At 35.9% G+C, this 207075-nt stretch overlaps 1 protein-coding gene across 6 annotated transcripts; it reads left to right on the top strand.

The window, feature by feature from the left end:
* Positions 1–6778: 6778 nt before the first annotated feature.
* Positions 6779–195425, top strand: FMN1 (formin 1). Of its 6 annotated transcripts, none has more exons than XM_032110983.1 (20): positions 6779–6928; positions 19295–21305; positions 47610–47785; positions 59604–59721; positions 69561–69593; positions 79566–79627; positions 97622–98403; positions 102076–102226; positions 113219–113306; positions 122413–122474; positions 124642–124730; positions 129279–129408; positions 130802–130948; positions 134226–134285; positions 136168–136288; positions 149533–149625; positions 172373–172424; positions 175530–175679; positions 184744–184828; positions 185886–195425. In XM_032110983.1, exons 2-20 carry the CDS (start codon positions 19397–19399, stop codon positions 185928–185930), a joined length of 4353 nt encoding a protein of 1450 aa, XP_031966874.1. In that variant the 5' UTR covers positions 6779–6928; positions 19295–19396; the 3' UTR covers positions 185931–195425. The 6 variants fall into 6 exon arrangements, with proteins under 6 accessions (XP_031966874.1, XP_031966875.1, XP_031966873.1 ...); XM_032110984.1 differs by having other exon boundaries at positions 19292–21305; positions 47613–47785; XM_032110982.1 differs by having other exon boundaries at positions 19292–21305.
* The last annotated feature ends 11650 nt before the right edge of the window (positions 195426–207075 follow it).

Genomic DNA, 207075 nt, shown 5'->3' with positions numbered 1-207075 from the left:
TCTTAATAAGGAGCAGCTATCAGGAATGTTTCTGAATGAGAGATCATTTGCCCATGAAAATTAATTTCAAGCACTTGCAGTTTATTCTTTCATTTTACCTGCTCACAGACTAAATATACCCTTACCAGCCATATACAGATTTAGCTTACTTGAAAGCTCAATAATTAAATCCTGTTGCAGAGGCTGAATTCTACACAGTCTTTCCCCAATCATCAAACCAAGGCTTCTTAGTTTGCTTTTTTTGTTTCACAATGCAAATACTATGGAAAAAAAACCTTTCAGCTTTTTAGTATTTTTTTAATCTGTTGGTCACTGAGCCTATTTCAAGATATGTCAATATTTTATTTTATACTGCACATTGAAATACAGAGGTGAAAGATTGCTTATAAGCCTGTATTTTAAATACAAAGAATGTAGAAGCTTTATATTTAAATAAGAATGCTAGTTAAATCACAGGAACTATACATTTCATGCCCTCTACATCCAAAGATTAATATTACTTCAAAAAGATACAAAATTCATCCAAGTGTATAGCTGGGGGAATGGGGAATTCCATGGCATTCAAGGCCATAGAAATAGTATGCTAAAGCTAAACTAAAATTTTTAACAAAGTCAGACTCATGACTGTCAGCTGATTATCCTATTTAACATTGAAATCACTTTGTTCAAATCTGTTAGGATTGCAAAGCTTTCAACTGCTTAGAATTTGAAGGTAAATTAATTAGCATTTGAAAGACTAGTACTACTGCTACGTGTGAGTCCTCTTTCTGGAATAATTGGGAGTATAAATTGTGGCGCTCTCTGTTGCCCTAGACTTGGCCTGCTCTGCTTTTTTGTAGACAGTGCGCTTGCCAAGTCTGGTCAGCATCAGACAGTTACAAAAAGTTCAAATTAGAGACAGAATTTCACAAAATACAGTCATTAAATGTCGGAAGCATTTGAACGTTGGGATTTATTTTGGTGAGATTACATAAATGATGGCTGCAAATAAAATATTTCTTAGTAACTTTCAGCAAATAAAACTACTTGTGTTCTAAGTTAAATACTCTTATGAGAAATGTCAAACTCACACGATCAATTTATGAAGTGGCTCCTGTGATTAAACCATGCAAGATTATCTGTGTTTTTCTCCTTTCAAATATGTATAGTGCTTGCAGAGCAGCTGAATGTGTAATTTCTTCTTTTTTCTGAATAAATTGCGAAAAAACTCCACAGACATAAAGAGAAAATTGTTTGAAATAAAGGTTTTTTCATAAAGACTATATCTAAGCTTAGTAGCTAATTTTGATCTGACAGTATTACATCATGGTCTAGTCCTGTAACTGCTTGGAATAACAGGTTTTTTCTGCACTATATAGGAAGAAGTAGTAGTCCATCTTTGCAAAATACACAGACAATTGGGTTTTTTCATCTCAGTCCCTTATTTGTGGTGACCTTAAACATGCAACTTTCCCTTAGAATGTTCTTTGACTCATCAAAGCCTGACACTGAGATTCTCACAAGGTAATAGTTTAATTAAATTTCACAAAGTACCTTCACATTACCAAAAACAGCTGAAATAAGTTCGGTTATCTTCAGAAAGGTTGCAAGAGCCGTTGTATGGTTCTGAACTTCTTTTGCAACTATTTTCCTACAATGCTGCTGAACATACACATTTTAGAAAAGGTATGACTGTTTTTCATACGTAGATTACTTTTCTTCTTCTCCTCCACCTTTTCCTTCAGACTACTAGGTCTGAGGAATTATGATTCTGCATCTAATTAATTCTACTGTTGCTTGACTGCATCTGGTTGAAATGTGTCTAAAACCACTGATATAGATAGAAAATCATTGATTGTGTTCCTACGTTTCTATTTATTGTGCAGAACTGATGGATGTTTTGTATTAAAAACATTGGATCATTGAGTGTTGGTGAGTTTTTCTCTTAAGTAAGCATTTTTAAGATATGCTGTATCTTTTAACTAAGCTTTTGTTATTATTTTGGTCTCTTTATTCTGTCCCTTGGCTTTTTAAATATTAAATTGTAGCATATACATCAAGTACAAAGATGTTAAAGTGAATACTGGAGACAGAAGTCTGAATTGCTTTTATCAGGACATAGATCCGTGTGCTGAGATTGACATGGAAACCAAGAGACTCTCCACTCGTGCTCTGCACAGTTTTCCATGAAGCCTGTATTTTGAATGTAACCTTTCAGCATACTGAAATTGAACTTTTAGTTACAGATTTTAACATCTCTACGCAAACTGAACCCATTCTGCTTGAGGAAATGTTCCTGTATTGTTATGTTTTATTCTAGATTCACTAGTGACTGTAAAACAGTACATGTATCAGAGAGAGAGAGAGAGAGAAAGAGAGAGAGAGGAGTGATAATGATTTTCTGCTGTCCCAAGATTCTTTTATCCTTAAGATTCTTTTATCCTTAAGACCATTTCTGAGGGCAGTTTGCCTCAATCTTTCAACCACTATAACCAATACATATATCTGGTCATTATATTTCTTTTTCTTTGACAATTTTTTTTTTTTTTGGACACAGAATTCCACTACTAGCCTAAATAAATGGCTATATCTACAGTTGCTGTTAATCTTTCCCAGGGAGTATTTAATACCATAGACACATACGCACACACTTTTTTCATAATCTCAGTGTTTAGTTTCCATGAAGAGAAGTCATGCCAATTTTAATGATTTTATAAGGATTTGATGGTGTAATAGATTCATGTAAATTTGTTGGTAAGTAGTATATGCCAAACAGTAAACTCCTCCTTTTTCAAGTAACAGACAAGTAGTCTGTATTTATAATCACTAGAGAATATTTGATATTTCCATGCATTTGTTTACAGAATACAGGATGCAAATAAAGAGATTTTTTTTCTTGGTATAATTTTATTTTGAATTTTTAGTTGTCACCAGTTCCCTTAATTTTCTTCTTGTACTTAAGCCTGTCAGAGAATACCTCAATATCAATTTACTGATGAAATTGATCCTACTACTTCACCTTTAGCAGTTTTAGCCACTTAAATACATACTCATCTCCAGAGAGATCTTCCACATTGTATTCTGTAACATTGTCTGCTTTCCGTGACAATCCTGATTATGTTCTTTTCCCATAAAAATAAGTAATTTTTCACTCTGCTCTCAGAATTTTGCATACACATACTTGCATTTGATGTAAGATTGGCTTCCCCTTGTCCAAAAGCAGATCATTTAATAACAAAGGTTGGCAGCACTTCAAAGTCATACATACAGGATTTTGAAAATTACAAAGATTCTCCTCTGCTGTCTTTTGAAGTTTCATTTTATTAATCAAAGAAAAAGCCATTTTGGCCAAAGTTACTTTATCATTTGGGTGATTTGGTATAATTTGAAACAGGCAAATCTGTATTTCTCATTAGGATAAAATCTTTGATATTGATGTATGTAATGGATTGCTAATGTAAACTATTTCTGTATTAGATACTTTCAGATCAAGAATTTATGAATAAACCAAATTAACACAATGCAGTATATATTGCAGAGACAAAAAAAAAAAAAAGCACTGCTCAAAACCTCTCCATCCAACCCATTTTAAACATGCTTTTCAATATATTTGCATTTATGTTGTTCATATAAATAGCGCTATTGCTTTTTTTTCTGTATGAATGAAGACACAAATTAATCAAGGTCCTACAATTCTAATTCAACTTATTTTAATAATTTTTAAGAAAACAGATGGTGTTTTACACCTAACTAGATGGTAGATTTTGTGTTTGTTTTTTTCTTTGTCTATCCATTATGTCAGATGACTATGCCAGAATTGTCATTGGTCCTGTTAAGTATTCGATAAAATTTCCCAATTTGTTCTCATTATTATTGAGCAGAGTCTCTACTGAGTTTTAGATATGAGAATGAAGCTGGCAGCCGGGACAGAAGGGATCAGAATCTGAAGCAGTAGTTAGTGCATAGCATTCCTGGAGTGACAGCTTATGCTGCTGTTTCAAGGCATGGGATGTTATGGATTGAAGAATATGGGATGATGACACTAGGGAGATTTGAGAGGGTGCAGGAGGAGGACCTGAAGAATAAAGAGTTGTGAACATATTTACTATGCCACAAATATACTCAATTCATGTTTCTAAACAAGTCGGGAATAGATTTAAGTCTTTTTGGTGCAAAAGTGGCCATGCAAATATAAGTAGACAATGAATTGTTGCATTATGGACCTGACTTTATTGGGAATTCAAAGGATTTATTTTAAGATGGAAATATTAAATCTTATATCCCTGTTACATGGAAGTGTCAGCTCTGATGTGCAATTTTAAGACAAGAAAATAAACATATTAAAAGATTGAAATACCTGTTCAGGGATGAGAATTTGCTGCAGGTATGGGGGGGAAAAAAAGGAAGAATAAAGTTGGCTTATGCATGATAGCTCTTGGCTTTTTAGTTCTTCAAGTGCAAATGTACTGGTAACAATTGCTTTGGCAGCAAGCTGTGATATATTTCCTACTCCCCTTTTCACATCATCCAGTTCATGTTTTCCTCATGTACCTGCAGATTACCCATACATCTTCATGAACATGTTTCTGACAGTAATACAGAAAAATATTCATCCTTTGAGAGAAGAGCACAAAGAATCATAAATATGTAGTTGGCCAGCATGTATCCTCATTGTTAATCCTTAGAACTTAGTTTAGAGTTAGGTTGTCAGACATCAAAGCCAACCAGACATCACTTCTGAGAACATTTTTGGTAAAGTGTTTCGTTGATGGTTAGCTATGATTTCTGGTGATTTTCCAAATAAAGGAGCAGCCTGAACAGGAGGCTGTTACTCATTCCTTTGTTCCATGAAGGTCTTCACTTGTATGAGCCTTCCACACTCAGATGAACTGAGACTAAAAGGAGTGATAATAACACTAGTTCCACTCAACAGTTTGGGTTATTCACTGGAATTTAGCAGTTTATAAAAGCTCCTGAAAGGTTTAAGCAACAGCTATTGTGTATTACCATACACAAAGTCACAGATTAAGAAATGAAACAGTAGCTGAAAGTAAAGGCAGGGTCAGTTTGCATACTGGATGTAGTGAATAGCTTTCAGTTCTAATTAGTGTATTAACTTAGCAAATACATGACTTCCAACCTTTAATTTCCCTTAAAAATTGAATGGTTTCAAGTTCCTTTCCGAATACATTTCTACACAAGCTCTTACTCTTGCTTCATACAAATCTATACTAGGGTTCTATATAGGGTAAATGAAGCAGAAGGCAGGTTGCATTTATCCTATGACAAGATGAAAAGCTGATTACGCAGATGAGTGCAGATGAAGTGGAAACCTCTCAGAGATTAGGTTTTGCTCTCAGTGTGCCCTACATTGCAGCCCAGACTGACATAATCATTTCATGTTGGTTGCTTTCTGTGAACTTTGTTTCCACATAAATCACGTGTTTGCAAAATGAAGTTACTAAGAAAGTAATTGTTAATCTTTGTTTGAAAGTATTAAACATCAGAAGAGCAAGACTTACTTTCAGCCAGGGTTTTTTTCCATTCCCTAGTCTGCAGACGTCTCAATATGCAGAGTATGAGTTAGTACTTGTATTGGTGACCAGCTGTTGGTCAAAAAATTTCAGGTAAAAAGTAGAACAACTCATTTTGTTAAGTTTTCAAAAGGAAAGGAAGACGTGAGTGGTCTAACGTGATAAGAATCTGATAATCCCTAGTATTTCAAATAGAGGTGGATGTTTTCTGTTTAAGTTCAGTAAGATCGTAATTTTATGAAAGATCTGCACAGTGAGATAATAAAGAATTTAATTAACTAATTCATGAAGCAGGACGAAATGTGACATTTTCAGGAGACTAGAAGTTACAGTGATAGAAGCTATTTTGGTGCAATATTTGAATACAGACAAGGGTCTTAAATGCCCATGGAAATGACAAGATCATTTCTTTCTCCCAGCTGCATCTGTTACTAGGAATATTTTAACCCCAACTCTGTTACTTCTGAATTGTCTCTATTATTTTTACCTGAATCAGTTATTCCAAAAGCCTTTTTCTTCCTATACAGTGCCTCACAGAATGGACAACTTTCAGGGAAGACTAGCAGGAAGATTACTTGTAAAAAAGTAATGTTCAGACCAACAAACTAAGTCCTTGCTCCACCTAAAATTCTGTCCCTTGAAATAGCAAGGTATTTTATGAGGTGGTTTAGGACTGCAGCTTGTATTCTGATTTACCGCTTCTAGCAATGTTAGGAGTAAAGCAGAGGATTTCTTGTCCTCTAATGTTTCAGTTCAGAGTCATGTCTGGCTTGCTTGAGGGCTGTATTGCAATTACTGTGGTGAGCGGCAGCGACATGATTGGCAGCGATGCTCTTCCAGGAGGAGAACAGATTTGACGGATTATGCAACAGCAGTTAACGACAAAAATAAGCAGGCTGACGCCGTGATGCGTTAGCTTCCCTCAGCCCCACGCTTTGCGGGAGAGTCTGTTTCTGACACCTCAAGCAGCAGGAACCCTCGCCCCGGGAGCGGCGGCCCCGCTGCGCTCCCGCACAGGAACGGGCCCGGCGCGGCGCCGCCCCGCGCGCGCGGGACACACCTGGGGCTGCCGCCGGACCTCGCGCGGAGCCGGCGCGCGCCAGCCGCGCAGCCCGCCGATTGGCCAGTGTCCAGCCGCGCAGCCCGCCGATTGGCCAGTGTCCAGCCGCGCAGCCCGCCGATTGGCCAGCCGGCCCGTCAGTCCCGCCCCGCGGGAGGGAGCGGTGGGGCGCGCGCCCCGCGACGGGAGCGATCCGGGAGGCGGCAACGGCGTCGGCGCCGCTGGGGGAGGCGGCGGGGGCGGCCGGGAATAGCACGGGGCAGCTGCAGCCCTGCGGCCGCAGGCATCCCGTGTCCTCCCCTGCACCTGAAACAGCAGCAGGAGCATCGCGACCCGGCGCGCTGCTTCTCGCAAGGTAATATTCTTTCGTTCGCTTGCCCGCCGCTCTGCCCATCTGCTTGGTTCCCCGCAGTGTCTCTGTCGCAATCCAGTGGATTACAAAATAAAACCACTAACTCGAGACTGCAGGGAAGGGATCTGTTTGGTCCTCATTAGCATCTCGTCTGCTCTCTGGCTGCTTATTTATAAATAGCTTCTGTGGGATCACGAGAGCTGGGATCTCTTAGTTTCTCTTGCAGTCCTAAGAAAGTCCGTAGCTTTCCTCCCTCCCCCTTTCTTGACAGCGCTATTAAAGTAAATTTAACTGGATTAGTTCCCCCCGCCCCAAAATGACTCTTAAAGCTATCCTCGTTTTCTTCTAGTCTGGTGTGCGGGATAGGTGCAGTGAAGCGGAGAATGCAGATTGTTATAATTCTGTAGCATTTGATGTGTGCAAATACCGTCGGGCACTCAGGAGGGCAGATGAGTGGGAAACGCGTGATTAATATTTACAGCGTTCAGACAATCTGTTACTCTGTGTTACGAAGCTTATAGGGGTTACCATTGCAGATGAGGCTGATGAACTGTTACCCTGAGATAGAATGCATTTGCATGGTGACATTTACTAATGTCTTTTACATGTAGGAAAAAGACAAATACTGACGTTCTGGAGGAACCTTCTCTTGCTGCTTTGCACAGTCTCCTTTCTTCAGCTGCAATATTAAATCACATCATGATAGAACAGACAGAGAGTTGGTCTGGAAACTGTATATATTTAGTCCTTCCGGCTGTCCCACAGTTCTGTCTTGTGATACTTGTTTTCTCAAGTGTGTAGCAGGAATCATAATGAGTTCTTTTCTTGCAGCTTCACAGGAAATCAACCAATTTTTTAAAATTGCTGAGAAATTACAGAGGAAGGAATTTTGAATATGTTCCTAATTGTAGTTATTTATTTACACCCATCCTTTGAATTGTTCATGATGGCTTAATGACCATTTTACTTGTAGAAATGTCTTGTGCAGGTGTTATCATTAAACTGTTATGTACACATTTAAAGTTATTTCTACAAGTATATCAGTACTATTCCTGTGAAGTTTAGATAAATCACTTACACATAATGTTCTGAAACTTTCACCTTTCAGGTAGCTTGGACTATGCTTGCAGGTGAATTGACTTGTTTTGGTAAGTTTCAGCAGAAACAGTTCAGTTATTTTGAGTTATATGGAGAGTTAAAGAAAGAAGGACTGCTTTTTTATGTTACTGTAAAAAAAGAAACTGTCAACCCATAACATCATTAACTGAATTTGAAGGACTGTAGACAAAGTTGCAGTTTGGTATGAAATCGACCGTTGTAAGCAATGGAAAGAAGTTTTCGCTTGAGTTGAACCTATCTCACTAAAAGTCAAGTGCCATGAGCATGCGTGTTCCTGTGAGGTTTTTTTAATAGATGTATGTGTAAGGTGTACAGCTACATGGGCACAGATGACTTAATAATGTAGTAAGTAGTAAACAACAGGACAATGTTTCTCTAATATTTTGCATCTTGTGAAGATAAGATTGGAGTAGAGGCACAGGTAAAAGATTATTGTCTCTGTAGAGACTTTCTTACATAGACAGGTATTTCCACAAAATTGGAATTTTCCCTTTCAATTTCTGTTTTCAGGTTTTCATATCTGTAAAGTGAAAGCTGTAGGCAAATACCAAGTAGAAAATTGGGAAATGGCTGGGTTTCAAAATAAATGCCAAGGTAATGAATGTCAACTTTATACTGACATTTGTCAGGATATAAAAATGTGGTGAAGAGACAGTTCTGCCTGGGATGTGAAGAACTACTCTGCAGGGGATGGGGGTTGGGGGTTTTGTGGTTTTGGTGTTTCGTTGGGGTTTTTTGTTGGTTCTTTTTTGTTGTTGTTGTGTTTGGTTGGTTCGTTGTTTTTTGTTTACCTAGGAAAAGACCTAGGGCCTTCACAATATCATTTAACAAGGTCATCCTTTCTGAAGCTTTGATCCTGCTTTAACTTGCACACATAAAATGTTTGAAAATGGAACCAAAAGTCAAAAGCAGGCTTTGCAGTTAAATCCAAATAATGCTTTCCAGACAGTGGTCAAGAGTAGGAAAAAAAAAGCAAGAACAATCATAGAGATCTTCATTAAGGCTTGAGGGTTGGATGGCTTTCTGCTCCTATTCTATAGTAGTTAAGAACTGTATGAATTCCATTCTTTGAAAAACCCCAACTTTTCTGTGTGCCTTTGTGTCGCTGTTTCCAAAAATTAGTTTTCATCCCTTTCTCCACTCAGTCTTCCTGGACTCTGCCAGCTTTGGATTTTTCTTTAGCTATTTTGGCATGAAATAAATTCCTCTTCTAACTTGGATCTCATATGGCTTAAAAAGATATATAATCTGAATGTATATTCCATTAGGTGTTAGGTATCAGGAGGAGTACCAAAATGCAGGAAACTGGCCATCATGGAGTGGTCAAATAGATGTAACTCAATGGAATCTGAAGCTTAACCAATTATAAATTGTTTCTACCATTTCAGCATGTTTTGTATATTTATACATTATTCCTTGATGACAACCACTCTCTTTTTAGTTAATAATCATGTCACTGCTATAGTTTCTAGTTGCGACCATTCATGTTTATTTCCCCATACTTAGACACAGTAGGAACAAAGACTACAATAATCTTTTAATGACAAAGCTCAAGTTGTTTTGTTTTTTTTTTTTAATCTGGTTGTATGTCTAGTGGCCATAGTATTTCAAACCTCCTCTGTGACAGTGGAGCCTATAGATCTTAGATCTGTCTGTAACGGGAAACCCAAGGGAAGAGTTCTTTTTGCCATTATCATTTAGTCTTATGCAATTTCATTACATCTTTTTGGATTAAAGTTTGTGACTTTTCTTGCCTGTGAGTGCTGCCAGACTAGAGATACAGTATTTGTAGCTAAATATGCAGTATGTGTATCTCAGCACTTCTGGCTGAGAAGTTGGAAAGAAAGCACACAAAATGTGATGCATGGGTTCTTATCCAAGTCACTGTCTCCTAGCCAGGCAGGTACTACCATTTCTCCTTTTTCCATGGAAGATTGAACCTCCAATCAGTACTTTGGACATTCAGATTGACTTTTAAGTCCAGTTCTGCAATAATGGAGGGTTGATTATCTCCACAAGACTATATACGTTTTGTTGAGTTGGGCCCTTAGAAAATTACAAAGGACCTTTAAATTCTTAATATTGAATTGCTTCAGTCCTCCATTTAAAGAGCCATTAAGTCTTATAGATTTATTTAAATGGCATTACTGAAATCTTGAAGTAAAATGAGCATTTCTTATGAGATTTAAGTCAACATTTTTCTCAGTCATTCTCTTGATCCTGTGGTATTTTAAGCTTATTACATTGAAATACTGTGTCTTCATGTTTTAATCTTGCTGCTTCTTTTCCTGAGGAGGCTTGTATTGTTGCTTAAGTTAGAACTCCTGTGGGGGATCTGTGAGACCTGTTTAATCTTAAAGTAATTTGAGTTTTATCATTATTTTAAAATAATGTTATTGGTAAAAATGCATTTGCTGTTGAAAGACTTGCTGAATTTAATAAAAATTCTGTGTTCAGTCTTACATGACAGGGCACAGACCAAGAAAATGACAATGACATATAAGCAATTAACCATTTTCAAGACTTGAAAAATGTTAATTGATATGCACTTGAGACTGATAAAACAGACTAAATTTATGTCTAAAGCCTAATGCTTACTTGTTTAACAGGCCTTTTGAAAACCTATAATCTCTCCTAGCAATTGGGTTTATAATTTTTTGTTAGTTGTAGTCATATGTTGAAACCATTTAGCTACGTGTGAAATGCTACTAGCAAAAAGTCAGAATGAAGAAAACAAATGCAACCATAGTTCTCTGATCTAATACTTTGTTCTTTGAAATGTTAATATGATCATCCCAAGTCATTACATCCCATTTTATCTTGTATAGCCAAGGTTTTCAAAACTTGAATAATACATTGTTAGAATTTTTGAAACAACCCAACACTCCTGAAGGCTAAAGTAATTTCAAGACCACTACAATTTTTGAAGGAAGAAAATTTAAAAATATTTCTGAGTTTATTCTCAACCATTGCATTTTTTTTTAAATATGCATAATTAAAAATAGATTTGATAACTTGTCAAGTACATTATTTTAGAAATTTTTTCTTCATTCCTAAGAGCTTAACGTGGGACAGAGTTTTTGACCTTTAATTACAGAAAGATATTTTCAAAACCTCCTGTACTTTGTGAAGGAGTCCTTCTCTAGCTATAAAATGTTGTTATGGGAGGGGTTTTAATTGCTGTTACTATTCTTTAAATTCCATTTCTCTTGTTTTCACCACGGAAGCTTCCTTAGGATTTGCACCTCCTTTTGTGATTAGTCCAAACTTTTTGCAGCTGTATTTTCTTCCCTTGCTCATGAAATAGTTCAAATATTTGCTGCAGCATAGCCTTTTAGTTTCTTTCTTTGCTCTCCTTAAATACCGTGTTGGGTTCGAAGTTCAGAGTACATGGCCAGATACATCCCTGAAAGTGATGTTTGGTGAAAGACCTCTGATCTGAAAGGCTGTAGACTAAATGCCTCATTGAAATATCATCATGACACTAAAAAGCATGGGCATTCAATAATTAAATAAATAGGTACTTTCTTGATTTGGGGAAACTAAAGATGTTAGTTATACAATACAGAACAAGATGCAGCTGTTGCTGAAGAGTTGGCTACTTGGACAAGCAAAACTAAAGCTTTTGGACAAATATTAACAGGAAGACAATCCTTTCGTTTAGAAAATACTTATTTAATTCATGTTGTTTTCCTGTAGAAATATCCTTTCTGCCAGAAGTGGAAACAAGTTACTGTGTATCCTGTAAAACTTACCCATTGATAAAGTATTGAGTGAACATATGATTTATTTCAAGGGGTATTATCTATCTGGGTTAAAACTGGAAAAAGTCATGTGTGCAGTTTATGACCCAAGTCTGACCCGTACAAATATGATATTGCAAGTTTGCATCTTTTTGTTCACTGTAAATGTAATTTTTTTATCTTACTTTTCATGATAATACAGTATTTTTGTGTTGAAATATGTAAAGATTGTGGTTTAGATAATGTGAATAGTTTGTCTGTACAAGCTGTTCTGGTCTAGTATGGCTTTTTGTTTGTTTGTTTCTTTGTTGCTTGAAAATCATCTGACTACAAATAAGTGCAGCTTTTCATTAAGACATCTGTAACCTGAGGCAAAAGATTTTTTCCTCTTGCCTCTAATTACTTTTTAAATCACTATATGAATTCAGCTGAATATTAGCCACTATCCCCTGTACATGTATCAAGGAGTAGTTTTCTATTTTAAATTATAAGATTCCATTTTGATTGTTCATCTTAGGTACGAAGGATACGGGGGAGGTGTTAGGGATGTAGAGATGTTGTAGGGGAGAGTTATTTGTCTGAATAAGGTATATAAATTACATTGATGTAAAATTAGTAAAGCACGGTATACCATGTGATTGTTGCTGAGAAATGAACAGTCTTTATTTTACAATAGATAAAATAATTGTAACATTTATTTTAATTTCCAGGTTTGGCAAAATACTCTTTTCACAGACTTTTCTGAATTATAAGAGACCCACAATGATCATTGAGTTCAGTTCCTAAGTGAATGGCACATACAAAGATAGAACCCACTACCTTGGCATTATTAACACCATGCTCTAACGAACTGAGCTAATTCCAGGTTTTCTGACCACCAAAGAGAGTTTGGGGTAATGTTTGTTTATAAGCATCTTTTGAATCCCTTTGAATCATAACAATTTGAGTTTCTACATATGGTGAGAGTATGAGGAATGCTTGTAGTCGTATTTACCTTTCAGTTTGCCTCTTCAGCGGTCAGAAAACTCTGTTCTGGTCAAAAAAAACTAGAAGATGATTGACTCATCTGCTCTATTGGTTCTTTTCCTGCCAAATGTCTAAGAGCAAGGTGGAGAGTGTAAAAACCTGCCTGAAGTGCAGAAGGAATTTGTTTGTTTGTTTAAAGCTGTACTTCTTGAAATAGTCTGTTTCAAACAGGCTGTTACTGTGTTATTTCTTCAGGATATGTGTACAGATTGCCTTTGCTCATTCTCTCCTTTAATGTCTGTTGCTTTGCTACTTAATGCACTTCCTACATTAAAGACTTCATATTTGTAATATCCATTGCAGAGTTTTTTATTAGCAACCTCTTAAATAGTCAGATGGGTGAGTTTGTGATGGAAATCTCATTTGGTAACTAATTCTTGCAAATTAGTCACCTTTGACAAACAGATTTTGGACATTTTTGTGGTATGGTTGACTCTAACAACAGTTTCATGAGGACATGCTGTGTGAAATCTTTTATATTTTTTAACTTGCTGATGCAGTTGTGCCAGAAAAAGATAAATATTGCTTTGCTAAACTGAAGTAGGCTACAGAAGGGTGAGAACTTTCATGTCAGACTCCTTTGGGGAACATTTTTTTGAGACCAGGTGGTGCAAATAATAAAAAATGTATTTTATATTTGACTAGTCAAACGTAATATGCATTTTTTTGTGTAAATGGTGAGTATTAGTTCTAAACTCCAAAGTATCATCACTGCTTTTTTCCATCTTCTGTGCACTAAGAAGGTAATATGCGTATTTGCAGCTATTTCAAATGAGACAGTGATCTACAAAGGACCAGAACAAGTTTGGGACACTTTGGCTACTGAGAATGTATTTGTTCCTGGTGAGGCATCATCATATTATTCAGTCCAGCCAGAAACTTTTAAACCCCGTTTTAATTAACTTTACGTGCCTTGTGTAAACTATCTTTTTCTTAAATTGTGGTTTTTGATTTCAAGAAGTTTAGATTTCCTCATCTTTGGATCACAAAGATGCTATATTCAGAGAGCTGGATTTCAGATTTTTTGCTTAATGGACTCTGTCCTGGATTTCCTGATTCTTGGTGTTGGATTAGATTGAACAGAATGATGCAGCCAAAGGTTGCATTTATGGTTAAAAATTGGTTTTGGTATACAAAGCTCTGCATTGTGGATTAACTTAATGACTTTTCACCCTATGTTTTGTGTTATTTCTCTGTTTCATCTGAATTTGTTGGCAAGACTAATATGCTTTAGTACTTTCCTTGTGCTGTTGGATGAGATCTGAAATTTAATAAAGTAGCTCCCTGTCTGGCAGAGACACTATTTTGTATTCCTTAATGCTCTCTTTCCTGGTGTAATTCAGTACTTGTGAAGTTGAGAAAAGCAGTATTTTAAACTACTATTGCTAACTATATGGACTATCGTTCAAAATCTTATACAAATAATTAAATACTCTAAATTTGGTTGGTATTTTTGTGTGTGGTGTTTGGTTTGGGGTTTTTTTGTTGGTTTTGCCGCAATCCAAAAAACACAGTGTAGACTTAGAGTTGGAAAGTTTGTTATGGAATTCTTCTATTTATGACAAAGCTGCTGGAAGGAGCTGTAATATTTTGCCTTTGTGAAGAAATTATAACTTCTTCTCTTTCTAATGACAATATTTGTAAGTCAAATGAAAATTTGAAAGAACCTTGGAGAAACTTGATGGTTTAGGCAAGAGACGAAAATGATGGCATTTGTCTCTATTTGTCTCTATCAAATCAGTTGTGCTCAGTAAACAAGTATTATGGTAGTTTCATTTCAGTGTCTTTGAGCTTGAGATGTGAAGCCTTGGTCTGTTCACATTTTTACTGCCTTTCCTCTACCATGCTTTTTCTTTTGTGATGTGTTAATTAGCTACATAGCTCAGAAGGTTAGTCATAGTGTGCTCAGAAACAGGTCATCACATAGTAACAATCGGATATTAGGGAGAGCTGGGAAAGTAAGGAATTTCAGTTCTGGCTTACTTAAGTGTCAGGGAAAGGAGGAAGACCATCTGTCATGCTGAGAAGTGAATGATGTGTCCTGCTAGAGAGAAGGAACTGTAGGAATGGAGTCATGGGTTTTTAAGAGCACATTTTGAGCAGCATAATGAATGGATGTGTTGGCATTAGACTTTGAAGACCACTGTGACCTTTTTTGTTGTTGTTAAGCCGAAAGAAAATCCATCAGCAGAGCAGGTTTTTTTCTCAGCTGCCTATTTAACAATTTCAGCTGTTCTTTCCACTTACTAGCTTTCTCTAAGTAGATTTTTTTTTTCCTTGAAGCAGTATTTCTCACAACCTGAATCCCACTACTCAGCTACTATGCACTGGAAAGTTGTGTAAGAGAAACTTAGCAGTGATGCTGAAGGTTGTTTTCATTGCTCCATGTTATATCTTCAGTAGTTAAAATTTTATGTTTTCTTGGATTAATGGGCATTCTACTTAACCTGCATTGCCCGAGTGTGGCTTTAATTTACAATATTTCGCTCTCTGTAGTAAGGTTTCCAATGGAAGTAGTTTTATAAACAGATTGCAAGGTGAACAGAAAAGTTGGGGATGAATATTGTCATAACATTTGAAATTCCTTAACCAGTTTCTTTCCTTGACATAATTCTCCTGATAGTTTCTCATAATGCTTGTGCCTGTAGAGCAGGGAGTTCACTTCTTTCTTTGTTTACTGATGGAAGATTATAAAAAAGGTTGAATGAGATGAAGTTAAAATGTTTTCTTAGTCATAAATGTATCTACTAGTAGAAATAACCTTCAAAATACCAATAAACAGTGCCTTGCATGGTATCACATTATCTTTTAAATCAATGAAAGTTTTGATACAGAATATGTCATTGGGGTAATAGTTACAAAGTGTCCTTTTTGTTATTGCTATTGTTACTATTACTGGGGTTTTTTCTAATAACTCACTTTTAATATTTAATTTCAAAGACTTCGTAAATTTTTTCATTACAAGGAGGTGAGTTACGTTCTACTCACAGTGATTCTACATTTTTATGTGTCAATATGTGTGTACCAAACCCATTGTTTAGTTTGGTGTAACTAAGAAGATATTTAATAGGATGTAGCCTTTATACTAGGTTCAAACTGGCATAAGTTTGTTATTCAAAGATAATATCATTTTTAAAAAAAAGAAAGTTCAATATATTTGTCTATTTCTAACTGAAAAGGAGCTCTTAATTTTAATCATTTTTGCAATATGATTCAAGGAGAGCTGTAGGTCTCATTTCAATAATACAATGATTCAGAATTCAGATTAGATTGGGGGAGCTGCTTGGTTTTTGGGAGGGGCATAGCTCAGCAAATCTGTGCAGCTGAAACAAGGGCTAGCTAATCCTTTTATATACACATATTGTCTTTTGTCGCAAAGAAACCCCAAACCAAAACCATGCATGTTACCAAGAATAATGTGTTCTACAGAATGGGGCTGACTTGAACCTGGTAATATCACAGATGTCATTTGAGGACACAAAATTTGATCATAATGTCTGGGTCTATAGCTACTGGGTCTATAGTTTCAATTATGCTATTTCCTAAGGGGTGTTCAGTACTGCTTGACTGAAGAATGAGTAGGATTAAGACAGCTCCTAATATTTCTGTATGCAGACCACTCTTGATTGCATCTGCTGGTGACACACACACACCTAGTGACTGCACGATCATTCTATGCTAGAAGAGCAGCACAGCTGGAGACGAGGAAGACTGGTAAGGCAAGAGGTCAGGCTGCTTTTTTAGGTAGTCCTCAGCCTTGCCTGTGTCTCGAACTCCAGACTCACATAATGAGTTAAAACAAGAATGAAACAGGAAATAGAATGGCATATTTTTCTCAGAAGCTCTTACAGATCTATGAAACAACAAGCCAGTCTTCAACAGAAGTAATGACTAAAGGTTTTGCACCTTCCCTACCACTTCTTATACTTGAACAGTATTCTGAATCATGCCACTCAACTGTTAACTGCTGGTGAACAGAATTAAGAAGCTCATACAGCTCTCATGGAAGATTGTTCTTACTGTAGTCTTCTCTCATTAGGATCTCTCCTCTGTCATCAAGGATTATGTGTACTTGTTAAGTTAAGAGCTTTGCTGGCATGAAGAATGATACTACTCAAAGTAAATGGAAAGTTTGAAACTATGTAGAAAACATTAGAAACAGATGCAATTAAATCACTGCAATAAATGACTGCTTGTTGATGTTTTGGGTAAATCCTGCTTGATTCTTACAGTTAGGCTTCACTCATTATTTATAATAGGTTATGGGCATCATTATAAAATGATACCTAACTCTGCATAGTAAAAACTGATACGATACTTCTATATTTTTGGACCTCAGCAAAGCTTTCAATACTGCTTCTCACAATATCCTTCTGGACAAAATGTCCAGCACACAGCTGGATAAACACACCATGTGATGGGTGAGTAACTGATGGGTGGCTCACGGGTCAGGTGCAAAGGGTTTTAGTAAATGGAGTGACATCAGACTGGGGACCTGTCACTAGTGGGGTTACACAGAGCTCTGTCCTCGGCTCTGTGCTCTTCAGCGTCTTCATTAATGACTTGCATGCAGGACTAGAAGGGATACTAAGTAGGTTTGCTGATGACACTAAGTTGGGAGGACCTGTTGACTCCCTTGGGGGCAGGGAGGCCCTGCAGGGAGACCTCCACAAATTAGGGGACTCGCCAGTCTCCAACCCTATGAAGTTCAACAAGGGAAAGTGTCACATTCTGTACCTGGAATGGGGCAACCCTGGATGTATGGACAGACTGGGGAATGAGGGGCTGGAGAGCAGCGCTGTGGAAAGGGACCTGGGGGCCCTGGTCGATGGCAAGTTGAATGGCAGTCAGCAGTGCCCTGGCAGCCAGGAGGGCCAAGTGTGTCCTTGGGGGCGTCAGGCCCAGCATCGCCAGCCGGGCAAGGGAGGGGATTGCCCCTCTCTGCTCTGCACTGGGGCAGCCTCACCTTGAGTGCTGGGGGCAGTTCTGAGAGCCACAGTATAAGAATACAAAGCTACTAGAGAGCATCCAAAGGAAGACCATGAAGATGGTGAAGGGTCTGGAGGGGAAGCTTTATGAGGAACAGTTGAGGTCACTTGTTTTGTTCCACTTGGAGGAGATACCGCACTGCAGTCTTCAACACCCTCATGAGGGGAAGCAGAGGGGCAGGTACCAATCTCTTCACTCTCATGAACAGTGTCAGGACTTGAAGAAATGGCATGAAGCCAAGTCAGGCGAGGTTTAGGTTGTATATCAGGAAAAGGTTTTTCACCCAGAGAGTGACTGGACACTGGAAGAGGCTCCCCAGGGCAGTGGTCACAGCACCAGCCTGCCAGAGTTCAAGCATTTGGACAACGCTCTCAGGCACAGGGTGTGACACTTAGGGTGTCCTGTGCAGGGCTGGGAGTTGGATTTGATGATCTTGATGGGTGCCTTCCAAATCAGCATATTCTGTGATTCTGTGAAATATGTTACATAGTAATATGACAGCTTCCTTTTAACTACTGTTGCCTAAATTTGACTCTTTTAAAATTAAGAAAAGTTCTGTTGTATTTATGCTTTTTCAGTTGAAAACTGAAATACCTGCATTTTTCAGTGTAGGAGCAGGTGCTCTCCAGCTTTTTGTGCTCCTGGGCTTTAGGTCTTTCCTTGATGCTTATGCATTTCCTAGTGACTTCAGACTTCTCCACTTTAATTGTGGTAGCAGAATTCCTTCTGGATAAAAAACAATTTAGTTCTCAAAAGGAGCAAACAAACTTCTATTATGTATCCAAAGAATGTAAATATATCCAATCTGTAGGAAGAAAATACGTGATGAAAAGAATAGGAAATAAAAACGATCAATCAATCTGCCTATAGAAGTGCAATTACACTCTTGCATGTTGATTCAAAATAGCTTTATATAGTACCTGTATGCTAGCCAAGCAAGCAGAACCTATATTTTTTTCTTATTCCAAGTTTTCTTGATGTCTTGGCAGTTCCACAGAATAGTACAAGAAGAAAATATTCAGCCTTTTTTATTTTCTAAAAGTTTTCTTGGTAAATAAAGCAGCAAGACCTAATTACATTGTGATGGTGTTATGCTGGTGGTTGTGCTGAGTAAAAAGGCAACAGGCATGCTTGAATGGTTCTTTTTACTAAATGTTCAGCAACAAGTTAACTTTTAACAGAGAGAGTTCAAGAGATTCCACCATTCAAAAGTAAAGTCTCTTTGAAATGGGTGTTTTAGTGACCGTCTTGTGGCCAGATGGAACAACATTGACTGAGAACCCTGGAGACAGAGGGATGATGTATGAGAGAGAAAGATTGTGACTCCAACTATGAGTGTTAGCAGTGTCATCCTTTTTGTGTCAGATTTTCAAGGTAAAAGATTTGTATCAGAAAATACTGAGAGAAGATTGTGCTTCTGCAGGCTTGTTATTTGTCATATTAAATTTGCCACAATCAAGTTTGACAGGCTTCTCTTTATTTTTTCCAGCAGACAATATTCTTGTTGAAGATTACTCAGATGCCTTCCGTCCATTCCCTGCCTCACATGCTATGTCATGCAAGCTTTGGAACACTTAGAACATAATTTAAATGAATGACTAATTTGGCAAGCATAATGGAAGGCACGCATACCGTCCTTCAATTGCACAAACCCATTATGGAGCTTTGTTACATCAGCTTCTATCATCCAGAGGGGAAAGTCAGAGGATTCACTTACAAGGGCTCTGTAACTCTGGATAGAACCAGTAAGCGTTTCTGTAGCTGCTATCAAGTAAGGGAGAGGTTAGACATGGACCTGAGAGGACAGCCATATGAAAACTTTGGAGATACTATTTTCAAGCAAACTACCACAAAAGACCTTCTCAATGACCTGTACAAACTAACTGCTGAAAAGGAAAAACTGTTATCCAGTGTTTGGAGATCGCATCATATTCCGGACCTTAAGGCAGGACATCAGGAGGAAAAGCGACAGGATGCTTCCAGAGTCCTGAAACGTAGAGGTGATAATTACTCCAGTCTTACACATCAGCAGGAGGTATTTCTGGATTCCACAAAGAGAGGCAGTTTGAATCACAAAAAAATGAGGAAATACAGAAGGAAAGAGAGCTTTGAGGAGATCAGCCACCGGAAAGAGGGAAAAAAGATACATGAACATCTCTTTTTACTGAGTACACAAGACATGCAACAGAAAAATAAGAAGATGGTCTCCACAAGACTTCCTACTAGGAGTTATCCCAGTTCCTTTTCTCCCTCCAGCTGGCTGACAGTAAAAGGTAAGGATAATTTACCAGTAGACAATAGAATACAACCAGAAAGGTGGACAGAAGAGGGGTATTTTCTTACAAGCAACAAGACTGTGAAATTGGATGCTGACTTACCAAGTTCTAGCTCAAAAGGCATCAATGATGTTGCAGTTGAACTGATGGATAATGGAGAATGCATTCCTGAAGTTGCCAAGGTACAGCAGAGGACCACTTTGGTGAAGTCATCTCCGTGCAGTCTGTCTAACAAACTTGGGACATTAAGTAAATCTGCAGCTGCTAAAAGCTTGAAAAGTAGCAAGTATGCTGAGCCAGTATGCAAGGAGAAACCAGGAATCACAGTTGTTGCTGAAGTCCAGGATTTAGACGCTTGTATTAAAGAAGTTACCAACCCCCCTGCAGAGTCTTTACCTGATTCTCACAGAGATAATGAAACCATTTCTCCTGTTCTCACAACAGCACATAACGAGTTTATATCAAGAACTAATGTATACTCCGTAGATGAAGCTGCTGGAGACTCTAATAACAGTGTGCTGCAGGAAAAGGAGGAAGACAGCTCTGGTTTGCAGTACAAAGCAGAGAGAGTGCACATTACTGATGAGTCATGCAACCTTGTGGGAGCAGTTAATAAAGCTCTCCTGAAAGTTATCCGGAGCGACAGTTTAGATGAAGCTGCAGAATGGAAGAGACTGCAACAAATTACAAGAGTAGACAGAAACCTGCCAGGCTCACTATATGAGAAAAGGACCACGGTATCCCGGGGAAACAGCAAGCATTTATTTTTGAACCTGCCTGCAAATGAAAGTCCTGATATTCCTCAGACAAGTAATAATCTTAAACTGGAAGAGAAAAGGCTGCATTCACCCCCATTAGCAGCAGTGAGTAATGTTTTTAGTAATTCACATTCACTATCTAACTCACACAAACAAATGTCGCCTATTCCTTCTCCGTTATCTTCGAGACTGCCTAGCCCGCAGCTGCATCACCGGATCCTCCCGTTACCAGCACAGAGCACAGAGGACGAATCTATGTTCAGTGACTATGGCCATGGAAGACATGGTGCTATAAACTTCTCCTTCAGTGATTTGGAGCCACAGTTTTATCTGAAGTTTTCTGAACCTGGAGAATTGGGATTTGCCCCCAGACAACGGGGCCTACATCAGAATGCGACTGCAGGACATTTTGAAAAGTGTGCTGTGCAAGAAAAATTAACTACTCAGACACAGCAGAATTTCTGTCCAGGTAAGTCCTATTTCATACATTTTTAAACTAATAGAATCAACCAAGCATGAAAGTGTTGGCATGTTTTCTGGGTTTGCTTGTTTTTAGTTTGTTTAATACTAGCTGTTAATAATGAATATGTTAAATAAAAAAATATTTTTCACTACTTAAGGATTGGGTGAAAAGCTGTTGAATTTTTTAAACAAAAGTTACAGCTATATAAGATTTCGAGATGCATTTTTATGTCAGCTTATTTTCAGTCCTATTGTTAAACTCTTAGCCAAAGTTAATGAAAAATCTTTCTGTATAAAATTTAAAAAGTTCACATGCTTATTTTCCTGCTTTTCCTGTGCTGTGTTCTAGTCTTTCAAAATGTTATGGTAACATTTATTCTCTAAAATGTTCTTTTTGCTTGTTGGGCTTAACTGATAGAACATTTTCTGAACAAGCTGATTTACAGTGCCTTAAGTGTAGGACTGGTGCTTTGACCATTTAGCTACAAGAGGTCAATGTAAATTCTGTAAGAAAAGGCTTGTTTCTAAAATGATTGCATGCAGGAGTCATGTTACAATGTATTTGAGTACAGTGCATGGGTTTATTTATAAAGATATACTGTGTAAAAATGCATAATTATATGACATACTGAATAGCTATCTTTGTTAGCTGGAACATCAACATCTATGCCCTTCATTTTTAACTTAAGAAACAGGAAGGCTGGAGGACCTAATTCTACAGTGGTCTAGGTATGGCTCAGACTGCTCCCTCTGTCTTGTAGGGGAGGCTGGCAGTGCAAAGTGACACGAAAGGGGCATTCCGAAAGGGAGGTGTGTACAGATGTGAAACCATTAACTTAGCCAGAGGGTGTTGAATACTGCCTGTGAGATTTGCATTCATGCCTACTTCTAGAAGTTGTGTTAGTTCTGCTCAAGACTAAATGAAATTCAAAGTATTGTTTGGTGAGTTGACAAGGCTGAAAAGATGGGTGCTATGCTCTTGTTCTTTCATTCCTTTCCTGGTCCCTGTTGTGCTGTGCTGTCCTACCCCTCTCATTACTTCTTGTATTCGTCATACCTTTTGGTGAGCTGGTTTAGCTGACAAGGCCAGCAATTTCACCCCTTTATAAGACTAAAGTAGTACAGCAAATCTTTTTCTCTCTGTTTTACATTAGTATCTTTTTCTCTCTGTTTTACGTTAGTATCTTTTTTATTAATGTATTATTTAGAATTATTGGATGTGGAACTGTACCTATTGTGCTGTACTCTTGTACTGCCTTTGCCTGGGACAGAGTTAATTTTCTTTACAGTAGCTTGTATGGGGCAGTGTTTTGGATTTGTGATGAAAACAGTCTCGATCACACAGGGATGTTCTAGCTTGTGCTGAGCAGTGTTTGCACAGCATCAATCCCTTCTCTGTTTCTCACTCTGCATTCCCCCAGTGAATAGACATGGGGCTGCACAATGGGCTGGGAGGGGACACAACCAGACAGATGACCCAGACTAACTAAAGAGAAATTCCCTGCCACATAACGTCATGCTCAGGAATAAAAGCAGAAAGAGGGGACTTTAGAGGGGTTAGCCATCTTTTGCTTGGGACCTGGCAGGGCATCAGCCTACTCATGGGAGGCGGTGAGTGATTGCTGTAGCATCACGTGTTTCATTTTTTTCTTCCCTCTTTTTCCTCCAGTTGTTGGGGTTTTTCCGTGCCTCTTCCCCCATGCCATTTGGGGGAAGGGGGGAGGGAGGGAATGAGTCTCTCTGTGGTGTTTATTTGCCCACTGGGCTTAACCCACAATGGTTTTACAAGAAACAAAACAACATGCATACATACTAATGGCATCTGTTGGCTGAAAATCCTAGCTATTAAGCAGAAACATCTTTGTGAAGAGAAGAAAAGCAGACAAGCCTGATTTTAGTTCTTGTTTACAGTAACCTGGCAACATTAATACAGACAGAAAATATCACAAGTTTTTTGTTTTTTTTTTCCATTTTCAAGTATGATTGCATGCCAGCATTATTACTGGCGTGCCAGAAAATCTGTGACTTTAAGGAAAAATTCCCTGTTTTGCTGGCATATAATACTGTAGGTATGTCTCTGGATCTGGGATAATCTGACTTCCCATTTCCATCTGAACCAGGGGTGGAATCATTCATATTGACAGAGCATTTGGAATACCATTCTTCTGTAAACAGGCAGAATAGTAACTAACTGACTGTAGTTCATTGAGACAAATAATGTATCTCCAATTTTAGTTAATGTAAGTGATATTAAGATTTACAGTTATAAACTTGCACTCCTGGTTTGATTCTTATCAGATTCCTTCCATGTGTGAAGAGCAGAATTCAAGACTATTTTTCAGATTTTTCTTCAATGGGGTGTTATTGTGAAATGCTTTCTTTCAATTCCAGTCTGTTATTAAATTGTGTAAGTATCTACAATGACTCTAACAATTATGGAGAATTTTGGTCAACTTTTTGTCAGTCAGGTTGATTGAAGGATTTGCCTCATGGCAAAAATGATGGTCTTTTGAATGGCTTTTCAAAGTTTATTGCTGCCACAGTATGCACTAATTCTTCCTGAAAAACTTTTGGAGCCTTTTGTTACCTGTGTAACTTTGTATTTGGAAAATTTAACGAATTAGTTAAATATCCTAATTTATTAGTTTAAATTACAAAGTGGACTCATCATTGAGTCTACACATAATTTTAATTCCCTTTTCTTATTGTTTGTAATCATGATTCTTTGCACTCTTTTTCCGTAATTGGAGAATATTCCTGCAGTCAAAACTGAAACAACTAAGGCAGAGTGCCCTTACTTCTGTACTTCTACTTTTTCTCAAATTCAGTTTCTTTATAGATATATAGATACATATATGGCACGTATCTTATAGTTTCATTGCACAAAGTTGTATTAGTAGTTAATTTGAAAGTGCAGTTTACTAGATCTTCTTGTTGAAGTGCAACTATTGGCCATGGGAATAGGCCACTGTTTTCATCTTAGTAAGTTAATAGTTAACTGGGAATAATTTATAGTTGAACAATAATTATTTGGCAATTTTCTCTGAAGGTGGGATGGGGAATTAAAATTCCTGTATTAGCATGTAATAGTTCTATTTGAATTATCAAATTCTAAGAAAAAGCTTTAGAATAACAAATAAACTGCTCAGTTACATGCAGCAAAAGCAGAAGTACAAACACTAAAATTTCTCATAGAATGACATTTATTAAATCCACAGAAACATATTTCTTGCATTTCTGTACAAAGGTCTTTCTACTCTAATATGAAGTACATCATGCTTTTGTAGTCCTGGGGAAGCCAAGCTTGCTTTTGAAAAGATTTTCAATGTATCTGAATATCTGTCTCAGGGAAAGATTTTCTGAGACCTTTTAGTTCCTGTCACTGTTTCTCTCCCCAGTGGTTCACAGCAGTAGAAAAAACTAGGGAGAAAATTTTCAGAGCTATTGTATTAATTTAGTACTGAATGACACCAATATGCTGTTTTACTAAGTATTGTCTGTAAGAGGAAGAAGTGATATTTTTAGCAGCTATTGAAGTGAATTTGATTCAGAGCAGGAAACCTAAAAATCACTGACATAGCCTCCAGAACAGTGACTGGTGACTGCTTTGAGTCAGGATGAGAGTGGGAAGGGTCATTCACCACACTTTCTGTTACAGGTTTTACTCCTAATGTGGAAAAAAAGAATAAAAATCTGCCAAGTGGGAATGGTGAAAGCAGGAAAGGGAACAAATGAGAAGGATGATGTTACCCTATCCCTAACCAATGAAGAATGCTCTTTTTTTAGTATCTAGTAGTTGTGAAGGAAGAAGATACCCAGAAAACACAGAGATCCACAGTTAGTAGGACTGTAGAGAAACGAAAACAAACTTGGAGTAGAACTGAATGATTAAGGTTTGTGTCTGGTAAAATGGCTGAGATTTATGGGACTGAAAAGACAGGCCCATTCTCTTCCTACTCTCTTCCTTCTTCCAGCGAAGGCCTCCTCTCTTCACTTTTCCTCCTCGTCTCTGCAACAACTTTGGTGTTCTTCTTGCTTTCTGGTAATCATTAAGCAAGCTGAAAACTGAGCCAGCAAGGAGAGAGGTGAGCAGCTTTGGCTGGTTTAGTGAGATGAACAGTTCAAAGTGGCCTGAGGAAAACCACAGCTAGGATGAGGGAGGACATGCAAATGTGGCAGAAAGGACAAGAAAGCAAGACCACCCCCAAAATCTCAGTTGCATCCCAAGACTGGAAGCCAGAAGGCTGGCTGGGGCTGGCTAAAACAGGAGTTGTTAGGAGTGGGAAATGAGGTGAATCAAGTTGGATGAAGATATGGAGGGACTGATATTCTGAGTGGGTGCTATTAATAGTGAAGCAGGAAGAACAAGCAATGGAGGACAAGTGAGAAAGGGGAGCTCTGAGTAGAGAATGTTACCTTGGCTAGGATAGACAACATTTATGGAGTATGACAAAGCAAGAACATGGCTGATTGGAGACGAGATAATTTTTATTCTTGTTTTGCTGGGAAAATCTGCAAAAGGAACTGTAACCATTAGAATGTACATTATGGATATAAATCTGTCTGACTTGCTGATGGTCCATAAAGTCAGTGTGCAGTACCATGAAATTTTGGAGATGCAGAGAAGAGAAGGGAGGAAGAAAAAGAAAAGTGAGGTAGAGTTCTGATTTTAAAGTCTTCAAAATTACAACGTTTATTGTGTCATAGGGAAGGCATCTTAACCGCTGGAAAAGGTTGCTGAATATAAATTTTTAAGATTATTTCTCAAATAATTTTCTTTAATTGACTATTTAAATATGTGTACCCAAGAGTTCTTTGTAATATATTCTAGATGTAACTGTAGAAGCATCTATCCCTGTCCCTGCTGATTATTAGATGGAGAACGTTGTGTTTGCTTGTTTCTGCCAGTGAGAATTTTATGGCAGCAGCAGTTCACTTTCCATTAGAAAGAATTGAAAACAAAAATTCTGGTAGTTTTGTGTGGTTGTCAAAAATCATGCAGTACCATTTGGAAACATGCCAATTGCTAATGGCTGTATCTGGCAGATCAATCTGGCAGTCTTAAAATATAAAAGTACTTTAACCTATAAAAAACTGTTTACTATGTAGATAAATACTTGAATAAGTATTACTCTTAAGTTGGTATAAGATTCTATTTTAATCCTCAAAGATCTTGAAGGGAGTGAAAAGCACAAAATGATACTTTCAGTTTGATAGTTCACTCCTTGGTGGCTGGAGAAAGAATGTTCGTATTTGTGCTCTAAGAGCTGCCCTGCTCCTTAGGTCTCTCAACAGGCTGCTGAAACTGGGTTATCCCAGTTTTCCTGCATTCATTTCTGTTTGCAGTGTAAACATAGCTTATTTCCATGTGAACAAGAACACTCAGATTCTACAAGTAGTTACACAGTCTATAGTTCTACACGTCTGTTTAAATTCCCAGCATTAAAGTAGGTGAGAAACTATAGTTTTGGCTTTGGTTGGGTGTATTATCATTAACTACAAAATAATGAATCTATTGCAGTGCCAGTAGACTTGTAATTGAAAAATGGCATACATTTTACCTCAGATATTTAATGAAGATAGCAAAAAAAATAATATCAAGGTACTATTTGGATATTATTTTGTCTTTTCCTAAATTAAGTAATTCTTTAAGCTGAAAAGGGACAAATAGAGTCACTTAAGAGAAATTCAGTAACAAGACCTTATGATGTGTTCCTGAACGTGGTTTTGGAAAATGAAGTTTCATATAAACAAAACTCTGTTTGAAGGCTATTATAACAGGAGACAGATTATATTATAGTGTTTTTGATGTTCCTTTCATAGGGAAGGGAAAGGTTTATAAATATCTTCTCTAATTGAAGTGGTTCAGAGAATTGCTAGTTAGCATTTTAAAAGCACTATAGTGTTCTGTCCACAGTAGGTATGCACTTCATGAAATAAGTTTGCATATGGATCACATGGAAAGATGATGCATAGTTTCTCACAGGTAATTCACATGAAAGTAATATACATGAGTGTGTTGCTTCACAAAACCCATCTTATTCAGAATAAATGTTCTTTGAAGATGCTATAAAGGAGTTAAGAATTAAAAGACTGGTGTAAGAAAAGAATTAAAATAAAAAAGAAGAGAGAATTAATCATAGAATCACAGAATCATTTAGGCTGAAAGGACCACTTGAGATGATCTAGTCCAACCCTCTGCTCAGGCAGGGTCACCTAGAGCAAGTTGCCTGGGCCTGTGTGCAGTAGGGTTTTTTAATTTCTCCGAGAATGAGGACTGAATAACCTGTCTATGCAACCTGTGTTAGTGCTTGGTCACTCTCACAGTAAAATAGTGTTTTCTTTCATTCAGGTGGAATTATGTAAATTTTCAATTTACCATCTCAGTGTTACAAATATCATTAACTTGTATTCTAAACTTGTTTCTTTTTGCCCAGTGTGTCTCTAATATCCTATGGGAATTGTGTTACCTACAGACTCAGTGTGGCTAAATCAGAGTTAATTATTTCTGAAGAGCTTTCCAGATATTGGATTTTTGAGTCATAGTGAATAACAACCACTATCCTGTACTGTTGCTTAGGTCTGTAAGATAGATACCGTCTTTGATAGGATTTCTCTTGCATCCTTCTGTACACAGTTGCAGGCTGTATCTAAATTCTTTCCTGTTAACTTTGCATGTTCTTTCTAGATATGTAATCTTGCAAGGTTTGCTAATTGTATGTCCAACTAAAATTATAGTCACTACATAGCTGTTTAATGGATCTTTGTTTTCCTGTTACATCCAATGCAGTTACTCATTGTACACTATATTGTGATTGCTTTTGAGGACATCATCCTGTATTCTCTGCTGAGTCTTATTACACATGGTAACGATCATTAATACTTCATCCCAGTGAAGCCAAAATCTTTTTGTACCAGTAGGAACAAAATAAGGCAATGCTGCATTGAAACGTAGACTTACAGCAGTTTGAAATGTACATAGGCAGGACTGTAAGTTCAAGACATGGTCTCTGAGTTAAAAAGACCCTCTGAAGACTGGCCTTGGTAGATTCTGTGAACAAATAGCTCCTGTTTAGTGAATGACTTCTCAGCATGATATACTTAAGCAAGAGTTATATTTTCTTCGCTCTTTGTAACATGTGACTCTTCAGTCAAAGGCAATCAGTGAGGGGAAACCATGTGAATTAAACCGGAATGGAAAACCAGAGACAGCTTAATGTTTTATGCAGGTCATAGATTAACAATTTTCTGTTTCATGGGGGGAGAAAAGGCCAAAACATTCCTTCTGGTTTACAGTTTGTGCACTCAGTTTAAAAGACTTATTGTAATGAAATGGACTTCTTTTCTCATCAGTATAAAAAGAATTTCTTGAAGTAAAATACTGGGATAATGTGGTAGTTGTTGTTTCTTAAATCTGTATGTATTCTGTTGGCCACTTGAAATAAGTTGATAGAAATGGCTCAGCTGAAATTTTTCTTGATGGATCAGAATGATATATAAAGTGAGATCAGATTCAAGTATTTATCTCTGTAAGTATGATTTAATAATGTATTTAGAAATTTTTAAAATCTCTAGTAGCTACCATTTCGTATTTTGTCTCTGAAAAAGTGACATAGCACCAAATCCAACTTGTAAAAGTGGTGAAAAATTCTGCATACTCCTGCTAAAAATATACTTTAAAATACTGAAAATTAATAAAGATGCAATTTATGTGCTTGGGGGTATCCCATACCAGTAAATAATTTTGAATAGTATTTCATTATTTAGATGTGACATAAATCTATAACAATACATTTAAATAATACCTATAAGTAGTGAATATTATTTATGAGTCATAGCATTAAAATAGTGCACCTAGTGGTTTAATGAGTTATTTAATTGTGTGTCAGATTTATTTTTCTTTGGGCTTAGATTATGAGTACCCTTGCGTTTAGATTATGGTGGCTTCTCAATTGCTCCAAATGTTTATGATTTTTCAAGACCATATTCAAAGATCTCTTCAGGCTTGTGTGTTTTCTTGCTGGGATCAACAAGGTAAAAATAGGACAGAGAAAGTAGAGGTGAAATGTTGAGAACTGTTGGATGTGTTTTACATGAGGAATTTTAAAGGCTATGGGAAATTAGTCTTTACCAGAACAAGAGGTGAGTAAAGAAGGAAATAGAAATAATTCACAGTCCCTCACCTGAGTGACAGTCTCTATATACTGCCACTTATAGTGTCCTGTGTGATAAAGATTCCAGTGCTTTGTAATTTTCTACTTTTTTTTTCACGTACACATTTTGGAACAGTAAAATGGAAAGTGCTGTGTTTTTTTCTTATAAGGTTTGCTTTTACAATGAAGAGGCATATGGGACATTTTTGCATTCTGAATACAATGAGCCTCTCTGAAATTGTCCTAAGCAATCACTTAGCATTTCTTTGCTGTCAAAAATTTAATGATTTTTGACTTGGGTAGTTCAAAACTACCAAGATTAAGGGTATAACTGATGAATGGTTTAGCTAACCATGTTTGCTCTCACTTTTCTTGAATATGTTGGAAAATTAAGAGGGAAAACATGTTCTAAAAAAATCTGACTTCATGGGAAAAGGTATTCTGAGTTTCTGCTCTGTAACATTGTCAGTAATTTTTGTATTTGTTTGTCTATATCGTGAGTAAAACTGTTTATTGATTGTTACCCCTGTAAATCTGAACCTGTTAATTCACCAAAATCACCAAATATTTATGAATATAAAATAATTCTTATTATGTGTACAAAATGAAGTAAATTGATTCTTGTTCTCTAAGCTTCAGTGTTTCTATTACAGAAACATAAGTAAAACTAACAGTAGTAGTGTAGTACAGGGGAGTTATTAAAAGTTATTATGTCTATGAGTGCATGAACTTATTTTTGAGCCATAAGTTGCAGAAAAGCTAAAACTGGTAGTTCCCATCCTTTTAATCCCTAGCACTTCACATTTTTCAGCAGCTACACTAGTGGCCCTAGGAAGCCCTGCCAACTGGAGGGCACACCCTCAGTTCCCAGCCTGCTCCCAGCAGCTTTAATTGTTACTATCTGCAAAATACCAGGTGCTCTCTGTGACCCAAGATGTTAATTGTGCTGCCTCACATACATAATTTGTGTATGGGATCTGATTCATATTGTCAGTGTACTTAAAACAAATAGCTTGATTTCCGTGTCCAGAGAAACTGAACACTGCAGCTGCTAAGGCAGGCATATTTAAAGCCTGCAGAGTTTTCTTAAGCATATTGTGGTTAATTAGGAGCATTAGTCAGCAGTAGTCATTCCAAGATCTTTGGGGAAATTACTCAAAAAATGGCTTCTTTTATTTTATGCAGCACTGAAGTTGGTGGTTTTGTAGTCCCTCAACTAACATTTTGTTAACATATACTTGAGTCTGATAGTTATTGTTACAGAAGTGAAATCTAAATCTTAGTTGTTTGTTGGAGAAAGTGAAATTTTGGGATTTTTTTTTTCGGTGTTAATTTTATTTAAGACATATATGTATATGACCTGTAAAGCAGCTGGCATTGAGCCATTTCATGTCACAATAACTAAAATTTAGAGGTTATCTTTCTAAGTTTCTTCTAGAGTATATCTTTTTGTCAATAATATAGTTATCAATATATTCTAAACTTGTGCATATGTTCACTAATTCCTGATTTTTCAAAGAAAAATTTGTTTTGTCTTAAATTAAAGTAGTCAAGTATGAAAAATATATTGAAAAAGTTATTAAAATAAAAACTACTCAATTTTGGAGAGTGTATGTTTTTAAATAAACTTATATTAAAATATAATTACAGTTATACATAATGTAATATAATTTATATACAGTTATGTATACATTTTTCAATAGACATTACAGTTTAAACTTTGATAGTTAATACTAAGTCATGACAGTCAGATTTTTTCTTCTTTTTGGAAAATGCCAGCTTTCATAGAACTAAAATTAAAAAAAAGAAAACTCCAAACAAAAATTTTTTTTCCAGAAGTAGCAGCCTTCTGAAAATTATTTTCCAGGTGAATAATAAACTCCAACTAATATACCAAGAACAGAAGATGGCAATATATCTTTTTGCATAGGCAAAAAGAATAGTCTTGTACAAAATCTAAGTACTTATTTACAATGCTTTTGTACCCTAATTTCTTCTTATATGCTTCTTTCATGGGATATGGACCTAATAATTTTTGTACTAGTTTACTACAACAGATTATTCTTTAAATCTGACACATAGTGAAACTGTAATTTTAAGTATTATAAGTAAGATAAATAGCACTATATAAATTCCCAGGTATTTTTTACATTTTTTTTTCCTGGTGATTTATTTGTATTCCACTTTTATACTTACTTATGCAAGTTATACTTAGTTATGCAAAAATGAAAGATGTTTGTCATCCAAAGATGGGAAGAAAAATGTTAGGATGTACTTTTTCAGGTTTTCACTTTTTTTGAAAATCTCTTACTTTTTAGCCTTCTGTTTTGTCTTGTCATCTTATCTTTAGTATGAATGGCAGTGTTCCATTTCAATGTTTTTCTTATATTATGGAAAAAGAAATCCTAATTTTGTTGCTTAGTTTGTCAGTCTTTATCCAAGTTGCGAGTTTTTCTCCAGTCTGTGGATTAGTAAAAGAGGCCATACCTAATTAGTCCAAAGAGCCCTGTTTTTTATCCCATCAGGCACTGAATATTTGTCAAGTCCTTTTCATCAAAGTGATTGGATAACATTTAAACTATTTCACCTTGCAACCAAAACAAAAGGTTTGTTTCCATTCTATTCAGATTTTGGTTGCTTGTAAGAACTTCAAATTTAAGGGCTTTATTCTAAAGTTAGCAGAAAATAAGCTGTAGTTTGAAGCTATTTCAGATTTCCAGGGTGACACAAACTTTGTGAGAGATCTCTCTTTTGTAAGAGCTACCTTTGAGATAGCTAAGTACAGTGAGAAGACTTTATTTTGTAACTCCTCCAAAGTGAAATACTTTTTATCCAAAACAGGCAGAAGCCTGAGTTTGTTGGTTTGGGGTTTTTTTAAAGTAAATTAAATAGGTGAGAATTTTCCCCCTGTCTTCCATGGTATTTCTATCCATAAAAATTGACTTTCTAGTCCTATTTTTTTTCCCCTCTGCATAATTGTATTTCACTTACAGTAATGTGGATGCTTTGTATGAGAGGAGTCACAGAGGGTGTGTTTGTGTGGCATGTCTGGTCCACACTAGCCACCCACTGCATTTCCAGTTTGGTCTATGAGACTCATCGGATGGATACACAGGCAGTTCAAAGAGAAGCCTGAGCTTGAACAGTTCTTGCAGAGTTGCAGGTGCTAAGATATGTTTGCACAGACTTCCTACATGTAGCAAAATCTCTATGGCATGGCTGCTGTTACATAGCTTCTCTCCCACCAGTGAGTTGTAGTCATTCCATTCTTGTGGCACAGAGCAGGGACCTGAAACTTTCCTCCTGTGGGTTAGGTGTGACTGTAGGCTCAAAGGGGATTTCAGGCTACAAGCAATGCTGTGACATAGCCTGGGCTTGAGGCATTAATAATGTGGAGGGTCAGTGAGACAGAGCATAAAAGCAACTTCAATTAACTTTGTAAAGTCAGTTGCAGCTCTGTCATCAGAGGGTTGAATTCTCTTATGTGTAATTTATTGAAATTGATATTAAATGTGCAAATGGAGATGACAGCTGGGTGTTCCAGCAGAACAAATGAAAGGTTTCTTGGAATTCAGGTCTGCTTTAGCAGCTTTGGCTACTAAAAACAACATCTAATGATACTAATATTTAAATAGTCATGACTTTGAATAGTCATGGAAATATTTCCACCCATCCTCTTGGTGATGTATAGTAGCATGCTGCTTTGCTTTCTTACTCAGTAGTCATCCTTAAAACACTTCCACACCCCCTTCATCATGTCTTCTTTATTTCCATTACTTTTCTCCTTCATCTGACTCACACTCTCCTATCTGTACCTTTTGAAACAAGCTCATACTTTGCTTGTTCACATAAAATGATCTCTTCCACCCTTTTCAATGTGCTGGGCAATTACCTGCAAGATCATTTCACAAATGAAAGGAAGGAATGCTGAATGTCACCTTCTTATTGCACAGGATCTTCAGAATGGATGCCAAATTGTGCAGAATGGAAAAAGCACAGTTTTAGGTGCCCTAGGGTGTCTGAGGCACGGACATAGATCTGGCAAATCCAACCCGGAATGATCCACACCTTTGTGGACTGGAATAAATTAATTTTGGTATCTAACATTCATTTAGGCAACTGAGTCCAAATAATTGTATTGTAAATGATGTCTCAGCTTTTTATTGCAGCAATGTTGTTGACTTCATATAGCCAAATTATTAAAAAATGGATTTATTCCTTCAGAAAAAAAAAAGTATTTTTTAAGAATGCATTTGAATTTTGGTCTAGACTCTCATTGTACATTTTGGTGCTTTGTAGTCTGTCTTCGTTCATTGTTCTAAAAATTGAACTCTGTTTAACTCTGTATTCTTTCTCCTGGGAGCTACCTGTATTTCTGTATTACATTTCTACTTAAGTATAATTCAGTCATTGTCTCTGTGTCAGTGCAGGAAGGCACTTCATTTGAATTTTCACCATAAAACTTAACAGACTATGTTGGGATTTTCTGGAAAATGATTTTATGGTCCTCAGCCCACAGATACAACATCCTCTTTTTTTAAATCATAATAGGAAAATTGATGAAGTGAGACTAATTGTACTTCTTGGTGACCCAAGTATAGGGTTCAGGAGGACAAACCTTAGAGGTCTTTGGCCAGTATGCAGAATTTGCATAACAGGTTTACTGTTACAATAAAACTATGAGCACAGAAATAAAAGGAAGTTATGCTTTTCGTTTGGTTCCTTTGGCATCTACATGTTGAAGATGAAAGAATTGTAAAATAGGAAGTATATCTTTCATATGAATCAGAAATATGACCACTAGCATTTTGCTGTCACATTCCTGTAGTGGTGCGCTTCAGAATGGCGTATGTTATCAGTGTGCCTTGAAAGAGAGAGCCACCCTTTTCAAGAACAGCCCTGAATGCAGGCTTAACTCAAAGCAAGATGGAGAGCATATGCTTATGATTGATTTAAATAGGAATGCTTTCCAAAACAAAATTATGTGCTAGATGGCCAACACTTGTGAAGTTGTAATTTTATATTTAAAATAAATGTAATAATACTGGCAGCCTTGAGGTTGCTGGATTGCAGTAGTGACTGGTATTTATATCTGGTTCATTAGCAAGCCAGTGAAAAATTTTATGTGACAAAAATCCATTTGGATAATGAGCCACCTTTTAATTAGGCTCTGAACTTGCAGAAGAATACAGCTTATTTTTTTCCTCAGTAGTGTAATGTAACTGCATAAAACACTTGCAAAAGTGAATTGAATGACAGAAATATTTTCTAGTGGATTAAGCAGACCACTTGTTAGGTACTTAGACATCTAAGGCTTTGTTTTGCCAGACCAAATTGAGGCCAATAAAAGGTCTAGGTTAGATAATGAAGAGTGTTTTCTTTTGTAATAGAACACTTTGAGTTTAAGAAAGCCTTGATAAAGCTGAGATGCTTGTGGCTTCTTCTGGTGGTTTATACAGTTATTTTGACACGCAAGTGTTACTGAACATGCATGTAGTATCTTGCAGATGTATACAATCAGCCATACACTGAAAAAATGTCTTTCCCAAAAAGTACTTAAAGAGAATAAAAAGCTGTCTCCAAATTTGTCTAGTTTTAAAGTGTAGATGTGTCAGAGTTGAGACTGTGAAATGTTGCTTGTCATTTTGGCAGATACTTGTTAAAATATGAATAAATACAGACTGTATTAAAAAGAAATGTAGGTGGTAACTAGTAAAGTTCTAGCTCTTTTTTTTTGCATCATTTCTCCTCTGCAGTTTTTAGATTGCTATAATTAGCCAGTCCTATACTGAATCACACTGTAAAACAGAGGAAATGAGCGGTGTTGAGAGGTAGTTGTTCTAAAGTAGCACATTTCCTCATGACTTCTGAAACCTCTTCCATTGTGCTGTTCGCCTTTCATTCCCCTCTTTATCCCAACAGTTAACCAAGTCCTAGTCAGTCTTCATCACTAACTGTAAATTGAGTATTTCTGTGCCTGGAGATGCATATCCTGATATCCAACCTGACCTCTCGGAAGGTCAGGAATACTGCTCTAGCCAATGAATATCATATCATGATATTTGGGGAGAAGTGCTGTGAAGAACTGTAGAAAGCATTTACTGAGTAGTGAAAAGGCAGGTGAACTTGAAGGAAATAAATAGGAAGCCATGCACAAAACCCCCCTACAATTTCGCTTCATATATAAAATGAAGCCAGCCATTTCCTTCCACAAATGAGAACTTTGAATCTTGACAGATAGTCCTATGTAAATATGTGTTGAAAACTCAATAGCTTGCGCAAGAAGCAAATTGGAAATTTTTGGAGAAGAAATAACCCCCAGAAACATTATTCCACTTTATGAAATCTAGTGCTCTCAAACTTCAGATATCTGTCCGTTCTCATTCTCTGTCTGAAAAGTATATGGTAAAACTGGGTCATGTTAAGGAAAGGACAACAGGATATTTTAAAGTACAGAAGAATTGTCTTTAGCCTGGGACAAAAACCCTAAAGATAACTGGCAAGATGTATGGTAGAGATTGTAAAACTGAGTGGCTGAAGAAGTTGGATAGGGCTACATTTTTCTCTCTCTCTTTCCTGTTTATCAATTGAAGTGCACCGAAATGTTGACGGTGGAATAAATGTGGTAAACGTACACCATCTTCTTTGAGTGCAGATTTTTCAGTTGGCAGTCGTTTTTCACAGTTGAAGAGAGGTCATTCATGGATGCCACTGTAATTTAATCTTGAGCTCACATGCTATTCATATAGAGTACATCTCAATACGTGTTTACAGAAAAACCCAAGATGCCAGGAAAAGCATAAAGAGAAAGTTTGAACTTTAAATTTATACAAAGGAAGTTAAAATACTTTAAGCAATCTATTACCACTTCCACACCCCCATGTTTTCACAAGTAACAGTTTCTATATAGGTGACATAATTTATTTTCAGAAGTACTGTTCACCTCTCATTTCTTGTGAAATCTATGAAAGTAAGGAATATTCAGCAGCATTGAAAATAGGAAGAAGTGTAGAGTGGTTGTGGACTAAGTACCAAAGAAAAGGAAATTATTTTTAAAAAATTAATTAATTAAGAAAAAAAAGCCTGTGGATTGTTTTTACTTTTAACTGATTTCTTGTCCAATGTCTAATACAGTGAGCTTGTGATTAGCCTGAGGCAAGTGGAGCTTTGGAAAGCTATAAATAAAATAAAAGCGTGGACAATATACAAAAAATGTAAAGTGGGCCATTCAGTATTGCCATTTAAGTTTAGAAGTAAGAAGAATACAAGGCAATTTGAGTGACACAGCTCAAATTCTTATACAAGTGCTGACTGGAACTGCGAAGAACACTTCTCAGTGCTCTGTGAATATGGTTATACTTCTTTCCTGAGGTTTTGGATTGAAGCCCATTTGTGAGTCATGGTATGCTACAGTAAAGATAATTAAAGCTTATTTAATTGAGAGTTGACTGAGTGTATACAAAAATTCTATCCTAATCAGAATATTTTTCCTTGGTCATAGGACTTGGACATTGATGAAAACTCAGAAAATTTGTGGGATTGGTGATAAGTTCCCTTTGCTCAGTCATCCAGTTTTCCTAAGGCTGTAAAAGTTAGTATATGTCTGTCTATGCCATTAACATTACTACTTGATAGTACTTCGACATCACAATGATAATATTTCATTAACAGAAGCGTAGCAGGGCTTTGGAGTTTCTGTAAGCTCACGATGCACTAAAGGCATTCAGAGATACTTGCATTAGACAAAAGTCAGCTGAATCGTTTGAAAATGTATGTGATGTTGACCAACTTAGGTTCATCATGACCCTGCCAATAGTAGCATGGGGTGTACAATGCTAGACTTACAAAGAGTGTGAACTAAGGTAATCTCTATTTGCTACTGCCCTCTTGCTGAGATATTACCACTCAAGTATCTAACCACTGCAGAAAGGTCTTCACTGCTTGTTTTCTGTTCCTGTCTTAGTTAAGCAGAAAAAGTAGGTATCAGTTGCCACAGGACATGGGAAATAACATAGCTGTAGATCTTTAGGACATGAATTATGAAATAATTTTAGGTGTCAGATTTATTTCTTTTATTATTGGCTGTAAATATTAATGTGTCTGCTTTAGCAGAAGAGGATGGAGATTCCTTAATGACTCTATTGTGTGATCCTACCATTGCAAAAATGCATTTTTACTTGTCGTGGATGAAATTTTTCAGTTACTAATTTAGAATCATAGAATTGGTTAGGTTGAAAGAAACCACTAGGATCATTGAGTCCAGTCATTAACCCAGCACTGCCAAGTCCACCACTAAGCCACGTCCATTAGTGCCACATCTACATGTTTTTTAAACCCCTCCAGGGATGATGACTCAACCACTCTCTTGGGCAGCCTGTTCCAATGCTTAACAACCTTTTCAGTGAAGAACTTTTTCCTAATAACCAATCTAAGTCTTCCCTGGTGCAACTTGTGGTCATTTCCTCTTGTCCCATTGCTTGTTACTTGTGAGAAGAGAACAAGCCCCACCCTGCTAGTACCACCTTTCAGGCTGTTGTAGAGAGCAATAAGGTCTCCCCTGAGCCTCCTTTTCTCCAGGCTAAACAACCCCAATTCCCTCAGCTGATCCTCACAGGACTTGTGGTCAAGACCCTTCACCACCTCTATTGTCCTTCTCTGGACATGCTCCAGCACCTCAATGTCCTTCTTGTAGTGAGGGGCCCAAAATTGCCCACAGAACTTGAGATGTGGCCTCACCAGTGCAGAGTACAGGGGACAATCACTGCCCTGGTCCTGCCGGCCACACTGTTGCTAATACAGGCCAGGATGCCATTGGCCTTCTTGGCTACCTGGACACATGCTGGCTCATGTTCAGCTCCTGACAACCAGCAGGCCAATATTCTTTTCTGCTGGGCAGCTTTCCAGCCACTCTGCCCCCAGCCTGTAGCACTGCCTGGGGTTGTTGTGACTCAAGTGCAGGACCCGGCACTTGGCCTTGTTTAACCTCATACCATTGGCTTCACCCCATTGATCCAGCCTGTTCAGATCCCTCTGCAGAGCCCTGTTACCCTTCAGCTGATCCTGCCCAACTTGATGTTGTCTGTAATCTGTCTGAGAGTGCACTTGATCCCCTCATCCAGGTTGTTGATAAATTTATTAAATAGGACTGACCCCAACACTGAGCCCTGGAGAACACCACTCATCACTGGCTGCCAGCTGGATGTAACTTCCTTCATGACCACTCTGGGCCTGGTCATACAGCATGTTATTTACCCAGTGATGAGTGCACCTGTCCAAGCCATGTGCTGCCCGTTTTTCCAGGAGAACGCTGTGGGATACAGTGCCAAGGGCTTAAGTATAGTCCAGGTTGATTCTGCATAGTCACAGAATGTTATCACTCTCACTCACGAAAATGCATATGTTAAAGCAGTCTGGACAGCACTAGGAATGAGGTTAGAAAAGGAGAGACTAGCTGTCAAATCCTCACTACATCTCTTAGGTTCTGCTAGATTGGTCATAAAACAGGTGATCGTTTTGCTGCAAAATCTTGTGCATTGTGTATGAATGTTAAGCAAGATTGCTGCCCATTTTCCTTGTTCCTTGATTTTCAGTATATTTTGGGCTGTTGTGTGTCTTCCTGTTGGATAAAAGGCAGAAGACTGTCACATGTGATGCAATGTTATTCCAAGAGGAGGAGAAGGAAGAGCACAGGCTATGAAGGCCATGTTCATTCTCCTATTATCACATTTCAGACTTTCACTGATGAATCATATGCCCCATGGTCTAGTTATAAATAACATGCTCAGCATTAATTAGTTTTGTTGCTGTCAATAATGTCCTTGGTTATCTACACAGGCTGCTCTTTAATTGTTGCTTCTGGTGCTTTTGCACATTTTTATCCATAGTTCATTATATCAGATCTTAATATTTGCACTAAAATATTTATATAATGACATTAATGCAATGTAGAGGTGGCTGGCCTAAGTGACCTCCACAAATAGATTCATTGATGTTAGAGCTTATTTAGGCAACTTTAGAAATTTTGAAGTGTAAGGTAAAAGATGTAGGTTATTTAAAATCAATCTTACTGTCATTCATTTTTTACTTACCTAATGCCCAAACCAAATCTTTTCGGCCGTGACTTTGCCTTTCTCATGGTTAAGAGTGAGAACCAGTGTATAAGGAGAAATATTATAAAAAGCACATGAGAAAAGTAATGTAAGCTCTTATGGTCATTAAATAGCTTACTACATTTACTTAAACTGCTGACATTGTGGCCTCTATTCCTAGCTTGCTGCCTAAAAGATGTTAGCTTTCAGCTGTGTATCTTTTTGTCTGTTTTTTTCGATATAGTTCTTCATTTTCCTTATTGCACTAGCTACAGATTTCTAATCTTTTCAAAAACTATGGCTTGCAAGGTCAAGTCTTGCTAAACAAAATAAGGAATAAAGAATTTAAACGTCAGTCTCTTCCTCCACATTCTTTTACCTAACTGGCTAATGCCACAGATGAGAGAACTGGTTGTAAAAGTCACAGTGAAACACTCCTCATTATAGCAATTACAGTCTTAGGAATGCTTCTATTTTTGGTAGTTGCTTTGAGCGTAATCTATAAAAAATATGGTATGTGCTCTGATTGGATAAAAATTACTTCAGGTATTGAAGCTGTAAACAGTTGTAAACTGGTTTTGGAAAATTACCATTATCTATTTTATAGCCCTGCAAGACATTTAGCATTTGCCTAATAAGAAAGACATATGTTAATTGTCAGGTATTTCAAAGTTTTCTGTAGTATTTAATTTTTGTATGTCCACAAATGGCTCACTTGGGAAATGTTGTTTAATTAATATATGCTGATTGGATATTTAACTAGATTACTTTGGGTATTACCCCCATCTGGAAGTTACTGTGAGCACTGAAGTTCTTTGGCATTAAAAATGAGCCTTTCACTAAAAGTTCCTGGCATTGCAGCTCGGAACCTAGGTGTGAATGTTGATTGTGGCATTTCACTGTGGACATATGAAGCTTCTTTGGGAATAGTAAAAGATGAAGAATTTGCACTGAAGTGCCAATTGCTTCCTGTGTTATATCCTCCTGAGGTTTTTAGTATCTTTGGTTCTTTCTTTATAGTGCCAATTGTGAACACTTGGAGGGCATCTTGCTTGCATCTGAAAGTAAGATTGGGCTGAAAAGTGACAAAGCAGGTCCTGCTTGTTATTTGCTCAGTGTAACTAAACTTGTTAAATTTGAGTGTGTGATGAAGCAGGAGGCTTGTATGGGGCCAGACTGCTCAGCACCTTTCAAGTCTGTGTCCTAATTCAGAAAATACATTCTGTACTTGTTACTAGAGTTCCTGTTCCTCAGGCTTCTCAAGCACATGTTGGATGATACAGCATTGAATCTTGAATATGGTTCTCTCATCTTTCTGCTGATGATCTTCCCTTTGGTTTGGTTTAGTTTTGTTTGTTGGGGTTTTTTTCCCTAATCTAAGTTGTACTAGTTTTTTTATACTAAGTTAGTGATTGGTATTCATATTTTTTCTATAAGGGTTTGCTCTCTTAGGGGTTGGGGATTTTTGTCTGGAATGAATAGATTGAGGTGAAGGAGAAAAAGCAGTATGAAGTATATAAATTATGATAAATGTAAACCCTTAATAAATGAAAAAAAATATAAATAACATTCATTCTGAAAGAATAAATGAAAAGTTACTTTAATACAAACCATTTAAATTTATATAAGGAATTTATAGGTTTCGATAGATGTTGCTAAGCTTCCCTAGGTTTGTAATGATTCTGAAGTATTTTTGAAAAGCTTTGAGTTGTATCACATGTTTTTGCAGTTGATACATTCTGCATTGAGAAGTTGCACAAACGTTTTTTACAAGAAAATAAATAAAATCCCTATGTTTGGTGGTTGCTCAGTTGAACTTTCTAGGCCAGAAAGCTTTATCTTCACCGTTATTTGCTGCTCTTTTCTTTTAATGATGGAAGTTCATGTCAAGCTATGTACAGTTTATCACCTCCTGCAGGAAGATACCCTTCTTTAAGTTCACACTTCAGAATAACATACTGATTTTTATTTGCTAGCAAGGGAGGGAGGTCCTAATTTTACTAGGCAATAGATTTCTCTTTTAGTAATTGGATGGATTTGGAGCCACTTGCACATTTTTTTCTCCATTATTAGCTGTACTAAGTTGTGTTTACTGTTTCCTAGGAGAAAGAGGACACAGAATAAGACAATAAATTGTTGATTGTTTTGGATATTGGTACTTTAGGAGCTTCTAGCTTTCTGAGCATTGCAAAGACCTTAACTGCCACTGCAGGGTGTTGCTGCCCCAGGGCTTTGCTCCCACACTCACCACTTTGAGAGATTTGATTTAAGTACTGTGCCATTCAGGCTTCTTTGTTATAGCAACATAGCAAGTAGCAGGCCTAACATTTGCTTTTTAAAATTCACAATTTTTCATCATGTAAAAAGAATTTCTAAATGTACTGCAGAAGCAGGCAATCTTCAGCAAGGATTTTGCTAAACTGCTTATACTATGAATCGCCCCATGCTACAATACAGAGTAAATAAAACTATGTAAATTAGGGGGAAAGATGACATATATCTTCATTCCCAAAGACAGCATTTAGTATAATTTTCCAGTGTCTCTAGTCTTGCACTATGAGTTTTCTTCATGTTAAAAGGATTTATTCATCTTCCTAGTGCACAATGTTCACTTTTCTGCACAAACAACTATGTACTTCTTTCATTCTATCCAATAAAACAGAAAGAATTGTATTGCTGCTAAGATTTCAGTCTTCTCTTGGGTCTCTACCAGAGCAAACAGGTTTCTTCTATTTGCTTCCTTCCCATGAAGGGAATCTGGAAAATTAAAAGGGAAGGAGGACGCCTTCCTCTAGGTTTTTAAATCCTCTTTCAAATTCTCTTATTTTTCTCCCTACTTATTCATATTTCTTTAACTTCAAAATAGACTTTAACTCCAGAAAATAAAATCTTATTGTCCTCTGTGTCAGCTGCATACATGGGAACAATGAGTGCATAACTTATATGTTTACACAGAATTAATGTCTTTATATACTATGAGATATGAGATACCACAGATGGCATGTGGATGGAGCTGTGCAGTATCATCTAACCACAGAATCTGCAGCTGCTGAGACTCCTTCCAATGCTGTTTTGAGATTGAACACATTGGTGTCTGTAACAACAAAAATAAAAGAGACATTTTAAACAGGAGAAATCAGAAAGCTTTTACTGCTTAGAAAGGAAAAGGTCAGTCCAGAGGGATGGATCATGAAATCTGAGGTTCCCACTGCAAAGCAAAAAAATGTGGTAGGACCTGCATATTTTGGATTTCCATAATTTTAAAAAATATGTTGACTCAGTTTATCTTCACGTTCCACCAATGCTTTCAATAACAATGGTCAAGCCTCATCCATTTGAGCAAGGAAGTGTACCAAAGACTCTTTAACTTGCTGTGATTTGCTGGCTTAAGATCTTGCAAGAGCCAAATCCCTACAGTAATAACATTCTCTTATGTTAGTAATACCGTAAATCCTCTAAAAATCCTCTAAATACCGTAAATACTCATGAATACATGATTCAGAGTGTTCATTCCTACTGTCAAAATGGTGCCTTTAAATAGGCAATTTCTGAGTTAGACTGCTTCAGTTTTGTGGTTGACTTGCTGAAAAAACCTACTTGATTATTTATTTTGTTTGTTAGGGGTTTTTTTCTAAAATTTAAGGCCCTCCCCAAACTTAAAAGGTCCACAAAACCTAGCATTCTGAGACTCATTCCCAAATGGTGTACAAAGATTTAAATTTTATTTACCTCCTTTTCACTTCTTCCAAGAGGCAAGCAGTGAATATAAGTATCTAATTAACACAAGGTTTTCTTTATTCATGCATATGAGTGTTCATAACATTCAATCAACTAGGCAACAGAATTGTACATTACATGGGAATCAACATACAAAAAGAGTAACCATTATATTTTTATCCTGTGTGGTATAATAAGGCAATCTAGAAAGAATGGAGTGTGATTGAAATATTAATATATAGTGGTCAAGAAACAAAGCTAAAAGCAATCAGTGTAACATTGGCCTCAGAGCTAAGTGTGTTGTGGTTAAGCAAACCATGTACCCGAGGAAATGGATATCATGACATCCTAATTCCTTGAACTAGTAAAAAAAAAAAAAAAAAAAGTTTTTCTTTTTTCAGGTTTTCTATAGAGAGAGACTGCCCATAGAAATTGTTCCACAGAAACTGTTCCATAGAAAATGTGTATTCCACAATGGCAACTTAACAGAAATGTATTACATGGTATCTAATATGCCTGTTTGCTAATTTAAGAATTTCTGTTTAGAGTTTGTATGACAAGAATGGTAATTTTTATTTAAAAAGTCAGATGTAATTACCTTATAATTATGTATGTTCAGCATAGGACTAGAAGATTTAGAAAATCCTGGGTGTACAATTCATTGTCACAGTCTGATGATTTGACCCTGTCTGTACCCCTGAGGTTTGAGTGCCTCATCTGTCCTACCTGTGACAACATAAAAATGTTGTTTCCCTACACTCACAAAGTCTGCATGGTAAAAATTCCCAGAGAAGCATTAAGTATTCAGTCTTTCTGTATTTACATTGCTCAGTCTTCTATTCCCTTGGGACAATAGATGGCAGCAGATCTGTATTTGGGCAGTCTTCTTTGTACATACATTGCACACAGGAGGCACTCCTAAGTGGTATAAACTGTAAAACCTGGAAGACAGTTTGAATAGCAACTAAAATTTCATGAAACCCTTCTTTTTTCAGAGAGAAAAAAAAAGAGATGTCAAATCAGTTAAGGTGGCTGAAGGATAAACATATGCATTTTAAAACTTTCTAAATTTAGCCTATGATTCAATAATACATACATGTGTTTGCATATGCTTGCATAAAATATATATGACTTTTTTTTAAACACTATCAGATTACAGTAGGTTGCCAATTTAAAAAAAAATGTTTCTTGGATAAGTGTCAGTAGCAGTAAAATCCATCTGTCAGAGCTGACAGAATGCTGAACTTCAGGGAAAAATATGACAAAACATTTAAAAATTTGCTTAAAATAGAATACTTAGAGAGATGGTTAAATTTCTCCTTTCATATTCCACTGTCTACTGGGCTGGATGAGTCCCTTACCATAGAAGTGGTTTTATGCTAATGGTGTGTGCAGGTGAGAACTGGTTCAGGGAAGAATGCAATCATCAGCTACCAGGATAAATGCATAGATGACAGAACATTAAGTAATAATTGCCTAGAGGGTGGAGAATAGAGGCTTGGTAACAGACTTGGGACAAGTCTGCCAACAGCAAAAAATACCATAAATTAATATAATGGTGCATAAAATTAAATTTGGACAAAAACTGAATCTCTTCAGCTGAGGGAGGTACTAAGTTTTCTAGAGGCCCAGAAAGCATTTGGCAGGCTGACTGTTTGTAGCTGGGCCACAGTTAATTATGGGAAATACCAGCTGCTGCAAGAAGGAATTCTAAGTGTGGTCTCTTGCTACAGTTCTGTATCACTTAATGAATCAATGGAAATTATTAGAGTAAGCATATTATGGGTAAAAATCACTGCTACAAATGAATTTTCTCTTTAGCAGTAGCTGACATAGAACAGACACCTTGAACAACACAGCTAAGAATAATTGGTCCAAAATGACTGCAAACTACAAACTGTAATCAAGCTTTGAAGTATTAGAAATAATGCTGAGCAGGGTGGGCAAGCATTACAAGATAATTACAAAGATAAATGTAATTTATCTTTGTAATTACAAATATAAAATGAATTCCCAAAGAGCATTGAATTAAAAATGGTAGTATTTCCTGGTTTTTACTATGTAAATTTGCATTTTAATGCAGTTTTAATTTTTTATGAAAGCATATGTGTTTTTTATAGGTTATATGACAGGATTCCAATTTTTTTGTGATGAAAAGTCAGTAGATACCCACAAAAAAACTGTAGCACTGATCTGTGACAGAAACCAGGAGAAGCACCAAAACCTGTCATGATAGGTTTGCTAACATGATACAAATAATGTCCAATTACCTTAAAAATGGTGATTTTTACTTTTTCCTCTCCACTCACCTGGGACTTTCTTTATATTTTCCATGTCATAATCATGTAAAGGGTGGGTGGCTAGAGGTAATTGGGCTAATTGTATGGTGCAACAAATATGAGGTCAAAATTCAACCAATACATTTATTCAGCATACTATAAGCATGATATTTGTATTTAATATTAAAAGCATAATATTTGTATTTCTGATCGTAAGGGTTTCTAAATATGGAAATGACTTAATGAGTGGGTTTTATCTGGGGTAGAATTAATTTTGTTCACAGTGGCTAGTGCAGGGCTATGTTTTGGATACATGGTTGCTGCATGGTATTTGGTTGCTTGCTGTGGTTAAACCACAACACTTACATAATGGCATAAGGGCCAACAATAAAAAACATATCAAATGTGTAACAATATACAGAAATCCAGTGATTCAGAAAGTCAGAAAGCAAGTCTCTCTTTAGATCCCTGATCTAAAAGATAGCAAATCTGGACCTGAGAATGTCTTAAAATGTGCTGTCTTGTGTTTGAATATCTTGATACAGTTTAATATTATATGCAGTGCATAATTTCAAAATGTGTAAAGGTATGTGTAATACTCTTTTAGAGAAATGCTTTATTTTGATAGAATCTCACACTGAGATTTCATCTGAATAAGATGAAAGATGACTTTATTCACACAATAATGACTGACTTGTAATTTGGATCATTGGCCATTTTATCAAGTATTTTACTTTACTATGCTTATAATTAATTTAGGTGTGGCACCTAAATTATTTAGGACTGGAAGCTATCAGAAAGTTTGAAAATCAGCCTTTATTTAAGCAACCATTTATACAGATTCTGATCCTAGTGCCTCTTTTCTTAATATGGTCTTTTAAAGTTAGGGAAAAAAGAAAAAACCAAAAACTTCTAAAAATTACAAAATTGTAAGTGCCATTACTAGAATCAGAAAAGGCCTGGACTGAACAGAACCATAAAGATTATCTAGTTCCAATCCCCATGTCATGGACAGGGATATATTTCCCTAGACCAGGTTCTTGGAGCTCCATCAAATCTGGCCTTGAACACTTTCAGGGTTTCTTTTATAATGCTAAGCTATGATATGCAGCAGCCAGGAACTGTGCTAATATCTGAAGCTTCCAGTAAAATGATCCAAGATGGATGTGTCTGTGAAAGAGTGTATATATCTTACAGAATATAAAAAGAGGTGTTCTGTATCTTACGTATGACATTACACTTCAGAGGGCACACTAACTTCATGGAATTCATTGGTTTTCTCATTGCTAAAGTGGAAGCTATCATGAAGAAATATACATTTTTTGGGGGTCTAATAAACCAGCAATGCTATGAACAGGATGGAGAGTGCTGAGTGGTTGCAATGCATGACATAGACAAGTACCTCCTTGGTTAACAGGTTTTGTTCTTACCTCTCCCCTTAAATCCATGGCTGTTTGTACCTAAACCGTTCCAAAACCAGGTTGATACTCTGTTTTAAGGTTACTAGAGAAAGGTAAAATCTTAAGCATCACTTCTGATTTAAAGATCATAAAAAGATCTGCTTTTTATGCACTTGGTGTAAAGGACTAATGTGGATTGGCACGGTCCCCACTAAGGCTGTGTTTAGCCAATGTCAAAAAGTTTATCAAATTAGTGTGTGGAGCTTTCTTAGGGAAGTTTTATACTTCACACCTACCTCTGAAATGTGTGTGTGATGAGCACATTTAGGATGACCAGTTAACAGTGCCTTGGCAGAGGCAAGCATCTTACACACAGTCTGTGTCTGTGTATGGGGGAAAGACAAGCAGCCCACTTTTTTTTTTATGCTAGATCTGACCCACAAAATCTAAGGACAGAAAGATTTTTTCTGAGTGAAAACGAAGTTTTTATCCCCTTTATACCATTCAGTTTTGTTTTAAACAAACAGAAGAACTGTAAGTGCACATGTTGGTGGTAGTGTGTACCAGAGTTTCAAAAAGATATAGGACTTTTTGTGTGCAGGGATTATGTGCAGATGCATTACAGAATTATTTAATTTAATTTAATTTAAGTTCATTTCATTTGGGCCTTCCAGCAGAGTCTGCTTTAAAGGATGACTTCATTGAACGGCTGACTAATTTGGATGTGGCAAACAGAGATGAAGATACGTGGGTTCTGGATTGCAGACTGGGGCACTCAAACTCGTTTCCTCATTCAAGTGAGAAAGAGAAGATCAACAGAAATGTGTTGCATCTGAGCCTGGAACTGAATGTGAGTAGGACTGTATTCATGCTATATTGGATTTCAACAGGCATTTATTATATACAATTACATTTTTGGTATGCGTTTATTTTGGGTCAGTCTAAAACCGTGTTCCAAAATATCTGACGAACTGCAAAGTTTTGGGCAGGATACAGTTTTCCAGATGGTCTGTGAGTCCATGTGTCTTTGTGCTGCTGAGAGCAATGCATACAGAAAATTTTTGAAATTATATAAATAGATGAAGATACACAATGTGCCATTTCTAAAATCTTGATGGGTGTTTAGTTTAAATTAGTTGCTTCCTGTAAATGCATTGCAGGAGCAAGCTGTGTGTGCACGTGTGCATGTGCGCAACCCAAGCGCTGGGAGCCATGCTGCTGCTTCTCAGGGTTTTGGAGAAGCAGAACTGGCACTGGAGTCAGACTGGCCATGAGTTTGACAGGAGAAGTTTTGTAACTTCCTGGGATATAAAGCACTGAAGCTTCAGAGGGCAAGCGGAGTTAATCACAATGTCAGGCCAGCTTAATGCAGCTGGAAATACTGACATGCTCCCAAGGGTGAGCAGTAAGCAGCCTACAGAGACATGTTTTGGCAGTAGTTTTCAAATTGGAGGGAGAAGGGAACAGAATGTAGAAGAAGAGGGAAGAAACATGGAAAGGATTGAATGATTGAAAGAAATTGCTTTAAAGACTAGATTACATAAACAGTTTGTGCAAAGAAACACTAAGACAAATTTGTGTAAGAGTGACATCTATTGGTGGAAATACAAAAAGTTACTTAGAAGTACACTTAAAATGCATTTTAATGCCTACAGTCACCGATGGTATTCTCTTGAGCTTGTTATAAAATTTATTTCTTGTCCTAACTTTCTTTTCTTAAGATAATTATTTAGAATATTCTTGTACCAGTGTGAAGGTACAGGTTTATCCTTGTAATAAATTGTTGAGATGAAAACAAATAACTGGATTGAGAGGAACTGTGACATAGCTGTTATCACTGCTAGAAATATATACTACAACAGGAAGTATATAGTCCATAAGGATTCTTTGTCTACATTTATGAAGTCCTTGTATAGAACAGGAGAAGTTACAAATTAAAGGCCATTTAAGAACAACATTTTGTGTAACATAAGAGATATCTGAGATTAGTAAGCAGTTTCCATATTTCTTACTTTTGTTTTTAAGAAACATGTGTAAAAATCTAATTAATTGCATTATGAAAAAATTAAATTATTTCCGTTTGTTGTAGTTAGCAAGGAGGAATATTTATTCCACTCTTTTTAAAATACTCAGAACAAAAGTGTTTAATTTCGATATAAAAAAGGGTGCTCAACATGGGCTGACTGCTAGGGACCCACCAAGACACTTTATCATGAAGCTCACTCCCTGTGACTCTCTTTCAGAACAGGACTTTGGGTTGAATTACAGACCCCTTGTATCTCCAAGACTATTTTTGTTCTTGAAGGTGAGTCCATGGGATTGAAGGAGGAGTTGCCAAAAGAATGGTAGTGAGAAGGCTGCTGCAGCAGTTGCTGCCATCAGAATCTGTTTGGACTGCAGCACTGCTAGAAGCAGCCTGTAGGAAAGATAGTGGCCAAAACCAGGCTGCATGAGTTGCTCTGATGGCAGCAACCCTTGGGTGTTCCCTTACTCTTCAGAATGGGATGTCACGCCCAGATATTGTCTTCCCTGTGCAGTCATCAGACTGGACCACAAGACAACTGTGGTGGGCCAGTGTCTGGAGAGCAATTCTGAAGCTAAGATCATGTTCTGAGGAAACAGCATCTAAAATAGACCAATTTATTTACCCACAGTTGCACTACACCCAGTCATGTTATCTATGGCCCTTTTCTGCTATTAGAAGAAAACATTTAGCCTGACTGATCAAAAGTTTGGCACTATTGTTTTAAAATGCACTTATATTCATAATAATAACAATATGAAAAACAAAGCTATTTATTAAATAGCTGTGCTTGCTCTGGATTAGGAGCACCCTAACATTAATGTGTAATATAATTGTGCATGTGCATATATAGTGTTTGCTTATGGAATCATGGAATGGTTTGGGTTGGAAGGAACATTACGAATCATCTAATTACAACTCCCCTGCCATGAGCAGGGACATCTTTCACTAGAGCAGGTTGCACAGGGCCCCATCCAACCTGACCTTGAACACTTCCAGGGATGGGGCATCCAGATCTTCCCTGAGCAGCCTGTTCCAGAGCCTCACCACCATCACAAGCAAGGAATTTATTCCTACTATCTAATCTAAACCTACTCTCTTTCAGTTTGAAGCCATTATCCCTTGTCCTAGCAATACAGGCCCTTGTAAAAGTCCCTCTCCATCTTTCTTGTAGCTCCCTTCAGGTGCTGAAATGTGCTGTAAGGTCTCCCTGGACCCTTTTCTTCTCCAGGCTGAACAACCCCAACTCTCTCAGCCTGTCTTCACAGGAGAGGTTCTCCATCCCTCTGATCATCTTCAAGGCCCTCCTCTGGACTCACTCCAGCAGGTCCATGTCCTTCCTGTGCTGGGACCCTAGAGCTGGATGCAGCACTGCAGGTGGGGTCTCACCAGAGCAGAGCAGAGGGGCAGAATCCCCTCCCTCTCCCTGCTGCCCATGCTGCTCTGGATGCAGCCCAGGACACCATTGGCTCTCGGGGCTGGGAGTGCACACGGCTGGGTCATGTCCAGCCTCTCACCCAGCAGCACCCCCAAGTCCTTCTGGGCAGGGCTGCTCTCGATGTGTTCATCCCCAGCCCGTGTTGATAATGGGAGTTTGCCCTGAACCAGGTGCAGCAGCAGCACTTGGTCATGTTTAACCTCATAATATCCCCATTGGCCCACTTCTCCAGCTTGTCCATGATGTTATTGAAAAGATGTTTCTATGTTTCTGTTAGTTGGAAGAAGGTAGATAATGTAGATGAGAGAGAGGGTGAATGAATTCGGCTCTGACGGAAATTTTGAATGCACAATCTACACCAGAAGCATGGAAAAAGATCCTGCATTAGATTTTAAACCTTAGACATGGAGAAGATACAGAGATATGGAAGGTAATGAAACAAAATAGAAATGAAGCTCCACCCTATTTTCTATACAGCATTTCATCTCAGATTTTAAAAAAGCACATGCTTTTTTTAAAAGTGAGATGTGAAAATGCTGCTAAAATTGCAATTAATAGCTAGTAATTATTTAAGAAATTATGGTAAATAAATGTAACTGTGAATTTTATTTTATAAAGCTTTTGTTTAATCTTTAAACTGCTGTATCACACTGTAGATGGGGAGCAAAAGGCCTGTTGAAATGAAAAGAAGATGAAAAGAGAGTAAACTAGAAGAGGAAAAGGATTAAAAATTCATCGTCATTCTTTGTAACACTAAGTGCCAGCCTTTGTGCCTTAATGTACAAAGATCTCACTTCGTTTACTTACGAAGTTTATAGTGATCTTCTGTTCCCTTTGGTACTTGTATGTCTGCTCATATTAACCAGATCAGCCAATACATCTTTCTAGAAGCTCTGTCTCAGATCTACCATTGCTTTTTCATGTGATAGGTTTTACAGGCTAATATTCCATACATTTGTTGATGCAGTATACAGTATGCACTCCTTCAAAATAGTAAACTGAGTTTCTTAATGTGCTTTCTGGTTTTATAACCATATAGCTATTACAGTGTTTTTTCAAATTCTCTAAAGTAGTCCATATCTTCATGTCAATCAGAATTTAGATGACGATGTTCAAAAACACTTTGCATTTATAGATGTATTTATACAGACCCTTACACCAAATGTGTCTGGTGTCCACACATTCTGTTAACATGTATTGCTGAATTCTGGTAAGAATTACCGTATCTATGTTTCTGCTGCTACATCTAAAATCAATTACTTAAGTTCAAAGCAATTATGTTGGTGATACCCAGATCCCTCAAAACTCAGGAAAGCTGCTCACATAATGGTCTTAAGTGAGGTAACAAGGCTGAGAATAATGATGAAAATCAAGGCCTTACAGGTTTTCTTCCATCTTTCCTGCCTTTCCTATTTTAGAGCATTTAAACAGTTAAAATACTAAGTATAAAATGAGGTAATCAGCAGGAGAGACAAACAGGAGAGCAGGGCAATGTTAAAACCATTCTCAATCTGTGCAGTAAAAGTTAGGCTGAGGACAGGGCAGAGGGCGGACTGTGTCAGCTGAACTTTAGATCAGTTCAAGCCACCCAAGCTACAAACAGAGCCTGCTGCTTCTCAAGGCTCTTCTGAAGTCTGACACGGTGCATATTTGATTCTATGACTATTTTCAACAAGTTAGGCAAACTTTTCTAGATTTGAGGTTCTTTATTTTGAAAAAGCAGTAGAACGTTTGTTTTCAGTTTAGCAACCTTGGTGTTTTGTAGAATGTGTCTTTCTGTCCTGTTCATGTTTATCCAGTTTGTTATTACAGTAATCTGAAAAGGCAATCTGAATAGATATGGAGTCAGGAAGTGTTGAGCTCTGCCATATGATAGTGGTAGAAATTAGATGACTTCATTCCAGCTTAATGTGTGTTTTCTTCAAAGCTAGTTTTAAAACCTACTTCAGGTGAGCTCTTACACATTTCAAGAACAGAACTAGAGTGAGTTGTAGGTGTGACTTCTGTCTGTGATTAAATGTAGGTCAGAAAGGGTGTGGATTATTAAATGTGCTTTAAACTGTAAGGAATGGTTGTCCTTTTGTATAATTAGTGCATTGACTGCCTTGAAAGTTGCTGTAACAGGTTTTAGGGCTTTTCTGGAGCACCAGAGAGTTGTCAGTTTTATTAAGAAAAGAGGCTTGTAACATAATCATAACTGATTTTTTCTAGAGATTTTGAAGTTGTTCCTTTAGATGCAGTGTTACAGCCTGTTCAGAAAGACTTTCCTTATGAGATAGATTCAGCCAGCATTAAAAAACTTCAGCCAACAAACTGGCTCCATCTCATTTTACATCACAATGATGACGTCTTTTTAATATAAAAAGTATTGATGTATGTATTTTATCCAGAAACACTCTGTTGAGTAAGTAACCAATATGTCTTTCATTATCAGCTATTGAGTCTCTCAACAAAGGACTCTCCACTGGGCTGATAATCAGAATGTGAGAAGCAGGTCTTTACAAAAACCTTACTTTAGGCTGGGAGTTTATGGACTGTGTGGAGAATCTGAGAGACTGGCTTACTCACTCATTACACTGACTCAGTTTTTTGGCCATTTCTCCAGGCATATATATAGAGATGAGTTTCCTTGTTCATCCTAGAGCTCTAAAAGCTTGAAAGTTTCTCCACACTTCCTAGAGTTTATTACAAAAACAGGTACATATAAAGCAGTATTTTCTGCAAGCTTGTGAGATTACCTCTGGTTTTATAGGGTATATTTCTGCTTCTGGATTTTTAATTACTCACTTTTCAACTTTGGGATTTCTAGCAACTCCATATATTGTATAACTTCAGCCTGACACTCAAAGCACCATCCTTTTCACTACTAATTTGGTCCTGGTCTCCTAAATTTTGTTGGGATGTTGTTTACACATGAAGTATGAGATTCCTGTTTTAAGTCCACTTTTAAACTAAACTTTTCCGAAGTCCATTAAAATCTTAAATAGTTAAATAGTGGCTGTAATCACTAACCTATTTTATAGGATTGTTACAGCTTTTTTATTACAGGGAAGTTTTATTCTAAGTGTGGGTTGTTGCTGATATAAACAGATGAATAAATATTTTGGCATAATCTGAATCAGTATGTTTAGTTTAAAAGGCATCATGAAGTTGTTCATATAGGTACATTTTTTGTTAGTGACTAACAAAACTATTCTTGAAAATATGATTTAATGTTTATCCATCATAAGTTAACCAAACCCCAAATAAGTAGGCACATACATAAATAAGCAAGACATAACCATACAATTTATCAGAACAATGACCAATTAATCATGTAATTGAACATAAAAATAGATGTGCATTTACATGTAGAAAACTTTGGTTCAGTATTGTCACTTTGCGCCATTTATTTTGCCATAAAATGGAATTTAGAATTGCTTTAGATTTGCCTTCAAGAAATTTTGTCTTGGGGGAAATCACCAGTGCTGAGGTAGCTTCCTTGCACCTGTTTTGTAAATCCTGGTATTATAAGAATAGGTTGGCATAGGGAGTGATAAGGACTCTGTGTCTTGTTTCTTTATGTAGAGCTTCCTTTTGTGATATTAATCTATATCAAGCCTAGAAACCAGGGGAGCCATGATCCATCAGTTGTTTCTGACCTTGGCACCTGATGATTAAGCATAGCGGAGAAGCAAGTCTGGAGCTTGCTAAGGAAATGCCAGGCAGCAGGGCAGAAGACATTGCTGTGTGTTAAATCACAGATAAAGTTGGGAAGGTTTCCAATGCCCTTTGTCTATAGGTATGCAGGCAACCCTGTAATTGAAAAGGTGTCTGTAAGCTTCATCTAAGCCCTTAGTATTACAATCTGATTTTCAGGAAACTTAGTCCCTGCAGGAGATACCAATGGCATTTGCTGTTGAGTTTATGATGTTTTATAATATGTTGAAAAGGCAAACAAATGCTTTTTGTACAGTTTACATTTTTAAACATTAACCCAAAAGCTAAATGTGTTGGGATACTTTGTTGTTGCTTGTTGTCTGTAATACTCAGCTTTTTAATAGATATTGGGATACTTTGTTGTTGCTTGTTGTCTGTAATACTCAGCTTTTTAGTAGATGTTGGGATACTTTGTTGTTGCTTGTTGTCTGTAATACTCAGCTTTTTAGTAGATGTTGGGATACTTTGTTGGTGCTTGTTGTCTGTAATACTCAGCTTTTTAGTAGATGTTTCTTGGTAATCACATACAGCAGTGTGATCTGCAGCTGATTGCCCTGTGAAGGACAGCTTTCCCCATGTTGCTTGCTTAAGATTACTCGTCACAGCTAAATGGCTGACTGTAGAATGACCCTTTAACTTGGGTGCAAATCAAAGAAAGGTATCCTTAATTTCTGAGGTACCCATGTGGAAATTTGATTAAAAAAAATTCTTAAAGGCCTGGGAATGAGAAGAATATAAAATCCTGAAGGTTTGCAGTCTCTGTAGTTCCAAAAAAACAAACAAACACAAAAAAATAGTGAAAGTGGAGACTTGCGATGGAAACCTGACCCAAATGTTACTGACTTTCTGCATATCAATAATGCTTAGGAGTATTTTGAACTTTCTCTATAAGTATTGATAAGAAAAATATATAGTATCATAGGTTCAGTTAGAGAGTTTTGTAGATTTCCTTCAAGTGTTTTTGTTTGTATCAACTAAGTAAATCTCACACATATAGCAGTACAGTCTATGAAAATTATCACAGAATATGTCAACAGAGATTGTTCTGGTTCGGAACGATCCAAGGCTGGTGCCGTGCAGATGGACAAGGCTGTCTGATTTCTAAACAGTTAATTTGGCCCTCCTGGGCGCTGGCCGCTCTCCGCCGCCCAGCGCTCCCGGTCCCTGGGCGCGGCCGGAGTCTCTGATAAGTACCTGTGTGCACCTCTCAGCAGGAGCTGTGCAGAGCGAGGACAGTGGTAATATGAAACCAGTCTCGTTGGTTTTTGTTCATGGCCCTGGAGGCTGAAATCTGCATTCCAGATGAAACCTCCAGCAAATCGGAAGAGAGTCTCTTTTTTTCCTACTTTCCTCGGCTTCAAGGGCGCTCACCCGAGTTGGCTCTGCCCGGCCGGGCACTGGGGGTTCTGCAAGGGCTTCTGGAGGGGGCACAGGAAACTTCAGAGTCGTTAGCTCGGGTTTCCATTTGACTTTTTTTGGCGATTATGGATTTACAAAAGAAGTTCTTTATCCGAGTGGAAAGACTGTGCAAAGGAATCCGTCAGGAATTTTCTGCTGAAAACCACCCAGCGCTGGCGCACCGGGACAAGGAAGTAGGGAGCAGCCGCGGCGCGCTCGGCCCGGCGGGGCGGCTGCTGTAGCTGCCGGGCGCTGCGGGCTCGGCGCGCCGGGAGCCGGGGGCGCGCAGCCCGTCGGGGCGCGGAGCCCCGGGGGGACCCTTGGCCGAGGCTCCAGCCGAGGTTAGTGCTGTGACAAACCCCTCTTGTGCGAGGGAACAAGTTCCAGACGCTGCCGAGAACTTTTTTTTACGGTGGGTCGTTCTGCTTCTCCCTTGGCGGAGCGGGGAGCCCCGACGGCCGGGGCGGAAGGAGCGGCGGCGCGGCCCGGCCGGGAGCGCGGGGGGCCGGCGGCCTGCGCGGGCCGGGCCGCCTGTTGCAGCGCCGGCAGCCTGAATGCACGCAGTGAGTGTTTGCTCAGCAGTCAGCAGCACGGCTGGAAGGGAACCTATTCGCTACTTCACGCAACATGGAAGAACATAATGGGATGCCTGACTGTAGTGAGCTTTTAGACCTGAAGAACACAGCAGAAAGCAACCATGACTCTCTCACTACATTTTCTGTGAAAACACTGTTCGGATTTACAACCAAGTTTGAATCTACAGCTCCCGAAGAAGAAACAGTGCTTAAAGCATTTCAACCTTTGCACAGCAATATAAATACTCATGCTAACACCTGGCATGAGAGGAATGATAATGGTTGTAATGCGGACTCAGAAAATCAGCACAGTGTGAATAGTACCAGTGGCCAAGCTGACCCAATGTCTGGCAGGCAAGCAGGCCTGGAGCTGGAGTTAGCTGACCAAAACGAATCACTTCTTCAGCATCTGAGGTTTGTTCAGACTTCTTTGTCTGAACTGGACAGTGATGACAAGGATGCTATTCTTGTACAAGGTACTTTGGTTCATACAACAAGTGACACAGAATCGGACACGGAGAATAAGGATCTAGACACCGATGAGAACAGTGCAAGCAAATACGGGCTAAAAAATGCTGCTTTGTCTGCTGAGGCCTTGGACAATAGCAGTCAAAATAAGGAAGAGTCAGAATCAGAAGGGCACAGCAACAGTGGTGACACTGTGTATACAGATGACATTGAGTTACACCCACCATTCTCTAAGCAGTTCCCAAAAGAACTGGATGGTATTCTAGAGTATGATTCCAATAGAAAAGACAAAATGTTAATGGATGAGCAATTTACTCGTTTTCTTGCTACAGGGGAATGCCCTCAAGAACTTTCAGATGAAGAACAAAGACCTTCAGCTGATAATATATCACTCCAAAAAACAGCACTGGCTGAAAAGACTTTCCAGCTGCCTGCTTTCTTTAGTGGACTACGTGTGAGGAAAAAGGGACTAACCACAGAAGATGGGGAAACTGTTACAGAAATTAAACCAAGGGAGAATGATTTAGCTGTGCTTAAATTACGACAGCCTGTTAAGAAATCCAGTATTGCATCAGGTTTGACCAATAAAAAAAAATCATCTGAACCTAAAGCAAATCCCACTTTCCTAGAACAACTCTCGCACTTGTTAAACATAGACGTCTCCAAGAATGAAGATAGAACTGAGGACTCTGGTGAGGGATCTGGGGAGACCGAGGACAGTGATGAAGCTCAGGAGAACAAAGCCTCCAGCAAAAGAGAGCTACGATTTCCCTCTGAGGAGATAAAATCAAGCCCTGCTGAATCTGCACTGGATGCCTTTAAAGCTTTATTCACACGGCCTCCCAAGAAAGAAACAACTGCAGATCCTTCAGAGCTGGAAGCCCTAAAACGCAAAATGAGAAATGAAAAAGAGTCCTTGAAAGCTGTATTTGAAAGGTCAAAATCAAAACCTGGGGATGGACCATCAGACAAATCTGTAGGTTGAATTACTTTTTCTTCCTAAGATCTGGAAGTGGAAGGATAAGAAAATAATGTCTTGTTTAAATATTATTGGTGGGGACTTAAGATCAAAATGTCAGAATTGGTCTCTTCTTCTGGCAATCTCAAATTTTGGATTTCCAGCTGAGGAAATCCTGGGGCTTGTTTGTCAAAATTTTTGATCATCTGCCATTGTAGCAGAATTTGGCCACAACTGATGGTGACAGTAAAAGCCTCTCAATTAGATGTGAGAACTTAAAAATCAGCTTCTGATTTTAAAAGATATCTACATAACAGTTCTCCATATGTTAATTACAGCTTTAAAGCAGTTTGATGCTGCAGATATTTACTGTAATATTATTTAATAATTTCTCAATCTTACTCTGTTTTCTTTCATTGAGGAATTTATTTTAAAAACTAATATTTCATTTTACCTGTAGGAATAATTTTATGATAAGAATTGATAAAAGAAGTTGTGGGTGATTTTCAGCTCAGTTTGTTGAGGACATGGAACCTGAAGTAATTTTTCTTTCTTGTTTACATGCATATAACTGGCTTTTCCAATATTGATAAGCATTTAAACTTATCCAGGTGTAAGTTAGTGATTTAAATTAGACAACTCAAGTTTTTTATTAATATAAGTGTTTGCAGCATTAATGCTCTTAGGCATATGGAGATGTGGTTAGTATGTTTCTAAGAAAAAAAAAATCAATGCAAAGTTTTTATACAATCATAAATTACTTTGAATGTGATTTGAACTCTTTAATTAAATGAGTAACCTTTTGGTTGGCATTCCCCCAACTCAAACTTCTTCCATCACATCTTTGGCAGACGTAATCAGCCCAGGAGAGTATTGTTGGCTGAAGGGGGAGTTACCTGAATAATTCAATTTTCAGGATTGGGCCTTAAACCTGAAGCTACTTAAGTTGATTTTCTGTGTTGGTTATACTCTCTTTAAATGTTTTATTCTTGCATAATATAAAAAAACCTGTAAAAAATCTTGGCTAACACTTGGGTAGACTGATAATACCAGTTTGTAGTAAATTACCTCTGGGGATGAGAAAACAGGTATTCATTGGCTGTGGCATGTACAGCAATTGCAGCCTGTGTGTGCCCTTCCCATTCCTGACGTGCTCCTTCCTGCTTACCCCAGTCGCTGTGCTGGCGTCAGCGTTCGTGTGGCTCACAGCAAACCTCTCTGGGAAGCTCTCATCACACACAGGGAGGGCGGAGGCACAGGACTCAGCAGGAGTGGCTTTTATAAATGTCTGCTTAGTGTCCGGTCTAGTGCAAATCGGTATTTTCTTAGGGCAAAGCCAGAGTCCAAGGGTCTAGTCTTTCCCTTCCTCCTGTGGGCCATTCACGGGGCCATTTCCATATAGTGTTTCACTGTTGTCGCACTTGTGTCTATGCAATTACTTGTAGTAACATGTTGTAAGTCAGACTACAGAAATATTGGAGATCTAAAAAAACACACACAAAAAAAATCCCTCTATAAGAATACTTGTTTAGTGGGTCATTCCCCCTCCACCCCTTCCCCATTTAAAGAGTTACTTTGGCATTCCAGTTGACAGTGCGGTCCCATTAACAGCTGCAGCATTACTTTGATGTGGCAGTATTACCTGGTATGTGGACTGAGCAATCTGCGGGGGGTGGGGCAGGAATTTCATAAACTAGCTCTGCTTCCAGAAAATTATATTGTCAAATGATGTCTTAGGTGAATTGCTCTAATGTTTACTTGTAAGAGGAGCACAGATGGGTCTTTTCACTCTGGAGTAAAGACACAGGAAAAAAACATAACATTCATGACCACCTCGGTGGTTCACCAAAGCATAGACAGCTCTCCACAGTGATGTGAACAGTTTCAACTAATCATTGCATGTCACATGCATGATGCTACTTTCCTCCTCAAAAATATTTTTCTGCACTGATTTATTTGTGTCCCTTCCAACCACCTGAGCACTGTTTCAGTCAGTAGAATGAGACAGATAATCTTTCTGGAGCACATGTGTAGAGCTGAGCATGACAGTTGTTGTTTGGAATCAATTGATACTGCAGACTTCAATTTTTTCTTGCGTAATTTTAACAGCCTGACCTGAGTCCCTCAGAGCAAGATGACAAGACTCCAGGGAGACTCCAGACTGTCTGGCCGCCACCAAAAGCAAAGCATGAAGAAGTAAAAGTAGGATTAAAGTACACAGAAGCAGGTAAAACAAAGGGGCGAAGCATTTACTGAAATTAGTTTCTGACATTTTTAATCTTGTTTAATACAGAGATGGTGATAAGTCACAGTATTTTCTTATCTGAAAAAACAGACCTTTTTTTTTTATGTGTGGTTTACTGCTACTTTTTAATTCAGCATCTGATTTTTAAATGTAAATGGCTAAATACGTGTTGGAAACTACAAACTTGCCTGTACAAATTTGTGAGGAAAGGAGTGGGTTTTTCTGGTAAATTAAGTTATCCATTTCCAGTGGGATTCTGTTCAAGTGAGTGACAGATTAGTGAACATGTGGCAACATGACTGCCTTTTCTGATGCCTTGGTGCAGGGGGCAGCTCCCTGCTGAACTCTGGTCTGGCTGGAGATTTTCTTCGGGTACTGTCCAGAATGTAAACAATACCATTATTGCAACATGTGTATGAACAGAGGAATGCTCATATCCAGTCAGGTCACTTCTATAGCTAGCCACATATATTGTCCTGTGCAAGGGTATTGAAAGGATATGTCCAAAGTGCAGTGCTAATTATCAGATAAGCTTTCCGCAGAAAAAATACTTCTTGGGGTTTTTTTGTTATTTTGATATTTACATAGCATATTTAAGAGGGAGAAAGTGATTATTTTAGCCACCACAACTCTGGTACAAATTTATATTCTTGAATATGAAACAGTAAGTCCTCGATATTTAGAAATTAACCATAAACTGAGGAACAGTCTGAAATATTAAAGCACAAGACAATAAACCATCTCTTCTTCAGGTACCTGCAGATTTTAGAAAATACCACCTAAAAAGTGTTAAGTGGAACTTAAAAGAAAAAGCTTTTATACTACTTTGCTGTGAGAAATTGTTCAGGGTAACGCTGTATGGTTCTTTCTAATTCCGCTGGGTATCCATCTGACCTTGTATATGAGAAACAGTACTCCTGTTTGTTCTATTTACTGCTTTTTGTTGCTTAGTCTTTCTCCCTCTCTTTCCAGTTTTCTCTGCTTTAATCTTTCTTTTTTTGTAAAGAGGGAATAATACTGGAAGTGTAAAAGTTGTTGGAAGATTGAGAAAACTTGGTTTTGACAGAAACAACATTATAGAATTGAATTTAATGTATAGAATTGAATTTATGGTGCATCTGATTGGTCTAAAGTGTGAGAGTCTATCACTTAGATGACCAGGACAGGTATTCAGCTGTTGGCAAGTTCATGTTACTCTTAGATTTTTATTATAGGCTATATGCTTGCTATATTTAATTTTACCTAAATAAATATTTTTGCTTCTAATGACTGTAATAATCTGTGGTGAAACATATGCTTAAAGAAAGAAAAGAAAACTGAATTAACAAAAGCTCCAGATTCTACTACTTGTAGAGAAATTAGGTCATGCTTTCTTGAAATTTGAATAGGAAAGACAGACTGGCTTAGAGCCCATGTAAATTGTTACTCTTGTTACTGTGATATTTTGGGTGGCATTGTCATCAACATGTTGATGGTTTGTTTGCTAAGTCAAATTTTTATAGACCAGATTCTGCAGTTCATTAGTTGCTCCAGCGTCTGGCAGAGGGATTTGAATGAAAACAAACCACTGGTGATTCAGCTGGGATGGGGATCTAAGCAGTGCTTTTAAAGGAAATAGGCAAAGACTATGTTTGCAACATACATTAAGACTGCAGTAAAGTTATAGGTGTGCCTCAGAGATTGGTAGGTTTGCTTCTTTCAGCTACTCACGGATGCCCGGAAAGCAGTTGTAAGTTGTACATGATGGATCACTTACGCTGGCTTTTCTGAGGACCTGGGTGACTGTTTTGAAGCTTTATGCACAGGAATAAATATATAGAGTCTTCTACAAGTGAAACAAAGTACTGTTCATGAGTAGTGATGATAGGTTAAAAGAATGGGGTTTGTATTCAATGTTGGTCTTATTGCTGGGGTTTGTGGGGTTTTTTATGAATATGAAAGTGGCAATATAGCAAAACTTAAAAATTCACTATCTTCTCTCTGACAGTAGTAGGTACCTTCAAAGTGCGTGTGTATACTGGCATTTCCCCTAATGCCCCTTCACATCCAAAATTCCCTTCTAGCCACCAGTACTTTAGCAGCTTCTTGACCCTCTTCTTTTAATAAGTGGGCTTCTTAAAAACAAGCTGTAATGCAAGTTAATCATCTTCTTTATTTAAACTGGCTGGTCTCAATCAGAAACCCTATTTCTTACTTCATTGTCTTGTCCAGACAACTAAGATCAAACGAAAAATTCTTGATCTCAGAATGGAGTTCAAAAACTGTGTGTGGCAGGGATGTTTATGATTCCAATCTTCCTCCACTGATGTTTCCTGAACAGATGAGTATCTATACCATAAAAAATGCTAAAGTGGTTCGTTTTATTAGCTTTCAGTCAACAATATATGTTGGTGTTTTGATTTCTGTGATCAAGAGTTTCATCTACCAAAACAAGAGGAATTTATATAAAAACAATAATAAGAGGATTAATTATTAGGTAAGTATTCATTTAACACAGCTTTATTTTAGGCTTAGACAAAATATATGTTCAAATCCAAGGATAAATTTGTCTTTGTACTTCTAACCAGGGTACACGAATATGTACATATTTTATGAGGTAGCATAGATTTTTTTTTTCATTTGTCATGATAAAATAGGATTTAAGTAAGACTGAAGAACTTGAAAGTTGGAATACAGTAATCTCTTTTGCAATTCTACACTGTGTCTTTGATTTACTTTCTTCATCACCATGCGCTGTGACAACTATGACAGGAAGGCAGGGATATTGAGGGAGAGTATTCCTGGCTTTTTGATCTTTTCTCACCTCCTTGTCATGTTTTTCCTCATTGTTCTTATTGCCTAGTGGAAGCAAGAAATTCAGGCTTAATTTGGCTTACGCAGCAGACATCACAATGACTCATAGCAGCTTGGAGGAGTAGCTAACTCCCTCCTGAGGCTCATAGTCTGGCTTGATGTGTGGGAAACCAACTGAAAAGCAAATGGACATAACAAGGAACACGTGTGTGAGGCTGACTAGGCCTGTTAGGAATATTAGAAGTGAAAGAAGTTAGGGATAAAACTGAGCAACAGGTTTTATTCATGCATTTGATAACTGTTTGTGCACTCCTAGTATTGTCTCCTGCAGTATCTGAATCTTGAGTTGTTAATTTTGAATTGAATGGATGATGTTACAATATTTTGGTTTATCTTATGTTTTCTTAATTCTTTAATTCCTGTGTTTCCACAGAGCAAGTGACTGTGTTGTCAACTGGCTCTCTGTAATTAGCACAAGCTGCTTGCATGATTCTCTAGAGAAACTGGAACTTCTTTGAAGTGTGTCTAAAATAGCTGAAGTCCAGAAAGTCTGTAGTACATTAATGTCCTGGAAGACTAGAAAAAGGATATTTTAATTTAGGGTTATTCCATGGAAATAATTTCCATGGAATCAAAGACATTTCTGTGCATATATTTTTGGTTCTAAATTTCTGTTCCTCTGCTTTAAGTGGTTTTTTTTTTTTGTTTTTCCTCCATAATTCTCAGGGAGACTTCTCACATTTTTAAGCATTAATTGTGACAGAAGGGTAGATGTGCCAGCCATTATGTGTAGTGAAAATACCTAGCCAGAGAGAGGAGGCAAATTCATGTCTATACTGAAGAAATTAATCTGTGATACTGCATCACACTGAATCCACATACAATGAATATCTCAGCTACTGTGTATGACTAGGTCAGCACTTGCAGACACATGTCCAAGAAAAGAAGTTTAGACATGGGTTCTGCAGCTCATAAAACTACTTATGTTTGAAGAACATAACATAAGTCTTCACATGAAGGTGTTACAGATATACAGATTCTGCTATTCCTATTAAAAATACCATTTTAGCCTTCAGGATCAAACTAGTTCTCTTACATACAGCAGAGAGAGTTTAGTCTTTTGCTTAGCAAAACAGAAATGTAAAAAGTAGTAAGAGGGAGAAGTACATTGACATTCCTTCTGGAGAAAACGTTAAAAAAAGCCACTTGAAACATTAATTCACTTAGTGAGGTTTTTTCATTTTCTCATTCAGTGTTTTCTTTTTAATTCAACTGTCTGTACTAAATTTAAAAACCTCATTTTTTCCCAGTCTGTCTGTTCATCAGGCTTAAATCTGCAGTGAGGTAATGGTGTCTCTATGGTGCCACATTTTCTGTAACAGAGTCTGTGATGTAAGCACAATTTTCAGGGTAAATAAGAAAATCAGGAGGTGTCTGACAGAGCTCTTATAACACAAAAAATGTCTGGGTAAGTGGTGAACGAAATACAAAATAGTGGCAGAGAAACCTCTGCCACTATTGCCAAGTCTCATATATATCAAATCTTTGATCTCCTATGCTCTCAGTTCCCAGCAGCAAAATAGCTTTATGGCCATGATGTAAATGCAGGGAATAACCAGCTTATGTGAGAGAAAGAGAGGCATAATGGTTGGCACAAAAGGATGAAAGATAAGAGTATGATTTCTTATCTTTCTTTGACATAAGCTTCCTTTGTGGCCTTGAACAGTTTGTGTTTGTCTTTAAAAAAAGACAATGCTCGATGTTGTTAAGTGTCCTGAAGGAAGTTTTTGTAACAGTGGCTACCAACAGTTGGTTTTATCCTAAGTAAAAAAAAAGACCTTTTTTTTGTAATTTCAGTTTATTTGGTTTCATTGTGGTGTTCAGGGTTTAGTTCTGGGATTCTATTATAAATTTTACTGTAGTGAATTAGATCAAGCAGCAGTATAGCAAACAGCTTCAAGATAATGCTTTTGCATTGCTTTAAGATAGTGCTTTTGTGATGTAATGGTCACTGATCAATTTGATGTGACCTCAGAGTGCATGAAGTTTTTGTAAATTATTTTACTACATTTTACTGCATTTATTGTGCAGCATGACAGGTGCATGTTATTTGGTGTTTCATAATCAGACAGATACACTAGAATGTGTTGGAGAAGCTGAGGGTTTTATTACAACCCAGATTTTTGTAACCATATTATGTTCTAGAGTAACAATGAATTTTTTTCCCTTACTTATGCTAGCTAAAGCTATGATTTTATGGATTTAGAAGGTATTGGGTATAATTCTGCTTGGAAATCTGTGCAGCCACAGACAGGTTGTACATGTGCTGATCACTACAGCACTTTTCCAAATATCTTGGAGAGCTGTGGGCTAAGATTTAATTTGAAAATACTAACGAAAACCATGCTCAAAACCAATCAAGCAACAAAAATATCCTTTGCTTTTCTCTCCCCACCTCAGGTGATACTGTCATTCATACTGTGCCTCTTGAGACAGGAACGAAAAGATAGGCACCTGTTGATGATTAATATTTGTTGTTAAGATGTTTGTGTTCCATTTTCAGTCCTTTAGCTGCTTTTTGGAATGGCTTCAGGAAAGATTTGGGACCTTTCCAAGCTTCAGTTTATCCATCTGTAAAATTAGGATAAGAATTCTGACCTATTTTTCCAGTCAGATAAAATTCCCTTTCTGTTTATAGACTATTAGCATTAGATAGAGATGCAGAATAGGAAAGAATACTGACTTTTTAAATTTAACATCTTAAAAAAAACCCCAGACTAGCCCCACACTTACAGAATGGTAACTGTCTGTACCTAAGGCCATGTGATAAAATGTTCATGCCTTCCCATACACTGAAGCTTATATTTTCACAAGGTGAGGGGGAAGAAGAGTTATGCTCCATTTTTTAAATAAAAATCCCTGCTTTATTTTTGTTATGCGTACTCTCTGTAGAAAGGTGATTTTAGGAGACCTATTGTTTTTGAGTCTGGATGCATGTTTTGCAGCAGATGCCTGACAAGGACAGATTTTACAGTATCCAAAGCCCTGTCTGGATACGCACATATGTGTAGCCATGGATACCAGCATGCTTAAGATTCACATACAGAGCAGCTTCAGTCCACTCAAAGTAGAAAGCTGATTTCTGAGTTTATTATTTTCCTAGAGGGAAGATTAGTCTGTTGCCTGAATATAATGAAGGCAAATAGTGTGATTTCTTTTACTGTAGTTTTTATTTTGAAATGTAGACCCCACTATGGACCTGAGCAATCTAATGTTGCAAAGACCCAAAATAGTCACAGGGTTTTATGAGACGATTGTTGTTATATAATTGAAATACAGTGAAAGAGCAATTGTGTATACAGGAAGAATGACTTTGTATTTTATTTTCCATGGTTCTGTTTCAAAATATATGAAGCCCTTTGTGTAACAGAAATGTCTCTGAGTTTTACTGAATTCCCTTTCCCATTCTCCAGTCTCGCTGTTCATGTGTTGTGATGCTTTCTGAAAATTTGCACCTGCATTTAGAACTGCTCTTTGTCTTTCTTCTTCGATGAATTCAATATCAGCCCTGCCAAGTTTTCTCCCTCTGCTATGGCGCAGACATGTACTTTTATCAGTAAAAAACCCAACCCTATTTATTGTGCATTTCTTAGTTTTGTATATATCGATGTTCTAAGTTTGACAGCAGTTCTGAACTTGAGAGTTGCTGAGACTGTACTGGGGAAGCAGTGTGTCTGTGTGTGTGGATGTGTATTGTGCCTACATTCACCCACGTATGCACCCACGTTTGACTGAGTATGCACCTATACTGCATGTGTAGTATACATGCATTCTCAAGGTATACTTACTGTATACACCATCCAGTGGTTGTGGTGGTGTTACAGATCTAGAGTAAGTACTTTGTGTTTTAAATTTGTGCTAAATGAAGTCGGTAGAGTCTGTAATTCATCAAAGAAAATCTGTAATAAATCTGTTCCTCGTGTTTGCTGATAAAGTGTTACTTGTTTACCATATAGCATTGGTGAACGTGGTCCTGTAATAGATTGGTTTTGTAACTACAAAGTTGGATGTTTATTGAGAAAGAATTAATATTGAATGTCCCCAGCAGCAGCACTTGTCATGTTGCCTTTCTGGGAGGGTGAAATGACAAGTGAAACTATTCATTTCTGCTATTAGGTAAATGAACTGTAACTGTAACCCCTCACAGCTGAGGAATGGCCAGGCAGATAAGTTACTCAGGTGACTGCTTCTGAGTAGTGCTTTATACTGCGTTGCAGTCAGAAAGAGGAGTAACTATTTTCCTCATTTCCATAATGGGCCGTCAAGGGGGTGCTGGTTTTCCTTAGGAAGCTGGTTTTCTGTGGATATATTTCTATTATTCTTGGGGAATTCAGTGGATATTGTGAAGATACTTCATGTCCTGTAGTAAGTTTACTCTGATGTCCTCTCTATTATCTCAATATCTGGACAGTATTTAGATACTGGACTATTGGCTTGTTTTGGGCTGTTTTCCACAAGTCCCTCTTCATTTGTCTCTTTTTCTCACATCTATCATATTTTCACTGTACCAGAATCTTTAAGGTGCTGAGAATGTTTGAAATTTTAGGTTTGGAGGGTTCTTCCATGTCTTAAAAGTGAAACAAAAAACCCCAAAAACTAAACAAAAATTAAGTTGAAGTGAAGGATGTCTCCTCATTTCCCAGTCTATGGAATTGGCATCCTTACAAATAGTGAATTACAGGACTGTAAAAGAGTTCAAGTGCAATGGGAAGTAAAGAAGAGAGGACAGATAGGAGTAGATGGAATGGGGTTGAGGGAAGGAGGATTAGAATCGTGTGTTAAAACAACATGCAGTATTGTTTTATCCAATCCCCTATCCCTAAAAACCAGGTAATTTTGTGAATTTCTTTGAGCATAAATAAATTTTAATTTCCTAGTTATAAAAGGATGCTTAAATGCAGTTATGCTTTATAAAAACCAATCAAAGACTGAACAAATTACATTTTGAAAGTTGCTCATTTGTAATTTTATTGGAAGAAAAGCCTGAAAATTTGCTGCTGTTTTATGACTGTAGCCTGAGAAAGCCTGGAAGGTCGCATCAATGCATCTGTAAAAATAAATAAAAAGTAATAAAAAAGGTGTAGCTGTGGTGAGTAGGTTCTGACATCTGGTGGTTAAAGACGAGAACTACATGCAGAAATAGAGGAGGGAACAAATGCTGTAGTAAAGGGGAATATTGAAAACGGGATCAAGGGTTACCGCGCAGGGAGAAAAGATTAAGAAACCCTCACTATTCTGAAATTTAATGAATCAGTGCAATTATAAGTTAATGATTTTGTTTATACCACAGGGTGTGGTACATCTCAAGAAAGGTAGATTGCACTCAAGTTTTCCAGCTTTTGTTCTCTAATTACTTCTAAATTGTGTTAACGTTATTTTGCATGTTTCCACACACCGAGTTTAATATGTATGGCTTTTTGCAAAAATGAGTGTACTGACCAGAAGTGGCTATATAGGTCATTTAACTTCAAAGCTTCTACTTTCTACATGAAGTTTTGAGATTATGGTAGAGAAGTCTCCTAAATTGTTATGTAAAGTCTGGGGAGTAATGCATCTGTTTGAACTGTGAGTTATGGAGATTTCTGTGGGAAAGGTTTTCATGTAAGATTTTATTTAAAATTATTCAAGTAGGTAAGTTGTTTAATTACCAAGAAGAAAAGGTAATTCTTGCATAGCATAGTTGTGAACACAATAGAATAATACTGAATAATATTTTAATGGGTATACTTGCTTTTTGCAACAGCTTTGAAGAATGAAAATTTACCTTTGAAACATTGTGACCCACTGTATCCAGTATTTCCACGGTTGTAGGTTGAATTTTCAGGTCACCAGATTGACCAGGGAATGCTTCTACCTTTTCTTTTAGAAATGGTGATGAAGAGTGCATCTCACTCAGTATTATAACGAAGATTGTCATGAGCATGTATTGAGTATATTTGTAAACATAGTTGCTGTTTTGTGTTCAGACAAATTCTGTGTGATGATAAAACTGAACATACATTAGGCATTTGGATTACGTAGGTTGTCCAAAACATCCAAATTTTATTTGATGTTCAGTTTTCTATGCATTAGGGAAAGCATGCATGCTTTAGCGTATATTTTCTTTGCAAAACAGTGCAGCATGCCTCATACTTTACTAATCATTAGGAATATTTTATTTCTGCCACCTGGTGGCATATTTTGTTTGTCATACATGTCAGCAATATCCATCACTGTTATTGCACAGTCTGAAACTTTTTTTTAAAAAAAAATGCATGTTTTGGAAACAAAAACCAAAATGAGGAATTCTTGAAAGTGTTCCCACCCCAAACTTCTGTCTTCTAATCAGACTGTATGGAATTAATCTTTCAGAAAAGTCTAAGCTCTCTGATCTGCTTTGGTCTCCTTCACTTACCATACAACATGAAAATACAATAATGAGTGAGCATGATTGTTATTTCCAGTTGAAAGTCTTGAGGAATGAATATAATCAATGATTTAATAATTCTGCAGTATATGATCTGTGCATATATCAAGCTGGGAGCTTTATAGAAATATTTCCAAGTATATTCGGTTTGCATGGCCTGGTTTTGGTAGTGGGGGGTACTGCAGACGTGGCTTTGTTTTCACAGTGTTACTGCATGTGGCCCATGGTTAACCAAGGAACATCCATGGGATATTTTTGCATGGTAGAAATTTATTTAAGTACTTGCTTTTTGATTAGATTAGATTAGATTTGATTTGATCAATAGTGCTAGTGTTTAGCAACACTTCAGAAATGAGGCAGTTCACAGGCAGTTGACAATTTTTTACAAGACAAAATTTTATATGCGGGAGCTGAAAATACCAACTGAGTTACATATTTTCAGTAATGAATGAAAAGCAAGGGGTGTGCAAAACTCCCTGCTAGAATACGTAGCTAATGAGTGTAAAATACAAATTCCCTATGTGAAGCTTAAATACAATCTTACTTATGCTTTTGTCTCTAGCTCACCTAAAGCTTTACGAGGAGGGACCACCAGGTGGGTGGAACAGTGTAATGTTGTCTGTCTGTGTCTAGTCTTTGGTCTCTTTTGTTACCGTGAAGGTAGTATTTATCTTCCCTTGATGGAATAGAAGTGGTAAAGCCTGAGTCTGCTATATCTACCGCTGTTCAGAACTAAAAATTTGTTAAGACTACAGAAGTTCTGTAATAGATCAGGAACGTTTTTCAGAATTCCAGCTCATGGTACTTGAGTTTCAATGGCTGCCATCCCACTAAAGGGAGTGGAATTTAGGTTAATTTCTTCTTAATCTCACAGTGCTGACTGTGAAATTTTGCGAAGTTAAGATTTGACGTCTGGTTGGAAGAACATCACAATTGAGAACCGGTGTATTACTTTCTCTTCTTCCCCCTCCCTGTCCCCAATTTGTCTTGATTGTGAGCCAACTCCAGTAAATGTAACCCAATCTAATATGCCTAATAATTAGACATGTTATAATCTGGCAGTGTTTATTCTGAAAGTATTTGGACTTACGCTGATCCTTACTCAAAAGAAGAGCACATTTAAGGCTTACAAAAGAATCCAGTAAAATTCCATTGACAACTATGTGAGGGTTAACTAGATGCTAACTGATAATGTCATTAGTAATCATAGAATGTTAAGGGCTTGGAATAGACCTTAAATATCATCTACTAACAACACCCCTGCCATGGGCAGGGACGCCTCCCAGTAATGAATCAATAGGGATGTCTTTTGAAGGAAAAAGGGGTTTAATTGTCCTTTAAGGAAAATAATTGACTATGTTAACCTGATTTTTTGCAAGTTTATTTCACTTGTAGCCCCTGCTGTGTCTTTGTGTGTTTTCTTGCTCAGTTTTGTACCCACCAAGAGCGGGACATGTAGAGCCTTGGCCGTTTTTGGATTTTAAGTGAAGCTTAAGGAAGACATTTTGAACAAACGCTCATGACTCAGAAGCTCCTTTTAAGCAGCTCTTTTGAATTATTGAATTATAGAATCATAGAGTAGTTTGGGTTGGAAGGGACCTTAAAGATCATCTAGTCCCAACTCCCCTGCCAGGGCGATAGACACTTCCCACTAGACCAGGTCTGTGTACCATCCAACCTGGCCTTAGACACTGCCAGGGATGGGCAATTATTGTCAAAATGTGTAATATCTAAATGAAGCTGAGTTTGAATTCATTTTAAAAGAGGAGTTTCTGATAGTATTCCTCTTTTTTCTACAATAACTTATCGCTTCTGCAATTGCTTCCTGAACTGATAGAACTGAGTGAGACATGTTTCAAAGCATTTATATTTTTCTGTGTATGTTTATTCATTAGGTAGTTTCCTGTTGTCATGCTTTTCATAGAATTACAGAATAGCAATCTGCTGACTTAAAACTTTGTAAGGATTAAGATTTGGTTTCTTTTTTTTTCTTTTTCTTGATCCTTTCTTGTAGTTGAGTTAGGAATACTGGATGTTGGTGAGGATTCAATGTGACTATCTTACAAGATTTATAAACACACCTTATGACCAGGATAAAGCCTTCTTACATTATGTCACTGAAGAACTAGTCCTTAATTCTACCATGAAACACCATTTAGATGATGATGTGAGTAGACATCATACTAGAAGAAATAAATCCGAAGGACTTTGAAGCCCTCCTGCTCCCTTTGAAGTTTCATAATGAGAGTCCAGTCATGTTTGTTACAGCTGCATGGTTACTTCTTAGGAAATAAGATGGTGTTAAGACAATTTTGCATTAGTTAAAGCAACTTATATTGGAACTTGTTAGAATTTTCCTGCACATGCCATTGGTGATCTTAGGTTAGGAAAGTTATTTTGTCTCTATAGACTGCCATTAACTGGACTTCTGGGTAGGGTTGTCTGAGAGACATCTTTCTCCCTCACAAGTTAATTGCTAGCATTTCCCATTTCCCTCATGTCCTAGTTTTGTCCAGGACCCTAATGTTACTTGATACTGCCTTACATCATTGTTAGGGGTGGGGAGAAAGGGACTCTGGCTTCCAGTAGAAAAAGCATGGCAGGAGGGGAGAAGCTGTGCTCCATTGTTCATTGTCTCAGGTTCCAGGGTGAGCACTTTTGCATGTGACTCACCCTCTGTCTTCTATACTTTTGTTAATAATATTGTTGCCATTACTGTTCATTTTTTTATCTCGTTGCTGTTTCCAGTAAGCTGTTCATACCTCAACCTGTGATCTTCACTTTTGATGCCTCCAGTTCTCAACTCCATCCCACTGGAACTGGAAGGGAGAGGGGAAGGAGGAACAATGAGCAGTGTGTCATTTGGGAGAGTCTTGGTGGGGGGCACCAAACTGAGGAGTACCATTCCTAAATCACAACACCTCACTCGAAGTGGGCTCTTCCTTACAGGACTCTGGTGGTGGTGCAGAGTTTTGTAGAAACACTTAGGTACTTACAGTTACAGGCCACTTGTGTGACTTCCTGCCTGCTGGGAAGCCGGGCAAGTGGGCAAATCATATTTGCCTATCCCTTAAAAATCTCATGCTTTTTCCTTTTATTCCAACGAAACAAATAAGTAAACAACATCTTAGACTTGTTTGTGGAACAGAATAAGAAAATCTCTGATCTCTTCCTATGCAACTTCTTGAACAGTTAACAATACTGATCATACGTGGTTCATATTTTGAAGATCATCTGAATTTCTAACTAAAAGGATTAGAGATGTACTTATTTTGGAATTCAGTGTGTTTTAAAGAAGTCAGCTGAAACTAAACCATCCATTCAATATCCTTAGCACTTTAGTATTGTAACTCAGCTTTCTCTGTAGAAACCATAGACCCAAATGGGCCCACAGAAATTACGGGTATATTGCCTGGAGACCATGTTTATCCTAGAAGGTCAGGAAAATAATAAAGTGGTAAATATTGATGGACTTATACATATTCAGATACCAAAGGCCTATTAATACTAGAATATTCTGCTGTTTTAGATACTTGATTTTTATGATTATTAAGGGTAGATTCAAGCAGTCCTATGTTGCACGTTTTATTTGCAAGATTAGCTTTCAGGGCCAAAATTTTAGAAAACACGTTGCTTTAAAAATTAGCCCAATATATTGAATATCTCTTCCTTTGTTTCAAATTATTTTGTGTTAAAATTTAAAACTCATAAAGTACAATAACTATTGAAAAGATTGTGGTTTTTTTATAACTTAGTCAGGGTAACCCACTTTTCTGTATTGCATTACTTTTTTCCCCATAGGTAAGTTTTGGTATCTGCCAATGTTCTGGTTTGGCCAAACTTAGAAATACATCTTTTGAGAGAAGGCAGGTTACAACCATCCCTCCCCCACCAGGTTCGGGAAAAAATAAATTTTCCTTGAAGGAAAGTGAAAGAGATAAAAACTATTTATTTAACAAACACACAGGAAAAGGATAATGATGCTAAATAATAAAACCTCTCGCTCTGCTGAGAGAAACCTGGGAAAATTTCAGAGTCCTTCCGTAGATCTCCCTCCCCTTCCTTGGAGCTGGGACGGGGTGGTGGGTCCACCTCCAGGGCCAAGCCTCGGTGGAAATTCCTCCCGATGTATTCTGATGTTGAAACAGTCCAGCAGAGAAAGAAAAAAGGAAAAAAGAACAAAGTCCCAGGAAAACAAAAGTTCAACTCTCCGTCTCTCTCCGGAGAAAAAAAAGGAGCTGAAAAACTGGCCGAAAGCAAGCCGGGTGCTTTCCCCACTGTCACACTGCTGCCGCAGCTGAACACAGAGCCGTCTCTATCTCTGCGTCCTTGAAAACAGGAAAACAAACTGCTTAGAAAGTTCCCTCGGTTTTGTCTCTCCCCCTCTCAGGCTCAGTTTAAAGGCACAGAAAGGCACAAAATTAATTTCTGGGCATGGGGCAGCGATGGGGGATACACAACACAAAGTCACCCCAAGACAGCCAACTTTCTGGGTTCCAGGTACTTTTTAATTTAAAAATTGCTATTCAAGAGAACATGAATAAAACTTTCTGTTGTCATACCTGTATACCCCTAATTTTCTCTGTGTATTTGTGCAGTTTTCACTCTAGCAGATGTTGATGTCTAAAAGGTTGTAGGCATTTGTCCACTGTTTCACAGTGTGCGATACTCTGTTGTTTCACACAGTAGATGTTTGTGATTCTATAACAAATTCCATGTCTGCTGCAGTGCAGCATTTTAAGCCCTTTGTTCACATCGTGTCCATCTTCCTTATTCGCCCATTTTTAATTGTTTGGGGTTGCTGCTTCAGCTTTTCCGTTGTGCTTCAACAACAATTCTTTTATCTGTTTGCATACCATGTTTGATGAAATTACAAGACACAGAGTTACTTCCTCCTTGCACTTGGTAGTTAGTTAAAACACACTTTTATTTCCTTCTTGCAGCCCATTACTTGGGTAGATGGTAATACCTGGCTTTAAATGGAGTATTTCAAATGTTGTAGTACCTAATGATAAAGAAAATAATATATTTTCCTGGTGTACTGGAATCTTTTTAATCAATGTTATCTTTATATGATTCATATTGACAACATACTTTAAAATCATGAAGCAGACTGGTACCAAACATGACAGTTAGGGAAGGAGGCGTATCCTGTTTGGACTGGTTCTGTCTTTGCAATGTTCAATGCTAAAATAATTTTTTTTAAAGTCAGATAAAATACTAATTAGAATTACTTTTTCCTGCAGTTGCATGTAGGCAGAACCAAATATAGCATAACTGGAGGTTCTGATACTTTCTAATAATAATTGTATCAATGGGTGGCAGAACGGGATCATGGCAATTCTCTAGTTCATCACTTCAGAAATTGTGTTTTATTGATTCCCAAGCACCTTATAAGAACATACATTTGAACAAGGAAATATGAAATGTATATGTTACTATCAAATAACATTTAGCAAGCTATTCATTAGGAAAAAGGTAAGACAAAAAATGTATTAAAATAAAAATTTATATTAAAAACTAAGGAGATAAGAAGTTCATACCTAGAATGAAATAGTAGCATTGAACTGGAAAAGTAAGACTTGAGAATTTGCAGCTGATACAAAGTTAGTAAAAGAAGGGAAGACCTGAACGCAAATTTGGCATTCTCTCATCAGGATGTTGTCTGCTGGCTATGGCAAAACATGGGAGTAAATGGAAATTTGTGTTTCATGGTAAATGGATTTTTTTTTTACAATGAATAATTGATTTATTTTTCCAACAACAACATAGAAAAAGGAAATTTTGCGTTGTCATGTCACTGTATATCTTTAGTGTTCACTGAGGCCTCTATACAGCTTCCTGTGTACTTTGCCAACTTTCATGTTACTTTCAAAAAATATTTTAGTGAAACATTTTACAGTGACATGGTATTGTGTTGATAACTATCAGCAAATGTAACAAAATTTGTTTAAGGCTTATTAATGTATTTCTGCTTTATCTCACTATCTTAAAAAAAATGTTCAGTTCTGTGAAAGTTTGCATTAGCTGCAGTGGGTTATAATTATTGATTGCAGGAAGCATCAGATTACAAAAGTAAAGAATATGCCCAAGTGGGCAACAACTTATATCATTTATTAAATTTTTCTTGGGATGGAGTACTCTCAAAACAAAGGAAAAAGTAGTACATTAGAAGTAGTAAATGAAAACTCAGACTCCAAGCTGTTTGGAATGGAATCTGTGCGATGTGATTGTTTACTTTTTTGCTTGAATGCCTTTCGTAAAGGGGTGACGTTTTAAATTATTTTCTCAGTAAACAAAATCCTAATTCACGTCTGGTCATTTTTCAGGATGGGAGCACTTAGCACTTGCCGTCTGATTTTTATATAGCTTGTCTCTAAAGTCCTCAAGAGTAGTATCTGCTTAAGGGGAAGCTAACTTATTTATGCCCTATGGCCACTGTCTTCTCTCAGGCAGATTGGAGACCAGGCAAGTAGAACAGGTTATTTGTACAATCAGTCTTCTGTTATCCATCACAATAAAAGAATTTAAAGCTTCAGAAAATTGACATTGAGGTGTTAGAGCGTGTCCAGGGCAACAAAGCTGATGAAGGATCTGGAACATAAGTCCTATGAGAAGCAGCCAGTGGAGCTGGGGTTGTTTAGTCTGGGGAAAAGAAGGCTCAGGAGAGACCTTATTGCTCATTACCTGAAAGAAGGTAGTGGCCAGGGGGTTGGTTTCTTCTCCCAGTCAGCTAGTGATAGGATAAGGAGAAATGGCCTCAAGTTGCACCAGGAGAGGTTCAGTTTGGGTATTAGGAAAGAGTGGTTAAGAATTGAAACAGGTCACCATCCCTGGAAGTATTCAAAAAATGAGTAGATGTGGCACTTCTTGATACGGTTTAATGGTCATGGAGATACTTGGTTGAAGGTTGGACGTGATCTTTGAGATCTTTTCCAGCCTTAATGATTCTTTGATTTTATGAAAATGCAACCCCCCTGACATGGCACAAACTAGGTAAAGAGTCACCTTGTTGACACAAGGATCAGCTTGGAACTATAAAGTAGGGTGTAAAAATGAGGGAGCCGGGTGCTGCGTGGTATCAGGATCAGTTTGAGCACACACTGAAACACAGAAAGGTCTGGCTAAACATCAGGAAACAATTTCTCACTGTGAAGGTGACTGAGAAACTAGCATAGGTTGCCCAGAGAGGATGAGGAGGATGGAGATTCTTGGAAGTATTCAAAAGCCATTTGGACATGGTCCTGGGCAACCAGCTCCAGGAGAGGTGGAGGTGCAGACCAGGTGGCCTCCAGAGGTCCCTTCTAACCTCAGCCATTCTGTGGTTTGTGATTGGAACCTTTTTTCCATGTCAGTCTTGAAGGTCCTTAAGGTATGGTAACATGGGAAGTGGGAGGTCCTACAGTTCAGCTGCAACCTTCTATCTGGGCTGGCTCTGAGAGCTACCCTCAGGTGTTCATATGTCTTGACTAATAAGGCCAAATGAGTTACGGTGATCATGTGAGAATCAGACTGGCTACACAGAGCCATATCACGTTCCTTAAACTCTGGCATCATTAATTTTTAACCTAGACAAATCACTCAGTGATATGTTGGTATTTCTGGATTTCATGTGTAGTCTATATGAATTTTTTTTGTGAGTTAAATGGAATTTAAGAATTCAGTAGTTTATAAAGCCTGACTTATATTTTGTTCTGATTATAGTTCCTTCTGTTAACATGTCATTATTGTTTACTTTGCTGTTGTGATTTTTACCACTCTAAGCAGCATCCCAACACCACTGTATAATTAAACTTTATTATTCGGTTGCCAGTATGTTGAGGAACTGATTTTTGGAATTACATTAATGCAATTATTTTTTCTACTCAAATTCTTCAGCATTTTAATGATTCTGATTGCCATATGCAGGTTATTTTCTTAAGATGCTAGCTGTGCATGTAGAATTATACTAAATTAAGGTGACTTCACAAAACATAGAAAAGGAATGGACGTGAGTCACTTTCTATTATGCAAAACAATGCAACTGTGATGTGTTTTTCATTATAGTATCTTGTACAGAAAAAGAAACATTTGCTTGAGACTTGAAGTACTTTGCTTGGTGTCAGCTTCTATCCAATAGATAGTTTGTTCTAGTTAAAAGTAATACAATGGTAGAAAGAACCAAAATAAGCTTATGCTGTTTAATGTCAGTTTATATCATAGTAGACAAGCTATTATATCTTACAGTATATCAGTTTATGATGCACTTGCTTTTATGCAGTAGCAGTGTTTTAAGAAATTAGTTACGATTATTAATCTTATAAATTAGTACTTTCTAAGTATATTTTAAGGAATAAATAAACAGTAAAAGAATTGCTACCCTCTATCTTGCCTCTGCTTTAGAACACAGCTTAAACGAAACAATCTCTAGAACTTGTTTCAGGGCTTTCACCTAGAAGCAGTGAAAAACATGTGCCAATAATGACATGTATTTAATTGTTAAAAAATTTTTAAACTTCTTATGCTGTGTTAGATTTCATTCATGGAAGTTCTTCCATCATTCTCTAATTGCACAAACCACTACAGTGCCAAGATAAAAAAACAAGTAACAGAGGGTTGGGAATGGGTAGACATGGTGAAAAATCTGCTTCTGGCGCTAGTGCAGGTCTATGTCAGCATAGGTGAATTATGACTCTCTTACCCAAATCCCAAAGAATTTTAAGCATCGGGCAATCCTGCATAGAAAGTAGATCTTTTGTTAAGATAGATCTGTATCCTTCTGTTAGCCAAACTAAGAACTGATTGTTAGGAGCATTTTCAAAGCCTGTTGGCTTCAGTTATCATGTGACCTTAAAGAGCTAGCCTTCAAGTCAGGACCTTCATGAGGTTCATGCCCTGCAAACTGAGTGCTTAAGCAGCTGAGGTGCCAGAAGGGTCACAACTTTTTCTGAGGACCTGAGGCAACTGTTTTAAGTCCTGTTCAGGTGAATGGATATGCAGAGCCTGTAATTCCAGAGGGAATATCAACCAATCAAAGGAATTAACAGCAGAAAATCTAAAAGTTTGTAGATCTAACCGGTTGTGATTCCAGCAGATCAGTCAGGCAATTTTCCCATGCTGGAAAGCTCTAAGTGGAGACTTGTTAGAGGGCAAGGAGAAGTTTAGATGCTATAACTACCTGGAATCACCAAGGTTTTTATTTTATACTTTGTAAAATATTGATCCCTTCTGATTTTGTGTATCAATTCAGCTGCTTGCATATAGCTTCACCTGTGTTTGAAAAAAATAGCCTTACATTAAAAGCTTCCATGTCATGCAGATTTCAGGGTGATGATCAAGTTATCTTTTCTTTCCTCTTTCCTTCATGTGCTCTGAAGAGAAAAAGGAAAAAAGAAATAAAAAAAGCACCTGAGCACTGGAATATTTTACTGATCTGGCACTTTGGTCCATACTTTGATGTTTTAATGCTATTTTGTTAGTTCTGCTATTGAATGGATAATACAAATTCCTTAGTCTTAGAGAACATTTACAGTAAAATTTAAATTCTTTGGACTATTTTCAATCCTTGTTTAAATTAGCATTTAGTTGAGAAAGCAGAAGCCAAGCCAGGAAGCTGGAAATAAACTTTTGAAAGCAGATAGAAGTGGGACTTTGATCATCTAAGAATGAACTCTGGTTGCTTGTTTAGGAGGGCTGTAACTTCTGGGCCGGTGTCTCACAGAAGGCTCTCTTAAGGTCTCTTAACCCTTACACCAATATATTGAAAGGGTTTCTCTTTCTTCATCTGGCCAAATGCAGTCATGGTACAGGTTGAGGGGAGCTATAGTATTCGTGGTCCTAGAGATGCATTTGGTAAATCCACGCCATCACTAAACGTGTGTGATCAATGCCTGGCCTCCTAATTTTTTCACTGCTGATTTAAATTTCTCTGGATTTCAGTTTCAGTTCAGCCTTTGGATTTTGTTATATTCTCACTAAATAGCAGAGCTATCCTCTATCTCATTCACAGTATTCTGTACTTAAGCTCTGTAATTAATCTTTGTCTGATAGAATGAAGGCAGAGAATTCTTTTTATCTCACTGTTAGGTACTTTCTGAGGTCTTCATTTGTATTTGTGATTGCTGTTTTATCCAGTTTAACTGTGTATAGTGATTATATGTTTGAAGTTCCATTTAAGTCACTCTATTTGATGCATGTTACTTTAGAATTCAGGTGGGGGTGTGTGTGTGCATGCATGTGCATGTCATAATATCAGTTCCACGTTTATCTGTAAAATTAAGCAAAACTAAAGTTTCCTTTTGTTATTTCAGTCTTTCATATCTTTTCCCCTGTTTTCCCTTCTCAGCATGGAAGACCTCTGCTTTATCCTATTCTCTCAGAAACACCATGGAAAATCTGGTCATGTGGTCTTAGAAAAAAATGCTAATTACTCTGTTCAGGTTTTCTTTTCCATCACCGCTGTAAAAGGTCATTTATTTGAGAGCCTACACCTGCGTTCTGGAGCTGGTGGTGTTGTATGAAATACTCTATGCTGAAGATGGCACATTGATTTCTGACTCTAATGGAAAGTAATTTTTTATTTCTACAGAGTACCAAGCTGCCATTCTGCATTTAAAGAGGGAACACAAAGAAGAAATTGAAACATTAAAGGTATACTTTTGTAATGATTTATTTTCTTTCCCTTCTAGTGCATTTTACAGATTTAAGTAGTGCAAGCGTATACTTTCTGTCAAATGTTAAGAATTTAATTGTTTCTCTGTAGAAGTTGTTTTCAGTTGACTGCCAACTCAACTAAAATTAATCTGGTTAAAATCTGTACCTGCACTCATAAATGATGTCAAAAAGCAGTTTTATTTGTTTCCTCTTTATCATTTTCCTTACTGTTGTTCTCTTAAATTCTTCCCCCTAACTCAGCAGTGCAGTATTTTTGCATTAGCACTGGTGTTTAACTACTTACTCTTTCTCAGTGGAACATATTTCTGTAGAAGCAGTTTTCTGTAATTTTAACAGGAACTTAACATAAGCGTGTGTGATGAGACTTTCTGAAGTTTAGTATTGAGCACTCTTTATTGACGTCTCCTCTTTTAAAGTGTAAACTTGACCAACTAGTTATCAAAATCAGAAATAACACAGTTTAGTATTAGAACTCACTTTCCTTTGACTAAGTAAAGTGGAATTTTACAAGAAAGTGTTTTTATCATAACAGTAGGAACTTAAATGGCAGTATAACTGAATTTGGTGATCACCACCAGTTAAAATTAATGGCATCTTCCTTTTCTCACCAGTTATGATATATTTTTAAGCATAGCTGCACTGTGTTCTAATACAGATTCATATGCTAAATCATTAGTATACAGGTCATCAATTACAAAACACTCAGTATTTCCTTTGTCATCATTAAGGCAAATAAAATGGAAACTAAACAGATTTACTAACGCAGGAATTCTGATAATCCAGTACATTGATACATTAACAATGTCATTAGGCAGATCACATTGTATAATGTGAAGTATCGAAATTTGCATTATAAAATTCCAGTGGGAACATATAATGGAGAAGTAAAATTGTGGCATGATTTAATGTAATAACTTTTAACATTTTATTCTTTAAAAGTATAACAGTAAAATATTATGGTAGATAGCCCAACTATTGGAAATTCTTGGGTTAAATGATTTTGTGCTACTCACTGAAAGAACCTACAGACAGGAGTTTCTCTGAACCAGCTCTGTAGCAAACTGGCCCAAATCCCATATCTGATGTTTATGAAGAAGGTTTGATTATCATACTTTCTCTGCAAAAGGTTAGGAGTGAGACCCTTAGTCTTTATTATTCCTAAAAGGCTTAGAAAAATGTTACGTTCTGGAAGGTATATGTAGGGGAAAGTTCTCAAAATATTATTAAACTGTCCTCTGAAGGTGAAAGTAAGCAACATTATCTAGAACCTCTCCCTTGAAATCTGTATATAGTGGCTTATAAGTGAGTAATATGTTTATTCTTTAGCCTTAGGATGTGCCCTATACTTTTGTACTGTTTCTTTTTGTAAGGTTTTTTTTTCTTGAGTGTGTGAACAGGAATTCCTAATTGTTTTTTATTCTTCAGTATTTGTTATCGCTGTGTTAATTTCATATAAACTTCATACAGATTACCCAGAGTGCAACCAGGGCTTTACCCATACCACTCGTTTGTAGGGGTTGGTGAATCTGTGAGACAGTGAAGTTGCAGTGAAGGTAGCAGTCTTGAAAGATGTACAGTAATCACTGGGTAGGGAGGGTGAACAACAGTACTGTATTTTATTTTGCCATCTTTATGTTACCACCAAAACTTGAAGCTTTTTTCCATTTTTTCATGTCACTGAAATCAGTTTTTGTCATGTAATGTGTATACTAATTAAGATTACAACATGTATTACACCAAGTCAATTAACTGATGAATCTGTACCATCTCTTACAATCTGCATAACACATAACTCTTGAAGGGTTAATGAATGTATGCAATTCAACTGAATCATCCACATGAAGGTAATGTCTAAAAAGGGTAATGCATCTTGAATTTTTCACTGTATATTTACAAAATACTGAGTAATATATTTTTGAAACATGAAACAATTTCTGCTCACTACTGTTAGGTGTTTTGCTTTCCCTGCTCTTGCCGCTAGATGTCAGCTGAGTCTTTCAGAAAAAGTTCCCAAAAACGTGTGCACGTTTCATACTTCCGTCTAAATTGAGAGTGTGTGTGTGGTGGTAACATCCTGCCCACTGTTTGTGTATCTGGCAGTTTTAATTTTAGGTCAGAAATTATCTTGCATGTTACAGGACTAGATTGAAGTTGCTCAGTAGTTAAGTCGTGGCTGTCAACACCTTCATATTGTTTGTTCAGCAGAACCAAATCTTGAGTGTCTAATAACCAACTAAGTAGATGACAACAACGTTAAATCAAAATACTGTAAATGGACTCCTGACTTCTGAAAGAAAGGAATATACATGAAGGCAATATTCTGATTGCAGTGCTTAATATTTAACCCAACACATAGCTGCACAAGGGTGCAGCATACTTTTGTTTTCTCTAAGTTAAGTTGATAAAATGAGTAAAAATTTCAGTTTTTCCCTGATGTCTCCTTGTTTCCTTAAGCACAAAGGTACCAAATATCCCTTCATCTTTAGTTACATGGAAGTTTAATACTGCTTTTTGAAGATGGAATGAAAGTCCTAAGCTGACCTATAACCCTGTACCCTATGCATGGGTGTTTTTCTCTGATACAGGTTGTTAGGCTTCCACCAGCTCACTAGATCTTTTACATATTTCCTAACTGAGAATAATAGTATCTTTAGGTTTTTATATTCCATAATAATATTACATAATGCATGTAATATAATATAGTGTAAGAAATGTTAATAGGTATTTGATAAAAGAATTATTAACTATAGTTAGGTTATAAATTATTCAATAAATATTGTATATTAAATTCTTGGGTTTACATCTCTTAAAGTATCTCATGGCAAATTTTAGAAAGAAATACCTGTATAGTTACATCTAACACAGTTATAATGATATTACTGAAACTTAAGGAGTAGTGAACGGTGATGCAGTTGGTGTAAAACTGCCTGTGACATTACGAAAGATCAAGCTGGCCTCATTTAAAGAAGAATGTGTCATGAGGTTTTCATCGTGACCTTTGTGGCCTCCTTGGTAAAGTTTGCATTTTTGCTTTTTTGTGAAGGTTCCAAGAGCTGAAATGTAGAAGTGGGTGGAAAGTAATTTCCTTTTCACAGAAGAACTTGCTTAACTTTGAAAGCAATTTCATATCATAAATTGAGATTAAAAACCAGTGCCTCAAAGTGCCCCAGAAAACATTGAAATATGTGGAAGAAAAAGGAATGTGAAAGGAAAAGTCATAGTACCAGTCAAAATTATCTGATAATTTAAAATCATTTATTTTTATTTTGTACTGAGACCTCAAAGGCATAAAAATATTTAATTTTTTATAAAGTAATAAAACTCTAGCTCTATGATCACCATTTCATTGTTTTAAAAATCTGTTTTTTCATGTCTCATGCTTCTTAAGTCCTTCCTTGTCTCTTTGTCTTTTCACCTTCCCATTTGTTATCCCTCATGGTCAGTATGCTTCCATTTATGAAGGCTTCCATTGCTCTTCAATTATAACATGGGTATAACAAAAGGTGCTGCTTTTCCCTGCTATGCTTTGAAATTTTTAATTCAGCTGTGGGAGGCAATGGTAAATAGTGTTGAAAGCTCTTGTATGCCAGAATGCTTATCAAAATACCTCTTTATAGAAGTGGGTGATTTCAGTTTTATTTTGGCAATTTAAAGTGTCTTTTACTTATATGTGAAAGTAAAATTTCGTTTCAGCTTCAGAGCATACATCAGAAATTGTAGGTTTTAACACCAAATCAAAATATTTTACAATGTTTTAATTTTTCTAAATATTCTTTTTTATGGGTAGACTATTACAACAAACTGGAATCGTTTTGAGCAGATTAAATTGAAAAAAAATCTGACCTGGATGCTCTTAAGGATTTTTATTACTCCTTCCTGGAGAAAAAGAAAATTTAATTTTTTTTTCCACTCAGTTTTGTGTGTGTGTATGTGAATTCTTGCATGCGGTAGGGATATCATGATTTGTCAGAAGTCACTATGTTCTGAAATCTACTATTAAAATATGGTGGCAAATGATGAATAATGTTGAAAGCTTTGATATACCACAGTACTTAAAAAACGCAAAACATTTGCATATATGTGGATCTATGCTGACTTTCGGTAATAAAATTTTGCTTCAGGATGCTGAGACTGGTGTTTTTCACAAGATGAAATGCATCCATAAGGTGGCTGGCTGCTTTGCACGTTCGCTGTTGGATTTTTGTATTCTGACATGCATGTATAGAAGAAAATCTGTATCATGTATGCTTCTCTCTCTGGTGGAGTTGGAGCTCAAAGGAGCAGCCAAGGTCAGCAAGGGTTTATTAGTCAGTCTTTCTAATGAGCTGTTCAGGCTTTTCAGCATTTCCATGTGGTGAACTGATGAAGGTCTCCCAGCTTGTGGTTAATTATTGATACTAATCTTGCCTAACTTGAAATGTTTCAGTCTTTCAGCTGCTAAATGTATAGTTACACCACGGTGTGTATACTCTGTGCCTTTATGAATCTTCTTCTTGGTTACTTTGTCCTCTTGAAGGAATTCTTGCTGCTCGCTGCAGAGTTTCTCTGCGATGCAAGAGAGTAAAAAATGTAAAGACTGAAAAAAAACGTAGAATTTATGAGAAAAAAAAGATACTTAAACCTCCTAAGAAATTGTATTAAAATATCAATTTCAGAACTCCTAAGGATCCCAGACAATGGCAGCAACATTAAAGTTTGCATTTCCTAAAATAGTAAAATCCTAGCAGGAAAAAAAATCTTCCTGTACTGAAAAATTTGCATAGCCAGTGCTAGAGAAGGTAAAGTAGCAGACTAGGGAACAAAGGACAGGAGCAATAAAACAATAACTTTCTACAGCAAGCAGCACTTAGTCTCTTTGGAACAAGTTGACAATTGCATCTTCATTCAGAATGGAAGCTTGGAATGATTCTTCATGTTGTATGAAGACGTTCCCCAGTTCAGTGCTTAATTATGTTTTAAAAAGTTGCACATTACAATTTCTATATTCATTTCATACTCTATAATCAAATTCTTGATGACAGTTTAAGCACCTCTGCTGTGCTCTGATACTTATATGAAACAAAATTCTTCCCCTTCTTCTCTTCCATTAACTTCCTATTTTTCATATTTTTGATGCAATGCGTGCTTTTCATCCTTATTTTCCTTTAACAATATGTTTACATTGTGATTATTTTCTTATCAGATAGCTTGAATATCCCAGAAGATTCTTCTTTCATTGTGTTGTGGTTTTTTCAATATGGCCACTTGCCATATTGCCATTCTGTTATTTTCGATGCAGTTTCACTGTTAGATTTGAATAGTTTTGAGCTTCATGTCAGCTGCAGAATGCTGTTAATTCCACATGTTGATCCAAGGATTCTCCTGTTTATTCAAGAAGTTACCACAGACCACATTCCCTATATTGAAAACAGTCAAAATCTCTTTAACTCTGTTTCAGCATATGAACATGGCAGTACATAGTTAAAATGTGCATAGAGCAGGACAATTTATAGCATTAAAACTTCAGCAAGACTGAGTTCCTGCTCAAATTCAGACACATTACAAAACATTCTGCTTAATTAGGGCTAAAATGAAGCTATTATAATTCATTATAACCTGCTGCTATTTTTCATAGTTTGTGAAAATTAATTTATCCCATCACCTTGCCTTGAATAAATATGTTACGCACTCAGGAGAATAAAGTAGAGCACATACTTTGAACAGTATGACATTTTATTTTCACAGATATTGAAGACCTCTGTAACATAGGAAACAATTGTCTACAAGAGAAATTATTGAAGTGTCATGATGAAATTATAAAAGCCACTAAAAATTAAGTAGTATCAAAGTTACCATTTTGATTTTGAAAACACATACCCCATGCTTGCTTGCCAAAATTATCTGTGCGTTGAAATTTACTACACCCGATACTGGTTTAAATCTAGTAGTTGTAAGGTGTTTTTTCTGAATTAAATATGTAATGTTCTCTCCTGTAAAAATTCTGGCTCTAATAGTCCTGAGTTTAGAACAGGGACAGATTTTTCATGGATGAATATTTTGCTGATATAGGGAAAATCTGTCTGATATTGGAAGTTAAATTTTTTTAAATAAAACTATTTTTTCTCATGTTCAGTAAAGACCAGATTTTAGCAGCTTCTGACTTTGCAAATCTAGAGATCATTGATTACGTCTTCTGGTGAACAAACTTTCAACTGCCATTTCCACAAAGCCACCAAAGTTGTTATAAAATGGGTCAAAATTAAGTTCCACTGATTAATGGTTGCCACAAGTTACTCTTGGTTAGGTGGGGATCACCCTTCAAAGGATGCTTTCAAAATGAAAGTCTGTCTCCTGACCCTCTTATTCATGGTTAGGGGATGTGAAAGAAAACCCAGTGGAAAGCAAACCAGACACCAAGAGCTGGACTTGGGTATGGAGATGTGAAAGGTACAATTTTAGGTAAAAAATGGGGAGTAGAGATACTAGAACTGGCAGTCCTAGTAGTGTGTAGTGTTGAGACACTACACTGGCAAGATGAAGGACAAAAGAGGTAGCCTGGAAATTAGGATAGAAAACAGTAGGAGAAAGATGTGGGTCTGGGCATCACAGTACAAGTTTTACTTATACGTGGGCAATTTTGTCCAGAATATGTGTCCTGGAATGAGTACAGTCCATTCAGTATTTAATTTTATTTTTGTTGGTCATTGAGCAATACCCTCCTTTGCTTATTATTCAGGATTTTATCTGAATATAAGTAGTTTCATTACAGTTTCTTCTACTGTCATAAGTTTTAATTTGTCAGGATGTTTAAGTATAAACTGGACTTTACAATATGTGTTAGGATAGGCATGTAATCTTATTGTTCATAGACTGATTTGCATATATGTTCAATCACAGTTCATTTTTATCTTTGCAACTATACATTGGATCCCAGAATCCCGGAATAGTTTTTTGTAAAAGAAGGTGTATCATGGGTGACTACTTGAGGAAAACTGACTAAAATTACTTGTGACTCATCTTGCAGGAATTTTGCAGTTTGAGCAAGTGTAGAATCTGTTTTTCCAGGTCAGCATTATGATGCCTTTACTATACTAGTGTTGTGTCTCTTTCTGAGGGTCCACACTTTGTTCTTATGCACCTTTCAACTTCAGCACACATAATGCAGAAGTCTTAAAAGACTTCTGCTTTTTCATTATGAAGTTTTTAACTTTTTTCTGGAATATCTCCCATCATGTTCACTGAATGAGGTATTAGTTCAGTCGAAGAGAAAGTTTTCTCCGTAGCTGCACTACATGGAAACATTGATGGAAAGGCATAAAATTAAGATTGTTCTGATTACTCCCTCTTGAGTAATTGACCAAGGCTGGTTTTTCTAAGAGATTTTCGTGTGCAATATTTTTTTCAAATTCTATAATGGGAATGTCTAGAGTAGTATGGTGATGCATAACTAGCATACAGTAGATGTTTAAACTGGGTATGTCTTTTACTGAAATACAGGGTCATTTCCATAATTGATGTTATACTTCTGTTTATCCATGTAGAATTTCTTTTTGTTGTTTTGATTGCACGTGAGAACACTCTTTATTGTAGTGGAGAGGCTAATAATCTCTAAAAATTCTGACAACTTTTAGACAAAAATGATGTTCATTATGAAGAACAAAAATTGTCAGTTTCTAAAAGTGTAGAGTTACTTTTTTTTATTCTCATGGCACTATTTGGCTGAATATTTCCTGTTGAGAAGTAGTGTTCATTGCTGCTCATTATCCTTCTATAGATAGGTACCTTTATCTTTGGTTACTGTTTTCCACGTGCTTTACTAATAACGCTTTTTGCTTCAACTTTTACTTAAACCAAATAATTGGTTGCAACTTAGCAACATATATCATTGCTTTCCTATATAGTTTATAAAGCTTTGTTATAATGGCTTATCTTGTAGCCTTGTTGCCAAAGAAATTAGTTCTTTATACGGTGAAGCAGTGTTGACAGTAAACTCTCCTTTCTGTCCCCTCCCCAAAAGAAAAGGAAGAAAAGAGAAGAAAAACAAGGTTGCATTACAATTCTGGCAACATCAGCCGCACTAGTAAAATCAAATTCAATGTTGGTTTACGACTTTGAATTTATGTGACTGCACAGGATCAAAGGATTTGTATCCCACTGGACTGCAAGGTCTATAGTTCATGGCAAAAAACCTCATCAAAAAGAACATTTTAGTAGTAGGGCTTTTCATTTTAATCAGCCACAGTAATAAAAAAGCTGTTAGGTGTCCAAAAACATTCTCCCAAGATCAGAGACAACTTGCTCTCTACTACAATCAGTTTTCTTATTGGATCCATACTGCCTCTGTAGTTTTTGTCACTGAAACTTCAACTTGTTTTCAGCCTTTTTTGCATTGTTTTCACATTTTACATGCCAAATGTAAAATACACCATATGCGTCAGTAAAAATGATTCATGTAATTTCCCTGGAAATTGAAAAATACTGTAATTTGTCTCAAGTAAATTATCATCAAAACAAATTATTCATATAGAATTTTAATTATCAGTATGTATTTCTGCATATTGTATTTTAAAGTATTTTATTAGCAATATTTGGGTTTTTTTTTCTCCTTGCATATAATCTGAACTCCACCACAGAAAATAGGTATTAGTATTTTTGTATCTGTACTACACATGTAGTAACAGAGGCTGTCCTAAGACTAAGGCAGCAGCTGCAAGTGAGAAGCAGAGTAGGATAGTAACCACAAAGTTTGGGATAGGAAAGGAATGTTTGCATTTTGCATGTTAACTGTTCATGCTCCTAGTTCAACAAAAGTTTGAAATTAATTTTTAGCTTATGGTGTGGTTTCATTGTTTTATTAGCTTTGCCTCAGAGAAGTTACATGCAATGTATCATTTACATTTGTTGGTGTGTTGCAGGCTGAATCACCTCATTTCATTCTGCAGAATTTAAATGTTTATCAGAGGCTAACAATATTTAGAGATTCTGCCAATTAAATTGTCCACAAAATCACCAGTTTTCCTAGAAATATATAGGTTGGTCTCAATTTAACTGGATACACATTTTTTAAATATTATGTAGGATTTATTTTTCCTAGCATAATCTGTCTTACGTTTAGGACCAACACATGGTCACTTTCTACAAGGATTGCTCCCTTTTGCATGGCATGACAGGTAGCTGCTGTACACTTCTTTTTGGCAGATTCTAGTGGATGTATTAATAACCTGAATTTTACCCCTTTAAGCACGTTGTTAACAGTTAGCTTTTTAAAGTACTATTTAGTCTAGTTTTTTAGAGTTTTTTTATCGTTTGTCTCAAGGAATGATACTGTTTAGCAAATGTGATGTGGTAAGAAGTTAGTGAATCCAAGGCATTAATAAATTTCTGTTTGATATAAATCAGATACAAGAAGAATTTAGATTCCAGTGAAATTTCTCTGTAGGCACAGAGTTTCCAGAGTAGAGTACATCACTTACCGGATGATGAAGTGGACATAATAGGATCCATAAATGTGAAGTGTGCTGTGGTGTACAATGGACATAATTAGAGAGATTTTTCCATATACTTGGATTCATAATATTTGCAGGATCTTAAAAGATTACCAAGAAATTTCAAGGGCACATCAAGGGTTTTATCTGATTATTTCATTAGAAGTTATGGAGAAGTTATTTACCCTTTTTAAGTGGGTTGATCTGAGTAAAGTGACATGAATGTAGGACAGCTGTTGAAAAAGAAGAACTGAAGAAACAGAAGAACTGTTGTGAGCTATGTATTGCATAACAGAGTTCTCCAAGTGAGTTAATTTGTGTAATGGTTGGATGGTAGTTCTTAACTGGGAAAGGACTGAAGGAAGGATGTGTATATGGGCAGGAAGCAATACCTAGGTGCATGTTACTTGACAGAAACATTTACAGAGCAGACACAAGGCAATCAGGATGAGGAAAGCAAACTTTAGGGCAACCTGGAGATCACTCTGTGAGGAGCATGGAAAAGAGCACGGAAGAGATAGTGGAAGGTCCACAAAGAGCTGCAAGAGAGGATGCTGGAGCTTAAAAGAATATAGGACTGTGTGCAGCCCATAATGCAAGGGGCAGTTTGTGTCTTGTACAGAATAGTCTCTTAAAATACATGGTCCTGGTCAGAAAACATCTACAGTGTCCTTGTCTCATAGATCTGCTTTGCATGGCTGTTCATACTCTTCTGATAGTGATAAAAATGGAGGTGTGTTTGTTACGTTATACTTAGGTGGTCACTGAAAGCTTATCACTAGCAAGAAAGAATCAGAATCACAGAGTCATAGAATAACCTGAGTTGTAGTGACCCATGAGGGTCATCAAGTCCAACTCCTGGCCCTGCCTAGGACACCCAAGGATCACTCCATGTGCCTGATTCAATTCCTGTTCCCACTGTATTCTACTGTCAGCAGACTTGACAAGTACAGCTGTGGATTTATTTTTTTTCTAAACTCATGGTACGTATATATTATTAAAAAACTACAAACGCCTCAGCTATTTCCTATTCATTGTCCTTATAGATCCACTAGACTCAATATGTACAAACACACTGGCCAAAGGCTTGCAAGTCTTCTGACAGGCGCTTCTTGTAGGAGACAGGAACACAGCCTTGGCAACTGGAGGGATGTTAGCCTGGCTGTTATTGATTTTGGGTCCTGGAAAATTGTAAAGAGAGTTAAGACAAGAAAGCATAGAGAAAGAATCGAATTGTTAAAGAATGGTATTTAATTTGGGAGAAGAATACATTTATAGTAATTTTAAAAAGTGAAGGGTGTCAACAAGCCTATAATGAATATAGCAATTTCAGTGACACATTTTCTATGTAGTATACAGTTGAATATGTGTAGAAGATGAAATAGGAAAGTTGAAGGGGGAGACAGCACTGGGAATTGCCAGGAAAGGAGTTATGGGAACAAAACAAAGGGGTAATACAAGTGACTATACAGAGGGAGGAGAGTGAAGAATAGCTGAAGATCTTAATAAATGTATTTTAACTTTGCACGCAGCACTGAGTCTGTACAAAAGCAGTATTTAAAATATGTTACAAATGCAAACTAATTCAGAAATGTCATGACCATGTTCCTGGCTACATCCAGAATAGTTTTGACTGAAACTGGAACAGTGAATTGGAAGAATATTAGAAATATAAAAATATTAAAGAAAACATTAGAATATGTAAATTTAAATACTTTAAAAATGACATGATTTTGAATGTTTTTTCAGTAGTGAAAGCAGGTATCATTCTGTTAATACCTTTCTCATTCTTTATTTGTATTCAGAGAAGGGCAGTTTGCTGATTTTGAAGTTTTTCTAACAAAAGAATTAGAAAACCCCATAAGTAACAGCAGATGGAGTACAAAACAGTTCATTTCTCAAAAATAATTTTTCCTTAGATTGCCATTAAATATCTACTTTTATTGAGTTATTACTTTCTCATACACTCATTCAGTTGTTCATTTGCCTGTTTTTTAAAAAAATTGTATATATTTTCACAGTAAATATTTATTTTGTAAAACTTGAAGTGAATTAGTGCTTGAAATATTATGTGAATTTTAAATCATTTTTACTCCTGTATATAATCATGCACTTGGTATTTAAAAAAAAAATTGTATGTTGCAGTGTTAAGTAGGTATATTTTAATTATGTGCTATGCTAATAATTTTATACTCCAAAATTGCTGGCTATAAGACTGTATTTCTTTCTCATCTTAACAAATGCCAATTAAATAACTGACTATGTAAATATATATATAGAAAAACATTGTTCTGTACACCTGCTGTGGTCAAATTTCATCCCAACTACTTTTGCCACATTTCCTCTATAAAGCTATGTATTTATTATTTTTAAATTGGAAAGAGAATTGGACTCTGTATGCATTGCCTACACAAATATTTAGAGATCTGGGAATGTTTGAGAATGGTCAGTCATTACTTTTTTTACTGTGAGGTGTAGGAACAATCCTTACTGTGTGCCCTTGATAATGATGATGTACTATATGTAACTGTTATGTTTGTTGATGTATTTGTTAGAGACAAATTTTGATTTTTATGTAAATTGGAATGGGTTTAACTTTTTTTCCCCCTGTGGAGAAATCCTTTGCTAAATCTCTGATTGTTGTTAAAATTTAAAACAAATGTATGTTTTTTCAAGGACAGAGAGTCAACAAAAAAGAGCTTCTTTTCCTTTGTCAACACAATAGAAGAATAAAAAGTGTGAACTCTTCCAAAAACTGAAGATTAAATTAATTAGAATGAACAAAACCAAGAAGTTAGAGGCTCGCTGTGAAAAATTTGCTTTTCCTCTCTTTTCTATGCACACTACTCTGATGGCCAAAATACTATTAAGAAAAAAAGCTGTAAAGTCTGTAAAATAAGCTTTTCATTGGCAACTCAATAATTCTTATCCTTTTTTTTTTCTTTTTTTTTCCCTTTCTCCTTTTTTAATATCCCTCCTCGCTGGAACATTTCCATATCTAATAACTATGTCGCTAGATACTTTGTGTCTTCTTTGTTCCCACTTTTTTCATTTTCATGGATTGGCATAAGTAACTAATTAGATGTAACAATCACTGTATAAAAGTCAGAGAAGGGAATAAAATCGAGCTCACTTTCTCCCTAATACGTTATTTTTCCACTCTAATTAGAGTAAAAACTTGTAAAAGTGTGTGTTTCTCAGTTAAAGAAGAGGTCTGTCTCTGATATACCTAGAACAGCTTTGTTCATTAAATATGTGTCATTTTTACACAGTCACTTTTCAGAGTAGAATTACACTGTAAATGCTAGTGAAAAGGTATTGACTTTGGAGCATGAATTTGCTAATTTCAAAGCAAAAGTTCTGCATATTGCTTGCTCTGAACAGTGTTTTAGAGAACATTTGTTTTATGTTTTACTGTTAAAATTCTCAGGATTTTTTTAAACATTTATGGTGCAAATAAGTCTTGACTAATAACAAGTTAGCAGCTGATTTCTGAATGTAGATTGCTGTAGAAATTTATACTTTCCTTGTTATTCATACATAACCATTGTTCTACAGCTTTTCATATCAGAGCAATTCTGTGTCATGGTTAAAAAGTTTTTGTTCGCATAAAATCACATTATATAAAGCAGTAGCACGAAAACAAATACACTTGAGTTGATTGCATTTAATCGAGTATACTGGCTGTAATAAATGAGACTGTAATCTTTCTTGAACATGTCAGAGCACAGAGAAGCTGTAACACTGGTATTGAGATTTGTCCGTGTTAATCTACATTATAATTTCAAAGACATTTAGACAATCTGTTGGTTATATGAAGGAGAGGATTTAATCTTCTGTTTTTGTGATTAATTTATGATTTATCATCTGGTACTGTAATGGTTAATAGCACTATGCTACACTGGTTGACTGTTAGGAATTTTTCTTCCTTGTGCATATGCTTCATAATTTCCTGGGTCCCATGGGACCACAGCTGAGTTGTTGGCATTGTCAGAAAATATATCTTGCTTTTTTTCTCTGTGTTGTGTCAATTCACTTAACAGGTGCCAAAAGCAGGTCACTGGAGTCATACACCAGAGGGATGGGTATAAAGGGATAAAACAGGAAGACGCTGGAAAGCCAGTCCAAACACTCCTGTTGTTTTCCAGGTTACAGTCTATCAGTATTTTTGGATATTTGCATAATCCTCTTATATCGTGTATTTTAGTAAAAGAGGTCTTTTTTCCCCTTTTATTCTTAAGGGGTGGTTTTTATTTTACCCATTAACAGAAGTAATTTTTAAGGAAGAGATTAATACAGGCTTTCTAAGCTTACATATATAAATGTCTGTGTTCAAGGGATCTGAGAATCAGCCAAGATCATTTGCTTGGTGAGTTGATTATACTCAAGGAAAATGGATCATGTCCATTTCAATGGCAGAAACAGACAAATCTTGATGAATTAAAGAAACTGATTTGTAAGTGCAACTGCACTAGTGAGGTCTGAAAAGCAAAATAGGCCAGAACCTTCTTTAGTCAGAATCAGAGGTGCAAAATCTCTGAAACCTGCATTCCAAGCAAGAGCAGATTTGGAAGCAAAATACATTTTATCAAGGAGAAGGATGGATAGAACTGCCTGCTTATTCAACCTCTTCAAAAGGGGTATTGGGTGGAAAAATGGAAGAAGGGGTACATAAGCCAGGAAAGCTAGTTTTAGAATTCAGAATAGAAAAGGGCATTTGACAACACTCAAGCTGAATCCTGTCTTGCAAAGGAAATTTAAGGGTTCACTGTAAGTATTCTTCAGCAATAGAAACAGAAAGAAACTAAGGAAACAAGGGGAGCATTATCCAGTAAGGGTGAGGTGGAAACAAAAAGCATTGTTTATTGAACCTAGAAAATTAAGACCGAATGAGCTGCCCCGAATTTCAGTAGCAGTGATCATGAACACAGGGACATCATTTCTCTTAAACTGAAGACACACAGCTTTTAGTACTGAATAAAGCACAGATTACTTTTTTGCATATCACAATTCTTTTTATCCTAGTAAAGGGTTGATTCAATCAATCTGTGATGTGCTGTCCTTCACAGATCCTTTTCCCTTAGAATTGCCATGCCACTGATCAATCCCTTCCATGGCTATGTATGCTGCAGCTCTCTTTCTTGAATTGTAGCATGTATTTTCAGACTGTCTCCTTGTCAGGTAAAATTATTGTGAATTCAGAATTTTAACAGTGTAATTCAGCTTAATAGCATAATATTCTTTGCCTATTTAATATTGACAATAAATGCAAGAAAGATACCAAAGTAAGGCAACTTTTTTCAGTAACACATTGCTGTATGGATTAGGCTTAATGTACTATGGAGGTACTTTCAAATTGATGATTGAAATCTGATTTCCAGCACATTAAGGCTTTTTTTTTTTGAGCTAGCAGGATGAAGAGAAAATAGTAATAAGGCTTTATTAAAACATCCGTGCCTCTAATATGGTATTTGTAACAGTAATCTGGAAAAAATATATCTCTACTGTCATGGAAATTTAGGCAGCTGTATCAATTGTGTGTGTGTGTGTACAGGAGAGGGAGTCATATATCAGTGGCTGACTGGCAAGAGTCACTGATACAATGAAAAGCCAGAGAACCTCAACAGACCAAGGCTTGAGGGCTTAATTTGATACACTCTCTGAAAGAGCAGATTAATGCTGCAAGAAAATGAAATGGTCAGGGGAATAGAAATACGTTCCTTGCACTAGTTTATTTGGTGTTGAATGTAGCTATACAATCCAGAATTCTTCTGTGTGTGTGTTGCTGGGAAGCAAGCAACCAGGCTTCTATACCAGTCAGCAAAGTGGCAAATGCAGTTTTCAAGTGAAAAAAACTGATATCCTTTATATGTAAAGCTTGCAGATGAACATCTCCCACATTGTTCTTTGTAGTGTCTTTGCTTTCATTTTATGCAGAAATATACACAGAAATTTCCTTTAATAGGTTTCAAAATCCTCTACCTCTCTTCAGAAATAAATCATGTTCATTCATGCATGGGGTGGCTTTCTAAGCTTTAGTTTCAGCTGCCTTCTCATCTCCTCTTCCTCTGGCCTTCCTCCCACATCTTCCCTCCCTCAGATACCTTGTTTCCTGCTGAAATTTTTTCCATTTCATCTTGCTTAAAATAGTTGTGACCAAACTATTATATTCTGATGATGTTTGCTGTCCATTTGATTCGTCATATGACTTTAGAGCCTTTCATCTCCTTTTAAGAAATATTTTCCAGGAAGCAGACCTTTATTAAGAATACATATGTATTATGTATGTGTATATATAAAAAGTACATATTAATATTCATATTCTTGACACTTTTGTTGAAAATATTATCATAGTATATAAGCTGAATAGGTTTCAATATTACTTAATCTTTGGTGGATAAGGCTTACTCTGAGATGAAAAGTAATTAAAATAAAAAGTTGTTTTATTACTTATTACTAAGTATAAGTAATACTTATTTTTTGTAATTAGTAATGCTTAGTAATTTTAACTTTAATTCTTGTTTATGGGATTTCTTTAAGTAATGGAAAATAGTTCTGAAAATGTGAAAGTTTAATGCTTTTTCTTCCTTTCATTCTATCACCTCAAATATAATTTTCACTTTAAACTACCAATTGTATATTGTAAATTAAAGACTGGAGATCTGTATTTGGAAAGGCTTATAATACTAACACAGTTGCTTTCCTGTCCATTTAAATGTAATAAATAGTTTTGTTAGATACTGTGCTTGTTTTACAGTGTGTTTTTAAGGTGGCTTCAGATTTACTGCTGGGAAAATCTCTAACGTTCAAAGTAAATTGTTCTATGAGGGAGTTTTTGATGTCCAATAGGAGCAAAGTGCTATGATTAAAAAAAAAAAATCCAGTTAAATTCCTTAAGGCAAACTCACTTCATTACCTCATTTATGGATCAGTACACCAAGTTTAAAAAGAAAAGGCATGTCTCTGGAGCAATTCAAATGGCAGAAAATCTTGTGATAATTGAATTAAACTAATAATAAAATAGAGTGACAATAGAATAATAGTAGGAAAAGAAAAAAGGTAAGCAAATGTATTGTGTTGAACATATTTGTCCTGAGTCTTCTATAAAACTAATAGAAATTGGGTTGTTTCCAATGCAGATCTCTGTTTGATTCTCTTTGTAAGACTTTAAACTTGATTTCCCACCTTTACACTTGCCAGTGTAAAGAAGCATTTTGTACCCGGTATTTTCAGATTTTATCTTAAGAAATTGATTAGAATTCAAGCTATTCATACTCCTGTAAGAAATAACATTTCTTGTTTGCATATCTAGTCCAGCTTTATTTTACAATATAAAATCACATTGTATTACTCTATATTTGCCATACTGAGCTACACGTGTATGACTTGGATGCATGTATTAGTTAATGCTGTAAACTAGTAGCTCTGACCTACTACTCAAATTGGAATGGTAAGTAGGAAGTGCTATGTTGCCATTTCTGACAAGCACTATGTGGAAATTTTAGGTGTAAATTGCTGTGCCTGTAGGAATTTGGGAAAATCACAGCTCATTAGCTGTTTCTGTTGAAAGGTTGGCTTCCCTTTTGTAGAGGGATCCTAAAAGAACCATGAAAACTCTCTTTCAGGAGTCATTGCCTTGCAAAGAATCATGGTAACATCAGCCAGCTGCCTGATAGTATCATAGCATAACAGAAAATAACTTGTAGGGACCTAATAACCTGGAACAGCAGTATTGGATTGTATTGCATTATTTAAGGAGATATTTCTGTGCCAAGTGTTTTGTATCTTTCTGACATATGGTAAGAAAAGTGGGGTTTTCTCCATCCTTCCTTCCTTACTTATTCAGCGAAATCCTCTTGATTCTCTTGGTTCTAATATTTATTTTCCTGAGTTGTAGATTAAAATGTATCTGGAAGAACTGAAATTTTAATCTAATAATAAAGATAAACTTGAAGAATTTATGTGTATCTCTGTGCATTTTATTGGTGAAAATACTTAATAGATTGAGAAATTATTTTGTTTATTTGATGTTTTTGTCTTGAATGCATTTCAACTTCTGTTGTGTTTAATCTGTTTTTTACTTCCTAACATGTCATCTCTCTTATGAAATGAAAAAAGCAATAAACTCACGTCATTAAATAGAATAACATTTGGAAAAGGTACATTTTTTCCATAATATACCATTAATTATTGCATTCAATTAAAACCGGGTAAGTCTGCTTAAAGATAGTGTACAACTTAGAATATGCCCAAATCAATGTTCTGGAATTTTACTTACAAAATATGCTTTGTTGAAATGCACCCTGCTTACATTTCTTTAAAGATTCGTAACTGTCCAATTATGTAACAGCTTGCAATAAAACCATTTAGAACTGGGAAAGGGAAGTATTTCTCTCTTTGCTTAATGTAAGAACATGGTTTAAATGTGAAGATTTTTAATAGACTACAAAACAAACACTTAAGAGAAATATTTGCACTAAGGGTTTTTTTTCTTGTTGCTCTGCAGTCTCAGTTTGAACTCAGGGTATTCCATATTCGTGGAGAACATGCTGTATCAACTGCTCAGCTTGAGGAAACCATTGCACATTTGAAGAATGAACTTGATAATAAGTTAAACAGAAGAAATGAAAAAGCAAAGGATATTGGTGTTTCTACTGAAGATGATAACCCACCAAAGGCATACCGAAATGTATGTATACAGACTGACAGAGAAACTTTCATAAAGCCTAGTGAAGAAGAAAACAGAGCTGTGAAAAATAACCAAATAGTACCCAAAAAGCTTAATATTTCTTCTTTGACACATAGTATATCTGCCCAAAGTGAAAATAAGGACAATTACAATGTACAGTCATCAGAAGGTGTCTTGTCTTGTCAAACAAAACAAATGCTGCCTCCTCCTCCTCCACCACCACCACCACCACCTCTTCCTCCCCTTCCTGATTCTTCACTGTCATCTTTAGTTCCTCCACCACCACCTTTGCCAATGGGTCCGACTTCACTGACACCTCAGTTTGGATCTGATCCACCACTGCCACCTCCACTTTCTGAAGGCTGTAGGAATTTTCAAGCACCACCACCACCGCCACCACCACCGCTTCCAGGGCTGGGACCTCCTGTTCCACCTCCACTGCCTGGATCTGGGTTACCTCCACCCCCTCCACCTCCTGGGCCTGGGTTCTTCTTTAATAGCACTTTATCTTCAAACCGAGGTCCTCGAAAACCTGCCATTGAACCTGGCCGTCCCATGAAGCCTTTGTACTGGACACGAATACAATTGCAAGATAACAGGTAAAATACATTTGCTTGGACTTAGAGGTGCTCCTTATAGGTCATGATACAAGGATGGGTATACTATTCAAGACTTAATAACAAAAAAGTGAACAGTGTAGGAATGTATAACAAAATCAATGTGGAGACATGGAATTTACGTGCTTTTAGAAAAAAGGCGAATCAGTTCTAGAAGTCTGAAAATTATAGGTTGTTTTTAAATACTACATTTAAATTAAAATTATGTGTATTATGAATGAAATTTTTTTGCATCATAACAAAAAGATGGGGTTTGGAGGTTTTTTCCCCCATAATTCAAGCACTGCAAGGATGACCATAGTGACAGGATGCTTCCCAGATTTAGCACTAAAAGATAAAATGATAGCCAAGAGATTAGAAAGATTTTTTTTTTTTTCTTAGAATTAAGTCTGAGTTAGAATTAGAATTGAAATGTTAGAGTTTGGTCAGGTGAGAACTTAGTTTCATTTTTGCTTTCCAGTCACTTCATGTGATTTTATCTTCAGAGAACTATGTTGTGTCATCTTCGATGATTCGAGTTCTAGAAACTGGAAACAGTTTAGCCGGAACCTAACCTCTGTGTGTAATTCTGTCAGAGCAGGAAGAGTACAGCATACGTATAAACTATGCAGCTCAGCAACCTGTAGCATGAAGTGTCCATTATGGACAAGTCTCAGTACTGATGGAGACCTCTACAGCTTTAAAAAAAAATAGATATAAAATTAAAAAAACCCCACCCATCTTAGTGTGATTTAGTGCAGGGATAAAATCCTAGATGTGCTTGAGGGAGGGATGCCATCAAGTGGGACCTTGATATGCTTGAGTAGTGGGACTGCAAACAAGGCCAAGTGCAAGGTCCTGCACCTGAGTTGAGGCAACTCTCAACAGAATCTGTGGAATAGAGGAGGTAGACTTAGATGGAATGTAAGGAAGAAATTCTTTACTGTAAGCGTGGTGAGGCACTGAAAGGTTTCCCAGAGGAGCTGCAGATGCCTCTTTCCTGGAAGTGTTCCAGATTGGGTGGGGCCCTGTGCAGCCTGGTCTAGTGGAGGTTGTCCCTGCCCATGGCCGGGGGTTGGAATGAGATTTTCAAGGTTCTTTCAACCCAGGTCACTCTGTGGTTCTGTAACAGTATTCTAGTAGTGTATTCTGTTGTACCAAACCCAAAGTTACTACGAAATACACTGTTTCACTGATTAGTTTGTAAGTGGTCATTTGGAAAACAGGCATAAATAAACAATTTTTAGAAAGGTTTTTGAAGTGATCCTACAGTCTTTGTTTATGCTACCCATTTATTTAGCTGACAGGAGAAAAGCAGTTCTCCCGTTTACACTTTCTGGGCCAGCACAAATACCTTACTGCCAAAGTGGAATGTGGCTTCAAGCGCTACTCAGCTGCTCTTTTAGATTTGAGATTCTAACTTTCCTTCTTGTGTTTATTACTATAATATAGATCTCATTAAGAGGGATGGCTCTAAAAGGATTTCTGGGGGATGCTTAAGTGACACAGACTGTTTTATTTTGATGAGGAGTTGTTCATTAATTCAGGTCCTGCATTAATGCCAGTAATGAAATTACATTATTATTTTGACCTTAAAGTTCAAATCATTATTATCTGTGTTCAAAATTATGTTAGCCTAGCAGCAGTTACCAAGATGCTAAATTTAAACATTTTAATAAGTTAAATTATATTACTATATATGGCTTACAGTCATAGCACATCATAATATTATATGTGCTATACTGTGTATATACACACAGTATATTACATACTGTATTATGTACTGTGACTATATTATATATTTTAATATATTATGAATTACTATAAATTATTTATTACAGTTTATTTATCTTATAATAATGATTTTATTTAAATTCTTTATTTAAGTTATTTGCTATTATTATTCATATTATTTTTAGGTTTATCTATTATATTTAAACACTGTTAAAGTAAGTATCTGCAGTTAAGTGGATTTAAGTGTGAGTTTTATTTTACTTTACAACTCTGAATTTATTTTGATGAGAAAGTACCCTTATTCTGGTATAATAAAACATTGTAAGGTGTTAATATTTTATATAAAATATTTGACAGGAACAAAGAAATTAATGAAACGTCAGTTGTATGCTCTTAGTTTTTCAGAATTAAAAGCACTGAAATATTGTGGAGCGGGAAGCTTGAACGTTTTAGTTTTACTTTCCCAATATTACTTTGGCATAATCGTTTAGTAGGCAATAAATAGTTGGTCCATAAATAATCTTTATTGTAATTCTTCCCATTGAATCAATGAAATCAAAGTTTTCTTTCTGCAATAGTGCTTGTTCACCAAGCTTTTGCAAGGTAACTCATGGCATTTTGATGAGCTACTGGTCACCAGATGTAATGGTCCCGCATTTTCATGGTCTGTATTGGAACTGGAAACTTCTTCAAGGGTTTGCTGCTCAGATCAGAAGCTGTCCAGGACTTCTTGTTGCAGAGCCAGAAAGAATCCTTCATTTTTCAGTATTGCTGAAACGACAGCTAGTATCGGGAAGAGTGAAGCTGTGGAGCTCTAAGCATGTCCTGTGACATAGAATATGCTGCATCAGCAGATGTGAATAGAAAAAAATAAAGAGTTCCTTAAACATTCATGATAGTAGACAGTTGAGCGTTAAGTTGAAAAAAATCCTAAATTTGAAAAAAAATTTTTTTTTTTTAAATTGGTTCCTTTCAAATTGGTAGGTTTTCCATTTTGTTGCACATTACATCTATGTTTAGTGACATCAGCTATTTGTATTTTACTCTGGTTTTCATCACTTTTTTAAAATTGCGAATAATTTCACTGCCTTTTAGTGACATCTGCTGGAAGAACTGGTCCCACCTTCTACTGAGAAACAGACAAGTACACTCAAAAGTTTTGTCCCACATTTTTTCCTGAAACATTGAAATTTTGAAACAAAGCCCTTTCAGAATTATTGTACAATGTTTGTAGCACTACATATTATTTTCCTCTAATCCAGATGAAACTAAAGGATTGTTTAAACAAGCTCCCAACTGATCCAAAACTAAATCTGATCTTGGAAGGCAAAAAAACAAGGAAAGATAATCCACATTTAAAATTTACAGTTGGTTGAATGGAGAAGAATACTGGCTAGTCTCCCAGAATATAAACCACATAATTACTCTAGTTTCTCAGAACTGCAACAAGGATAAAAATGAACATACAACATCTGCGGATGACGTGAAGTAAATCAAGTCCTATACAAATTACCCCAAATGCTCTTAAAAGATGCTTGAATAAAGTTTGTTCACTATTTGTTGATACTGTTTATTTTTATAAGTCTAAATAGATTACTGGAAATTTCTCAAAAAAGCTGCCGTTGAAATACTCCTAATCCTAGTTGAAGTGGCAGAAGTCTCTTGAGATGTATTTCACAAGCTGCAGTTGTTGGACGAAGAACTGTACAATACGAATGATGCATTTTGATAGTCTAGCAGGCACGGGCTAAATAGCGGAAACTAATAACTAAAACTAACAGCAAAACTTTCTGACTCCTTACAAGAGCAAGGTATAGGGAAGGAACGCTCTTTGTGTTGCTTTGGGTTTAAATCTATCACGGATTTTCGTCTATTATGGTTATATCTATTATGGTTTCTCATAAATGTTTAGAAATTTTATTATTACCTTTCCCTTTATAGGAAAACTGCTATGCCAACATTATGGGAATCACTGGAAGAACCTGATATACTTGACACTACTGAGTTTGAATATTTATTCTCCAAAGACACCACTCAGGAGAAAAGAAAACCGTTATCAGAGACTTACGAAAAGAAAACCAAGGCCAAAAAGGTATTTATTGGTTTTTTGTTTGTCTTTTTTTTTGTGTGTTAGTGTTTAGTCTTTCATTTTGAGAAAACTCCCTTTTAATTTTTGGATTTTTTGTGAATGAGCAATCAAACAAGCTATGGATTGCTGATTCAATCTCAGTTCTCTTGCTTGAGAATGTAGGGCTGTTATTTACCTTGGAAGATGTTTTGCCTTTGATAATGAAAGTTCCACATCCCAGTGAGGTAGAAAAAATACCATGTAGGAGAACAGATTTAAAGTTCTAATTCATATTTGCAAGTGCCAGTATTTCAGGCCATTACCTGCCCTTGAGCTGATTTATTACCTAGTGCCTGTCATTAGTTAACTCTAGCAAACCTCCCTTTCACTGAGATTAATTTTATTGGGAAAAAAAAAATTTAAAGCAACATTTTGAAAAAAGGATTGACAAATTTTTTAGTCCAGTATAGCTAAGGAATTGTGTCAGGAAGGGACAGGACAATCATGTCTTTAATGGCCAAAGCTACATGCAGTAGCTGTGTCATTGCTGTAGGGCCAATATTGTTTGCTTCAGATGTGATCCATTACAGAGGGAGCTGGCACTTGTCAATTGGGATGTGCAGATAAGAAAAAGAAATGGCATTAGTAGTATTTGCTGCCAGAAAAATTCTAGGCTGAATAATAATCAATACTGTTTTCCTAAACCAGTGTGATTTACACATCAGAAACTACTGAAACATTTATTGTGTTTTAAATCTCATTGAGTTTACCTGCTTGGAACCACAAGAGGGCTCTTTGCATGTGAGCTGTGCTTGCTACCTTCAATTTTATAATATATAGAATGCGAAACATGTATACATATTGGTGCTTTCAGGTGTTTCAGAACATCTTTGATCATAAATTCCCGGTATTGTGTCTTAATGCAACACCTAATGAGAAGTATCAATAAGGCTATAGAATTTACAGAATTCAAATCCATGCGATGCAAAAAGTAAAAAATAAGAAATGGGGCCTGGATGGGGACATGCTGGCATTTTTAAATACACACCAAAGAAATAGTTGTTACAGTCTTTCAAATATTACACTGAAGTTGGACATCAACATCTCTGTGAAAAATACTTTGAGATATTTTACTTGACAAATACTTGAAGTAAATTTGATACGTAGCAGCAGCTGTAGCCATAAATTGGATTAGTTCACATATCTTATGCCTTCTTTCTAATATTTATGTTTACATTTCATTAATTTACCTTTTTCAGAAAGAATTATGTAATAGGAAATACAGGTTTCTAAAGAACTTTGAAGAATGCAATCACTGTAATTTTAGTGGGGAATTGATATGCACAAATAGTTGCCTTTTTATTTCAAAATCTCAGTAGTTAAGGGAGTATATCTACTTCTCCAAGTGGGTGACAGCAAACCAGGTACAGAATTATGCCTGTATACTGAGAGATGAAATTGTGTTTTTCCTTGCTGCTTTGTAAAGTAACTTCTTTGTTTGAGCAGTACAATTTTTTAATGATCTCTCTTGGCTTATCCAAAATTGAATTGAATAATACTTATAGAACATATTGGTATAATAATATGCATTATTTCTTGTGAGCAACCAATGTGTTTTCATACAACTGCATCTTTTTTTTATTTCTATCACTGTTTTAATTATTCTGCTTTGTGGTTAAAGGTAAACTTACTATTTTAAGACAATGGATAGATATATTTACTGAAATTAATGAAATGAAAGAGGTTCCTTTAAAGTACTGTATGAAAATACAAAAATAAATTCCCTAAAAGATAAATTCAGAATTATATCTATTGCTGTGTCTTTAGTTTGGTCAACTGATGGGATTGTGATCATGGCCTTACAAACCATGGGAGTTGTAGGGTTTTTCATGAGAATTTAGAAAACTCGTGATCAGTAATGTGAAACATTCAATCATTTGGTCAATTTAAAAATTAAAAATAAATCCACTTTTAGAATTCAAAGAAAATATTAATTGAGTACAGCAGCATTTTTTTAGTGCATTCTGTCTTTTCACCTTTCTCGGTTTAATGACTCATAGTAGCAACTGAGTGTTTTTACGGACAGTTGGCCCTCTTAGATGGTCCTGTGTTTTTCTTTGTCTCTCTGAAATTCTCTGTTGGCTGGCTCCAGTGGATCAGTCTTGGTGGGCTGCAAACAATACAGTAGTAGAAGGCATTTTATTTTCTTACAGGAGGGTTTATTAGTAGATAATAACAGAGAGCTCCTGTAGATCAATATAAAGCTGTCAGTTTGGCTGGTTTCATTTCTCGTTTCTCATGCTTTTTCTTGGCTCTCGAACTTTCTTGCTTTTTTTCTAACAATTACATCTACTAGGGTTTTAGCAAGAATCTTTTTGCTTCAGTACATAAGTTTCTGCTTGTCTGGTCCTAAAAATGGTACCAGTGTCACATTATAGGGGATTGTATAGTCTGGATAAAGATGCTTTCAACAGACATTAAGAAACACGAATCTTATGAGGCTCATCATATATTACGGATTGAGCTGATGCCGTGTCATTATGTACTTATTTGTGTATTCCTTCTTCATATTCTCTAAAAGAGCCTTCCAGAGCAAGATACAGGTACAGCAATAATATCTTGAGTTGTAGTTTGTGTTTGAAATAGTTAAGCTATTTTATTTAATGATGTCTTTTAAGACTGATCCGTTCACTGCATTAAACCTCTTCTCTGCACAAACTATGCCCTATTTCATACCGTCTTCTACAAACTAAGTTCAGCCTCCTTGGTATTTAGAAAAGTGATGGACCAACAGATAGTGCAGGTCTGCTTATTAAAACATGATTATTCAATACTTTGCTCCTTGAATGAGAATTACATCAGTGCCTCTCTTGCAGTCAAGTTCCTTTTTCAATTGGAAGTAAGATTTTATCTTTTGAATTAGAGGATAATTGTTTCTCATTTTACTCCTTTGCAGTTCCAAATAAAACAATATTATTCAGTTTATTCTCAGAATTATTAGTTCTGTGAAACCAGTTGGAATAATCTGTATGCTTAGGCTGTGAAATGAATGCTTCTGTGGAAAGCCTATAGAAATTTCAGTCTGTTCTGTTCTTACCCATTTTTCCACATAGCAGACACTGTGTGGCAACACAGATTAAAAAATGCACCATATGCTGAGCTTTTTTTGCTTACAGCTGATAGACACCTGCCATTTTCAGCCAGAAATGTTGAAATGCTGCCCTCCATAGGCTGCACCAGGGGAGGTTTAGGTTGGACATTAGGAAGAATTCCTTCACTGAAAGGGTGATTAGCCTTTGGAATGGACTCTCTAGGGAGGTGACAGAGTCACGGTCCCTGGAGGTGTTAAGGGAAAACTGGCTGTGGCACTCAGTGCCATGGTCTCGTTGACATGGTGGTGTTCGGTCATAGGTTGGACTTGATGTCAGAAGTCTATTCCAACCTAATTGATTCTGCGATTCTATATAAATAGAATGGCTGGTCTATTTTCCAGTACCATTTGGCAAGTTATGCACAGGAAGGAAATTTCTGAGTATACATTCATATTATATACATATTTATACTCATTTATATAATATAATTACAATATAATATATAATATATAAAATTAATATTTATAATATGGAATATATTACTGTTTGTACATATATATGCTCACTGTCAAAATAGGAGAATACATTGAGGACTTTCTGGACTTCTCTGCTGGTTGTAGTTACCTTGGTATTTTCACTTATTTCTTGGAAAGCAGAATACAAACTCTGCAGCCACCACCTATTTGCGAGAGGCTTCAAATGTACTGAAGTAGATCCTTCAGAGGGCTTTCATGTATCTGAGATCTGGTCTGAAAGACAAAAATAAGCACAAAGCTAATGCAGTTAACCACAAGGTTAATATGTTTAAAGATACACAGCTACCTAAAAGCTAAGATGGGGTATAGCTGGCTAACTGACTGGTAATAGTTTAGCAGAAAGAGTCTTGGCGTTGTAATGGCTCACAAGAGGAACATGAATTGTCAAATCGTGGTACTACTAAAAATGAAAAACAACTCTGACAGATCAAGAAACATTGCTTGCTCAGCCATGTCTCAGTTAAGAACTGCATCTAGATTTAGGCACTACAACCCTTCATTAAAAATTTGTTACCGAAAGAGTCAAGAAGAGGGAGAATGATGAAAAGTGAAGTAGTCTCTAAGGAAAGAATCAAATTATTAGGATTGTTTAGTCTAGAAAGGAGAAAGTTGATTGAGACACACAGTATAAGTGTAATCAAGTGCATGCAGCTGCTGGAAAGAAAAATTATGAAAAGCTTTCTAAGAGCAAGGATACCAAAGGAATGCAGAAAAATTTTGGCTAGGGAAATTGTGTTTCTGCTTTTGGAGATCTTTAGGAAAGTTTGTTTAGAGTGGTACACATATAATTGATGCTGTCTTGAAGTACAGAAATGCTGTAGATGACATCTTGAGTGCCTTTTCAACATCTTGACACTGTTAATCAATTAAAAAACATAAAGTCCATTTTCTGTCCATTGTCCTATGCATTGAAACAGCTGGCTGTACTTTTTTCTAGAGTGGAAACACTTTCCTGATTCCCAAATTTGTTGCATTCTTGCCAGACAAAAATGGCTTATTGGGTTACACTGAGTTCTAGAGGCTTCTGACAAATATGTGGGGGAAGAAAGGAAGGGAAATTAAGAATCTAAGCAGCAATGGTAATACAACTTCTGAAAGGACTGCATAGAAGGTGATTTTACTATTTTTAGAAATATAGTAATTTATTTTGGAAAAATATAGTACATTCTATACCCTCTGAAATAATTCCGGAAACTCTTGTTCTTGTGCATTTATCTTCTCTGCATGTATACAATCTTTTATTCAATGTTCTGCAGTATTATGTAGGTAATGATAAAAATTAGTATTCTGGGGGGTTGATATTATGTCTTAATAAAAGAATTTGTTTTTTTCTATTTGGGAGAATTTAATGGCTAGATGAATATATTAGTTATGTCCTGTTATTAGAGAAAAATACTATGCAATATATTTAAATATTGAAAATACAATTCTTCTTTCATAAAAATATTTTTGAATTAAGACTAGATGCATTATAATCTTATATGAAGTAATGTAATGCAGTAAATGTTTGGAGCTGATGTCCATGAAATGGAAAAGAGATGATTGCTGACTTTACCAGAGACTCTAGGTGGATAAATAATCTATGGAAGGAGTGGGATTTCTTTCATTGTTATTTTATAGTTCTGAAATAGATGAATCTGTAGCAGGAAAAGTTGAAATGACTGGGAAAAAACAAAAGCCCATTAGAACCTGAATATGAATCAAATAAATTTCTCTCTGTTTTTTGGCTAATTCAGTTAGCGTAATCTAAATGTGTAAGTTACTGGTATGATGTGGCTTGATCATACCCATTGAATCTAGAACTTTTTATGCCATGTAAAGTGTTGTGGTCTTTAGTTAAGCTTTTTCAAATGCATGCAGGTCATCCCATTTTCAATATTACTTAGAAGTTGCAGCTTCTTGGAAATCAAGAAAGAGAAGGGCTAGATCCACCAGTTTATTTTAGGTAATAATTTTAGTTTAGGTGTTGATTCTGTTGGACATTTAGACTTTAAATGCCTTTTGAGTGTAACTCCTTTTTTTAACTCCTTTATTTAAAGCATCACTGACATACTTTCGAAAGTGCTATTGTTAATCTAGACTATGTTCATCATCATTTCTATACTTTCTTATGCAAAGATTTCAGATGTAGCATTCTAGACATATAATTTCTGCACCTATTCTGTTTTCAATTAACATGAAAATATTTGTCTAGGAATGTATGGTCCATTTAGTAAAAGAAATTTTAAGTTACATTTATGAAAATGTAAATGGGCTGCAACTATGAAGTTTGTTGTAGCAAAAATATTCAACTATAAGTAGATTCTCTACAGTACCAGTAAGGTCCATAACTGCTTAGTAAAACAACAAAAACTGAAAACAATGAGTATTAAAAATATAACCTAATTTTTGGAAAATAAAACCAACCAAAAGCCCAAACCCTGTCATTGTTTTTGAAAGAGCTCAGCTTTTATAGATTTGAATATAATTTGAGGGATCTAACTTCCTTCTCACACTATGAAAGTCATCTATAAGTATTTTTATGTCAGATGAAGGACTGAAGTGTTACATGCAGACAATTTTGCTATCATTCATTGTATGTTAAAATTTCTTGTCTGTACATATCCATGCAAAATTTTTAGCTCATGGGCACATGTAATTGTTTCAAGCCATAGTTTCTCCTTTCCTGTTAAATTTGCAGAACCAACATTATTTTATTACCAAGTAGGAGAAAGGCAGAATTAGGATATATATTTTGGAATGAAATAAAAGACATTATTCATTATGTATTAAGCTATGATACTCTGTAATCTTGAAAAATAGGTTATTTAGAAAAGAAGATTCCTTTGCTGCAATTTTTTCTATGTGCATTTTGTAGCTAATTGCTAGACTTAACACATATTTTGAAGTTGTGTTAGTTTTTCTAATGTATTTGAGCACTTGTTAGTAATTTATTCTCAAAAACTCAAGTATTTTCTATACTTTTTCAAGAAACAGGATAGTTGGATATTTGTGATGCCACTCTGTCTTCATCTTACAAAAAAAAATGAGTAAATGTCAAGTAATTTGTGTCAGGTGTATGCTCCAAATGAAAGTCCATCAATCATTTTTGGCCCTTTAGTGCAATGATTATCATTTCAAAGACACAGGAGGACATTAAAGATAATGGCTTTTCTGTTGTCTATTATCTCTAACAGATTTCACATAATTATTAACATGTGTTCTCATTTACAAAGAGTGTCAATATTTTGAGTGAATTGCATTTTTTTAACTGAAAGGGATATGTCTGTCAGCAAGTTTTTTGTCCATCTAACTAAATGAGAAATTACAATTAATGAATTTTGTGTTTCTGCAAGAAGGACAGATACTGCAGAAAATGTTGGAAGCTTTGCAGGGTTGAAACACAATGACTGTCTTCAGCTGTCTGCATAAGATAATAAACAGTGTTCAAACTTAAGAAGAAGTGGTAAAATGCTAGTGCATGCTCTTCCAAGGCACTCTCACTTTCTTTTTATATTTTGTGCTGTGCTGAGTAAAATAACTGGCATTCCTTGTTTATCACAAAGCCCTGAAGTCACATAGAATATAGAAATTATCCATACAGTGAATATCTGTTTTGTGGTATGTCTTATTTTTGCAGTTCTGATAGGAGTAAAGATACTGAAATAAGTTTCTTACTAGCTTTCTTTCATACCTCCTGGTTCAACCTGATAAATTGCCATTTGTGTGTCCTTTAGAAAAAGGCTAAAAGTAGTGGGGTTTTCAAGCTAATAAAATTGTAAATAGGCTTTTAAAAATATAAAGCTATGGTTCATCCATGTTAAGGAAAACACAGTTAAACTTGGCTCTTGCTTGAGTAGGAATATGAGAGATGATGTCTAGTCTTAAGCTTCTGAAATTTCATTGGTAACTTATGGAGTGTTCATGCACAATGGCTTGAGGGGCATAATTTGGCTTCTTGTGCAGGATATTCTTCCTGTGTCTGAGCAGGGTTTCATCAATCTACTCATGGGTCCAGGCTGTTGATTTGCTATAAAAGTTAGTGAGTGGGAATGGAGGGAAATGCTGCGATATGCAGGACAGCTTTTTAGCTTATGGCTTTTCTCAATAAATTTAAATATTATGGAAGGAATACACGCACCACCAGGAGGAAGGATTTAGCTTTTAATCACTAAAGTAAACTGAATCTCTTCAGATTTCAGCACCAGTAAGTGTCCTGGACAGAATGTAGACATTGCAGTTAGACAAAACAGTAAAGTCTGTTGTATAGTATTTAATGAAATACATTTCTGGCTACATTAGAGAAACACCTTCTAATGGGAATGACAGAATAATTTATTAGTGTATTCAAGTTTTGGTATATCTTCACTTTTAAAGTAGATTATAAAGATTTGAAAATTCTAGATGAGACACTTGTGTACAGCCAATCATCTAACTTAATAACACTAAAAAATAGTCAGGGGAAAAACCACAAAAAGCGAATAATACTATGGATCAGTGAAGTAAATGAATTATCACCAGCAGTCACAATTTTGTCACTAAGCCAGAAGATGCTGCATCCATTACAACAATACATTCATAGTCTGGAAAAGCAACAGGCAGCTGGCAAACCACCCCCAGCTGGTATAGCAGCATCAGCTGGCGTCAGCTGGGTTTTAGCTGCTTACCTGTCACTGCCAGCTACAAGCAAGTCCCAATACGCTGAGAGGTGATCAGTGATTTGTCTTTTAAAAGCACAGACTAAATAGTTCAACACAGTCTTTACAAACTTTCCTTTTATTTGCCTTATGTTTTTACTGAACTAACAAAGCGCTGATTTTTTTTGTGCCTCCTTTCGTTTGGAATTCTCACACATACGTAATTCTGCCTTAGTGACTTTAACAGAATAACCATAACTCGGGACAAAATTAGTACCTTTGAAAATTAGTTCTGTTTTACTCCTGATTATATATTTTACCTGCAAAATATTGCAAGTTACACATTAATTCTAAAAATCTATGACAAAAGTCCAGTATAATACTTGGCGCTATAACTGTGGGTTTGAAGTAGTTTTATGCTCAATTTAAACTATTCTGTTGTCATGGTCTTCCATTTTTACTTGCTAATGAATAAAGTATTAGGCTTCATTTACTTGGTTGAAGCTGTTTCAGGTAGTCTGCATCTAGTTTGATGCCTGGTAATTGTGACCATGTGTACATTTGACTAAAATGCATGTGAACATACAGTCAGTTGCCATTTTAATTCATGAATCTCTGGTCTAGCTTTTAAAATTATATAGTGTTGTCTTTAAGGGTTTTTGTTCACAAATCTTTTAAGGGGGAAGTCTTGCTTAGTAATGTGAGCTAGTTTGATCATATCTGGAGAATGTATTAACACTTACAAATACTTCAGTGGAATGATTTCAAATGTCATATTGCCTACAAGAGCTATAGTCTGGAAAGGTTTTGCCTCAAACTAGGCATGTCTAATGGGGTTTATGACAACCTATGAATTTGCCCTGAACAAGGTCAACTTGGAGGTCAGTGAATGCTATACAAATTGCATACTGCTCAAACCTGTAATTATCCCTGTAAGAAGTTAATGTGCTGAGGAGTTCAGCAAATTCATGTAAAGCTTCAGAAATGACCATGATAAACCGAGCAGTTACTTACATTTGCTCAGAAGAATCAGTCAACAGGATGTGATGCTTCCACAGTGTTCATTTAAGGTAATTTGGAGCAAAATTGTCTTCTCTGCTTGTGTACTCAGGAGATAAAGAGCCTGAATTCTTTGTCATTTGAAGAAAACACTTTTCATAGTATTACTTTCTTAATATCCATCATATGTGCTGTACATATAGGCAGAAAAAGCTCTCAAGATAGATTTTTTCCAAATTTTGGCAGAAAATATGCAATATCTACTTTAATGTAAGTTTATTATTGAGTGCCTACAGGAGGGACCTAAAATATTTGTCAGATCTTTGTTGAAGACAGCATGTGTTCCAACTTGTGCATATATATTCCAATTTCAGTACTCTAAGTAAGAACTAGCTTTGCATTTTCACGTGAAAATGTCAGTATAATTTCTATTTTTCCTGTATTTGTCAAAAAATCTGCTCTTGTCTAGATAAGTGGCTAAGAATTTTCATAGTTAAATATTTGTAAATCACATAAAACACAGCTAGGAAACATTTGTCTGAGTTAGTATAAATTTTGTCAGTTAGCTGTCTTTAATGTGAGCATCAATAAAAGTATTCCAGCAATAAGGGATAACAATTACTTTTTTACTATTATTAAATATCCAGATATAAGTGCCACCTTTGATTTTAACATTTAAATTAAATTTGAAGAAATATAGATTAAATATTGTTCAGATAATAAGAAAATGATAAATAAAATTATAATAGGAAATAGAAAATAATAAATTTAGGGAAAACATAGCTATTGGTTTTAATTTTGCGTATGAGTTAGTATATTTCATGGTATTTGTTCATCAACACTATGAAGTAAGCCATCATCTTGGATCTGAACATTTTGTATTTCTGAAGAACTTGTGTCTGTATTGCATTTTGTGATGTGCTCCTGTCATATCTTCCTTATGAAATAAATCAGAGTCACAAATACCGATAGCCCAGACATTGTGGGAAGTTTGTTTTTTACATGTCTAACATCTGAACTACACTGATTCCTTTCATTATAACTAATTTCAACCAGCCAAAATAACATTAAGGTTTCCCTTCCTCCTCTTTCTCTTCTCCCCCTAAACTGACATCAGAAGATATTACAGTCTGAATGTCAGTACATTATACTATTAAATGTCTGTTACCCAAGTGTGAGCAAAATCCTGAAATCCCTGTGGAGTGTCAACAGTGTGAAATAAGCACATTCAGACACGAGTAAAAGAAATACTTTCAGTAGTGCCCAGTGTTCCAAAAGTACTGTTGAGAGGGCATAAAAAGACAATTCTTCAGTTCCTCTTGGTCAGGAACTGATCCTTTGCTGAAAAAATAGACATAAACCCGTTCACACTGAAATGTAAACTACCAGACAAACTAAGGGACTTGCGATGTACTTGGTGTCTTAAATCGTTATTAAACATGATTTAAGAAGAAACGGGCAGAGGGTGTGCAGGGACTGTATTTCAGAATAAATATTTGATGTGCCTTTTTCTTTTCCTGCTTAATAGCATCCTACAAGTAAGAGCTAATGCTGTTTAGTAGACTTGGAGAGAATTCAGTCTTATAAGTCATTTGTTAAGGTGCAGAGCACAATCATAAGATGAAGGTCTTACTAGCACATTTAGTTAATAAAAAGGTTTGATGCTTGAAGAAATACTGAATTAAATACACAAATTAGCTTCTGTTATAAAAGTGAATGAATCCTTTGTAGAGCATTCCCTTGATCTCGGATCATTTTGCATCATCTTTCTAGATTATCAAATTGCTGGATGGAAAGCGGTCTCAAACTGTAGGAATTTTAATATCAAGTTTGCACTTGGAGATGAAGGATATTCAACAAGGTAAGTGTTTCTTACACCTAATGTATTGTACTTGCATGAATATTTTATCATATCCCTCAGAGAACTTCTTACATTACAGAATGTGTTTTGAATACAGTCTCCTAAACTACCAGAAGAATCATTCTTCCGATATATTCCACTATATGTAAAAGTTTCACCTAAAAATTAGAATTGAATTTAGGTACAACTCCTTCTGTACCATTAAAGTTAGCATAACAGTTTCAGTTCAGGGTTTTCATATTCCTCCCATGCAGTTCCCTGCTTTTTCTAAAGCCAGTTGCCCACCAATGGAAGTTAAATGGAGGGCTTTCACATAAATCTTTTGGGCTTCAAACATGCAGTCGGTATTTTTTAATATTTACATTTTGCTTCATTAACAGTATAAAAAGTACATCCCAAACTGATGTTACCATGTAACAGTCAGAAAGAAAATTACTGGATGGCATTTTTCAAAGTGTAGGGCTAGTCAGCTGTAAATTCCATTACTGGTAGAAATTATTTGAGTTTGCCAATACAACTGTAGAGAAATACAGATTTTTCAGAACACTGGGGTAATTGAGAGTCTGCTTATGTTCTGGATTTAAAAAGATATTGTTTAAGGTTATTGTTTATTTCTTTTTCACATTAAGAAAAGGAAAATATTCACCATTTAAAACAACTGCTGGAACAACTCAAGTTGATGTCTCCTTTTTTGCTATTGTTTTCCCTCCATCTCATGCAAATACTGGGTAGGGTGTTGAGATGCTGCTGGCATTGATTATTATTAATTTCAAAAGAGCCTTTGAGCATCTAGCACTTTAAAAGCACAAGGGCTTACAAATGTCTCTTGGGATGCGGAGGAATAAGGAAAAGAAGGAATAACTTTGTGCCTGCCAGTATTGTGTGAAAGGTATCAGAATGAGATGGAAAAAAACTGCTATTACTAAAGGTCTTTTGCTGGCAGAAGTTACAGCAGCATAGGGATAGGATAGAAGCTGTATTATAAAAACTGGCTAATATTCTTAAGGATCTTCAGAGATGGGTTTTCTTTTTATTTTCCATGCCATGATGTTCTACTAAAACAGAGCATCTCTATCTCTCTCATCTGTTCGCTGTACTTCTGTAGCTTTTGAAATCCTCTGGCCAATTTATACCAAATCTAAGAGAACATAATGACACAAATATTTGGGTGTATATACAATAGCCTTTTTGGCTTGAGTCAGCAGCGCACTTTTGAATCACATTTACCAGTTGTCCTTTTTGCTGTATTTGCATTGCAGAGCAATGCAGAGCAGTCTCAGAGTGCACAAACATCCTTCAGAATCAGATTAAATAAGAAGATATGCTTTAGGAGCATGCCATCAGTCTCCATGTATAGCAGTCTCTGAATTCCCTAGGATGAGATCAGAGAGAGTTAAAACTCCCTGAAACATGTATCGTGTGAACTGCTGCTGTCTACAAATCCATTTCTCAAGACTACGCTTGCAGTTGTAGACATAGCTAATGTAGTCCTACAAGTTTAATGAAAATTAGAGTGTTGGTAGAAGAAGACACCAGAACAAGTGCTGTCACTGAAGTAAAACTTAGAACTCATCGCCCTTTCTTGTCTGAGGTAGCAAACGACTGGCCTGTCACCACATGTGTTTCTCAAGGCAGCAATAGGATGTGCTGCCTCTTGCTTATGGAAGCAACTAAGAGCTACCATCAGGATTTGGGAATACCATAAGTGGAAGTTTTTGAAAAGCATACTAACAAAGCAGTCTGACTCATTCTAATCAAAATCTGTGTTCAGAGACTATCTAGGGAAAAGAATCCCATTCGCAAGACTCAGGGAAAACATTGTTCTGTAGAGAGGACCTTTAGAAATGTGTATTAGTCTGAAGAGAACAGTAGAATTATGCTTGTTTCTCCTTTAATGTGTGTTTATTCCATAGTACTTTGTGTAATTAAATCTGTGGGCAGTCCTACCAATCAGCAGACAAATTATTTGAAGACTGCTCTAGTCAATGCACTGGATGAAAAAAAATCATAATAGGCTAAATAACATATGACAACACCTAACGAAGAAAAGCATGTAATCGTTGGGTCATGAATGTCAAATTTTTACAAAGTGAAGTTGCAAAGAGCTACCTCTAAGAACATGCAAATTAAGCAGTCACCTCTTTTTTCAAGCCAACTTCCATGGAATAATTCAGTACGTGAAAAACAGGGAAAAGTTAATGGTCTTTGACCACTTACCACAGAGAATGTAGAAACCTGAAGCAAAAGAAAGTCAGAAATGAAAAATATCTAATTTTTATTTCAAGCTTTTATGACTGTGTTTGTTGTAAAATCATGTACAAATGAATGTATTGTCTATGTATCATGTACTGGTTAGTCTGCCTTAGGGAGCAGTTACAGGATACAGGTAGAGAAAACTCAACTGCCCTGTGCATACAGGTGCATGCAAAACTAGACAAGACAAAAAAAGAGTAATCGCAAGAAAAATTGCATCCTCCTTTAAAATAGTGCGAGATTTCTGCATCCATAGGATTATCCTCTCAAATTAAAGTACACAGCTTCACAGCATATTCTGTAGATAACTCAGCAGGGCAAAACAGGCAAGTGACCATATCTGGCATCCAGATGTTTGAGTTTGCATTTGATAATGCGCCAGCCACCGCACTTCAGGAGGGGGATCTCCCACACATGTTCATTTAGGAGAGTGAAGTTCATCCTTTGCTGATAAGTTTAAATTCATGCTGCATGCGAGTACAGTCCAAGGAGAAGACAACGTAATAATTATTTTGGGTGGTGTTGGTGTTAAATGATGCGCAGGGAAAGTTGTCATGCTGCACTCGTCCTAGTACTCAGCTCTCTATTCAGTGGGAGAGAACAAATCCTAGGTGCTTCAGTGTTCTGAGAACACTGGTGAATCTGGTACTGGTGAAGGTAATAAAGTTTCTTATTTGACCACTATTAATATTATTCACTTCCTGAGCAGAAGAAGCAGGCAGAAAATCTGTCTGACTCAGTATGCTATACAGGATCTGCATATTGGAAAAACAAATAGCAAATACCAAATTGTGCATAGGTTTGAGATTATTTTTAAGGCTGCTTCTCTGCATTTTTTTAAAGCCTTTATAAAGAAGAGATGAGGAATAGTAGAGATCACTTGTTAGGTAAGCTTTAAGAGTACACACTTAGAGAAGTAATCTCCATTTCATATCAGTCCATTTCTGTCTTTTCCTGTCATTGCTCAGCTGAAATACTACAACTTGAGAGACTATCTTGTGGCTCAGCACTATTTGTGTGGCTTTGCTGTTGAAATACTATAACTCACTCTACAGTGAGGTGTTTCAGTTTTGTTTGTAATGGGAAATGCTCATTATAACTATATGTGAAAACGCTGTGTGGGCCCTTGTCCCAACTTTTTACAGGACAACATTCCACTCACTGAGACAGTTCCAATATAGTAGGTGGCAATAGCGGTTCGCTGGAAAACACATAATAATACTATTTTCTGCAGTGTATGTTATTTGTGCTGGCTTTCCATAAGCTACTGAGATCCTTGTTCAAGAGTTAACTGGCAAAATTGTGGGGCAGCCCAGATAAAAAAACTTCTAGTTACAGAAAATGGGATGTAGATAAAAGGTAGATGCCTATGTTCAAAAGATAGATTCTCCCAAATCCCTCCCTACCTCCATAGTACCTGCATTTTGCCACTAAAATTGTAGGGCACCGGAAGTTCTGCTTCTGTACATTGGAGGAAATGTTTCACTGTCAAATATCCATGAGTGCTGTCAGGACACATTAAGTAGATGGTCTGCTGCTGTATTTTCCATGGGACTAAATCTTTGAGCTATGGTAGATCACATCAGACACATAGTTAATAGGTTATTGTACTCTTTGTGGTGGTAAAGTGCAGTATTACTCCAGGTAGAACAGCTGCAGGCTTTGCTGCTACATTTACCAAAGCCAGAGTAGCTGTGCTGTAGCACTACAATGCTGACACAGTGTAGCCTGTATGACAAAGGGAAGAGCTTAACATTGATTCTTAGCATCAAGACTGTTTTTAATGCTAAAAGTGAAGTGTCTGACTGGTTTTCTTCAGCTTTGTGATTTCCCCTCCATTGTCAGCATACATGAATAAATAATTGGAAGGATGTGAACTGTAGATTAACCCAGCCAGACTGATGATCAGTCTAATAACCATTCTGATTCAGTGTTACATTTCTAATCATCCTGGGATTGCTCTGATTAGAGGCCGTGGAAGGTATATAAATAGGTTTGCATTGTCTTAGTGCAAGTTACGCCTTACAGCACATTTAAACTTTAGAGACCGCTATCACTGATAACCAGGCATTTTTCTTAGCATCTTAAAGGCTATGTTTTGTGTGCATAAGGCAAACTATTCTAAAGCAACTCTAATCTGCAGACCTTAGTGTGTTCAGAATTTCTAAATTCCGGTTTGTGTTTTAACCATACCATGCAGTACAAATAGTTTCACAGCTTCTCTTTCTATTATATTTTGGAAATACTTCTGGGTAAAGAGAAATGCTTTGGAATATTTCTTACTTGCACTATGTGAAAAGAGTTTTATGGGGTTTCAACTGAAACATTTTGCAGGATGAAAGTATGGATTATAAAGATATAAAAACTGTTGTTCCAAAGTTGAGTGACACTCCCACCTACACAAAATATTACATGTATGTATTCTATATATTCATGCTATATTATGCATGAAGTGTAAAGATAGCTGCATACCCATCTCAGAAGCTGGGAAATGATTTTAATTTAAAATTAAATGTTTTTCTCTTTTTTGGGAAAATTCACAACATACATTGTTATGAATCTGTTTTGGATATCCGTTGTGTGTGGGTAGGTCCACATTAGTACCAGAGTCTTTTGTTTAAGACTTCTTGCAGGATTCAGGCTTTCTTTGTCTTCTAAAGCTACATTTTGCCCATGGTCCTTCTTTATTATGTATATTTTTTTTGTGTTGCACGGCAGTTAATACTGGAGAAAACCTTTAAATAAATTGATAACATATCAATTTTTCAGAAGTAAAACAGAGAGATTTGGATATTACAGGCAGTTTTGCCAAGTCATTGTCTAATTGATTAGGTCAGTCAAAATTTTATTTAAATTTCCCGATGATGGGCTGCATGTTCCCATGAAATCAAGCCTTACTCAACAGAATGTAGTACATAAAACAACTAAGTATGTCCAGGTCAAATAAATGTACCTTTGGCAAGCTCCTTTTATTTAAATTATGTACTTTTGTTTTATCATTTGGGAGCAGTTAAGGTGATTTCTTCGTATTTCATAGTGCAATTGTCACATTAAATGGTTGATAGTGGTGAGTATATGTAAACTCTGTTAGGAGGACTTAAATCCTGATTTAAGCACTGTTTAGTAGCAGTGAGGCTGTATATCTGATTCAGCCCCAAGACTGCTGGTATTTAAGCTGATTTAGAGGAGATAGGTGTATTTTTCGTATTTAAGCTCTAAATTCTAAAGTTGTCCGTGGACTGCAAACAGTAGGCTTTAAATTCTCAGCTTTTCTTTGGTTTACATTTTTTAATTGATCAGTGTATGTGAAAAACCCATGCAGCAGGGAATTTGTTAGATTCATTTTTTAGATGTTGGTATGTTAAAAACCTTTGGTATAAGTTTATATTTGAAGCAATGCTCTTAGTATGTGAAATGTAGCTGGCAAGTATTTTTATGTGTGCCTGTTAGTTTGAATGCATGATGCAGATCTGTTTTTTGTCCTAGCTGACGGTTATTATATCCTAATGGGTGCAACCCTGCACTAATGATCCTTGTGTATATAAATTCTTCTTCTTGTGAGCAGACACCATAGGCAACATAAAAATGTTTGCCTCAATTTCCCTGCAAAAAAGGATCTCAGAAACCAGACTTGGCCAAGTAACAGATTTTTTAAAGGTAGAGGAACCCAATAAAATTACCAGCTTTTCACAGCATGAGTCTACTTCCTTTTGACATATTGTGAGGTGTAGGTGAAATATTCTAACTGAACTGACAGTGTAAGGAAGACAGATAAGTAGAAAGCAAGATGAAAGTAAAAACCACCGATGATGATTGATATTGTAATAGCTATTAATTGTTTTGGTGCCTCTTTTGTAGATTTATGATACTTCACCTATATTACTTACACTTATATAAGCCGTGATATAATGAGATATAATGCATTAAAGTATCGTGGTTAAATTCACTGTATCAGGAAGAGCGTTTTGAAAAGCATATCAAGTTTTGTATTAATTTTGATAAAGTCTATATACATATGAATAAAAGTGGCTTTTGTTTTTCATAGAAAAATTTAAAAACTTTTGTTGTTCCCTTAAGTAAAAGTCAAAATAATTACTTTCTTTGATCTAGTGCAGTGGGGTTTTTTAAGCTTCTGCAATTCAAGCTAATTTACACAACATACTGTGAATGTATTGCACATATTATTTTAAGAATAAGAAGAATACTAAGACACCTGTGAATCTGAGGATTTCTTCCAGCTTTTCAAAATTATTGCTTCTTTTCAAAAAAAAGGGCCAATCTTCATAAATTTGCATGTTTTCATTTTTGTCTTCTGCTCCAAGTATGCATGGCATTCAGTTCAATCAGTCAGAAAGAAAAAAAAAAAAGGCTGAAGATACTAAAATATATGAAGATGAAATAAAGGAGGTTATTTGGATTTTGGCAGTACTTCTGACTAGTTACTGGGAATATGTCTCTACATACATTGACATCCTAAGATGTCCAGCTATATGGCTAGATTTTTAACTGCAGTTGTCTGCCCATGCGTTGCCAATAATACCAGTACAGGTTGTATAGCAAGTAAGTCAGAAAATATTTTCTTGCTGCTTTTATACAATCACATGCTCTCTCCAAAAGAGAAAATAACTCATATCAATGTCTCTTAAAATTGATTATTATTAGTTCTGTTAAAAACGTGGTTTAGCAGATTGTAATTGTATTTCATTAGTTTTTATCACAAACACTTTTTGTTTTATCATGTGACTTCAAAACAATGGTGATTTGTTAGATCTTGAGTTGAGTTAGATCTTGATGTTGAGTACAGAAACATGGATAACAGCATTAAAAAGCACTATGTGATTCTGGGGCCTTTTTGGTGACAAATATCTGGCTAAAAATTTGATCTAGGTGTGTAACTCTTGATATTTTTATTAAAGTGGGTTTTTTTATCAAATTACTTCTTGTCATCATAATAGTTCTGTACATAAAAATTTTACTATCAATTGCATGCTTTGCATTTCTAGTACAAGTTTAAATTGCCTCCACTAAGTCGCTTTTTCTAGATACAAGTAAATTTCTTTTCTGGACAATTAAATTTCTCCTCGTAAGCAGATTTCAGAATATGCTAAAATAGGATAAAAGTTAAACCACAAGGGGAACTCCATATGCATATTGCTAATCTTAAAAATTAAATATATTCGAATGTGAAACCAATTTTCCAAGAGATTTTCCATCTCTTGAGTTCTTTAGAAATTTTATTGGATGATACAGAAGACAGTGCAGCTCTTGGAACAGTCTTGGAGGAGGTAAGAGATAATCTCATAAATTCAAACCCTAATGAGTTTTCTTTAAAGAAAGGTTTTTTCAATCTCAGTTGTTCAGGCTTTATATTTGGTTACTGTCTTGAGGGTTTTTGAATCTTTCCAGTAAGACAAAAATGGTTGGAAATACTGCTTTTTTCATTGAGACTGTCTTCTGTATAATTCTTTACTTCTAACCAAGGTGTAATGTCAACAGATGGAATCACAATTGACAGGCAGATTTTAAAGGATTCTAAATGTCACTGGACCTTTTAATAAAATTAATTAGCCTGCCACAGAGAAAATTTACTAGCCTGCTGGTTAATTTCACAATGTAAAATCATGGAGTAGGTGGTAGAGCAGGTGAAAGCTTATTACTTTTAAATAATTATTTAAAGATGTGTGCATTGCCTCTTCCAAGCATTGATTGCAAAAGCAGCACGAGCTTTTAAAATCTTCTAAATGCATAAGCAGTTAAGGATCATTTGAGGAAATATAATACAGTTGAATTAAAGGTTATCAGATAGTAGCTAATGACAATTCACTGGTTATGTGCTTGATTCTTTTGGGATTAATGCTCTCAGTAATATTTAAATATAAGTCATGAGTTTTAAAACTGTGCCCAGTCCCATTATGATTCTTGAGGAAAAGCTGGTTTCAGAAAATTTAAACATCCAGAGTTACTTCCATTCCATTATGCATCTCTCAGCTTACTGGAATTTAACATTAGAGTACATTGGAAAGCACCATGAAGCAATCCCATTTAGTTTTCAGAAGAGTACCGATACATTGCCTGAATTGTAACAGGATTTGCAAATGCTGGAAGCATCTATGTCATATATTCCAAACACAGCAATATTTGGAACTAAGATAGGAAACATTTTGAGACTTCTCATTTTTAGTAATGAGGAATATTAATTGCTGAAGAGTATACTTCATGTGTTTCAGTGTGATATTGAAAAGTATTTATCTGGAAATTGGCATGTGGGTAATCTTCTACTGGAAAAAGCTATCTTAAATGTGAGCTTGTTGAAGATAACAAAAACTGTAGCACAATCTTTTGTGCTTGCAAATTTATAACTTGCAAACTTTGAAAGTTTGTCTACTTGTCTATTTACCGAGAATGCTAGCTCCTAGACAAGCATATCTCCGTGATTTCCCATGCACACAGGAAGACTTAAATACCCTAACCCTCAATTCCTTCCTATCCAGCCTTCTAAGCTAGCATGAAATCTGTGCTGTTCATTGTCTGGTATCAGTTGTTCTCATGTTCTCTTGTCAGGCCAACTACACAATCAGCTGACTGCTTGACTGGTCACATCTTTGGCTGCTGATTATATTGGAGAGAAAAAGTAGAGCACTATTCTCCTATGACAGAATTTACAGAACATTCTTGCAGGAGTGCTGTGATTTGATGTCAGAACAAAAATAAAACGCTGAAAATAAAAAAATATTAACTGGATACACATATGTCCTTTATCTAGGTTAGAACCCTTTGGTACATTTCTCAGGAAAAAGAATTGAAGTTTCAATTATGTTTTCCAGTGTCTAATTTGTGTTTGTATTCCATACAGCTATCTTGTGTGTTGATGACTCCGTAGTAGATCTGGAAACACTGGAAGCACTGTATGAAAATGTAAGTAAAGATGGGGTAAAAATTTGATTAATCACCAAAGTGTTTCGGACACAGACTTTAGGCTCCACAGGGAACTAGTGGGTAAGGTCCCCTGAGAAATTGTTTCTGATGCTTCTGGGGTCCATCAGTGCTGATTATTTTTCAAACACCACCTCATGAAGGGCACAGGAGCAGGCAATTCCTAAATGTCAGAATTCAAGCAGATGAAGCAGAAGGTTGGCTTGGCTGAGCTGGGATCTTCTTTTGGAGCTAAGGCAAAAAAAGAAGGAGTATGCCCAGTGGAAGTAAAGTCAGGTGATGTGGGAGGAATACGTAGATGCTGCTTGCCACTGTAGGGAGAAAATTTGTGCAGCCAAAGCTCTATTGGAGTTGAAGCTGACCAGAGCTGTGGGGGACAATAAAAAGAGGTTTTTAAAATATGTTAATAGCAAAAAGCAGTGTAAAAAAATAACATCAGCTTGTTACAGGATGAGGATGGCCACTTCACAAACAGGGACATAGACAAGGAAGACATGTTTAATGCTTTCTTTGCCTCTGTCTTCAACATGTGTGATGGGCTGAGGGGCTCCCAGTGCCCTGAGCTGGATGACCATGACTGTGAGATTGACCAACTCCCAGTCAGCTCTGAACTTGTGTGGGATCTGCTGCTCCAGCTGGATCCCTATATGTTTATGGGGCTGGATGGAATTCATCCGGGAATATTCAGAGAGTTAGCTGATGTCATTGTGAGGCCTGTGTTGATGATTTTTGAATGCTCTTGGGAATCTGGAGAGGTCCCAGTCAACTGGAAGTGTTTGGAAAATGCACTCATGCACATGGTGTGATTCTTGGGGTGTCCTGTGCAGGGCCAGGAGTTGTACTCAATGATCCTGATGGAACCCCTTCAACTCAGCATGTTCAGTGATTCTGTGATCAAAGGAAGCCAGTTGATGTAATCTTTTTGGATTTCAGTAAAAATGTTGATGCTGTCTCTCTCAGTATCCTTTTGAATAGAATGGCCAGCACACAGCTGGACAAACACATCACTTGATGGGTGAGCAACTGGTTCGTGGGTCAGGGACAAAGGGTTATAGTGAATGGGGTGACATCAGACTGGTGACCTGTCACTAGTGGGGTTCTGCAGGGCTGTATCCTAGGCCCTGTGTTCTTCAACATCTTCATTAACAGCTTGGACACAGGACTGGAATGTGTATTAGGTGAGTTTGACGATGATCCTAAATTGGGAGGAGCCATTGACTCCCTTGAAGGCAGAGAGGCCTTGACAAATCAGAGGCCTGTGCAATCACTAACCGCATGAAGTTTAAAAAAGACAAGCGACAGATTCTGCGCCTGGGATGGGGCAACTCTGGTTAATTACACTGGAAAGAAGCTCTATGGAAAGGGACCTGGGGGCCCTGGTCGATGGCAAGTTGAATGGCAGTCAGCAGTGCCCTGGCAGCCAGGAGGGCCAAGTGTGTCCTTGGGGGCGTCAAGCCCAGCATCGCCAGCCGGGCAAGGGAGGGGATTGTCCCTCTCTGCTCTGCACTGGGGCAGCCTCACCTCAAGTGCTGGGGGCAGTTCTGAGAGCCACAGTATAACAAAGATATAAAGTGTTACAGAGCATCCAAAGGAGGGCTATGAAGGTGGTGAAGGGTCTTGAGGGGAAGACATAAAAGGAGCAGCTGAGATCACTTGGCTTGTTCAACCTGGAGGAGACTGAGGAACAACCTCATAGCTGCCTGCAGCTTCTTCATGAGAGGAGGAGGAGGGCAGGCACTGATCTTCTCTTTGTGGTGACCAGTGACAGAACCTGAGGGAATGGCCTGAAGTTGTGTCAGGGAACATTTAGATTAGGTATTAGGAAAAGGTTCTTCACCCAGAGCTGGGTTGGGCACTGGAACAGGCTCCCCAGGGAAGTGGTCACAGCATCATCCTGACAGAGTTCAAGAAGTGTTTGGGCAATGCTCTTGTGCACGTGAAGTGACTCTTCGGGATGGTTCTGTGTAGTAAATGGCATGTAAGGCACTGAAGGAATTTATCATAGATCTTTAAGCGTTGCTCTTTTGCATAGTCTAAATGTTTATCAGTAAAAAAAAACATAATTGCTGTTTGCAGGCAAACAGGTAAAGTAGTAATTTATTATTTTCTTATTAATTAGTAACTAATTAGTTTATATTAATTCACTCAGAGAGCACAAAAGGATGAACTGGAGAAAATCAAGCAATATTATCAGACTTCAAAAGAGGAGGAACTGAAGCTTCTGGATAAACCAGAACAGTAAGATTTGGTTTTAAAATATTTTGTCATTTTGTAATGTAGTCCTTTGATGGTATGTTGAAAGCAATTTTGGTATGTAACTCTTGGTAAGTAATTATAAGTTTTTTTAAATTATGAGCTTCTTTTTGTGTATTTCAAGGCATGATGAAAAATTTGCCTTTATCAAAAAACTTTTTTCAGGCATGACAGATTTTACTACATCAACTCTGACCACCAGAAATGATAAAATATAGCCTTGTATCAGTAAGAATTTTTGTTCCCATTCTCACATTTCTAAAAGGCTTATCCTTCCCTTGGAGCATTTATGGCTAAATTAACACTTCAGAAAGCAGGGCCAGACTGATTTTGGTTGTTAATTATTTGAAAGACCTGCATGAACAGAGGGTTTGGGCTGGTCTTGTGGCAAAGACACACTGTACACTCTGATCAAGTTGACTGAAGACCTACAAGACTGATTCCACAGTTCCTCTCCTGCAACTGTTGTGGCCAGTGACAACTGTTAGAATGAAAAACTTCTTAAGCGTTGCTTCTTCTGTAGTAATACACCTTAGACTGATGTGAAGGAATCCTCAAGAATTCATGAACAGAATAGTAATCCTGAATTTTATTTTAGCGTATACATTCAGTTTCAGATTTTGGCCTCCCAGTGTTTTTGTCTTCTGCTACTTCACTGCTTTTTCTTTTTGAACTCTTACCCTCTTCAAATCTTTCCCTGAGCCCTCTCTGTCATATTGTTTCCTTTTCCATCTTATCTGTTTTTGTCTTCTCTGCTGTCTCTGATGTAAGAAGGGGTAGGGGGAGGAAGAACTGAAATAGCAGAGATAGTATATGATTGGTTAATGTCAGAATTATTACATATTCATGCCTTTCTTTGCCATTAGAATGTTAGTGCTGAAGAACAGATTATTTTTTTTCTTTTTCTCCTTACGTGAGGCACTCATTTGTGACTGCGCACTAAGGAATAGGCTAGTGTTAAGAGATAAGGCTATTATCTTACTCTCAATTAAGAGAGGCTATTGTTTTTTAGAAAGTCTTAAGAAGACAAATGTCTGTAAAGTGTATGTACTAGCTTACTTTTGCACCCCATATCCATGGCTTTCACTGCCTTGGGTTGGGGCATAAGGATACATTGTGTGACTAGCTGATGTTTTCCAGAGCTTGAAGCTTTGGCAGTCTGTTTGCTGTATGCCCAAGTTAAATAAATATGAATGCATTTTGTTTTCTGAAGAATACGAATCTTGTAGAGCTCTAGGGTTATAAGAAGTTGTCTTTTTTGTAACTTACAGTGGAGAGAGGTTAATCTTAATTAAAGACAAAGTTGTATTTATACTATCATTGTTCCATAATTAAGAACTGTAAATAAAGCAGTTATACCTGGTGGTTCAGAGCGAAATAGTAGTATCAAAGACAAAAGATATTTTTTTATCAATTATTACTCTGTGCTCTCTCTGCAAGTCTCAACTATCCCATTTTTACCCTATTATTAAACTACAGAGGTTAGGAAAACTAGCTTTTTTAAAGGTAGCTTAAGGGGAAAACAATTTGCTTTATGCATTTCTGTGAATTTTGTTGGACCTTCAAGATAATGTGCTTTCTGAAAACTCAGTAGATCATGTGCCCCTGGCTTTGTTGTCTAAGTCAGCCTCTAAGTCAACCTACCTATACAACTGGAGATTTGTTGGAACTGTGCTTTTCTTATTAGCTCCATAAAAGGTTAAAGACAGAAAAGTGCTAAATTTGTATGTGTGATTAAAAATATTTGCTGTGGGGCATAAGCCTCATGTGTGGTTCAATGGAGATCAGAACAAAAGTGTAAATGAAGTAATTTATCAGATGGTTGCACATACTAACAGAAGTCATTCATATAGTGAAACCATTGATTTGAGTTCACAGAAGTCTAAAGGAAACCTTTACATGCTTGGATTACTAGACAAAAAGCTTTCGTGGTATCACTGATGTTCTTCTTCTGCACGTGTGATTTTTATTTGTCTTGCTCATATGTTAACTTTGGCACAAACTGTAAGTACGACAGCAACATAACAATACCTCCCTAAATTAGGCTTCATGATAATAGTTGTTAAAATGCTAATATTAATTAGCATGATAAAGATTTATATGCAAAATTGGCCACAGTTTGGGGCTTTGCTAGCAGGATACAGATGTTATAGCTAGTTTCCAAGAGGCCCTTTTTGTTGTTTTATATTCTCTGTGTAGTCCTTTCCACTGTGAAATAAGTACTAGTAAAGGAAATAGCAAAATATGGTATTGGTTTGAACGTAGTTTGATTCAGGAAGTAGGGAGCAATTTATAATTGCTGTCCCAGTAATGCCACTTGCTTCTCTTTGAAGGCAGCTCTGCTTGGACTTCAGGTTGAATCCTGCTGTCATACTTAGAAGCTTGCAGGATTAGATACAACTTTTTCCCAAAAAATTGTTTCTAAATTTTATATTCTTCAAATGTGGATAAATTAGTTTACCTCATTAGAATCAGCCTTCCTTGTCCATCTTCTGCAAGAATGTTCCCTGACAGTAACACCATAACAATATGCCTGCTTTGAAAGTTCTTTCAAGTCCTTTACTACAAGGTTCAGGTAGACTAAAAGAGTTTTCAAGTAAATGCATTTTTTAGTTACAGTTTCTGAAAGAGAGGAGTACGATGTACCCTCACAGACATGAACAGCATATTTTCTATGTTTATTTTAGGCCATCAGAGTTGTAGTAATGAGAAACCCATCCAAAAACTATGTCATGGACACGTCATCATTACTTTAAAGTCAAAATCATACTTTTCTCAGACTAAAATTGAAATAAGAATATGTTTCTCTCCTAAAGTTTTGTCCATCTGAATTGGTAGTTTATCTGTGACAACCATAGTTTCATGCTATGACTTTTTGTTTAGTAGCTACATCTGTAGTCACTAGGATTCCTTTTTGTGACAGATTCAGTTGTAAGTGTTCTGTTTGGATATTTACTTTGGATACTCTGAATTCCAAAATCTGGAGACATCTTCTTTTTATGCTGATGCTCTTTTAACTCTCGTCACAATGACATTGTATTCTGATAATCAGCCATGTGGGAAATAGTTCTCTTTTCACAGGAAGGCAAGAATATGTGTCATTTGACTTTTTAAATTTAAACTTTTTAATTCTATGTATGTTAGAACTTTAATGAAGCAGTTTGGTTTTTCTTTCCTTTGTTTCTCTCACACAAAGTGCAAAATACCCTCTTTTTTTTTCCTGGCAATACCATTCATTCCCAATAGGAAGCATTTTTATTAATACCAGCTTGGCATTTCTTTTTTCCCACTTCTTAAGTCTAAGAGCCAAGCTGGGCCTCCCTGATCCTTCTCTCACAATAGGTTTTTTCATCAGGCGAGAAAGAAAAAGAAACAAAAAGAAACAAAAAAATGGTATTCCAGTTAAAACATAGTCTTTCACACCAGCCACAGGTGAATTTTGCTGATTTTTTAAACAGTCACTATGTACTCAGCAAAGCCTAGTATGTGTGAGAAGTGTATAAATCAGATTTGAACATATTTGAACATACTGTTATCATTTATTATGAAAAAGAAATAATTTGGAAAAATTGGGTGTATTGGCTTAAATAAATTTTTAAAAGTTAAGAAGAATTCAAGCTAATAAATTGAATACTGAATTTCCCATAATTCAGTGAGGTAGAAAAAAGTCTTTATAGCATTGCATTAAGGGGAATCTAAGGATATCTGTAGACAGGAGATTTAAGAATGATGCTAAAGTGATATTGGAGCAAAAGACAAGCTTGCTTCTGGATTTCAAGAAAGCTTGTGTATCTCTGAAATCTTAAACTCAAAACCTAAGAGCAAATTACTGCTATTATATATTGTTATTACAAGAAATGCTAAAGATTCTTGTATTATTAGCCAAGCTCTTATATTTTAAATTGATGAAAAGGGAGGAATTAGTGATGCCTTTGGGATGCTTTGATTTTGTGAGATATGAACTGCAGTTGTTGGATATGCCTCTGTTTGGTTTTATTTACCAAAGAGTTAAAAGACAAAAAGCTACAGTAGAGTCATGAGGAATATGTACCTGTGAGGACAGATATAGAGCAGATGAAGAAGAATTAGATTGGAAGAATTAAATTAGAAGAAGAAAATTAATGCTGAGAATCAGAAGAAAGCTGTTGGCAGATATTTTATATTATGAAATAAATTTGTAGGAATATATTGAGTTCTGTATTTCTGAGCAGATTTTTAAGGGAAACAAAACTGCATAAGTTAGTACATAGGTAGTGCTGTCTAGATTTTCCTTTTTTTTAAAATGAATTATTTAGGTTTGAGATTCTTCTATTTATTACTGTGCAGCTATGATAGTTAATGGACTGATATGATAATGATTAATGTCTTCCCTTTTTCTTGACATTAATAGGATTTTTTAATGCATTCTTAGCATAAAGAATATAACAATTACAGGCAGAGAAATATTCTTGGCACTCTGGGTTCCTACAATCCAGTATGTACCCCACAGAGAAGAATTACAAAGATTCACTAATAGTCCTTTTTTCCCCACAGATTTCTATATGAGTTATCTCAAATCCCCAACTTCGCAGAACGAGCTCAGTGTATTATCTTCCAGTCGGTTTTCTCTGAAGGGATAACATCTGTGCACCGGAAAGTAGATATTGTAACTCGTGTTTCCAAGGTAAGTCCTAATGAAATCTCAGTTAAAACTTAAATACATTTTAGAATATAGGAACCTTAATGCCGCTTACTGGCTTTTTAGGAAAATAAAACTATAGTAAATTTCTAGCTGCTTAAAAGAAAAAAGGGGAGAGGGAAGGTGGAAGGTGAATTGCGTGTGATGCCCCATGGAGTAGATAGAAATTATTTGTATTTGAATGGTTGATTTTTATTACTTTGCATATTAAGTAGTGTAACATATAATCTCCATAAACTATAAATTAAATACAAGACAAGCTTAGTACAGGGCCTTGCAAACTTCCTTTTTTTTTCCCTACCACTGTTGATGCCAATAGATGCTTGTCATGTTCATTAGCTTATTACTTTCCCTTGGCATCTATTAATTTCTGGTAACCCTGATACAGCAGAATTTTTAGTATGTGACAAAGCTCTACCTAATATTTTCATCCTATGAAAGACTAAGGACAAGGTGTATAAATTATAACAAATTATGAAAAGTAGAACGAGGTAGAAATTGAGAGAAATTAAATAGTGGTCTAAAAGTCTAACATCCAAACCAGAAAAGTAGTTAATTTTACTTTTTTTCTAATTTGAAGGTCAGCTTTTGATTATCTTTGCTTTCACAAAGTACCCGTGCTCTACGCCTTTGGATTTCTTTGCAGCAGTTACTTGTTTTTTCCTTTCTGAAGGAGGCATAAATAAGTAACTAGTGTTGTATGAGATAGGGAAAGTCATATTGCCTTCAGTTTACTTAAGAGGAGTTCACACTGAAACTGATTTATCCAGTGTATAAGGCTACATAGTTAAGAATTATGTCTGTGGCCTCAGATTCTCAAGTTACAGATGTCTTTGTATGTAACTGAAAATAATTTACTCTTTCTCCGCTGTGTTTCTAGAACTGTTTTCTGTTCTGAGGCATGTAATTAGTTAGTCCTTAGCCCTGTTATATCTGGATTAAGTATGGATCCAGGAACGTGAATTTTCAGACCTATGAGAAGTAGACTGAATGACAGTCTGAGTCTAACCTAGTGACAGCAAAAATAGCCCATCTCCATTTGTGAATTATGCAAACTCATCATAAACCACCTCCCTGTCTGTAAAATTTTTGAAGTCTTCTGAGAATGTTTAGAAATCTTCCATTAATCTTTTGTCATTGACATAGTTTTGATGCCATGTAATTTGCTTCGTATGTACTATCTTAGGGAGACACAGTCTAAAAAAAGTTTCTCTTAAAGTTTTGATTATTGCACCAGCTTCAGCTTCCCTTACCTATCAAGGTAAAAACAGACAAGAAAAAAACTTTAGCAAAAATAAAATTTAAAAAAGAGCTATTTTGTATTTGCAGTTAGAATTTTTGTGCCAACAGAATTTACAGACCAGTATCCATTTTCCAGGCTTTGCTGAGCATGACAAGTGTAAAGGAAATTTTGGGGTTGATTCTGGCTTTTGGAAATTATATGAACGGAGGGAATAGGACCCGAGGTCAAGCTGATGGATTTGGTTTGGAAATACTCCCCAAACTAAAGGATGTCAAAAGCAGAGTAAGTGCTAATGCTTATTTAAAGATAATTTTTCTGAAGTGATTTTTTTTTATTGTTCCTTCATCTGTCAGAAGTTAATCTTTTATTTCTTACTATTCTTGCTTGAAAAAGCAAGGTGCTTTGTATAATTTTCGTTCATTTTATCCTACCTTTTCACTTCCTTCTCCTGCACGTGTATATGTTTGCATAATTTCTAATTTCTCCTGTTCAGTACTACTAGGAAAATTATCTTAAGTGAGAACTTCTGTGTGTCTCTTTTACTAGCAGGGACTTAGTAACAGTAGGGTGGAGAGAAGTGAGAGAGCACAGACTACTCAAGCCTTCTCCAGTAAATGTCCCCATTCTTTTTTCATACTCTTAAATGAAGGTCGTTCTGTGTGAATAAAAATGCTTTAAAAATCAGGTTTAAAAACAAAATATCAATAGAAGTTCATTGTAGCATTATACACTAACAAATTATATATAAGGGATCAAAGAGATGTCACACCCAACAAGACACTTTCAGGGTTTTTTTTTAATTGTCAGTTAAATGGATGTAGGACATGAATTTTGAGTGGCATGCACAAGAAAATGCTCATAGATGGCAGTAAATTATTTTGTCAAAAATTGAGAAGCACTAGCTGGTTTTTGATTAGTCATGCTAGGATCAAAGTCAGGCTGAAAGGCTAGACACCTTCTGAGATGAGGTTACTTTGTTTCTTCTTTCAGTAGGGCAGAGGAGGAGGTGTTATGTAATGTAGGCAGTGGAAGCGCTGCTCAAAGTCATTCTTTGCCAAAACATACCAGGGCACCACATGAATAGAGGAAGCAGCAAAGAATAGGAGATAGTTTTCTGCTGATACTGGTATAGACCTGGAGTGTGAGAAAAAAAAATCTTTCATGCTCTTCCACTTTTCTTAAGTGAAGTGCTTTCTTGACTACAAGAGATGTAGATTTTAAGCTTTTGTTCCCCATTATGCTTCATATATATAGGAATGCATTTGTGAGACAGGCAGTGTCAGCAAAACTGTATATCTGTGCAGCATTTTGGTCTACTTGTGTATATCATCATTAACAAAGTGTAGAAACACATTTAATGAACTGTTCAGTGAGCAACTTGTTTTAATGAAAGCTTTTTCCATAGGATTTGAGTCCTTTGTCTCCTAAAGACACTGAGGTGCTGGAGCATGTCCAGAGATCAGAAAAACTGGTAAAGAGTCTGGAGCACAAGTCTTACAAGGAGCAGCGGAGGGAGCTGGGGTAGTTTAGCTTGAGGGAAAGGAGGCTCAGGTGAAACCTTATCACTCTCTACAACTCCCTGAAAAGAGGCTATAACCAGGTGGGGTCTTCTCCCAAGTAGCAAACAACAGGATGAGAGGAAGCAGCCTCAAGTAGTTTCAAGGGAAGTTTAGCTTGGATATTAGGAAAAATTTCTTCACTGGAAGAGTTATGAGGCATTGGAACAGGCTGCCCAGAGAGGTGGTGGAGTTAACGTCCCTGGAGGTAGCACTTAGGAATATAGTTTAGTGATGGACTTTGCAGTGCTGGATTTGCAGTTGGACTCAATGATCTTAAAGGTATTTTCCAACCTAAATGATGCTGTGATTCTAATTCTTGCTTTCCTATTCACTGTGATGGTTCAGCTGTCCTGTATGATCACTTTTTTCCCAGTCCTACTGCATGGACAAGACACAGTACAAACAGCAGCTTAACTAGAGCCGGGCCAAGTTTCCCATTACTCAGGTGTTTGTTGGCTGACTAGCCACCTTGAAGAAAAATGTAAAACTCAGCTTTGTCTGACTTTTCTCAGTAGAAGTGCTAGGTATGGTCTCGCTCTTCCATCTATCTATAAACTTCATAGAATTTAGTAATCTCTGGGACTTTACAATGTGGCTGAATTTAGCAAGCATGTTCCAAAATCATGCATTGTGAAAAGGAGTGCGTGATATAAAGTATAACTGTGTAAGACTTGTTCCTTAGCAAAACAAGCTAAAAAATTACATTATTTACAGTTTCCTGGTAGCCAGAATAAATATGTTATTAGTTTAGATTAGTTTCCAAATTGCATAAAACCTCAAAGGGTCCAGTTTCTAGAGGTTGACATGAAACCTCGGAGATAATTGATAGACTGTATTTGCAAAGGAGAAGAATGCATGGTCTTGTACATTTGAACATTAAGGTATTCTTCCTGTGTCCCATTACTCCCTTCTCATGAATTGCCTAAGTGAGCTGAATTCCTTGAGCTAAGGTAAAGAGCCAATGCTAAATATCTCTTATTTCACATAAAAGTCATTTATTGTCACATGAGCTTAGAAAGTTACTTTTTATAGAGATTTTTTGACCTGCCAGTAGTGGCTTCTAAAACTCTTATACATGCAGGGTGGCTTTTTCTGCATGACAGCAGTGACTTACTTAGTTAAGAATTTTACTGGTGTATGATACTAATAAAATATAATGTGTTGCAGACTCTCATATAGACAAGGCAGCTCTGTACAGGAAGTCAGACATTGTTCACATACAAATGTTTGTTCTGATACCTGTCAATATAAAATATGAAAACACATCCAAAAAACTTCAAAGACATTCCAGATATAATTCCCTATATCATGGTTCTTTTATATTGTTGAATGTAATGTATAACTTTTCCTTAGTTCATCTGGCCCATGCTGACCCAATGACATGTAACAAAATAAAATACTGTGTACAGTTGTGTGCAGGGACATGGAAATGGGGATTCCATAAAGTGAGAATTAAAATTCATATTTATATGGTAACAGCGCAGGAAATATATTTCTTAGTTGCATGCTGTCTGATTTCATATTTAGAATAAAATATGTAAAGCATCTATGCCTTTTTCAGATCTTTCTTATAGATGACTGAGATTAGGATTCAAGTAATCCTGTTCCCCTTAACGTATCTGAGGTGACTGTAATATTTAGTTTATATAATGTTTAAGAGTAATCTTATTGAATAGCATTGTTATTTTTAGTTAATATTATTATTCTGTAATGCCTTCTATTATTAAATAAAATGTGAGGAGAGCTTCTCTCATGTACTCTTCTCTGCATGTATTTTTGCCTGGTGTTTAAAACCAAAAGAAACTTAAGATCTGGTGGTAGTGGTATGATGAAGCCGATGTTGTAAAAGCCAATTTTTTTTGGTCAGTAATGCTAAGGCTAAAAAATATTGGGAATCCTATTTCTCACAGCAATATAAAATAATAATCCATTTTATTTGAAATAGAGTACATTTTCATTCACTTGAATCATATTAATCACACATTTTTAATTTTTCCTAGGATAATGGTATTAATCTTGTGGATTATGTCGTCATATATTACCTACGCCATTGTGATAAGGTAAAGGATTGATTTGCACTATCAGCCTCTCAAAAAGTGGGTTTCTTTAAGAGATGGTAAAAGGGTTTGTAATAGCTTTATAGAAATCTGAACATAGTACCTCTGATGGGAAAATGAAATCCATTTGTTTTGCTTTCTTATAATAGTTGTGTACCTCAACAGGCATGAAATTTGCTGTAAGTTTTAAGATAAGACCTTGGAAAATTTTGCATTGGGTGTTCCACTGCAGGCAATTAGCTGTGACTGCTGCAGACTGGACAGGTGGTCACTGCAGCCCTGTCTTACTACATGTGGGTTGCTGTAACATCGTAAAATTCCTTCTGATGTCATTATATTGGAAGGCAGAAGTATGATTTCTCTCTTAGGACAAGATGCAAGGACAAGTTGGTATTTTAAGATAGGTGAGTCAGCTTATGGGGATGAAGTTAGGGGTTGAAATGCTGCTTTGAGTGAGTTACATTCTATTGTATATGATACTCCTCCATATATGCGTTTATACGTGTTTTATACATTCATATACTAAATATATATATTTAATATATAAATATATATTGGCAACAGCCAAACTTATTGAGTGGAAAATTTAAACTATTGTATTTTAAATGAAAATGTTGCTATTAATTGATTTTAAGAATGTGATTGCTTTTTTTTTCTTCCTTTTTTTTAAATTCGTACGTAAGGTTGTTGAATTGATGAGTTAGCAGTTGTGAGATATGTAGATCTGTATCAGTTTTCTTTCTTTAGGGTTTTTGGGTTTGTTTGTTTCTCTTTCTTTTTTCTTATGTTTTCTGTTGTTGGTTTTGTTGGTTTGGGGTTTTTTGGGGGATTTGGATTTTTATGCTCTCTAATTAATTTATTTAAATATTTCTGCAAACTTTCTACTATACTGTAATTTTACTTCAGAGAGTTTTGTAAAACAAAACGGTGTATCTTCCTTGGGAGGAAATAAACACAGTGTGATTATCATGCATTGCACTTTCTCCACCAAAATGTTCTTATCTTTATAATAATAAAATAATTTTCCCCATTCACAAAACAATTGGTTCTCCAACCTATGAGTTTTCCATTATTACAGACTGAAATCTATGAAGGTATATGTATATTTTAAACTCAGTAGTATATGCTTGTACTTATGACAGCAATGTCATATTAATACCATTTATACATACTTGTTAAAATTCCACTGGAGATACTGCTTTGAACCTTGTAAAGTTTTTTGTTGGTTGGTTGGGGATTTTTTTTGGCTTTGTTTTGTTTCATTTGGCGGAGCTTCTGTTTGGTTTGTTTTTTTGTTTGTTTTACTTCTGATTGTTTTTTTCTTACGGTGCTAAAAATAAAATATATATGTAGGAGTTCTATACAGACTTTAACCCCTGTGATTTATTTGGCCACATAAACCTTCAACTGTGTCTTTTTATCTGTGTGAACTGCTTGAGGAAATGTATGAATAGGGTTTTCAATTAATGCTTATAAAGTGTGTGTGTTTTTAATGAATTGTGAGAGTGAAACCACAAACTTTTGGGCATAAGATCACTTCTTGCATTAAAATGGGCATTCCTATTATCTTTTTTTAAGAAACTTCTAATCCCTTATCTAAACCTTTATTGACATAAAATTAACTGAAATGTTGTGAGTTTAATGTTTCAAAGTTCAAATTGAGCACAGTTTGCTTTACGACATCTAAAAGGAAGTTTCAATACTCAGAATGGTCAGTATTTAATCTTGAATGAGATGTTGTTTTAGCAAGAATGATTTAAAATATGTTATTTTTGTAATTTTATAACACTGTTTCATAGATGAGAATTTTTAAAAAAAAGTATTTTATTTCACTGGAAGTGCATTCAATTTTCATAGTGGCCTGTTTGTTTGTTTGTTTGTTTAGGAAGCAGGAACAGACAAGAGTATTTTTCCTTTACCAGAACCACAGGATTTTTTCCAGGCCTCCCAAGTTAAATTTGAAGACCTAATAAAAGACTTAAGGAAACTGAAGAGAGATCTAGAAGGTAACTGGGAACTTTCACATTTGTTCTGCTAACAACAAAGTGCCACTTAAAATGTGATCTTTATGAGGTTTTCTTATTGCTAATTAGGTTTATAGTGTTGATTCATTTAGAGTTTTTACACTGTGGCACAAATTACTCACATAAATTAGAAAGAAAAAAAAATTTAACTCATGACTTAATAAAAATGAAAGTAGAGATCCTGAAAAGTAATTTTCCCTTTTACAATCAAAAGGCCCCTAAAGAAATCTTTCTGAATATTTCTTTAGCTATGTGTCAATTTTCCTCTGGCTTCTCCAGAACTTTGTGTTTAACTGTAGATATCTGTTAGCTCCATAACATAAATACTTTCTTCAGTACTTGTATAACAACAATTTAAAAGCTACAAGAAAGAGTTGAATACTATTAATGTAGAAATAAAACACAGCTTGCCAAGGCAGAGCAAAGGGAAATGGAAAGCTCCAGTTCAAAATATTTTCACCCTGGGACATAAAATAAACATTTAAAAATGTTTATTATAAAGAGGGGCTCAGAAACCCAACTCATCTATCAATCAAGGTACTGAGTGGAAATAAAGTAGGAAGGGTTGTTCTCTTAAGTATTCCAAGCAGTTTCTTTTCTATTTTGTGCTGCATACAATTTTCTAAAATAAATTCAGCAAATGATGACTCAGTATTTTAAGCCTTTTTCTTGTTACAGAAAAGTTTGTTACTTTACTAAGGCAGTTCTGTGTAGAAGATGGAGTTTAGGAAGAGAATCTGCATAAAAACCTGTAAAAACTTCTACATTTAGATTTACATCTTTGCACCAGAATGGAGGAGTCCTTTTATAATCAGTGTTGAACAAGATAATTGTTTTCAAATTTTTTCAATATAAGGTGTTGAAAACCGTTACAAAATAGTTTATCCTTACAGCTAGGAATTGCTGGATTAGGTCACTGCCATTCTTAGGATAATTTCAAAGGTTAATAGTGGTAGGAAAGTATCAGTTGTTGTTTGTTCGACCCGGGCATAAGTGAGTGCTCTATCTCCTCTCATCGCTTGGCCCTGTAAGCCCCTTGGCCTGCCCTCTTTTTGGGCTAGTTTTTGCAGAAACATGATCTGTGTTTGATCTTGTACTTTTTCAGCATGTAGTCCTGCTGTCATACATCTTAGTCATGCAGGATCTGCACTGAGGCTGGGACATTCACATCATATTTGTTCGACATTGCAAAGACAGCGAGTAGGAAAAGCTAAACTCTTTAACTCTTAAAATAAAAACTTCAGCTTTCTTGGAATCAATGATTTCTGTTTTCTAAACCAAGTTTTTGTAGCGATTTATAGCAAGTCTAGAAAAACTGTTATGTTGAGGTTGTTTTCATAATTCTTTGTGAAGGTGTATGTTAAACCCAGCCAAAGCAATTAACATACAAAGTTAATGACAACAAAGATTTGAAACCAAAAAGGTTGTGGAAATGTTTTCAGATGTTGGTATTTTATCACTTAGAAATATGCAACAGATTCAAACAAGCATTCCTGTGATTGTTTCTCTTACATTTAAACAAAGAAACAATCACTTATATAAGACTTTATCTTTTTCAAACATTCCCTTTCAAATTTTTTTCTTCAGTTAATGCTCTAGTTAATTTTTAAATCAAAATTTTAATTGAAGAGGTTATAATTTTAACACGTACAACAAAGATTTGATGAGTCTCTGTAGTTTATTGTAGCCATTAAAAAGTTGTGGCTGCTGGCAGAATACCAGTGAAAGTCTAAAGCTGAAACAGATGTGAGTAGCAGAAACCAAGTCCAGAGAAGCGTCGGGCCCAGCTATCCAGACAGGCGCGGCCCTTTAGATGTAAATAATTTGAACAATATTAACCGGGGCTGCCTCTGTTATAGGGTACGTTGGATTTATTTCACAGTTTGTTGGCTAAGGTAGTCTCAAGCAGATTACCTTGGAAGTGGGATGAGACAAAGGTAATAAATGGAAGAGGGGTTTTCATTGTGTCATTAGGGAATGAACTAATATTCCTGTTAGTGACTTACCTTTTTTTCTGGGATTTGTAAGGAATGATTAACAAAAAAAGAAGTCTATCACTTCTTGCAACTGAAACGGCAATTTTGATAGCTACTTTTCATAGTAGTTGTCATTTAGTATTTAAAAATATTGTAAACTAGTATTTGACTAGTTTATCAAGGCATTCATTTATGTTTCTAACATGGATATTAACATAGGAAAGAAGGAGTTATTGTGAGTGTTGTGTCTTAATGGCATAAACCTCTGGTTTGAAATATGTAGACACTGTGGAACCGAAAGTTCAAATCTAGATGGAGCACAAACCCTTTCATCCTTTTCAGATAAACAGATTGAGTTCCATACAATTTGCTATTTTAAAATCTTTCAGATTAGACTTTAAAGGTGCCAACTAACTTTATTCTGAAGGGATTAGACAGAAGTTAGAATCAAAAATTCAAAAAAATTTTTGGAGAACCTTAATCCAACAGGTTTTTAAAACATATTCCAGAACAACTTTTTAATCATGACCGTTTTAGGTTAAAAAGAATGAGAAACAAAGATATGCATTTGATATAGGCTTTTAAGAGGAAAGAAGTGAGTATTAGATGGTGAGATGAAAATTTTGGAGTGAAATCTGGCTCCGCTCTGACATCCCACTAGAAAGAAATTTCTGTAAACTCAGGTTTTTGCTCCAGGTCTTGTTGGTGTATTTCCAAGGTTTTCAAATATTACACAGTATCATAAGCAGATACATTTATTCATTTAACACGTGCTAGCTTTCCAGTAATCTTTATAGTTATGGAAAGAAAAGGTTTTGCTTTGCTTAAGATTTTAAGACACCTTATTCCTTGTCTAGGGCAATGAATGATTTCCACGTTTTCCTTCCCCTGAGACCAAACATGATTTACCTTTTAATTTGGACAATGCCAGTTGGTATTCTTGAAATTGCTATTCTTCTGGAATTAGAACAGAATGTTTTGAATGTGTAATCATAAGAAGATTTTCAGAAAGAAAGCCACTTTACCAAGGTTTGATAGACTAGTATAAGTTTTACCATGAATCCTTTTATTAATCTATGTCCAAAGCTGAACAATTTTAATTAAATCAAAATTAATTGCACTGTAGGTTGTGTCCATCTGTCATACTCATTCCTCTTCTTTGCAATACAGTACATAAAATTTTAAAATTTTATGCTGCTCTGTTACTGAAAAGAAAGCAATATTAGATGCCTTATGTAATTTACTGTGATATTCATTATAACTTTTTTGTATTCTTGACCTTAACAAATGATATTTATTGAATTGTTAGGAATGCAAACCAAGGTGTCCACTCTAAGGATTTTCAAGAGTCACACTTCTATTTCTCATAATTAATTAAATTTCCTATGAGATTGTAACATTCTGATTCCACTGAAAATCCACATACCCTTTACTTTCCCCCACTTTCATGGCCACCAGTAGAAATATTGGTTACAATTTTCGTATGAATATTTTTTTCAGTACTGTATATATGTTTTAAATTTTTATGAACTTAACTGTGTGTGAGTGTATCTGTAGGTGTTTGCACACACATGCATGACAGAAAGGAATTAATCTAAAATAAAATGGAGACTTTATGGATCTGCTGTGCAGTAGTCACTTGGAGCCAGAAGGCATGGTTTCCCATTGGGCACCTCTTAACCTAGTTGTTGATAGATCTGTATCTTGCATAAGTATGTAACCCCAACATTTCCCCATTTAAATAGGAGAACTTCCCCAAAACTTGGGTTTATGACAACTCCATTTTGTAAAATTCCATCATCCTTATGAAAAGATTAAAAGAGAAGTAAGTAAATCTATGCATGAAAAATTGAGAAATCTCAATGTTGTGTTGGCCATTTTCACACTGTTTTTTATACAGAATCATTACAAGTATCTTAAAATCACAGAGAAGTGCAGATTGGTGGACTGGAATGTACATCCGGAGGTCCTGTGGTCCAGAGCCTTTGAGCAGGAATAACTTCATATTTAGATTAGGCTGTACAAGGCCATAGTCAGCTCAGTTTTTAATCTAAGGATGGAAATCACAACACCTCTCTGGGCACCTGTTCCAGTGCTTCATTGCCGTCTTGAATATTTTTCTTTATCCCATGTGAGAATTTCCTGCACTGCAACTTGTGCTATTGCTCCATTTTCTTTAGATGTGCCTTCCTCAAAAAGTCTGGCTCTGTCTTCTCTCTAGTTATTCGTTATATAGTTGAAGTGACAATCTAGATCCCCAGCCTGCTTTCTCTATACTGGACTGAACATACTTGGCTTCCCCTGCCTCTTTTTCAAGTGCTTGATTTACTTTTCATTCCTAAATGGCAGGACAATATAAATAGTCTTTTTCAGATATGTATATATATTCATGTATAAATAAAACACATTCTTGTTCACAGAAACAGGTCCAGTGGACAGGATGTGACTAGCAAACACCATGCCAGTCATGTCACTCTCTAAACACTGTTTCTTAGCACGGCTGATTAGACCAGACTGAACTGTTGCATCTACGCTGTTCTCACTCAGTGCCTCTTCAGGTAGCTAGGTATCACTTTCTATTGCAAAGCATGGAAGAAAATTTAGAAATAAGAAATGGATGGAAGTTGAAAAAGGTCACTCATTCTCGATGCTTTCAGCAACTGTTACTATAAAGAGTCAAGGAGGAAACTGCTAAAAGAAAAAATAATCAGTTAATGCAGACTAAAACTCTGATTTTCCAAATTTAAAGTACTGAAAAACATCTGGAGTTATCAAAGATTATAAGGAAATACATTTATCAATAGGAAAACATACGAAGGCAGAAAAGTTTAATTGGTATTATTCACAAGAAGTTAATTTAAAATTCCAAAATGTCTTTTCCCATCAGAGTCCTCAAACTGAGTGAAAGGGTTTTGCAACAAAATGTCCCTTAATTAACTATAGACTGGTTTTGTTCTAGAGATTAATTGATGTTTTCAATTAATCGATTGAGGTAACTTCAGCTCTCATTGGATTTCTGCATATGCATAGATGGAGAAATTAATTTGATGTGTTATCATTTAGTCAGGTGGAATTATTTAGTTCATGCATAATACAGCCTTCAGTAAAGTCTGTTCTGCGGACCAGTGTTCTAGTGTAATCATGATACAGCTCAAGGATCAATCAATAGCGCAAGGATTGCAGTGTCAAGGGGTTTTATCTATTGTTTGATTTCCTTGATAGTAAGGTTACTGGAGCACATCATGAAAATTCTAAGTATTGTATCAGGTTTGAGTATTAACTTTCTAAATATCTTGTAGTATCAATAGCTACTTCTCAATAACAGATGATTGTTTATTCATTACAGGAGGATAGTATTCAAAAAGTATCAAACATGCTCTTCTAAAATATTTTCAACCAATTGAAGCCTTAGTCTAATTTAAATAAAATGTTTTAAGTCAATTAAAAAGAGGGGCTTAAATGTCTGACTAACATACATGTCAAAAAATCTTCAGGAGCAGAGAAGTTATATGATAATTTACAGGACCTACTTGCTTCTTTTTTCCTCATGTTAGTTATATGTTCCTTAAATTTTTGGAAGTGCAAGCAAGTAGAATTTTGAACTGTGTGGCGGAACATGAGGAGCCAAATAGATGCATGTGTTATTTCTTTAGGTAATAGCATAAAAGAAGCATGTTGTTTTGTATGTGGTTTCACTGTTTTTGCACAGTCCAATATTTACATTATCTATTTTGAGGCAATGCAGAATAATGTAAGGAGAAGAGCAAATGATGGCTTTGTACCGGAAAAGTTGGGGTTCATTTGTGCAAGAGTTGACCCTCTTTTCTTTCTCAGAGTTTTCTGAGCACTTTTTGAATAGTCTCTTGCCTTAGCAAGATGAGATGTATTTCAGTTTGTTTTGATTTAGAAAGATCCAACACAGGCATTAAAAATGCATTTTCTGTATGTGCATTGGATTTTATTTTATAATAAAACTAGTGTTCCACTGGTAATGTTCATATGTGAATACATTTAGTAGGAATTTTTCTAAGTGGATCATTTCTTAAAATTTCATTAGATTTTTTATGTTTTGATTTAAAAAGATAGTATGGAATGCTTTAAATAGCATTCAGATATATAATAGAGGAGCAAAGCAGTAATGTTTTTGAAGAGTTTATTCCCTGAAAGCAGATGTCTGCATGTGTGCACAAAGGCACAGGGAGAAAGCTTTCAGTTGGTTAAACAATGGCATGCTGTTAATTTTTTCTTTTACTTTTTTTTTCCTTTGGCTAAAGAATTCTCGGAAATTTCTTGTTAAAAATCATTCTGCAAATGTTAAGATTCTAAAATGAATCTTGGGAATACCACAGTTCAGATTTTCTGTGCAGTTTTCTGTGTGCCCTTTTAAATAAATAAACACGTGTGCATGTTAAGCATTAGTTAGGTAACTATGAAGGATGCTTCTGGGAGCAGGTAGTATACATCTGGGAACAGGAGGAATATTGTCCCCATCAATGTGTGTGATGGATAACGAATTACGTAGTTTGGAGAGTGTTAAATACTAGTGTCGGGAGGAATGGTGACTTCATACTTATGGACCTCATCAGCTTTTCCTCTTTGCGGAAGCGTGCAGTAAAAGACAAGACAGATTTCTGCTAGAATTGAGACAGTCACATATCAAAGATTGAAAGTGCATTAGTTCAGACCGTGGGATACAAATTAGTAATAGTAGGGCTAATTAGCACTTCGAGAAGTGTTCCTGCTAATACTGCAGGTAGTTTATGAATTTACGTGATTTTAAATCTAAGCTGAATGCTCGAGCTGAATCAAACTTCTACCTACTTGGTAGAAAAATTAATTAGGTCGAACTTTATGATCTGTCTTGCACATAAAATCAGAGATCTGGCAATAGAGAGGAAAATAGGGGATCACTTCTGGCTTCTAGTTTCAGCTCATAAACTGTTTCAGCCATTGCCCAAATCTCTTCTATCTGATCCCTTATTCAGTATGCTAAGTGATAAAATGTTTGAGTGTTTGAAAGGTCTTTTTTTTTTTTCTTAGCACTGTAAAAATCCTAGCTCACCTGATGAAAATATTATTCTTGCTTCTTAAAAATATTGTCTCCCTCCCAATTACCCAGACAAAACTCTTCAGTTTCAAAGTATTCACTATTTTGTACTGTTCGGAGAGAAGGGAAGTGTTCCAGTTTCTCAGCAGATTCTGCTAGCACACAGTTCTACGCTCTTGACAGATCTTAATGATGTGTGGAGTTCTGTATGTTTGGATCTTGACACCTAACAAAAATTTTCTACTAATCATGTGTGCTGGAATCACTTAAAGGAATCTTACAAAGACTTGACTGGAAAATTATGAGGCTTTAGTCATTATAATCATTTATATGTACTGTTCAGTCCCTTGCACTGTGCTTCTCTGCTGAAGGGTGCCCTGAATGTAAACTACCATTTCAGAAGGAGTACATTAAGCAGAGGCTCAGATACGTTGCTATGGTGTGAAAAATATTTAGTTTTACTAGCAGTCTTTGTTCATTTTGCTAAATGTAGTCTTGGGAAACAATTTTAACAGAAAGGTTTTTAAATGATTTATGTAAAATATTGATGCCCTTTCACCAAACAAGGAGCTAAAAAATTTTCTTTTAGGTTAGTTGAAACTAATGCAGACCTGAAAGTTCCTCTGTATGCCATCACCAACTTTAAAAGTTCAAAATGTTGTTGAACTTAAAATAAAGCCCCCTCAAAAGACAAAGGTAGAATATCTGATCAAACTTGTGAGAATTGTCAAGATGTCTGTCTCCTTCAGAACAGGTGAACTTTACAGCGTGTTTTGTGTGCCACTTTCCACATCTTAGGACTTAGTACTGAAATGTTTTTTCTGTCTCATTTATATATAACAGCTAGACAACATAACAAATACTTGTTTCTGTGTGTCACGAGGAAATGTGCTTCAGACAAAGACTGGACTTTTTTCTTATTATCTTCTATCCTCTGAAATTATTTTTTTAAGAAAAGAGAATTATTAATAGATGAAGAAGATAATTGTATGTAGAAGCACATTTCTTCTAAATTAGCTGAAAATATCTTCACAGAACAGTAGCTACACAAGCAATTAATAGGTTGGAATGGTATATTTAGTTTTATGTGTGCTAATACTTCTATGCATTAAATTGTTGACCTTTATTTAAGACCATAAAAACAAAGCTTGAAAACAGAGTCCTACCACAATCTGATGCCCTTTTACATTTTTCTCAGATATTTTTGTCTCACAAAACTTCTCACCCCACTTCACAGCTCTGGCTTTGGTGATAGAGATTGAACATTTGTGTGTTCCTATTATTGATGTGTGTACATGTATCAGTATGTGTCAAAAAGGGCAAATACTGTCTCTGAAACTTTTCTGAGTCAGCAGCAGCATAGCTTCTTGCAGTTGGAAGTTGTTAAAATTCTTAACCATGCTCCCACGGAATCAAGATGAATGTCTTCCCTTCTGTACATTATTTAAAATTCTATCTAAAAAGAAAATTTACATGCAAGTTAATTTACAAGTGCAAAAGCTGTAGAGAGTGCAAAATGTATTAACAATATCACGTGAACAACTCCAGTAAGTAGGTACCTAAGTGTGTATAATAAGAGAATATAACCAGATCCTGCAACAGTGTCCAATGGGTAAACATTCACCTCCAATAACTATTTAGCTGTTTCCAAGCAAGTTGTTTCCAAGCAAGAAAATTAATACAGCAAAACCAAAGGAAATAAATCATAAGAAAATTGTATCACACTTGCTGAACAATACAAATTTATGCATTTTATCTGAGGTTTATTAGGTTTTTATTTGGGTGTGTAGATCCATGTAGTGTAACAGGTTTCTGCACTGTAAAATATCATGGATTCTCTCATACAGAAATTTGGGGTTATTTAGCACTACATTAAATTCATTTGCAATCAATTTCATGATTTCAAGTGTTCTTCGAAACAGAAGAGGTCAGGGTTCTAAAAAAGAATTATCGAATAGTAATCCTTATGTCAAAGATGCTTGCATTGTAACAAAATAAAAGAGCAAGCTTGGCAGTATAACCTGCCATACTCTGAACGGACAGGAGCAGGGGAGGTTTAGCAGCTCTTACAAAGGCATAACTCATAGGGGATAGTGTCAGTGACAGGTTTATAGGAATTCATGGTGTTGATACTTGGTTTTGCTGTCAGGCTGATTCCTGTAAATGCTGCTGGTGGGTTCTGGTGAGTAAATAGTTAGTAATTTACTGTTATCAACTTTAAACTATTTCTGGTTTTGCGTTTACTTTAAAAATGGTGCTTAAAAAATTCCAAATCGTGTCTGATTGACACAGAAATGCTCTTTACGTGAAAGTTTGTTTATGGGCCATGATTCTTTTGACAGATTTACAAGTGTCTGTGGAGTTTTAAGACTATTTCCCAATAGACATTAAGTGAGAGACATTCTATTTTGTAAATATTTTCACTTATATTGGGGATTTTTAAAGAACTTTTTGAGCCAAGTACTGCATTAAATCTGAAGACAGTGGCAAACTGATAATCAGCAGTTTCCAGCTTTGTTTTAATGTTTTGCTAATGCTTTCCATTTCTGTGGCCAAGATTTGTAGTGGGTGAAGCATGATGTACATCCAACAATTTGTAAGGGCTTTCAAATACTTTTGCACACTTGTATTTTCCTTCTTTTTTTTTTTTTTTTTTGCAATAGCTGATTTAGAAATAAACCATTTTCAAAGTAGCATATTAAATTCAATTTCACTAACGTACAGCTCATACCAAGGAAAAGAACCAGAAGTTTATTACATTAGCGGAGAATTTGCATCTGTTTGAACTCAGTAATGCTGAAACAGGTTTTTATTTTCCCCAAAGATTATTTTGGAATGAGATGGTGAGAGAAGTGTATATGTGGTGTTATAGCTGTCAGCTTCCTCAGAATTCCCGCATATTCCTCAGAATTTCATACATTTTTTCAGCTTTTCAGTATGTGTTTAAAAGGAATGCATAATAGGACCCTTTACCTCCAAATCATTCTAATAAAAACTTTGCTGACATAATTTTCTTTTAAAGAGGAAAAGGTTTTTACTTAAGTGAATATGAGAACAAAATAAAAAGAATAGATGTAATATTCACTCATGTTATAGTATTTTCATCAAGGAAAATCAAAGCAATCAATGGAACTAGACTTCCCAGTTTTAGGAGTTTTTTATATAATGTTTGGCATGACTTTTTTTTTTTAACAGTATGTTTCAAGTAAATAAAAAAACAACTAACCAAAAAGCCTTATATAACAGGAAATTCAGTGAGTGCTAATTACCAGAAACCTTTTTTATTATGTTGTGTAGAACTGAGGTAGGTCATACAGTTGAATGGTAGACTTCCACCATGACTACGAAAGCAGCTTGACAAAGACCACCTGACTTTAATATGTATCATTACAACTGCCGTTTTAATCAAGAACTTCACATTAATGGTGTCATTAAATGCTTTTTTCTCTTCAAAATATGTCTTTTCTTGTATCTGAATTGTGATTCCTTTGAACACACTTCCATCATTCCTTGCCATATTGATTCCCTAGCAAATCTGATCACGTTCTAAGGTTCTTCAGCCTAAAAGATCTCTTTTTAAGGCTTTACAATAAAGTAAATTACTAGAATTTGCCAGCATTTACTTAACTTCTTATGTCTCTTTCAGTTTCATTGTTTCAAGATGACTTAAGCATTTGAAACTCATATCAGCCCATTTCACTTCATCTCAAACTTTTAGGGTTTTAATCAGCATCCTGATTCACTTATTGTATGTCATCTGTCCAATTTCTCTTCATTTCTGTGCCTTTCTTCTTACTGTTCCTCTCCCCTCATTCCAAATATTGATCTCCTTGTTAGGGGTGTTCGGATTCTTAAGAATTCACTATCCAAATCAATTTTTCTTCTGTAATGCTCTATGTGTTGGTACTTCTTAACCAGATTTTCCTTAGTTTTTGTCGTCTAACCTTTTAAGGTTAATGTTAGTAATCTCAATTTAAAAAAAAAAAATTGCTGAAGGTGGTTTCGATGTACTTTCTTTTTACTTTAAGAACAGTTTATCCTAGTCTTGGTCACTTAAATACATGGGACCTACCTTTCTAAATCTTGTGTTGTTAAAGCTTGTAGGAAGCATCCAGAAAGCTTTCAATGCTTCAGATGATACATTAGCAACACCGTATGTTTTGGAAAATGCCTTTCTAGAGTATATTAGAGTGTGTTAGATACTACTGTACCTACAAGTTTATTAGTCTAATACATAATCATAGAAATTTAATTCTGTATAGATTTATATAAATTTATGTAAGAGTATTATAAAAGAATTACTGGTTTACAATTGTTGCAACCTTACATGACTGTAATAATCATGGGCATTTGCAGTGTTCCAAATGCCTGAACATATTATGTATACTATATTACTTTTACAGTTTTATCATTTTATATTTATCCAAAATAGTTTCTAAATAGTTCCTCATTATTTTGTGTATATTTGTTTAAACAAAAAGGAAGAACACAAACCTATAGCTGTTACTTTGTTCAAACTTACAGCCAGAAACTTAAAATACTATCTCAGTTATTTTACTAAATTTTTTCCACCTACAAAATTCTAATGTCTGTTGTCTTCCAAAGTAGACAATTTCTTCAACAATTTGCTTGATTGGAATCTCTTTCTAGTTCTGCAGACATAAATATTGTATTTTTGTATTATAACAGTCACAGTGTATTATAACCAGTGTATTATAACAGTCACAGAAAGTTCAAGTTTTTAGTGGTAAGCAGCATGTATCATAAGAAAATAATTTTAAGATGTCATATAAACTTCCCTGATTTTGGATTTTTTTTTTTGCTTAATTTTAATTATTAAAGACACATAACTGAGCAGCTAATAAAAGACTTTCTTTCCCAATCTAGTATGGCTAAATTACCATTCTATTCTGCCTACTATCTGGCATACAAACAAATATTCGTTTACTTCACACGGAATCATTTGAAAGGTTCGTCATATGCTACAAGTTACAAAACTACAGATTAAAGATAGACTGTGGCCCAGGCCATTTTTCACAACCTACATGAGTCGTGGAGAGTTGCTAAATTAAAGTATACTCTTAGGTGGGAACGAGTATTTTCAGTATTTTTCTGATAAGAATTGTCCTAATGCATTTCTGCTCTCAATTAATTGAAAAGCTGTGGTTCTTTTCAGTACATCCTGATGGTCCAAGGGTATTATAAGCACAATACTCCTTGCACAATAAAATATATGCATATCTTTTCAACCTTCCGTTGACTTTTTACACTACATTGCAAATTTAAATTAATGTGACATTTAAATGACACAGCCTCAACTTGTTTCCACAGTTTTGCATTAATTTTTGTTTAATGGTGGTAGCAATATGGTGTGAATACAGTTCATGCAGCCAAACTGTAAGTCTTAGGTTTAACTCCAAAATAAGTTTCCATCTAAATTTAGCTTCTTGGGAATGAAAAGTTGTGGAAGAAAAATTTTGTAGTGGTTCATAAATTCAGTTGCTAAATGGAAACTAATTTCATTTTGATTTCTGTCTCCCATCACCTTTAATGTGGAACACTGGAATGCACTAAGTTTACTAGAAGTTCTAGGCCTGTTAAAATTCACTGGCAAAAAAAAAAAAGTTTTTTAGAAATTGGCATGGCATCAGTTCTTGAAATAGCAGATAGATTAAATAGTAAACGAATTGCACTTACATTTAAGTTAAATTTCTTACATACTTCAGCTGTTTCGTGTCATGGTCTGGGGATGGAATACTTAAGTAATGCTGAATTTCTGCATCTGTTTCAGGAAAAATGGTTGAGTATAGGATGCCTGGCACTGATGGACTAAAATCAGTCCAGATACAAGGCATCCTCCACTCACCACAGGAAAAGACTTTAAAGCTTTAAATTACCATCTAGAATTAGTGTGTGAGGGAGGCTGTGTTAGTAGCAAGCCTTAGCACATTGCAGGAGTTTTAGGACAAATTCCTTACTAAAGATGGATTCTACTCTTTTAACACATACAGAATTTTTTTATTTAGTATGTTAAACTAGTATTGGTATTTTTTGTTTTAATGTAATTGCTGGATTCCTTAGTGCTTATTTATTACCTCTAAAGTAAGTGCAAGTGACTAATTTAGACGTAGACTCCTATGGTGGTGAAATCTACTTTTGGTACATTACTTCTGCTGTAAATGTGTCTCATCTTCTTTTTGTAGCCTCTGAAAAGCAGATGAAATTAGTTTGCAGAGAGTCTTCTGAAGAGCATCTCCAGCCCTTCAAGGAGAAATTAGAGGAATTCTTCCAGAAAGGTAACCACATCTGAAAAAAAACTTACTGCCAAATAGTGTAATGGTTTACAAAGTTATGTATAATGTAAGCTGCATAAAGTATCTGTTTCCTCTGAAAATTCCTGTGGATTATGTTCCTAATGGGCCTAATATACATTAATATATGTTGATATATGTTATACAGATCTTAGACGTCACTTGTCAAGGATAATCACTCCCTTGATCTCACCCATTTCCCATTGGTTATTTTGTGCTTTGTTCTTTACTATTATTTGTAGGCAAAATGAAAAATATATTCATCACAGACCAAATTTATCAGAGGAAATATAAAGCTTCAAAGACTTATAAAAGACTAGAGCAAAAGACACTCTTTTAGAGAAAGTCCACAATATACATGTCATCTTTTCTCACTAGTGGGAGCTTATGAACTGACTGACTCATATTTAAAGATTTTGTCTTGTGTGAGACAGAAATAAGCATTAGGAAAAGTGATTTACTAGCTTAGAGTCTGGAGACGGTGGGTGAAAACCAAAGTACAATTTAGTCACCAGTTGAAAACAATGTAAATGCAGGTTGCTGTTGAAAACAGCAGTCCTGCTCCCTCATGTTTCCCATACTGTGTTCCCCATCACCTGCTTCTGCCAGCACCATTGCTTCTGGAGCTGTGCAAAATATATACAGGAAGACACTTCCCCCCCTCTCCTTGTAGGAGTACAGTCTTTTTAGGTAAACAAAACAAATTCTGTATTTTTGACAGTTAAGAATTTAATTGTATTTCTCATAGAAATGGTGAACAGTTTAATAATTTGCTATTTCAGAAGTCATTTGAACTATCTGAATATGCTCATTCAGACAGAATATTAGTGATTATTCAGATTGTTGTAATAATTTATTAATTAGCTTAATCTTTTTTATGAAGATTGTCCTAATGTCTTTTTAATAACTTTGTTTTATGAGGCTATCTTGTGTAAATATTTTGTGTAAATACAAATGAAAATGGGCTGTTTCAAAAGTAGCAGTTAAATTGTACTGTTAAATAAACTAATAGTCTCCTTTACCCTTCTCCCAGGCCATGGAGCTCAATGGATATATTTATTTGATAAAATTTTTTTTAGTTGCAAGTGTATTTGGATGGTATTTAAGCAGCAAATTCCTTGCCACAGAACTTCTAAAACAAAAAATGTAATGGAAATCTTTATGTCACTGCAGGACAGTTTTATTGTCTTTCTAATGTATTTAACTGGAAATTTTCACTTACAGTTTGACAATAATATCAAGATTATTATTGTACTACATGTATATATATATGTTTGTATTTCTGCAGAACCATTATGATCTCCAGCATGTTTCTTGATCTAGCTTGCCAAAGTATTGTAGTAATTCAATTTTGCCCAGGTCTTGCCAAGACCCTAACCAAACGGTGTCTTCCACAATCGCATCACAGATTCTGAGATTCTCACTGCACCCTGGATCTCATGAGGACTGTTGTGGTTCATGCAGAGTTGGCAGCTTAGCACCACACAGCTGTTTGCTTGCTGCCCCTCCATGGGGAGGCCTAGAGGGGCGGAAGGGTGAATGAAGGAAAACTAATGAGTTGAAATACAGACAATTTAATAGCGAAAGCAAAAGCTGTGTGAACAAGCAATGCAAAATATGGAATTCAATCAACTCCTTCCATCAGTGAGCAGGTGTTCAGCCATTTCATAGAATCATTAAGGTTGGAAAAGGCTTCTTAAAAATCATCAAGTCCAGCCATTAACCTAACGCTGCCTGTTCCACCACTAAACTGTATCCCTAAGCACAACATCTGCACTCCTTTTGAACTCTTCCAGGGATGGTTATTCCACTACTTCCCTGGGTAGCCTGTTTCAATACTTGATAACTCTTTCAGTGAAGAAATTTTTCCCAACCTCCAGTCTGAACCTCCCCTGATGCATTTGTCCTATCGCTTGTTACTTGGGAGATGAGACTGACCCCCACATGGCTATACTTCCAGGCTAAACAACCCCAGCTCCCTCAGCTGCTGCTCATCAGACTTGTGCTCCAGACCCTTCCCCAGCTCTGTTGCCCTTCTCTGGACACACTCCAGCACCTCAATGTCTTTCTTGTGTGAGGGACGTAAAACTGACCACAGGATTCAAGGTGTGGTCTCACCAGTGTCTAGTACAGGGGGTTTTGTCACTTCCCTTGTCCTGTTTCCCACAGTATTTCTGAGTTCCATTTAGAGCACACATTTCTAAATTTCCCATTACCAGGAGAGCAGGACTTCATCATGCATAACCACTACTTGGGAAGACAAGCATCATAATTCTGAACTTCTCCCCTACCTCCTCCTTCTTTTCCAAGATTTATTTCTGAGCATGATGTCATGTGGTATGAGTTATCCCTTTGGTTGATTTGGCTTGGCCCCTCCCAACTTCTTGTTCATCCGCAGCCTGCTTTCTGGAAATCAGCATTAGAAATAGAGAAGGCCTGAATGCTGTGCAGGACTGTTCAGCAATAGCTAAAACATGGATGTTATCAACGCTGTTTTGGTCACAAATCCAATCTACAGCACTGTAGGAGTTCCCTGTGAAAAAAGTTAGCTCCACCAGCTAAAACCAGCAGAAGAATTAGCAAATCATGTTAACACAGTCTTAAAAAGTATAAAGACAATCCAGTACCTGGTATCTCCTGCAATGCTGAGCTACCTTTTTTATCATACTCCACTTTCTGATGAGTGGAATATTATATAAATACCCAGTTGATCTTGGAAGAAGACTAGTTCTGCTTTAGATAAAATTGCAGTTTAATTATGCATTATCATTTCAAACAGAAAAACATATTCTTCCAAATATTTTCTATGTTTATGCCTATTGATGGGGAAATTGAGATATATTTTATCCTTATGTGTGTGAATAATGTATATATTTAAAAAATGAAAGAGGTTACAGTCCTGCATGGTGTCCTGGAACAAGGAGTTCTATATATTATTTTTTATTGGACCTCACTTTTTTCGTGAGATCTCTTGTATACTAGAAAGAGCACATGGATTACTTACTTGTCCACTTTTAATTATGTTCCCTTGTTCTACTTTTGCGTTATAAAGTTATGCTTTATGGTATCTAATCAGACACACTTAATTTTGTATAATTTAACTTCTCATCTTTTGACATCTTACTCTACCTTATTCTGAAATGAGTTTTCAGTAGGCTGTCAAATTCTATAATGATTGACTCTCTTTTTCTGTCAGTCACCTGATTGATTTGAGTCTTTATAATGGTGAACAGTACTTTCTGTGGCATTAGAATGCAAATCCTCTAAAATTCCACACAGAAGATAGGGAAAAATAACACACAAACGCATCTTGATTTATGTCACTAGAATAGGCATTGGACAAATGTCAATCTCAGAGGTGTCTGCAAACTCAGCTGCTTCTCTGAAATTAGGAGTTAGCTGATAATACTGAGCATCCGATAAGCGTCTGTTTTCAGTTTTGTTTATCTAAAAAAGAGTTGTGGCTGGTAAGCAAACATAAGAAAAAATTGTCTGTTCTCTTTCTGCCAGCTCACAGCAAGTATCCAAAACTCAGATGCTTTTCTGAAACTTTTGGCGTGAAACCAGGGCTGGAACTCATAGATATTGAGGTTTTTCCCACACGCGCAATTCCCATCATTTCTAGTCGACACGAAGTTGGAAATACTGTAAGGAAAAAAGTCCTGATTTGCTTATACTGAAATGTTTACATTTCCTAATTATAATTAATACCAATTAAATCTAATACTTGCTGTGTTGTAACAAAAAACACTGAGAGTGTTATGGAGACTGACATTCTAAAATGCTAGAGGGGATAAACTGTACTTCTGCTGATGTCAGTGCTGGTTTGTATAACTGGATGTAATGTAGCCCAGTGCCTTCAACAGGGAATTAGGTGCCAGAAGCTTTGGGTTCCGTTCCCAGTTTAGCTGCTTTGTATGTGGTGCTAGCAGAGTTGGTTGATGTCCTTTTCAGAGAGTGCCGTGTTTTCTGGTACACAGAAGGTTAAGTAATGATTCTTGCTGGTTATTGTAGTGAAAGAATCTTTGTCAAGTACTTTTTGAATCTCACATGAAAGACATCTTATGTAAACTGTCTTAATGCTTCACTAGTTGTATTTGATATGCCTATGCTTTTTGGAAAAGGCTTAGATTATTCTCAAAGTTGAAATAATCTTTAGTAAATCTAATTATATCATGCACAACAAATTATATTAGTTTTTCTATAGTATGGAGACCTACTAATTATTATGAATTAATATTCACTTACTGTATTTCCATTGAAATTACTGTATGGGGCGGTTAAAAAGATGTTCATAATTATTTTCCGTTTAAATTGCCTTTTCAAAGGCCTTCAAGAAGGCCTTTGAAATCATGAAATTATTGTGTTGTCTGGAATGCTCTTTAATTCATTAAATTCTTGCTCAGAATTTCTTAGAAGAAAACTCCTCTGTGGATATGAAATTATCTCACACAAAAAAAATCAGAATAGTTATATGACTATGAGAAAGATGCAAAATACTCTATTTTGAGATGGAGCAAAAGAAGATTTTGGTTACTACAACTGTGCAGCTCACTAGAAGAAATGCTGGCCATTAACCATTGGTGTTTTCCATAGTGTTTCTTATTCTCCTTGTGCATTCCCTCAAGAATAATACAAACCAGAAAGCAAATGGCATACAGGATTAGGTGACTAATGTTAATTAAATTTATTTTTTATTTTGCTGCTTGACTATTTCATATTGTTTGTCCATTTTAATAAATGCAGAAACAAATAGCACAGATTCATGCAGGATCTTGCAAAATCTGTTTCCACATTCTTCTTCAGTGGATCCAGGTCAGAAAGCATGTAAAAACTTCAATCTGTGCTTGGGTTCCTCCCTCATGTACTGGAATGTGAAAATGAAAGAGTCTTTATGCTTCATAGCAGTTAGCATAGCAAGAGCATAGCTGCTTCTTTTCATTTCTCTAAGAATAAAGCATCTTGGTGATGAAGACTGTGCTAGTACAGGAATTTGTTTAATTTAGAACAGAGTCTGGGAAGCGAGTAGTCTGATGTCAAGACACAACAGTTTTTGAAATTCTTTAGTTGTGGAAAGCAAAGCTATTTGGGAAAGGTGCATGATACACTGAAGTGACCAAGGTAACAAGCAAGATGGAGAGGGAGGGATTTGTCAAATAGAGTAGTCATTGAGATTAATCCCAAAGAAGAAGAAATTGCACTATGTTTAGAATTCTAGCCTAACATTTGGGAAACATCGCTTAGAGTAATTGCTTTGCTACAACTGCTGTGTGTTGTATACTACATAAAAGGTCAACACTGTGCTATCTATGGGACTATGCAATAGAAAAATAGAGTCATAGACCAAACTAGTCACTGCAGCAGTCTGTCGGGAGCTAGTGAATTTTTCAGACAAGCTTAGCAACCATATGGAAACAGTCTGCAAATCCACTCTTAACTGCTGAGTGATTTCTTCTCAATAATTTTAGCCAGGCTGCAGTAGCTACCTGGGCATGCATCCAGTCCAATGCACTTTCGAATGCTTTTCTGGTACAGAACAGGAGTTTTGATCCACATATCCTCATTTGCCTGTTGAAGTGCACCACAGAGGATTGTTGAGGTAGTCCATTGGGAAAGAAAATAGGAAATAAATTCTGTTAGGAAGGCCATTATGGCTGGAGCTGAGAGTTAGGGCTGTTCAGCCTAGAGAAGAGAAAGCTTTGGGGAGACCTTACAGCAGCCTTCCAGTATCTAAAGTGGGCTGGTCGAGAGCTGGAGAGGGACTAGTCACTAGGATATGCAGTGATAGAACAAGGGAGAATGGCTTTAAACTGAGAAAGTGTAGGTTTAGATTAGATTAGATATTAAGAAGAAATTCTTTACAGTAAGGTTGGTGAGGCACAGGAACAATTTGCCCAGAGAAACTGTGGTTTGCCCCGTCCCTGGAAGTGTTCAAGGCCAGGTTGGATGGGGCTCTGAACCACTTGGTCTACTTGTTCCAACCAGCTCCATGGCAGCAGGGCTGGAACTAGATAATCTTTAGGGTCCCATTCAACCCAAACCATTCTATGATTCTATGATAAAAGCTAGCAGCTGGCCAACTGAGTTTGCTTGTTCATCGTTTCCTTCCTGTTGCTCAGTACGTGAATATGTTGTTCTTGTGCTATAGGTGCCCATACATGGTGATTTATGCTTCTCATCTAGTAGCACCTATTGTATTAACCCTGGAATAGCAACCTTTTGTCAGTTTATAGTGCCGTACATATTTTGAGTGTAGGAGGATGATAGCGTAGTTTATTATATTACAGGAAAAAAAGTATTTCCACTCAAAATTGCTGCTTTTCTCTCAAAGCAGTCTATGAAGTAGAAAGCAAGATGTTAATGTCATTTAGTAGTAGTGAATCAGAAGTCAAGAATACTCCAAGACACCATTTTTTTTCACAATACAATAATACTTCTTTTTTCTCTCTTACTGTCAACAGGACATACCTTTATACGTCTTAATACAGTCAAAGATTAGGAGGAAAATTGCACTGGCACTTATTTCCTTTCATAGTGTGACAATATTATATTGTTGTTTTTAAGACAGGTAAAGAGATTCTATTTGAAGTTGTTACTCAAAGCAGTTTGATAGAGCTTGTCTGTAATGGCATCCCAAAATACCAGAAACTGCTGGGAACTATTTAAAATTCTTGCTTCTCTGCAATAAAATTACAGCTTTGCTCCCCAAGAAGAATGTTAACAGAAAGAAAGATAAATATTCTAAAACTGTATATGAAATTAAGTCACATGCTTGTCTTCCCACTAGTGTTGTACTCCTCTGCTTGAATGTACATATTGGATTATGGTACTTGTGTTGCATTTTATTTGTAAAGCTCTTAAATATCTTAAGGCTGAACAAGTGAAGTAAGAAAATCAAGGATAATTTTTAAGAGTGCTAAATTTCAGTAGCAGCTGTCTGTTAAAATACCATGTGTAAACAACAGCAGAAGAGCAATAACTTACAAGGTTCTTGCTGTTGACCACATTTTTCTTACCTGCAGTTATGAAGCTGCTTCTGTCAACTTAAAAATAGCTCTGTACAGATAACTATTCCTACAAAGCACAAGAGTCCCTTCCAGATTATGTGACTATCCACTCTGCATATCAAATACTGATTCTTCTTTTTGTGACTAAAATGTACAGATATGAAGACTTTTAACTTCAAAGCTTTCTTTTCTGTTCTACTTATCGTAACTTCTTTTTCATTTAATTTGTTTTCACTGAGATGTTTTATTATCTCTGCCACACATATGCAGTTCTCACATTAAACAGTGTGGGAGGATATTTATGTCCAGCGTCAAACATAAAAAATATGTCATATTTCCTTGCAGTGATATTGTTTGCTTAAAACTTTTTATGCTTCCCAGCAATGACATTACAGACCAGGCAAAGTTTGTGTTTAGATCTGGAACGCTGTTTTATATGCCAGGAGCAGAATTACTTTAATCTTTCAAACTGTTTGTGACAGACATAACTGTTTTCATCACTCAAAGATTGTCATATTTAAACAGATGAAAGAGCGATTTACGTAAATTGGCATGAGTCTGCAAAGCAGAGAACCTTATTGCTGTGGTACTCTGAGATTGTATAGTTAGACAATACCCTCAGTCCATAAGACACCAAATAAGTTGTCCTGGAATGTGATTGCATCCATATGCCTCCTAAGTAATGCAATATTGACAATGAGCTGATTCAAAGAACAAGAATTTGCTCTGACATTAATATTTTCTCCTGCACTACCAGAAGAATTATCAATGTCAAGGTCCTGAAAATTGGTGTTAATTACAGCTATGACTTTTCAGGAAACTTTCAATTTATTATTTTTGAAACAGATATACATCAAATTGCTGTAACCAGTTTTACTATATCATGACTTACTACAGAAATTGGAAGGTTACACTCTATTATAATGTGCAATATGAATGTAATTTAGAAGAACTGGTAATTGAAAATGCAATGTCATCTTCTCTTAGAAGACAAGGAGGGAATCTCTTATAGAAAACAGTTCCTTCCAACTTCCTTTCAATTTGATTGTATTATACTGAATTACCATGGCTGTTACAAAGTCACTGCCATATCATGATAGAGAAGGATTTCCTATTAATAGCAACTAAGTGACATAATGAATGTTAGTGTTAATACTCGTGATTTAATACAAAAATACGATGTATATGATAATTATAAAATCTATTCCTAGAATTACTGATGCCTTTCTATAACCACCATCAGCTATCTGGAGTTCAACATCCTCTTTAAATTCTCATTGTAACCTCTATTTTCTGTTCAATTCCACTGGATTTCTTCCGTCTTCTATATCATAGACTTAGAGGTAAACAAAACTGTAGGTTATGGATGTTGGCTTTTCACAGGGATCCTATTAGACTTTTCTTTTAGTCCACCTGCTTTTTTTCACTGTATTTTTAGGAATTTCCTGCATGGTTTCCTATGTGTCTTCTTTTCTTTTTGTGTCTTCATGTGCTGATATTCAAAGTCAGTGAACTGATAGAATTTAAATCTGTGTCAAAGCTCTGTTGCAGGAAATAAAGATGCTCACTGATTCATTACTTTAGATTATATGACCTATGAGCAGTTGTTTACATACATCGAAGAGACGACTGCAAGGAAAGATCACAGTCAAGGATTGGAAAGGACTGGATAGAAGAGATTCACGCACTTAAATAATGAAAGGCCCAAACCCACCTGGTCTCAAGAGACCCCAGTACCTAACCTCACACTGGTCACTCTAACTTTATGTGTGTCCCCTGTGCTCTGTAGTTTCACACCATTAAGCCTGGAGATATCCTTCAGTGCACCATATAATACAAACTGATTATGACAATAACAGCTTAATCTGGTATGCAGTTACATGGAATTTCTCTGTAGACTTTTGTAGCTTTGGTATGCTAATACTACTTCTCAATTTTTTTTTTTTTTTTTGAGTTTCATTCCAGATTTTAAAAATATTGCTAATAATTTTATTATATTTCTGAAAAATTTTTAAAGTAAGTTGCCATTTTAAATATTTGATGTAAAGAATATTCTGTGGTTATAGATGCAGATGAACCAAATTCCAAAGCAAGCACATGAATATCTTGTTTTATTGCTTTTGAGCATGATTGATGAAAATACTAGATGCTAAAAATTTCATCAAGAAATTGAAACTCTCTGGATTAGATTCTCTTATGGTCTAAACTCTCATTTCCATTTTAAGCAATAAGAACAGGTAAAACCTGCAGTCTTGTTGAACAGGATGTAGCAGGACCATTGTTTTGAGAACAGAAATAACAATCACAATGTTCATAGGACAGTTAGAAATTTCAAGCTAGTTAAAGGACAAAGCACCAGGTTGCTACTAAGCTCTCAAAATTGAGGAGTGACAGAGTAAAACCATATGGATAATACAGTGTTGTGAGATTATAACTGTGATTAAAGGCAGATTTCTCCTAAATGTAAAAAAAAAAAAGTCTGATTTCAGGTCATCATTCAACCTTTCCTGCAACTTCTCTGATATCTTTGTGTCTACATACTTCAGATGCCAGGGCAAAATATTTAAAAATTTACCTTTGTCCTGTAAAGAGCCTTTATCATGCTGCTTTTGAACACCTTGACTAAGGTAGGGAAATCAGAAGTTTATTTCTCTTAAGAGATGTCTGAAGTTTATTGGAACAATACTTCTTTCATGGCGTGTAAATCAATTCAAACCTTTTAGCATCAGAATTCTTCATCTATCTAAACGTTGTCCCAAGTCAACCATTTTGAGAGTGTGAAAAAATATTTTTAAAGGACTTCAGCTTCTGAACAGCATATTTTAGAATATAACTGTTTGTACAAAGCATATGTATGAAGTCTTTCATCTTGGGAATGTCTCACAGTCTGAAAGGTCCCTCCACAAAGTGTTGCCCTCTCTGGAACAGAAAGTGGTTTTATAGAGGTTTCTGGTGCCCTAGGACAGGCAGGGATACCTCACTAGACACAACAGTGTATCTTCTGTGGCCAAGCACAAATCTTCAAACATTAAAGAATATAATGCTTGAAGGAAAAACTGCTCTGTAAAATGTTTGGTTTTATTATTTATAGAGTTATCAGTACAGTTTATCAGTAAATGTTTACAGTGTGTTTCCTTCACTTCAATTTTACACAAAAGACTTGACCCACCATTGACTTGAAGTGGAACTGGATAGGGCATATATTAAAGATTATTAAGCTTTACACATCAGGAATTCTTTCCTTACATGTAATTGGGCAGTTCCTAGGACAGAGAATCCCCAGGTTTAGTTAGGAGAGCTGATTCTATGATGTCTATCTGAAATAATGGTAGGGGAACTTTGGCTGTTCTTCCTTTTAAATTCCAGTAATTTTTCATTGTAATGTAATTTGATATTGGTTTGGTTTTATTGTGAATGAAGTAAATTTTCTCAGGATTTAAAATTTCTTTCCAAATTTAAAAAATATTGCCAGTAATTTTATGATATTTCAGAAATTTTTTTAAAGTAAGTCGCCTTTTAAATATTTGATGTAAAGAATATTCTGTGGTTATAGATGCAGATGAATGAAATTCCAAAGTATATTATTGCTTTTACCTGCATATGATTTTTAAACTTTTTTTTTAAGTTTTTTAAGTTGAGTCAAGGCTTTCTTGTTCTAATAGAGAAAAAAACTAAGGGAAATTAAGCTCATTATGACTTTTATTACAGCGGAATGAATTTAGATGCAGATTATTTGTGTTAATTATCTTTCTCAGAAATTTTTTCTGTGGGGTTTAATAGACAATGTCAAATAAAAGTGGTAGTCAAATAAAACTTAGACTATGAGTACAATTACATTTAACTCTTCTGTTAATAGGAAGGTTGGGATTGTCTTTTGCACAGATCTACTGTTATAATTGAGTAAAAGCCATTTCCAAGAGATAGGAGGTATCTCATAAACACGAAGGTAATAATAAAGGCCTAGAGGTACCGCGAAGCAGAAAGTCTGCAGCGATGTGCTGAGCTGGTGCACTCACATTCCCTGGTCTTGTTATCTAATACTTGTATCCTCTTCTTTCCTTTTATACGGGGATAAATGTAAACATTTTAAAACATTTACATACATTGCAGGGAAAAAAATTCCAGATGCTCTCAGCATAGAGTCCAACAGAAGATAAGCAAGCTGTAAAACACCAAAACAGATCAGGTAGATGCAGTAATAACTCTTGTTATTTTCCCAGTCTTAAATTAAGCTAACATGAGATTTTTTTTTTTTGGATACACTCTGATTTCTCTCATCACGGTTGTATCTGAGTACTTTCAAGGAATTAACTAAATAACCTGACTAATGTGTCACATATGCTTTACTTTTCCCAAGATCCTTCCCCCATAAGGAGAATAGTAGGTTTGTAGGTTTTTATTTAGAAATTGAGAGATCCTTTTTTCAGATATATTCTTCTATGTCTTTATCACAAAGACAAGCTCAGAAAAATATCTATGCCTTGTATTTGAATGCAGTTTGATGTTTCTTGTAGAAAAATCATTAAAAAGAATCCTAACAAAATACTTTTTAATGTTAGTATCCTGTATTTTATTTGTGGTAAGAAGGAGAAATATTCCAAGTCCAAGTTTGCCTCCTTTTTACATTTTATTTCAAATTACAGGCTTTTCAAGCTAGTAGCTAGATAAATTTTCCTACATAAATCGAAGTTCTAGAAAATCTTTGAGTTAAAAACAAGAATTAATGCATTTGAAGTATGAAATAATTTGACAAATATTTGTGATTTTGTAGAGGAAATTACGACATTTTTGTTTGAGAAAGTATTGAGCCTATAAATATTTTTAACTATTTGTCATAACTATTTTTTAGAATGTATGTAGTCCAACAGAAGTGATTTTCCTATTGTTGTTTTCTTTAATTAGACGTTAATAAGACACACATGCCTTTTCATAAAAGCATATGTGATTTTTGAGCAATATATGTTCTTTTTTTTGTATTTGTTTCTTGTTTAATTCTACCTCTTTAAACTTCGTGTTTCTCAAGCTGAATCTTAGGGTTTTATACTAAATATGAATCTTTATCAACAATACTGCTGTTGGTTAAAAATTTAGAATTTTGCTGAAAGATTTTTACTTTCTTGTTTAATGCATACAATTTTTTTTCTTAAAAAAAGATCCTACTAGGTGTTCTTCAAATTCAGTTTTGGTTCAGGTGTTAAGAAGACTACACTGAACTTCAGGGGCCGAACTATATCATTTGGTGATATTAATAGACAAATGTGTAGGAGTTTGCTGTATATCTTCTTATAATTGATCTATAGTTTCATAAGACATTTTCAAATAAAGGGGTGTTTATTTGACACATTTCACATTACTAAAATGCAGTTACAGATACTAAAAAAATTGGCAAAATCTACCTTAATATTACTTTTAAATGTGAATATCAAATATCAATACATAGATTTAATTTGATTTTCATTTTTATTTTATTTAGCCTTAAATATGGGTAGCTGTGTATTTGAAAATCCATACTGTCTATATGGCTGAACAAAAAGGGGAAGGTGACTGTCATACTTCCAAGCAACACATTTTTAGAAGGTCAGAATGATTAAATTCATTCTCAATAATGTAGTTTTTCTGTTCATGCTTTTTATTGACAGTCTTTGTTTCTTAAAGAAACTTCATTGCCATTTTTCTGTTTAAAGAGAAACATAGCAAAGAAACAGATGTGTCCCATATAAAATATGCAATAAATCTTGTCTCACAAATTCTTTGCTCTGAACTTTCTGACAGAAACTGTCAAATATCCACTTTAATTCTAGTATAAAATGTTCACTTTGTGTCATGGCGCCAACCACCATATGCTGGAATAAAGTCAGTAACCAGCAATAAAAAAGGCAACATACGCACCTTTGAAACAGTACAAGCAATCAACAGCGAGAAAGGTCTATATAAATCTATGGAGAATTAATCTCAGCTTTGCCACTATCCTGCTGTGCATTTACAATGAGACTTTGCTCCCGACCACCAGAAGTGGCTAACTTTGCAGGAGGAGTGTATCCTAATGAGGGGAAAATGTAGGGAAAACAAAGCAGCAGCTTTTAACCCCCCACCCCCAACGTTTGGATCACCTAGAAGAGCATGTCCTAGTGTGTTCAAACACGTGGGGCCACTACACATCACGGATTTCTGTACTTAGCTGATCATGTGAAACCAATCTTGACTGAGCTCAATCAGCAAAAATAACTTGAGCTTCATAAATCATTGTTATCATTCCACAGGAGGAGGCATTGCTATGGATTTTCTCTCCTCAAACTTTTCAGGCCACAAATTTCGCAAAGCTTTTCTTAAATTAATTTCATTATATTTGTGTAATTATTCATTGTTTACCCACCAGATTAGCAGTTGGTTCACCATCAAGTTTATTTTTTCTTTAATTTAAATATTCTTTTTTTTTTTGAGATGATCTCCTGCTTCTTATTGACTTTCAGTGATCATTCAACTATTTAAAAACATTGTCCTTGGTATAATAATGGGCCAGACTTTAAAAATTTTACTTCTGCTTACAAAAAGAGATTGTAGTTACAGATAATCTGGATAGTTAGTTTTCCCAGACACAGAACAGATTGGGTTTAACCTTGATCTCTTTGAAAGGATTAGAACTAATTTTTCAGTTCTGTAAACTCCTTTAGGTACATTTAGTCAGAGATTAATCTTGGAATTAAAATACAACATTATAAGAGTTTATTAGAAAGAAAGTAGTATTTGAATATGTATCTTTCTAATGTTTAAGTACTAACATGCTTTAAAAAATACTTATTATCTGGAAACCCGAGTGTGGGAGAATGAAGGATTAATGTCTTTGTTACATTTTAACAGAATGGAGTTGCAAATAATTTAATTGAATAAATAAAATTGGAAAATGTAATCCTAATTTTTGTTTTGTAATTAATGCCTCTAGAATACAGGAAATAAGATTAGTGTTAGTCCTAGTTTTAATTAAAAAATTACCCTTCTGTATGGAAGCTAATTTCCTTTTAGTTTAAAAATCTTCTTTCGCAAAATACAATAGAAGCATCATACTAAGAAACATGCATTTTAAGAAGTAGAGAAGTTTATGAAAACAAATACAACTTTTTTTTCTTCATAGTTAGTTTTAATGTTCTGGTAAAATGACCTTCAACACTTTGTTCTGGCACATTTATAGACAGCATTATCACTTTTAAAAGAAAACATAATTTCCTAGGTTTTTTATTACCTATGATAATAAACACTTTCTTGAATGTGTTGCTTGAGCCTGTTCTGCTGGTGTTGTGTGTCTCTCTGTGTGTGCAAGTGTCAGTAATTTGTTAGGTTTTTGTAACATTAAAAATACTGAATCTAATGTTTAACAATTTCTATATGGTAAACATTAATTATTTCTTGACGCATACCTAAGATACAGGTTGATAACTTATATTCCTGATAACTTGTGGGATACTTGTTTGTTAAGCAGCTTTCCAAGATGGAACAGAGACTCTTTGTACTGTATGAACATTTGTACATTTTCATCATTGGGTGTGGGTTTCTTAGTTAAAAACAACTTCTGTACCACTGCAGAGGAAAGTAAACTTGTGAGAACTGTTTCAGGGAAGGGTGATTAAGACCTCATGGCAGCAAGTGTTCTGAAGATTGTTTTGAAAGGGTTTAAGATACCTAAACCAGTAAAAATGTCTAAAAAAATGGCATAGCCAAATTCCATGTTAAAAATGTGATATTTTTTAATTTAAAGACGAGATAAAAGAAACAAGGCTTATGTGATCACACTGCCTGTTGATTATTGCCCTGCCAATAATTTTTAGTGCATTGTCCAATTTTGACCAAATTTGACAGGGTTAGAGATCCTGAGATATTAAGCTCTTAAAATCTCAATAAAAATATGTGGCTAAATAGACAAAACTGACCCTATTAGCCTTCCAGGGAGAGAAGGGCTGTATCATGAACTCACTCCTTAATTAAACATTAATGAATCCATCTGGGAACTAACTAAAGTACAGACCCACAGTAGACCCAAGTTTCATTGATTCCATTTTCCCAGACCTTCTTGTTTAACTGACAGCATAGAAGAAAAATCTCTTCATGGGCATGGGATTGTTTCATTTGGGGATTTTTTGCATTGTAATATGCTGTAATAGGAAACTATATTAGTCATACAATCAAATACTTGCACAGAATTTTCAGGCTGTCTGTTGAATTCCCTGAGTTCTTAAAGCCTACCAATTAGAAGTTATTAACTAGCTAAAAACAGTTTATCAAGTAATACATATTAGAAAATTATTTGCTAGGAACCTATGTATAGAACATTCAATTTCTTTCATTAGTTCTGAAATAAAAAATTTTTATTAGACAAAAAAGCTCCAGTATGAGAATGGTAGACAGTAGCTGTGTGAAATTATCTGCACTCATACTTTTTTTCAAATTTGAGATTTAATACTGTACAACAAGAAAAACAAAACAGAAAATTTTTTACACTGGATGTATTCTCTTATGTGTGCTATTTTTATATATGAAATCAACTAAGTAATAAGATTTCTTTTGTTTAGTACTAAATTTCTCAAAATACAAGGTTATATTAGAAGTAACTCAATATAATAATGTAGAAGTAGGAGAAAATTCAGGTTTTATGTGTAGCTCTAGACGGATAGATGTTTCCTGAGAATATCTCTTCCTAGATCAGGATACATAACTCCTCTAGAATTTTTTGAAACATTATAATTTTACCAAAATTTTAAGATTATTCAGAAAACTTACTCAATAATTAGAACTGAAGGTATAAATATCTGAAATTGCAAAATTCATTTTTACTGTGAGTACCTAATTTCTGAGAACTTTTATACTCCGTGCTGCTATATTCTTTATTATATAATATGTTTGCAGAAAGTAAAACAGTTCTAAAATTAGATTCAGTCTGTATGAAATTAAAAACTTCGTCCTAGGTAGCATATGACACTAAATTAGAAGTTGCATTTAAATGTCTTTAACAATTCCAAGCCCCCAATTTTCATACTGACCACCAGACTCACTCTTACTAGTCAAACAATGTTTTATAAAAAGCTATATATTCCAGTTTGATAATGAAAAAAAAAAAAAGGAAAGACAATCCATTTTCTGATTTTACATTCTTTTGCATTCATATGTGGGTTTTTGTGAATACTTGTTTATTTGCACTTGATATTTTGTTAATTTGTTTAAAAGATGCTATTAATTTTATTTCCATTCGTTTAAAATTCACATTTCAAGAAAGCAGATTCTGGCAGTGTCAGGTATTGAAATCGAAATTCACATGTTATATAATATACATTAATTTATAACATTTGTAATGTATTCTATTCATGGCCTTTTATGTAGAGCCCAGTCTTTTTCTAGACAGTGAGATTGTGCTAAGAATAAAAAGATTAAATGGGTGTTGATGATACTTTTGAACACTTTTATGAATTGTTAGCTCCATGCTGTTGGCTTTGCAATCATCAGCTAAAACAGTAAAGTTTCATACTGTATTGTAAACTACAGATTGTTTAACATGCTGAATCAAGTTGTTGGACACCTTGATAATAATAAAAAATTAACTATACCCTTGATTATGTATATAAACAGACCAAAGTATCCAATTTGTCTAAATCTTAGGATTCATCTCTGTGGCTGTACGATTAGTCCGTATGGCTGTGTGCTGTTGTACTGGGTCCAGCTGGTGTGGAGTTAATATTCTTCATAGCAGCTGGTGTGGGGATGTGTTTTGGATTTGTGGCTAAAATAGTGTTGATAGCACAGGAGTGTTTTGGCTGTTGTTGGGCAGCACTTGCACATTGTCAAGGCTTTCTCTTTGTCTCACTCTGTCCCCTCAGTGATAGGCCAGGGTGGGGAAGAATTGGAAGGGGTCACAACCTGGATAGCTGACTCAAACTCAGCATTCCATGCATGTAATGTCATGGTCAGCAATGAAAAAGGAGGAGATAGGATTTTGGGGGAGGTAGTATTGCTCCAAAAATGGCTAGGCATCACTCTCTCTGCCTGTGGGAGGTGGTAAGAGATTGCCCTTGTATCACTTGGTTTTTTCCTTCCCCTTTCCTTCATGTATTGAAATGCGTTTATCTTGACCCGTGAGTTTTTCTCACTTTTGCTCTTCCTATTCTCTATCCAATTGAGGGGGAGGGGGGCGAAGTGTGTGCGTGGTTGTGTGGTGCATAGCTACTGGCCACAGTCAACCCATGATGATTCTAAAATAGCAACCCTTGGGAAAGGGTTTAGATTGCTCATGATAGTTCTTTGCAGCTCAAAGAAATGCCACGTGCTAGCCTATGAGAATTTGTTTTCCATGCTAGTGCTTGTAGGCCAGTATATCTGAGTCAAGGATTTCTGAAAATTAAATCTGTTCAAAAACTTTTCACTGTTAACAGATCTATTGAAATCAAAGCCAAAGAAGACTTATTTTATCCCACTCTAATCCTGCTGGTTGTTGTACTGCTATAGTTTAGTGTGCTAGTAGTTTGAACATGTCAAGAATTTTGTTCAGAAACAGAAAAACTGTGTAACTGTAGAGCTTTTGATGATCCTCTATGGTAATTTTGCCCACCTAGGACACCTTTGAGCTTTTTCTTCCACTCTCCGAAGTCCCTGATTAAACAGGGTTGTTAAAAAATTTCTCTTGGATGACAATTGTACTTGAGGGTGGAAATAGTACATTTCTAGCCTGGGAGCCTTCTGGGCTGAACTTCTGACACCCAAGTGTATCAGCAATGATAATACCTAAGAGGTTTGGATCTCTGTTTTCAAATAGTGGTGAGTCTTGGTGCTTTACAAAGACCGAGAAAATAAGGTCAATTGTCGCTTGTTCTCCTAACTTGATAATGTCATAGAATATGACTTTTCTCACTTTGGGAAAAGAGAACCCCGCTGAACCTCTCTGGGGATATACTTTTCTTCCTCAGCCATTAAATCCTGGATTAGTATGTTTCTAGGATGGGGTTCATGTTTTGACTACATTTCAGCATGCCAGCCTAAGAGGTTTTAGTTTTGACTAATGAGGAAGATGGGTTCCTGTGAGACTAGAAATGTCATAATAACTTTTTGTCACTGTTTTAACAGTCTCTGTCCAGGCTTTATAAAGTTCCAAGAGGAATGTCAGTAGGGGTTTTGTTTTGGTTGGTTGGTTTTGTTGTTTGCTTTGAAGGTTGAGTTTTGCTTGGGGTTTTTTTTGGGTCTACATCTTATCATAGATTCTGTCTTAAACTTATCTGTGATTGATTGGAAGACATGAGTCAGAAAAGACATATTTTCTTCCTCAAGGCAAAAAAAAAAATCAAATGCCTTGTTTTAGGGTGACGTTTTTCTTATGCAGAAGACACTATAATTTACAAAGCAGTCTCTTAAAGTTCTTAAAGCATATACAAACTCAGCCTTGGAATATAAAATTAAGAGTTCTGATGTCTCCATCCTAACTGCTAGTTGTTAAAATTTTCTTGTAATTTTGAAGATTGTCGCTGCTCCAAAATGGTTAGAAAATTTGTAAAATCTTTATGCACCAGATCTTTCAATTCTGAAAGTAGTAAGATTGTAATGTGTCCAACTAAATCAGTACGCCTATGTGAATTATCCTTCTTACACGCGTTCATATATTTAAGGTCAGAGAGAAATACCAGAAAATTTATCCAGTCAGACTCAATGAGTGTTAAAATTTTCACTAGAGGAGCAGAAGTAACTGTGAGATTTTTGTGTAGTCCTGGCTACCCATTTTTCTTTCTTTGTCTTCCCCTCTTAGTGCATCATCATTCTCTGCTTGCCTCTGTTAGTTACTGACCACCTCCGATTTTCAGTCTGTGCTGCTATCCAGTATTTTCTTTCCTTTGTTCTTTAGAGATCTATTTCATAGTAGCCTGATGCATGAGGAGGTATTGGTTCTGTTGTAACTGGAAGCTGCTGTGCATACATTAGACCTGTTAAAAAGAAATATTTTCTGTTAATTTCTCATTTTCCATATAGTGTTTCATGTACTCTTCCATCCTCAGCAAGTAGAATATGTGGAAAAAATAAATTGGGGGATTTTTTACCATTTCCCTCTAGTACTACTTCACTTTTTAAACTGTTAGAGGATCATGAATCTTCATGCTGACTTCTGCACTTCAGTAAAAGGAAGTCATCACAAATACCTGATTCATAAGGCAAATTCACAAGATCATAGTCCATTTATTCTCTTTAAGCTAGATACAGATAGCAAGATGAGTAAGACTAGTGGCTGTTCTTCAGAGCCTTTAGCTGTGTTACAAATGACTTGCAGCAAATTAGAACTGCATATTTTGTAAACACCAGTTTTCCTTCCAAAGCTCTTGTCTGTAGAAAGACACAGAAATTCTTAATTTTCCTGGCTTTCGTATCTGTGTTCAAAGATGTTATATTGACTAAGGTTGTCTACTTCTTATCTGATCATAATATCCGGATCTGATACTTTATTCAGGATATGGACTAATCCAAACAATAGAGCATATTAAGAACTTGCATTTAGAAGTGAGACCAGATAGCAAACTTTACATGGGACAGTTCCCTGTAATTGTCAAGGCCAGACAGAAGGGTGTCTCCATATAAAATGCAGTTTATGAGAAGAAATTTTGAAGGACCTCAATGTAATCCGTATACATGTAATGTAGAACATCTACAGTTACATCCTGAGAAGTTGGTGCAGTATGATTGGGTCAGCAGATCAAAGCGTCTGAGGCTCAAGCCAGTGTGTTTACAGTAGAGATTTAAACTTTGAGTTAGATTTAATCTGAGGTGAACATCTCCACCTCATGTGTTCAAAGCTGTCTGAAGGCTCAAATGTTACTTTGGTCCTTTTGTCCCTTTTAAGTATTGGAATGCATTTGCTGTGGAGCTTCCTGTTTAGTTTCCTCCTAATGGAAATCAGTTTACAAGCACCAAAACTTACCTGCAAACTAAATCAATGCTTAATAAAAGGGGACAGTGAGGAAATCTGCTTCATAAGCCTACTAATCAAAAAGCTCATGCCAATAGACACCGTATTTCAATGTTCACTGCAATCAGGTTTTCTCTGATACAAGAGAGTGATACCAGGTGTCCATTTCAAAACAAGCAAAATGTGCTGCACATAGTTGGGCCACAGCAGGTTGTAGAAGTTAAAAACCTTATAAAAGCTTGAGCAAAGAATGAGCAAGTTCCTGAGAGAATCCGTTGAGAATTACGTTACAATGGCGTTCAAGGCAGGAAACATTCTGTATGAACTACAGAATCCCAGAGGCAGAGAGAACACTCGGGAGAAGTGTGTTTGTCCTCATCCATAACTGGAACTGAGCACCTGCTTCAGGATATTCAGCTGGATGAGTCCTTGTGCTAGTCTGATATGGCTGTTAGTATATTCTTAACTTGGTGAAACTGAAATCAAACACAGGGTCTAAGGGTGAAAGGATTACATGATTCCACTTCTGCAAAAAGCAAATCCTATGCAAGCAAATGTGGCATTGCTAGAGAAATAAAAGGAAATAAGTTCTTTTGTTTATGTAATTCATTTGAATTGCCTTCAGTAATTCCACAAATTTAAGACAGGGATTGATACCTTGACTGTGGGGCTTTGAAGACTCTGCTGAGGAAAATACATTGTTTCATGGGAACCTATACTGGCAACATTGTGTTGGTCATTGCGGGTTGTGGAGGAGGAGAAAAAAGAGCAGGATATTACAAATTTTGAGTGGAAAATCAGCTAGAAATTTTATGGAAGATAAGAGAATTGCTATGGTTTCTTGTCTTACACATTACAAAATTTGTTATATGGAGTTGTTAATTTAATTTCTTAACAAGTCTCACCATCTAAATTTCAAATAAATACTTTTAAACAATTCCTGGGTGGACGTATTTACAGTTAAAAATATGGAAAATACTGTTTGTCATGTAAGACAGGTATTTTCTTCCTCCCTCTTTTCCCTTTCATTGGTACACAAATACACACACTGTTATATTAATGTAAACTTTGTGTGTTTCTTCCTAAAAGTTACACCTTTTTTCTTTACGTTGTATAAAAAATTAAAACTTCTTTCCACTGTCTTTCCTTATCCTGTTCTTGCAAGATCAAAAAGCAGTAAATCAAGTTTTGCCACCTAGCTATAAATGTATAAACATGTTGTCCTTGTTAGTTATTGTGTTTCATGTGCAGGGGCCTGAAGATATTGTTTATGTTGTAGCTGAGAATGTAGCTATGTTGGGAAATTTGCCTTATTTGATTTTTCATCTCCTTGGAAACCAGAAATAAATTATTAATGTAATAATGAATTGAACAATTTTATAAACAGTTCAGCTTATGTAGTTAATTTTATATCATAATGAATCATTAGAATTCCAACCTATGTTTTCTACTTTTAATGGTATAAAATGAAAATAATTAATCAAGTATATTGGGTTAACTTTAGGCAAATTTTTGGGGCCTTGAGATGAATGCAATAAATCAGAGCTGCCCTGTATATTTCACTTGCAGCTGTCTTGCCACCAAGATATGAGGTGGAGAACCTAATGGTATAGAACTGATTGCTTTCCTTGCAGAGGGCACACAACATTGTTTCTGGCTATTGCCATATTGAAATAATAGGAATAAATATCTCCAACACACTTACCTACCCAATGTAGGGAAACATACGAGTTGAAATTAAATTGTTTCGTTAGCAGCAAATGTGCTGAAGCAATCAATTTTTATTTTTGTTTTTAACTATCATAGTACAAACCTCTTTGTCAGTAGTCTTATAATGAAATTGAGTCATTCAGGACAAATTACGCAATGGCCTTGTCTGTGAACTCAAGTTTGTGACTGTATTTCAACCAGGCACTCCTGTAGACTGAGAGGCAAAAAGATGAAGTTCTGTATCTTTGTATAAAAAAAGTGTCTCAATTCTGTTTATATTAACGTTACCACTTACAGGATTATTTTAATGTGGAGTAGGAATAACTTTTCCACAATAGTATTATTTTATATATGTGTTATTCTGCTGGAGCTGAAGTTGCACCTCTGTATTAAGAAGGCTTGATCAACAAAAAGTAGTGGTTTGACTTGGAGTATCCAGGTCAGGAAACATTTTCAATAGTAGAGAATGCCTATCTTTTGAAAATGAAATCCTTTAAAGCAGTTCATGTGAGGATTCTGTAACAGAAGGGCTCAGATTAACTAACTGTATTTCGAACTCTTGGCTGATTTTTTTAAAAAAAATCATGTACATGCCATACGTTTAAAATTTAGTACATGTGTTTTCACTTTCCAGCTTCCAGAACAAAATGTGATAGCTCTGTGGAAGAGTTTGTGTTAACTATGTTTGGTACCTGTTCAATTCCAGTTGAACTTGCAATTATTTATGCTGCAGAAGCAGGTTTAAGTTTGTAAGTTCTGGTCTACAACAATAAAGAAACAAACACAACTTAATTATTTTCTTTTTAAAAAATCTGAAAGTGAAGTTTAATTATTTACGTTTTGTTCGATAATGCCTAACATTATATATTATAATATGGATTTTAAATTACTTTTCAAATCCAATATTGGTACAGTAGAAACATTCATTATATACAAGAAATAAATAAAAATTGAAAATTAGAAAGTGTTTACCATTTTTATTATACTTAGTATACAAACTATGCAGTTTTGAAAATAAGAGCTTGTTTCATCTGTGGGATCTCTGAAACAGTAAGATGGTAATTTATACCTTTAAAATGTTTTTCATTGGCAGCTAAAGAAGAACGGAAAAAAGAAGAGAACAGTTTGGAAAATGCTCAAAAATGGTAAGGTTTTTGTTAGTGTTTTCTAACAGTTTGTTTTGGTCAAAGATATCATTGAACTTAGGAATTATATTAAATGGCAAAGGGATCTGTATTTCAAAGAAGTAATATGTTTTCTGAAAATCTCTTATGTAATCTTCCAGGAAAAACTTCGTTTGAGTTTTTATCCAACAGTGTACTGTTTGAGGTTTTCATTACTATCAGCATTGAACTGAATGGGGGTTTCACACAGTATATAAATAACTGATTAACTACTTTGTGACGTAAAAATGTATTTCATCATCACTGAACATTTTCAGCACTTAGTATATAGCATTCAATTGCCTAAGAAACCATTGAAATCCTAATGTTTTTATTGCCTGAATATCTGTGCCTCACTTAGGCCAAAGGAGTCAAAGTATGGAAAGTGATTAATTGATTTATAGATGGACAGTAAAAATTCAGTAAGTTAATATTACTAATACTTTGTGTTTACGAAATTAGAGTTTTGTGAGAGTGAAGCATCCATCTTAGCTATGGACCTGCTATAAATAAACTGGGGTAAACTAATTTTTAACTTGGTATCAGTATTTTTTCTTCATGGTCACTAAAGGCAGATCTGTGGTAATCTGGATTTTAGCTGTACTTTTCTCAGCCTGTGGTCACTCCACCTGAGACACCTACGTTAGTTTTCATAGGCAATCAGGAAAAGGGAGATAGCCACTTCCCAAATGCAGTTCAGGTCTTAGGTGAACTGTTCCCATTTGCTTGCAGAAGATGCTTAAATTGGATGAACAACTGGCTGATGTCAGCTGGGGCTTTACCTCCTCGTTTCAAGAGTGTCTGACTGGTTCTACTTAGCTACAAGCCTAAGTTTCTTTGCACAAGGCTCCTTCATACTCTACTTGCTTTGTAGCCTTTCTAGAGTAGAATAGACTCCTCAGGGTATGGATCTGCACCTAATTTGCAGTTGACTTAGGGAATTAGTTGTCCAACACAGAGTTTGGGTTTTTTAATTGCTAACTAAACATTTAGTATTTCAAATTACTACTTAGGAAAGGCAGAAAGTAGCCCAGGAAGCCAGATTAAGGTGGGTGAAAGCAAAGGAATAGTCCTGGGGGACAGGCTGACAAAGAAAGGAAGAGAGGATGAGAAGTGTCAGAATGAAGGCAGTCTAGAGAGACTGTGCAGGATTTCAGGATCCCACCTCTGCACACTCCTACTGGGATGGTGAATGGTTCTGTTAGGAAGAAGAGAGCATGATGTTCCTGGGGCTTCTGTTACATAAAGCAAACCTGAGAAGAGTTTCTGTTCTTGCTGCTCTTGGCTCAGCTGTCCCAGTCAGAGTGCTATAAACAGCTGAGGAGTGTTTGACCCAAGTGAATGTAATGCAAATTACATTGCCCAGTAGACAATAAATGGTTTTAACCATGTAATTATGACTAAGGTATTTTAGTATTTTTAGAATTTGAAAACCAAAATGTTTTACACAGATACTTAAAGCCGTATTAGATTTATTTATTTACTTATTTATTTAATTTTCTCCTCATACTGTCACCACAGGACCCTTTGACTCTGAATATTATGGCCTTTACACACATATTTCATTGTGAGTCTTTAAATATGGATCATCATTATCTTGAAATATAGTTAAATGTTTCATGCAAAACCTATGTAAGAAATGTAAAAGGTTAAAGGTTATCACATATGAGGATTAAAAAAACTATTGTATTAATTGCTCACCTTGAACAATATGCGATGTTCTTCAGCATGGTCTAGAATCCATTTATATCTTTAAAGTATCAAAGAGAAAAACCCAGAGTATATTGGCTCATGTGGCTAAAATCCAGGCTTCTTTTTGAAGCATCCAGAGTATATATTCCTTTATTTTGGAGGGATAACTTTTTTATTTTTTGATGGGTACTTTCTATTCTTCAAGCCTAGCTAAAGAGCTTTAATTTCAAGCTATGTCAAAAAACCTTGAGTCCAACCTTGGTAGTTCCATATGAAATCATGCAATGTGGACTATGCAAATATAAATTAAGAAAGATGACAAAGCTGCATCCGTGGCTCACATTAACATCTGTTGAATAGTTGGAGACTCCTTACAGGTCTTTAAAATTACTTATTTTCAAGATTTACACCTGCTGTGTTTAGATTTAGAACTTACTTGCAAATCTGAAGAAGAATATAACTTCCTCTTGATTCAATAAAATGATTATTTCAAGAAAAATTACTTACTTTTAAATATGTTTTTACCTTCACTTTTAAATTATAGCATTCTTTTTAATAAATATCACCAAATGTTTCAGCATTGTTGCATCTACTTTGCAGGGAAAAGTGATTCAACTTCAACAAAAGCGAACGTACTTTTATTTATATAAGTACCTAGTCATGTGGATTGTTTAATTTTATCTATACAAAATAATATCATAAAGGTTAAAAATGTACATTGAGTTAAAATGCTCTTGGAAGTATTATCTGTGATATAATAATACTTTGAAAATATCCAGCTGTTTAGCAATTCAGTAAAAGCCCCATTATAAATCTTTTTTCAAGCATTTAAATTTTGGCAGTGTATTTTTGTAAAATTAATTATTTGTTTATTGACACATATGGAAGGAGATTCTTTTCAGTAAAACCTTTGCAAACTGAGTATTGGCACTGTCTGTGGCTTGGTTGTTGCCACTCCCAATTCTCCCTAAATACTAGAAGATTATTTTCAACCAAACCTGGAGATTTTTTCCTGACTTGACATGTGACACTTACATAGTCCTTCAGTAAAGATAAATGGGAGAATAAGATCTTCATGGAGTGTAGCAGAATAAAATGAAATAAATATATTATAGCATTTCCTGTAATGCAAGAAGCTAAGTTTTACCTGTTGTAATTGAATGCCTGTGATTTGCCAGCGTGACAGATCCCTATGGTGGCTTGTGCAACTGTAAGTTATCCTCTGGAAAAGAGGTGGGTGTTGGAAGGTTAGTTATACTTAACATGGATTGCTGTGTAATTTCCAAGGCTAAGGGGAAGTTATGGTAATTACCAGCCTTGACTACTAAATCAGAGAAACTGTTTCCCCAGTGGGCTTACATGTTGACTGTTTTTTTTCTTCCCCCTCCCTTGCAGCTTTGAAGAAACAGTGGGATACTTTGGGATAAAGCCAAAGCCTGGCGAGAAGGAGATCACACCAAACTACGTTTTCACGGTGTGGTACGAATTCTGCAGTGACTTCAAGACCATTTGGAAACGAGAAAGCAAAAGCATTTCCAAGGAACGGTAAGGTTCTAATAAAGTCATTAATACCATTTTAGATGTCTGGGAAACTGCTGCTTCTCAAACCCAACAAATTATACTCCTGTATTTCACAGGCGTCATTGTTTTCTTTCAGATCTAATGGACATCAAGGAAAGATTATTCCCTCAGGGTGCGTAGGAAAATTCACCAAAGGCATGCTGTCCCCACAAAAAGATAAACACATATAATCTGATAAATTACACTTTTGTAACCCCTTCCAATTACTAGCTAGTAAAATGAAAGGGGAGCTGTGCTAATTTATAACAGATTGCTTCTCTGTGCATTTTCATGTTGAACTAGCCTAAATGAGGCGATATTGCTGTCGCAGACAGTACAGACAAATAAAAGTGAATGCTTTTCCAGTTAATATACTGCACTTGCATCAAAGAGAAGCCCCAGAGATTCAGGCCACACTTAGCATAGTGTCGAAGCCCCACACTGAATTTACAGCACTACTTTCTGACTTTTGGTGTCCTGCTGAGGACATCAAACTACTTGCCGCTAGATCTCACAACAGTCTCCTGATTTTATTAGTTAGAGTAAAAGAACCCAAAAACCTAAAACCTTCAATTATTTTCTTAATTTTCTTACAGAAGCTTAAAATCTTTTACATAAAAAAGCCATTCTACTACAAACTCACCATGCTCTTTTCTTGATTTTCTTAAAGAAGCTTAAAATCTTTTACACAAAAAAGCAATTTTATTACAAGCTCATCATGCTCAGCATATCACAATTCATTTGTAAAGACCTAGAGTGGTAATGTAGTCGTGCTTTGGAAGAAAAAGGAGCAATTACTTTCAGTGTGAAATTTAAATTCAGGTGCTTATTCCAAATTGACAGAGATTTAGATTAAAATGTCCTTAAAAGTACCAGCAAAAGTAGTACACTCATTTAAATTTGCATTTTCCATTTTGCTCCAAATCAGCGGGGCCTTTAAGTTCATGTAAAGTAGACTTTTTGAAGGACTAGATTAGATGTAGAAGTTAGGAATTCTCAATTGTCAACCTTATAAACATTGTTTTACAGATCATATGGTTTTAAAACACATGAAAGTTGTAGCTTTTTGTATCATTTATTGATTGATTTTGGAAGCTGACAACTGCAAACATTTGCAAAGAATCTTTTGTTTCCTTGTGTCTAGATCAATACACAAATTTGGTTTACATGTTAAAAACTGTGTAAAATAAACAGTCCCAAGCACATAGCTATGGTCATGATAAAGATCATCTCAGGGATATATTTTCTGCTGAATCATGGCTTATTTTTATTCCAAAAGCAGTTAGGAGGAATAGAAATTAACTACCCAAGGGAAAAAAAATCCAGACTATACATCCTTTCCTTTTTATGTAACTAGCACCTCACTAATCCCTTCAAATAAATTGATTTGAAATGCCTTGTGTTTTAACAGTACATAATTTCCTTACTTTCTTGAAATAATCAAGAAATCATTGTAAGTAGACTGCTAAATTTTGTGCCTTCATACTTGGGTGTGAAGGTGAGAATTTCTTGTGGTTTAATTGTTAAATCAATCAAATCTACAAATAAAAACACAGAACAAATAAATCATCGGTTCCTCTGATGGATGCCTTTATTCACGTTCAATGTAAAGCAATACCAGTAGAATGTAGAGCACCAATTACTGTAATACTTCAAAGTGCTTACACTTTCTGGATCATATAGACTGTTTTTCAGAGCTCACTTCAAATTATTTTTACAAAGCTTTGTTAGTCTCAAAAGGACAAATCATTGTCCTTTACATTCAAAATCTGGGTGATTCATCAAGACAATGAGCTGTTAAAATGAGGAGCCTTGTGTAATTAGTAAATTAGAATGACAGAAGAGCTGTTTTCATCATCCTAAATTGTTTTGTATTGTGCCACTGAAAAGAAGAACATCATGAAATCAATAGATTAGAATGGTGGAAAAGTTTTTCTCATCACCTGGCAAATGTCTTGTAAAGTCATGACCATTTAAGGGTCCCGGATAACAAAGTATGAAACTAAGAGTTGATGGACTGCTGTCCAAAAAAGTTTGAAAGCAAGCTAAGAGTCATTGTGCACATTGGTAACTAAAAACCTTAGAATGACAGGAATGGACAGCTGTCTTCCTTAACTGGCTAATTAATTGGATGCACTATTTGTTGTGCATTTTTAAAGATTGCAATTTAATTTAAAAAAAAGAAAACAGAACTTTTTATTGTGAACCCTTATTTTGTTTTGAAGGAAATTTTAAAGAGGAAGAAACATCAATGTAAGTCAGTAATTTCAAACTTAGGTTCTGAAACTGAAGCATTGATATCATTATGTGAATATGTTTCCAACTGGATTGCCTTTCAAATTTCAGGAACTGAAGAAACCCGATGTAAAATGTGTATGAGTTAGCTTGTCACATTTATTTATTTGTTTGTTTGTTTGTTTGTTTCTGTACATTTATATAGGAATGTTAATAGTGGATTGTAGTTTGTCTTTCAAGAAATATGACACATAAAATTAGAATTTTAATTATACAGAATTATCATTCAAAGAAATCATTAAAAATGGATTAGGTTAAACTTAATAGTAGTAAAAATAGGTCAAAAGATAATGATACAAAAATAAAAATTTTTATACTCCAAACTACCTACATTGTGTTGTATAACAGAAAACTTTAAAATCTCCGAATTTCAGGAAAAAAGAGTGTTGTCTTTAACTAAATGACAGTCTCAGCTGCAAAGAGTGTTTTGTCTGAAGCTACTTGGCTCCCAAATGTAACACAACTGTAGAAATCTAATGAGATTTCTATGAGACTTTTTCTTAAAGTAAAGAAAACACTTCAACTGAGCTGCCCTGCATTTAACCTACCATGAAAATAAATTAGCTGCCTGCAAAATATAGTTGAGTCATTGTCTCTTGCCTGGACAAAATTTGCACACCATTTAGGAATGCAAGACACAGTTACAGATAGATAACAAACTGTGATATGAGATATGATATGATATGATACAGTATTATATGATGCATAAATGACTATAGGGATAAAATGAAAACAATTTTCCAAACCATATGCTTGATAGGAATATGATGATATTTTACTTTCCCTTCAATACCAGAGTTTAAGTACAATGAAATAAAATTTGCTTTGACAATCACATCTTCATCTGTTACAAACAGCTTAGTGTAAATGTACCAAATGTTGGAAACTGTTTTTATTGTGCTGTTTTGCATCAAAATACAGTTTTGTTGTTGACAGCTTTATAATTTACAATTTGTATGCATTCAGGTACATCAACTGCTTTTATGCTTTTTTCTGTTTATGAAATTTTAAGATGATAACTGAATTGAAGAATAAAAGAAAGGTTGGAGTTTTTGGCAATAAAGCACTTACAGCATGGTAGATTGCATATATTTCCACTGTCACTTCCTTTTCTTAAACTACTAATTTTATTTGCAGTGGGCACGTCTATGAATTCAGAACCAAAACAAATACGTATTTATAACAATTTAAATCCATTGTACATAGATATATATATATATATGAATGCCCATCCATAAATCTATTAAAGCATTCAAGATGTGTTAAATTACATTTTAAGAGAACATCCTAGACAAGTTTGAAAAAGGGAAGAAGTACAAATACAGAAGAAATACTAGTAGTTTGCAGTGAGTTTCATCACAAACTGTGATAATGTTTTGCAAAAGAATTGTGACAAAGATTTTAATAATGTGTTTATGCCTGTTGTCCTTTAAGGATTGAATAGGAAAGAAATTACTGGTCTTAATTTAACTCACTGCTGACACTTGCAAAGATAAGATCGCTACAATGGTTACTGTACTGGATGAAGTAATCTCTTTCAGATTGAATATGCATACAAATAGGTCAGAAATCAGAAACAGAACCAAAATTTGTCTCAATAGCTGGAGAAGACCATGATCATTATTTAAGGAACAGACTTATATATTTCTTCTTGAAAATAGAAACACTTTGTCACAAGAAGTCACAGATGGCAAAAGCTTGCATTCCTTCCAAATGGTGACAATACAAAATTATATTAGAAAAATCTATGAGGGATTTACACATGAAGAGTTTCCAGCTGCAAAACCATTCTGGGGATTATCACTGTAGGCTTTTGCTGTCTTTATATACTCGTAAGTATCTGCCAGTGGCCATCTCAGATGTACTGAAGTGTATTTTTGTTCTGTAGCCCTTTTCTTCCTATCGGTTTTTCTTATGTACCAGCTTTCCTAAAATCATAAAAATCAATTTTTATTCCTTGTGACTACATGGATAAAATTTCTCACTCACTTTATATAGATAAACCACTGTCAGTAGATCCAGGAAAAAACCAAACATATCAAACATACTGGCGCTTTGAGGTTTGATGACAAAATCCACTGGCATCATACATTTTACTGTATTTGTACTGATTTAGTTAGTGAACATTTATTCTAAATGCAATTTAATTTAAAGATTTGATCAGTAATGACCAAGTTCTTTCCAGAAGATACAGGCCTGAAGGCTTGATAGGCAATTGTATTGTACAACATGGTAGTAGAAGTGGCAATGTTCAAACTTCATAGTATGGTATAAGACTCCTAATTTTAAAGCTAGCCAAGTACTCTGTGAAATCATCTGCCAGGCCAGGTAATACACAGACATCTGTCTTCTAAAATTTTGAGGCTGAAACCTAACCTCTTATATTCCATGGGCTAACTGTTTTCAGGAGATGGTGCTGTGACTTGAGGTTTAGTTGATGAGCTGAATACAGAAATAGGACTGAGAGTAGAAAGGCATTTAACACATGAAAGGAATTTGAGTTCTGGGAATTCTTCTTAGTCCTAAGGGAAGTAAGTCACTGTTCAGCTGTGTTAAGGATCTGGACTGGGTATGCAGCTTGGCTCTAGATTGAACAGTTGATGTTGACTGTAGCTACCTTCACTTGTTCATCTCCACCCATATCTGAAATTTTGTTTGCACAACATTTTCTTATGCCAAAACAGTTTTACGGAAGAAGTTTAAACTTGTAGTCATGGGAAGTTCAGGTGGCACAGAACTGTCATTCCAAGCTATTTCATAACCCACAGTTATCCATATAACCTGCCAGCTGCGTGAAAGGAACTGTAGAAGCAAAAAGAATGGATTTTCCAGAATATTGAGAAGCTGAGAGAGAACCAGATAATTTGGTCTCTGTTGTCACACAACAGCAGAGCCAGAACATGAATAGCAATTGGTTCATTTACAATGAATTCTGGTTTTCCTAACAGGGGAATTTCAGAGGGTAGAATGTGCCACTTCACGCCACCATCTGTCTGACCTGAGTGGAAAGCAGAGGTGAAAATGATAATCAGTTTATCTGGTTGGTCCCTGGCTTGTAAGGAAAACAACTTATTTTCCTGAGCTTACAAAGGAAACTCTTTTATAATAAATACAGCTTATGTTTAGATTAAGTTTCTGCATCCCTAGGTCCAAAAGAAAAGTAATTTTGAATAAAAATAATATCTTTATTTTTCACTAATAACTTATAATTTAAGAGGCCTGGCTTTTATCCAGTTTACAGGGGAAGACACTGCTTGCCACATAGAGGCAGGAAAAAACCAATTACATTCCCATTAATTATAGTAAGGATACATGTGCAGTAGTGGAGTCATGGTTCTCATATTTAAAAATACATAGTTTTGATAATTTAATTCAATATTTTTTCCGTATTGTGTGATAATGTGCAGTACTGCTCAGATTGACACCACATCCTCTTTATTCATTAATGTGTATTGACTTCTTTTGATCACAGTTGAAGGAGAGTAACTTTTCTTTCAAACACATCCATGTTGCGGCTCATCAGATTTGAAAGCTTAACTGACCTGCATTCCATAATGTTTTTGCCTCATGCTTGCTTGCTAGGTCAGCCTATCAGTCAGGTTGGAAGGAACCACAGTGGGTCACCTGCTCAAGCAGGGTCATCCTGGAGGACATGGCATGGGATTGCATCCATATGGTTCTTGAATATTTCCAGCGAGGGAGACTCCACAACCTTTCTGGACAGTCTGTTCCAGTGTGCAGTTACCTTTGTCTCTTGTGTTGTGATTCAGCTACTCTACCATCCTTTCTGGTCTGTTTGTCCTCTCAAGTGCTCTCTGTCCAGAACTGTCCTTGTCACTGTGAGCTGTAAATTGTCGCCCTCCATCTCAGTGCTTGATTCTGTTTCAGCATCCTCACAGTAAAAACCTGATCTAAATTTACCTTTTATTTTAAAACCATTGCCCCTTTTCCTTTTGCCACAGGCCCTGTTTAAAGTTTGTCCCCATCGTTCTTAAAAGCCCCCTTTAAGTATTGGAAGGTTTTCCTGAAGCCATCTGTACCCCAATCTGAACAAGCCCAGCTCTCTCCGTCTTTCCTCACGGAAGAGATTTTTCAGCCCTCTGGTCATTTTTGTGGCACTCCTCGAGATCTGCCCCAACAGGTTCATGTCTTTCCTCTGCTAAGGAGTCCAGAGCTGGACGTGGGTAAAGAACAGTTGTGAGTGTTTGTAAGTTTCATTGGAAGGCTGTCACAGCTTTTAATGGATGATATGTGTTCATATTTAGGATTTTTTTAATGAAAACAATTTAAAAAATTAAACTTCTGCTGTTAGCCACTTCTGTGATTTTTGAATTGGATAGTTTTCATATGATTTCATTTTTCTTATTTCAAGTATAGTGCTTCCAAACACAATAGCCAGTACTAGTAGCTTATCTATGTTTAACAAGGAAGTATTTTTGTTTATAAGGCACCTTTAGAGTATTGATTCACTGATGTAATTACTAGGCTAACACCTTCCCTGAAGTTTAGCCATATGATTTTTAAAAAATCCAAAAAATTACATTCCTTTTAAATTATGTAGTACAGTTCTGATAGTGCCTCCTCATCAGTCTTATGTTAGTGATGACTTTTTTCCCTAGGAGGTCAAAGTGTAACACATAATTAGTCTGTCATTTTTATGAGCCAGATACTACATGGTTCAAATCCTGTTAGTGAGTTTTCTTATTTTGTATTCCAGACTATTCATTCTGTTTTTAAAAATCCAGGTTTCCTAGAAATAGTGCAAATATACCATAAAATACACAGAGATAGGCCTAAATCAGTGACAGGCATAATTTTCTTTTTAAGTCTAAAAGTTTGTAATCCCTGTAATTCTCCCTTTGGATGAAAGTGTGGACTCCAGACATTTTAAAACTATTTGAAAACGCTTCTAGGACCAGCAAGAATGTGATCAAATAGAAAATGTGCTCAAAATAGGGAAGAGTTTAGAAGCTGATCACTTGGTGTGATTCTGCTGAACGTGAAGACTGTCTTGAAATACATCATCATCTCTGCATAAGCGTTGTAGCTGTGAGGAATAGCATGCTGTCCAGTGGGTGCAGTCATCCAGCATTAAGAAGTAAACTGTGCAGATTAACAAAAATAAAAAGATGGAATGGTATGTTGTCACATAGTTGTTTACATGTAGAAACAGGGAACACTAACTAAGTTCTAAAAATATACCAGCTGTATTTAAAAAATATACAGAATTTCATATGTGCATATTTGAGGTTGTAGTTACAGCTTGTTTAGTTGTAGCTAAACAGTGTTGAAAATAAGTTTGGTTGAAAGTAGTGTAACTGTTTCCTCCTCTTCTTAAGCCCTGGAAAGCGAGACAACACCAGGAACTATCCAGTAGAGGCTAAAATACCTAGAGAAGAAATTTTTGTTTCCAACACTGATAACATTTCCAACACTGATAAAGACAGTAATGAACTTACGAATGTGTTCTGTATTTTAAAAGGCATCTAGCTTGCTGCTAGTATTACAGCAAAGAAGTACACATTAGTAATTGCAGCTATGATCCACTTTCCTTTTTGCTTTTCTTCCAAAATTCCTCAAAAATTGAGTGTGTCGAAAGTGGTTTGAACTGGACATGGTATTTTAAATACTTTTTGACTGGCCATAGCAATTATTTCTGCCAGTGGAAAAAGTTGAATAGGAGAAGAAAGTAGAACTTTTCAGTTCGAGAATGCCAAGAAATGTGTTGCTTCTAGTAAACGACTGACTTGGTGTATATTATTGAAAATTGCTTTTCTGAGTTTCCTTGCTTGTAAAAATTCACTCCCAACCTCTTTGCTTTAGCATTTTGCATATAGAATTATAAAGTAGGTGTATGTACCATCAGTATTATAGAGGCACTTAGCACTGGGCAGATCCTCTGTTAGGAGTGCCAAGAATTTTCTTTCCTTTTCATCACTGTTTAGCACATAATTTCCCATGCACTTTCCAGCCCATACAAGGAGAATCAAGTCCCTTTAATTCTCCGTTTCTCCTTTTCCTCCTGATGAAACTCCTCATTGGGCTCTTGTTAAATCCCCACAGAAAGAAGGGTTCTGTATGCAAGACCCTGAGAGCAAAAGGCAAGAAGCAGAGGAATCAGATTTGTGTTCTTTCCCCTCGTCTCTACAGTACTTTTGGCAGACTAGTCTGTAGCTGTACACAAGACAGCTTAAACTACCCTGAGACAAGAACCTCTCGTACCTTCCATTGCCACATCAGTGAGGCTGGTCAGTCAATGCCATCTAAAGCAACACGGAAAACATTAGGAAAAAAGTGGCAGATGCTTTCCTTTCAAGGTTTTCAGAGAAAATATAATGTGTAGCCTGGCAAATGGCCTGCTAAAATAGCATATTCGATGTGTACAACAGATTAGGCCAGCTAGCTCTTGTTTTTTTTCAGAGGAGGATCTTTTTGCCTTGATACCACAGCTTTTTTGGTGGGAAAGATACTCCATAAAATCCAGATCCTGCAGGAACAGAGAAATAATTTTCCTGATGACGTTTTCAGTGAGCAATACAGACAGGCTGTCCTTTTGCTTTTGATTTTCTCCATTTGAAAATGTACTTTGATCTACTTTTGGTACTTTATTAAGTGCCTTTGAATAGAAATAGTAGCTTTTGGGTCAATGTGCCTAAAAAAAGTTACTGGTGGGGCTCCTCACAAATTGTATACCAAGCAGAGCCAGAACACCCTTCATTTCATCAAATCTAATGACATCTTTTCTGTGTTTCAGAATTAAAGTCGCTCAGCAATCAGTGAGCAAGTTAACTGCAGAGAAGAAAGTTGAAACGAAGAAAATCAATCCTACAGCTAGCCTGGTATGATCTGGTTTCAATATAACATTTGAAGGGGTTTTGTGACACCATTCTTGTCATTCAGAATACTGGCTGGTTTCTACTGTTGTTGTAGAGTGTAGTATTCTTAGTTTAAATGCAGCAGAGTGATTTTCTTCCCAAGGAGAAATGTTAAAGCTTATGCCCTATGGTAGTCTAACAGTTATGTTTAAAATTTAGTTCTGTTGTGCCTAAGCATGGTTCTGCTTTTTTAGATAACAAAAAGAGCTGCTTTTGTGGTTTCTTCTTCCCTTGTACTGTAGTCTCTTGTATTTTCTTCCATGCTTCAAAGTGCATTGAAGCACACTGCATATATTTGTCCAATGGCTGGAGTGTCTGTTTTTTTCAAAACCTTAAAAATCTTGTTTCTCTGTTGAATAGTGATAGAAGGGATTAAATCCCCATTTTATTCCTTGCTGTACACAAGTGTTTTTGATACAACACAGTAAGACGTCTAATAAATTGCGCTGTATATAAATCCTTTTTTTGTCTGTGTGCAAGGCACATAGGGTAGACCAGAATTTCTCAAACTCTACAAGGCAAGAGACTAAGGGAGGAAATGTACACGAGGAATCAGTCTATTATTTCCATTCCCAGCAGAGCATATCAGTTGCAGATCAGGCAGCAGAGATACGAATGACTACACTCATCTGCGAAGAGGTCATTAAGCAAGATCATCTAGATAATGCTAAATTAGAGCCTTTATGTCAGGAGAAACCATTCCAGACACAAGAAGGTATTAGAATCACATGAATTTGAAATGTATCTGGTTTTCTCTAGCTGCACTGGTCTTCACAGATGTGTGTTTTTAAAGGTACACAGTATTTGACAAGTATGTAGCTAAAGCAAGTTCAGCTTTTCCACAGTAAGTAATGAACTGGTTTTACACCTTCTTTGAGTGCTCCAAGCATTTTTTAATTAAAGAAAACAGTAACTGACTTGTTTCTCCGTATTCTAGACCAAATGTTCATGGCAACTTGAGAGGAGATGGAAAATTACAGACAAGAATTATAATAAAACTCTTCTTTTTTTTCTTTAACAGAAGGAAAGACTACGTCAGAAGGAAGCCAGTGTGACTGCCAACTGAAAGAAGAATGAAAACAATGGAGTGATTTCATACCTTGCATGATGCTTTACTACACCCGTGGCCCAAGAAGCACCTTATGTTAGATACTGAATTCTGCTTTGCTGATCTATCCCAGGGCAATCCATTAAAGACTTTTGAGTTCCTTCAGAGGGGTTTGTATGTATGGTCAATGGAGGGAATTCTAAGAAGGCTTTTACATGGGAAGTCAAAATTATTTTCTGTAACTCTTCCTTACATTGCTTAAAATGCATCTTGTTGTTAATGGTTAATTAAAATATTCTGTGCATAATGTATTAATATGGAAGAGCTAAAATGAGCATTTTGGATGCTGAGTTAAGTTATGACTAACAACCTGTAGGTTATTTACAGGGCTTTATGTAGATGAAAGCAAATATGCCATTCAGTTCACAAAGGTCTATTGCATCATGCTTTTTGTTACTTCAGCAGTAACTGAGGTAAAATTGACTGATTCTAAACAATTTTACAGTATCTAAGTATTGGATACATCTTTCTAAAACTGATTAAATGTAATTATAGATTCATGCTGTATTTTACTATAAATATTTTTATAGAAACTTCAGCTTATGCCATTCATTGAAATGGGAACAATATTTTGCACATAAAAAGAAATATTCAAATTCTTTAGTTTTATGATTGATGGCATAACTGATCTATTATTTTTATGGTTTTAATCTAATATTTCCTAAATTTTGAGCTTCAAAAGAAAAAATGATAAAATGTATATTTTTATTTCAGTATATATTGCAAATATCAATTCCATAAAGTGATGAGCTAATAGGTCATTATTCATTAAGATACAATAATATCTCTCCATGAAGTTACGCATTTGCCATGAAATATTTAACTTTTAATTCCATTGAAAGCTTGCTTTTAAACAGCAAATATCTCACTCTAAAATACATTATGCAGCCTGCTCTTGTCCCCCTATATTTGTATGAAGAATGTGTCCAGCATACCTATATATTTATATACATATATACTTATATATATATACATAATATAATAAGTAAAACTTGAGAAAGAAATAACAGGGTCTTACTGTCCTCCTGTAACATTATAACCATTGCCATAAAGTAGCAGAGCCTGAAAATAACCCTGCTGAATATCTACCATTACTTGAAGATTTTTACTGCATTTTAAGGATTTGGATTCTCAGGAGGAGAAATCTTGAAGCAAAAGTTAATTTAAGGTAAAACAGAGAAGTGATTCTGCTTGCTGTCCACAAGAGAGAAACTGACTTTATGATAATGGTGTATGAAGTTGGTTACAAAGAGAAATTAGGTGAAGCAAAAAGGTGCAAAAAGCTATTAGGGGAAAACCATTAGGCCTTTTCTTTGAAACAGGAAGGAATATACATGAGACAGACATCAGTTATCGTACAGCAAATTTGATGGAGAGACTGAGATGAAACCTAGGCAAAGTAATCCCTAGCAGTGTACATTTATATTAAGGAAAATAGCAGTTGTGGAGACCTATTCATAAATTAACTTGAGATTTCACTGCAGGTTTCTTAAATTAGTATCTCTCTCATTCCTGGATAAATAAAAACAAAGGACTCAAGATTCTCTTGTAGGTTTGGGAGTTCCTACCTGCTTCAGGTACACTCAAGATGTGTAAGACTCTTATGATTCTTATGAAAGCAGTCAATATTGTGCCAGCAAAAATAATTTGATTTGTAGTTTGACTAGTCCCATTGCAGAGAAAAAAAATTCCAAAGATTTAAGTAGTCTGTCTTCCACTAACTAGGTGAAGTACATTTCTTTCAAATACTATTAGTGATAAACGAGAGGAGCAATAATGCCTTTAAAAGCCAAAGAACAATAGCAAGCAAGGCAATTCTGATGAGTGTTTAAGCAAACAGTGTTTATTTTTGATATAGTTTTCTATCTATCATGAAGATAGTGTATATTGCCATTTGACTTGACTGAGGATCTTTCAATGAAGTGTTTTACTTGAAGTATCATTCAACAAGAGCAGCACTGTTTGTGAAAAAGGATGGTCTTGAAAATTCCTATTACAAGTATATTGTGGAAAAAAGGTTTTAACTTATTGAGATATCCTGTTTCAAAATTTCTAAATGTGAATTTTCATTTTTCAGTTCAAATTGACTTCATTTTAAAATGTTGAAAAATGTATATAAAAAGGGATTAAAATTAAAATTATTCATTTAAAGCATTCCTTGATCAGATTTATAATTCTTTTTTCAGATTATCAATTTGCGTAGGTTTTGCGAATTAAGGCTATTTTTTAGAAGATTCAAAACTTATATAGCACAGGACCTTGTTTCTTCGTAATTTTCAATTTTATTGATTTTCCTCTCGTCAGAGTTTCTGATTCCAGCTTCACCCATGACTTAAATCCTTTACTGCTAGTTAAACTATTTTTAAATCAATAGAAGAATACACCTAGACTGTTTGACTCATTCTCTTAAGACTTTAAGACTCCTGGATGGAATTCATTAGCTAAATATCACACTTACCCCCCTTAGTGATACCCACAAGGGTCTTCAGACAATGATTGAAGCCACAATGGTATATCTGCTGGCTTGAACTAAAATTTTGTATTGGAGAGGAGATATTTACAGATATATATACATAACCTGTTTATTTATGAAATCTGTAGATGCTCCAGGCATAACAAATATGCTTCAACCAGCGTTCATCTTGGGGTCACCAAGTGTCACCAAACGTTATGTTTTAAGCTTTAAGCTTTAGTTTGATGCCTCACTTTACCTTGAGCTTCCTAGTTTGGGGAGAATAAAAGGAGAGAAGGAGAAAAGAAAGAAACTATAAAGATGGAATGGAACAGAAGTCTCTGGTACATGCCTAAATTGCTGTCAAGGAAGTAAAAGTAAAGAGTGGACTCAAGCCAAGCAGCAATAGCTAGACAGGTACAATCTTCTGGTCTATGTAACTTAAAATACCTCAACACTTCACAGAAGTCTCTTCTGTGACCATGAAGTAGATGTAGCTTAAGAGGGGGAATTCTGTTTTGTTTTCATTTCTTCTGTTACTGCCAAGCTTCTCAAAGACTGCAAAGCAAAGCACTATTAAAACCCATGTTACTCATTAGGTGCTTATTACCCACAAAAATAATATACAGTACTGATTTATAAATCGAATTATTAGGAAGAATTCTGTCTAGGTGAGTAGATAATAATCTGCTAAGTGCCCTTTACATTATTTACAACACTACCACTTGCTAGTTTTAAAATGGAAGACCTTTTAGTGTCTTTGAGATCTTACAATAGAAACTATTTTTTCATTATGATTTTACTAAACTTTGAAAACTACCCAGGTGTTTTGCCATGACTAACCCATGCAATTGTTTTGCCTTGTGTTTTATCATAGGGTTGTAAATGTATAGATTGAATTTTAGACTTTTATATTTAACTTGGAATTTTTTGCATTAAAACAGAAACTGTGATCTTCAGTTTTTATATATATAGAAATTTAAAGTAGAATAGGTGGAATATTCAGTAAGCAGAGATAAAAATAACTGAGGATCTTAAACACTTGTAGGAAGGATACGTTTTTTGTAAGATTTCAACCTTTCTGAATTGGCTGAGGATATCTCCTCCAACCAGATATAAACAGCCAGGGTATCTCTGACCAGTCTGGCTTTTTTTCTGCATGAAACATGAATAAAGTATTTTGTTTTCCATGTGGTGGAGAGGGTTCTTATTACCCTTATTTTCCAGTAAATTGACAGCAGTTCTTTTCTTAGATCTGAATATCTTTCCCAGCTGAACATGGGGCAGTGGAAGACTGTGTAACACTTATTTAGTAATACTATTTCTTCATTGCTTCAATTCACTATCTTAAAAATGGGTGCCTTAATCTTGTGTGAATGTGGAATATCAGAAACAATGTATAACTTAGAAATATTCATCTCCTCCATCTGTGTTTAGGCACCCATCTGAGCATGCAATTTCAGAAAATCATGTTCACCTAGTTTTTGCCCCTTCTTGGCCTTGTCTCAGTCTTGTTCAATATTGTTGTGGATCTTGCTTTTCTTTTTTTTTTTTTTTTTTTTATTTTTTTTTTTTTTTTTTTTAATTTTTCTTCCTTTAACACTTTTGGAATTTATTAATGCCAGTTAGAGAATTTCAGGATTTCCAGTCTGAAGAGTTCTCTTTGGCATTCTTCATTTGAAGGTAAGCCTATGTATTTGCATATAAATATAAAGAAAATTAAAAAAGAAAGTTAACTTGATTATAGTCAATAAGTTACTTCAAAGAGAGAAAAATACCAGGAACTACATGTTTCGTTGCACCAACAAGGAAAAATATAACAAAACAGTATAAAAATCAGATAAAATTAGCAATGAACTATTAGTATTGAGGCTGATAACCACTGGAAGAAGTTAGCAAAGATAGCTGTGGTTTCTCCATTTTCTGATGTTTCCAAATCAGGATGGAACATTTTTCTGAAAGGTCTGTGTAGTCGAATATAGCTTATTTGGCTCAAGTGTAGCCAAGTTGCATCCCCTATCCATTGATTCACCTGTTCCAATAGTTCCTCTAGACAGAAAAACGTAATAATAAGTATGTAAAAGACTTAATAAAGTATTTTTCCTATCAGTAATGAAATATTCTTATCTAAGATGAAAGAGCTCTGTGTTGTGATTTTGAAATTAAAATACTGCACATAGTGTGGTGTAGAACAACATAATGCAGGAAACCACTGTCAAATTATAAATATTTATGTTACAAGTTATTAATAATTAACATTTGTTGGAGGCATCTTACAGTATTAACAAGACAGCAGACTTGTTTGCTCTGAAATTCAACACCGTTTTGGAGATTCCCAAGCTAGGTCTGAGAAAACTGGCATTTTGGATTCCACAGTGACAAATTCCAGAATCATAGAAACCCTAGTTCCTTAGTAGTCAAAGGTTTGAGCATATGCAAGAGACTTTACCTTGGGTACAGTTAGCGTGGTGCCAGATTTAAATAAGTGTCTCTCCTGTTAGTGAATTATTAGATATGACCTGCTGATACCATTACCAAAGATTTCCACTGCTCAGTAAGGTTTAAACCGTAAGAATTTTATCCAACTATTTTAGAGATCTAAAGTTCAGAAGTTGTGCAAGCAAAACTGGTAGAACTCTTCAAAAATACTTGGGTTTGCAAGTTTTTTTCAAAATGCCTGCAAGATCTTTCTCTTGTGGTTTTTTTTAAACAACTTTCTCAATCTAAAAATATTTTTTTAACAACGTTACTAAAATTGATTCTTTTCCACTTGTTGAAAATGTGGTACACCTAAACAATACTATCTTACAAAATTTTGCAAGCTTCAACTGGATTGAAATGATTTTGATATGATACCTCATAGAATTCAAGCTTTTAAATTAGGACCTGTTAGTGAAATTTAGGCACTGTATATAAGAGAATATATGTTTTAAGCAGCAATGAAGTAAAAATGCTGAAGAGTGACAGAGTGCTCCACCTTCCTGGGAGGACATTATCAAGTGACATAACCTTTGCCTAGTGTGGAACAGCATTGCATTTCCTGTGATTTCCTTCTACCAGGTGTCATCTCAGACTAAATTAAAGGCTGCACTTTCTTTTTTTTTATTAGATATTTCTGGTTAATTTCATTTCATACTATTTCACCTCAATTTCACCTTCAACAAGCTAATACTGAGTTAATAAGAAGCCTTTTTATAGAGGCTGATAGTGCTTATGTATGCATGCAGTTTTACTTACGTATGTATTCCTCTGGCCCACACAGTAAAAAATATCCATAGAGAACACCGTGGGGTCATGGGACTGGATAAAATCTTTTAGAATCCTGTTAGGAAAACTGTACTGAACTCTCCCAGTCTGGGACATGATTTCTTTTCTGTGGTAGGATCTGCCTGCAAAAGTTTTGGAGTTCTTTTGGAGGAAGGAGAAGGCTGTTGGCATGGCATCCTTGCTTTAGCCATCAATTTCTAACAGTATGTTTTTCAGGACTTAACACTGCAGAATTCCCTGAGCACAGATTGCCCTGGGGGACTCCTGGAAGGGAGGCTGGAAAATAATGTCAATGGTTGATTTTCAAAAGGGAAAGAGATCATATCCGTATTTCCAGATTAAGTTCAAAGCTAGCAGCTAAAAGCTAAAAGCTAGCAAAAATTTTGTAGAGTTGTATGTATCTACTCATTAGGTTCTACAGATTTCAGAAATGCTGCATTCATGTATGTGAACATCATTCTGTGCCTATTACTGATCATATGATTACTTGATATGAGCAGAATCCCTTATATATTCTCTTTTATTTTGCTGTGACCAGTAAAGTATTGACTACAAAAACCACTGAAAGAGCAATCCATCATCAGAGTCCTGACAGACAGCTGTGTTTGAGGTTTCCCACTGTTGTCCTAGCAGGAACATTCATATTTTCCTAGAGATGAGTTTAGCTGCCATGAGATCTGCCCTCTCAGCCTCTCTTAATCATAAACTAGTACTTGTGTCATAGGGCCTGATAAAATTCTGTCGTCACTGATAACTATAGTCTTCACTGCAATTAGAAGTTAACTGGGGCACAAAATAATACTAAAAATGTCAGGATGTTTTTGTGATAGACATTAAACTGTAATGTATTTGGTAATCTCAAAGACCTGAAGAGTACTGACAGACTGAGATTCATGTCCTGTATTGGTACCGACACATGGCATCCTCATAGGAGAAGTTCAAGTGACTTTAGAAAAAGGACCTGTAATATCTGTTCACTGGTTGATAATGTTCCTTTAATTTTTTTTAATCTTCCACAAGATGATTTTTCAATCTCTGAATTATGCATTTGAGTACTTTAAATGGTATGTTTTCTCTCTGACTTCTCCCAGAGGGACCAAGCTTGTAGTTCAGTACTTCTACTTTCTCATTTGGCGTGCTGTAAATACATTCCATTGTCGTCGAACAAATGATCATCCTGAGCAGCTATCCACAAACAATATGTTACAGAAATTGCAGAAACTGGGTAGCAATCTATGGCTATAGCACTGTTTCCTACAGCTTGCAGCACCAATAGTCAGCAAATTAACATAGATACTGTATAGCACCTGATACTTCTTAGTTGTAGTTTTAGGGATGTATTGCCATTAGCAGCTAATCACTATAAACTGGATAAAAGCCATGTTCTTCTTCTTATAATTCTTCTTTTCTATCAGGGTGATTTTTTGTGCTGTGGGTATCTTCTAGATTTTACATGGGAGGATACCATTTTGTAATTAATCAAAACAGAATAAGCTCACAGTTCTATTCTAGATTTCTTTTGTATCTGACAGGAAGATGAATAAGTAAAACTGATTTTATTCCACATAAAAACAACACTTTTTTCTCATTCTACTAATTTATTTCTTTTGTGTTACAGTCCAGTGTGTTTTAGAAGGGATGTAAAGACATTAGGAGGTTCAAGTATTACCATTCCTTAAAGATTCCCTGTAAAGTTCAAATTCAGCAAACTGGCATGGAGAACTCCTCTCCTATCACCATTTTTCCTCACCAGGTTATGTAATTCCTCAATCTTCCTCTTTTATTCAAAGTAAAGTCATGTGGTTACCGAATGTCTGGTTGCTAAATGTCTAAGAAAAAGATCACTTATTGGGTGAGAAGAAGTCAATTAACCTCCAAACCAAAATAAAGACCAGTATGGCTTTATCACACACAAGCTGAACCTTTGTAATTCACCTGAGTTGAACACGATGGCATTTCATAGAGTTAAATAATTGATACAGTGTTTTCATGCATTTCTGTTACGTAGCATTTTACACGCAGGAAGCCCATCTCTCCAAGTAGTCAGAGACAGAACTTGTGCATTTAGTTACATAATCGACTTCTGCTTCATGGAAGACCAGATGTGTGATAGGGGAGATGCATCTGAGCGTTTTGGCATTGTGTTTTACACATATTTTCCATTATTTATGCAGGGGCCAAGTAAAAATACTCAGAAACATAGCTAGAATGCAAATGTTGCAATGCCATTGAAACAACAGTATTAAACCTCACTATATCTTCCTTTTGGATTTGCTTTTGAAGAAGTCCATCCTCATGTAACTTCCTATTAAAGTGTTCTTTTGGGTTTGTTTGGACTCTGTTTAATTAAAAGATGATACTGTATCAGACAGTCAAGCCGCCTTGTCTTGGACGAGCTTCTAAGGGGGCCTGAGTGCTACAATAGTCAAGTGAAATAATCTCATGCACACTCACACAAGTGAGTGTGCATGCTCATCAGGCATGTAGACTGAACAACACACTTTCATCTCCATATAGCTCAGAAAAGGGAGAGACTTGAGAAGGAAATTTAACAGATTTTTAGGTGTCAAGTTCAGAAAAGCTATGTCAAATTAAATGTGCTTGTCATATTGCATCAGTTTTGACACCAGTGATACCTGTTGCAAAGGAAGACTCATGCTCCATGGCAGATGGGACTGGATAAGAACTCTGCACAGAGAGTTGATAAAAGCACTGTTTCTTGTAGGTGCTTTCAGCAAAGCTGTGAATGCCCAGATGATAACTGACTATATGTTCCCCAGAAATAACAGAACCATATATTTTAAGAAATATATATGTATAATGACACTATTTTTGGTGGGGGGTATATCAGCCTCAAGAACAAAAGTGGGCCCTGCCATTGTACTTAGCTGTTGCTCTCTGCACTAAAAGCCTTGCCATATTCAGAACTAACAGGAGGCAAAAATGGAGAAATAATATTATGTGAAAAATCAAGACTTGACCACTGGAAAGTGTTTTTAGTAGGACTGTAGTATGATTTTCAGCCTTCATTTAACTCTTTTTTTTTTTTTCCAATAATTTTGAGTTAAATATTTGCGCTGTTGAACATTATTATTGTTGGTACTCTTCCCTCTCTTCTCTCCATATGACTCAAAATCATCAAAAGAGAGGCTTCTTTGGCTGCCTAACTTCTCTTTGAAGATGTAGCAAAATGGTAAATTCTCTTGCAATGCTGTTAATGTTCTATGTGTACCTAGCAAGTTTCACAGACATAACAGCATTTAAGTCTCTGATGTCCATATGGGATTTGCTTTAATAAAATCATAGCTTTGCTTGAATGTTTGCAAATACACTCAGTGATTATATATTTGCTGCCCTTTGAATTTAAATCAACTTTGCATTTATGAATCTACAATATGTAAAGCAAAAGTAATGGAATATTAATACGGTTTAGATGTTTTTTGGTTTTCAGGAATTAAACTCCTTTGAGTAGTTCTTGATTAAGTATCTTATAAATGTCTTAAAAGAATAAGCTAAATAGATTCAGGTGCTTTTTTCCCCCCTCCACCTTGTAATTATGTGTGTGTGTGTGTGTGTGTGTTTCTACTGTGTATCTGAAAGTATAATTTTCTCAAAACCAAGATGTGCTATGATTGACTTTGTAAAAGTTACTGTAGTGGGATGGAGTATTTATTTTTAAACTAAATCCTTAAGGAGACGTTGACTGTAAATAAAAGACTATATTTTCCTCCTCAGTATTTTTGATAATTTTTTCAATTGTCTTTTTTGTATGGAAAATATATTACTGGGATACTGTAGGTTTCTCTGTTTGAAAAATTCTGTCTAAATAACTTCTCTTATTTACACTGCTTTACTGATACAGTTAATATCCCAGGTTCATTGTGGTCATTAGAAAAGACAGTATTTCTCAGATCTGCAAGGAATTTGAATATCTACCTTACTGATGTCAATTTCTTGAAGGTATTTTGGGCGGGGGGGGTTGCAGCTGTAACAATTTGCACACGTCTGAAGATGTAGATTTCCTTTAGGTCTCATCCCACTTTTGGCTACTTGTCTCATTTCCAGATGTCTAATATTGAAAAGCTTTTCAGTAACTCAGACCATACTGCCCACAAAATCATAACAAAATAGTATCTCAGAGGTTTGTATCATCCATGTCTTCAGACATTAATATTTGTATTCTGTTTTCTAGGGAAAGAAAAAACTATAAATTGAATTTTAACTTTGTCTATATTTTACTGTTACTTGTATAACTATATTGATAGTGTAGGAAACCTTATTATCATTAGTGTATACTTCTCCAGTTTTCCTATAGTCAGAATAGAAAACAATTACAATTTAAGTAGAAAATTATGCTGTGATTTCATTCCGCAACTGACCTTTTTTGGGGAGTACAGAAACTGGAAGCCTCTTCACTGGGATACTCAGTAACTCTTCAAAGACAGATATATTTTAGGCAGTTTTGAGGGGGAATTTAGCATCACACATCACATAAATTTAAAACCAGAAGACTGTGCTTTGGTTTTAGATGTTTCTGGAAACATTATTAATGTAATTCTTTGAAAATCCTTATCCTTAGCCAAACAGAGGTTGGAGTGATCATGTCAAAAGAGAGTAAGAGCAACTGTATTCTGTGAAGGACCTTGAAAATCACAGGTTAAAACAGGTTAAAAGAGGAAGTGGAGAAACTCAGCAAATCTACAGCAGCATGATCTATGGATTTTGGGTTGAAAAGCTGCATTTCTCATCATAGAAAGACTGGAGAAGACAAGAGTCTAAGCAAGGATTTCAGCCACATAGATGAACTGAAGATAAATTGACAGATAAAAATAATCACCAAGGTGCAGACATTAACCAAATATGAAGAACTGTTTGCAATCAATTTTCTGTAGAAGGGGACGCGTAAGAACTGGGACCAACCTGGTCTAGTGGAAGGTGTCCCTGCCCATGGCAGGGGGGCTGGAATGAAATCATCTTTAAGGTCCCTTCCAACCCAAGCCATTCTGGGAGTCCATAAAGACATACTAGATGTCACAATGATGAGCATGTTAGAAGTATCTACATAGGTACTGAACAGTTAAACAAGTATGTAATTAGTTACATCATCTTAATTAAAAGTAGCTGAGCAAAGCAATCCAGCTTCTAGACAGTTGCTCTCTGTTCCTTCTCATATTATTTACTTAGTTTCATAGTCCTCTAAGACAAAAAAAAAAAAAAAAAAAAAAAAATGGTGTGCTACTGAAAAGATGGACTTTATAAAAGCACTTTTGCTTGGAATCCTAATATGCCAAGATGCCAGATGACAGATGGTTTATTCACATTAACAACTAATTTAGTTCATTAAGAACCTGAATTTGACCCTTGGGTCCAAAAGGAGTGATGGAGCCCAAAGTTCTTGAACTTTCTTTATGCTCCTTTGAATGCAGGACTTTTTTAGCAACATACAATATCTAGCCAAAGAGCAGTATTTGCCATAGAGCTGTGCCTGTGTTATTCTGAGAGAAAAATACGACATGCAGGGAAAAAAACCATCAGATAAAGTGAATTTATTTCCAAGAATAATAACATACATGTTGAACAGAAGTCCAAATTTGTAAGACCAATCCTGAAGGTCTAAAATAAATGCTACTCTTCTGAGCATACAAAGTTCTCATCAAACATAAATCTTATTTTCTATGCTGCACAATTCTTTATTATTTGTTAATGTATTTCAGCTCTGGGGCTATTGAAAATGTTACTTCATAAATACAGAATTAATTTGTGATATACTGATTTAAAATATTCTAAAGCAAATTTCTGCCTCTAATTAATAGGCAGATTTGATCTATACAATTAAATAATTTCAGAGATGCATAGTTTCATGTCTGTAAGTATCACAGACATTTATCCAGGGGTTAAATCTGGAAATAAAAGCGGGCATTTTTAAGTTACTTTATATAAATATGCAGATACATATATATGCATATGTATATTTTTTAAAATATGTATACATACATACCTCTAATAGAAGCTATTCTATTGATATGACAAAAGAAATTGATTCTGTTGTAGATCTAATATCTGTATGTCAGCAATATATAATGAAATTTTCATACATCTGTTGTTCAGGAAAGGACAGTTAGTGCAAAATCAACAGTAAAAGCTGGATAACTGTAGTTATTGAAATAATTTAAAAGCAAATGAGCATTTGAGATGTGTTTGCCAGAAGACTTAAAGCAGACTGGGGATTTCTATGTGTAACCTCTTTCATGAGACAAATCCCAAGGTCCTTTACTAAATAATGAAATTAGCAATGCAAATATTGATGAATACACTAGGTCAAACAAAGCAGTCCTTGCTTTGAGAGTGCTACTACCGTGAGTCAACAAACCAAGCGATTCCAGATGCAAAAAAAGTGCAAGCCCTAAAGCCAGCCAAATGGGAGACCTGGTTTTAAAGGCATGCTAGGTTTTTGGGAAGGATCAAAAAATGTTCAAAACAGTTTGCAAGTCTTGGTTTTGCTTTCTATATAATTGTTACATTTCATTGTGTCTGTTTGCTGTAGGGCTTTTTGCTTCTTACAGACAATCTTTGACACACTCATTAATGTGCCATTCTTTCCTGTAAGATGGTGGATGAACAGGTGTTTGGGCTTCAGAAGTTCCTGGGTTGCATATAGGTCATTTATTATATGGACTGGTGCTTGAAGAAATGATGTTCTTATACAGGCAATTCCCAGACACTTGGAAAAAGTTTGGGGTTTTCAAGTTTGGTCTTACAGTACTGTTTTATCTACCCCTGAAAAGAGAAACTAAAGCTCCACAGATCACAGCTGAAGACAGGCTCAAAAGAAATGAGTGGTGATTTAACTTTTACAACTTATTCTTTCTGAGTGAAACTTGTTTAGGCATGCTGGGCCTTCATGAAAACCCTCTGCAGCTTCTTAAAAAGAATGTGAGGGGTGAGTGAGGAATAATATTTTCAGTCACAGTGTGTTATAAGACTTCTAAGACTTCTTTCTTTTTTTTCCTTTTGCATTGTTTCCTCTTTGTAAATTTTTCTTCCTCTTTCTCCCTCCCTGGTTAAGAAACCATTGCTAGATTCATGTGCATTTATCCAGCTCCAATATTTGTTCATTACTAATAATAAGATTTATTCAAACTGCAAATTCCAAGACTGAAATGTTTAAGCCATTTGAAATTGCTCCAGAAATTGATCTCTAAATTTCTCAGCCAGATTTTTGGTCATACTTGTAAGTATTTTTGTTAGTACTTACAAGTTTTCATTTCAGATTCAATTAGTCACAGAGTCAGGCACAAAACTCCACCATATGATTCATAACTAATCAAGATAGTGTAAATCAACCACTGAGAATTCCACAAATATATAAGTAGCTGAGCAGTAAAACTTGAAATCAGCTTGTTACAAAAAGCTTAACCCACAAATGGCCATAAATTGAGCTCCAAAGGACCATGTGTGTGAGTCAAGGGAAACGTTTTTAAATTTTGTGGTCTATATTTTTTATCTTTTGCTTCTCTTATTATGCTCAAAAATGAAAACACTGTGATGCTTTAAAGTTTTCTTTGCATATCTCCCTTGCAGCATCTGTAGCAGTATTTGGGGCTGTTGATTGACTCTGAATCACACAAGTGTGTTATGCCCCTTTGTTTTTTACTTTGAGAATCTTTGATTTCCATTGAAGTGTTGATGAAGGCTGACAGTGCTCATTTTATATGTGATTCAGAGCAGCCGTAGCCATTCCTGTCTTTGAGAAATGCAGTGGTGCAATGCAAATGTTCTGAAAAGGCTATGCATTCAAGATAGGGTCTTAATTATAGGTCACGTTGCTACCCGTAGGGTCTGAAGTTCAGTGATATTAAAGATTTGAAAGATATTTAAATAGAATTTTAAAGGAAAGCACAATGTGCAATGTATTCTCTGATTACAAAAATTATTTCCTAAGAATGAGTAAGAGACGAGCCCAAGGCCAGAATTTTGTCCTCTCTTCCAGATTTAAAGTCATCATCAGAAAGTCTCACACAATGGTCTTCCCCACCACACCCCTTGGATGTGGTGGGGTGCATTCCAGCACTCCAAAATGGTGATGCAGATCCAAGATGGGTTTCTGAGACAGCTTCATGCACACACTTCTGAAGTTGTCTTTATTGCTTACATACAATAGTGTCTTTTTGGAGGTTTTCACAATATGACATTGCCACAGAAAGCAAGCTTTGGGACCATATGCTATGTCCCCACAACAAAAACACCTTGAGATCTTAAAAGAAGTTTGCCATCTCTTCTGGTCTTAAGTGTCTTCTAAAATATCAAACCAAGTCGACCTGCAAGCCTGTTGTGAAACTATGACATTAATAAAAAACACGAAAGGAAAACAGTTTCTGAGTTTACATTCTTAAAAAGAGAACAAGTTGCATATGAATCTAAAGATCCTAGTCAAAGTTGGGGAGCTGATTGGGATATTTTCCAAAAGTAAGAATCAGTGTAAACTTGGATCACATTGAGAAGCAAGTGTGTTCTTTTCCTTGAAACAGCATTAAACAGTTGAGAATCAGTTACCTTATCTTATTCAGCAGAGCTTTTGAAAGAACAGGGGTGAAGACAATATTAATTTTTAAGTAATGTGAGCACAAGAAATCTGATGCCAAACTGCCCTTTACGGGATTGTTTTGAGCTAATTCCCAAGGCATCTTTCTGAAAATGTATCCTTTGGGCTAAAAAAACAAGAAGGCAAAACCCACTCTCTTGGACCCTACTGTTTTAGTTCCCTGTATGAATCTTCTGGTTTGATTTAGGCATGTGCTGCTCTGTTCCCATGTGCATTGTTGTTGTAGTATTTACTTTGGAAGGAAAAGTGAGTATACGGTTCACGCCTTAACCTTGTCAAGCTTTCCCCTTACCAACTTGAACTGACACCATACAAATTCTGAAAGGAAAGGCCACAGCCAAAATTAATCATAAACATTAACCATAAAATATTACTCTTGACCCTACCAAGGGGCAGACCTCTAGGAATAACATCCTGCTCCTTAAGAAAATAACATCCCTCTCCAACCGAGAGGTGCAGACGATCTCGTCTGTGCATGATGGACACACTGACCTGTGCCTCGGGGTGTAACATCCGATCTCAGCTCAGAGGGAAATCTGCACTCCAGGCCTTACCTTATGGAAGTCAAACACAGCCCTATATACAGGCTTTGGCAACTTGTGTCCTCTGCATGAAACCAGTCCTGTCTCAGGTTGTGCTGTAAGGTTAGGGTTTTTACAAAGCCAGACTAAGGCTGAAGCTGGAAAATTTAGAGCTGCCACCCCAACTTCCAGGCTGTTTTGACCTGAATGAATACTGTAGGTATACACTTCACATCATTGCACCAACACTGAGCCCTGAGGGAAGGTTACAGTCTGTAGCTCCTTTGTAGCATTTCAGTTGAATAGTTTATTCCTAGAGACACAATCCGTAGGTTATTGGAGAACCTATTTCTGTAGCTATCAGACAGTATGTTGTTTATCAGCAAATTGAATTAATGAAGCCTCTGAAATCTGAAAACTCCAGAACCAAAACTAATTAGTATTGCCAAATACTAATTTTTTTGGAAAACAAATAATAAATCAAATAAAAACTTACTTATTGCAAGTTGCTGGAGATGAAACAGGTGCCTAAATCAAGCAAGACCTGCAACATTGAATGAAGCACTCCCTAAATATCAGTAAAATACCTGGCATGTAATAATAAATCAGGTTACTTCCCAGAAGATGTTGGTTGTACTGACATTGATAGAGAGAGATTTCAGCACCAAATTGTTGAACTCATGTCAAGGGTGCCCCGCAGATGTATTTCTGATACTGCAGGCCTCCCTTAATTCAATCCCTTGCCAGCAAGAGTAAGATATAAGTACCCCACTTTCCAGGAGTTCCCCCTTGCATAAACTCCTCAGTGTCACCTGACCAAGTGATTTTGGTCTTCAGTTTCCCAGCATGTCAGCCTCAGATGGAAACCAAGCTGCTGTTGGGACTGAGAGGTTAAATGGGAAGAGAACTGGGGAGACAAAATGACACCAATCTAAATTGGTGCATTTACAATCGTTACAGAAGACTAAAAGAAGATTTCCCTGGTAACCCCCATTTTTCCCTGTGGGAGAAAGTGGGGTTTGTTTCACCCATTGACAAATACCAATTAAAGAATAAACTTCAAGATTTTGCAATTGAATTATTACTTGTAACAAGTTCATGAGGTTAAAACTTCTGTGGGATTTCTATGCCGCACTGAAGTACAGCTATGCCCCCTGTGAATGAATTTGACAGATTTGATAGAGATGGTAGATATTTTTGCTGTGTCATCTGCTGGATAAATGCCTTGAAATAAGTGTATATTTTCACAGGAATTGATGTGTGCTTGATTTGTATTTGTGTAGTCTATTTATCTAGTATCTCACAAATATAAACTGTACTCTATGCAGATGGCTTACTTCTGACAATGCAGTACAAACTAAATACACTCCTTCTTTCATGCTAATGCCAATGCACCTCTCCTGGTATTAATAAGCTATTTAGACACATTCTGACAGCAGACTAGACCTCATCTTTGAGATCAGTACCTGACGCTCATATTTCTTCGCTCTTGCCCTCTGTTTCTTTTCACCATTCATCACACTGACTCTTACTTCCTATCCTCTGCTGTGAAATAGACACTACCTTTGTTTTGCACCAACAGTAAAACAGATCAAGGTGGTTCCATGTGTTGGTAAAGATAAATGTCGAGGCTAAAATCTTTCCTTGTGTGGCTTCCATTAAATTTCATTGTGTAGCATTTGTATGCTTTTCAGCTATGATACACAAAAAAGCCAGTGTTGCAAAAGATTTTCAGTTTCATAACACCATGCCTTTATAGAAAAACAGTGTCTTTTTAGGAAATCATTTCTTCCAGATTGAAATCAAATACCATTTAAACCTCCCTATGTTTTGTGACTTAGTTGTACAGTCTTTTCAAACAGCCCCTTCTCAAATGGCACAAGGTGGTAGATCATGTCAAGGAGAAGACTGGCAAAATGTGCCTTGGAATTATGCACACTATTTCAATGTAATAGTGATAAATAAAGGTATTTTTTTATCTGTAGTTACAGCACTGATAAGGACGAAAAAATATGAAGATGCATTTGAACAATTCTCATTGGAAGAGTCTTTTTTTTTACCCAGTGTCTCTCTTGAGGTGAGGTAACTGCAAGTCATCTCGCTTATCATGCTCACCTGATAGAAAGAGACAAACAGGTTTTTTGGGCATCTGTGTATAATGTTTTTTCCCTGGTAATGAACTAAAATATTTGGTTCTGAACTAAGGAATTTTTCTTTTGGCTTACAAAGCAGTTTGTTGCAAGAACTAAACTTAGTGATACAGGAGTAGGGAGCCTGCTGACTTCTGATAGTCCATCAAGGCTGACAGCTTAAGAAGACCTGCCAGGGTAGCTGTTCTCTCAGTTGGCTGAGCGATGGCATTTTCATCACCAGACAAAGTTCAGAATTTTCTTCACAGAAAAACTGACTGACTTTTTGAACTTTCACACTACTGAGCTGAGCAGAGTGAAACCAATTGTTGAGACACCATGCATGGATCTAAGGGACAGATGGGTCTGAACTACGCCAGAGAATCATGATAAGACATTCATCCTGCTTTCTTTTTCTATTTATTTCTTTTTAACAATTGTTCTTGCTCTACTGTTTGTTTTGAGTCTCACTTGCTTTTCACCATTTCTCAGTAGTAGTGAATACACAAGATATCCTGTGAGAAACCTGAGACCACTTAAAAAATAGCTCTGAGTTCAACTCACATCCACAGAGCAATGTTCTCCTCGAACATGAAGATCCAGACTGAAGGGAAGTTGGACACCTCTTGGATGTTACAGTTCCTCAGGAGCTTTCACTGGTGTCCATTCAGCAGCAGCTGTTCTTTTAGAAAGCATATTCTGTACAAAAAAAAACACTAAAAGCAACTCAAATGGTGAAATTAGAGATCTACATAGATTACACTCCCAATGCAAAGGAATGGATTAGCTTAACTTTCAACTCCTGCTGTTTAATGTTGATTTAATATATTGTCTTGACTTTTAATAAGGTTATTGAAAGATAAAAGCATATAAGGAGCTGTGCCACAGATGCGACAGTCAGAACTTCATACACAAAATAAAAAGAGACATTATAATAAAATGAAAATTGAATGTTGCTTGTATAAAATCTGGCTTTGTTTTGATGCATAAAAAAGCAAACACTGTTCCATACTGAGGTTTTCAAGAATGTCTTAAGTACACAATGCTTCTGATGCCACCCCAGTTGCCTATATATAGATCTGTCTTGTGTAAAGAATTTAAAAAGCATTAGAATGAAGAAATCAAAGAGACAATAAATTTTAAACCAATCTTATTGTCTGCAGCCTAAAGTGTTATTAAGATCAAAGTGGAGCAAACATCTGGCATTTGCCTTTCTGCAAAAATTAGATCAAATTACCTACCATTGGATTTAGATCCATTCAGTAAGTTCTTTCCATTGTACTCATAGTTTTCTTTCTCCTTTTTATTTGCTAAATCTAACTTCACACCCAAATTCTAGCCTCTTCATTCATATGAAGTTGAAACAAATTAACAACAAAAATGGAAATCCTGTTCCTCATGAACCTCTGTTTCCGAAGGAACGTTCAAGGTCCTTCAGATACTAAAGAGAGAAGTTCAGCAAGACTTCATCCATTAAGTGCAATTGTCTAGGAATAAACTTAACTGAGTGCACAAAACCCTGTCCCCATCCTTAAAAATGAAATTGAGACTACTCTTGTAAGTAGTGTCATTGCTGACTTTATTCCATATTAATCACTCCTAAAGTGTGTTGTTAAGAAGCTTGGCACAGTGGCCGATAGTTTTATATGTAATCTTATCCAGTATACATTTTCAGACTTCTAAATATATCTAATGCACACCTTGGCTTTTACACCTTTGTTTAGAGAGATAAATACATTTATGTTACATCTATATAGCATGATTTTTTAATTCTCTGTATAGAACAATGCACTAATACAAAGCTAAGATTGACAGTATGTCTGTTCTCTTAAATACAGAAAGCAGTGTGTCCTTACGCCTCAAAAACTGAATTACAAAAGTTGAACTAAAAGGAAAACAATATTGTCTGAAAATTCATCATTATATGAATCAAAAATCTCAACAGTGCTCAGTAGTGATGCCATACAATAAAATTATGATTAATGAATTTGAGTATTCTGTCCCATATGAGCTGTAAATTACACATTAATTCTTTCCAATTGCTTTATTGACAGAAACCTTATTGGTATTACTAGGCAGAAAGGTAAGATACAGCTCTCAAATATCCTGGAGAGAGAAAGAGATTTTTTTAACCTTTGTTATTTTGTGCTCATGTAATATGAACTCAAATACTACTTTTTTGCACAAGGCATTCTTTAAAAAAGAAATGCAAATGTACCAAGTTCAAATTTTCTTTGCAGAACTTTTATTGTGAGTCAGTGTAATTTTTCCATTGACCCATCCCCAAGCTATGTGATTTACATCTGTACCACAGCAAGGAGGAGTTATTGCTTATCACAACCTAGAAGTTTGGGGGGTTCTAATGCAATCCCAAATAGGTTTTTTTTACATCAGTATAGACTTTGATTCTTATAGCTTGCTCCTTGATTATTCAAAAAAAAAAGTGGATTATGAATTTTATTTTCAAAACTTCTGGAGAATAATAGGAAAGGGAGCAAGTGACACTTAAAGTTTCTGTTCTCCTGCACCCAGACCTGTGAAACCTAGAGAAAGAATTCAGGCAGCCAGAAGCCACACATTGTCAAAGGGCACCTTAAAGTCGTCAGCTACATTCCCAGGCAGGCAGTGCAGACAGGCTTCAGATGTTTTTATGTAGATGCATTGCAAGGTAGCATCAAAAATCTGCACTGGGATTCCTTGGGATACTTGTGCATTGCTGGGAATTTCTGGTTTCAGTCTCAGCTGATAAAAAAAAAGATAAATCTGATGGTTATTAAAAATATGTACCAGTGATATCTCCATTGTTTTGGCTAAATACAAATACACATTAAATTTTCACTCCCTTAAAATTTAGATGATGCAGCTCTCCCCTTTGATTAGTGCATTGCAACCATTCAGGTAAGCAGGACAACTCAGAAAAAATTTTGGGCATTCTTCTGCAAAATTTGACTGTTGTATCTCAGTAATTAAGGAAGTGGTTTCTGAGGCAGGTTTGAGTTATTTGGAGTGAATAAGATCTAATCATTTTTCATTTGGTTGTTCTTCTTCAGGAAACCTATGGTAACTAAAACCTGTAGGTTTACATCTACAGTGGAAAAAGAACATCAGCCCCAAGGGTGCAGTTCTAATTCTCCTTTTTGGTTTTTTTTGTTTGGGTTGGGTTTTTCATTTTGTTTTGGTGGTGAGTTTTTTATTTGGTTTGGGTTTGGGGTTTTTTTTGTTTGGATTGGGGTTTTTTCCACTCAGCAGAAGGTAAATTACAAGGTGAAGTTACCACATAATTTTTGCAAAGGCAAGGTCCCTGTTCCCAGCCAGGCACTGCTGGTGCCAGGCAGCTGGAGCAGAGCCACGGTGCTGTCTGTCCAGCTGACCCAAGTGCACCTACTGTGCACATCTGCTGCTCACATGGAAGCACACGCTCGGCAAATGCAGCGTTCTGTTGGTGCCTCAGTCTGACAATGCGGGCGTGAATTAATGGCACAGCACATGGATGACAGAGCACACACAGAAACCCCCAGCAGAGATCCAGCCTGTCTCACCGGGGACAGAGAAAAGGATGGTCTTGTTTCTATCTGCATCCCTGACAGCAGATAAAGGTGTGTGAATTCTCTCTCTCTTATCTTCTTTTGAACAGTGTAACTTAACTATAAAGCACATGGGAGGTATCTTCAATTCAAAGCTGGTACGCAGGAAAAATATAAATTATAATGAAATGATATGTTAATATATAAATAATGAGACCTCGGTACCAGGGAGTACTAGAAAGCTAAGCCCAGGAGGTTTTTATCTGGTTTAAATATTCAAATAAAGATATATATATATATACACAACTTTTCAAGGAAACTTACTCTGCTCTACTGTGCCTGTATCTCAGACCAGGAAAAGTCAATCACCTTGCAAAAATAATGATTCTTAGCTAATTTTATTATCTTTTCAGTAACTTTTAGAAGCATGACAAAGCTAGACGTGAAGGAAGACTAAACTAAAAGGGGTGGAAAGTTTAAAGAAATCTGTTCTCTCTGGTTGCAGTCCTTCCTCAACCCTGGCCTTGCACATGTGCTGCCAGCAGGGACAAATCTTCCTGTTCTCTTTTATAATTGTTTTTCATCTCCTCTGTCCCTATTTGCAGCTT

This window comes from Corvus moneduloides, chromosome 6 (assembly GCF_009650955.1).
Source record: "Corvus moneduloides isolate bCorMon1 chromosome 6, bCorMon1.pri, whole genome shotgun sequence".
NCBI classification, from domain to species: domain Eukaryota; kingdom Metazoa; phylum Chordata; class Aves; order Passeriformes; family Corvidae; genus Corvus; species Corvus moneduloides.
The sequence above is the reverse complement of the archived record's forward strand: the minus strand, read 5'-3'. Positions and strand labels throughout refer to the sequence as shown.

Excerpts from the sequence above, each read along its gene's own strand:
- FMN1 (XM_032110983.1), top strand. The coding sequence starts at position 19,397 with ATGACTAATTTGGCAAGCATAATGGAAGGCACGCATACCGTCCTTCAA. Across the intron at positions 21,306-47,609 it reads ACAGCAGAATTTCTGTCCAG|CAGAGTCTGCTTTAAAGGAT; the intron begins GTAAGTCCTATT and ends TGGGCCTTCCAG. Across the intron at positions 172,425-175,529 it reads TTGGAAAATGCTCAAAAATG|CTTTGAAGAAACAGTGGGAT; the intron begins GTAAGGTTTTTG and ends CCTCCCTTGCAG.